This window comes from Acipenser ruthenus, chromosome 21, assembly GCF_902713425.1.
Source record: "Acipenser ruthenus chromosome 21, fAciRut3.2 maternal haplotype, whole genome shotgun sequence".
In the NCBI taxonomy this organism is placed as follows: domain Eukaryota; kingdom Metazoa; phylum Chordata; class Actinopteri; order Acipenseriformes; family Acipenseridae; genus Acipenser; species Acipenser ruthenus.
This window is the reverse complement of record NC_081209.1, coordinates 24,650,027-24,938,384: the sequence shown is the minus strand read 5'-3', so window position 1 is coordinate 24,938,384 and position 288,358 is coordinate 24,650,027. Positions and strand designations below refer to the sequence as shown.

The window sequence follows — 288,358 nt, the reverse complement described above, 5'->3', positions numbered from 1 at the left end:
AAAAGAACAATTGCATAATAGTCTTGGCTCAGACACCTGAGAACCACTAATTTATGGGAGAACATCATAGAACATCCCTGATAGCTCTGAACCTAATATGTGGAAACTCCTCTGGTCAAAACTGTTGGGATGGGTAGCTCGTACACATGCAGTAGGTGAAAGGGCACTGTTCCTTTTGCAAGTTGCCCAACAGGTCATGTGAAATGACAATACAATATACCCTATGTTATACTGCCCTCCTACTGTAACTGCTATTGGACTCTTATACTCTTGTCCCAACAGTAAAAGAAAGTCCTTTGATCAATACTAGTGGTGTGTTTTTGGGTTAGGATGAAACATTAGTACAGTATCTTCTTTGTGATGACTGCAATAAACTCTGTGGACTTACAGTACAAGACGTCAAACTAGACGAGAATAGATTCCAAACAGTTTAATATCTGTACTTTTTTTGTTGGTGAGCAGTGAAAAGACTTAATATGTACACAGCCTTCAACGGTCCACAGAGACTTGTCTTCATGATATAAGCTTAATAATTAAGCCCAAAGGTCTGTTTTTACCAATACAGTCAGTGCTATTTATTTACCCAAAGCAGACTGTACAGATGAATGTGTGCAACAAGAACACATTTTAATAAACCAGCCTGACTAACAATAAAAGCATTGTAAGAAAACTCTAAAAAGTTTAGTTTGGTAGTTGCAATAAAAGATATTGAAATGTATAGGTAGGATATTAAAAACAAACTCTGTTTTTACGTCCCTTGACGTGACCACCTTTTCTTTTCAGTCGTAGAGTTTTATGATTGGATTAGGAAGCTCTTAGATATGGTGCATCCATGTAAAAGACTGTATTTGCTGCCACAGTTTATAAATGCCTATTTCTCTACGACGTCTGCAGCATGTCAATTGCCATTTTAGTTACGGGGTTACGGAAATAACTTAGCAGAGACCGTCATTTGTAAACATGTTTTATTTTAAAATATTTTGGCCACTTACCAGTTTTGTTCACCAAAAGCCTCTTTGCGTCACTTATGTGATAAATGAACAAGATGAAGACAAGCCCCCTGACAATGCCCATAGTGTGAGATCCTAGCAGACAACTGAAGCCGTGAAATATTACCAACCAGCCAGCCAACCAACCAACCAAAGAACTGTAAAAACACAAACAAAAATTAATCAATTATTAATCGGGACAGGGTTTTTTATTATAATGTCAAAATGTTATAATATTTGGCAAAAGTAGATTTTCTTGCAATATATACAGTACCTTGCCAGCAGCAGCAGCAGCAGCAACCAGTCATGTAGCACAGATCTGGGGTGAGGTGCACTCTGATCACTGTATTTGCAGCCTGGCTGAAGGTCAGAGAGGGCTGGCTGGGCATGTGCCATTGACTTCAACCTGATTGGGCAAACACCCCGTCCGATCACATTGCGAAAGCATTGCAAAAATCAGGGCAAACAATAAAATAAAATGAAATAAAAATACTAATTTGCTTATCGATCTCTTTTAGATAAACTTGGATCTCCCATTTTTCATTATATGTTGAGTCAGTTATGGGCCGTGCTTACCTCAAATCATATGCAGAACTGTAGTTTGTGGCATTGGAAACAATGAAAAGCCAACACAGACTCTGGAATCCCTGCTTATAGCATTGTGCTTCACCAGTGATGGAAGAAAGATCTGGACTGGAAGGAAGCAGGCTCCTGACCCCTGTGTTACACCATGGCTTGGTTCAGTATACAGTGGGTGGTTAGATGATTAGCTTAAAGAGGTACAGTCATTATTTGTCTGGGGGGGGGGGGGGGTAAACCTGCAGATGTCTGTTGATCTGACCACTGGCATACATGTTTGTAAAAGCTCTTCTGTACGATTCAACAAAACTAAACTCTTTGCCTATCACAGCATACCTGACATGTTGGGCAACGTTGTATTTACAAACCCAGTTAGCTCCCCCTAGTTAAACATCCCTGCCTTGTCCAGGACTGTTTTTAAGCTGGTCAGAGATGGTTATGCTGGTTTCAGTTGGCCATACCAGTTGAATAACTGGTTATTTGAGTCCAGGGAAAGCAATACATTTTCTACCCCATGCTGAGATGGTTCCACAATCACGGTTGAGTATTTCTCACAGTAAAACAGACTATAATGTTTGTATGTGCTGTAAACCATTACTGCGTTTTTATAAACCAGTAACTTTTGACAAGGTATAGACCCAAGACCAGGTGGAAGCTTTAATCCAGCACACATTTATTTTAAAGTGTACAGTTTGTAAACTGCAATAGAGCTCCTGTCCAGAAGGTGCTGTTCTGTAGGGCAGCAGATCTACCTTTACATGCTTGCTGGCGTTTATCTACAGTTGTGATTCATAGCAATTGTCTTAGATCTCAAAGCAATATACATTTTATTTGCAGTCGTTGTTATACATGTTGTTATATTCCAAGGCAAATTATTAATTTAAGACATATGCTATTTACATAACAACTTTAAGTATTATTTATGATGCATGATGAGTTTAAAAGGCATGCACAGAAATCCTATTGTTAATAATTATATCAAGAACAAAATAATGAATACAACTATTGGGGCATGTTTATCTGCCATGATCAACCTCTTCAGCAACGTTAGTTTATTACTGAACGGAGAAGATTAGTTCAGTTATTGTAGATCCTACCAGTTTTAAGCATTAATACCCTGTATCTTTCTAATCTCCCTAATAAAATCTGAATCTCAGAACAATAATTGTATGAATATAGTAATTGTTACAGTCTATTTAAAACAGATTCATTCATCCGGCTTTTTACATATCCGCCCTTACTCTGGTCCCACCGCAGTCGACGGATTACTGTATCCATATATATACATATTATAAGTCCTATGTAGTATTTCTTCATACAGCCTCTCCATGCATCCGATTTTGTAAAATCCTAGAGCAATGTACAGATTCGAGATTTAGCTTTGTCTGGTTTCCTCTGTCGCTTGTCTAATGGATCGCTGGAGTTGATCGTCAGTGTGATTCTGAAAAGAAAAGAACAGCTCACCATTCATTTTACTTACGACAGCGCAATGTAATTATGAACAGATACAATGTACTTAATGTGTAAAGCATTTTACATAATATATGTAAATACACAATTGTATCAGAAAAGGGTTAGGGTTATATCGTGCAAAAAGCTTTACACATTAGGTACATTGTAACTATGCATAATAACATTGTAATTATGAATAAGTACACATGTATTTACTAAGTAACTACTATGTACTAAGCTTGGGGTGTGGCAACTTCCCCATTGTAATAAGCAAAATCTTACTAGCTATAACATTTTAACTCACACCATCTGTCCATGAGGTGAAATTAGGTTGGCCAGGGTGTCCTCGGCTCACCACGCACCAGCGGCCCCTGTAGTCTGGCCGGGCGCCTGCGGGCTTGCCTGTAAGCTGCCTGAGAGCTGCGTTGTCCTCCGATGCTGTAACTCTTGGGTGGCTGCATGGTGAGTCCGCAGTGTGAAAAAAAGCGGTCGGCTGACGGCACACGCTTTGGAGGACAGCGTGTGTTCGTCTTCGCCCTCCTGAGTCAGCGCAGGGGTGGTAGCGGTGAGCTGAGCCATTTCAAATTGGGGAGAAAATAATAAAAAATGATTGGCAACGACTAAATTATTAAAAAAAAAAAAAAAAGTAAGTCAACACTAACAAATATATGGTACTTGGTATATTATATTTATGTTTATATACAATATGCATTTTTGCTGGAGTGGTAAGTAAGCATGGCAAATAACAATGAAAGTAATAGAGAAGCATCTAGAACTCGAATGCTAGGATATTAAAAAGGTAAGTAATGATATATTAGGAACATGTGATCCTTGTTGCGGTTTATAAAGAGGAAGGCTCTCTACTAAAGAGCTTCCTGGACATACCGTCTCATTGGGGAGAGGGAAGCTCTGCTTGCGTGAGTGGGATTGCTGCAAGGCCACATTGTACTTAATGGTGTCCGTCAGTTTACCCAAGATCCTCTCCCTGGGAACCTCAGATTTCTCCTAAAACAACAACCGAACAAAGACATGTGTTCATGTTCAAGCAGTGCAGTTGGGATACTACAACCTTCCATCTGACCTATTCAAGCTGACTGTTGTTACAGTTTATTATGTGATGCTGTTCTAAGTGAAACATAAGGGTGTCATTGCCTAAAAAAATATAACAAATCTGTAGGTGAAATGTCTACTGTGGAGTAGTGGTTAGGGCTCTGGACTCTTGACCAGAGGGTTGTGGGTTCAATCCCCAGTGGGGGACACTGCTGCTGTAATAATAATATAATAATATAATAATAATGTAATTGTATGTAAAAATAATGTGGTTTATTGTAAGTCGCCCTGGATAAGGGCATCTGCTAAGAAATAAATTAATAATAATAATAATAATAATACAATTTGTTCATTGATAATGCCTATCAGAAAAAACAAAGTGCAGGCAGATCCATCTTCACTCTATGGCATTTCTGTTATAAGTATAATTATTCATGTCCCATTACTTGTTAGAGAATTGTGTATATTGGTCATAGATAGTATGATTGAATGCCCAGTGGTTAAAGTCCAGGGCTTGTAACCAGAAGGTCACTGGTTCAGATCACAGCCTACCTCTGTAAAGTGCTTTGTGATGGTGGTTCACTATGAAAGAAGCTATATAAAAATAAATATGTTATTATTATTATTATTATTATTATTATTATTACATACTTTGTTTCTTTCATGCCTTTTAACACAATTAAATTAAACCAACATATATGCAAATTAAACCAACATATTAAATTACATCTGCAGGCACTTTCATGGCAATTAAAAACTAATTGACAACCCCTTGCTTTAATAAAATCCTTCACTGTAAAACCATCGGTTCCCCACTGTTGCCATGCCAACGAAACATACTTCAATAAAGAAATCAAGCCATAAGGTAAGATTCCAGCAGAGAGGTAATAGACAGAAACAAACTCCAGAGGGAAACCTAGCCAAAAGTAATCTGACCATGTGAGTTAATAAATGGTTCCTTATTCTGTAGTTTGGGCAGTTAGATCAACTCCTAAAAGGTCATTCTGGCACAGGTTTGTGAACCGGAGTTCTTGCAAAGCAGCCCAGGTTATACACATACTGACTTTTACAAGTACCGGAAAGGTGACATAGAGAATACAGGAATGGAAATAAGACCCCTATTGCATAGCATTTTCACCCATTCCAGGTTTTACCACGAGCTTGATTAGCCACAGTGTATAGGTAACAAGCTCAGGTGTGTCTTAATAAACTCATACTAAAACCAGGAATGGATCAAACTGCTATGCAATGGGAGTCTTATTTCCAACCCTGGTATATCATACAGGGTGCTGTGTGATACAAGATTATAAATATTCCACCTGGCTGCTCTGACTTTGAGGGGGTGAAAAGCAGCTTGTATCTTCCACAGGGTCCTATAGTACATATTTAAAAATATACAATTAAATAAGAATAACAACACAAGAGCACAGCTAATTAGAATGTGATGTCATTGTCATCTGCTACAAACTGTCTGATACAAGCCCCCTGATACAAACTCGGAATGTGATGTCATTATCATCTGCTACAAACTGTCTGATACAAACCCCCTGATACAAACTCGGAATGTGATGTCATTGTCATCTGCTACAAACTATCTGATACAAACCCCCTGATACAAACTCATACAGACATTTAAGATGGCTGGATCACATCAATATTAGGGTCTACTAAATATTATATTGAAATATCACTTGGTTGAAAGAGGCATTATCCAGAACAAAATTATTATATAGAAATGATGTACCCCCAACACCTTAACACTGAATCATAGAATCTGGGCAGAACTAAAGAATCGTCTTAGTCAAACATTATGACAAGCTCCTTTTTCAATGACGTTAAAAAACAAGCTGAAAATGTAAATGTTTGCCTACCAGAATGAGGCAATCTTTCATTTTAAAGAGATACTGAGTGCCACTTCCAAAGACTTAACACAGCCTTTCATCATCAACGCACAGTGCAAACAGATACAGCAAACAGAAAGTACCTTTGACTGTCCAAACACAGCCAGTGCTTGTTTGTAGTAAGATATGGCTTGGTCCATGTTGCCAAGGCAGAACTGAGTAGCTCCTAATCCTTCACACATCTGCCACTGCCCATGTAGATCACCTAGAGAGTGATCGGCACAATCGCCAAGTAGGAGATTAGAATACAAAGCAAGAATGCATTCAACAGCAATTCACACTGTGTTTGCCCTGTGAGGCTGGTAGTGCACCTTGCACTATAGAAGTCAATACGCAGCTCTCCCTGGGAGGGTCTCTTTGTGTATAACAAATGCAATCCTGTGCAGTTTGGACAACAGAACTGCAAAGCTCCTTAAATTGTGCTCAATTACATCTATTAATATTATACAATATGAGCCACACTACACACAATTTAAATCACAAGAAATGACATCAGACTTAGTGATTGCTCAGAAACATGGTGACGTGTGTACACAACATTATAAGTCACAAACCTATAAGCAGCAGCTACACTTATGGCTGAGTGTAGATGTCAGCGACTATGAATACTAAGCGTTTGAACTGTAAAAGGTTCTATAAAGACAGATTAAGCATGTTAATATCAGCATTGCATCTTTTTTTATTTAGATTTAATGACTTGTAATATGTTTATAAGTGTTTGGTGGCTATCTCTAATCAAGTTGAGAGTGTATTTTCTTGACAAAGCAAAAAGTGTGCAAGAAATACACCATCAACTTGTTTAAACACAAATATGAACACACAAAAGATGCACTGACTTTTTGACAAATCAAACAAATTGTGATTGTTTTGTTTTTGTATACATGACTTACAATACAACTAACAGAATCCAATGGGTGTATAGATTAATGGTTTAAAACCCCACTCATACGGAATGAGTAACTGTGAAATCAATGTTTTATGCATTGCCAGAGAACAGGAGTTCAGCTGTGTTGTTTCAGTTCACCACACGTGCATTGTACAGTAGGTTTGAGAGTTCTTCTGGAGAGAGATCTGCTGTGCACTTTACAGTTCTCTAAGTGGCTTTTCATTTTAATACTCTAAATATTATTATTATTATTATTATTATTATTATTATTATTAGTAGTAGTAGTAGTAGTAGTCGTAGTAGTAGTATTTTACTTTAGATATAGCTGTAATTAAATTGAAATTCCTTCAAGTTCTGCAGTATGAATGGTGATTCCAGCAAGCCCCTGTACATTTAATGCAATTCAGTGTAATGTTCTGGCATTGACTCAAACCAGCTTATTCTTGGATTTGTGGTGCTAGTAATTGATTTGACACTGGGGGCCTCACTGTTAGCCAACAGGATTAATTTCATGGTTTCCTTCGAAGCAACCTAGAATTTTTAAATGAGAATTCACTCTCCCTGTGTACCCAAATACCATCAGAATGATATGCAATTAATTCCATATCAATTCTAACAGTGAGTCGTCACAGGAAAAACTCCTGTCAGTTTCTATGAATTATTCCCCAATTCCAATTGCAGTTGTATAGTTTTAGTAAAAGCCCATGGCATTCCTGTACTATATACTTTTCATAGTGGGGAATGAACAGGTGCATTCAACACTTCAATGCACACAGCTCAGTGTACTGTTTACACATTCATAATTGAATCATGCTGACTTTATACAGTCATTAAAACACATCTCCACGGTGTACTTGGAGGCATCAGATTAAATAAGCCAGTTCCAATAGGTGTATATTTAAGAAATACAATTGCAAACAGCTCCTGAAAATCTTTTGGGTAATTATCTTTGTAATCAATCAATTTTATTATAGCGACCTCCGCAATAGAACTGTCACAGAGCGCTTCACGGGGTGATGAATAAAAATCACAGTACATTGTCAATTTAAAACAGAATCCGGCAGGAAACCGGAATAGAAAGTTACAGTAAAACACTAAGAAGAGAACAATAAAAGGTGCAGACAAGTCATTTTTAAGATAAACAGGCCAGACTATAAAAATGTGTCTTTAGTTTTGTTTTAAAAACAGCAATGGTTGGTGCTTCCCTTATGGAATGAGGTAGATTATTCCAAAGTTTAGGAGCCCTAAAGCTGAAAGCTTTCCTGTCTGTATTCTTTAATGTACTATACATTTCATAGATAATAAAACTATGATTGTAATACTTCTTGTATGTCCTAGATTACTCAGATAATTTTCTCAGTTAAAGACTCCTAGATTTAACTGATCAATAATTCAAGAAATCAGTTAGTTATCAGTAATTATTAACTTTAATTAGCTACATTAATACATTAATAACATCTCAATTATTTGACTGCTTCACATTATATTGAGGTGTGGCTTACTAATAATGATTTTTTTTCACAAGCCAGATAATATAGGTACAGTATTCAGCTGTACTAAATAAATAATGGTACAGTATAAGCCACACCCTTTGTTCCTTTCACATTTTTGTGTGTGGAAGTTTTAAAAACAGGACATCCAATAATAATCCAAATAAAATTACTATAATTTAAAGATACAGTACATCACAAAAACGTATTTATATTAGCCACCTTCATGGTTTGTCTGTGAATCTGTTTCTATGTGTTATTAATGTAACATAACTCAAACAATTATCAAGAAATACCTCCTTAAAATCCCAGTTTACAGTATGTCACCATTTGATGCCCCAATAGAATACACATCTAAGAAAAATCCAAGCCTAAGACCGTGGTTGTGTCAAATCTTTAGTCAGATGCTTACCTACATCCTTGAAAGCTTGCAGGGCCTCTTGATAATACAACGATGCTGTTTTATAATTCTTCATCTGGCTGTAGGCGTAGGCCAGATTGCACAGACTTTCACCCTGCGCCTTCCTTTCCTCTAGGGCACCTATAGACACCCACATGTACACAGCACATTCAAATTCAATGCACAACACAACCATGCCTACTTAAAAGATCAGAACAGATAAGACCTTGGAGGAAAAACAATCAGTTCAATGCATGCCAGAAGTGATAAAAGAAGTGTAAAAAAATCAATCTGAAGCATTCCAGTGCATACTGTAACATTATTTTAATGAAAAACAATTGCCACCTTGTGTTCTGTCACAATAACAGAATAAATGGGATATTTTATCCACGGTTACCACTAGAGGGCGAACACTACCTTAATCAAACCTACCAAACCTGCGAACCTGACTTTTAGATGCAGAGACTATAGAGCACCAACATTGTACTTTTGGGGCAGGGTTTTCCTTGCATATTAAAGAAATGTCCATGTTAACGGGGAGTTGTATACTGTATTGCGAATAACAGGATTAAATGTAAAGCTGGTCAGTTGAGTGGCACATCTGAACAGTCGAGAAAAGGAAACCTACATGTTAAAGTTGTTCCAACACCACGACCTCAAAGATTTTCCAGACCCCTGCATCTTACCGTACATGTCAGCTGCCTCAGCGTGATACTTGAGTGACGTCTCGTACTGGTTCATTGCATTGTGGATCGCCCCTGTGTTCTGAAGCAGCACCGCCCTCTTCCTGATGCTGAAACTCATTCCAGAGCAGCTGCCCAAGGCTTCAGTGAAACACTCTTTTGCTTGGTTAAAACTCTTCAGCTCTGTGTAATGTAGGCCGATGTCATTGAGCAGCTTTCCTAGAAGACAAAATGATAAGTGACAGGTGGCACTCAGCAATGCTTTCGTGTCAACACCAATCTCGGTCAGCAAATCATAAAAAAAAAGAAAAAGAAAACACCACTTCACCAAGTGCACCAAAGGTACAGGATCTGCCATCGTAAAGTTGTATTGAGATGCAAGCCATTTGAAGCCATCAGTGTAAATGTCATCTCAAGCAATCTCAGTCTTGCAAGTGGATTAAACAGTGGGTATTGAAATTGAATTTCTCAACAGGCTAACCCTGAAGTGTTAAGATGCCAGCCATGACTCTAGATTGCTTTTGCAATATACTATTCACAAAATTGGATGTTAAGGAACGTTTGTAACTCCCTAAGCTAAGAGTCTTATTGAAGCACAAGAAAATTAATTTAAAAAACACTAAATCTTATTTTATGTAGAAATCCGTATATAAATACATACTTAAATAAAGTGGGAGGGAAATTACTGGGACATATTCTTAAAATAAGACTAGATGGAAATCAAATTTAACTCTAAGCCCATGGCATTCCACTATCCTATAGGAATTCCGAAGAGGACCCAATGGTGGGAGAAGAGATACCTTTTAGGCTTGAATGTGATATTCCTTTACATATCTGATGACACTCCTTGAGAACCTGCTGCACTCCTGCTTTAGAGAACCTCTGGCTCTGGATCATGTAGCTGGCACATTCCCTCAGTGCCATAGCTGCGTAGTCCCACCTCCCAGCCTGTTGGTAGGACTGCCCGGCCAGCCGGAAGGAGTGTGCTGCCGATGCAGGGTCCTTCAGGTTCACGGAACAGTAAGCCAGCTTTATCAGGGCGTCCGCGGTGTTGTCAGCCTGGTGAGCTCCGTAGTCATTCACAGCCTTCTGGTAGAACTTGACAGCCTTGGAGTACTCCTTCATTTCTTCATAGGCGATGCCGATGTTGAAGTACATGTCTGCATCCCTCCCCTCGGGCTCTTTCAGCTTGCACTTCATCAGGCACTTCAGGCCCTTCTTGGCTTTGCCCACAGCAATGTAGGCAGCACCCAGGTTAAACAGACAAGCCTTTTGGGTCTGGCCTTCAGGAAGCTTTAAAGAAAGCAGGTAGGCTTTCTTGAAGATGGACAATGCTCTTTCATGATGGTCATCTGCTAAAACCTGGCTGCCAGACTTGGTAAGTTTCTCAATATCGGCCAGGATGGCTGCGGCTTCAGTTTCACCCGAACTGTTCATGGTCACTTTGGAAGCCATTTATGAAAGCAGCAGAAGAAACTGAAAAAAAAAATGCAATCCAGTTTAAAAATGTTATGCACCGTTATCTTGTGACATTAGCTAAGGTTTTAGTTATTGCTGTTCTGTTGATTTAATACTATGTATTATGATTTGTTTTATCTCAAAGAAATAGTGATGGGTTTGCTTTATAGCAGGTACAGCATAGGCAGTGACAATGCAAGTGACTTTAAACGCTCCCAAGATTTACAGAAGTTTCAAAAACAACACATGAAGACATAGATTCTCTACTTTGACAGTAATATCTTCCTAACAACATAGTGTGAGCATGCCTCTAGCCTGCCCGGGAGGGACTGTCCTATGTGATGAGCAGTACAGTCAATGTCAGGGCTGCTATTGGCACCCTTTTAACACCACTTGCAAAGTTGTCAAATGGCAATAATGTGCTTGTTTTGTGAGCTACTGTATATCGAGTGTTAGATAACAGATCATTATAATCAGCATTATTGCAATTTGAACCATTTAAGACAAGTAGAACTAACAATTGTATAGTTAATAACTATAAAACACATAGTTATTGTTACCAAGTCAATCGTTCCAAGTTGAAAACACTGTATTGTATTGTAACAAAAGATTACAAGTGGCAAAATTAGCGATCTTGCTGTGGGTTTCGTCTGTAAGAGATAAAAGTTAAAAAAAAAGTTCACAGTATTTAAAAAAACATATACATTTGTATGCATCTTGGGTTTCAATAAACCAAATGAAATGTATAGTTCGGAGATAGTAATCTTAACAGCAAGTAAATTACAAAAACAATTACAGAGTAATTAGCAAAGCCTAGAATGCAATTTAGAAAGTGAACCAAAGCTAGTTTATTAATGGCTAGTCAAAAGGTTTTTCTTTTAAGCAAAACATTGAAAGTTTTTTATGCAATTGCAGAATTTTGACTTACCGATAAGAATATTATATTGCTGGAGAGAAAAATAAGCCCATCTAAAATTTAAAAGTTTTAAAAATGTAATTTCTTCCTTCCCTGTATACCACAAAGGTCTTCTCCTTCAGTCTAGGAAATGTTTATGGTAACACTCTTAGATACTTTTGTTTGTGTTTCACAATCTAATAGGAAACACAAGACACAACATGCCCATGAATGAATGAGGTGTGTGCGGTCCAGTTACTGTACACCCAATGCACATAGCTAATGTCAATTATACTTAAACCAGTTTCACTTTCAATGCTGTCAGCCACAGGATAAAGGATAAAGGAGGGATGGAATTGGATCTCTGTTCTGAGCATTGACTTGGACAGTATTGGGACACAGGGTGTAGCTGTTGCATTACATACATATAAAGTGTTACATGTAGGATCATAAGCCATTCCGCACCCTGAAAATTGCAGCATTCCAGTTTTATCTCTAGCGCTATAGCTTTGCCTAACTTCAATTTGAAATATCTCGATCTCAAAGTTGAAATACCCTTAATAAAAGCATAGATAGACACCATACAATATGTGCCTGCACATAACATTTAAAAACGGTGTTAATGTGCACGAATCACACATGGACTGAACATGCTGTTCAACGGCAACCATCAAAAGTGTGTGGTAGAAATAACAAATTTGTGGCACACTCACACAACTCTAATACAGTAATTACATTAAATCTGGTCATGCCTTTAGTGCTGAAATAGTCAGGCTGCTCTGCTGATTGCAAACACCATAAACCAGTAAGGGGAATGTACAAATCCACATGGTATACAAGCACTGATAACTTGTGACAAGAAACATCTGTACACAAATACATTTTAACATGGGACTGGGAGCTCAAACTTCATAAGTATGTCAAAATGGTTAATAAAGACGATGTAATAAACCATGTAGCTTGACTTTATGATTCAACACAAAGAGGGGTTTAGAAAAACCTTTCCACTGCCCTTATAAACATTTGCCATACAGTAAAAGCATAGCAAAGTGTGATAAAGCATGGGCAAGCACTGTATATTATTACGAGGTATGATGAAGCATATTACAAAACATGGCACACTCTGGTAAATGCATAGTATAACCATGGGAAAAGCATGGGAAAACTTTATAAGGGTAGAGTTCTGTGTTCACCAAGGTAAATGCATCCATTCTTTTCAACATGCCCTACTGCAGACTGCTCCCATCACAGCCACAGACCTTGCTAAGAAATACAAAACTCAAACACAGTACTCATGCATATTGATCTTTTAATGTTATACAGTCAGTTTTAAAAATGCATGCTAATTAACATGAGGGGCACCTAAGAACAAAAATACAACATAACCACAAATACTAACATGGTGTCTTAGATACCTTCACATGTGCTAGTGTTTCAAAGCACAGGGATCACCAGATCAATTGTATTTGATGCTAAATTAATAACCTGTGCAGTTTAACAATAGCTTGGTTGTGCTCCTCACAAGTCATGACATGTCAACCTGATAGTTCTTAGTTCAGTTCTTCAGTTCCATCCTTTCCAAGCAAACGAGTTTATAATTCCAAGTTCCTTCAGTTTCCCTTGCGGGATTCTCTTCTGGTCGGCAGCTTTCGCCGCTGAGTTTTTTGTAAGTCGTTGAGTCAGCTGTTCCAGTTCTTCAAGTTTCAGTTTCCCGCAGTGCACATTGTTGCCACTAGGGCTCGCTGGAATGCATTGCTTGGATTTGCCGTTTTTGTACAATCGTTCTGTAACCTGCTGTATTTCATAGCTGTTCATTTTTTGGTAGCCAAGTGGGAAAGGGGCCGCTGTAATAGTCCCCCATTGATTCTTTGACATCCTAATAGGATAAATAAAAAATAAAAAAGCTTAAATGCCACGGAAACATAAAGGAAACATCTCTGGCTTCACCGAATTTGTAATGTAAATCTAATAGGGGAGTGAGGAATACACTTTTTAAAACCGCACCACGATGTTATACATTCTGCTCTTTTTAGTATTCTATCGACAAAAGAAAAAAAAAACTTTATATTGACAAATAGGCTACTAACAAATGTATTTGACAAGTGTGTTTATACGTAGCAACATGTATAATACGATTATGATATTAAAGCTAATAAATAATGTTTTCTCAGCATCTATCATTTCTTATTTGATGGGCACAGAAATTTAATTTAATTTACAAATGTATTTTAAACGACAATTGAAACGTTCTTGTGTCTAATACAAAGTATAAACAGATAAACACATACACAAATAAATACATGCATAAATATACATATACCGGTATATGTTACTTACATTAGCCCTACCTGTAGTTGATAACGATTGGTTTATAGCATGAAGAAAACGTATTTGACAAGAGGGGAACAGGTGAAAAACGTTAAAAACATAAATACTGCAAACTTATCTTGTTTGTGGAATGCTTATTGTATTAAAAAAGTAACTGAACTGCGCCAATATTTTCACACGTTTGAGAAATTTAAAAAAAAAACAAAAAAAAAACAAAAAAACGAATGCAGCATATACCTGTCACCTGTGGTGGTTTCTGTGAAGCAGTGTTACAGGTATCTGAATACACGCCTGACCTGTGCACTGTTGGTGTCTACCTGTCCAGACTACATTATGACGTCTGCTTGTGAGGGACAAATGTTAGTTTACAATGGTAGCTTTGCATCATATTTTATTCAAATAATAACTATAATTGTATAATTGTCTTTAAAAAAATACAGCCTATTTATCTTTGGGACCATAGGTTTTGATGAAACAAGAAATTGACTGGATAGATCTGGAATAATCAAATATAAATATAGTGGTACTAATATGAATATCTATCTATCTATCTATCTATCTATCTATCTATCTATCTATCTATCTATCTATCTATCTATATACACACACACTTATATATACTACAGTAAGATATACAAGATGAATATTGAATGAAACCAATGAGTAATTTGATTTGTGATTTTTTTTTTCTTCAGTGCTTTGTTAATTTAAAAATGTATTTAAACTTGATCTTCTTTGTCATTCACTGAACAAATCTAACAGCAATCAATTCATGTAAAATAAGAGTTACAGTAATGTACACAAGTAGAAAACAAGACGAGTGCTTTTTGTTTTGAATGGCACAAACAAAGATGGGTGCATTTTACAAAATCAATTAAAGCATGCATTCTACTTAATATGATTTATACATCAACTGAAAAACTCTCTTTTTTAATCAAGACACACAGCACAATATGAAAATTTTTAAAAAAAAAATCTATATCTCGTATGCTAATATACAATTTAAATTAAACATTTCTTTGTAACAGAAAATGGCTCCAGGACATTTGTGCTCACTCCTTTAAAAAACACACAAACAAAACTAGAGTAGTCATATATAAAATGTGTACCTTCTATGAAGTAGTGGTATTACAAAGCCAACCATTCATTTCAGCTGCCACAGTGATTTCCTACCCTGGATATTACTTGTATCTGTAAATCAACTTTACATCAGCTGGCTCCCCTGCTGCATTCTTCACATGGTGCTTGTTGCCAGACAATGAGCATGGGCAATGGCCAGAGATATAAAGCTGTAGTTCAAGTCTAAGATATAATTCCCTGGTGTTTGTTTACTGCATTCTTCCACAGTCTGAGCTGTACAGCAGCAATCACACACTGCTGACAGTTTGCTTACGAGAGATGAGCTGCACCAGCTTCCCCACCCCTTGAAACCTACCGCACCTGCCACTAACCAGCATGCTTTGCTGCTACTTCGAGTCATTATCAATGAATAATGGTTATACTATACTAATAACATTTCATAGGAACAACCTTAGATTTTATATTTTATTGTGTAAACCATATGTGACACTGTATTTTTTAAGTTAATAAAGCAGATTCTAATACACTACAATTGTTTTAATTTATTGAAAAACAGCTATGTTTCTTAATTTAAAGTGCTATTACAAGAAAAGAAGCGGACAGCCAATTTCTGCTGATAATCACTAACTTCGAAAAGACTGGGTTGTTCCTTCAACATTTCTTTAAATAAATACAACAGAAGCAGTGGAATAAATACATTGCAAACAAAACAGCACATTGTAGGCTCTATATACACGGATTCACCTGCCAAAAAATGAACACCTTGTGCTAGTCCCTTTTACCAAGGTGGGCAACCTTTGCAGCGATAACAGCTGAGATACAGCGACTGAGCAGTGCTGGACTGGGAGGCAGTGATACTGGACTGTGTTGGCAGATGCCGTTCAGCCTGCAATGCTGATGGGAATGGGGACATTCAGAGTTGGGGTGAATTCCCTATGAATCAATTCCAATTCCATTTACGACAGAGGCTTCATTGAGCAAACACAAGTTATTGTGTAATTCCATGTGCTGTTGACAAGTTGCACGTGTGTTTGTCAAGTTGGATGTATGTTTGCTCAATAAAGCCTATGTCAAATTAAAAGGGAATTGACCTCAACCCTGATTAAATTGTTCCCCTCCAACAATGCAGAGATCAGCAACTAAGAGCATAGGCCAGGGGCTCTTAATCCACAGACCAGCTCACTCACTAGATCTCAGTCCAATCAAGCTAATATTTTGTCAGATAAATCAGTAGAACTCCCTTTTTCTCCCCAAGTGTCTCTGGCAGCAGGATAAAGGGAATGCTATACCCAGACTTGTAAAATGTTAGGGGACAGTCCTCACATGATATGAACCTGTTTGTTATGATTGTCACAGCTGAATTTTCCTTGGGTCTGATCTTGGTGTCTGGGGAGTTTAGCTCATTGCAATCATTTCGTATTTATCCTTCATGCTGTTTTCTTCTTCTGGAGTCTTCTGAGGGTCCACGTGGTGAAGCTCGATGAAAAGCACATAGATCACAGCTCCGACCATCCCTCCAACTAGCGGCCCAGCCACAGGAATCCACCACCAGTGGCTTCCAGCGCTGCCAAGGGAGCAAAGAAACAGTCAGCAACACAGTCTAGACATTACTCTATAATGGTAAGGACAAGGGGGAAGATGAACAATACAGATTTGTAACCAAAAAAACAGCAAATATCAAAAATATAAACGCTAGACTTGCCTATTCGTATCTTTAAATGAATTCCTCTCCATAGTAATACACAGCCAACATGGATATGTTAGCTACAATCTATAAGACTCGAGCAGTAGGTGCTGCAGTGTATATATATATAATTTTATTTTTTTTTTCTTTTATTGATAATGTTCCCTTTTTAAAATTTACTGTGGTAAATTTGCACAGAAATTTTGCAGTTTCCCACTTTTTGTTTTTATCTTGCTTGTAATTTGCAATTTTCAAGCTTTACCTGTGATTTGCCGAGTGTGTCTGTGCCGAATCGTGGTTTCTGGCAACAGCAGGTCTCAAGGTACAGTAAAATGGCTCTCCTGCAGACTGATGCCATTTTGTATTCACTCCCCAAGCAATACGTACTGGCCAATATTTGGGTTTTCTCAAGCCACTAGATGTACCTGAAAACTTCAGTGCCCCACCCTGCTATGGCAGTGAAGAGCCTGGGGCCGAGATCACGCGCTGGGTTGACTGGGTAGCCGCAGTTCAGGCCCATGGAGACCCCGATAACCATGATGATGAGACCAATCATCAAGGGCTCTATTCCTTTCGGGGCGCCCTTGTTCTTGTTGTCCAAGATGGCAAGGATGCAGAGGAGCAATGCACCAGTTCCTATAACCTGTGTATCAGAGTGAAGAGAAAACTGCCTTTATTAAGCTATCAAATAGAACTTTACAATGTGCCATCTTAATACAATCACATAGGCAACACCCACTGTTGACAGTTTGAGATTTGTCACTACTGTACGTTGGGACTTTGTAGCCTGTTGTACATTGCTGTATTGCAGCTCTGTGTGTACGTGTGCATGTCAGACTTAAAGCTATGTACACAAACCCACTCCCCTTTATCTAACAAAGCCTTTAGTGGTGCTGTTCCATTAGCCTTACTTGTCAGTAAGGCAGACACAGCTGGTATAACAACATCCGTTTGGATCAAACTGTCTCAGGTGTTTCATTGATGGCTGCCTGCATTAGACTATTCAGGCTCTCTAAGTGTTTTAGCTAAATTAGGACGGTATTGACCAACTTTATTTTTGCACCTGAAAGCAACTGAATAAACAACCCCTTTACCCTCCAGCTGTTCAAGACTGACGTACATTAGACAGCAGAGATTCCAGTTTATTATGCTCACAGAGGGCAGCCTCTCTCTCTCTCTCTCCCCCTTCACTCTCTCTCTCTCTCGCTCTCTCTCTCGCTATCTCTCTCTCATTTACAGAAGCACTGAAAACATCACAGAAGCTGTGCAAATAAAATCCTTGGAGTTACATAGCAATGTGCTGTTAACCTTTGGTTTAAAGTCCTTGGCTTGTTCGTCTGTTCCTCTGCTGTCTGGAACTGTTGAACAGTGTAGATATAATTAATTTATTTAAGCAATAATATCAGACACAGAGGATGGCTTGTTTTTTGGTTGCTATGCGTCTGGTTATTCCCTGTGTGGAGGGTATTGTTTAGATTATAGTGTTTACTGTGTGCTATTTTTATGCTAACTAATTCCATGTCCATTTAAGTGACTGCTAATGATGTCTATTCTTCTATGTATATTATATACAGTTATGTTCTGCTATATATTAATACATAGTTCTGTACTCTTCAGCAAGAATAAAATACTTTGGTTTCATAGGAGTATTATGTCCAGTTTCTGATGAAGTTACTAGAAATGATGCAACATTTACTGTACATAATGTATAATTATCTATATAGAAATCTAGACTATAAAGGTACCTAGAGTAATATACTTACCTGATCTATAAATCCATTTAAGATTGAAAGATGTTTACCAGGGTAGGATGAAAAAATGTGTGCTGTTGCATTGGGGCCAGTAACTGTCAGCACTCCACCTGTATAATCCAGGAAGGCATCTGTATGAAAAAAGTAATCGTTGGACTATTTCAGTATAAATGCTGTGTAGAACTCTGCCATCTCACAGTGTCAGCAAAAGACAACAAAAAGTACTCAGCATAGGGGTGAATGCCCAAAGACTTCCTAGAGACTGAAATGTCCTCCAAAGTTATATCAATTTCACAAAGCAACCAAATCCTAGCAAAGCAATGCCTGTGGCTATCTGTTGTGGTGAGTAAGTTCAGACAGAACCACAGCAAGTCTCAGTCCTATCTTCTCTAACCCAGACAGTTAGCTAATGTTGTCTTTTTTGTTCTTTTTTGGTAATGCTGGATAATTCCTACCATAATAAAGTCCATAGACTGCTGCGGCACCAATGAAAGCACCAAGGAACTGACACACGGCGTAGACTGGGAATTTGCAGAGGCTCAGCCTCCCCAGCACACACATCGCCAGAGAGACAGCAGGGTTTATGTGAGCGCCTGCAAATGAACAATATATAACAGTAAGCAAAATTTTTGGCAAATACCTTTTCTAATTTAATAGGTACATTAATTGCATGACAGAATCTGAAAATTCATACAGCAATAAGCAAGCCACTTTCAACCTCCTATAATGACAGCTCCGACTTTACCATCAACTAAGCGGCGTCTTAAGGTTTTGATATGATGATGGATTTCAAGAACCATCATACCATGTATCAGTGCATTAGGTCCTATTCAGAAAGCAAAAGCATGCCAGGTAATGCATAGGACTGCAGTGCACTTATGTGTGGTCTGCTTCTAAGTAAATTCTGCAAACAAGGATATGTAACACAATACCCCCACATACAGGGCAGTATACTTGCATAATGACTACAGATATTTCTGAATAATTATGACTTTGCTGCTAAATGGTTCAGACTGATTGTGGTTTATGTATAAATCATCTTTAAAAATAAACCTTTGCCTTGCTTCAAAGCCACTTTGAAGCAATCAACTTTTAAGTAAATGGACTTGTCTTCTCAAAACCTTCATGTGTCAATGACCTGTGAGGCAGAAATAGGGTTTGTTTGGAGGTCAAAGTCTCTCAGTTACCGTTTCAGTGGTTTTTGCACAATACTTTGGGCAATATAATCATATACCATAACAAGCGTGTTCAGAATGAATTACAATTTTAATAAAAAGTCTTAGGTCAAGAAAAGTGATACACTCTGGGTCTAACTAGTGTTTTTGTGCAGATAATTAGAAGAATAAAGTATTATTGCAGAGAATGCTGCCTTTGTATCTAAAATTAACCATTTTAATGAATTTATTTTCTTTTCTTGCTGGAAAATGAGCTGGATGACTGTGCAGGTGTTTCTTAAGTGAATTAAACAGGAACACAAGAACAAAGCCTGTGCATTGTTACCAGGCCTAGCTTTGTCAAATGTGCTGTGCTGTGCTGTGCTGTGTGGAAACTGTTTTTAAAGAGTTGTATGGCCAGTTCGTCAAACTCCTAACTCTGCCAGCTCTCTGACATATTTGCAGACAAGTTCAGAGAGTGACGTGTTCTGCTATTTATTTATAATGTATTTAACAAAATCTATGAGTATCCAAGCTAAACCTTGTTTAACTTGCCATGTTCACCTGTGCCTTTATGTAAACCAGATATTCATGTCGAAACAGGACATACCTATTTGCAATAGAGGAGCAAAACGCATCTTGTAAAATATTAAATAGCAGATACTGAATTGGTATTGTTCCTCTAAAAGAACAACAATTATTTTTTTAATTGTATCACCCAGATTTACAAAACAAGATTAAAATGTACACGTACTCTCCCCAAAATTTCTCTGGACAGACCGAAAACAAAAATACTGCAGTTAAAATATTTTAGGACAGGAGAAATCTTAGTAATATTGTACAAGTAATATTGAAAAATATCAATGTAATATTTATAAATGACCTAACATCAGCCAAAAGTCAGAACACCAGTTTTATTTTCAAGAACAGGGCAAAGATCAAGTTCAAACACTGAACAGAATGTTCAGAACAAAATAATGTCCTTCTATGCGCAATGCCTGGCTCCTGCTGGTACTTTGATTGGTAAATGGCCATGTACATCTTGCTGAGAAGTCTTTGAACCCAACTGTGCTCCTAGTGCCATTTTTTAAAGTATTAAAATGTGTTACTCTTTTCAATTCAGTGAGTGTTTAACACTCAGTTATGCTAGGATTTACAAGTAACCTTCAGGATATGTATAGTACAGTTGTGGTTTGTTATTCATTTGGATCAATTACACCTCAATACGTTCTTGTAAACACAGTTCCATAACAGAATCTAAAAATGAATCTCATGAAGTAATGAGCAAGTACGTTTCAACCTCCTATAAGGTCTTTATCAACTGAGCAGCGACTTAAGGTTTTGTTGGATTTCATTGCTCTCTTTACAGTGATGTTTTAGCTCCACAGTCAATTTAACATAAGCCGCTAACACCCAAGGTCACATATGACCTCTGTGTATGTCGGTTTAACTCCATGACAACGTCATAAGGCACAATCCATACTCTGTTCAGAAATAGTTCCACGGGGGCAGACTGAAAAAGTCAATCTGGATTGAGGCTAACATAATCTGAGTGGATTTGCTTAAGCATCCTCTAAACTGAAAAGTGACCTGGTTAAGAAGTGTTACAAAAGGATACCGACGTCTGTCAAACCGAAATTAAAATGAAATAAATAAATAAATAACATTAGGCTTTTTCCACACACTAACTATTTTAGGAAACCAGAGCTGGGAAAAAGCCCAACACCTGATTCCTACACAGGAAGTGTGCCCCAGTAAAGCTCATTAGTCTGATATCTCAGACAATCGTCACTGATGTCATTTAACAACATGTAAGCTTCCAGTGGTCATGTGGGGAGGTGAAAGGCCCAGCCATGCAGAAACATATGCAATTACCCTTGCTGAGTTTATTATTTTAAACAGAGATAACAGGCAAAGCCTGTTTTCACAACACTGAAGCAGCAGGTATTAGGATCCCTTCTAACAGCACTGTATCTGCAGTAAGTTTCACTGTAAGTTTCAAATGGGGCACTTATACAGTACCTGTTACACAGGGAGTAAACTTGCGGAGGCGGGTTAAACAAACTCCATCAAAGAGAAAATAAAGTCTGGAAAACGAAATGATTTCACAGAAAAATTAAAGGGACTTGCAGGAAAATGGTTTAGCTTTTTTATTTTTGAAAAACATAAAAATACATAAATATACTTTTATTTCTCTTCTGATTTTTTTAAATATGCTCACACATTATATTTTACCATATTTCATGACGCAGGGTTATGGACTCAAGTACTGAGCCCCCTGTTACACCATTCTATCTTTGCTCATCTTCAACACTATATTTTGACCTTTAAAACACTGACGTTGTTATATTGCGTTCTGACTGAGCACAGGCGCTGGAAACTGTGCCAGTTGAAGTGTTGTTTCTCAAGTATTCCTGCCCATTCGAAACAGAGACAAGAATATTCAAACCCAATCACATCAGAGTGTGACAAAAATAAACTTTACAAATATAAACTGCTGTATGATCCAGTGTTTTAGACACAGAAACACTGCAATGCGATACAGTATGGGTAATTGTGGGAGTTATGCTGGCACTATGGGTACTCTGCAAGCTAAAGCATCCAAAATGTTTTGTAAGGGAAGTTGTTATTGCTTCCAGTTTTGAACAAATCACCCTTTAGTCACCAAGGGCGATGTAGCTTTAAAAATACAGTAATGGATGAAGCTAGGCTGTCCACACCATGTCTTTGGAAAGGGCACTCTGTGAATGCATTAGGTATGATTAGAGGCATTAGTTACAGTACCTGAAACTCCTCCCGCCACATACACAGCCATGGTGACTGCGAGTGTAAAGCCAATGTGTATAGTGAGTGGATCTCCCATGGAACCTCTGCTCAGGACAGTTTGGGCAACTGACCCGACGCCGAAAAGCTGCAATCCAAAAATACGAATTAGTCTTTTTAATTGGGCATATCAGTACACTGGGATTTGTAGTAGAGCCAACACGTTTAATTAGAGCGGAGCTGCTAGTGCATTCCACTCTTACGATTTTCAAATGCATTAAAATCCTCAACAAAGTGGAAATCTTCAAACAGTCTCCAACTTTCCCCAAAAAAGTGGGCAAGCAAGCCTTCCAGGTTATTAGGTTAGGATAGCTTCAAACTGCACATGTGTATCTCACAAATGAAGAGGCGCTAGTTCACTGGGTAGAGAACACAGAATCTGTACAGGCTGAACCAGCCTGTAAGAGGGAGATCTCTGCGGTCTCAAAAGCTATTGTTCTGTATATTATATACACACTTTACACTTTGTTTTTGTATTTAAAGATATAGACTCAAGACCTTTCTAAACAAATTGTGAAATCCTTACAACAACAAAGAAAGGGAAGGTGTGCTGCTGTCTTATGCGTGCTCAAATCAGTAAGTAATCCGCTTGCTATATCTTTAAATACCTGCTCCTCTCCTCTGCCGGATGATTGGATAAATGCAGTACACCAGATCAGTCATAGCTGATGCACATAGGTAACAAGTTCAGCAAAATTCATTCATTTAGTACAAGAGGTTTGCTGGAAAAAAAACTTGATCATTCAAGATTCCATTGACTTTAAATAACTTATCTTTGCTTTAAATTACAAACCCAATTCTGATTTCTATAAACACAATTGCTTGCAATTTTTTTCAAACACATCCCTATTCATTTTATGGAACATATTTTTTTTCATGGTAATGTGAAGCAGGAATGAGTGGAATATCAATTTTGCACTTAATTGGTTAATTCTTCAATAAAGGAAGTGAGTAAATGATTAATGAATAATCTTGAAGGAGACATGTTTAAATGTATAATTGCATACACACATTATTTTGTTTAATTGCACTCATTAGGCTTACAAAATAATCAAATTAGGATAATATGTCAGGCATCAAACAACTTTGGTTTTGAATCCATATTCATTGTTGACATGCCATTAAGTGTAAGAGGATTTCAGAAAGATATGCCTAAAATGTCATTGTTCTGATCAAATGTATTTTAACTGATGGAAAACCTTCTGTGTTTCAGATGTAATTGAAAATGGTAAAAGAATTAGCCAGTCTGGCATTGCCAGCCCTCCTTCTATGAAAGTAAACTTACTATTTAATGTAGCTGATTATACCACATGGCTTTGTATACCGTTAGGTTTCAATCTGTACAGCATTTTAAACCTAGAAGAGACATTATTATATTCATTCAATGAAATTAACCAACCAACCAACCAACAAACAAACAATTAAATAAATAAATAAATAAAATAGAAATACATTTTTTTTAAAAAATTGTTAATAAAAGTGTCCAGTATGTCAGGACTTACAATGAGCAGAAATGTCCCAAGGAATTCTGCTAAGGCTTCCTTCACCAGGCTGTTCCTCAGAGCAACCCTCTCTTTAATGCTCTTCTTGTTTTCATTTTCCATGTCCTCCCCTTTGCGGATCAAATGTGCCTCCTGAGTCCTGCCGCTGCTGAGGCAGTGGGGATACTGACTGGGTCCCTACGTTGAGCTGCGCTGCATTTTAACCTTCGGCGCATTTATCTTTGGACACTAGTTGGCATTCTGCTCGTCACTTAACTCATTAGGGATTGTGATGTACCTGTCAGAGCAGGAGAAACACCTTCCCGGATCTAGTGTCTGTAACAGCCAACATAACTTATTTTGCACCTTTTTAAATTCAGCTTTTTCTTTTGTTCCACTTTCATTTTTTAAGTTTTTTGTTTAAATAATGATCCCAAATAAACTCGAATTGACAAAAAAAAAAAAAAAACGATACTCATAGCTTAATTATTACTTCATTTCAAGGCAAATGTCTTATCTTTAAAGTAAAACAAAGCAAACATTGGTTACGTGCACGGCTACAATAACACATCATTTGAGAGGTGCTGACTGTGGTTATAATTTTTAAGTCTATTAAAAAGTGTTGCTTTAAGACAACATCGTGTAAATTGTGACACGAGTTGAGGCGTGTTGTCTGTCCCTTGTGTTGAAAATGTGAAAGACAGCGTTAACAGCATAACAGCAACATTATAATATTTATTGTGCATTTGCATGTAGGTGAGGGGGGTATGTTACACTTTAAATGTTACATATACTGAATCTAGAAAACTGCTTCTAAGGGGATGTGAATGCGACCTAAGAAATGTCAGAGGCATCCACGCAGGATATTGATAGCGCGTGCATATTAGGTCACATATGCAGAGTCCTTAGTAGCCCCCTTTATTATTTATTTATTTGGCAGACGCACCCTTGCAGCAATGAGAGCGACAGTCCCGTCCACAGCACATCCCATGTGTAAGGAACACGAAGACAGGCTTCGGAAACATTACGACGTGCCAAAAACTTTCAATGTTTTTACTGTAAAAAATTTCAAACAAGGCGTTAGCTGTTTGTATGGATTTTGCATACATATTTTTCATAATTATTGCATTAGCGAGGCGATGACTGTGAAATTGTGTGTCATTAGGTGGTAATTGCAGTTATTCATTTTTTTGGTTAAGTCTGCGTTAAGGTGCTTTCACTATGCGTTCAGTCTCAGCTCTTCAGCTTTCTGTTGCCGCTGTCATGCCAGATTCTGAAACGTGCCATGACGTCGCCAGGTATGTATATCGACTACATCAGCTAAAATGCATTTTAGAAGTAGAACCAGCGCCATCTAGTGGTCTGCTACTTTGGATCAAATTTCCTTTGGCTGAGTTTATCTTTTCTGAGTACAGTATACAATAATAGTGCACGGGGTGGGGCGCTTGCTAACATCTCTGGCTGATCTGGCTTACATTGCATATGGCAATCAATGCACCTTAATGAAGAGAAACGGTTCAAGAGATAAAGGAGAGGAACCTTTATGTAAAATATTGATAAAAAACAGCATAGGGGAGGCGGTAGAAGATACATCTTTAAACATAGCGTAGTGAAAGTATTATTTACTAGGCATCAGGCGAGCACTGATGGGCCGAATAGCGTTCTCTCGTTGAAAATAAATATGTTGTTCATATATTCAGTTCGCTTACATAACATTAATTAAATCAATATATACTTACACAAGTAGGCCTACCAAGTGTGGTGCAAACGTGTGTTAGCCGAAAGTACTGTTGCACAATATAATATGACGACATTTCTATTCATTGTTATGGTAGAGATGACCGGATAAATTGTTGTATTTGTTCTGCGAAATAATGATGGCACTTTTAGTGTTTCTCAAATGCCAATGAATGGCTTACTTTCCAAACTCACGCTGTTTATTCATTGTGAGGCTTCCATGCCAGTTTACATTTCTACTGATGGGAAGTAAATAGTGGGGAAAAAGTGACACTCGTCATCAAAAAGTGTATTTTATTTTACAAGGCAGATTTGTAAAAGTACCAGTATAACTCTTAATTGTGTATAAATGTATATTCGTACCGTATGCATGTCCATAACCGTTCATCTCAATAACCTGGCTTTCTTCGGACCATTTGTTTTAGGTTCTATAGCAAACGATTCCAATACAACACGCAGCCCATATCTCTTTGTCCTATCCGCACAAAACCACATCGGTAGTTCCAAATAGAACCATTGGGGTTATATGGTCGAGGCTTTGAAAGAGTGCAATGTCCGAATTTCCCAGCAGAGGGAGCGCCAAGCACAGAAACTCAGATCGCAAAAGTTTCATGAGTAGTTTTGCTAAATATATAGCAGTCTTCCTTCCCCTCTGCCTTAAAGCAGTGACTGGGGAGGGGGGAAGGGGGGAAGGGGGGAAGGGGGGAAGGGGAGGGGGGGCATGTTTAGATTGCATTAATCAGTGTCACGCTTTCAGAATTGCTTTCTTTGATGTCAAAGAAAATAGACATTTTCAGAACGTCACCCATGCTGTGAAAAAATGTAGTGACGATGGAGGAAAAACATTTCAAGAGGCTGTAGCACACTGATTTACAAATTACAGCACGTCGGACAGTTTTATTATCTTGTCAGTGAAGTTACTTTGTAATTTACTCAAAAAACAGCCCTGTATATTGACAACATGTAATTGTATTCTTTTATTCCATTCTTTATGAACAAAAATGTAGTATGAAAGAAAAAGGAAATATATAAAGACATGCAATGTATAATACATCCTACAATATATATATATATATATATATATATATATATATATATATATATACACACACACACACACAATAAACATCCAATATTACTTTTCTAAAAGCACAAACTACAATAAAACAAATACAATAAGGGACGCTGGAAACGATGCTGCAGTATGCTTTCATTTCTTCAGCTTCATCTTTATTTAACACCAGCAGGAAACAGTAGACCGCTGTGATTGCGAATGTGAATGTTGTTTGAGAAGTGAAAACGCCCGGGGGGGGGGGGGGGGGGGTCTGTAAGTCTGAAATGCTTGTAGCAGTGTGTACGCTGTGTGTAACTCTCGCACCTCCACGTTTCTGTTTAATCCTTATGCAGGGAATGCGTATTCAAAACGCAATTCTTGATTAACCGAAGGGAACACGTTTAGGCGAGCTTAGCACCTTAGAATGATCAACACAGAAAAAGAGAACAGAAAAGCGTTTGATCACTTGCGATGCACACTTGTTCAATTAAACATCCCAGACTATGTCTGTGTAGGAGGACAATCTATCGGGGACACTGCTGTCTGGCAACACTGGGGACGATCACGAACTGTAACTGAGATTTGACGAGGTTAATGATTCATCTCACTTTTTAAATGCTCAATGAGAGGTCGTGATTGTTGGCGATTGTGCTGTAAAATTGCCAACATATAACAATGTGTTACAAAATATCAAATATTGTTGAGACAGGTTGACAGAATATATCAAATGTGCTTGTTGTGTTCGATTTTTCTCACAGGCTGTAACAAAACAAACAAAAAAAAAACAAGTTACTGCTGTAAATATATACTACCTGTTAAAAATCTGATTATAAAACAAAAAAATCTTTCCTGCGCCTGTGATAAAATACAGATCAAGTATCTAATGCCTTTACTTAACAGCTAATGTATAATTAAATTCACAGGTTTAGCTGTGTTGGTGAATTTATAAAACGTTTTGTAATGATTAGAAACTTCTCCATCCGACAGATCTGAGCTCACACCCAGGTGTTAATTCTTCTTTAATTAGAACTTGGCACTTAAGCTTTCCCAAAGCCCTCTGCTAGGCTTCCCAGCTGTTGTTAAGCACTGTAACTGTATCAGGTAATAAAAAAAATGATAGGATGAAATAAACAAGATGACATTTCATTCTGTGAACACCGGCATGGTTTCAGAAAGAACGGGTCTACTTGGGTATAGTATTAGTCACTCCAATGGTTTTCTGAAGGGCCGAGCTGAATGCTTTATGTAAATATAACATTTCAATTATATCATCCCTGGGAGGATGGTCCAGCCCCCTGCCTCTGAACAGACCCAATAAAAATGGACCATGAGTCTGACACCTGGCTTATATACACAGGAAGGAACACAAAGTCCTAATCAGAAATCAAGTGGAAAAATCTCAGGTCAGATCGCAATCGACAACCGCGGCACGATGACTTCCAGTAAAATTGAACTCCCAGGAGAAGTCAAATCAGACCCCGCCGCGCTCATGGCATCGCTCCAGCTCATCCCCTCGCCAGTTCCTGACTTGGAGATAAAGTACACCAAGGTGAGTGCAGAAGGAAACACTGTTACACTGCAATCTAAGACACGGGTACAAAGTTACGCTGGCTTTACTGCAGTTTAACCGGGGCGGTGGAAGTATCTGGTTTCATTATGCAGTATTTTACTGTACTTAAAATTATGCAAATTGTTCGCCAATTTGAATGTGTTATTCAAACGAGGGAGGTCATAAAAAAAGAGAGACTATATTTATTGATACATTTAAAGAACAATAATAAATAAAGTTTGTGATTTCAAATTGCGCAACCGCGTATTTAGGTCAGTTGTGTCACTGAATGCAACTGTATAAATAACACAGCCTATTTAACAGGCATATGCAATGTTTTTTTTTTTTGTTTAATTGTTTTTAAACAATAAACAAAGTTAAAGTTGTTTGTTAATGCTTTTTAGTTTTTACTTTCCTTTTACAAAACATGTGACATAAAGTTGTCCTTTACAGCCCAGGTGTATTTAACTCTTGCTAATACGATGTGATACATTCATTGTTATAAAGATAGATTACGCTTTTCAACTCATTTTCAGTGACTCGTAACCATGCATTTTTTAAAAGTAAATGTAAGGGTAGTGTTTAATGGGCTACTGGTTTGTCTGAGCCAGATTCTTCAGATAATGCAAGTGAAACCGTGCGAAGTATGAGTTAAAGTCTTGGTTGTGAGTATCGCAGGATAGGCGCACAGTCTCCCCGGGGTTAGGGGTAGCTACGATTACAGTGGCCATCATAAACTGTGTGCTGGTGTCGTTTTACTATTCCAAGAGACGGTTTTAAGAAATCTATTCTCTTTGTATTAAGGGATAGTGACATGTATTTTGATAGTTTCTTTTATCACAGCTTGCCTAGTGATGCTTCATTTTTACAAGCTCTGATTATACTGTATAGTATGTATGAAAAACAGTTAACTTTGTTAAAAATACATTGGAAAAAGGGCGATGTCATAAATAGAAATGAGTCACAAGGTTCTATTTGGCGGAAACATTTTTTATTGCATTTACTGTATATTAAGACAAATGAAATAAGATAGCAAAGGAGTCCGTAACTACAGGTAAAACGTATAGCTTTACACAGCGCAGTCTCTGGAGGCGTTCACACAGGTGTCTTTTTACATGCAGGTGGTGTCAGAGCAAATATGGAAACCTTTTAGACTTGCTTTACAGACACAATGGGGGGGGGGAGGATGCACATGGACCCAGGAAATAAATATATCATTTGGATTTGAATGAATTAATTGACATCATTGATAATCTGAAAATATAGTGATATTAAAGGGACTACAGTCAGCCCTAAAAGACCCTTTTACTGCTGTTTGCACCTGTTTCTGCATACTGTTATCATACTAGAAAGCTCAAAGGCAAAAGCACACATTTTTTCTAAGAGGACCCTTTTTAAAAGTTGACCACAGTATTTGCGCATGGTATTTTTGCAGTTTTCCCATGCTTTTCCCATGGTTATGCTATGCATTTACCATAGCTAACCATGGTTTGCCATGTTTTTGTTATATGCTTTACCATACCTCTCTGGGCTTTACAGTTCTTACCTGTGCTTTACTATGCTTTATCACTATGCTTTTACTGTAGGAAACCTTTATACAGGGAATGCAATTATTGTAACAGTATAAAACTGTCAAGAAACAGCCTAGCTGTCATTGAATGATTGTCTGCGTTGCTGGTTCTAATGATTTTAATTCAATGCTCTGGCCTTCACTCAAGTTGTTTCTTGGTGGTTTTATAATGTTAGTATTGTTTTTTTCCCTGCGGACAGTGTAAGTCTGTTATGTGTGCACCCAACTTCTCCAGACATCATGTATTTAGTTCAGCCCCTGCCCCTCCACAGTCTCCCTCTCTGCAGGGAGGACATCTGATTTATTGCTGGTTGCAGGCTGGGGTGTAAAGACTTGGCCACTCTTTTAAGCCTGGTTCCATTTTCCCATTTATTACCATGAAAAGTAAACAGGAATTATAGGCTTGTAAACTGATCCAGCCAGTATAGGTCAATTGAAATACTTCATAGGATTGTCGTTCAGAAAGATACATATGTCCAGAATCTATATGTACATTATATATATATATATATATATATATATATATATATATATATATATATATATATATATATATATATATATATATACACACACACACACTTTCATTGTTTTCCTATAATAGAAATATTTTTTTTCATTTCAACTAAGCATGAGGAAATACAGTAGTCTCTGTGTACAGGACCTCCTAAGAGAACACCCTTGTGGTGAAACTGATTTTTCCCATTGTAAATGCTCCGCCTAAAGGTACAGGAACTTCGCTTAAAAGAACACCTTTTTGACATTCGTTCACAGCTGATACAGTACTTTTTTGTAACCTGATAACTGCCAATTCCGCTGTGGAACTGGATGGGATCTTAACCCCTCCGCGAGCATGACTCTCCCCAGTTTTAACAAGTACAAATTGGCTCTAATTTTCTTGGTGTTTCTGTATCAGTGAGTGGTCTCTTTTCTCCTTTATCAAAGAAGTCCTATTAGCCAAGTAAAATGTTGATAACTGAGTTCTGGTCAAAGGGTCACTTTACCTCTTTACTCCAGAAGCGTCTTCCTCTTGACTGAGGCGGCTCTTTTGTAGTCAACTCCCCCAGCTGTTTGCCTAAACGGTCCTGAGGGAGAGAAAGTGCTTTGAACCTTAAACCACAACATTAGGCTTCAACTGGTCCCCAGAAGAATCCAATCATTGCTTAAGGAATCAGATTGGGGAGCTGTAGTGTTTCAGATCACCGCTGAGGTATGCAGTAAATCAACCTCCACTGATGGGTATTATTATAGGTATTTGTGCCGCCCGGCCGGGTGAAACTCTTCTCAAATTAAAACCTTTCTGGTGGTTGCAGCCATTTAGTGATTATGTGTGACTGAGTTCAGCACCTTGAGCATAAATGTTGCCCTGTAAACAGCAGAGAGGCTAACAGGTTTCACCCGCATTCTCTTAGCATTACAAGTGCTCCAGCTGAGGTAAGGGGATGTGCACACCGGGCGTCCACAGAGAAGCAAAGGGGCAACTATTCAATGTGGATGCACCGTGGTTGTTTAGATGGTCACTGATTTACATCCACCATCCCAGTCCCAGGTTTTCACCATGTGTAGATGGCAGATGTGCCAGGAAAGGTTCAGTGGGAACTTCATACGTTTTCAGAAAGTGCTTACCTTGATTAGACTGCAGTTTGTCCCGTGTCTAGAGGTAATCTGATTGCTATACTGACGGGTGTGTGGATCAGTGTCACTTAAGATGCACCCTGCACAAGACTATATGTCAAGCTGTATCCTTTATCCACATCTAGAATCATCTAGAGCTACAGTATTGTCATTCTCTTAGTGATTGTAGAGGTTGTTTTTAACCAGACAAGTATTTGAAACTGAAGTTAGGAGGCGGTTCTGTGGATCATTATTTTTTAATTATTTCAGATACAATCCTATTTACATATTTCTAACAAAACAGGCTCTGCCAAGGCTAGTCAGTACCTGAAAGCCAGTTTGATCAGAAAATACCGATTGCAGATTATAGGCCATTCAGAGTTAATGATAAACTAAATGTAAAGCACATTTGCTTCTGTTGAGTTAAAATGTAACCTCTATTTTTTTAAAAAAAAATTTGAGCCAGTGATTTAACTCTTCAGCTGTGAAAAGTCTTTGACAGCAACCAAAACAATCACTAACTACCCCAACATGGTTTAAACCCCCTTTTGTGCCTGTTGTTTGTGCCTTCTTAGATTCTTTAATTTACACTCTTATTAATATTTAATTGGAGTCCTGAAGTCCTCTTTCAATCTGCTCAGCTGAGAAGGGTCGGAGATGATGATCACATTGTAGTCCTGTGCTTGTTGCTTTTTTTATGCAAGTATTTAAAGCGATTGAGATTCTACAGGGACAGAGTTTTCCAGAAACCCATTACCAGCCACTTGGGTCTAATATATGGTCCTCCACCACTGTGCGGGTCAGTGTCTCTGCTATTCGTCTTTGACCTGAGAGATCTGGAGTTCTTCACTTCAAAACCGAGTCTTGCTGTGATAAGATCAAGCATGCGAAGGTAGGGGTACTGCTGGTGATTTATCATGCCAGGGAGGGCGATCAGACCGAAAAGGGGCCCGTTGCACATGAGCTGACATTCCACCAGTTTCCCATGTTTGATCATAAGCTTCCTTCTGCAGCCGAATAAGAAAGCCACCCGTGTACTTGAAATACAGAGGACGATTTATGATTGCCTCATAAATTAAAATACTTCAAAAAGTAACTTTGTTCAAATGATCTGTTTTCAAACTAAAAAACTAAACTAAAGTTGGTGAGGAGAGTGTAAGCATGTGGTTCCAGATAATTATACAGGGTAATTTAATGTTATTCCTGGCCACTTTGCTCATTACCCTCAATAGCATATGCATAAAAAAACATATAATGATGAAAGCGAAAAGCCTTTTGCAGTTTAGCTAAGCAGTTTTCTTTGGAATGTATACAAGGGCATCAACATTAATCTCATAAATCTGACACTGGAATTTTTGTATATATTCAGGGATCCACAACTATGATTTCATCCACAGATATCTCATGAAACGACATTATACTGTACAAATGAAGATCACATTCACGCAGTCATGTATTTGGTTTAAGTTTTTTTGCACACTGCTAATTATAAAACATGAATGACAAATCCACTGCTGTTCTGTGTGGCTGTACTGGTGAGCACTATATTAGCAGGGAAACAGGGATACCCTTGATTACCCAAACTAATTAACCGTCTAATCCCAAGTCATATAAACAAAAACAGTGCTTTGTGCTTTCTTCCTCCATTGCGTCCCCCTACAGTAACTAGGAAAATAAACAGACACCTCCTTTGATTGCTGGGCTGCCATTTGCAAATGAAAGGCTTAACGCTTCGAAAGGCTCTTCCTAATTAAGGGGGTAAGAGAATACACGGTGCAAACATTTGGTAGTGGTGGTAGTGGTGGTGGGATGGGGGGTTGCTCCATAATAACAAATCCAAGTAGAATGCAGGCCCCTTTCCCCTTTCGTTAGATTGATCCGCGATAGGAAGGCCCAAGTGTTGTCTCCTCCTACTCAGTTAAGGCTGGACAGACTACCCACTGAGCTTCCTCCCCCCAGCACAACTGCACTTAGCTCTCCCAAACTTTCAGTCTGCACTTACCCAGCTAAATGGAAGAGGACCACATTAGCGTTTTCAGTTACAGTATGTAGCTTAAATATAAACAAATGTAGTTAAGGAACTTTCATGTTCTCTAAACAATTACGGATGTTTTTTTTTTAATGCGAAGGGACAGAAAAGGGTTAACAAAAATTGTTAATGGTAAAAAATATAGTTGCAGAAAGTTTGTAATGGAGCAAAAAAGCTTATATTGCATTTAAGACTTTTCTAATGCTGTGCAGAATAAAAATTGGGGTGTGACGTGACAGTTACTGGAGGATGATGGGTTATTTTTTGAGTTGCCGACAGACCAGTTGGCACCACAAGGCACTAGAAGTAAAAGAATAAGTGTGTCATGTGCTCCTATTTTTAAAGAAAGTTAAAGGTTTGTTATATCAGAGAAAAACACCAGCTGTATCTGTTTCACATACCCTCTCCTAGCCTGTTACAATAATAATTATAAATCCTGAAAGAAGGGAGCGGAACTGAAGTTCCTGAGACAGGGAAGGATATGGAACTTCCTGGCCAGACTCAGGCACAGGTGCCCAGTTGTATCTCTAATGTTATAGAATATTAAGCTCCGGAATTTTGAGAATGCCCCTGAAATTATCAAGAAGTTAGTCTCATTATAAAATCTGCAATTCTTCTGATGCTGGGGGCCAAACAGATGTGCTGTTTCTCCAGTAAATATTTTGGCATCTTATGCCCTAGGTTTTGCAGCCCTGTGGGTCTCCAAGGAGAAAGGCGCATATGAAAAATGGATCAGATTTGAGGAATGCTCCTAAATAAATGGAACTAGAAATTCCCATTCATTTCTCAATTCACCCAGAACACTTTCTCCTATGGGATGCTATTATTATTATTTGGATGTTAAAATTCTCTTCCTGTGCAACCCCCCCCCCAAAGAAACAAACATTTGCAAGACTGTAAAAAACACGTCTGAGTGTGAAAAACAGAATCAGTACTGACCTAGATTTTAATGCTAAAGCACAATTATTGGCAAGAAAAGGATGTGTAATTATGATATCACTTGTCATCCAGTGTACAAGCATACCAGAACCACTACTTAACTTAAACGTGAGCTTCAAAATGTTTAGGGAATAATTTCTTTACAAACATCTGAATCCCCACAATGCTTGTGTATGAAAGCCGAGATGCAATGCATCTGTAAGCATTTTATCATAAGCGTTCATTTGATTCATTATATTTGGACAGCCAAATGAAAAAGTAAACCATATGAAATAATACACTTTTTCCACAACCAACATTCTTTCCTGACTATATCCAGTGTCTGCCTTAATAGATGCACAAACACACAGTAGCAAGCAAAACAAATATAAAGTCTGTGAGCTTGCCTTAATATTGAGATTAATTCATTATTATATACAGCAGCGTGAAAATTTATTAGAACACCTCAAGTTTTGTCATTTTTATCCTTTATATACTTACTTGCATGAAAACTTCTGGATGTGCGAGTTTCTATTTTTCAGCCACTAATCAGTGATATAGAAACAATAATCACTGGTGTGTGAAAGTGTCAGACCACTTTGTGCTTTAATTATCTTAAACAACTTTTAAAATGTCTCATGCATTTTACCCTTTGTGGCTATGTGTTCCTTTTCTCTTACTATTTAAAATTAATTGCATGTATGGCCTATTAAACTCATCAATTAAATTAGACAATCGCTAACTTGCCTATTTTGACAATTCCCCATGCTTTTCAGTTCCAGTGGTTTGGTTTCCTACACACAAGAAATCAAAACTACAGAAGCAATGAGGTGTTCTAATAAAGTGCATCAGAACATAGAAAATATAGTTTAAAATACATTTCTGAAAAGCCCAACAGTCCCCACTTTACAGTAATGTGCACATAGAACGTAGACCCATTTTCTGAAGCATTATGAAGACAACTTCCCAATGTCAATACCTATCAGTTTTAATAACACCACGAACAGCAGTACATTATTCAGAGGCTTGAATAGCAACACTGCTAGCTGCATTGAAACTGTACAAAAAGAAAGTGCACATAACCCACTTGATATCTGCACTTTTAACATGTTAGGATCCAATTTCCAAACCAGAATGAGTTTTGTTTTGAAACCTTAAGAGCTGATTTATTGTCCAAGCTCCCTATCTTAATCAGGTCACTCAATGGGGCTAATAAAGGTGAAAGACATTCAGTGCAGGGATGGAACAATGAGGGCCCCAAGCGTTGTCCATTTCGGAGCGTGATTTAGATGGGAGTCCAGAGCTCTTGTTTTCGAAGGTTATCTTTTCTTCTCCCTTTTGCAGTGTGAGAGGGGTTAGGCAGAGAATAAAGCTCCCCGCGGATTGCATTCTTACCAAGACGTTCGGGCTGTCAAAGGGCTCCTCTGATTTAAAGCGTTCCTCTACAGTGGGTACTATAAATTTAAATCTAATTTAGTGCTCTGTAGGGTTGTCTGTTTTTTGCAGTGTGTCATCAGTTGTCTTAGCCGTGACATTTTTATGAAGTGCCTTTAATGAGAGTCAGACGGAATGGGTCCAAATGTATACATCTAGTGAGCAGGTGATATCCCTTTGAAAATGCAAAATGGGTTCTGTATCAGTGTCAGCCTGTGTAGCCCAGATTAATTGGAATGGAATGGAGTGTAGGTGGTGTGAGTGTCTGTCGAATGGTACGAGCTGATACAGAACACCCCAAACTTTCAAAAGTGAGTTATTTAAGTGTAAGGTTTTCCTTGTAAAAAATCCAGCTGGGGGATTCAGTCTTGAAACGCTTCCAAAAGAACTGGTATTTAATACCTGCACAAAAGTAAACACTCTACATTTTACTGCCAATTAAAAGGTCCTTAAACCTCTAAGATAAATATGCAGAGGAGTTACTAAGGTCTGGGGAGAATAACACGGTGTGGTTTCCTCCCATGTTACATGAGTTGTTTTCTATGCTTCTCATGCTCTTGTGCTCAAAGTAAAGTGTAGTATTTAAACCAGCAGATGTGCTAAACACGAAGGCCCTTAGATACAGCAGTAAATTAAAAAATCTAGAATGAAAACTCCCAGTTAAGGTTGTTAGTTAATCTTGTCAGCCCTTGATTTGTGTTATGCTTTTCATGTTCGCTTGGAAAGTTTTGCTTCCAAACATTTGTGCTTCTTTAGTGGATTCACTTGTCAGTATAAGAATAATGTAGATTTGCACTTGCCACAAAAGCAGTAGTAAGACTGTGATCTAAATACAATTCACTAAAAAAAGGTTTAGTTGTACAAGCCTGATCATTCTGAGCAGCAGGTTCTTAATGCATGCTAGCAGTATTTAATGAACTGCTTCTTTTTACACATGACAAAAGCAAGCAAGCCGTGTGTTTTATGATCTAATAAAGGAGCAGTGAGTTGTGAAATGTGTGTGTAAGGTGTCTCATCTCCGATAGGGAGATTTCTCACTTTCAATGCTTGTCTGGACTTCCAAGGGCTCCCTAGGGAGGAAAAATGAGTATTCAGCACTGAGGCAGTTTCAATAAGCTGCTCGTTAACTCAGGAGATGGTTGCCTAACACCTGCCTGAATCAACTTTCACACTCAGAAAGCTTTGGCATAAAAGCTATATTTTCACATTGAAGACTAACTAGAAATTGGTTCTGGGGAGGGAGACTGGTATTGAGCAAAATGAGCAGCTTTCTTCTGTTTAGTAAACCCACTCATGTTTGGGGACTTCTCCTTTCCATTTCAAACACGAGACTTTGGAAATAATGCGAAGTCTATTTAACAGACTTTTAGGCCCCATACACATGCAGCCTAAATGTGATTGCAAGTTCACCTTTTGCTCTTAATACAGTTTAAGTACACACACAGTTCGGTTGCAAAAGGCAGCGACAACCGCACTAGTTAATCCTGTTTGGAACAAGTAGCGAGTTCGGTTATTAATTCAGTTTGGTTATTTAATGCGCAGCAACTGTGCGTGTGTGTGTATTGAAACTGCACTAAAACAACTACAGTAGGTGCTCGGTGAATTTCTGTGCTAGTAATGATGTCATCGTTTATCAGACATTTCCGTGTAATAAATATGACTAAGAAAAAAATATAGGTGCCTGATGAGCCAAGCTGATTTTGTAATATTGATGAATAGTTAATTCATAACAATAATAAATAATGCATATATATATATATATATATATATATTTATTATTATTATTATTATTATTATTATTATTATTTATTTCTTAGCAGACGCCCTTATCCAGGGCGACTTACAATCGCAAGCAAATACAAATACATTCAAGTGTTACAATATAAGTCATACAATAAGAACAAGAAATACAATAATTCTCAAGTGTGACAAACCACAATTCAATAATACAGCAGATAATAGTGAAAGTTACATCAGGATATGATTAAATAGTGATAGTTACATCAGGATATGATTAAGTACAAAATACTACAGATTAAACACTTGGCAGATTACAATATTCTGAGGTACAGGATTAAATGCAGTAAAATAGGGGGCAGATAAGAGCAAAATAAAGCACATTTACATGAAGGGTGATAGTGTCCCAGGATACAACAGAGGAGTTCTACAGGTGCTGTTTGAAGAGGTGAGTCTTAAGGAGGCGCCGGAATGTGGTCAGGGACTGGGCAGTCCTGACATCTGTAGGAAGGTCGTTCCACCACTGCGGAGCAAGGGTGGAGAAGGAGCGGGCTCGGGAGGCAGGGGAGCGTAGCGGAGGTAGAGCCAGTCTTCTAGTGCAGGCGGAGCGGAGAGGTCGAGTGGGGGTGTAGGGAGAGATGAGGGTCTGGAGGTAGCTGGGTGCAGTCTGATCAAGGCATCTGTAGGATAGTACAAGAGTCTTGAACTGGATGCGAGCGGTGATCGGGAGCCAGTGGAGCGAGCGGAGTAGTGGAGTAGCGTGGGCGAAGCAAGGTAGAGAGAACACCAGGCGAGCAGCAGAGTTCTGGATGAGCTGGAGCGGACGGGTGGCGGACGCAGGGAGGCCAGCCAGGAGGGAGTTGCAGTAGTCTAGGCGGGAGAGTACCAGGGCCTGGACCAGGAGCTGGGTAGCATAGTTATATATACTTTTTTTATTTAATCAAAGTACAGTTGTATAATATTCTGTTGTAAGAATTGTATTTTTGGTTTTACAACTTAAATTAAAACAATATGGGACAATTCGTGTCCCCAAACGCCACAGTGCGACCGCTACTCGTTTTTCCACCGATACCGAACATTTCATCTGTGTGTTTTGGCACTCCAGGAAAGGTCTCAGTAAATGACAAAGACGCATATACGACTCCTTAGACATGCGTACATGTTTAATCCAGTCATTTGGAGACCACTCAAGTCGTTCCAACCAGCCTTCTGGTTGGAAGATCGCCCAAATGTTTCAATCTACCGTCATGGTACTGCAGATCGTCACCACTTTTAGCAGTGCAGAAAAAACAAAATGGCGGTTTTGAAGAAAGGAGCATAGCTGCGCTTGATGAGTTCTTGATCGATTACGTACAGTACTTTCTTCTAAAAGCATAAACAAAAACACAGCCTCCATGCTGCCGCCACACAAACCTCACGAATGTCGTGTAATGAGGGTCCGCGTCTGGGACCGCAGATGAGGATGCCTTGTTGAAGTGTCAGAACACATTTGTGTTATTATGATTCAGTTGTAAGGCTTTAATACAAGAGGAAACCTGCCGTACTATGGTAAGCCAAATTATCATTTAGAGATATCTCGAAATGCATTTCAAGATATCTTAATTTGAATTGCAGATATCTAAAACTAACTCAATTTCAAGATATCTCAAATTCAATTCGAGATATCTCAAATTGACTTCCTGTCTAGTCTGAGATATCTCAAATTGACTTCCTGTGAAAATGCTCTATGTTTTGAATGGACTTCTGGCCCATTTCAAGATACTGTATCTCAAACTATACAGGAAGTCACTTTGTGATATCTCCAATTCAATTTGAGATATCTCAAACTGGACAGGAAGTCAAAAGATATCACAAATTCAGATATCACAAATTCAATTTGAGATATCTGAAATTGAATTTCAGATATCTCAAATTGTATTTGAGATGTCTTGAAATCAGGGTTAATTTGAGATATCTCAAACAGGACAGGAAGTCAAATTGAATTTATATTTTTACTTATTTTTACTTAGAAGGCGATGTCATTTTAGATAACAGTATTGTAGTAACAGTTCGCTTGCAACCAGTGTGAAATGATCTGATTATATTGTCATGCCCTGCTAAACTGCCCTGATTTGTGCTTTGTGTTTCAGATTTTCATAAACAATGAATGGCAAACGTCAGTAAGTGGTAAAACATTCCCAGTGTATAACCCATCAAATGGAGAGAAAATATGTCATGTTCAAGAGGCTGAAAAGGTAAATATATTTTTTGTAAAGTTTAAAATAATTGGACATTACTAAATTGGGGAGAAAAACTATAAAAAAAAAAAATTGGCGACCACTAAATAATAATAATAAAAAGTTTAAAATGCTTATAGAGTTAACAGTTTGCTGTTATATTCTTCTGCAGAAATTCTCAGTGGAATTGAAACCTCTGTTAATTAAAGTTTAAACAAACGGTGGGGCACATGTTGCTCGTTGGCCACAGTGCTGGCTGGTGCAGAAGATTGCGGTATTCAGGGCCTGGCACCGCATCATTAACACCACTCCAACAGTGAATGCCTGGAGAGTAAAAAAAACAAAAGGTTTAGTCTAATGTGGTTGGGCATGCAGTTATTGGGAGAAAGCACAAGGTTACTCCACCCCACTCTAGATTTAAGGATCAACATGGGGAAAAACTAAAAAAAAAAGCATAAAACCTGCTTGATATTGTGTGTGTATGTTTTTATTCAGTTAAATAATTATTTACATGTACTGAGAAACATTGTATGGCATTGCTTTATTATATTTCAAAATTTTATTTTTTGTACCTGTTCATATTAGGGTGTTTGCAGGGGTTGTAAATAGCAGATCTTGCAATTAAGGAAGAGGGATAGCATTTTTGTTTATGCATTCAATTCATAGAACAGGAATTATGTATGTATATAGAATTATTTTTCACAACAACAACATTTTTTTTTTTTATATACGGTTCATCATTTGCAAACTGTACAATCTGGTGCGATCCGGCACAAGTGAACCCGTTGATATTTGAAACTCGGCTGTTGCTAAAGTACTCGGCTGTTATGACCTGTGAAGTCTGTAATATCTTCTGTGCTCTCTGTCTCTCCTCACAGGCAGACACTGACAAGGCTGTGCAAGCAGCTCGGCTGGCCTTTACTCTGGGCTCGGTGTGGAGGAGAATGGATGCCTCCGAGAGAGGGAGACTGCTGGACAAGCTAGCAGACCTGGTGGAAAGGGACAGGACGATACTCGCTGTAAGCCTGTGCATATTTCATTGCTCATCTGCTACCCAAACCAAAGCGGTAGACATTTCAAATAAAATAATCAAAAATGTATTAAGGTGAAAAGAAAAAAAAACAGCAAGAAACAGTCTATCCTTTACAAGAATTCCATGTAACAAGAACTATTGCTAACAGTGCAAAAAATGCCAAAAAACATCAGTTATCTTCTTTTTTTTTGGCTCAGACAAAGCTGGGCGAGGAATGAAGCTAGAAGGTCATTAAGTCAGGATTCAGATTTCTTCTGTTGCTTTAATAATAAATATACCCTTGATTTTTTAAACATGCCCACAACAGTGAAGGAAACTGTGAGTTTAACACATGGCTGTTTCCGTGATAAGGATTGTGCCACGGTTGACTTTGCATGAAGCACTTTCATGTTTAGCCTTTTATTAAGGTTCCATACATATGCTTTTAATAAATCCAAATGTTTAAAAAAAAAAAACTCATTATATCAGGGCAGGATGATTTAAAAGTTTCACAGTCAGTGATAATCTCTTGGAACTTTTTTCTTTCTTAACCAGGATGAGACCTAGACATTGTGGAATTCCATTCTGTTGGATCTATTTGTTTATCATCCTGTGTGATAAGCCTTAACCTCTTTCTTGCTGATAAGGATTCTAAATAATGATCTAGATATTTGTCGGAATGTCCACGTCTCGCTATCATAATATCATATTTTTTCATTGACAGCACATTAAAATGAATGTTGCTTCACCAACATAAAAAGAGATATGTCAAAGTGTCCTGGGGGCCAGATGTTTCTCTTATATCTAGAATATCAATCATCCTTCCCATAATATACAAACTTCAAGTCTTCATATATTCCCTTGTCTCACCCTCTCCACCTTCCCTTTCAGACTTTGGAATCAGTGAATGGTGGGAAACCTTTTCTCCAGGCTTTCTATGTGGACCTTCAGGGAGTCATAAAAACACTCAGATATTTTGCAGGCTGGGCTGACAAAATCCATGGAATGACTATTCCAGTAGGTATGTTTACAAAGCAAAGGATCCTCGATGTGACAGCTGGAGGATTCAGACATCGATAAAATAAAGAGCGGTTATTCCAAGGGTTGTTTGGTAAATTATACCAATACAGAATAATAATCCCAAACCCAATGAAAAGCAACACCATTAGCTGAACCCATACTCCAAACCTTTTGTGATAATGGACTGTTCTATAGCTTAGCTTTGCCAATACATTGACGGTTCAGTATACAGTGGGTGCTATTCAGGATTTTTAAAAATCCAAATGCTTGAGGTTCTCAAGAGTGGCATTAGAGAAAACTGATATTTTTTTATTAAAACAGATTAACAACATTTCTCGCATTTCTTCGCTAAAAGTTTAAAGAAAACAAAGTTAAAAAAAAAAAAAAGAATAATCTAAAAGGTAAACATGTGCAGTCCCTATGGTGTTGTAAATCTGAGTGCTAATGGTCAGTCCCCCACTGGCAATGCCCCCTCGTGAGCGCTGGAGCTCAGCTGTGACACAGGACTGGGGTCCTGTATTTGTTGTTCTGGCTAATGTAGCTGTTTGAAAGAGCCCTGGTAGGAAGTTTGCCTGGCAGCAGGGTGCCCCCAGCTAGTGGACAGCAAGATCATCTCTCACTTCAAATAGGTGACTTTAGTAACAGTGGCTCATACATAGGAACAGAGAGTTAACTTTCTCCAGTTAACTGAAACTTGGGTTACTACATTCCTGTAACCTTACTTCAAGCCTAACTAGCTTTCTGCAAAGCTTCAACTGAAAATAAGCAGTGCATTCCTATGAAATAATATCTTTTCATAAGAACATTTCAAATCGCTATATTAGATTTTTTTTTGTTTTTAATACATTTAAATTCATTATTAATATTTTTTTTTTCTTCAAAGCCCTTTTCAAATAATTTTTAATTAAATTATTTAATAGGCAAACATAGTTGTGAAGAAACAAAAAAAAAAACGCTTTTTGATGTTTCGTGCTCCAGTGCCATAGATAACGAGTCGGTACTAAAATGCACCCAAAACACCTTTCAAGTGTTGCCAAGCTGAACTGGACCGCTGAACAATAATGTTCTTCTCTTACAGATGGGGATTATTTTACATTCACAAAACATGAACCCATCGGAGTCTGTGGACAGATCATCCCTGTGAGTATCTCAGAACACTCACTGTTTATTTTTATTCAAATCAGCTCCTCTTTTGAGGATACATTCAACTTTGCCCTCACAGCTGCATTTCTTTTTAAGGAGAAGGAAAATCAGCTCCCTTTGTTGTTCCTCACGGAGCAAGTTCACTGGAGATTTGGGCATGTTTCCGTGTGGTTAGAGCTTTGTTTTGGAATGAAGCTGCTGATGTTTCTCAAGTCCCTGTATTTGCGAAGCGTGATAGCCGCGGTGTTCATTTTGACAAAGGAATTATCACTCTGTTACCCTGCTTAAAGATTTTAAAGATTCACCTTACGCTCTGTATAACTTTCTGTTGTTTTAAACCAGTAGTGCAGTAAGAATATGCTTAAGAAGTATTACCAGGGGGTGTGCCTGCAATTTAAATAGCTTATTGTCAATTGCATTAGTATTGAAAGAGTGTAGTTCAGTTCATGGAGCGAATGGTGTGCAAGTGAAAAGTCAGTGTACCCCTGCCAACCCTTTTCCTTTCCTTTCCACAGTGGAACTTCCCATTGCTGATGATGGCCTGGAAGATCGCCCCGGCGCTGTGCTGTGGAAACACGGTGGTCATCAAACCCGCTGAACAAACACCACTCAGCAGTCTGTACATGGGGGCCCTCATCAAAGAGGTAACCCCGTTATTTTGTTTTTTATATTGTTATTCATTTCAGTTCATCTCCATTGCAGGAGGAATTTGACCAAGTCGGTATTAATTCCACCTTGGTTTGGTTTGGCACTTTTCTCTAAACCTGGTTTCCTCTGATATTGTTTTGACAGGCTGGGTTTCCACCGGGAGTTGTCAACATTTTGCCAGGATATGGGCCAACTGCAGGGGCTGCTATAGCCTTTCACATGGGCATAGACAAAGTTGCTTTCACAGGATCAACTGAGGTGATTAAAAAAAAAATACCTGCAAGAAATATTTCTTTACTGTATGGGGTTCTTTTCATCTGACGGTAACAGAAGGAACAAAGGTCCCAGGTAGGCTGATGTCATTCATACATCATGTGCAATGAAAAGCTAAGAGAGGCAGCTAAGGGGAAAGCTCTCATTTGTCATCGCAGCAGAACCAAAGAGTTAAAACTACAAAACAGAAACAGGTCGATTGAGCTGTTCAGCTATACTGTAGCTTCTCTGACAGCCTGCGTGTGTGCTCGGCATTAAAGCATTGAGTCTGGCTATTAGTTCCAACTATGTAGCAACAAATGCACAACTGCAGTGCCATAGTGCCTCTTTCCAGCTCTTGTTATGTTGAGAATCTTGCACTGCCTTGCAAAAGAAAATCAAGAGTTTCCGATCCATCTTAAAAAAGCAGTGTTTATCTGTGTGTCTGTCTTAAACTGTACTGCAGTTAATAAGCCTTACTTAAACAATGAACATGAAGGCAAACCTTTGATTGTGAGGGCTGTATTTGCATATTGCTTACTTACAAGAAAAATAAAAAAAAGCTGTACCGAGAGGAGGTCAAGCTAGAGGCAGCCTTTAATTACGTTAAACAAAAGCAGACAGTTTGTTTTTACTGTAAAGTGATTGTAAACTGCTTCCTGGTGCTTTTGGATTTCCTGCAACAAAATAGCAGTAATCCAGGCAAAAGCGGCAAATCCAAATTATAACCCAGCCGCCCCAGGATGATAACGCCCCTTAACATGTCTGTTTCCGAACAGTTGTTAGTATCAAAATCTGTTTACTCTCTCCTGTGCTTGTATCAAAGCTAGGCTTATCTCCCTGCCAGGGCAGTGCTTGTCAGCCCCCAGTCATAATTAAAAAGATTAATTTTTACATTGAAAAAGTTAATAAAAAACCTGAACCAGCCAAACACCAAGGTCAAACAGCACCAAGTGCCTGAAGCGCTCATCGAAACTCATGTTGCCATGTCTCGTGAGCGCCCATTATAGGAAACACATTCAAGTGAACTCGTATTACCTTTTTTCTTTTTGTAAATCAGTATTCTAAACAATAGGGCTGGACAGTTTGTCCTGGTGAAACATGCATGACTGGCTCAGTATAATTATTAAAGCCCATAAATCTCAGAATTGTCTGGCCAAAAGCAGTGACTGTATTCAATTGGCTTTTACCCATTGTTAGCTATGGGCAATAACGTCTTAAAGACAGCTATTCAGAAGTTTTAATTTAGAAGTTTTAATTTATAGATACCTGTATATATAGAAAGAGCAGCTTGCTTATTCAGCTTTTGAATAAAAGGAACATTGTGGATTAAGTGGCATTCAAAAGCACACCAGGGTCCAGTTTGTTAATTTTAAAAAAGTTATGTGGAGTTCCAGACTAAACTGACCTTTTTGAGTTTATTAACATGTTCACATATGTTGTTCATTTCATAGTTAGTTAATATTTATGAACCTATTTTTAAACTGTTAAAAAAAAGAAATATTAAAAGTAATCCTAATCTATTTTGCAAAACATTCAAAAATTGGTTTCATACAAACAGTGGCGGTGTTTGATCATCAAAATGAAACCTCTAAAACACTCCTAGCTTTTGGTACAGGCATTGCATGGAAGGACAGACTAGGTCCTCTCTGGAAGATCTTGTATTTTTATTCAGTTTAGACGTGATTGAGATTGATGTTTAGAGTTGAGAGCAAAAAAATCCTTTTGCAATGTAGCCTAACACAGAAACAATGCGAAGACAAAACTCAATGAAAACCAGATTTGATCAGATGCCAAGGAAGGCAGTTCATGTTGATTTTTTTATGGCTGCTTCTCATGCCACTTGCAAATATAAGACTTTCGTTTTATCATAAGTGGTTAGAAAACTTTTCCCTAAAAAATACCTTTTTTTTTTTTTGTTCCTCTCAGTTCTTAATCTGGAGTCAATTAAGGAATAAAGCAGCTGTAGCACCGGAGCTTTTAAATATACAGACAGTGAGTCACAAAGCTTTTGTTTATGGAAAAAGGGACTGTCCTTCTTTTATTTTAGGAGCCGTGGCACTGGCTGCATATTGGTAGACGGCACACTATATTGCTTCTAAACACCCTCCAGTAAAGCCCAACACGCCAGACCATAGATCAGGTGGCAAATTGTTTTCTTTATTTTTGTTACATTAACATACCATGAACTAATCATTACTCAACTAGATACAAGAAAGACCATCAAAGCAAACTACAGGAGAGCTGGGAATGATTCATGCCAAACAAATGTTTTCGGCCTAACAGCTGTAGTACCACTCGTCCTAATTTACTCAGCAGGCTTCTCTTTTCATTTCCGAAGTGAGATTAATGCAGACTTGCGACTTATTTAGGAAGATAGTTGTCCAGTCCTTACTACAGGGCTAGTCGCATAAGTAATGAGTGTTTGTAGCTCTCTTTCTGTCAGTGTTAATAAGTCGTTAAGCTTTTGCTCTGGAAGCAACTGTGAACAATTGTGTGTCTTCAATTCAGCAAAGAATCTCAACATGCATGTGTTTTCGGGTCAGATTTCAGTTAGCGTAAGATAAACCAATTAAAAAAAACAAAAAAACTCAGCACACTTGTTAAGAAAGAGAATGGAGTAAAGTCTTGAGTTTTAGTCATTATAAATCCTGTACAAATAGCAGGTGTGCTGTATTTGGCTACCCATGTGACAGAAACACTTGGTGGAAATCCTTTGAAACAAAATAAAAGACACCTAAGAAGATAAGCCAGGATGGGAGTCTTGCAATGCCTTGCCCGCATTCCAACCAGTTATTCAGCCAAACCGTAGTACTGAAGTTGGGAAGGACTCCAATAACACACAGGCCCTGTTCCAGCTCTGCCCTAGAGTTTAAGAGTCAATACCTTGATTTCATGTTCCTCCGATAGCATCATCAGCATCTCCTTTTTGGTGTTTAATTGATATTGCGGATGTTGGGTCTCCCATTTCGGTGAGCCTCCTAAAAGTTACCCTTGTCTCTTAAGCTGCACAACCTGCTAAGCTATTTAATGGGCACATCCCACTGATTTACAGAGCTGAGCGTTGGAGTTAACTGCATGACTGCATTGTGTGTAAAATGTTTCTCCATTTCCTCCAAGGTTGGAAAACTGATCCAAGAAGCAGCTGGAAGGAGTAATTTGAAGAGAGTAACGCTGGAGCTGGGAGGGAAGAGCCCCAACATTATTTTTGCAGATGCAGATTGTAAGTCTCAGAGCCTTTTTGTTTTCCTTAAACAATGTGTAAAAAGAAAACAAATAATATTTGTGTTTAACTGAGCACTGTGGACACGTTACAGTTTTTGCGAGCAATTATTTTAATATGACATCATGTCCAGAGAAGGTGAAATTAAACTGTATGCTCTGTCTAGCTTACAGTTTATAGAGGATCTGACATTGTATATGCAAATAATCTTTACATAACAAATCATTTAGCAATGTGAGTCTTTTTATTTGAAATAATAAAAGTTGCCTCCTATACCGTGTATAATATAAAAAAGACCCACATCTTATAGTTGCTCTTTGTAATTGCACATTAATATACACATTTAAAAGCCGTCAGTCATCAAAAGTCATCAAATTCATCCAGGTCTCCTACTTTCTAAACTGAACGACAGTGAACTCAGCCACGGTTGGTCTATATCTTTAGTGGTTACTGATAATCTTTCTTCGGTCACACTGCGGACACGTTCTAGATAGCACTCAGCAGGTGTTATAAACAACACTGAGCAGTCAACACTATCAGGAGAATCGCAAGAACTTGTTAAGTCAGTAGGACAGCAGTGCCTAGTTTAATTAACCATGTAAAACTGTAAGATGTTATGCTTACTGCTAATTGCAATATTATACATAAATAGACTATTTGGTCATGATGTGAAACTAGTGTATTATTCAATGATTATTAATTACTGATATTATATAATAGTCAAAACCTATGCTAGTAATCTCTAACAAATTTGGATTCGCTTTAGAACTGGTCAAGTATTATGTCCTGTACAGCATGTGCTTCATTCAGCAATTCAGTCCTCTTTAACTCCACGGTTTTGCGTGGTGCCCAATTGGTTTTCAACTGCAGTAAACACTGGCCCTTCTAACAATACACTCCCCTGCGATTCCCTCTTTCCAGTGGATTATGCGGTTGAGCAAGCCCACCAAGGAGTGTTTTTCAACCAAGGACAGTGCTGCACTGCTGGATCCCGGGTTTTCGTGGAGGAATCCATTTATGATGAGTTTGTCCGGAAGAGTGTGGAGCGAGCGAAGAGGAGAATAGTAGGGAACCCCTTTGATCCCACCACTGAGCAAGGACCACAGGTAAAACAAAAAAAATCAGTTAAGTAAGATACTGCCTTTATGCTTATTGCACATAGAATACTCTTTCTGGTGCTTACACAAGAGCTGTTCTGTAACAGCCATCAAGAATGATGATAGAACAGCAAGAGCCAACATTGTGGACGTGGCGTGCGTGCAGTCTCATAGCATTCTCGACTGTAGCCCTGGCAGGCTTTCAATTTGTTATTCTCATTTTCTGTTGCTTAAAGAATTTGTACTTTTAAGCTGACTGACTAAATCTTATTTTAATATATTATTTTTGTTTAGATTGATAAAGAGCAGTACAGCAAGATCCTGGCACTCATACAGAGTGGGATCAGTGAAGGAGCCAAACTTGAATGCGGCGGCAAAGCCTTGGGCAGAAAAGGATTCTACATCGAACCTACAGTGTTCTCCAATGTCAAAGACGAGATGCGAATCGCTAAGGAAGAGGTATGATGCGTTACACCTCAAAGCAGCTGACCTGGACATGTCTGTTTTAATTATATTTTACAATCCTTTGCTATGAGCTTAACATGGTATAGCACAGTAATCTTGTGGTAGGTTCCATTTGATTAAGGGCATGTTCATTTCTTGGTATGGGTCTTTGCTGTTTCCTTAGTTTGTGCAGTATTTTTACAAGTAGATTGGTTTAACTGTGTAGTAATTGACGATTACCCTTGCAGATTTTTGGACCTGTTCAGCAAATATTGAAGTTCAAGACCATGGATGAAGCCATTGAGAGGGCCAATAGCACTGAGTATGGCCTTGTAGCAGCAGTCTTCACCAGGGATATAAACAAGGCCATGACGGTCTCTGCAGCAATGCATGCTGGGACAGTATGGTAAGATAACTCAGAGCTTCTACTTCAGTATACATTAGAAAATGATTCAGTACTATCAGCCAATCAGCTTCTAACAAGCAGGCTTCTATCAGACAGTAGATGCCCACTGGAACATCACATCAAACTCAAAATCAATGCGCGCAACTGCCAGCTTTTTCATTTTGACTTGCCTTAATGAAAGCTCAGTTCATATCTATTGGACAGCAAATACTAACACACAATTGGTCCAAATTATTAACCACCAAAACCAGCCAATCAATACTTTGCAGTGATGGAAGCAACCAGTCCTGTACCCGCAACTGCCAAATCAGCCAATAACAGCCTGTCAGCTTGATCAGAGCATAGCATCTTTCAACAACAACAAACCGAGACACAGGACACATAACTCCAGTCACGGTCAACTACCACACAGTTGAGCCTTCATCGTCGGGCACTATCGCTTAAGTAGAAACTGTCATATCCCCTCCTGTAAGATACGATCCCCTCTATTAACCGATGGACCTCTGGCATGTGTAATTTACATATGCTGGGACCAATTGAACGGTACTGATGGAAACTGATCAATGCACATTTTATATGGGTCTGAAACAGTAAATTCAGCTCTTAGCATGACAGAATAAATTCAGTTGCATATAAAAACGAGGCGCTAGAAAAGACGAGAGGGGCATTGCTGCAGACTCGCAGGCAGTTGAAAAGACGATGTTTCTGGGAATGCAGTTTCACCTTTTACATGCTAGCTGTCACTAAGTTCACATAAAACAGAGCAAGAAAGCAAGACTTTAATATAATTGCAATATTTTTTCACAACATCACTGACATTCCTGTCTCAGGTTAACACACTTTCGGTGCAAACAAAAAAAACTAAAACTAAGCTGTCAGATTACTTTGGCATGTATGGTAAGAACTGTTTTGGAATGCTGTTTTGTAAATTGCCAAATACTGTATTACAGTACTTAGTTTTTAATGCTGCACTTTTCTGCAGTAATTTTTTACTTATTTTCTTTGTAAAGTATAATATATATATTATAGTACTGTACAGTGGTGTTTTAGACACACTGCTGTACCTCAATTTGTTAATTTATAATGTCCCAACATTAATAAAGCAACTACAATGAAGTATAACAATTGAGATATAATATTTTCACATATCCAATGGACCCCTGGAACCAGTTAAATGGGATGCGGCAGGTTCTATTGTATTGTGGAAAGCAGATGTTACCTAAAACATAAGAACATTTGAGGGATTTTTTTTTACTGCTAAGCTATATTTATTTTTTTCAATTTTAAACTGTTCTTACTCTTTTTATGTTCTTTTATCATGTTTTAAGTGAGTGTAAAATGTTTGTTAACACGGAACAATAACATGTGTCATTGCGTATTCTGTAGGATAAACTGTTACAATGCACTGAATGTCCAGAGCCCGTTTGGAGGATTCAAAATGTCTGGAAATGGAAGAGAAATGTAAGTATCACCATCACAAGCTTTTGGCTTATTCAGCTAAGTTATATACTCCTACTTTCATATATATATATATATATATATATATATATATATATATATATATAAAGAAAATCAATTTCGACTGTTAGTCCGACAGTAGACAACGCTCTTTCTAACGTGATAGTAATCTATGAATTTATTTAGAAGTCGTTAGTAAATTCAAAGGAAACCCCACATTATTCAAACTGTACATATTGTACATTGATCTCTGCAGTCAACACACTACTGCTTGAAGTACATGTTCAGAATTCAGCAAACTGTTGTAATGTTTCCTCTGTTTAAGTACTGCAATGCTCACTGGTAGAGACAGCGGAGAATGGCAGAGCTATTAGACAGCTCCTACACCTGGATTGCTTGTGTTCTCTAGTGTATGTTTAGAAGGGTTCGCTGGCTACCTCTAATCAAGTTCAGAGGGTGTTTTTCATGCACTCTGCTGTGTCAGGTCTGTCATAAAAAGAGTGCAAGAGGAAGTACACTCTCGACTTGATCAGAGGTAGCCACTGGACACTTAGAAACATATTGTAAGTCATTCAATTGAAATACAAAATAAGCGAAATGCTGATATTAACATATTGAATGTGTTTATGTAGATTCTGTTTAAATTTTTAGAATTCTCTGTCATTCTGAGTGCGAGATCTACATTAGAAGTGTAGCTGCTGCTTCTAGCTTTCTATGGTGACGTATAATGACTGTCCGGTGCTGAGAATGGCCACACTGTGACACTTGTTGAAGCACATAGAACAGTAACGACTCTAGCTCATCTCACCTGAAATTCGTCTTTGACTTTCCCATTAAAATTCTCTCTTGAAACATCTGTCCACTGTAAGTAATAACCCTACATGAATCAAAGACCTATTCAGAGCTGTTGAACGTTACTATCACCAAGAAATATAAAGCTAAACATGTCCTTCTTTGTTTACAGGGGTGAATACGGATTGAGGGAGTACTCTGAAGTCAAAACTATTACAATGAAGATTCACCAGAAGAACTCCTAGAAGCTTGGTTAGCCTCCAGTGTAACACTGAGTGCATTCCTAGCCTTTTAATAGATAAAGCACTCATCATTGGGGTGTGTAGATCCCAGCAATGATGCACCCCACTACTAGTTAATAAGACACTAAAGCAAAACGGAGTAACACTACTGCATAATCCCCTGCAATTAAGTTATTTTTAATGTGTGGGTTGGGGATTAGGTAATGGGAAGGCGTATTTAAAACTGTAAATACAATACTGCAATTTTATATGTATCTGTAATACCTTTTAATATCCATGAAGACTTATTGATTTTGTGGAGTAAAATCAATAACATTGGTGCTCCCATTAAATAATACCTTAAAATGTTACCACTATTTTTTTTTATATGACCACTTACACTGTATATTATCTTTCATGAATATTGTTTAATTTTATTGTAGTAGTTAATGTAAAAAATGGCTGCCTTAGTATCCATTTTTTTATAAAAATGTAATAAAATAAAAAGTCAATGCATTGTTATACAATATGTATATTGTTTTATGATTTTACATTGATGTTCAGTTTAAATCATGTATATACAATTATGTACTATGAAAGTATGAAGATATAAAAAGTATTTTCTATAGAATTTTTTCATTAAAAATGTAAAAAGGAGTTTGAAGTTCGTTTTTGTTTTTTATTTTGATTTTGTTATCAACACTCTAAAAAGATATATAGTATGTGCAATTAAAATCTCTACATGAAGAAAAAACAGCATGGAAGGTGTTGAACAACAGCACTGCAATCTTTATATACACTGCATTTAGAGGTCTGTAGTAAAATCTTCATAGAGAGAAGAGCAAGAAAACAATAGGAGCTGCGTTCGTGCTGTGTGCAATTAGCCACCACATGGCATGAATAACCATGCAGGAGATATGAGCATGAACTGTCCAGTTGCCTTTCTCTCACACACTTAACTTTTAACCACAACTTTCTGTGACTATCCTACAGGGCAATTTTGAATGGAAATTACAAACACAATCTCCAAAGCCCATCCATGTTCTCATGCATAAAAAGCATTTCTACCACATTATTTCACCCTGTTAACATTCCCCAGAAGTAGGAACACCTTGTTTTAGACTCAAGCCTAAGTTGACGTTTTACGTCTAACGCTTCTTGAAAACAATATAATGTACATTTCCTCTCCACTAGACTTTTCATAGATTTTCTGGCAAGTATATGTGGTAAATATAAACAGGTTCATAAACACTGTTGAGGCGCCCGGTAATGCAGTAATGAAGCGGTTGTGAACATTGGATCATGAAAACCTTATGCCACACAGCAAGGAGGAAGCCTCTGCGGGGTAATAGAGTTAATGAGTCTGGCAATGCAATAACTGCAGTGTTTGTGCAATAAGACATATGGGTTATCCATCCAGCGTAGGTGCCTTACTTCCATATGCCACACATTATGTCATAAGCGATATATATATACATATATATGTATATATATAATCAGTTATCCATTTGTGATGAAACACTCATTAGCACAAATTATTGAGATTATCAGAATCTGTGGGTAGAAGGGCATTCATATGAGTACATCACACTTGTGTACATCACATTTTTACTTGTATCTAGAGAACCACTTATCAAGTCTGATAAAAGCTTGGTTTGCAACATTCTTTAAAACAAGTTATTGAGAGGTTAGAATCTGGAGATATAGGTATAGGTATTATAGAGGAACCTGTCTTTCTGTCCAAATGTCTATACTCTTATATTCCTACATGCGATGGATGTAGGTCTTGTAGAATTTTTCATTGAAATCTGAAATCTCAAATTTAGCATTTACAGCCGAGGCAGAAGATATATGTTTGCTGGATTATTCTTTGGTCACCTTATAACAACTATAAATCTCCCATGCACTGCAGGTACTTTCAACTTTGTTTTCAATGTAATGTCAACGGAGCTGTGAACTGATTCTATTACACTGAAGGATCTTGAGAAGCAGTAATTGATAGACTGGTTGAAGTTAGGACAGTGGCTGGTCAGCTTCCTTTGTGATTTTTACTGATCAGTTATTACACAGTACAATGTAGGAGTTAGGACTGTGGTATAACCATGTGTAGAAACATGGTTGGAAACAATCCCATCATTCCAGAGAACGTGATCCACAATCAGACACCAGAGCTGCGCCAGACTCTTCCATGCTGTTCACATCAAACATGAAATAGTGGGCACTGGGCACTGGACGTTGAAGCTTGCCGACTGTCTGTTGGCATCTGTTTCGAATTTGTTTTCTTTGCGTTTGACTCCTTTTATCTTGAAAATAGTATATCTCGTTATTGTCTCTGCTCATAACTTTTGCCTCCACCGTGACGCCGGTTTCACACAGATGAATCGCCAGCATGTTTCCTGGCTGGTCAATACACTTGGTGTAAGATGAATAATCTGATAGCTGGGACTGGGCTGCAGCTCTGGCCAAGCATTCTGTCCAGCTGGCTTTCAACACTGGTCTGATTCTGCAGAACAGAGATGTGCAAGGCTTTCCTGAAGCAGCACATTCCTGTAGCTATTCAGGGAAACTTCACTGAATAATTTGAAGATCTTGCAGGGTTTCTTTGAAATAGCCAGGGATGTGCGTAAGTAAGGGAAGTGATAGTATGAATAATGCAGAACATGAATTAAATAAATAAATGAAGATTAGATCAGATTCGGGTGAAAATTCCCCAGCTAGCTCATCTTTTGTTGGTAAATGTACATTAGTAAGAGTGAGGTCAGCTTTCTGATGAAACATTCAAGTCCAATGAGTTGGGTAATGCAGGGGGAGAGGAATGGGGAGGAGGGATCTAGATATTTATATTTACCAGGTCAATTCTGATGGAAAATAGGGTTGTTTTAAAATGTAACCACCTTCCCTTAATAATGAATTGGTATATATGCATGTTTTCTTGTTTAAATACTGTAAATTGTGTGAGATAAATACGGTGCATTAATAATACAAATAATAAAACTGGCTACATTTATTAGGGTGGACCCACAGAGATGCAAAGCCTGCATTTGTATTGACTTATTCATATAAAATATCTGAATGGAATGTGGGCAGAGCTCCAGAACACTGACATCTTTAATGTTCTACAAGGTTGTCCAGACAGCACCTCAGTTTAATGACCCAGCCAAAGGACCACAGCTCCAACCTAGAGATAGTGCCCCCTAGTCTTATTTTGGGGGTCCCCTCTTTTCCTCTGTACATATCATCTGAGATCTGGCAGGATCACAATCCAAGTGGGAATGGCTGTATGCCACAACAATACTGAAATCATATCAACATGTGGGTGATAACATTTGAGACTTTTACAAAATACATTCTTTAGTGCTGATGATTTTTGTAATACACTTAAGCAATTCCAATAGAGGTTGAAGCGATGAATCAATCATCACATATGAACTAAATCTGAAAGACGATACCAACTGGCTATGATTTACAGCTGTTAGCTTTTTTATAGGAGGCATTTGCCTTTTCTATGGATCCGAGCTTTAATATGAAGCTCTACTGACACCCTGTGAAGAGAGAGTTATGTACAGCCCTCAACCAAATACTAAGAGCTTCCAGGTGCATAGCATGAAAGACTTGAAATTAGACAGAATTTTTATTGGCTGACACAGCCAGAATAGACTTGCATCGGTACATCCTTTATAAAAGATTACCACAGTAAAATCATTGCATTGCAATAAAGCATCGTGAAAGCATTGTAAAGCCCAGAGATAAAGCACATTAAAAAACACAGAAAACTATGGTGAACGCCAAAGGAAAGCATAGGAAAACTGCAAAATGAGTGTGGCAAACTTTTCAATAGGATTTGTTACATGTGGCTCCAGTAACAACACAAACAGACAGGATACAAAGATACCACACTCATGAACACTAAGAGTCAACACACTTTTATATCTTTGGATTGTCCTGGTATTGCATCTAAATGTGTGTGACGGAGCGGTCCCAGACACACAGTTGTATTTTTGTGGTGCATGGGATTTACGGTATCATTATAAGCTCCTGGGCGTCTGGGTGATGTTTAACGGTCAGATCTTCCGAGAATCGCTGGGTTTGTTTTCTGATCTCGCAGGAATGCTCCCACTAGTCTGGTCAGTGTTGCAACAGTGTAAACTCCTCCGTTATATCAGCTAAGAGCGTATGGGAGCATTATTCCGTCCTGGACCTGTTTTGGAACCTGTTTTTATTTTTGGAATTCTCCTGGACAGCTGGACTTCTTTGCTTAGAGTTCTTTGTTTAGCTGCTTTCTCAAGACATTGAGAAAGACTCTTAGTCAGAATGTTTGTCATCGAATCTACAGTTTTAAAAAAAAGAAGAGATTAAAAGAAGTTTTATCTAGAATAACAGCTTTCCTGTCCTAGAAGTCTCTTGTTTCTATAGATCGTTCAGTTTCCGCCTTTATTTTAACTTTGACACTGTTAGTATTTTAGAAACCCACTTGACCCATCCTAAATGTCATAGTAATGCTTTATTAATAACATTCTGGAAATAACACAAATAGTCAAATACTATGCAATAACGCATTCATTAAGCATGAACTTTTAAGCAGAAAACTAACTGTAATAATTCATCCAAAAAATAGTAAGGTGTCTTAAAAAATGGAAAAATATCCCCATCCTAAGATGCTGCCCTTTAATTTTAGTTTTGGACATAAATGCTAAGAGAATTCCTCAGAGAGTTCTGACGAGGACAGCGCCCTCTTGTGGCTCCACCATAGACCTATACAATAGTGGTGTAACTAGACCTTGAAGAAACGAGACACCTGCGCAAGGCTTGGGTAGATTCGGTTTCTGCTGCACCCCGAGGGCTTCATCACTTTTCTTTTAAAACAATGAAGAAAATTAATTAGTATAGAGCAGCTAGCTCCACAAATGGTGGCCATGTCATTAATGATACTCCCAGCTTATCACTAACTCTGGTAGCCTACTTAATATCATATTAGCATGATGTTTCAGCTGGTAACCTATACTGTATAGAGGGGTATATAGCAGCAAGAACTGTCATTGCTCCTATTAAATAACACCCTGTCACAAACGTCAAACACATTTTTTCTTGTTTCTTCATCTGTTTCATGAAGCAGGACTTATCAAGCACTTTTTAGCTTCAATTATTAATGTTTCAATTATTTTTTGAGTCGCTCTGTAAAAATATATACTGAATCTTAGACACGCAGACTGTGTTTGTGTAATTTCTATTTGTTTTATGCCTGGTAGTCCGGCTCTGGTTAAGATGAATCACAGGTCTCTCTTTGCACATCAAATGAAACGAACTGGTATGGGAGCATGGGAAAGGCCTGTTTTTAACGGCATGTGTCCTCCTTCCTTCACATGTATTTTTTTTACACATTAATTGGTTATCAGCCAGACTTGAGGCACTGAATGTTCCCCTCAGTCTTGTCTGTTGCCTTTGAAGTGATTGCTGTTTGGATAACATTCCCAAGTTCAATTTATCTGTAACAAAGAGGCTGTGGAGCACTTTTAATGTAAATTCAAATTGAAAAGTAGACCTTTGTACAGTAAGCCGCCTGGCTTCCTTGGAAAAAATCCTTTGGTGAGGGCTGGCAAAATAAATGATTCATATCTTTAATAACAACCATTGTATAAAACGAGCCACTGCTGCCATCAGTAGAATTAAAGAGAGCGTGTTGTTATTATTGTGACTATTTCACTTTTATTTTTTAATGTTTTAAATCACAATTTTTTAAACCATGAATGTTTGCCTGAAAATGTGAGAATTGACTCCACATTCCTGTCATCCCTCCTTTACATGAAGCATTAGTTTTTAACGGGTATATAAAGACTCCTTCAGGCTAGTTGTGGGAAAGTGAGGTGGGGAAGCATATCAGTGTTGCACAGGCTTCAGCGCTCATGCTTCACCTGGTACGCAGCTAATATTCTTCCCAACCTTACATCCTCAGGGGGGTTGACAAGCAAGAGAAATAAAGTTCTTGTTTTTCTTCCCCTGCTTTCTGGTAGGGTAGTGTGTTGTTTCACTTTCCAGGCCATTTAACCCCAGCAGCGTCTTCGTGTTAAAGCAAGTGTTAAACTGGCTGCATTCGAGGCCTTCCTTCAGCTGGGATTTATGAAATTATTTTCTTAGCCATAACCATTGTAACCAATGCGGAATATGCATGTATCAGCGACACTTTTTAAGTGTCTATATATGTTTTACTCCCATCGGGGCTTATCCTATCAAAATTAATTTTATAAAAACGAGCCTGAGATCTCAAGATCCCTTTTTAAGCTGGAGGGAACTATTATGGGAAATTTTAAGAACATTTTCCGAATGAATGATTCACAGTTTTTGGACATTGATGGAGTGACTGCTGACACTACATATTTCACCACATTCCTGGCTAATGAGTTGATTGAGCTGACTATTTTTACTTCATTTTTTTAATCAGCGAGAACAGATTGTCATTATCGGCTTCATGGACAGCAACTTATTAAGCCGAATATTATAAAGGATAAAAGTTTGTAGTAATTTAGTAGCTGCTTTAATTAATTAGGTTCCCAAGACAGGTAGCAAAAGCTATAACAGATTGGGAGAGCACTGGGTCACTAAACAAAGGCTCTCTGTACTGTTGTAAAGGTATATGTTATTTATGGTTGCCATAGCCAAGTAAAAAGGAAGACTGTGTAGTAGAGTGAAAAATGAAATGTAAGTCTCAAACAGTATTAGTATAAGTGATTTAACATTGCATAGGAATCCAAACAAAGTGCAGTGGTTTGTTTGGTGGAAGAAAAAGTAAATTCTTATCTGTTATGGAACTCTGCAATGCTTTTGTGCCAGACAAAACAATAATGGTGATGAATGTCAGGTTTGTGGAATTAAAAAACGCTAGGGACTGAAGCCAAGTTTCTATCCATCGGCACACTGTACGTGCAAAATAATTCAGAACGGTGCCAAGATTCTCCACTCAGCTCCTTGACATTGATATGGAGGGTCCAGAGACTTGTTGGGAGGGGAGCTCTCTCTACACTTATTCACTATGATTCATTTCTCATGATAATGTATGTGCGTGTGCTGTGGATGGGTACACACTAAAGACCAGGTCACCAAAAATTGGGTATACTCATTCTTGTTTTCTGTTAATTATAAACCCAATGGAAGAATGCATGATTAGCTAAGAAGTGGCCACAGCTGGGAATGTACCAGTGTACCGTTTACGATGTTCAAACTAAACACGATGGATAAAATACACAGTTATGCTTTCCCTTTCCGCAAAACCTTCAAGTTTATTAACATGCTCTGCAAATAAAACATAAATCTAGCCCCCAGTGCACGAACACCAGGACAGGACTGACTTCCAAGTCAAGCCAGACATACAGGGCAATCAGAAAAAAAAACAAGAAAGAAAGAAAAGAAAGGAATTCTAGACAGGTCCACTGGGATTTAGTTATAGATGAAAAGTCTATCGGGTTGAGCCACATTTACCCATTACAAAGTGCTACAGCTAAAAGACACCGATGTACACAGAGTAGTAGTTTATGGCTAACTGTCTACTGGTGTCAAAAGTCACTGATAAGGCACATATCCGGCCAAGTAAGCAATAAGAAGGTAGTAACCTCAGGGTTTTATCTAAATTATGATATCTCACTCGAGCTTGACTGGTAGTCAATGGACTCAGAACAAACAGCAACAATACAATGAACTTCCTAGACTCCTGCATCTACCACACCTAGGGTACAGATTTATGACAGGATGCAGGGAATACAACCTGATTCAATTCATTACAATTAAAGATGGGCAAAGTAAACAAACACCTGAGGAATAGAAATCCATAAATCATATCTACCAACCCTTCACCATTACGGCAGTCTGCAAAGTAAGGCATTAAAAGCACATTTAGCGGAATCTTTTTTGATAAAGTGAAATGTGATATGTTTGACGGAGAACCATTACTCAGTCCTAATAAATTATTGCTATTAGAAAAACATAAAACAGGAAGTATATCTTTTCTGCTGTGGGTGGAACAGGTTTTTAAGCAAAGAGAGGGAATAGCTTAAGTCAATCTGGTCTGCGTCCAACACTAATTTAACCTTTGGTCTGTTGGTTGGGAGTTAGCTAGTTTCCTCTTTCCTCTTACATCACTCTTAGGGATTCAGAGAAAAATAATATGGCCCCAATTGCATGACATTACAGCTTCCTTAAATGCACATGGGAGGATACTGTTAAAAACCCTTTAGAACCAAATTACTACACCAGCTCAGTAAACCAACAGCTGCACAACTGCTATTGATAAGGGAGTGAGATGGGTTGGTGAACTCATGCATCTTTTTTTCATTTAACTTGTGTTTGTATTTAGCCAAGGACAGACTGCTGCAGGAAACGTGCACTACAGAGCCTTGTTCGTATTGGATAGTACTATAGGATTGTATTGTATAGGCTAATGCTTTAAGTGCCTAAATCAAGCTAATATACACAAATCACAAAGGCATTTAGAGGCTTTTTACAATAAAGGTAGCATGTAGAATTAGCATGGCAATAAAAATGAATGACACTGCTGAATGCAACCCTTAGGATTTACAGATCCTAAATCTTCTCCTTAATGTTAATGACTGTTTTCATAGTTAAGTTGCACTACTCTATGTTGGCAGGTCATTTTTGCTGTTTTCATTTTTTTGCAGCAGCAGACAAAAAAAATAGACAAAAACAAAATGCAAGCATTTCTTGCCAGAAAATATCTACAGAGGTACATCGGTAAAATCTCGATGCAACAAACATTTCTGTCTCTTCCGTGTATGCACAGCTCTGTTGGGTATATTATTAATGATCTGCTAGCTGAATGGGGGAGACCAGGGGATTTTTCAACGAGTTTCACAGGATTATAGACGCAAAATTACTACAAAACAAATTGATTTTAGATAACACCTTTCACATCAAACTGTCTTTACACAAAATAAATTTAAAAAAAACTAAAAGCATCTTACTGCAGGTAACTATTGCCTCTGACATTATTTTCTGGCATTGCTAACACCATTAATAACTTGGAACCTATTTTATGTTGCTTAGTACCAAATCTATAAACCTCTGTAAGCTACAAATTAACTCCAATGTCTAATGTATGAAAATCTCTGAGTATCGGGTTTTGAAACTTTAGACAAATTGCTGTTTGAAATCAATGTTATTCACCAAGTCTCACATTATAATTTGTTGTTCTAGTCTATTTAAGAAATAGGAGACAAATTCTAAAACACACCCACAAAAATTGCACCTTGTAAGATTTTAATAGAACCCAGATGTTAATCAGCTCTCTAAATGCAGGTGATGACAGCATTGTACTGGTATTTCACATGGACTGAATGGGTTCCAGTTTTACTGTTGAGGTCATAAATACACTTTGCAATTCTGAACTATTTTTAGTCATATTAGCTGGTTAAACCCTTTAAGTCAAGTAAATCTATTCAGCCGTAGGCCTGTTTCCTTTACTGAAATCTTACCCCAGCAAAACCAATCATTTATTTGGATACAGCTTATTAAGTCCTTGAAAATCAACAGGTCAGCCAAGGTGTTAGTCTTCTTTAGACTCGGGTGAATTTTCTATTTTCTTTCCTTTACCACAGATTGGATCATTCAATTAGGTCCACTGAAAATACCTGAAATAATTATCAAAGATCAAGTGAAAATGTGTGTCTGTGTGGCATGTATTAATGGAATCTATTAAAGCCATAATCTAGAAAAAGGATTACATTAGTAGCATTTCCAGTCATTACTCTAATTCCAGTTAAATGTACTTTAATTATACTGTCAGTAAAGTGCTCAAACCTTTGTACAATATAAAGAATCAATCCAGACACAATGAACATATTTTGAGTTGTCTGTATACTTCTGCTCAAGTTCCAAGTATTGTAGAGTAGTCAATATCCTACTGCAGACGTAGAAGCTAACAGTACTTTAAATCACTTTAAAAGGTCATGTTTCTAGCAGCCTAAAAGCTAAACTAAAAACACATTTTGCAAATGTCTTCATATGCCATTTTGGTTTATTATAGCACTGATATCCTCTGCAGCGACCATTAGCAGAAGATTATTGACCCAGTGTCCTCCTTCAATTCTTTTACATAGCACCACTCTGACACCAGAATGTTTGCTCAAGCATAATACACGATTACTTTTCCACATCCAACAAATGGTGATCCCCCTATCCGCAGCTCCATTTGGAATGCCTGGTCCGTGGCATTCTGCTGGTAAGCTGCTCTTTGCATATGCATGGGCATGCTGCAGGGGCCACACTGACGTGTAAAGAAGCGGCTGATCTGTGCTTTTCCCCAGCAGGCAGCTCTGCAGTCCGTCACCTGGGGCTCCCGGGGGGATGGAGGTGTGAGGCCGAGTCTTGCAGGAGCGAGACCAGCTGTGCCTCGGAGTATCAGGCACAGCAAGGAGCTGGCTTTCCCAGCACTCGGCTCAGCCAGGGGCGCTGTTTGTTAGGGAAGGAGCGGTGAGTGTTTAACAAGTCTGCTGAAATAAACAGCCTCTGTTTAAAAAAAAGAAAAATCATATTCTGTTCAATTTCACTGTTTTCTAACCAGAATTTTAAAAAGAAATAAAAATAAGTACACTTTACTTGTGTACTAAACATAGGGGCATATTTTGAAACTGTTTAATTACATTTCTTGAAAGGAGCACAATGCCTCTTCATTTTAAAACTAGAACCAATCAAATAGTAACTAATTCAAGGGGGACTATCAATTCACTCTAAATACTTCCATGCTTTAAAAATAAGGGGACCCCCTCTCTGGCGTGTTGATATTTGTTTTAGACAGAACTGCACTAAGGAGATTGAAATGCAGCAATTCCCATAACCATAGTACACTAATCAGAATCAGTATTCTGCTCAGATGGTAATGAAAGGTCACCAAAACAACTTGCATTCATGCAAGAATCAAATACCGAAAAAATACAATAAATAACAGAAAATGTTTACACATAAAATTCTAAATAGAATTTAAAAAGATTGTAAAAGTGTGGACTGCGTTTGGACATGGACTCCAATACGATGTCACGAACAATAGGATTGTTGTAAAGAATCAGGGCCACTGATTCCATGTCCTCGAGTGACATTCGGACATCAAACAAAGATAGATATGCAGGGGCTGTTATAGGGTTAGTTTTCAATCTTCAGTGCTGCTATACATCGGAACATGTGGGTAGTCTGGGTTTTGTAGTGACACACAACATTGTATTTACAGCACACAGCAACCTATGGACTTGTTTTTGCACATCTGAGCTTTACAACAGGCAATAAGTGGACTGGAAAATATATTCAAATCATACTTATTAAGTATGGATATTTGAGATAATTTGTCACAGTCCAAATGAGTCACTATTTCAGATTACGGTAAAGTCCTAATTGTATCCTGTTTACAACTAGTTAGACCAGTGGACTAAAATGACAATGTACGTCAGAGTACTAAAATCAGAAATGGCAGTAGGATTGCCTGCTTCGTCCATGGCTGTAACCATCTCTGAATGCCTGGATATAATGAATAAATGTGCAACAAAAAGGTTTTTTAAAGGGCAGGAGTTCAAAACAATTTTAGGATTGAGACATAATTAAAAATATATATATATATATATATATATATATATATATATATATATATATATATATAAACATCATGTAAATCTTTTATTTAACATCATGTAATCAAAGAAGCTACAAAATGATATCGCAAAAGTCTACCGGAAGCCATAATAGTAGATTTAGATTTTGAAATAGCACATTTTTCAATTTTTGTCAGTTTTTCAATATGTACATGAATAAAATGTCATTGTTTTTGTGTGTGTTCTTTTTTTTATTTTCAATCCGGGAATTAAAACTGAGTGACAAAATGCACCACATTAATTTCCTTATCCTGGAGAGTTAGGGGAACCCATTCTTCATGCGTATTCAATCAAGTACCCTTTTAAATCATTAAAACTGTAAAGTGAGTCAAATTAGTTCAAACTGAAAACAGTGTTGTGATGTGTATGCTTAGACTCCAGGGACTAGAAAAAGACCACCTCAATTCATATGAATTATTATGGGATGCAACCAGCTGCAGGGTCTCAAATATTTGTATCTGTTTTTACTTGAAAAACATTAATAGGCTGATCATCTTATTCTTGTTTGCCTTATAAGACTCATAGCTGGTGGCCAAATATCTATTTATGTTTGTTATAGTTGTAGGATTTTCTAAAGTGAATGTTAAATACCAGTATGTAGGTTAAGTAGGCTTAAAGTGATCATTAAAATCATGTGTCCAATATGTTTAAAATACCTTTCATTAAGCTAAAGAGAAAACATATTTCACCTTGATGTCCCATGAGAAATTATAAAGAGGGAAGCGACATTAACATGCACTGAAATATATGTGGAGGATTTTAACTGTTTAAATGTATAATCTTTGTGATTTTTATGGCAAGCTTTTAAAAGGGCAGTCACTAAAGAAATCTGCTATGGAAATTGGGATGTGCTATGATCAAGTTGGTTGAATTATATCTCATGTTAAAGCAATTATAAAATACATTCTACCATTGATAGGATATTTTCAACAGTTTTGATCTCTGTATCTTTTGGAAGCCACCAGCATCCCATCAATATGCATCCTTCCTCAGCCTGTCCATTCCAAAGCAGTGGCTGGAATGTGGTGGCGTTTCAGCACCCAGTGTCTGCCTGAGTGTTGAAAGCCATCTCCCCTTGTTAGTTAAACACTTGAGAAGTCCCAGTTGTGAAGACATTACCAGCCTGGGCACACGCGTTACTGCTCGGAGCCATTTGTTTTGCTAACTATCTGTGAATGTTACAAAGTGATAATCTAGCTGCCTCACAGCTCTCCTGGATAAACATGGGGACCGTCCACCTTGAACTTCTGAAGGGGCCCATCAGTATATCAAAGGCAGAGCCAAGTTCATTTCCATTTTTGGAGCCCTTTGAGGGAGTTGTGTATTGGGGTTTCAGTCTTAGACCAATGCTAACACACATGGGATACTAATGTTCTAAACGGTGTTGGGTCTAATAGTGCCACTGTTTAAATATGTGCACTGTACTTGGATTTTGAAGTGTAATGAAATAGAGACCAACAATGCATGTGAGTCTGTCTGTCTCTATAACTATCTGAACTGTGAACATCACCAAAATAAGAAGGCCCATGATCTCAAATACATATACAGTACTGAGTAAACCTGGTCAGAGAAGAAGGAACAACAGTACTTTATAATCAGAGACACTGGAGACGTTTTGCACGCTGTTGTAACCCTTTTATCAATCTATTTTTTTAATTGACGTTACCAGCTGTCCCCGGGGGGGTTGTATTGATATTGTGTTGAGCTGCTGTATGAGATATGTCAACATGGACGTGTGAAACGGCTGCTGTCTCCTTGGGACCTACTTGAAAATGAGGACTCGAGTCTCACAGATTTCATAATGACATTTTAAATAAAATAAAGCAACATTTGATATGACAGGATTGATCCCTGGGTGCATTTATGGATGTCTGATGTGTGATGTCATGTGAAAAGTGTTTGTGTGGGTCTGCTGGTCTGTTTAAGAAACTCTGGGTTAATAAAACATGATATGCAAAGACAGATGTATAATTACTTATTTTGCTTATTGCTGTATGGATATTAGTGTCAGATACATATATGAGGCTAACGCAGGACATTATTGGAAGCATGGCATCACAGTTCTGTTTTAATGATCTCTCAGCGGATCTATGGTAAATAACATTATAATAATGCTAAAAACCTGTTCTGAAACAACAACGCTCAGTGGGGACACCTGCTGAGAGAGCATTTCAAAATCTAAATCGAGTGCAAATGAGTTCATAATCACAATCTTTGTAACCAGTTACATATATATTGTATTGTGGCACAGTACTAAGCTGCATAAGGTTATCTAATTATACTAAGGTCTGATATTTCATTTACTTGCTGTACAATGTGAACTTAATATCATTTTAATGGCCTGGTCTGAATAAACTAGTCTGCACAGCCTGTTGACATGTCTTTGGCAAACATCATTCTTATAGACATAACTTATAGCTGTTGGAATTCTTAACTGGCTATATATGTATGAATGAAAGGAGCATTTATTTATGGCTAAAAGTATAATCTATACAGTCTATGTGGGCTATGAGAGCAGTAGGTGGGGACCAATGTAAAAACGTAGGTTGGGGAGAGGGGAATTGATCAGCAAAGTGTTATACTGACCAGTGCAAGCAATATTGACTCCTACTAGGAGACCTGGGTTGCAAGGCCAGGTGGTAGTAAACTAATCACACTGCTAACATCATACAGGCATATTTTATACATTCCAGGTTTCGATATGGCCATGGACGTAATTCATTGTTACTCGAGGGCCTTCCAATTCACCAAGAGAATTAACTCATATAATTTCGGGGTTATAGGTTGGGATACAGATGTGGCCCTAAATGACAAGGTATCACTCAATTCAATGTGTGAATACGGTAATTAGACACCTGTAATGGGTTATCCAAACTGACAAAACACAGGGATATGACATACAAAGAAACACAGCTAATGAGTTGGGATTTAAACTTAAACCAAAAGAGAAAAAAAAAATCCATCATACTATATACGCACTACTATAGCAAATACATAATTACAAACACATTTTTAAACATCACCTCTAGAGGTCTATAGCTTACTCTTTTTAAAATCTAGCACATTTGCAAACCAGCCTAAAATTCATCAGCATGAACATAAAAATATGAAATATTATCTGTGAAATTGTAGCTGAAATGGCCCCAGGTAATATTAGGTAATATGACACATCCATACCACATTGACTTTCTAATTCCTGTGCAAGCACTTTATTTAAAAATTACCCATGCACAGTATTTACTGGTAACTACTATAATTAACTGGAAGTTAATTCCCCAGAGTGCATATTATTTCTGTTTAATAAATTGCAATGCTTTTCGACTAGGAAACAATTATTTTTCCAATGGGAATAATCAACATTATTTTGTAATATTATGTTTCTCTTTCAGTAAAAAAAATATATATATATATATATTTCATCACAAAGCTACAGGGCTCTTGTTCTTGAACACCCAAGTAAGTATTGCAAATTACATCAATGGTATAAACTAGCAAGAACCGACCAACTTAGTTGCTGGTAGGAGCTTTTCAATCCTTGTTTTTTGCTTGTTGCTAGGTTTAAACTCTGTACCCTTAAAACTATAGTTTAAGTGACATTTTAATTTTGTTTCTAATTCTGTCTCCAATGATACACATAAAGATATATAATAAAATATAAAACATCCATGCTTTGAGTAGCCTGCTTTCATTTCCATGCTGTGTTCCTTTAGAATAAATGAATGCCATTTGGTTCCAATGAAAACAGCCTGCCAGACTGCATATTCTTTAATCTCCTCAGCAGTCAATCAAGGACACAGACAATAAAAATGATCAAAAGGAAGGATGCTGTGTGCTTTTCTATTCAGTTTTATTTTAAGGTTGTTTAACAGGACCCTGGGTTGTTTCAGCTAGATCTCAATGGAAGATCTATGTCGTTAATGTATTTAGCCATTAAGGGTATTCAAGATGAAATTCCAAGAGTCACATAAAGTGTAATAAAAAAAAGGGTAGCTCAAAAAAAACGAGTGGCTATGAATCCAAAAGTAAATGCTACCTGTCAGTGATCTACCTTTGACATGTATTCATAGTGCACATGTTAATAGAACATTTGTGTTAAAGCACAGAAAACATGAAAACATGCCAGGCTCAGTGTTACAGACATTTACTAAATGAACGTCATGCACCAACACAGATCCAAGTGTGGAACCAAGCAGCTGCACTGTATGTTAGTGGAACAGTGGGGAAGCAATGTATTGTTGCCTGGTTCCTGTAAAGCTCCCTGACAGATCCCAAGTACTCCATGGTTCCAGTTTAAAAGTACAGGTGCCATGCAGACTGCATGTATATCATAATGCAGGCATTATGAAGTTGGAAAGACTGACACATGCTTCAGTGTTAAACAAAACGCTGAGCATCAAAACTGAATGAATAACTGGTGGGATTGAAATCACCTGTATGCAGTGGTGTAGTCGAGGGGATACGCAGGTAAACGGCATTTATTCACTTTTAATTTGGGAATATAGCGTTTACTCACTTCTCATATAAGGGATACAGAGTTTACTCACTTCTACTCGCTTGTGATATGCAAATCCTGGGTTAAAGACAAGATATTTCAACGGTGAGCGTCTGTGTTGAATTGCTGGGTGCGAGACTGACAGCTGAGCGCGCTCAGTTAGAACTGTGGCATGAGCAGGGGGGGTGCGTGGCCACTGGACTGCGTGTTCTGTGTGTGTGTGTGTGTGTGTGTGTGTGTGTGTGCGTGAGTATGATTGGTTGTTTATGTTCTGTTAATGTTATGTTGTTAGGCACACAGGACCTGCTGGGCGGTGCTAGCAGCCTTCATCCTAGCCCATGAAAGGACGCTCACAGAACTGTTCAGTGAAGCTCACCATCGGCACTGTGACTGTTCATGTGAACAGCACCTGAAAGGGTAAAGGACTGTATGGGTGGCTCTGGTTGGCTGAGGGCAACTGACAATGTATCTGCTCATGTTTATCTGCTCAATCTATCTGTTCAACTCTACCAAACAGGGCAGTTTACCCACTTTTTTATTTACCACTACAGCACTGCCTGTATGGCATGCTTGAACTCTGTAAGTAAGCATGTGATTACGAATAGAAAGGCATCACTGGAAATGCCAGATTTGTTTTATCATAGCATTTTGTGCATGGGCATTGCAACACTAATATTAGCATAATGGAAAGGTAAAAACATCTGTTTATAAAAGGCTTTTTTTTGTGGGTTTAGAAGAAACAAATCCAGGACATATGGCGGGGAACAAGTTGCCTGAGGGTGGTTTGTGTTATTAAAACTAATGCAGCTGGGAATAATTAATAAATAGGCAAACAACTGTAAGCACTGCAGTATTTCAATGATTAATGACCAGATCAGACCACTGGATATATAGATAAGGACCTGCAGTACACTGTGTTCTAAGCCAGACTGGGTAAGTGGAGCACTTTGAGCAGAAAGCATTTCGGGCCGACTACCTTCTGATCTGGAGCTGTTCAAAACAATCTGAACTTGACTGAAGACTTTTTAGCTGTTGATATTTTTTCACCTGCTTCAGTTTTCTGCTATTGCACCTCGAGACCAAATGTTTATAGAATTCAAGATCTAACGCAACAGGTTTTCAACACACCTTGGTGTTTATTTTTAATTGTTTGAGAATACTTTCAGACACACAGAAAACACCTAAATAAGCATCACAGTGTAAGGAAATACTAAAATGCGTTTAAAATCTGTTGCACAGGATTCATGTTTCTATTCTTTTACAGTACCCCCTGGTCTCTATGGTAACCAAGTTTCTTGAGCCATTCATGTTTTTATTTATTGCTTTTTTATTTAAAAAAAATCCTTCAAACACTGTTTGTTATAATGACATAAGGCTAATACATCAATTTAGTTAAATGTACCATTAATATATCTCATAGAAGCATTTTAAACTCCCTATCCCAGTGTCTCACATGAGTCACTGATTAATTTGATTCCCATGATTCCTAGCAACAAATCTACTGTCTGTACTTACAAAAATCAAATACAAATGGCGAATCTGATAAAACCCATTCTTCAGTCTGAAATTGTCACGTATATTTTTTTCTTATCATTTGTTGTGACTGTAGATATTACAAAATTAAACAAACTACAGTGTAGTCCAGTGGTTAAAATCCAGGTTTTTTTTATTTTTTTAATTTAGTCGTCGCCAATTATTTTACCCTGATTTTCACCCCAATTTGGCATGCCCAATTATCTGTATCCCCGGCTCACCGCTCACAACCCCCACGCCGACTCGGGAAACGGAGGCTGCAACACGCGTCCTCCGAAACGTGCTCCTGCCAAGCCGTCATTTTTCGCACTGCAGATCCACAGCAATGCCACCAGACCTGTAGTGCCGGAGGACAACACAGATCTGGCGGCTCCGCTGCTGAGCGACAGGCGCCCTATCGGCCACAGGGGTCGCTGATGCGCGGTGAGCCATGGATTCCCCTGCCGACCTAAGCCCTCCCTACCCGGGCAGCGCTCAGCCAATTGTGCGCCGCCCCCTAGGAACTCCCGGTCACGGTCAGCTGTGACATAGCCTGGATTCAAACCTGCGATCTCCAGGCTATAGGGCACTTCCTGCACTCCGCGCGGAGCGCCTTTACTGGATGCGCCACTCGGGAGCCCAAAATCCAGGGCTTGTAACCAGAAGGTCACCGGTTCAAATCCCACCTCTGCCACTGACTGACTCACTGTGTGACCCTGAGCAAATCATTTAACCTCCTTGTGCTCCATCCTGTGGATGAGATGTTAAATCAATGTCCTATTGTAAGTGACTCTGCATGTAATGCACAGTTCACAGCCTACCTCTGTAAAGCGCTTTGTGATGGTGGTCCACTATGAAAGGCGCTATATAAAAATGAAGATATTATCTATGGACATATACTGGCTATAGGCTAATGCATACTGATAAAGATGTATTGCAGGCAAATATATTTACAAAATAAGAAGAGAAAGAAGAGAATGAATGTTGTATTTGAGTAAAGTTAGAAAGGTTTTAGGAGGAGGGAGATGAAAGTAAATCGAGACTAAAAGGTGAGAGAGCCGAGTTCAGAGCGTAGAATCGGCTGGGTAACATCTGTGTCGATGCTGGTAAAACTTTGATACAATTACAGCCATCACAATGTTTTTATATAACGCTGTTGTTTTTAAAACTATTACCTCTTTAGGCATGTGTACTCAGTTCTGGAAGAGTCTTCACAATCGTTCTACTCATTGTATGATGATTGATAAATTGTGCATTTCCAGAGCAAATAACACTTCCTTAATTGGACATATTTAAAATAATCATGTGCACTCCCTTTTCCTAAAGTTCATTCCTCACACAAGCTATAATAAAGGAAAGATGTTGCCAAATAAAATGATTAATGGTTCATATTTGCTTTCTCTTTCCTTCTCTGCTACTTAGAAATGGGAGCACCACAGGGCAGATTGCTTGCAACATTATAAACCTTTAACTCGTTAGTTATTTAAAGAAGTTTTTTTTTCAAAATGTGTTTTATGAATAAAACAGAAGTTTGATATTCATCAAACTGTTCAAGACTACCGTTGTCTTATTTAAAAACAGTCTAGGACTTTTTTCATGAATATACAACAAAACTCAGATCTATTTAATACAAAACAGACTTTGAATAAAGATTTTTAAATAACTCACATCTGTAACATACATTTGCTTTAAAGGAATGGTCTTCACATGGTTATTTTGCTCTACTGGGCTCCGTCCATGTATTCTGTACCTATATAAAACACACCTCAGATTTGCATGTCAGTTTCAGTCAAAAATGGTAAGACAGTGAACCAGGGACTCAGCAGGCCTGAATGGATTGCTGATTTCCATTTCCAGTTTCTCAGAAGGAAATATAGACAGTAATCATTGAGGGTTGGCCAAGTATCCCTCCAGAGTAAATTATTCAAAAAGAGCAATTTGCAGACTAATCATGTGAAATCAGTGCATACAGTGGCCTTCCTCACTATCGACAGTGTCATGGCAAGTGTTTCTCATTTTTATACAACCCCTGTGTCTTCAAAACACCGTCCTTATTGAAAAACAAAAAGAGTTTGGCTGTGCATGAAATACAATTTGAAAAGCGCAACAGCTGGATGGTGAGATAAACACATAAAAAAACATAAACATTGCTGTCCCAGGGTAGCTATGAAAACAGCTGTACAGAACCCATACCATGGGAGAATCAAAGCCCCCAAAGAACTGTACAAAACAGCAGCAAAGCCTAAGCTTTCATCCTGAGGCTGGGCCTGAGAATGAGCAAACAAGCAGGACTGCCTCAAAATATCATACAAAAACTACATATTATGTGAAAAAAGACACATGTATTTATCTAAAGGTTAAAACTAACCTCAAAACGGTCTTACATATTTACCTAAGGCCAGAGTGAGGTTAGCTTTATCCTACTGATGATGTGTTTTTGTATTAGTCTGCAGAGTGTGAGAATTTGATTATTTTCTTAGAGCAACAATGCCAAAAAAAGGCTGTTTACACAGTGACAAATACAAACTATATATATTCAAGCTGTGCAGTTTCAACTCCTGTGTGGCTAGTTGCGTGCAATCCATTGCTCAATTCACGGCTGTTCTCACAAAAAAGCAGGGTATGAAAAGTATATTCGAAAGGGGAAAGATACCACAAGAACACATTTAAAAGCAGAGGTAACCAGATCTGGCAGGGCATATGGAGCTAATTAGGAGTTTGCAGCCTGGTGACATTACAGTCACAATATACTTACAAGGATGTTTTTGGCTATACAGTATTGTCTTTCTCTGGGAATCGGCAGATACATGTTTTATTTCAGTGGAATATATTAATACATATGCATGATTGCAGCATCAGCACTGCATTACCTCAACTGCTCTCTGGGTTCCTGTCCTAAATGAGTTGATATGACTGTAAAATTAGACTGCATGTTACAGGGGCTCCCACACAGTACCGGATTGATCACTTTCTGTTACATGTCTAATGCCAGAACCAATTGCATTTCAACATCAGATACAGTGATGGATTTCTCAAGGATTTTAAGTGGAAAGTAAAACTAGGAAACATTACAAAACAAGAAACAAACAACTTCGGCATTTCTTCTATAATCCCTTAAATGAACTGTCTTTGTTGCTTGTATGCTTGTATTTAGTTTTGTGTTAGAGCTGGTATTTGTTTTTTGTTTTTTGTTTTTAATCCAAGTTTGTTTTAACAAGATTATGTTTTAATAGACTGTGAACACAGGGGCTACATTTTTGTTCCTAACTAATCTTATTTTAAAATGTGGTTTTGTTTTCTTCACTCTGATTTATTCTGGACAGGGTATGTACTTCATATGAAACTTAACAGAAGCTACCACTACTATACTGCATAGTAAACATCTTTATAAAGAAGCAGAATACAGCACATTAAAAAATGTAGGCAGGGCAAGTAATATCCAAATACACTTTTTTAGAAGCCACAATATATACCACATACCATATACCAGCCATATATACCACTAACAGTGTATCTTAAAACCAATGCTGCAGTAACTAACCAACCTCTAGAAAGAGATTTAAATTCAGAAACATTGGCATCCATTATGGAATAAATCAACATTAACACGGTGAATTTCAATCCCCCCAAAGGGAGTTGGGGGGTGGTCCTTTTAGGTCAGTCTTGCAATAGATTGGCAGAAATAGTGTTGAAAAAGACTGGCATTGATCTCACTCTCTGTTATTGATCTCACTCTCTGTTTAACCCGATCTCTGGATTGCTACGAGTTTCAGTTCCTAGTTTTGGCAAGCCTTGCCCTCAAAGAACAACTGATGAAAAAATGGGGTAAAGGGGTTCCATTTCATCAGTTTAACAGAGTTCTTTTTCCACAGTCTTCCTGAATCTCGTCCACCATTCATTCCCTCTGTGCATTTGGAATCGGTTAGTGGCTGCCCATTAAACTCAATGGGCTGACAGATTCATCCTATTTTGTGTGGCGTGTTAACAGCTTGAATGTAATATGGAGGAAAAGGTCTGCTCCAGCACCAGAGGAGTGCTGAACCACATCCGCGAAGTGCAGATGCTTTAAGGTACTTAAATATTTGCTTCAATATAAAGCAGCATGTTGAGAGATTAAAGGGGACAAATTATTTTAATTTCAACTTCAAATCTGCTGTTCTCACTCATGAATTTCCCGAGATCAGACAGTTTTAATTTTTCATGAACCTGGCCCATGTTTACACTGAAACACACAAAAGGCAAACAAAATAGCTGAGAAAGTGATGGACGATGTGAGGTCCCCCAGTGAGCTAGAGGGTACAAAACTTCAAATAACTACAACATCCGAAAGCACAGTGTTTCCTCCATCATTTACAATGAAAACACTTGAGAGTGTGGCCCTCCAGCCCTTCATCCTTCATGTCCCATTGTAAAAGCGGATTAAATAGCTTGCAGGTGTCAGGGTTAAAGAATATTCTTTGAGAACCAAAGCACAGTCCCAGCTGGGTCCCTCGTTCGCCAGTTCTCGTTGCTTTAGTATCATTGAAAATATTCCTCTGGGCCTGGCCTGAGTAACATAGCAAACAGGATGAGTAAGAGAACAGATGTAGCCTCCTCTCTGGTCATGTTTAACATACCTGCCTCCTTGAATTACACAACATAACCATCATACAGTGCTTGTTGTTTATTCCCTGGCACGTTTTCGTGCCAAAGATGCAACATAGATAGTGAAATCGATTAAGATTTCAGACAGTTTTCCAGCCTTTAAGAAAAACATTGAGATGTATATTAAATCTACATGAGACTATACTAGAGGTGCACATTGTGTGTCTGTGGAGACCAGTGGAACCTCTTCCAACCAACTCAATCTTATTCAAAGTTTTCAACTCACTATTGTGCTCCTTGACCTGGGAGATCCTGCTTTCTGTGGGAACGTTCCACAATTCACAGTACACAGGGTTTTTTTTTTTAAATAATCCAGAACATTTATTTCTAAAGATGTTTCCCCTTGCTGGCTTTGAGTCCTTCTTCCAGCACCTCCTTGCTTTCTGCAGGAAATGGGATGAATATGAACGTAGAAAGAGATGTCACCAGTAGCTGTGACGTTTGACAAACAAGGAATTCATGAACACAATAGAATCAATTTAAACAGCCAGGACTATAATAAGATGTGGATCAATAAGCTACTAACAACCAAACGAGCAAGATGGGCTGAATGGCCTCCTCTCGTTTGTAAACTTTCTTATGTTCTTATGTTCTTCTTATGTAGTCCAGTGAACCATAATGTCTTCAGCAGGCTCTACAGTCAACTGAAAGCTTCTCGATGATGGTGTGGCATCAATGTGTTCCACAGATGATTTCATTAAATGCAGGCTAGAATGACCATTAACTTCAGATTGCAGCCACAAAGTTCACACATGTCTGCCACCATGGAAAACAGTGATAGTTTCACTGTATGCAACTGAGTCACACTTAGGGATGTGCAGAATGAACTAATTAATACAATAACTGCATACTGTACATGTTGTTCTGAGTAGTATTTCTGCTAGATTTTTGCTGATACATTGTTTTATCACTATCTGGAAAATTACCCTTTATCCAGTTTCTTTTAAAAAGGGACCCTAATGTTTATTAGAAGTCTCTATGGCAGTAAGGAATAGATTAAGGTCTGAGATACCACTGAGAAAATTTAGGCGATTTCTTACCCTAATTAAAACTTACAAATAGTACTTTCAAAATACCAACCTAGGCAAGCACACTAGTAAGGGGTGAAAGGGGACACCACAGTGTAAGCATTATACAGCCGGCAATATTTAACAGAACATAATCTCTAATACTACTTGACCCCTCTTGTTGCTAAAGTGCTAATTCAGGTAGATTGAGAAGACGGGAAAGCTCTCCTGTGGTTGATTTGATAAAGACCATATTGTTCCCAGAACAAGATGATCGACGTTGTCAGGGAAATCTAAGAACCCTCTGGAGTATTGTTAAGGGCTGCCAGAGTCAGGATCAGCTGAGATGCAGTTTGTGAAATCCTTTCCACCATGAGCTGGGAAGTGCCAGACTGAAAGAGATAGCCACTCAGGTTGTCTTGTGTATGCAAATGTTTTACATTTTGAGATTTATATCATGAACAGATGTAAGTTCAAAATGAATCGTTCCCTGTGGTAACACTAATCCAGCGCGGCCTGAAGATTATGTTGTGCTGTTAAAAGCACTTCAGTAACTGTCAACGTTCACATATTTCTCTTCTTGAAAAACCAAAAACCTGAGCAGTCGTTTTTTAAGAGGCTGCCATTGCCTTTCTGTAAATATTTTATTTACCACCTGACAAGAAAAAGGACGGGCACTTAAGTTAAAATTTCCCTTTTGCACGGAAACCAAAGTGATTGAGATTTAATGTGGAAAGATGGTTTGCGTGTTGAAGGCAAGGTGGGTTTAGGAAAGAGCTGGCTGCACTCATATAAATCTTATGGGTCCTCTGCTGTCGGGATTTCATTGTCAATATGATTTCAGCAGAACATTTAAATGGATGAGTTCATATTACCAGCTGCCTATGGAAAACTAAACCACAGACTCCAGGACTGAAGCACAGGATGTGTTGAGTGTCTGGGGGCTCCAGTGCTATTCCACATTGCTGCAGAAGTTTTTAGTATAAGTGCTCTGTTTCCTAGAACTATACTTCATGACACCTGTAAAAAAAATGTTTAAATATAAAAACCTTATTTTGTACAGTGAAAATGTGTATTCAGATTTTGTATTGGATGAATAGCAAGGGGAATGTCATTAATAATAATTAATAATCAATTTAAGCATTTTGGTGCTAAATATAGTTTTTATTTTATTTTTCAAATATTTTGCAAGATGTGTTAGAATTAAACAATCCTGTCTTTCAAGATAGCACAGTCCTGTATCTTTGTATCTCAGTCAAGAATAAAACCAGTCCATTCATCAGCCCACAATAATAAGGAAAGGATTATTCCCCCTGATAATTAATTGATATCTGAAGTGCTGGTAATTGGTGTCAGTGAACTTCAACCCCTAGTGGTACACCAATTTAAAATATTGATGTGAGTATTATTCAAGTGGCCTCTGGACATAGTTCACTACCTGTGTGACTTGGGTTGACACTAAGTGCTGTTAAGGATTCACGTCTTTGCTTGCTAATGTAGTTTTGTGCTGAAAGCTCCTGTCATCCACCCATAATTTCAGCGACTGGCCATCACTTCTTTAAGTCACTGAGGCTAAATCATTAGAGTGCATGCCAGCAAGGACCAGTCAGAGCCACTGAGTCACTGTGCCATAAAAATATGAATAAGTAAGTTTATTGCTCAGACAGTATTTTAACATTAGCAAACATTATAATTGCAAAAATATGTTCTAGGTTTTTGGCAATGTACTGTAGGAAAGCCTACAACATTAGTCAGGACTGTCCAGTCCCTGACCACATTCCGGCGCCTCCTTAAGACTCACCTCTTCAAAGAGCACCTGTAGAACTCCTCTGTTTGTATCCTGGGACACTATCACCCTTCATGTAAATGTGCTTTATTTTGCTCTTATCTGCCCCCTATTTTACTGCATTTAATCCTGTGCTTCAGAATACTGTAATCTGCCAAGTGTTTAACCTGTAGTACTTTGTATTTAATCACATCCTGATGTAACTATCACTATTTAATCATATCCTGATGTAACTATCACTATTATCTGCTGTATTATTGAATTGTGGTTTGTCACACTTGTACTTTGCTTGAACAAAAGTTATTGTATTTCTTGCTCTTATTGTATTACTTGTATTGTAACACTTGAAATGTATTTGCTTACGATTGTAAGTCGCCCTGGATAAGGGCGTCTGCTAAGAAATAAATAATAATAATTAGTATTTGCCCGCCAGTAGTTTTGGCAGACAGCATTTGAACAAACAAACAAGACACACCCCTATAAACTACCTACTCAAGCCTGCAGTCCCTGCTATATACAATTGTGTATATATATATATACATTTAATACAAATGTATAGATAAAATATATTTCAAATTCATATTGTGATGTGTGTAGTACATCTCTGCAATAGTTATAACCATAATAGTTATAGACACACTAGAATACAGAACCCTTTATAGAACGAAAGGCAGCTTATCTCTTACAGTAGTCAACCAGGGAGAGGTGTGTTATAATAGAGTTGATCTATTACACAGGACATAGGAATCAACATTTCCCTGGCAGGCTATTGTTTGATTACAGTACAAAGCAGGAATATTTGTAGCTAGCAGCTGATTTTTTGTCCACTGTACAAACATTTGCAAAGACAGGAAGTTTGCTATGGCACAATGAGCAAGTTACTTATTAATAAAGCATTTTATTAATAAAACATTGCATTATGAATGCCAAAGACTTTAGGACTTAATTCCTTTGGCTGAATAGCATTTTAACTAGATTTAAGCAAAACAACTACTCAGACCAATAAGAAGACAGGTCTATCTATCTATACATTTGTATGTGTCAGATTTATGAAGGGGGTCTATTCTAATGCTATAAAGAGTAGCAGGTCTAAATAGTGCTGCCTTTTAATTCTGTATAAATCCCACAAGTGTTTTCCCACAGGGTTGATTTATTGTCCTACTTTTTGACATCACTTAATAGTCTGGAGGCCTCAAAAAGGACAAAGTACCCATTTGATATATTGCTAGCTCCAGTTCAATTGTATGTAGTGAATAATGCACCTTTAACTGGAGATTAGCACATAACTTATCTGCATCACCATCGTCTCTCCATTTTAAATCTGTTTAAAGCTAACCTAACTATAGTAACTGTTACGGCAACTGACTTTTCTAACTCTACTCTTCAGATGTTGCTTTTTCAGCCAGCTAGCAGCATTGGAAAATCTAGCAATGTTGTAGCTATGTCTGTAGCTGCTTCGAGGAAATAGATGCCAATGGTCATCTGGAATAATAATAATAAAAATAAAATAAATAAGCACTCCTATTCGACTGCAGGTGTCTTTAAAGAGTGCTTCACAGAGGGTATGTTGACTCTAAATGATGTTTTGAATTGAGCTGGCAAACTTCCCAGTAACATTCCCACAGATTTTACACCATGGTAAATATGCATAGATGCAAAGTCATAGAAAAATAGAAAATGTAACCAATAATAGTATTGGACGCTTTGCCTATTATATTACATGAATTGAGTGCTTTAAATTTGTAATGTCTGGCTTGATTCCCTGAGTAGCTGCAAATTTACAGTCCTGGTACTTCTCAAATCGCATGTAACAAAACAAGGTACTGAACATGATTTCATTTTGGCTGAATGCCAATATTTACAAATCATTTTCTTAATCTGATTGAAGAATGCATATTTATATTTTAAACAAGAACAAAAAACCTGAATGTATTTAAAACAGTGCATGTAAGAGGCATGAATGTTTCGTTATTGTATTACAAGTGTAAAATGATTTGGTTTATTGATTAAATATTACCGTATACATCATGTAATTTAATTAATCAATATATAGCATTAGGAGATCAGATCTTACCTGCCTGTAAGTCAGTATTAATTCTGCTGCAGGGGTTTTTTTTACAGCAGTGATTTATTTTACTCTCATTAAACTCACTAAAGATAATAAAAACAAGGTGGAATGAATTTCACAAAAGAATTAAAATATTTAGGGGATAAAGATGGGTTACTTTGGATCATTAAAATAGAACCCCATGTTTATGTAAACACATAAGAGTATCTAAAACTTGTTTAATAAACATATTCAGCTTTTGCCAAAAGAGACAGAACAGTTCATAAGTGAGCAGGATCTTGGTGACTCATGAGATTGGCAATGTCATATGAAGCATGTCATCTCTAGGGTCTCTGCCAGATCAAGAGCTTTGCGACTGAAAGCCATTTCCATCTGTTTGGAGGCCTGGGTCAGGTTTTGGATTGCCCTGCAATTTTAACAGCGGTTTAAATTACAAAATGATCAGTTTATCAAAAAGGTAGCTATAGTATTATTTAGCAGATGCCTTTATCCAAGGCGACTTACAGAGACTAGGGCGCGTGAACTATGCATCAGCTGCAGAGTCACTCACCCGAAAGACAGAGCACAAGAAGGTTAAGTGACTTGGTCAGGGTCACACAATGAGTTAGTGGCTGAGGTGGGATTTAAACTGGGGACCTCCTGGTTACAAGCCCTTTTCTTTAACCACTGGGCCACACAGCCTCCTATCATAAGGAAGATGAAACTGAACTAACCTATCAATCTTTGGAAGTAGATCTTAGACTAGACACCTGGAATAATTTTATTTTATTCGAACATGTGTGTCTATTGTGCGCTTTATTTTCTGGGTACAGTGTCTATGTTTCAGGAGAGGCGTGACTAGGGAAGCTGTCTAGAGCGTTGTCTTGGGGGTGTCTGCAGGTAAATGCAGCATTTCAGTATCAGGTGTTTACAAAGAAGGCATCTTTTTCTAAAACATTAAACCCATAAAAAAAATAACTGTCAATTGTTTAATTTAATAATTTTCCACCTACATTTTATTGTCTGTATTCAATTCTGTAATGTACAGCAAATACAAAGGGTGCACATTTAGTGTATTCTGGTATGATTTTGTGTCGCAGCAAAGAAACCACATAAACCCATTTCATTTATGACTGACAATGAAAACAAAGGAAAAGCCAAAAATACTACCAATTAATACAAATTTAAAAAAAAAATACAAAATACAACAACAGATATTACTGCTATTTTATGCAAAATTAGAAATGGGAAATTAAAAATACTGTTATGTCAATACTGTACTGGACTATAATCAATACAGGATGTATTCTGTTGTAATAAACCAAGTTCAAGACTTGCATTTTTCTGTTTGTAACATACTATTATAAAATAATACAAAATATGGTAAGTCTTTAGTTTCTATCCCCTGCCATGCCTTGGCAGAGTCTCAGTGGCCCCGCGATGCCGGCTTCCTTCAAGTGATGAGGTGTTGACAGTCATGAAACTACGTTGCTTAAAGTTGTGCCAGCACAGACAGGGGGCTGCTGGGATGTTGGCAGCTTTTTGGCTTTTAAAGGTTGAAAATCTCTGTTGCTTTAACCTGTTCATAATTGTCGTGCATAGTAGAAAAGTCTGCTTGACAAAAAATATATAGCCATATTTATACACTGCTCACAACCTGTTTAAAACATCGCTGTCACCTCTTTTCACTTCATGCATGCCAGAAACACAATGCATGAGTTAAAAGGTCACAGCATAGCATGTTTTTTCTGGAATATATCCCATAATGAATTCCATATGAAAGGTGTGAGCATATAGTATTTGAATGAGGCAATAGGATGTTGAAGAGTGTTAATATTGTGCGATATAACCAACAACCAAAACCTAATATAGCGAGCATGTTGCATATCCAAGACTAAACCAAAACTCAAAAGCTAGCAAATTGTTCTGAGGTTATTGTTGTTTTGGTTGTGCCCACTGTATATCTATGCATGCAGGTATACTCAAGTAGAAACTAAATGGGGAATATACTTGCATAGGTACATGCTTAAAAGTATAGGTTTCATCACTTGGTTCAGAAAGCACAGTGATTTCAGGAACATTATCGCCATCTGCTGAGTAACAAGGTAACTGCACAACCTTCCTGTTGTTACCAAATACAGCAGTTAAATGTAAAACCAAAAATACTTTTTACTTGCTTGATGGTTTCCTTTTTAGCATGTCACCTATTTAGCTTATGTAAAAAAAGTCGAACACTCTGTGCTTTGTGCTTTGGGTGTCCACTATTGTTGAGTTCTTTCTGTGTTTTCAACTTGTAAAGTTGCATGTAGGTGACAATTTATTTCAAGGTTGTGCAAAGAAAATACAACATGCCCTGAAACAGTCTTGCGTATGAACAGAGCATATGGAGCTGATAAAGATACAGCTGTTTAATGATTTCATTTTCACATGACCATGAACTATGTGATCTCCATACTGAAGACATTATGAATGATACAAGCAAAATGCTGATCTTTATTTCGTTTTATAATTCAGTGTTTATATAACATGTCACTTAACCACCCGCGGTTAGTATTCCAGGCAGTTTTATTCAAAGAACTTGATGATTTTTATGGACAGATAAGACATCTGTTTAGTTAGTCATTTCCATTAGTCTACAATCTTTAAATTCTGTCAAATTCAAATTTAAATTAATTTCAGACTAGAACTTACATTGCCTTGCATGTTAGTTTAGCAATTAATCAAAATATTGAAAAAAGTGTGTTAATTCTAACTTTAAAAATACATGGCCATGCTAAGAATCAAATCTGCTATTTGCCATATACATGACTCAGACAAAAATCTTTTCTGCCTAAATGTTCACAGTATTATGAAATGCAGTAGTAACAATTATAATTTCATATACGTATGTTTTAACCAATACTGCTCCAAGAATAACTGAACATGTTATTGAAATATCAAACATGCAAAGCAATAAAGTAGCAAGTCAGTAACATTAAAGTACTGTAACTACCCAGTGGTTAATTGAATTAACCCAGTGCTAAGAAACCAACAGCCCAGATAAGCCTCCATAAATTAAGATATAAATGTTAAAGGCTAGCGTGACATTAATCGGAATTATGACTAGTTAGGATCTTCACCTATAAATTACCTCCTGATGTAAAAGCAGCAATATTACTTAAACATGATCACACTGGCCGGATGCTAGAAGCTTCAAAAGAAATGTAATACTTAAATTTGTATCAGTCACCATATTTATATAAACACGATAATTAAGACCAGTATTGGAGGCAGATCCTTTTAGACCTTGCTGAAATATTTATTATTGCAAGTCCATAAGATATATCTGGGTTCTGTCACCAGAAATGTCTAAACAGTGTCCAGATGTTTATTTAAGCAGCTCCCACAGTTCTTATGTCAATTATCAGGGGTTATCAAAGAGCATCACTGGGTATCTCTTCTGACTTCTATATTCAGTGTTTTCTTCCTTCATTAAAATTCCTGGCACAGGTTCATAAAAGAAATGTCCACATATCAGAATCAAAATTTAACTGGAAACCATGTAATCCAAATGAAGCACTAAAAGTAGGAACATAAGCAAAATGTATTCCAGATGTTAAACAAAAGTTTGTGATCCAGTTTTTCTAGGTGCCCTAATTTCTTTCTATTAACCCGCATGTATCCAGGGTTCTGAACACAATTCTTGTAAAAATGATGTGTAAAAAAAATGTAATTGTATGTAAAAATAATGTGTTATCTTGTAACAATTGTAAGTCGCCCTGGATAATGGCGTCTGCTAAGAAATAAATAATAATAATAATTCTGGGCAACCTCAGTATCACTTTAAACATGTTTGATTTTTTCCTAAAAGCAGCAATGGCAGAAATATTATTAAATAATGAATGTAAGTTAACATGTCATGTGTAGGGTGTCTCATTGTAGAAGAGAGGCCACCTTTTCCTGGATGATCATACTTTGGAAAATTACATCTACTATACACTGAGACATTCTACACAGGACGTGTTAATGTATTAATGGAGATTGTACTCAGGAAAAGCTTTATAACTAAAAATGGTTGTATTTATGTAAAACCTAACTTTTACCTCCCCGGGTCATGAAATGCTTGAGTCCAGAATCAGCTGCCGCAGGTATTGTGTCGTGATGAGAATATTTACTTAGAGCAAAAGTGCAGCTGGAAAAACTTGATTTTTAAAGATAAGAATTAGGTGTGGTGTTCTATGCATGGGATGATATCTGTATACAGGATACTGGAATGGTGGCAAATACTTCACTGTGATTGGTTGATTTCTGATATGCGATTTATAAAGGCACATATTGGTGGTGTCTTGCTTTTGTAACAAATCAAGGGTGACAGCATGGCAAACACATTACAAAGGAAACAAAAAAGACATGATGAACGTTCTTTTATTTAAATATTCTTGCATAAAGGCAATACAAAAGTTTCTGTCACTTATTTATATAATATTTTCAATCATATTAAATAATGTAAGGTTAAAACATATGTTGACTTTTCTGAGTTGCAGCATTAAACTCGAATGTTTTTGTAGTAATAAACTGCCCAATTGTAGTTTGACCTCATTCCTTGTTTTATACTAAGCAAATAAACACAGGTAATGTTTTTATTGCTGAAAACAGAATACTTCACAAAATGAAATATGTATTTTAAATAATGTTTGAAGTTCATTTCCATAAGTGCCTGAGAGTATCTCAAATTCCAGTTAGCCAAAAACAAAGCATGTGCATTCCTCTGCGCTAATCATCCTCTGAAGAGTGAATGTCTCCATCATCATGAACCTCTCTGTATTTCACCATTGCTTCCCCTTCAGGGTTGAAGGCCACCATTCGGACATTCAGCTTTTCAGCAAGTTTCTGTGCAGCAACTGTGGCTTGCACCTCCTGCAAGAAAAAGCAGCTGTTACCTCTTTTAAAAATAAAGTACACTTAGTGAAAAATAAATCTATTCTGATAAATAATTCAAGTATAAAATAAATAGCACGCAATTAAAAAAAAAAAAACATTAATGACAGGCGAGAATGTAGAATTTGTGTTATTTATTTCAGGATGTAATTTAAGTATTACTTTCCGTTGCAGGATATCATTCATAAATTGTGCTCTATGAAAGAATATGCATTGTTGCCACTGAATACATTTCAAGCAAACATGTTTGTCTCAATATTCAAATATTTCTCTCAGCGCTATGAAGAAATCCAATAGTCTTACATCTTTTACAGTGTTACCGATACAATTTTCTCATTAACATAAAACAAAGACAGTTCACTATTTGGCTTACAATAAATGTAAATTATAAAAAGAGAGTCTGAATTTTTTTTTTTTTTTTTTTAAACAAACTTGTGAAAACAGAAAAAAAACATTAATAGTTGAGTTAAACTAGCAAGATCATTCATGTAGATTTGCAAAGAGGTCACCATACCTCGTATTTCTTTTTCTGTCCCTGCTGCAGTGCTGCAGACTCCTCCATGGACAGTAGTTGGGCTGGCAGGTGGTGAAGTGGAGGTAGTTTGGCTGCTGTGATATCATCAAGGTGTTTCTTGTCTCGGAGGAGTCTCTCTGCTGGAGAAAGCTGGGACTCGGGTCTTCTTGGAGAGTGGCTGGGTGATGAGGAGCCAGCTGAAGAAGACCCACGAGATCCAGAGGGTAACCTGTAAAATAAATAAAGAAATAAGCAAAGCTAAGTAATATTAAGCCTAGCTTTTTTGGAATAGTCAAGAAGCTTTGGAAGCATTACAAAACTATTATCTGAAAAAAAAAACAAAAAAAACATGGACAATTTTTCTAAAATGCAATGCAGTCACAGCAATCTATAAAAAAAAGCATCTATAAAATAGGCAAACTGAATAAAAGATACCCTTGGCTGTATTTGCAAAAGATGTCTTTATACGCGCCAGACCTTTTTAATAATATTTATTACTTAATATACAGCAATACAATAGCAGTTTTGACAGAGGACAATACTTACTGATTAGGTTTAAATTTAGATTTCCTAACAGCTGGATTCTTCTCTGCCTTCTCAAACACTTCAATATAATGAGGCTTTTTCTGTGGCTGATTGATTCCAAATGGATTGTTATTCTGTCTATTGTCACCAATGGAAACCGTTTCCTGCCGTGTGTCATCAAGGCCAGCCATGACTTCAGTTTCATCTGCCAGCGTGACCTTTTCAAATACTTGTGCAAGTTCCTCATCGTTTTTGAGGGCAGAGTTTATTTTCACACCATAAACTGGTTGACCTAGAAGAGTAGTCGTTGCAGTCTCCATATTTACCCGAGCTAGGCTATCTGCTGGTGTATCACAATTGTTTTGGGGCATGTGAACATCGATATATTCCGATATAGTTTCTGCTGTTGCTAATGTATCTCCATTTTGTTTTGTGTATTTGCTTTCGGTTTTACTGCTATTAATAAACGTTTTTAAAAGCTGTGTTTGTGAGGTACTGATGTCTATAGTATTTTGTCCATGTTCTTTCTCCATTATGGTACTCCTCGTCTGAAATCTAGATTCAAACTCCATTTTCACTGTAGACAGCATATCTTTTGTCCTCTCCACATCTTCAATGTGAGCAAGGGCTGATCGAACTTTTTCAACAAAGTCTGAAATCTTCTTCCCTTTATCAGGAAGAGTCTGAACAAATCTCCTAAACGAAATAAACCATGAAAAAAGATTTAAGGCATTTAAGGGGCAGTTTACAATTAATTTAATTAGATTCTATTTGTTTATGTGTGTCACCTTTTAAAAAAATGTAGGAGGCAAAAAGACCAGAATTTTGTACCTGCCCTCTTGGTTGTCTGATATTTAGCTATGGAAAAAAACACTGGCATCTACATTTTTATTTTATTTTACAGAAACACCTTGATTATTCTTTCTTCATTAAGCTCACTACATTTGATTGAAAATGTCCACTCCCCGAAAATGGTTTTAAGAGTACTAGAAAAGGCACCACATACAACTGAATTTAAAGCATTGCTTCATATTACATTTTACATGAGAATGACCAGTTTCCTATATAAACTGCACACAATCCAAGTCAAGTAACGTACACTACATTATCTACGCTTTATGGACCATGACATTTATCTTAGTGAAAGGTTGCATAAATACCTTGAATTCAGTTCGTTGTGATGCCATACTGCTACATCTCAAGCACTTTTCAGTGCTTCTTTAGTTGACCAATGCACTGTGATAAATACATGCATCTCACCTACACAGTAAAGAGATGTAGCATTAGAACAATAAAGCACGTGTGTTTAACACTTTTTTAAAGCATTATATTTTGTAATTTCACGGATGGAAATAGGACTGCTATTACACAGCAGTTTGATCCACTCCCGGTTTTATGATGCGTTTAGTACTCAAGCTGGAGCATGTTAGTACAGTGTATCAAATGTACCACAACGATATTGCTGGACAGTTGCCAGTAATCTACCGCTTATAATTTACAGCTTTTACTGTTGTCAGGTATTTTTGTACAAAAAAAAGCATGTTTCCGTGTGTGTATATCTGTGTGGAAGGACAAATGTTATGAATATTTATTTTCATGTTATTGGTGATGTAATTCGCAATGGATATATGATGAACAAATCTAAACCATCAACATATGCCGAGTCTTTCTTACAAAAACAAAACAGTACATAAGGTGAAAGGCGTTTTATACAAAACTCACGTGCCTGTGTCTAGAACTTTCCGTTTCTAGCGCACTTACTTGTTTGACAGCAGTTTCTTTTGGCGATTGAAAATATCACGGAGTTCCTCTTTGCTTTTATTGTGCAGATCGACCAGATGACCCTGCCGCTCAGTCCACGAAGCTGCCATCCTACTTTTTAAATTCGATGTTAAAAACAGAAAAAATAATCTTGTTTCTCAACGTTTGTCAACATAGACCAAGGGCGCCATTTTACAGGAACTTCGTCGCAGATGTAAATTTCATCAAACTTTATTGACAAACTCCAAGCGTCATGTCTGTTTAGGACCAGACGCAAGGAGTTGGTTTTGTTCTGTAGACAGATAAAGTAATGAATACATATAGAAATAATAATAGTTTAAAGTAATTGTTAAATACAGGGGAAGCAGCTTTAAAAAACATACGGGCAAATGTATAAAATGCCTTAAAAAGATGGTCCACATGTTTGTGTTTTATTTAGTGTTTTATTGTAATTAAAAAGAAAAAAAACAGCAGGCACAGCTAAAACATTTTCTTAAGACAGCCATATGTTTTGAATAAAATAATAAAATATAACACAGGTTTTTGTAAAATAAGTATTTTTATTATATAGTTTGTAGATAGACATGCAATGATAATATTGCTATACAACATATAAGAAAACAATTCACCAAGATGATGCAAAGTGTAGTTAAAAATATATATTAAGCACAAGATTGAAATACATATTCTTTATTTACATGCTTTGTCAGTTATTGTAAAGAGAAAAAAAAAGATACTGGTTAAAACTTAAGTTTCATCTTGTGAGAGGTATACCGTATTAAATATAAATATTGTTATCAATGCCAGCATAACTGTTACTGTACAAAAATGCCATTCAATATTATATTTATATTTATATTACATACTTAATGTTGTTATGGACAGCATCAATTAAACATGTTCTGCTTCAAATTGAAAACATGGATATCATATTGCTGAAACAATGACAGTATCAAAGCTAAAAGTACACTAAAGAGTATTTTGACTTCTGATTGAATACTGTAGCTACACTCTTTAAAACACGATTCCATTGCTACTTCCATCTGCCTTTTCTGCATATATACAAATTAAATAATGATTATACTATTGCAATTTCCATACCAGAGTCATATGCTTTCTTAAATACAGGGGGCTTCAAACGCAATCAAATCACATCAAAGGCAGTGTTTACTACTCTATGCAATCCATCTGGCAAGATCATTTCTGTACAGGCTGTCTTTTGGATTGCAAAGCCAAATATTAAGGTAATTGACACATTTAGTTTAATTCCCTATATAAATAATGATAAACATACATTATCAGACAAGGCCCTGTTTAAGTGACCTATTGTAGATACCTTGGTGCACAAAGGGTCCTTTTTTAATAATCCAGAAGGAGGCAGTATATAAACAGCTGATGTGATTAAGAGCATTAAAACAGAGCTCCAAGGCAGTTTCACTTTGCTTATATTTTGATGGCATTTCATTTTAATGCAATCAGCTTTTTAAAGATATAAAATCTAAGTGTCTTGACCTGCAGCAAAATAGCTGTTTTATATATCAAAAAGTCAGTATTATCTAACTGTTAGTAAACCAAGGTAAACACATTTGTATATAATATTTAAAGCAATAGTTCAGTGCAGTTGAAGATAACAGTGTTGGAAGGACCACTTGTTCATTGCTATGGAGTCTTTCCTGTAAGTTCCATGAGTCTCATGTACGGTGTGTATGTCCTTGCTGGGTACTTTAGTGCTCTTTGTGTTGGTTCTTGTGTCTGGGCTTCTATCTGTGCTTGTGTTTGTGTGCTGAAAAATAAAATAGATAATCATGAGACTGTTCTCTTCAGCACAGTGGGTACAAATGGTACTTCATTAAACATATGTATTAAAACACTTAATTACATTCTTTGGTGCCAGTTCATATTAAATTATTACTATTGTATTCAGTAAAAGAAAACACTAAAGAAAGCTGGAATGTTTACTCTGTTTTGTAAATACATAGAAATTCAAAATACTGTACAGGACTGGTATTTTAAATGAAAATTAAAAGCTAATGCCTTACACAGTACAGCGACAGATCCACACAAAACCTATATATATATATATATATATATATATATATATATATATATATATATATACACATATACATATACCTTATTTAAAATGATTATATCTCTCTCTGCTTAATAATATATAAATCTGGCAACAGCAGGTACAGTATTTCCCTACCTGTAAGGGAGGTCACATTCAACTCCAATTTCCCTAGTTTCCACATGATCTCTTGGTGTATTACTAAGAGACATCAAATAATCCATCTTGTCTTGCAACTCCTTATTCTAAGAAACACAGCAAAATAATAACATCAGTGCCAAGTACCTGGGCAAACATCTTTTTACCTTATTAACTCACATATTTTGTTTTTTTCATTTTTTCAAACCCTAAAGAAAAACAAGTGACACAAACATGAGTTGTGGATGACTTTTACAACATCTTAATGTAACGTTAGCAATATCTTAAATGTTATAGTACTGGTACTCAAAGACATGAGATGATAGTTCCCTGTGTAAGACTTAGAAATAAAACAATTTTAAGTAGGTTGTCGCTTTCTTCCTGTAACATGCGCAGATAATGAGTAGGAGTGACTGTGAAATTGCTATGAATTTTATCCAGCAGGTGTCATTAGAAGGCTAAATTATGAGAAGTAATGTGAAGAAAGATGGAAATCAAAAGGAGGAAATTGGAACCAGATCAATGAGCATACCTTCAACTACTTTCACAGCCACACCTGCTGTGAGAGAACAACAAGTGGAGCCTCCTGTTTCCAGGTCATGGGGCCCTATTATCAAGCAGGTGCAAAGGCGGATACTTATACACTGATAGACATCACACTGTTGTAATTGTAATTGTATTTTAGTCCTTTTTTCATTTTTCCCTACTTCAGAACAGGGCCTGTGGAGATTACGGTAAACAGACAGAAGCAGCTGGCAGACCTTACCTCACAGTCCACGATTGATACTCTTTCCAGCAGCTGTTCTATACACATGTCTTTCTGCTCAATCTGTCTCTTCAAATTTTCAATCTACATGGAGAATGATAAAAAGGCTTGTTACATTGAAAGGGAGACACAGTTGTAAAAAAAAAACTAGTGTGTAGTGGAATATCCTATCATGGGGATCATTGTTTGCTGGAATAGGTAGCAAGTGTGGCAAACAATCTAATCTAAGCAAAAACAAAAATAGAGACTCACACACTCTGTTAGAAATGTTGGTCTTGTCAAACAGAGGTATTTAGAACTGAACTGAACTGAACTGAATGTGTGTTCTCAATGATTCTCTGTTGTTGTGTTTGATTTGATTAGATTGTTTGCCACACTTGCTACCTATTCCACAATATTCTGAAGAGGGGTTATTGAGAGAGAGTGAGGTGGGGAAGCATATCAGTGTTGCTCAGGCTTCAGTGCACAATGCTGCACTTACAGGTTTCAATGTAGAGAGCAACACTAATATGCTTCCCCACCTCACTTCCCCACAATCAGCCCCAGTTGAACTGCTCCTCACCTCCCCAATCATCTGCTTGACTTTCCTCTGCTGGTTGTGGACCAAGTCGTCCAGGTGTTTGATTCGTTCCCTCAGACTAGAAGCCTCCTCCTCCAGCAGCTGGGACCTGAATAAGACAGACTTTAAACAACTCCACCTCTACCTACCCACATAAAGCAGCACCAAGCTGGCAAGTCATTAAAACAATGAGGAATAGTATTTCTATGAAATGACACACACCCTTTAATATCCGGATTTGTTTAACACAGTATGTAGCCTATTTCAATACACACTGTAAGATTCTGTATATTTTGTATATTGAAATGTAGGTTACCCCCAAATCAAAGATAACAATTTGAGTAGCATGCATACAAGCACCTTCCAAAATGCAAAATCTAATAATATTAGAGTTTCACTCAAAAAACCACTTCCAGTTTTCCTGTAGGTGGTCTGTGCATTTGCAGTATTGTTTAATGATTGTTTGTACATCTTGAGCTAGTATTTAATTAGAGCTGAGGGTCCTTACGGTATGGCAGCTAGGGAGGGTGTTACACACACAAACAGGAACAAATAACCTGGCCAAGTCTAACAATATGATAATGAAATCACAGTAAAATGCTGCACAACTTTTATTTGATAGACTGGCTGGCAAAATGATGAGGTGATGTGGTATGACTGCAGAGCATGGAAAAAGGCCATATGATGTTTGGGTTTATTGCTAGAAGATTGAATGTCATTAGTCATGCAGTTTTCTACAATAGAGACCTGTGAGGGTCATTTCCTGTTGTGGATAGATTGGCTCTTCTTGTTTAGTGCTGTAACAACTACTAAGTCAGTTTCTGAGCAACATGAGTCTGATATCTCATGTTTTGAACCACTATGGCCTGCAGCGTTGCTAAGAGACACAAGGCATTTCATGTTTGCCCATTGTGTATTCTATTTTAACAGTACCATAGATGATCTATAACAACAACCTCAAGTCTCAGATCTCTGTAAAGTCTGATGTTCAGGAAACAGGTCCTGACGGCTGGCTTCTTTAAACCTTTCAACCCTGAAATATTTTTATCAAGCTGAAGAATGTGAAATGAAGTTATATAATTCAAAAATCTCCATTATTGAGTATACACGAGAGCAGGACAACATTTCTTTTTACATAGATTGTGGCAAATTGTACTTTCAAGTTGTGTCAGTACTTTAAGAACTACGCCAGGACTGAAAGGGTTAACAGATATCACAAGTAATTCTTTAATTAATAAAAACAGACTTTAATAACTCACAAAGTCTTCATAACAAAGTTGTTTTTTTTAGGGTTTCTTTACTGATTGTGTTTGTTCTTTTGTTGTTCTTGTACCTATCGCTGCCAAACAGCTGGGTCAGACTCATAACATGTTATTAGTCCCAGGCACATTTTCCCTTCTGCAGAACAGTATTTTGTTTTGTGCTAATACGTGGAATCTTTATAGAAACATGATGATTCAATTATGCTCTGTGATAAACACCCCATCACCCCAGACATGGTTTCCCAAAGAGGATTTAAAAAGAGAAGCAAATAGAGCAGGAGGGGTCTGGAGATGATCTCCAATGGTTTGTTTCTGTGTGGTCGTCATTATTGGCTTTCATTCAGTTTTTTTTCATCATTTGGTTCATATTATCCTGCTGTGTAATACAGCTCATATAATATACATTTACAGGCAGATGAGGACTAAAAAAAGAAACCTCTTTGGTATAAAAAAAAAAAAAAGTTTTGGTCTAACTGAGGTTTACCTCCTGCTTTTCTCTGGCCCGTCAATCTCATCTGTCTGTCTCAGTCTCTGTCTCTGTTGCTCATTTTCTTGTAAGCTCCTCTGAAGCTGGTTTTGTTCCTGCAACATCAAGAAATTTATTAACTGGAGGGACACTGCATTGAATTGAGAGCCTGAGGAAGTACAGTAACACTTTGATTAGCTGAACCTCGATTATCCAAACACCTCGAGTATCCAAACAGACCGTTATTAACCTGTCTTGTTGTGTGCTGTGGTCTTCTGCCCTGTTTTTAAAAAATGCACTATTCAGCCCTCAATCTGTGGTATTTACAGAACAGTGCAGTGCTGTAGGTTATATATTTAAAGGTAAAGGGGTGAATTAAATCTTTTTTTGATTGGGAAAGGTATGTAAAAAATGTCACTGTCATAATTCAATTATCCAAACACTTCCTGGCCTAATTAGTTTGGATAATAGAAGTTTTACTATACACAGATATTTCTTAATACATTAATTAGTTACGACAATAAATAAAAAACAGTTGATCATAAAATACTAATACTGTTTTTGTACTGTAAGGCTATCAGATTATGAGATGTGTTATTTCTCGCAGTATCAGACTTTGTGTTTAGTAATAATACTGTATCATTGACATTCAATTACATTTTCCAGAAAGACCCGCACTTCAAGTTTGGATGCATGCATTGACTAACCTCTATATCTATGTGTGTTTATATAATAATAGTAAGCCATTATTATATATACACAGCGGAATCCTCTAACCAAGACGCCTTGTTTACTGGCAGAGCATTGTCCACTCCCACGCCCCTGCTTACACAGATTTTTTCCAGATATCTGTGTGCAGTTCCTGTGTGGGTTCTACAGTGTTGAATATGAGCTGACAGCGGTCTGTATTTACCTCTCCCATGCAGAGGATGAGTCGATCTAGTTCACCAATCCTTTGGTCTTTCTCATTAATCTTCTCCTCTGCTATTCTCACCTTCTCATTGGCCTCCTGAATCTGCCTAATATATTCATTGGCTTGGGCCTTTGCAGGGAAAACAATGTGTTTATGTTAAAATAATAATAATAATAATAATAATAATAATAATGTACAATGGTCATCAAGTTTATTTACAAGCTGACAGTCTAAGGAAGTTTCAAATACTTTTGTAAATACATTGGTAATATACACATGGTATATTTTGAATTTATCAAATTTTGGTAATCATTGCTTGTTATTGAACTGAACTTCCTATTGTCTGCCACAGGAGGGGGTGAATTCAATGCCTAGCAGAGATGCTTATTAAACAGGTCTGGCTGAACAAAGCCAATGATCAAGACCAGATGGCAAAACAATATCGAAGTCAGTCTCATAATTACATGCTGGAAACAACAACACTATACCTGAAGAGCTTCCAGTTCTCTCCTGTGTATGCGCTGCACCTCCCCCAGTTTGTCTTCATATTCATTGTAAAGTTTTCTGGTCATATCTTGGAGCACCTGAGAATTCGATTCTTGGGAGGATTCTACCTAATGCACGCAGTAAAAACACAGTTACACATTGCATTGCCTTGGGAGTGTTGTTAACAGGTAGTAGCAGCAAATACATATCTATGCCATAAAGCAATCAATGTAATTCTAATCACCCTATTAAGAAGTCTGTACATTACCTGTTTAAACAAGAAGCAGTGGTGTAGGATTACTATATTCACTTCTCACAAAGCACAAAGACTACATTGTTCTGCATTGTTTGCAATTGCATTATATAGTGCCGTTTAAAAGAATACAACATTTGTTTTAGGTTTATATTTTTATGGTACGTCAATAGTTGTTCAAACTACATTATAGCAGGACACTGACTCTGATTAAAATGACATACTCTAATGTGACAGTCAGCCTGACAATAGGCTCAGTATGATTGTAGCACATCAAGCAATGTTTGGACCTCAAAGGACATTATGAAAAGCTTCCCAGAATGCTGCCTATTGGAGTCAAGATCAGACTTGTGAACTGAGTTGACCCTACTATGATGAAGGAGGCTGTGTGGTCCAGTGGTTAAAGAAAAGGGCTTGTAACCAGGAGGTCCCCGGTTCAAATCACACCTCGGCGACTGACTCATTGTGTGACCCTGAGCAAGTCACTTAACCTCCTTGTGCTCCGTCTTTCAGGTGAGACGTAATTGTAAGTGACTCTGCAGCTGATGCATAGTTCACATACCCTAGTCTCTGTAAGTTGCCTTGGATAAAGGTGTCTGCTAAATAAAATAATATATATGAAGGTCCCTTGAACTGGCAGAGGTGGTTACACTGAATACTCAGTTGGTCTGGTGGTTCAAAGTCACAACCAACAGGCCCCTAAGAACAAACTCTGCAAAGTATGCTGAAGAAGTGGCTCCAGAAACCAAGCAGGTAGGAATTCTCTCATTTCTCCCATTCCCTCCAACACTGTAATGGAGCTGAACTGGCTGCCTGCTCATATACAGTCCCTCTGCAGTGCAGTGCAGTCAAGGGGTGAATTAAGTGTGTGATTGTCCAATATATTATCAGATACATTGGGACATATTAACAAAAAATTACTTTTATTAAAACAAACATTTTTTGTGTTGTTTAGTCTTGCAGATAGGATTGTGGATGTTCTACTCTTTTGTACCTTGAGTTTCAGGGTCTCGTTTTCTGTCAGGGCTGCTTCCAGCTGTCTCTCCTTTTCTTTCAGTTTCTCCACAGCATTCTCATAGGACTCCTTCAGACTCCTCATTGCCTGTTTCATGTCGTTTCTCTCCAAGCTGCTGTCCACGAGGGACTTCTGGAATCGGCAAACAAATTGGTATGAATGGTGCATGGCCAGCTTCCTGGACCACAAGATTGTGTCTGCCAAGCAACTGTAACATTCCTGATGTTTTATCTATTTCTAATGGCGTTGACTGTGGCGGGGGTTTGACCCTTTTTGGCCTGTTTTCCCTTAGTTGGTAAACTATTGAGATACAGTGAGCCTTTATACTTTGGATCTATTTTGTACTTTTTACAAACCATAATTCTGTCAAAGCCAGCGGCCCGCTTTATCTCAGCTTGTGAAACACTAAACACAATCTCAAGTCTGTTTTCAGATTTCTGGCTTAGCCAAAATCTTATTAACATTCTTCTACATATTTAAATATGAATTAGCAGGAAAGATTTATGACAAAGGGAGCAAAATCCATTAAACACATTCCAAATGTTTAATTAGGCGTATCCTGCTGGATACTTTTAAAAAGTACTTCTACTCAGGTTCATAAAGTTCTATGAACGTTTAAAATATATAGCTGCAATGATATAAAAATGATGCATATAAAATCAAAACGGGTACTATTCACAAAGATCTAACTCAGGTATTCATACATTTTTTCAGGCTGTTTTGATAGATTAAATTGAGTTTCAGATACATGTACATTTTCTAAATTGTTATGAAAGAAACCAACAACAGAAGTTTACTGCTTACAGAATACAGATTCAGACTGGTGCTGCAAAAGATTACCAGCACGGACTGGTTCATAGTATTGTGATTTAATTGGTCTTTTAAAAACTTTTAATAAAAACTGCTTTAGCTCGAAACTTCTTTTGTTTGGAAGAATAAATTACATAATCTCTAGATATGCCAACAACTGATTCTGTGTTGTTCCCGAGGGCTCTGACAGTGGGCTATGACACAGTTATTAATCATGTACTGCACCTGCAAATCAATTGTCACCGACGTGAGCGAGCTGCTCATCTGTTCATAGCTTTCAAGTGCTGCTGTCTTCACCTTCACTTCAGACTGCAAGGACTGCCGCTGTGAATTCGCAACCTAAACAGATTGAACCCAGCGTTATGCAGAATTGCACCGTCCAGCTTCAAGCAATGACAACACACAAGATAGCTGCAGAAGCAATGCCTATCCTTAATAGTTTTCAGCATCAGTAAAGCCAAGTAAAGTTTTTCAGCCACACTAGAGAAGTACTTTTCTGTTTTTGACATCTTCTATATTGTTCATAGGTTGTCAGGTGGAAACTGGTGTCAGAGGCTTATAAAACAAGGCTGAAACTCAATAGCTCATTTCGCAACACTGCAAGCTAAATGTACTGCTGTGTGGCTTAGAAAAGATGAAGCTACGATGGCATTCTAATCATCCTGGATGTATGAGTGCTGTAAGGAAGAATGAAGATCATTGATTCACTGCATTGAATAAAAAAGAAAAAAAAATGAAGTCTCCAAAAGTACAGCACTGACTCAAAGAACTAAAGGACATATTATCATGAGAAAGCTGTTGATATTTTGTCACATTGTGGCATCACAAAAGATGCAACTAGAAACTTCACTTACTCTTATGTCCTGCGAAAGCTGCTGCATTTTCTGCTGTATTCCTCCAAATTCTCCGCACATTCTCTCTCTAACCTTCTCCAAGGAAACTCTCACCTGTATTGAGCAAAGGAGACAAATTAAAAATACTGCTGCACAGAAAGAAAAGGAAAAGGACGCATACCGCTGGCGTCAGGACCACTTTACTGGTCCCATAGTATTCAGGATGGTGGGAACAGACGGTAAGTACTTAAATACAGGATACTGTCACTGAAAAGTAAGTACAGCAATGTGGAGGCTGTTTTCAAGAGCAGAGCACATGTTAACGCAGTACAATACAATAGTTTATTATGCAGCTATAGTATAACTGAGCACAGAGCAGGGCTCTCACCTCTTTGATGTAGTTCATCTCATCTGTCAGCTGGTTTGCTGACCACTCACGGACCACTACTTCCCTCCGGCTGTCTGCGTCGGGCCTGTGTACCACCCCGTAGACCATGCCCCTCTTGTGGGGCTCTGATGAGGCTCCATTCAACACACTGGAGAGATGCTGAAAGGCAGAGCCATGTTGTCACCGGACTGCTGAATAAGTGCTGCATGTAAAGTGCTGCTGACTGCAAGAAAGACAGGACGCCAGTACCTGGTGGTCTCAGGTTTCAGACACACATTTTCTACACTCCTTTACAATGTCGGATTGCATTGGCTTCACATAAAAGAACTGTATCAATATTTTAAAGATAATGCTTCAGGTAGTATTACAAACACCACCATCGTGGTGGATCACAGTCATGCTCTGGGTGGTAATAAAAACTAGTTGTTGCATGTTTTTGTATTATGAATTTAAAACATAATTTATTCAAGCTGATATGAATAAGTTCTTATCACGAGCATGCAAGTTGAATATTAAATTATTTTTTGTTGTTGTTGCAAATCCAGTTTAAATTTCCAAAGCTCTGTAATCTTGAAACACCGGTTTAGAATCAAACTTGGTAACAGAATCCAGCTCCCCTTTTGCTATTTCAAATGTACCAACTACAACTATCACAGTCAATACTATGGCCAAACAAACATCATAATTGCCCTTTTCCATCATTAGAAAGTTGCTTTCGCAGGATATAATAGTAAGTCAAGTTTCCCTATAAAAATTAAGGAAGGATAAAGAACCTATTGTTACTGCTATATAATAAAGGCAGAACATTCATACCCAAACAGAATGCCAAACTGTAGGAATATCATATTTGGAACAACATTTTATTGGTGATTACATGGATGTGCAATCAATCTTTAAAAAAAATGTAAAAAAAAATATGTTGCCAAACCAACAATACCAGGTATAATGAGAAATAGTTCTACCAGTACGGGCGTCTCAGTGATGGCCGTTCTCTCACTGTAGACATGCCCATTCTTCCTTCTCCTGGTCGGGGTGACTGGCTTCTCTTCCTGTAGAGCGATGAAAATAACCATAGGGTTAGTCTAGAAGAAGAACAATCCATTCTCCTTTTAAAAAGAATTAACACCCAGAGAGTATGAGGACACTTGGAGAGCGTGAGGAATCTCCTGTGCAGCCTGGTGTGGCTGGCGGCCCTTTTGTTTCTGTTGATGTGTCGATGACCTACAGCTTCCTTTCTTGTTTGTATCTAAATACCGTCTCTCGTCATACATGCCCGTGTGTGTCTTTCTGTTCTTTTAATTAGATTTGTTTAGGATTGTTATTTTTGTTGTCGTTCTTCTTCAAGACAGAAATGTCTTTACTTTTAGTGGCACTGTATGTGAAGTGAGTGTGCCTCTGGTGTCACAGGGCTCAGTATAGGTATATCAAAATTGTTAACATGTTTTGAGCAGTCACACCAGGGAATGTAATGTTGCCACACTATTTCATTGTTTGTTTTACTTTATTTTTAATTTGAGGTTGTTTTTTTTTTTAATTTGAGGATCACATTGAGCCATAATTCTCAAAAAGAATATGTCAGTTCTAAAAAAGGTACCTAAATACAGTTTTTTTTAAGTAAACAAACTACTGATTTAAAATATGTAGTTAATAGTTAATGACCGATATCCATTGTTTAAATTAATCTTCATGCAATATGGCACAGTTTTATCGAGCAAAATGCTTTGTAACTAGATAACTCCTTACTGGCACCTTCATACCTGTGAAATTCCAATATGCTACACTGCTAAAACATCCTTCCTTACTTAAAGATGAACGGCCAAACTAACGGATCATAAGTGTGAAGGATATGGTGCAGATTACAAGCTAAATAATAAAGTAAGAAAAATGAGCTTAAATAATGATCTTTTTTCTCATATTAAAAGAGGATACTGTTTGAGCTGAATAAATGTTTAGACAATGGTATCTCTGGCTCAGGGACATATTTTGCTCCAGAGGATTAATCAGAGTAACGCAAAGGAGAGATAAAACCAGGAGGACAATAGCACCAGTGTTTGAAACGTTTCAGCAAAGCAAAATAAATGTTATCTTAGTCGCACAGAATTACTATTGTTACACTTGATTAAAAAAAAAAGTACAAAAAAAGACACTACAGACTCACTTAAAGGGTACATAAGGACCTTTTTATTTTACTGTGTTACATGTTCCCATGTGTTGCTACAACTGTTTACGTAAAGGTGTGTGTATTTTTTTTTTTTTTTTTTTTTACATTTTGACCACTTTTTTAAACTTTTAAATTGCATTCCCAGCCTCAAGATGGCTGCACATGTACCCGCATGGACCTCTCAGAACTACATTTCCCATCATCCTCCTGCTCACTGGTAAATCCATCTCAGTTACATATGTGAGCAGGAGGATGACGGAAAATGTTATGGTAATTCATTCTGTATTTGCATTGATATTTAAACAGCCTCGTAATATTCTCTGAGTCCAGTAGGAGGAACTGGCACAAAATCCTGAACTTCTGTGTAACACTCAAATGTAAAGCTACATACCAGTGTAACACACAATGGATATGGTGTCTGTTCCACATGCGATGTGCAAGCAAATGTTTACTGTTTCTAATAACATTGTCATTCAACACACCAGTGTGTTCTAAAATGCACGTTACAGACAGCCTTCGAAAAAATGTACAAAACAAGAAGACTACACCTGATTTAAAAAAAAAAAACAGACATCAGAAGGCTCTGTTACACACAAAGCTGTCTTTGCTATCTCTTCACGGTAAATAAACTGGTAACATATTGTATTGTAAAAGATTAATCATCGCTCAGCTTTTTAAAAGGTGGGAAGCTCGTATTATTGTAGAAATACAACAGCAACAATGAGGCAAATCAAGCACGCATCTGTCTATGACAGAATACCTCGCCTGTGACAGGCCACAACCTCTTAGCTCCAGGCACTGCTCCCAAGTATGCCGATAACTCTTTAATTACAAGTTCAGCTCACACACTGAAACCAAAAACAGGTCTTGCTCCTAAACATTCATGTGATAACTTTGGTGCCTCTTGCTTGCTAAGCTCATGCAAAATAATCTCTATTTCATAAGGCTTCTGATGTACAGAGTTGGCTGAATTCTGATCTACTGAGCCACCAGTTCCATGTTTGTACCTGGTTGAGAAGCAGTTCAGACTTGACTGCAGATCTGCAGTCTAAATCGGTCCAGAACTAACCCTGTGCAACTGCCTTGCTCTGATCAGAATCCAGGGTGACACGGCCATCACACCTTCTCCAGAGTCATTATGAGATGACTCTCCTCATCTGAACTAGACACTGTACTTTCCTTGAGGCTGTACTTTCCTTGAAAGGATCAATGAAGACTGCGCTCTAGTATTCCTGTTCCTCAGAGACCCTGCACACTCTTGTTTATTATTTACTTGTAAATAAATGCGATCTGCAACAACCTACTCTTGAGTGTTCAGTTACAAGCCCTCCTTTCTAACCTGCATTTGCCATCTCTGCTATTGTCACTCATGTTATGTAATACCCAACTAATCTGCAACACAAGCTAATTCTGCTCGCCTGGCTTTGCTCAGCAATCTCCCAAGTATCATCAAGCCCACCAGGTTTTTCTTGTTCGCTTGTCATCCTTACAACAATGTCCTTTTGTTTCATTCGGCTGCCCCAAAAAAAAAGAAAAAGCGTAGGCTTCTGCAAAAGTAAAATATCATTATGAAGAACACTGGAGATGTTGTATAAACTATAGGACTGATAGCACTATTTTCAAAACCACATATACACATACTGTTCATACATCTTAACATACACTGTATATCTACTACATACTGTAACCTACTATTTTATTCTAATTTATACAAATTATTTTATACAGTACCAAGGGTAACTTGTTTAAAATGCAAATGAAATTGATCCAAGTTCACTAGGACAGCCCACAAACAAAACAATTTATCATTTATGAAACAGCATTTCATTGTTTGTTATGGGAGGGGTCTGGGAAGGTGGCTTCCCAGCCAAACATTTACAACCAATAAAAAGGTGACGCCTACTGTATAATATGGTTCATGGGTCAGCAGCCATGGTTTGTCCTCTTGCCAAAACCTTGCCTACACCAATTTATATATTTTAACAACTGTTTGTCCTTCTGTTTGGTTGTGCCCCTATATCCTGTCGTGTGTGTAATGCACCACTTCTTTCCCACACAAGACTTTGCTGAAACATTTTCTACATGAAAGGGCTCCTGTTTTTCATCACCTTATTACATAAAGTACATTCCAATTCAGTTATGCTTTCTTTTAAGCAGCTATTTGTTTTTGTTTGCTAACTGTTAACAGCTCGCTTACAAACATGCATTCAGGTGTTGTTCATGACGCTTCATTAATGGTTAGTTTACATACAGCAAGCTAGTTATAAACTATTATAACAAAAAATGCTACAGTTATACCTTTCGAAGTGCAAATAATGTAAATAATGTTATGCTTTTAAAAAAAAAAGTTTATAAAATAAGATCACAGTATATACTAACTAGCCATTAACAAAATAAGAAACTTTTGTTCTTGTGTTATTCGGCTAAAGCATTTGTGTTGGTAAGCTAGTGGTAAACAGTTTATAATTAAAAAGGTACAAATTATTTGTATTCCATTTTATCTTTTCATCCACCTTTTATTTTATTGAAATCTAAATGTATTGGTGCATGTTGTCAGTTTAGATTTAGTCATACTATACTGTAATAACTGACAGTCCTTATCCACATTTCCTTCATTCTCTGCGCTTTAGTTATTTCAGAATGACTAAACTATGCACCAGAAATGACGTGCGTGAAATACCTTATTCAAAAACTATTCCAAACATTTATTGTGTCATGAGCTTAGTCAAAAGGTATTTCACAATGGTATCTATAATCAAGTGTTTCAATGCCGTGTGTAAGTCAAGTATCTTTCTTTTAGAAGCCGAGTAGGAATACAAGCCTACACCTTTCCTTAAAGGAGACAGTTCAGATAAAAACACAATCCCCATTTGAACAGTACCTGCTTACAGCTGAATGGGAGCAAAGAGTCATCAGAATCAACCTGCGCGCACATGCTGCGGCTTTGCAGTCCTACTGGCAACTTGGCATTACTGCTAGCTAACATCACAACCTTGGCAACAGTGAGCATTGTCATTAGGAAGGCAAGAAATCAGAACCAAAATAACTCCACCTTGGACGGCTGCATAATTCACAATGGGATCAATCCTTTAGGGAATGGGATGGTATCTATAGCCAGCAGTCTGCTTGTTTATCTCAAAACCTTAACTACAAAATACAGACTTATTTTCCAATGGCAATGCAAACAATAAACTCACAGCTTTCATTGTGTTCTAACAGCACACTTTACCATAATCACCAAACACTGCACTCGATCCTGTCTCCCTTAATAAAATCTCACTGTGGTATATTATCAGCAGTGAAGTCTACTGTTTTTAAGCATATCCAAGTTTGGTTAACGAATAGAACAGCATAGGAAAGCATTCTACAAAATGATACCCCATAGGATTATTAGCTATGTGCCCTCCCCAATGTATTCAGCAGATTATGAACAACAAGCCTTTCATCAAATTCATGTCTGATTATAGGATAAATAAACACGTTGCTTTAAAGCAAAGGTAGCCATTTAGAACTGTTAGTCACAATACACATTGAAACATAACTCAAATAATTAACCCAAGATAATAAGACTTCCCCTTTAAAAGAGGATTTAATCCAACAAGGTGTGGATTTAAGACAGGGAACCAGAAAATCCTGGGCATGAAGAGTTGATACGCAACAACAAGGGAAAGTTATCATCAGTCATAACTATTGCATGTATGACACTACACAAGCATTAGTGGGTGTTATCTGAGTTTCAGTTCAATCTTCACCAGCTAGACCTGTAAGTCAAATGTTTTGGATGTTCTCCCAGACTTTACCTGAAGATCAATTGTATTTGATCACACCCCAGGTCAGACAAAGTGAAACACTCTACCCTGCATGCATGTTACCTCTCTAAGCACATCAGCAGAAGTTTATGAAATTAATGGGTTGTAATAATGAAAGCCATGAGCAATATGTCCTCTCTGCTCTGGTATACATGCCTCATTAATTTACATCCTCTCACTAACAGGGTTCACCCTTTCAGCATGATACAAGAAATGAATGTTAGCAGCTGTCCGCCAACAACTGGAGACCAATTAGGTTCAAATTGACTGGCAATGCCCAAGATTTTATCAGCTGTAAATGTTAAATTCCCATAATTACTGGTTAAGCCTCAGCACATTTTCATCCTCTTACTACTGCTGCTCTGTTCTTTATCAAAGTGCTTTGAATGTCACTGATTATTCAAAGCCTGTATGCCGAGTTTTCATCTGGTACCGCAGCAGGGTGGAGGCTGGGTACAAACCTGCGACCCGCACAATGCTAAAGAGTCAGGCTTGTCTGCATTCAGAGTTTTAGAGCTTTTAACCGTATCTCATCTCACCAACAGGGGGCAGACTCTGTAATGGCAGTGTATCACCCAACACTACCCATCACACAATTGATGGTTGATGGATCTGGATAACACTCAATTGTAGGGTATATTTACATTGATTGGAGTCCAGTCCAGCACAAGGAAGTAGGTTCCCCAGAGTATATGACTTCAACCTTTGAGAAAATGCTTTTTGACCAATTAGGATACTTTGAATATGTGACTCATTGATCATGTGACTAAGCAAGTTGTTTCCCGAAAATACACCTTGATAAAACCTGTTTCCTTTTGTTTAGCTTACTTACATTGTCTGTTTTTCCTTTCTTCGTGGCTTCATCCTGTACCGGGGAAGAGTCGTGAGCCTGGAGAGTCAGTCGCATGGTGCGGACACCCCTCTAGATGACATTAGATGATTGGTCAAATGTTATTCCACGTAGTTACATTATTCTATTAGATCTAGTAGTGATAATTTACATATGCATAAACTACAAGGGTTTTACTTATTTTCAGTTGTTGCAAGATGCTCAACAAATCACTGTTAAAGATTGATGAAAATTGCAGTTCATCTTATCATGTACAGATGTCATCCTGTGCAAACATTCACTACCCGAGATGACAATACAATAAGAGTGACCCTACACACAGTGTATTATTGTGCTCTTAATTCGCAGGTTTTAAACTTGGAATCAGCAAGTATTTATTGTACTCAAATATATAAGACAGATAAAACCTGTGTTTTGTTTTTTGCCAATATTATTCAATTTTATGCTAAAACATAATTCCTGGTTTCTGTTTACTAGATCTCTCCACAGTTGCGTACACACTAATTGATCAAAAACACAAGTAGTTTCAGCTGCAGGTAGACCCATGTGCTAAATCCAGGAAGTTCTCTTGTCACTCTGTAGCTTTGCAAACTAAACAGAAATGCTCCTGCTATCTTAACAAAGCACCCCTTGGTCCCTGTGAATTACCCCGAACACATCGAACTACTGCATTCACAGGGCATAAAAACAAGGAGTAGAATGCATTTGCACTGAACATGTTTGTAAAAGCAACAATGCAATAGTACCAACAAAAATAATGTCCTGAATTGGTGTTCTGTAGATAATATCTTACAGTAATCATGACTCCCAGATGGTGAGCAGCATGGTACACACTGGTAGCCCTGTCCACCCACATGCTGGTTTTGTTAACATTTTACAGGAAATACCAACACATCTGATACACTAAAGATGGATTCATTAACATACTCGGTATAACCATCAACATGGGCACGCTTTTTATTACAGAGATGCAAATAGAGAGCGTGATTATTAACACATTCATTTAAAAGCTAAACCCGACACACTGAAAATACGAAATCATTAAAGAATCAAGGAGTATTAAAGTCCCAAACAAAAAGATTTCCAAAAGGGACCGTGATCAATCTGATGTTTAGATTAATACATTTCAAACAATTATTTAATTTATTCCAACAGTGGAAATACAAATAGAACAACAACTTTCAAAAGTGCCTATTGGTTTTAGTAATATGCACACATATAAATGCATGCTTTTACTCTACCTTTAAAGTTTCCAGAGCTACAATGCTGTCAACATTAACGCCTTCCATTCCTGTAAATGGCACTGTTTTTCATACTTACACTTCTGGCTTGGTCCAGGCTATCAGAGGTGGTGACTGTAGTACCAGACGCAGAACTGTACCTTATCATTTTGATAAGTAAATGTGATAACTTGCAACCTACAAAAAAACAATGGCTGGAGTCTCTTCTGTCACCAGCTGCTGCAGCTTTTCCTGAGGCAAGAAAGGTTCCACCCAGAAAGTAAGCTTCATGTGTTTCACAATTGTATTAAATTCCTGTTCGGCTAGATAAGGGGAAAAAAGGTCTATAGGATAAGAGAAACCATGATGCTGTATCAGAGCTAAATAGCAGAGCTGTAGAAATGTATTGCTATCATATGTCTTCACAGTGCTCGACTGTGGTACAGAGAGACAGCACCTGGCTACATCCCAGCTCCGAAAGATAGTGTCTCTCTATAGTTGCTCGGCAACTAAAATGAACCTCTAGGCCAGGCTTCTCACCTGACCTGTCAGGCTACATTTTACCTGTGATGTTTTCAGAATGTTTTCCGAGGGTGTTTCTCATGCTTATATTGCATATCTTTCTATGTTGTCAGGCAAAAGAAAGTAGGATTAAAAACATACAGAAATCCGCAGTGGCCTTGTTTTGAGAGTCCTTTTATTTTAATTACAATTTTACCTCTGATATTAATAATTCATAACAAACAACTTCAGACATTAGGAGGCTGTTTTGTGTTTACACTTATAACAAACACCATGATTGTATGACATAATGCCAGATCTGGTCAGGTAAATGTAGTACCTGTAAATTAAAAATCATCATATTTTGCATATCTGTAATGTAATTGCTAATGTGATTAATCTTTCCACAGTCCCACCTTTTTTTTTATGGTAGGGCGTCACTGTATATACTGTATGAATCAACCGGGTCCGCAAACCAAAGTCTAGTCTTTCCACAGGGAAGACAGAAAACCATTATCAGAAACACAAACTTTCTTTCATTAAAAACAACCTGTTCTCATCTCATTGAGTTTAAAATACACAGTTCTGAATAAGACAATTGTGAACTTCATATTAGAACATCACAGATTACATTCTCAGTCAAGGTCAAGTTTTAGCAGAAACTATTTTTTTCCCCCCTTGCATGGTTGAGTTAGATGAGAGGTGCAACATGCAGACACATAGAGTAACCTGATGTGCAAAACACAGCTGAAAAACAAAAGCAGAGAATCAAAGATTGATACTGTACATAGTGTCCTAGATTTGATAACACAGGAATGTTCAAAGAAATAACATTTTTTAATGGAGGCTTACGTTCTTTTAAGGTTAGAACTCACACACAGAAGAGAAATCCGGACCAGGTTTTAAAATGACCGCATAGAGTATTACAGCCTACTTTTACAAGCCGTTGTGAAGGTTCAGGTTACAGCTGCAAGGCTTATTTCAAAACGTGGATTGGATTTTATCCACTATTTGCTGGACTCACAATATGAAAATAATATGGAAATCATACAAATGCCTAAGAAAGAGGGAGCATACCATACTGCTGATATGTTTTATTTTTTATTTTTACCTGACATTACTTCTTTTTATTAACATGTTTAATGGATTTATTGCAGAACACAACAAAATACTTAATTAAAATAAATATACAGCTATGGCCAAAAGTATTGCATCACCTAGAATTTTAGGATTAAGACATAATACATTTTTTTTTTAAAAACTATATGAACAAAATGTTGATCTTTTATTTAATCATGTAATCAAAGAAACTACGAAATTATATCACAAAAGTCTACCGGAAACCATAATAGTAGTACAATATTTCATGTTAGATTTTGAAATGTCAGTTTTCCATTAAGTATATGGAAAACTACAAAGCGGTATGTAATTCAATATGTTAACATAACATAATTCAGCAGGTTTCGTTATTATTATTATTATTATTTGTTTATTTAGTAGACGCCTTTACCCAAGGCGACTTACAGAGACTAGGGTGTGTGAACTATGCATCAGCTTACAATTACGTCTCACCCGAAAGACAGAGCACAAGGAGGTTAAGTGACTTGCTCAGGGTCACACAATGAGTCAGTGGCTGAGATGGGATTTGAACGGGGGACCTCCTGGTTATAAGCCCATTTCTTTAACCACTGGACCACACAGCCATTCCACTTCATGAAGCAAAAGTAGTTCATTGTATAGGGCAATGCAAAACTTTTGGCCAAAGCTATACTATGAAATGGTATATATAAAATGAACTGCCGTGACCATTATTCTAGCAATTGTCAGGCAGAGCATTACCCTACCTTCCCAGTTCCAGTATTACCAGTCATGTAAAAAAATCTCTTATATTTAGACTTGAAACTTGTGGTTATAAAGACCATGACAATGGAGCCAAAACTCTTCACAGACTGGTTATCCTCATGTTGAAAGAGATATGGGTGTGGTTGTAAAGTACAGTCGGTACAGTAGTTGTATTCATTTGCACAGTGTAGTCCAGTAAGGGCCCATGTAAGGGAGAGGAATCCCAGCCCTTGGCTTCTGTCCATGCCTTGATATTCAGAGCTGGATGTTCCCCTCATTGTTTATTATTTAGTTAGGTGATGCGTCTCTCTTTATTCAAGAGGAGTGGTTCCATCCGCACTCCTGTGGAATTGCACACACCAAAAGACACAAAATATGAGCAGAAATAGGCTTGTGCTCTTTGGAAATGTTCTACCAGGAAACAAATCAAGAGCATTCCTGGTTCAATAAAGCACACATTTGGTTCACAAAATTATATTATGCAGTACTTTTCCATGCACTAATTAATTCACTGTCCTCAGATATTTCACGGTTGTTTTTTTTTTTTGTTCAAGCCATGTATTGTAATAACCAGAGAGGCCTATACCTGTCTGCTTGAGTGTTTGAACACTAATACAAACTCATAAAGCTGTGATTTTTACCACAATGGTCCACACCTTGGTCATAAAACATATAAAGTGCACTTTGTGTAACTACTTATATTTTAACAGCGATGTATTGTTTTTAGGAACAAACAGCTAAAATGCATTGTGCACAGACACACGAAAAAGGCCCTTCGTACTGTACCCAGTTTTAGGACATTCAGTTAACAGTTAAAATGTCTTCCGTACATTTTTACACACTCACAGTATTTCATATGTACGTGCACTGTTATGTAAGGTTGGCCATATGATTTGGACAGACAGGTTTACTACTGTGTGCACACATTTACCAAGTTGTTTTTTTAACATGCATATTCCACAGTCGATAGCTTCAAGGGGTTTGAAAAAAACTAGAGAGCGTTTTGCCCCAAAGGCAGCACAAGTTTCAAATGACTATAAAACTACTAAACATAACTCATTATTAATAAAAATGTCACAAAGCCAATGTAATGATTTTATATGCCTTGCAGTATCTAGTACTCAGAAGGGAGTGTCTGTTGCTCTTTGGTAATAGCAGGTACTGTAAATGTGTTGTGTGGATCTTTAAGGAATAATAAATGCAAAAACAGTGGTTTGCACAACAGAAGCGTTATTTGTTACACCAGCACGCATTTCCAGTTTTGTTAGCACGACTGACGTAGGTGTTTCTAGTGTTAGTATTCCTACTGGTAATATAAATTAGAATGTTAACGGTGTTAGAAAGTCAAACTGACCACAGCGTTAAAACTTCTAGTCAAGTCTTAATATTTTGAACTAAGTGAATTTCGAATGCTTGTAAGCTAGTTAGTTCCACACCATAGACCAGGCCTGCATACTGTGGAACTTCAATAGGCAGAAAGGGGTTTTGGGTATTGACTTAACTGAGGCTACCTTGTCGGCAGATGTCGGTCTAATGCATTGTATGATGCATGTCTGGAAATGTTTTGTATTCTGATGCATAGTGATGGTAAAGGTTTATTTGGCTTGTTGTAGCTTTTGCTCTAGAGCACTTGGATCTGTGTGACGTTAGGGAGCTACCCACTGTACTACTCTATGAACAAAGTGCATTGGTCCCCAGGGTGGTGATCCCTTTAAATTCACCGCATCCCAAACACCAGTGCAGAAGCCAGGGCTGTCTCTGCTTCTATGGCCGTGTGAAACTCCAGAATCAAAAAGGTTTAGAGTTAAAAAGCATTCATTTGAAATTACAGTGCTTTCAATTTGTATTCAAGCTGTATTCCAGCTTGAATACATTTAAAATGAATTGTAGGGAAGCAAAAAGAACCTTTTTATGAATGGGAAAATAGGATTTATATATGGTGCAGCAGGTTGAAACTACATCAAATCATTATGCAATAGTGAAAACTGGTAAGATCGCGAAGTGCCTGTCCTACAGTATATGATTTGCTAGTCAACTAATAACAGCACACTCTACCTTGTGCAGCATTAAGGGCTTGTCATTAAGCTAAAAGACTTAATGACATTTGATGACTAGCGAACATTAAGGGATATGTACTGTAAATATCAAGCCTGTGTTTGACTATGTAAACACTTTGGAGAGGTCTCTTTATATGCAGGACAGGCGACTTTAAGAAGTCTTCCACAGGCTGGAGTTCACTTCTTATTTCCCACCAATGTCAATAACTGAATAGAGCCTCAGGAGCTGCCCAGAAGAAATATTTACACAGATTTCGCTGCTTCAAAAGAGAAGAGCCGAGCAGGCACAGTTCCACATGACTTGAAATGTGTTTCAAATTTCCCATTTTCAGAGTGAATAGCCTTCTGCAGTACAAAGGCACAAGATAATGGCTGCAAAAGCAACAGAGTTGTTTCCCTTCGTTCTCATTACTTCAGGGCCTGATCAGGAGATTAAAAGGGGGCTGAAACAAATCCAAACCATAGAAACCAACCTCCAGTGTCAATGCCACCTTGTGCAAACAGAAATGCCCTGTAACCATATCATGGATACCAGAGACCTTTCCTTCTCTGAAGTTGCTTAACTGCTCTTTCACATTAGATTGTTTTCAGAAAGAAGAACCAACCTAAAAAGGTGTTTGGCGAGTCAGTGGTTGGCAATCAGCTCTGTGAGATCCGATTCCTGACCGCATTCAAATCCACATTAAAGACACAATTGTTCAGGATGACTTCTGATGAAGCGCTAAGCTCTGAATTCTGAGTTTTGCGGTGCTTAATAAAATGGTATCACTATCATCAATCCAAGGTTCTGGCTATCTGCTGGTTATTTCAAAAGAGACCATTGACAAAAAGGCATCTGATATTTGATATCATCATTAGCAAGAATTACATGATCATTGTATTGCAAGTGTGAAAAGATATGACCAAATAGCAATTTTTCACCATTGGGTGCCACCTAAACTCTTATTCAAATTAAGCAGGTAAACTTAAACATGTGATGCCTCATTATTTTTTGCATTAGACCCCACCCCAGCAATACAATAAGGGTACAATGGCAGAAGGCTGTATGTACACTTTAGAATTATCCTTAAAAGCTTACATTTTACACATTGTGTTCATAAAACAAACAAGATCTGATTCTCTTAAATAAATTGCATTACCTGCAGACAGCAAAGTTCTGAACACATTCCTTTAACAGTTTACAAGACTGGCAATGCTTACAGACTATTTCAAAATGGCAAACTAATACTGTAGTCATCAACTTTAAAAGTGTGTGGCTGTATGTGAGGGTGTCTCCTTTTCAAACAGTTAGACACACATAACTGCAAACTTGTTTTTGAAAAAAAAAAAAACCACTTACTAAACCTTTTTAATCTGCCTAGAACCACAACTATCCCACAGAACTGTTTTCTGTTCAATACTGGTGTTCTTAAATTGCGTGCCAATGAAAGATTTCTATCTGACTTCATCTTGCGTTCATTAGAAATTCCCTGATGTTGCTCCTGGGAATAATTTAGGTGTTTATTGTATCTGATTGGACCAAGTTCTGGAACATACGATGAAGTCCAGTTGTTCTCAAAAACACATACAAACAAAAATAAAAACAGTTTGAGAATTTGCAATGTGCTGCCCTCTACTGCTTGAATTAAGATAATAATATTCTTGTTTTTTCCTTTGGTTATTACAATTCGAGCCAGACAGACCTGTCACAGCGTTACTTGAAGAGTGAAAGGCAGCAGCAGCAGCAGGATCCTGTGTTTTGCTGAATACACAGTAGTTTAAAGCTGTTGGATGCCAAAGTAGGAAAATAGAATTTCTGAAAATATATGGCGGTTTCAAGAATGATAAAAACAATTCCACAGTAAATATTTCATGTTTGGCTGTCGCATGAAGGCAAAAAGTCAGACACACTTAAAAAAAAATAAATAAATAAAAAAGTCCTTTTATGTCACTGATTTGTACCTTATGAGATTAACACGGCACTGCAAACCAGAAACTACATTAACAGATGATAAATGTGTTGAAATACATTACATTGTAATTCAAATTACCGGTACTTAAATACATTCTAATTAATTAATGCATTAAAAGACAACTAAAGATTCTAAATCTTGTTACAAATCATGAACTCAGATGGCATTTCACTGAATAGAACAATACATTACATCAATATAGGTCATCTTCAAAATACTATAAACAGACCAATACTTCCTTATCAGGCAGCCTATTTTGTTAGCCACAGCTAGGGGGCAGCAGAGACTGCAAAAACATGTTATTTTCAAAGAAAGCTGCAAACACTAGGTAGAAAATGAACTACTGAACCATATAAAATAAAAACACAATTACTGGTATGAAGACTGCTTAGGAGCCAACATTTTACTGAAATGTTCCCAGAACTAGTTGAAAGGAATAATCTCAGCTAACAATCCCCACATACTTCAGATTAAAATCTGTTATTTACTCAAGATTGCCACTTTTTAAACTGCATTCTCAAGGTGGTACCAGACATTTGTACACCCTTAAGAACAAACTTTTTCTGAGACATGGCACAAATATTTAAAGATAAGTGTTTTGGCATCTCCAATAATGACTTGTAATGCTGCAGTGGGCAGCTGAAACACATAGCTCTCCTGTTCAGTGCCTGGATATTGTGTAGACCTTGGTCTTAATCATGCAACAACACTAAACCCTAATGTAATATCAGTGTCTTGGGTTATAGATGTACAATTTCAATGTACTTTTAACAGAATAAAAAATGACCTTGGCTGCTGTAGATTAGGTTAGGGTGAACAGCAACACAGTATTCACAAGCGCCAATTTCCTAAACTGAAAATGGAAACATCTGAAAGTAAAAAAAAATAAATGGAAATCTTAATTGAAAAAGTTTAAAATGACTACAAAAAAAAATATTTAATACAAATTTGATTGAAAAGACAAAATGCCCTTCTCAGCAGCCCCCCATGCATCTTTAATAGCAACATTACTCATTTATTGATTGAATGGTCCTGCTGGAATTCAAGGAATGTACACTCCTTCACTTATGCCCACAGAGTGGTTTAAATTCTTTGTTGGTGCGCTGGGCTTTGGAGAAATAAAGGAAAGTTGGTCCCAACAGAAGAAAGCACACTAAAAGACTAAACAATAAAAAGGTTACATTTACTGTGCTCCAAGGCTGAAGAGACTCAGGAGCTTCTTATAGGGTGAAGTAAAACAGAGCACGTGTGCATCAAAACCATTTCCTTTATTCAAGATTGTGGTGTTCAAATACAATAGTGTCGGGTGTTTTAACAAGAACGTGTGGATTTTAAAACAGGCAAAGAGCACTGACCATTATCCCAATTCAGAATCAGAAATTTGATATGGAGGCAGCTTAGAGTAGAGCAAAAGAAACCAAAGGAATTTTTTTATAAGAGGACTTCTATGAACAGGTGCAATTCTGTGCACACATGTATCAACTTCTACAACCCAGCTCTCTGACCACTGAGCTAAAATCAGTCCCACTCATCCCTCAATTCATATCAAACACAGCATAGATTAGTGCTTACTCGTCACGCTATACTGAATCCAAAAATGACTTGTTCATAAAGAGTTTCCTAATTTCAAACATTAAAAAAGGACAACAACAAAAAACACATAGCCAATCGATGCAAGAGTTAGGCTAATAATCCTTTATTTAAAATGACTTGCTGCTTTACAGTAAGGTACAGGCAGAGGTAGCAGTAGAATTATTTTGACCCATCCCCAATGGCTTGAGGGGCAGCAACAGGCAAAGCACAGTCGCCTTGGCAACCACAATACCATCAGTGCTGAAGGGGAGCAGAATATATAAAACCGTGCATTGCGTCATAGCATGGTGCAGTTTAGTGATTGTCAACACAATGCTGTGTAGTCAGTGTATTTCAATGTGTAATCATTCTTAAAATGATGTTGCTGTATTTGCCAACCTTAAGTTATTCACTTCGTGTCTCAAATCAACACTGATTCTCCGTAATCTCCCTCATGCACCATTCAATCCTGTGATTTTAGATAATCTACAAGACAATGCAAAATTCTACAAATGAAATCACTTTTAAATATGTATGTGGCTTGAATAAGAAAAATAGATGTCTGCAATGATGAATATTCAGTATCAGTTAAATCATTAAAGAACACACATCTGCTAGTGTTGTAGCAATATTATATGCACATAAAAAGCTGCAAAGTAAGTCACGGAATTGAAGCGTAACACATATAGAACTTATATTGTTAACTGCATTAAACTTTATAAAGCCACAATTGCAGTAAACATAAAATAAATGCTGCTTTAAAATGACATATAAAATACAGTATAGAGGGATTTGTGGAAATAAACAAAAACACCTGTTTGGTCCTGCAATTTCCAAATTGCTCCAGTTAGCCAGTAATTTATAAATCTGAATATAAACTTAAAAAAAACTACATTTTACATAACTGGCTATGCAGTTCATCATTTAAAACAAAGCGATATATTTAAACCATATACATCTTAAGAAAAACTTAAAGAAAAATCTATTACATATGATCCCACAAGTCAATTTCCCTTCATATTAAAAAAGCCTTCATTTGCAGACATTGATCCACAATATATTCTCTTCTTCTCTAGCGATACATAAATAAAAACAGTTTCCTTACAAATCAGTTTAAGGCTAAAAGAACATTGGCAGCATACAAGTTAGAGGTAATATTACTAAAAAAATAATAATAATAATAAATTCCATAGAAAATGACATAATGAAATATAGGGAACTATAGGGAACTGCATGAACAATGCCTATTGTCCGAGAGGGGAAGAAAGAGACCAGACTTTTGCCAACATTTTTTGAAAATAACTAGTTAAGGAAAGTTAAAATGTTAAATGTGGAAAATGGCTGTGTTCTTACAATCTGGATTTAAATGCATAATTTGAAAGTGTTTCAGAGTGGGTTTTTCAGATGTCTGATCACAATGATCGGTAGGCAAATTTGGTGAAAGTGCTTCTGAGCATCCCTGTGTGTGTGTGTGTGTGTGTTTAAAATGTTAGCTGCAAAGTATTTTCTTGTACATTGTGTCCCGCTGTAGAGAGATATTCTACACAGAGAGAAAACATTCAGAACAGCAGGTCTTCATAAGGCAACATATCCTGAAGACACGCCATGGAAACACTCTCCATCAACACTTAAATCATCCTCGTCATCGTCAAGGTCATCTAGAACATTTGCAGATGTGTTTTTTCGTCTGGTAAAAAAAAAAAAATAATAATAATAATTGTTATACAATATCTGGTGCAATTAGTGTGGCAGCAGTGTGGAGTAGTGGTTAGGGCTCTGGACTCTTGACTGGAGGGTCGTGGGTTCAATCCCCGGTGGGGACACTGTTAATCCAGTGAAACAAGATCACCTCATGTCATTCCGAAGTGTATTGAGCTGCCCCTGTAGCTGATCGTGGAGTTCAATTTGCTCGTCTAGATCCCTCTGCAGCTTCTTCTTGCCATGTTCCAATCTCTCGATTTCCTCCTCTGCCTCATCCATCTGCCGTTTCATAGTTTTCAAACGCAGTTGCAGCTGAAACATTTCAGATTCACCATACAATAAATAATTTAAAAAAAAAGGCAGATCACTTTTACAGCTTAAATTCTTAATCTTTTTAAACATGTACAGTGTTGTACATTTTAATCCGTACAGTCAAAAATATGTGCTGCTACTAATTTTGAATAAGCAAATTCTTAGGACAACTGCTTTCCTACAAATTATTAACAATTTAACAAAAGGCTAGGTGTACCTGATCCTTCTGGTCCATCAGCGAGGTATGCTCATCATCCACTTGCATCATCAACTCCTTGACCTTCCGTTCCAGCCTCCGATTGGCTAACTGGAGATTAGCCCTTTCCCTGTAGGAAAAAAAGAGTAGCACTAAATTAACCCTGGATCCCAGCAATCCTGTTTTAAAATTTACAATTACGCTATTAAAAAAAACTTCAAGTACTGTTTTAAGGAGTGTTTATAAACTCTTTGGTTAAACAGAGCTGGTAATGAAGAGAATCCCACTCTATGTTGAAAAAAATGATAACATTGTGACTTCACAATGTTGTTTTTAATCCAAGTCCAAAAAAACATATTAGCGGCAACAGTAAACTAAAGCAGGGTGGGTCATTTATTTATCTGACTTTATAAAGTTTAAGTTTGTTTCTGGGGGAAAAAACTCAAATCTCCTGACGTTCCTGTGCTTGGCAAGAGGCAGTTCGCTTTACCTTTCTTCCCCTTCTAACCGGTCTTCCAGTTCATGAACTCTGGACTCCAGCTGAGACACAACTCCATCCTTGTTGGATCTCTGGAAACCTTCAAGATGTGCCACTCTGCTCCTCAGATCTTTGTTCTGCACAGAAAATAAATAAATACATAAATAAATAAATCAATTCTTCCCTCTGGGTATTTTAACTGAATTCATTAACATCTCAGGCTGTTTCAGGATGCTTTGGGAGGAAAACCTAAATGACAGAATGATAAAAGTGTGTGTTTAGTATGCTCGTCTTGCTGGTTTGGCAATTCTTTAGGGACCATTGCCTCAACTCTCCCTTGGTAACTGGGAATGGGTAACTGAGATTTGCCAGTCTAGTTTAAGCAAATTTGAGCTCACTGCAAGTCTCCAGTCAACCCAGTTTTATATGGGTACCTAGTGTAACAATATAGTCTTTATAAAAAGGTGAAGAAAGGGATGGAGAGGAAGTGCCCTGGATTTCTGTTTAATGGAGTATTTTATTTTTAAAACAATGTTCCATTTCATCCCTTATTTTCCCCAGGCTGTAATGAGATTAATAGGGTACCTGACAGGTACTTTACCTGTCTCTCCAATGAGGTCTTGTCACACTCCAGGTCCTGTCTCGCAGCTCTCTCCTGCAGAAGTTCATTCCTCATCTGTTCCAACTGTCAGTGAAAACAAAAATGGAGTCATTATCCAGACATCCTTCACAAGTTTGAGATGTCTCAACACGCCTGCTTTTTCTCCCATTATATTTGTACAACAAACTTTTCCCTTGGTACTTCGAAAAAGAAATTGTTAAACTTCTCGTCAAACCTTTGTCAAATTTTCCATCAATGCATTGTGTACAAAAAGTACTGTATAAAACTAACATTTTTGCATTACTTCTTACAGTAGCAAAATATTTTAAAAATCTCCATTAGCCACAATAGCAAGCCTGAAATGGTATAGCAAGCGAAAGGATTTAACATTACAGTATGACCCCAAAACACTTTCATTTAAATTTAAAGTGCATAATGTTGTTGCCTTGGGTCTTGTTTTTTCAACACAAGAGGCCAATATGTGCATTTTAAACTGGGAGCTCAAGTCACTGTAAAATGCCCTTTTAAAAACAAGAACATTGCAATAAAGCATTCGCATGAATGCACTAAAGCGGTCTCATTCCTAAAGACCAAGTACATGTTACGCAATGTGAAGGTCGTAATAGCTATTCGAATTGAAAATGTTAGCATTTAACTTGAGTCTTGCATAAACAGATTAGCAGGGCTAAGAGTTCACAATACCCCATGGTGCAAGGATGCTATGGTGCTTATTCCTGAGACTCTTTGGAAAAAAAATAAATAAATAAATAAATAAATAAATAAAACCATCCCTCCCCTCTGGGTGTGCGACAGAATGACCCTCGAATGATCTGAAAGCATATTTCTGCCACTTTCCATTGATATTGAATAAAAGAAGCACATTCAGGTGATGTAGAATGGGCTCTTTTTCAAACAGGAACTTACTATAGACAATATGTTATGCCAATTAGAAGCTGTATGGGGAAAGTGCTATTGAAGGATGGCCTACATACTGGTGCATACAGTTAAATTCTCCAGGGAGCTGAGTCAGCAGTCTGGAACAGGCTTAGACTCAGCACAGCTAATCACATTTTTATCCTATATTCAGGGAAAAGGAAGCTTATTCCCAGACTCATTTAGCAGCACTGTGCACCTGGTGCCAGCAGAGGAGCAGGTGCACTGTAATCCAGAGCCCACCTGATAAAACATTAGCAGCTAAGCAAGCACAACCTTTTCTTTTTCTGTTTGCTAAGGACATGCTGAAAGCAATCTCAATTGTGAACTGCTTCTCTCTCTCACTACGTTCAACGTGTGGTAGTTTTATTAATTAGTATTATTAATCTAGTATCTTCTTTACTTCAAAATGGAGAAACGTATCCTTCCCTGCAAGAACAGATTTATAGTAAACTTGCAATTAACCAAACTGTCTGTACTGAAGGAAGTGCATTCTTCTTTTCCAGCCCTGCTTGTACGTACTGTACTGTGTTCACTTTGTCTGCTATGGGAACACTGATCATGTCTTTGGATACAACAGTTTTACAATTTAAATGGTTCAGTAAAAGTATATTTGGTGTCAACTCTGGCAGGATCTTGGGATAAAGAAGCTTTTGTAATTGATGCATGAAAATTGAAAGGGCAGTGTTAATACTAACAGGGCTCTGGACCAGATTCAAACCACTTTCTTCCATTATGCAAGATCCTCTTACATGGCAACAACTCACCAGTTTCTTTAAAGTATGAACTAAAACTCCAGCTGTACCATTGCCCAGTAATACAAGGAGTAGACAGAGGAAAAGCAAGTCTGCTTGAGAACGAATTAGTAATGCCAAGAAGTGTTCTTTAGTAAAATAAAGTGTATGGCCTAAATACTACTAAAATATGTAAAGCTTAGGAAAGAAGTTTTAATTATAGTTTAGAAGAAGGTCCTAGTACTCCTACAATTGTATCTCTCTGTATTACAGTATAGCTCGCATGTGGCATTGATTAATAAGATGGGGTACCCATTTATTTATGTCAATCTCAGAAAACTTGTTGTATGTTAGAAGTACTGCAGGCCATTACATGTATAGCTCCAAATCATACAGTAAACTTGGCTTCAGTCCAACAGTTTGCAGAGCTAAGGTCATACACATATGGCACTGTGGTGCTTTGCAAGTCTCCTTTCATTCTCCAGTAAATTTCCAACAAACAGAACACACACTCAAACACCAGGATCAGCACAATATTAAAGCATTGTAAAGTGATACCCGTAACCAAGAACTGTAACTGTACCGATCAGCTAAATTGATGCCCCTATTTGGGTTACAGGCAACTGCATCTCGCAATGATTACCTGTTCTCTTCCCCTGTCTACTCTGTCCATCAGCAGATCTCCACTGTTCCTCTCCTCATCCAGGTCAGTTTCTAACTGGGATATTCTGCCCTGCATGAGAAAAGGTTTGAGAATAATAATTATTGTTGTGCATGGAGCACATACATATTTTCAAAATGATTACCATATGTGCACCTTGTTTAGCATTAAGACGACTGACCTTTTAAGATAGGGGCCAGCTTGCAATATAAAATTGCAATGAAAAAAATAAATAATAATAAACTCTCCTGTGGAGTTGACCTTTGAAGCTCTAGACAGGAATTAGGTACATGGAAAGATGTGTGCTTGTTAAATGGAAAAAAAACACATTCTCTTGCGTATTACCAACAACAAAGTCAAGTGCAGTGTAAATGTAAACACAGTTCTATTTAAAACATGGTGCTTACTGGTATACAAGCCTTTAGTAACATGTGAAATTAAAAGGTTATTTTATATGACTACATTTATTATTTAAGTATAATTCATTTACTTTCAGAAGTAAAATTTGATATATTTCACAGTACACGTTTTAATATTGAATTGATCTAAAATAGAAACAGGAAAAACAGTCCAAATCATGATTAGCAAGTATCTTCTCATTGACATGTTTCTGCTCAACACCACAATCCCACATTTTAAATGTTATATGGTTTTAAGAACCATTTCTCTCAAATGTGAAAAGGAATTCTCCAAAACCTATCTTGCCAATCATTCTGCACCTTCCTGTGTGTTTAAAAATGCAGTGGTGTGCACATACAGTACCTCCATTAGCTTGATTTGTCGTGATCGGTCATCTTTGACATGGGATTTATTCTCCATTTCGACTTCCAGGTCATAAACCTTTTGTTCCAAGTGCTGTCCCCTGAAAACCGCCTCATCTCTCTCTGTCTTGCACTGTTTTAAATCTTCTGCCAGGATAGACATCTAAAAAAAAAATCAGAGGAGAATTGAATGGATATTAAAAAACAGGACATTTGTTTGGAATATTTTTCCAAGTTAAATAAATAATTTATTACATTAACATAAGGTAAATCACTTTGATCCCAAAGTGCTATTTTCATATTTGACCACAAGATGGTGCTTTATATTAGTGAGGATTTCTCTTGAAATCCTTATTCTGTTTTAGCACTTAAACAGAGGAATCTCAGCCCTTGCAATTAACTGTATCCGTAACTAATTGGAATATTTCTTTGCATTCTATCTCACAGATGTAAGCATATAACATTGCATTACATACTATATGTATGTAATGCAGTGCAAGTAATATAATCTTAAAAGAACACAAAATAATAACCTATTCATAATAAAGGGACATTCCATATTGGATCAAAACAAGGCAAATGTCTAAAAATCACATGAAAAGATATTGGTGGGGGTGAAATTCTGAAAACAATCTGAGAATTTTAAAAGTACTTGGCCAAAAAGAAATGGACTAATTCTGACTATCCCTCTGATAAAGACTGGAAACAATGACAACATGCATTACCAACACTGGGAAAAAGGTACTGCATGGGTGAGCTCAGGGTAGAACTGTCAGATAGGACTAGTTGATGGAAAACAGGCTTCCTTTAGCGAATTCTTTCAAAACAAGAACGCCACAGCCACTTTTTCCCCCCCAAGACATCAGTTTTCAGTTGCACAAAAAAAGTCACTGCAAGCAGATGTTAAAACTGAAGAAAAACCAGAGCAAACCACTACACTTCAACAATATGAATACCAGCCCCAGATGAAATGCTGTTAAATGTGTCAGCAGGTAAATTGAAAATTCTGTAGAATTGTACTTTCACACTGGTCCAATTGTTTCATAAATGGTGGTGGTTCATTGGCGATATGTTCAAAATGTGGTCATTGCATGCTATTTGTTTATCTATAACATCTTTCCACAAAAGGTGTACTGAAATGCCATTAAAAAATGTAAAGTCTAATAAAAAGCATGGAGTCTGGTGGTTTAAAATTGCAGAGTGGTACACAGCCATGGACAAAGCAAAAGTGTTGAATGACACACTTAATCATTACCTGAACAAAAGTGTCAGTGTAATTCAACTGTCTCAGAACTCTATCAACCAATCTAACAAATACTCTCATTAGCAACAATAGAAATTCCACAGATTTTTTAGCAGAGCTAGGGTTAAAGAGCATGCATATAACCACACAGGAGGTGTGAGGGGTTAAACACTGACCGCATGGGTTGAAATAGGGGTAGCACGAGATAAAACAAGGCATTACTTTGTCATAGGAGGCCACTGTAATGTAGTATTATGTTATTGTATTAAATATCCTATATAGGACTGCCATCTGATTGCGTTTAAGTGCATCTCCATGAATGAGAAACCATGCACTGTATGACGTTTTGCACTCATTGCTGTATAGGACGTGTTAAAAGGACTACTGTTGCCTCTGCGCCTGGGAGGTAGTCCAACAGGGTATGCAATCATTTATGCAAATCTGTGCAAGACAAAAGATCTCGCACTTGAATACCACCCCGAGACACTTTTCCTATTAAAACCTTGTGCAAACTTCACAATAGCTTCCACATCCACGCCACATGGTGCCTCATTTGACAATATAAAATGATTGATACTAATGTGTCAATCAGCTCATTAACCTCCATGTATTGTGAAGCTGCATCAATATGCAAGTTTGGAATTCCATAGCAATTACATCACTGTCAAATGCGGTATTTCTTACAGAAGAACAGGTTTCACACAATAGGGATTTCTCCGCAGATCCCTTGTATTAAGCATGCCTTCATTACTCCGGGTTGGAGGTTAAACAGCTAGTCAGAACCGTGCACCCGTACCTCATCCTGCAGCTTCTTGGTTGCCAGGCGAGACTTCTCCAGCTCTGCACTCTTGTCTCTCAGCTGTCTTTGCAAGTCAGTCATCTCTTTGCGGTTTTTTTCCTTGTACTCATCGATTTGGACCTGCAGATCCAGTGTGGACCTCTGTGAAGCCTCTACTATCTCATTCATCTGAAAAGTGAACAAAGAGGATTTCAAAATAAAAACTCAAGGGACTTACCATGAGAATAACTTAACTAAAAGGAAACCTTTCAACCCCAGTATGACCATGACCTCCAGTGTCCACCTGCAGCAGGAGTGAACAGTCTCTGGTTGAATTGGTTACTGGTCTAAAACTAATTCAAACCACTAATCTGTACAAAGCACATAGTTCTGTAACATTAACAATGCTAAAAAGGGCTAGTGTTCAAAATTAAAGAACATCAATGCTTTAAAAATCCTATATTTACCAAAACAGTACCATATCTCAACTGCAAGTTGTGGCAAGGTCTAAAAACCCTTTTAATGAATGCCAAGCTGAATTTATCATTTAGTGTTTCTTTTGTTCATGTCAACTAATTATGTAGATGGGCCTACGATAGTTAAAAAAATTCATCTTGGTAGTTAGACTGACACTGTCTGTTACAATTTAATACAGCCGAATTCACTAGTTTATGAATAATATGAAAAAACAAAAAACAGTCAACATTGTTTCAGACTTTTTTTCTCCCCTTCCCTCAAAAAAGCAATTGTAGGCCCAGGGAAACTCAGGGGTTACAGCAGTACCTTTCAGAATAAGATTCATTCATGCGAGATAAATATGAGAATCTGGGATCTTCTTGTTTTACCCTTATCTCCATTCTTTATTAGTAAGCTTCAGCTCCCATGAAATTCAGATAAGCTCAGTTTTCTGTGTGATTGGATTACACGAGTGCCAAGTCAGCTCTGAAGTAGTCCCCCCCTCTCTCTCCCATTGCACTGCATCTAAAGTAAAAAGGTCCTCACCTCCTTCTGAAGTTTCTCAATAGTTCTGTCCAGATGCCTCCTCTCATCCTCTACTTCATTCTTGGTTCTCTTAAACTGCTCCTTCTGACTCTTCTCCTCCTTTAATCTCTCACTTAGTTCTTGGTGCTCGCGAGTCATTTTGCTAAGGCTTCTCTGCAGAAGGAAAAGGAAAAGAAAATATTCGATATGAAACAGATTTTTGATACACTATGCACCGTCTGCCTACAGTTCACAGCTTAATATCTGGACACAACAATGTATTTGAAATACTGTATGGGAACACAATATTCAACAGTACAGAGCACTAATCTCGTACTATACAAGCAATTAGAAAATGTTCAAGAGACACCATTCTTCTACCTGCACGTCCTCCAAGCGGCTCTCTAATACTCTGTTGGCCACAGACAACTCCTCCTCTTGGTCATTAACTTCTCCCAGTGCTTCTTCCAACTGTTTCTTCTCTTTCTACAAAAACAAATACACCCTCTATTGTGAGGACGACATATTGGACCCAGTATTTTCTATTGAAAAGTAACATTCTTTCATCAATACATACTGTTCATTTGTGTCTTACACAATCAAGCCTTTGTAACAGAGGGTTAATAGACAACAAGTCATTTTTTTAAGCACCCCACGGATGACGAAAAACCTGTTTTGAACTATTCCGAGTCAGTGATGTTATTTTTGGCGGATATGGGAAGATTTCATTTGCAGTGTATTTGGCATACTTTCCACCGGGCTCACCCATGCACAGTTACACATTAAATCACCTCGAGTCTGCACATCTTTTCCTTTGCACAGCTTTCTTCCCTCTTCATCTCGTCAATGCTTTTGTTGAGCTCTGCAGCTTCCGCCTCCAGCGCGAGAATCTTTCTCCTCAGTCTCTCGTTCTCGTCCATCAGCTTCTTAACCTGGTTCTGAGCAGCGTTCTTCACCTCATCTGAAGCAACCTTTTCACTCGACAGTGAAACGTTGTTCTGTGTGTGGTAAAGAACATGCATTTTAGAAAACTTCACTCATCTATTTTACAGCCAGTTCTTTAAAGGGAATGTTGGTTTTGACATTGCTGTTAGTATTCAAACATCATGTCACAGCAGATAATATAGGGATTTGAACCTGGTTTGATTATACACGACCACTCACTTAGGTTAAGGGTTCAAGTGCTTCAATACATGGTATATGTTAACACACCACCACAATGCTGGGAAAGGCACCATAACTTTCTTAAACTGTATTAAACTGACGTTAGAGGGTCTTATTTTCTCCTTCATTTAAAAAGTTGCTTTCACTTAATACAGCCTAAAGTTTTACCAATTAGACAAGACTCTGTTGTTGGCCTTTTTGTTTCACTTTGGCTGCGTTTCACAGTGTACAGCATGAAATGGGGCCTCATCTTCTCTGGGGAGCTCAGTGAATGGAATGATGCCTTAGCCAGTTTTTCCAGTCTCCTCTGCATGAACAGAATGTACACCGGAACTTCAATGTTTACTAAATACCCGGCTTTGTTACGGATATCAATTAACTTTCGCTGCTTTTTTTCTTTTTGCATCCATGTAAACTTTTCATAGAACTGAAGCATTTCAACTGCATGTAGTTAAAGAAAAATCTCAGTTAAAGCCAAAAGAAAGAAACCACCTGTTTGTCACTAAAGGGAAATCTCTGTTTTTATAGTACCTGCAAGTATGTTAAATTACATTTACTTTGACATAACACTTAAAAAAAAAAAAAAAATTGTTTATTTTTTACTACCTGAAAACTACAAGGTCTAGCATAAAAGCACTATAACTTAAATTTAAAAAAGTGTGGATTTAGCCTACCCCTTTAGATTTCACAAAGTTTGCAGACATTCTCATATTTGTCTAGACCGATGTATTTGAACACACAGAATCAAAAGCACCGTACTGGACATAAACCTTACAATCATCAGCACTGGTGATATTTTCATACACATTACGGTAACAACCGCCCATCCGTATGGATGTAAATATTTCCTCTGATCTGGTACAATGTTACTAAATTATAAAAACTAGGTGATAAACATAGCCATAAAAAATATGTACTGTAACATACCTTATCAGCAGGTTAATGAGTAAGTGGTCTGATTCGCACATTCGGATTTTCACACACTGCATTATGATTCACCGAGAAATACAGCTGGTACTGTGTTAACTATGGAGTAATTCTAAATTCCAATGCTAGCTATTAATTACTGGCAATGTTTGGGGAGGTTACAGTATTTCTAACAATGCTATAGGCATGCCAGTACTGGGGTTCATATAACTAAATCACAACTTTTAAGTGCATAGTGTGTCTTATGTTTTAGAATTAGCAGTCAGATGACTGATAAATATTCACATGGGAGGAGGTCAAAGTTTTTTTTCTCACAAATGAGGTTGTTGAACCTGGGTTATCCAGTAGTATTAGGACATTTGTCCGCGAGGTTACAATCCTTTGAAAAACAGGAAAGTAAATCATTAACCTCAAACAAATCCAAGCTCTCCATAGCCTGTTTAACAAGTTAATTCTTCCCTGGGAAGGAATGAATGAGGGTCAAGTGTAGGGGGGTTTACTTTAAAAGGGACAGACAGGTACTTCATTTTATGTGGGTGTGAGAGAATGGAAGTCTATTCCAAAATCTAAAATGATTTGGCTCAATCATTTGATGTGCAGGCATGGTAACTACTACAGGAACAGCAATGTTTTCTGTGTACTTTTCTAAAAGCGCTATCAAAAAGTTGCCATTGACAAGTTGTATTGTAGGTTGCCCACTGTTGCCACTGCCAATGCTGGTGAACAAAAACAAAATTTGGTGACATGTACAAGTGGGAGTACAAGCACTCTCCACAAACGTTTTTAGGCAGATTCACATTGTCAGAGAGGCCTGGCTGCAACTGACCCAGAACTTTCAGGCAGGTGTCCATGGCAACGCTGCTTGCCAAGATGTGACGTCACCAATAACACGATGCCACAAATCCCTCACTGCTCATTCCAACACGAAAACAGGAGAAGGAGAATAGGGGTAAGTATTAAACATATCATTCTACCAGAACAGCATAAATAATGGTGTAAATACAGTAATGGTGCTTCATATTTTACAGATACAGTCTTACAGAATGCATATTACAAATGTGCTCTCTCTCTAACATATATATATCTATGTACACACATACACAGTAGAACAAGTAGTGTTCTGTCCAGCCATCTGTCAGGTGTGTGCTATAATGAATCCCTTCAAGACACAAAAAAGGGGCCTAGCACTGGAATTTGTTTAGTACAGGGAGGGAGTATTAATGGCCATAAATTAAAAAGTGATGCTTGAGAGGTACTGGAGAGAGTCCAATCGCCATCAAGTCTATAGCACAAGTGAATCTTATGCAACAATCCCAAATCTTTAACGTCCTAGTTGTACAGGTTTTATTTTTTTCATCGCAACTAAAACAAGGAAATCAAATGCTATTTTAACATGAAAAAAGTTGGCAGGCAATCTCAGAAAGATATTCATAATAACCTAAATGCAGACTGGTTTATACCAAACTATACCAGTACAGTACCTTAAAAACAAAGTCAAACAAAACACAACCAGCTTTTTAATAATCGAGACTAAACACATTACAGAAATTCATGTCAAGTTCACTTTGACACATTCCTCTTGGCCCTGTTCTATATTTCTAACAAACCCTTTGACTCCAAATCAGAGCTTCCCAACCCTGGCCCTGGGGACCCCATGTGTCTTCTGGTTTTTATTCCAGCTGAGCTCTCAATTACTGAACTAAACCATTAATTCAACTCATAATTAGCTTAATTGCACCTTAATTGTCCACTCTTAAAGTTGCAGAGTTGAAGTTACTTATAAAATGATATAGCTAACTTGAAATCTGCAACTGTTGAAGAACTGAAAAAGTAAAAAAGGTCTAATTAAGTAAATTATTAGTTCTATTAAAAGGGTGTCAGTAATTGAGAGCTCAGTTGGAATGAAAACCAGCAGACACAGGGGGTTCCCAGGGCCAGGGTTGGGAAGTCCTGCTCTAAATGGTGGCTATGACAGGGCAAAAGCCCTGCTTGTATAAATAGTGTGTGTGGGAATGTAAGGTTAATAAGGATGGGGTTAATTCTGTCCCTGACAACAATCACAGGTGTGGCCATTGTCCAATTATGTAACTGAATGCTAATTGAGCTGGGAAAAATAAGACTTTTAGGAAAACAGAAATGCATGCAATAAACAGAATGGATGTGGAGAACTGATTTTGATGCCTTATTGATGATGTCTAAATTGAAATCAAAGGAATGCATTTGAGATGCTACATCACTTTGATGTCTATTATGGAAAATACTGTACACCTAAATATTTATTATACATTTAAAACACAACAATATCCTTGCCATCATGTCACTCTTAAGCCAAATGTATTGCAGTATCCAGATTCACTTTTAGGCAATTTGTATAAAACCCTAAAAATACAAATATCTTTGTAATATAAGAAAAAGGTAGGAAGTACAATGTGTCCTTGTACTGGGATCCAAAAAAAGGAGGTGCACGATTCTGAATAAAGCAAGCTATACACAAAAAGGACAATGTGTGGACCACAGTTCAAGAAGTTACCAACGTGCTGGCAAATGCTATCAGTTTACACAGGAACAATGAGACTTCAGAGAAAGTGTTTCTACTGCTGGCAGAACATACAAGTTTAGGAGCTTTGTAAAATTATATATATATTTCTCTAACAACATTGTTGCCACTTTAAATTTCCTCTTTCAGTACACAGCCCTAAAACTATGCCCACTCTTTGAACGCTAGCAAAGGAACTGTATTTTTCACAATGGAATAACCCTCTCCCCCTTCCATAGAAACTAAAGAAAACACAAAAACAACGTAACATAGTTTAAACCTAAATCCAATATCCTCTTTAGCATAAGAACACTATTAATAGCTCAGTTTCTCAAACACACTGACCTACTTGTGTAAAATGTATCAGACCTGTAATTATTGTGCAAAACAAAACACATCTTTCACTAACTGTCATCTACAATTATAGTTCTTTCAAGGAAAGAATATGGCAAAGCTGAACAAGCGCTCATTAGAGACGCATTGCCACTGCAATTAACGGGCAATAGGAACCATTTAGTGCTCTAGTTTCCACCAGCCAACTCTGCATGGGGCTGCAGTATCAATGCAAAATGTGATGAGGTAGAAAGAGCAGAGCAATATTTTATGACAAAGCAGGACAGCAAATCACAGTGGGGTGATCTCAGCAACAATACGTGTAGCCTGGCATAATTGTGAATGGGAAAACGCTTCCAAACATTATTTTGGAAAAAAAGAAGAAAAAGAAAATTGGAATCGTCTTCATATTTATAAGAGGGAAGAAAGAATTTTTCAATTCCAACGATTCAGTCCAAAAGGATTATTCTGAAATGTAATAGAAGTTAACAATTCTTAATAGCTGAATAGTGTTGAGAGAAAAAAAAAAAACTTATCGCACACTTGTTACATTTTAACTTTTTGTTTTTTACTTTACACACAGTGAGACTACTGTACAGGATTTGATAAACTGTATGACTACTAATCTTATCAACCACTATATGGGTCATGCATTTAAGGAACACCTGTTTCAGTGCTGTTAATGTTAGTGTTAGTGCTCTTTTGTGCAGAACTGTATTTCACACACACACAAGAAAAAACAGTTAAACTATTTGCAGGTGAGGATCTAGCTGTTCCTACTACAAAACTTACATAAAGGTAGTTTCTTTATAAACTTTAAATAAAGTTAGACTATTTATAGAAGTGAAAATCAAAATTATGGATATGGACAACACAAAAATCTGCACAGATGTTTGTAGCAATTTTCAAAGAATGTTGAAACCTTGGTCTTTCACAAAAGAGACAGTACCATATAACATGGTCTGTTTTAGTCAAAGGAAATGACTTCAGTAAAAAGGAAATGACCTCAGGACAGATGACTCCTGCCACTGCTGTAACAGGAAGGAAACGGCAGAAAACATGAAACACTTGGGAGCTGGGAACAGGAAACTCCTTTAAAATGGTCACATTAAAATACCACCAGGTCACACTGTATCCACTTACTGTCCTTTCATCTGAAGAAGGTAATAAAAGATCCAACTATCACACATGCACACACACGATTTAAAAATAATAAACTTACACCTGGGAATGCATTTCCATGTTGTGACTGGGATGTACTAGACAATGCTAGAAACCAGTGAAAACAGTTTACAGAGAACAAGATTCAAAACAAACTCAATCACCTTAAAATGATCAAATTCCATTAGTTTAATCTCAACGGAGTTATCCAAAACAGGAACACATCACGACTTCCTCTTTTCCCACAAGAATGTCTCCTGTACATGTAAATGCTGTTAAATAAACGGCGCTTGTAAACACAGAACATTGGGCAGCATTGGGGAAAGCTCTTCAAAAAGAACATACACAGCCCCCAATAGGGGTCCTCCCATGCTTACCTGCATTGCTTCTGCCAGCGAGGTCCTTAGTTTCTGTAGCTCCTTGTCATATTGCTCTTTGAGTTTGTCCACCTCCTGGTCATGAGTGGCCACCTCTTCCTTCAAGGCCCCTTTGAGGGCCGTCAGCTCGCGCTCTCTTCTCCTCAACATGTCCTCCTGTTCTTCCTTAAACAGCATGATCTCCTGGAAATCTTGTTTCAATTGCAACAGGTCCTGAAGAGCACAAAGCAAATATATTGGTTCTCCAAACGCAGAAGGCAAATTATATAAAGTCTGGAACACAACGAATCAAAAAGGTCTAATAGCGTTGTGCTGAAAAATTCTCTTAAATAACTAAGCTGTGGCTTATCCCAGTGGGGTACAGGTTGACCCCTTACTTTCCAAGAGGTTTTACCTTGCAATATGCTATGGGTATAGATACAGATATAAATATTGATATTGATTTAACACGCTACTGCTGTCTGCCAGCAGGGATCCACAGCTAAAGCCTAGCCTTAATCTACTGAGCCACCCAACCACAAACAAGAGATGCTTGGAATGATTATGTGGTATGGTTTCTCAGAAATACAATTATGCATTTAAGGTTTGCTAGAAAGGGGACTACTGTACTACCTGAAAATTTGAATAGAAATTTGAACAAACACGCATCCTTTATTTAAAAGAAAAAAAAGAAAATCCCCATTTCAGATTCACAGGTAAAACTTCCAGTTGAGTCTATGTGATCACTGGTATCAGCATAAAACCTTTTCAAATCCTGGTCAGAAATTCACAGAAAACGGCTAATGCTTCCTTAAAAATTAGAATGAATTCAACTTCATCATACTAATGTGAAATTCCATACAACGAGGAAATTAGAGCAAGAAAAGCCTCAAAGCTTTAGACGAGATAAAATCGCTGGACAGAAGAGATACTGTTCTCAGGCTGCAGATCTTTACTGAGCTGCTCACCTCGGTAAGAGCATCCTTCTCTTCATCCTCAGCCCCGGCTCTCTTTGCACTGTCCAGCTCGTCGTGCATTTCAGAGAGCTGATCCTGCAGGTCCCGGATTTCATTCTGATACTGCTCCCTCTCCATTTTTACCTGATACAATCTGGAGGAGACCCAAACAATCACATTAGAAAACACCAACCACACACCTCTGCATGCAAGCAAGCACCTAAGATCCCCACAACACCTATACAATAGAATACAACTAACTGTGATTTCTATAGGGTCGGTCTTGCTTTTAAGAAGGGTGTAGACTATTGTTCTCCCCTTGGGAGAATCAATTAACCATACTGAATGGTACAAGCCTACCAGGGGGTCAGTAGACACTCAAAACAAACAGATTAGAAAATGCACAGTTGTCCAGCTTTATCAGCTCATCTCTTAGTAGAGCATTGAAGGCAGATTGACGAGTTAAGGGGATAAGAGCAAATTGGAATTTCACTGACCTGTACTACTTCATGATAGGCACAAGCCAGACTAACGGCTCATTAATTAAAGAACAGAAACACAAACAGCAAACAATCACTGCGTCTACCTAAAATCAACACAAGAAAGGAGACACATGCATTCTTCTGGAATTAACTGATGAATAGTAGTTAGAAAGAGGAAATGTGATTTCATAGCTCTCCGTTCTGAATGAACAAATATACAAAGAAACATTATACAGAAGAGACTTCAGTACAAGAGAAATAATTAAACAGTAAAAAATGAAACAACCCTTTAAGCAATGACAAGTCCGATTTGAAAAATATATAAATTATTACAATGTGTGTTAAAAACAAACAAACAAAAGAGACAGGAAGTCTGGACTGCCTGGAGTCAGGGAATGAATATCCAGAGATAGTGGAACGTTTGTTCATAACATTTTTCTTATCAAAATAAACATGCCAATGGGTCCCAAAGGACCTGCTTTCATTTACAAAACTATCTTTTGCCGTTCCTTGACCATGCTAGCATGCAATTTTCAAGCAAGTCTAGAGCAAAGCGTGATATTCTAAAGTACAGCAGTCAAGCACATACAATGCAGTATTGAACCTACTTTATGGATTCGGGAAAGATTGACTCTACAACTAAAGATCACATGGTGCACAAATACAATTTCCATCTGAAACCAGTCTTTTTTCAGCAGTTTGAGTCTTTCATATCGGACGCTCATTAAGCAAATTCTTTTTTCAGAGCAGGTTGGAGAGGTGGAGTTCTAACTGGGCAGGTCAGAGTCCGTGGCACACGGAAATGTGGGCTAGCAGTACTACAACCAAAACTCGCCTGGGTAACTTTACTCCAGTGGCACCCTTCATATTATAAAACAGATCCATCACTCACTCTTCAATGGTAGCTCGATGCTCTTTTTCTGCCTTTGCTAACTGTTCTCGAAGTCTATTGCTTTCTTGCAAACTTTCCTCAAGATTCTTTTGAAGGTCCTTCATGTTTTCTTTGGTCATCGCATTGGACTCTGTAAGGCTCTGTTGATTCTTAAAGATAAAGAAAGTTAAATTGTGTATAACATTTTATTAAGCAAACATGATTTCAGGTGTGTGGTACCCCTAGTCAGGCAGAGTATTTGTTGATTTTATGAGGTATGGTCCCACTTAAAGCATTTGAAATACCTTTGTTTCTTGTTCCAGTTCTCTTTTTAGCTCAGTGACCTGTTTCTCCAGCTCCATTTGCTTCTCCTGAAGTGCTTTCACTTCAGCTGACGAATCAGGGGACTGCAAAGGAGAATGAGTTCATTCAAATAAAAACTTGACAAAGCCATTATTCAGCTGAATAGTACATCCTAGCCTGAATTAAACCAAAATCATTGCTGGACCCCCTGTTACCATTACTAATCGTATAGCTATCGATCATAAACTGATTTATTTCAGGTACCAATCTTCCACAAGAAAAAAAAAAAAATGATGATAATTTGAATTCACGTTTTTGTGTGAATGGTATACATTTAAACCCTTTTAACACAATCTTTGCTCACAAAACAAGTATATGACATTGACCCACAAAGTACCAAAAGCATAACATAGCCCTTGGTCTATGGTATACCAGTCAAAAAAATACATTGGTAAAAGCTCCATCTGCCTATGCAGTTCCTTAAACTACTCCTCCCAATTAAGGGACCTGCAACAATGGCTTACTTTGTTGTCCGCTTGCACACTCCCTGCAGCCCTAGACTTTAAAGTCTGGATTTTCTCAAAAACTAGGTTAACTTTCTTCTTGGTAGTGTCATCATTATCAGTACTCCTGAAACAAAGGATCAAGCAGATTTAACAATTCAGCGGTTTAAAAACACAAATTACTTCGCTTAGGACGATCAGGTTCTAATCGTGACATCTTTTTTTTTCCTCTCTCTCCCCAAATCCAGCAGTTGCAAAAATAACACAGTTTTTAATGTTGAATTTCCAGTCTCCCCCAAAACTAGAAATTTTACAATTTCCTCATTTTAAAGTCCTTGTTCCCAGCAAAGTAAATACATGGAATGTTAAAAGAACACTGGCAATTGTCATATTTTAAATCTGCAGTGTTACACAATCACATTCCATTACATAGCAAACAATACAATATGAAGCCATCTGTACACGTACTTGAAAACACACTTTTGTGAAACCAAGAAAAGCAAGTTTGAACTACAGTAGTAGTGGTGAGTGGTTAACTCTTCCTCACTTGGTAGCCTGGAAGTTATTTGAAGGTTGCAGTGCATGCCAGTTTAGCAGGCAGGTGATAAGATTATCTAGTATTTGATAAAAATGTGTGCTTTTAAAATCTTTAAAGTGTTCAAATATGTGGAGAGTAAAATTTTTGAAGCTGAAACAAACTATCCCCTGCATTCCGCTCACTGAGTCGTGATTAGAGACAGCTGTTCAAAACACCGATGAGGAGTGGGGTTTTGCTTGTACAGTTATACGATATTCGGTATCAAGCCGAGAAAACTGTTACATACACCACAGCCAACAGGTTCATCTTGGAGTATGGGAAACAGAATTGCTTAAACATTGCAAAGTTCCGTTCGGCAAATTCTGAATTGGACACCCAAATAACCTTCTACACAAAATATCTTTTGGGCACAGAGGAAAGAATCAAAGAATCAAAGCTAGCGAAATAGCCACCACCTATTTCATTCCCAAAGTGACCACCAACTGTTCTAGTTTCTCAGGGTGTATTGTGTATTCCTGGTGGGTGGTTGCTTTTATACAATTGGCTTCAACGACATGTTGAAGATGGTAACTGTGGGGTCAAGGCACATATGCGAAACATCACATACTAACCCATCCTTGAGGTAATTAAACAAGATCTGTTTTGCAGTCTCTTCATTAGTTTGTTGTGAAAGCGCCTGCTGACCTTTCAGAAGATCAGGGGTTGCCTAGATTTAAAGAGGAAAACACATGAGAAGAAATCAAGTGAAGTTAACCACATAATCTTTCAACAAAGAGTATTTCAGTGACAATTGTCTTAATATTCAAATCAATGCAAACAAATGTGCTGACAAACAAAAAGTTCAATGAAATGGCAAGATTCCTTGGTACAAAGCAAAAATTAGCTGCTTCAAATTTTATTCCTCCATGAAAATCGACTATAAAAACTACATGAGGTAGTCTGAATGAATTATAATTATAAACTAACCTTGGCTAATATCTTTTCAGGGTACATTTAAAAAAGCACAATTAACAAAAACAACAAATGCCCATATGTTCCCAAATTCATTTGAATTCTACAATATTTCCTAAATGGACTTTTGATCAAAGAAATTTAAAAAAGCAGCAGATGTGAATACGTATGTCTAAAAGCTGTGCTCGATACAGCTTTAACATATACCTGTACATCCCGCTCTGAAGAAGGTTTTTTAACAGAGCTCCAGCTAGATTTGGAAAGCGATGTAGTGGCTGTGCTGGTCAGCATTTTTCCAGACCTCTCAGTTTTTTCTTCAGTTCCCTTGCCATTATAGGACATTAGCAATGTAGAAGATCGACTTAAATAAGTCTTATTACCACCATATGTCGAGCTTATTCTATCCTGGCCATTTAATGAACTAGGACTGCTGTGCCACTCTTCCTGCTTTTTGTCATTAAACCCACCAAGGCTGCCAGATGAATTTGCAGGATTACCAGACTGCCTCTCCTTGGAGGGGATGCTGGAGTCTTCAGGAGAAGACTTCTGTTTACGTAGCTGGGAAGGTTTAAGTAAGTGTTCAGTTGACCTGCCCTGATTTCTACTGAAGTCATCCAAGTAATCTGAATCTCCCCGAAGGCCAAAAGGCAAAGCACTATCCACACTCCTGGACCTCTTGCGATCTTCTGCATTGATTCTGTTCCTCCTTCCTGACCTCCCTCTTCTTTGTGGACTCTCCTTCCCATCAAATCTGTCTATGAGATCATCCACAGCAGGGATGGACCCTGTGTCAATGTCTCGTCCCGTGCCAGGCAGAAATGGAATGTATCTTCTGTTCCCATGCCGGTTCACGTTTTCCGCATAGAGAGCATCTTCCTGGTCTTCCAGACACAATTTATTTTGTAAGGAACCGACAGAGGTTGATGAAGCAGACGACCTTCTCGACCTTGAGGTCTCCAACACTGGTCCACTTGAGTCCTGTCTACGAAGAGGAACAATGTCAGGTCTCGGCCTTCTGTGTTCTAGGCTGGAATTAGTGCTGCCAACACTACTCGAAGATCCACTAGGGTGCTTAACTGGTTCATTAGCAATGCTGGGAGGTCTTGATGCAGGCTTCTCTTGGTATGGAGGAGGTGTAGAGTTGAGTACACCATTTTTCTCTGGCTTAGATTTGTCTGGAGTTCCAGATCTAACCTGGACATTTAGTGGGGAGGACGACTTAGACAAGGAACTCCAATGCTTGTTCTCCTTGTTTTCTGTTTCAGTAACAGCAGATGTTCTCACTGGAAGCGCATGATGGCCACCCAAATTCAAAGTGTTCTTTTTAGGATCATAAGGTTCTAAGAGTTCAGGGTGCCTCTGAAAATTCAACAAGGCAGATGACTTTCTTGACAATTCTTTAAATTCTGGGACGCTATTGTGTGAACCACTCAACTGCATCTGCTTTTGGGATCTGTATTCCACAAAAGGGTTCTCTGGACGCGGAATCTCATCATTATTTCTCCCTTTAAAGTCATGCTCGTCGTAATTATCCAAAAAAGACCTGTCTTTAGAACTATCAGAATATCCATTTTCAGATGAAGAATCGTTTGGTGCCAACTGTCCATTCCGGTTATTAAGTACAACGTAAGGATGTCCATCAATTCCCTGAACCCGGATACTGACACCATAAGTCCCAGCTCTGTCGTTTTGGGATCTCCCAGTATGGTCAAAGTGCAAATAATCCTGTTGCATTCTGTTATTTGAAACGTCACCAACTGCATAAGACTCCATTTTAAAATCTGGTTCACTGGATACGTTTTAATGCTGAAAACAAGCACATAATCCAATTAACAGTCAGAATTAGAGAAAGAAAGCATTATCAGATTTAATAACTTTAGTAAATGTTTAGCAATTCTATGCACTAAAGCAACCATTAAGACTTGGTGCGGTACTTTGATTATGTCATTTTAATCCCATTTTTTTAAACCCTGAATGCTTCACTTGTTTAGCATGTCATACAGATCATTTCAAATTGTGTAGTAGTCTTTCCACATCAATGTGAAACTAGGTACTGCAACACCGCACAAAATCTTTACTTCAAGACATGCTTTAGCAAGATTGGCTTTGCTGATACGCTGCTTCATAGAAAAAAGAATGGATCTGTTTAACACAATGCATAGATCTGCAGAAAGCCGTTTATTTAATTAGTTTAAAATTTAAATCGCCTCCCCCAAACTCTGTTGAATTATATAAAAAAACTAAAAATTTTAAAAATCTAGTTCCGTTCTTTTGAACAAGTGTTTTGGCAAAAGTCAACCACTTGTTTGCTCACACAATCAACTGAAAGTATCTTTATTCTGCTCAATTAATTAATTAACAGTCTTCAGTTTTCTGGAAATGAAGTGTTTACTTCTGCAGCTACAAAGTTCAAATGTTTGAAGAAGCCACAGACTTGTCTTGGGACTAGGACCCATGTAATTGTTGTTAAAGCCACTGATAGAATGGGTCATGCCAAGATAAAGCACCACTTGGTCACTTGAGTAATATATAACCCAGTAAAACCACAGGAACTGACCACCTTATGGAATAGCTAACAATCAACCATCTTACTCCCCAACAAAACCAAGTCTGGTGAGCGTTTAACAAACTTTTACACGCAGACTGGAGTCAATGTGTCTTAGAGACACTGATGTTTTGAATAAATAACAGTACTGTTGGTAAGAAACACTTACCAGTTTACTATTATTCGAATGACAAAAACACAAACCTTCGGAACAATTTGTCCAAGAAATGAATTTCTTAAGACGGGTTTACAATCAAAGTTGGTATTTATTTCCACCCTCGGGTAAGTGATGAAAATGGATACTGAAAAAGATATCAGGGAGTTATTTTACAATGTAATGCTACACACAGTGTTAGCTTTATAATACAGTACTGCATAGCAAGAGAACTATGGTTCAGTAATCAAATTTATTAAACAAATTATTAATTGAAATTTAAAACAAATATAATACTCAATCATTTGTATCTTTTCTTAAATACTCCCATGTGTAAAGAAAGTCTAGCCTACAGTATATAGTAATACAGATCTGTTATACACAGCAATTGTGATTAACAAAGTCAGTATACGGTTGACCATGTACAATTATCACGTAAATCTTTCTTCAAACTATTAATAGTTTTAGTAACAGATAAACGTATCATTTGCTGTATGATGCATTAAACACACCAAGTCCAATACAATTTAAGCACGACAAAATCTATGTAAAGAAAACAAACAAACAAAAAAAAAAAAGTCATGTTCCTTTTGACCTTGTGTTTCCAGCCCATGCACGGTGCAAGCTTGGTTAGATAAGCAAATCTTATGACCTCAATGGAAAGGGTCACAGCATATTGATCCTGTATAAATAAGATTATAAATAACAAAGCCCAATAGAAATGACCCCTCGATATGCACCTTGTAATTGTACACCATGGGAACCAAGGTATTCCTCTTCAACTACTATGGAAGGTCTTTTGTTTAAATCTAAACATATATGCTAAGAAACATGATGTGTCAAAGCTACAGTAGAACCATTTCTCTTTTCAGTTCAGAGTTTGATCAAATGGATGTCACAACATAGCAACTTCCCAGACATATGTGTCCCCTTTTCCTCAGAACCTGTCATTCCTGTATTGCTAAATTGTAATAAAGCTACACATGTGTATGTATTTAGTGCCCCATGCGTTCAAAAGCCACCTTCATTTAAGCATTTTAAAATATAAAACTGCGTATTTAGATTTTTACCCAGAGAAATAAACTAAACAGAGACTTTAAAGATCACTGCCATGTCACAGAACCTCGGGAGCAGGGAATGTGCACCATGTGCAGCAGCCAATCACCCAGCACATTGTCATATTGCTGCTCAGTTTTTATATTATGCAATGCAACACAATTTTGACACTGTACGAAAAACTGACAATTGTATCAAATGTAACTACAATATTAAAGTTATATAGATGTTACAAAGCAAAACTTAAGTCGTCGAGGTTCTTCCAACTGCCCTAGACTTCTTTCAAACAACACAACAAAATAGACCCAAACTGGCAAGTCCAAACCAGGATTTTCTACTGCAAAGGAATCGAAGCTGCTACTTAACTGGGCTGATATTTTGTTTTGGTTTCTGCACATATTACGCCTCACGGCTGCACTGGATGAAAAGCAAAAACAAAACACGAGCAGTAACTTGTCTCGTACACTGCCCAAGACACAATCACTTACTGTACAACTGTGAGCTGGAAAATAAGAAAAGGACATCAGACTGAATTCTATACAATGTTTAGACCAGGGGTGCCCAATCCTGGTCCTGGAGGGCCGATGCCCTCATGGTTTTTGTTCAAACTGTACACTAAATTGATTAATTGGACCAATTAAGCTTCTAATAAGGGCTTGATTGGTCCAATTAAGTAATTTAGGGTACAGTTGCAACAAAAGCCAGGAGGAACACTGGCCCTCCTGGACCAGGATTGGGCACCCCTGGTTTAGACCAACACAAATAAGTACGGTTTTACAGCAGAGGTTTCCTGATGAAATATGAATATATAAGCAGATTGTAATGCTTTCCAGGAGGGGAAGAGAGAACAATACGAGTGAGTAATACAGGGGCCTGTATACTTAGGAGAACAATTTAGACTTGGAAACACAATAGCTGCTTTGAGTCCAAGTACCAAATGTATCCAGCCCTGCTCGCACAGGGGCTCGGAGGTGTTAAGCTGCATTTTCCTTGCATTGTGCTGCCTGGCTGGCTGGCTGGCTTTCAGAGCGAGAGGAAGTTAGAGTTTTGTTCCAAGCAATTTTTTTTTCAAACTGTATCCTGTGTAGCTCATTTGGAAGAGTACAAAGGTGAACAGCTGGTTGAAGATTACATGCCAAATACTATATATTTGATCTTCCTGGGTACAAGATCTCATTTAACATTAGGAGACAATCCATCACAGCTCTTTGGAGAAGCAACAGGGTCTTCCCTCCCCACCCCTCATGAAAAACAAATGCTGGTTTTGTTTGTGTTTTTTCTATAACTCAAAAAAGGAAATAGTTCTTTTGTTAATGTATCTTCATTGATCTGTTCAAAAATATCCCGCTATGAATTCCCAAAACAGACAAGGATTATTAAATGTGCTCTTGTGTACCAGAATAGTACACACCCCACTCTCAACAACTAGTAGAAGTACCATGTGATGGAGAGTACAGTAATAACAGCCTTTTCACGATTAATCTCATGTCTGGAGCAGTTTAAAATGTTGAATAATAATAACAATAATAAACAGCAAAGCTGGCTGCATTAAAATGGAAAATTGTGTAACTTCTGGATGGTTTTATTTTAAAAACGTTAACAAATCTAAATAAACTGAACTGTAAAATAGGTTTTTCATTCCATGCCAGTAACCCTTTTACTATACCAAGTACAGAACACATGATCCTGATACATTACAAACTTTGAGCTTTTAAAAAATAAAGTGTTACCTTAAAATACACTGAAATACAACCTTCCTTATAAATGAGCCAAGAGCCGCTATACTTAAGCCAGCAATACAATTAGCAAGTAGATTCAATTCATTAGCAAAAAGAGAAAAACCTTATATTTCTATTCAGGGGTGTCCAAGTAAGACAGTGTTACTTTTAGCAAACATCATTAGAAAAATAAAATAATGACAATACATCTTTAACAGTGAATGTCAGCTTTTACCAAGATCTCCACACTATACAAACAGATAGGTGAGCATTGTGTTGCATGCTGGACTTAAGAATTGGCTAAGTCTGAGCAATAGTTAGCAATAGCTTAATAAAGGAGTGTGCTGAATATCACTTTAGCAACTCAATCAAGTGTTTGCAGGCACATGAGAAAGTTGTCCTCTAAGCAAATACAAGAATGAAAAAATGACCCTATTTATATGTGCACTTAATAAAGATGTTATATAACTGTATCCAGCTGGTTCTGGAAAATTGAATTCATTTTTAAAATCACATGGTGCCCCTGCAGCCTTGGTGAGGACTGGATCTTTAAGGCCTTTATTTTCTTAGTTATGGATAAATACTGGTAGAAACCTAGGGGGTGTTTCAAATTGAACTACAGAGTCAATGAATGCCACAGCAAGGTCTGTTTTGGTGACCACCAGATTCCATGGACCACTTGATGTGACCAAGTAACATAGATGCAGTGGAACCCAAAAATGTAATTAAATTAAAATATATACACTAGTTTTTGTTTTTTTTTAAATAAATCATGCAATATTCAGTAAAACAAAAAAAAAGGCTCTACTACAACTGGACCAAATATTGACAGTATCTGTTTTTCCTTTATGTTACCTACTACCAATATTTTATTTACATTATGGAAAGAATAGTTTTTGACCTGGTGGAAAGCAACGTAGTTAGACGTTTTTACTCAGATTTTGCTTAGGAAGAGCTTGCTGTTCATTTCTCTTTATTACGTGCTGCTTACACCTATTTACAGTTCTATGTTTTAAAAAGCGTTAATAGTTTAGTGTGTAGTCCGAACTTCACAAAACCTTGATTATCTGGCATCACCTTGCAAGCTGACCTTGTCTGTTCAGTAAGTGAAGTCATCTGCAGAACTACCACACTGCCTTCTAAACAGAGTTCTACTGCTGAAACAATGGCTCACAGACAAGCTGCTGTATAAGGAGACTGAAACGAGTTTACTGAGCCCCAGGTAAATGTTTTGAAGGGCTTGAGTGGGGTTGACATGGATAAAACTTTTTTTAAACTAAAAGTTTCTTGTTTTTTTTTAGAAAACACTTTAATTAAGGATCAGCACAGATCAATCTTTAGTCTTAATACAGGCAGGCAGGCAGTGCTAGGCTCCTATACAAATTGTAAACATATCATGTGGCAACACAGAGATAATTGTGTTTAAATTGTTAGGGGAAGAGAAGAGTACAGTGTTGTTGTAATGTATCTACATACTTGTGGCACACGTGGCCTGGAGACCAGAAGAAAAATTGGACCCCCGCCCACCCAACTTTAAAATACTTGTCTGTTCAGAAGTATGATGATTATTCACTGCACTGCAGAATATGTCTGAAAGTTTACTGCAGTACATTACTCACACAGAATTTTAATCACCAATATAGTACATTTAATCAGTAATGTTTATGCATGACTAATTTTAACATGATTACTGGTTTATACAAGCTTTCACCTAACTGGTAATTAAAGTCCTAGGTGTTCCATTCTTAGCCAAGTTCATGAACATCCAACACTTTAGTTCACATACAAAAACAGAAATGAGTTTACACCATTGTATTGATGTGTGATGAAAACCCTCGAAGACAAATTAAACAAAACTTGCCACAAGTACTCTAGTTCAACACGACCCCTCAGCAAACACTTCTTGAACAAATGCAGTACACTGCAACTCATCTTTACGTGCTTCACACGCCTGTACTGTATGTTGCATAGAACTATTGTTTGAAAAACACCCAATGTACACTACCGGTTTGTCAGGTTGTTCTATGGAGAATGAACTCGAACAGGTTGCACGGAGTATTGCTCGTCTGTAGGAATCTGTATCAGGAATCGGTAGTATTGTCATATTAACATTCCAAATTGCTGGATAAGACTTGTTTTAAACTTGTTCACTTTGAGAATATAAATGAGACCTTACTGTAACTTACCTTACGTGTTTGTGATAGTAAGATATAATACAAAGGTTTTAAATCAGCGAAACTAAAATACATTACACGTTCCAAATAAAAACAAACAATATGTTTTGAAAATTATCCGTGTTGTGCAGTTGTCAGAGATTTTGGATATCAAGTTCCGTTTTGCTTTCCAGTTTGTATAAAAGTAATCCGATACTTATCTGACCAAAATCTTTCTGATGCGTTTAACTTACTTCTGTCTGTGCACGTAGAGTACTTGTCTTCTGAAACCCTTGAACGAGTGTTGAAGAAGGGCATGATCAAATAAAAGACCAATTCAAAAGCTTTCAACAAATTGGTAATACTAATTATAACCAAAACATAACTAAAATACAAAGTCCTACTGTTACCAATAAAAAGCAACTGAACCGATTTACATAAAAACATAGAACCCATTAACAGCGTTTTATAAAACCGACGACTACTAAACAACAATAAAACGTTTAATACATGTCATTTTCCGTGTTTAAAAACAAAATAAAAAATACAATGTTCTGAGACTGAACCAAATTTCAAAAGCGTTCAGTGCACAAAAAAGATCTTACAGCAGTCCTTTCCAACGGAGTGTAATTTACTTAAATTACACGAGCTTTCTGTAAAGTGTTGAACACATATAAGAGTAGTAAAATGCGCTCTACGTACCTTTATTTAAATGTTGCTGTTTGTTTCTACTTCAGATCTTGAATTTTAGCTGCATAGAAATTCCCATGCTGTCGTGACTTTATTAAAGTAAAGGTTTTTTTTTTTTCTGAAGTTCCAAGTTGTAATCTCACCGCTGTGAAACTATGCAGAATAAACCCCGCCCTACTTTGACTGGTAGCGAATTATACCCTCCCACTTCCCGACTGGTGCCAGCAAACGCACAGGTAAAATGTGACTAGGGTAACCCTAGCAACGGGACTCTAAAGCAGACTTCACGAGAAAAAAAATGGTTACAGTTATAATGCAATTTAAAAAAGGAAAATACAGGACAGACTTTTTTTTTTCTTTTTTTAAGTAAGAGCTTCAGTAGAGATTCCCTGTATAAAAAAAATAATACAAATCCAAATGCATCTAAATTGGTTTGTGTTAATAGGTTAAAAAAAGCATATTGTTATTATTGCAACTCCTAGTGCTGTTAGTAATGGTTCAAATAAGTGTTTATACAGGTTGCAAACAAAACACTTAAAGTAATATCAAGGTTAAGCATACTGCATATTTTAACAACGTATTACACCCGGGCTTGTTCTGTTATGAATAAAGGACACAAGTTATCAAACGTGTAACCCGAGCTGCACTAGCTAACTGAGATTGCGGTCAGGCCCTCGCACCTTCCAGACTTGCAGTCTCAGCATTGGATCAACACAGTAAGTATAGTAAGGAGTGCTATCCATAAACACAGCTGCAAATCCGCGCCCTATCTCCCCATAAAAGCAATACGCAATGCATACAAAACAACACTCCTGTTTTTATCGAGTCTCACGTTTTGATGCTCTGAACTTGGTTATATTTGGCTATATCATACTATCTTGCCGTATATATCACGAATTAGATGGATGGATAGATAGATAGATAGATAGATAGATAGATAGATAGATATTTGTTTTACCTAACTGTCTAAAGAGTAACACAGGTATGGGATATTTCCATTATGTGTGCAGCATTTACAAAAAACGAGCATTTATAGTAAGTTTTGTAGTAGACTGTCTTCTCTCTATACCTTATACTGCAGTCCTGAAGAACAGCCTTCTAACTGGATTCCCTCTCCCAATGATCACACCCTGCTATTTTAGAAGCATCAACCCCGCTAATTAACACTATGAGTAATCGTAATGGGTGACTATTTCTGACTAAGCTGTCTGAGTACAACACACAACTACAATTACAACTTTATAGGGAGGATTTAGTGCCAAAGTGGTTTGCAGTTTAATAGCCGCCATTTCAATTGGTCCTGAGGAAAACGTCAGAAATTTAGCAATAAGTTCTGACATTCTTATAACCCTTTCAGTACTTACCTGTTTATACCCTTCCTTTGTAGACTAGTATTGATTTTTTTTTTTTACAAGAGTTAAACTGTAAATCGCAACGTTGTTTAATTTGGGAAAGGATTTACAGTATAGGTTCGCACAGTGGGAGCACTATGAATAAAATAAAATAAATAAATAATGTTAAAAAAGACATTCCATTACATTCCAGACGTTTTTGAACAAGGATGTTTTACTTTTTTTTTTTTTGGCTAGACTTTCCTGTTATATCGATACTGGGTTGAGAAGTTTGCTAAAACAACATAATCCGTTTATCTGAGTCGTGCATTAGTCAAGAAATTGAACAGCTGAACAACGTTTTCTTTTTCGATTTTAATGAAATGAAACCGAATTAACACATTTTAGGTTTAGTGACAATTCAGAGTACAATTTAGAGGGACACGTTACAAAGCAGCCTTTAATTTTGCAGAAGTATTTGCAAACGAATAGCACCACCTAGCGCTCATTTGCATGTTTACACTAATCACGAGATATTACAATTGTTGAATGAAATATGATATAAAAAGAAAACAGCATTCTTTTTGGAATCTGTTGAATGCGTTCCATTTTTTAATAATGCCAACATATTCACCAGTTGAAGAAGAAGAAGTGGTGCATTGTTATTAATTCAGAACGATCAGAACGAGTAGACCATCTGTATTATGTATAAGACTTCTTATCAAACTTTTATCTGTGTGTATGACAAGATGGCTTATGTCTGCTGCTCAACTCCTTTCATCTTTGCTTCAGCTATATTTCAGCGAATTGCCTTGAACTGCTGGTCAGGCACTGAGGTTTTTAAAGACTCCTTCAAACCAAAGTTCTTGTCAAGCGTTTCAGAAACCTATGATCAGTTACAAGAACATTTCAGCAAGCCAGTAAATCACATTCCACGTTGACAACCAGTCCTAATTACAGGACAAATACTTTTTTTTAATGAACACGTGTGTGCTTTTGTGCCTTTTCAACGTCACTTTCTGCAAAAAAAAAAGTATCCTTTTCTACATTTTTCTAGCAACATGTAGATTAGTGTCCCCTCCTCTATTGTAAGTGTGACATACAGACCTGGCTGTGTGGCATGGAGCATTGTCCTGCTGGAAAAAACAATCCTCAGAGTTGAGGAACATTGTCAGAGCAGAAGGAAGCAAGTTTTCTTCCAGGACAACCTTGTACATATTCATTTTTAAACAACACAATACTAATGTTTTAACTTAGGAAGAGTTCAGAAATCAATATTTGGTGGAATAACCCTGATTTTCAAGCACAGCTTTCATGCGTCTTGGCATGCTCTCCACCAGTCTTTCACATTGATGTTGGGTGACTTTATGCCACTCCTGGCGCAAAAATTCAAGCAGCTCGGCTTTGTTTGATGGCTTGTGACCATCCATCTTCCTCTTGATCACATTCCAGAGGTTTTCAATGGGGTTCAGGTCTGGAGATTGGGCTGGCCATGACAGGGTCTTGATCTGGTGGTCCTCCATCCACACCTTGATTGGCTGTGTGGCATGGAGGATTGTCCTGCTGGAAAAAACAATCCTCAGAGTTGAGGAACATTGTCAGAGCAGAAGGAAGCAAGTTTTCTTCCAGGACAACCTTGTACTTGGCTTGATTCATGCGTCCTTCACAAAGACAAATCTGCCCGATTCCAGCCTTGCTGAAGCACCCCCAGATGAGTCCAATTTTCAGCATTGCCCAACACCTGGTCGTCTAATGGTTAGACGGAGACCTGGAGAGGCCTACAAGCCACAGTGTCTTGCACCCACTGTGAAATGTGGTGGAGGATCGGTGATGATCTGGGGGTGCTTCAGCAAGGCTGGAATCGGGCAGCTTTGGCATGAATCAAGCCAAGTACAAGGTTGTCCTGGAAGAAAACTTGCTTCCTTCTGCTCTGACAATGTTCCCCAACTCTGAGGATTGGTTTTTCCAGCAGGACAATGCTCCATGCCACACAGCCAGGTCAATCAAGGTGTGGATGGAGGACCACCAGATCAAGACCCTGTCATGGCCAGCCCAATCTCCAGACCTGAACCCCATTGAAAACCTCTGGAATGTGATCAAGAGGAAGATGGATGGTCACAAGCCATCAAACAAAGCCGAGCTGCTTGAATTTTTGCGCCAGGAGTGGCATAAAGTCACCCAACATCAATGTGAAAGACTGGTGGAGAGCATGCCAAGACGCATGAAAGCTGTGCTTGAAAATCAGGGTTATTCCACCAAATATTGATTTCTGAACTCTTCCTAAGTTAAAACATTAGTATTGTGTTGTTTAAAAATGAATATGAACTTATTTTCTTTGCATTATTCGAGGTCTGACAACACTGCATCTTTTTTGTTATTTTGACCAGATGTCATTTTCTGTAAATAAATGTTCTAAATGACAATATTTTTATTTGGAATTTGGGAGAAATGTTGTCAGTAGTTTATAGAATAAAACAAAAATGTTCATTTTACCCAAACACATACCTATAAATAGTAAAACCAGAGAAACTGATAATTTTGCAGTGGTCTCTTAATTTTTTCAAGAGCTGTATATACAATATGGGCTATGGGCTATACTCCAAATCGTCATAAGCGCAATTTATTTCTAAACAGAAAAAGAAACTTAATACTGAATTAAGCCCCTGAATTAAAAGTCTTAGTTGTTTATTTCTGGTTTGGTCATTTCATTGGGTGAGGTTCTCCTTTCTGAAAAAAATAGTAAATAGCTTTGAGAATTTAGCCCAGTGTCATAAAGGAAAACATTCTCTTACTTCTGTAACTGAAACACTAATCTGGTGAACATCACATTTTGTGAACTCACATATGCTATCCACAGGTAGTAATATAAATAATAGACACAGCCTCATAGAAAGCACAGCACTCTGCACCATACAAGAGTTTGAGTTACTGCTGAACGGGAATAGTGCCCCCTACTGTGCGACCAATACAGCACCCATCAAAGCACTGATCAGACAAAATTCTCAGATCTAATAATGAGATAAAAAAAATCTCAGCTCGTATTGCCTGCAAATGCATTGCTCTGTCTTTGTGTGCTTTTTGAAAGGACTAGTCCTAAAAAGCAGCGGAGGTGGATGTAAAGTTCAACTGGACAGCAAATGAATGTTCCATTCATGCCTAAATCCTTCCTTTGATGTTTTGCCTCTAGATTAGAATTGATTTTATTTCAGTGCTGTGTCCTGGAAGTCTGAAATTGCAGAAGAATCTCACTGTTAAAAATCACAGTGATTTGCAGACACGAATCAGCTTGTGTGCTGGAGATTAAAACGCTGACAACAAGTGTATCTACAGGAAAGAAGCGACTAAAAACATCAATATCAAGCATGCACTCTTCTTGTACATTTCCGATGGCAGTTGAAAAAACAAACATTACAAAAAAAAAAAAAAATACTTTTACATTAAATTCCGAGTTAATATAATATGACCCAGTTTGAAACAGCCATGCACATCAGTTTACAATGTAAACTAGTACGTTTCAATAATAAGGCATTATGATTCTTTAGCAAATGAATATGACAGAACTATTAGTACAGTAGCCTCCAGGTACTGTTAGTCTTTTTAGAGTCAGGATTGTTATTCCCAACCTTTGGTAATAATGAACACGCAAAACATTGTTCAAAAGGCACTTTACTTTCAAGCATGGTCTAGTGCTTGAAGAGCAAACTGCTGTCTTAATGATACCCACATTGGCAGGATGGATGGATTGCCTCACATCTCATTTGCATATCTTTGGCAATAAAAAAAAAGACTAGAAAGTTTACATTTTGATCTAATACCTTCTGGGAAAACCATTGGCTAAAAACACTGCCTGGCCCTATGTGGCAGGGTGCCCCGCCCCTGTGTGTAATTTTGTGTTTTATGTTGTATGTAGTGTGTTATTGTTGGTGTGGGTATAGTGGTGCACGGGGTATAAATTGGGCAATGTAGCACGAGTGTTGTTAAAATGTATATTTGTATTTAGCCAAGGGGATTGCAAAATCACTTCACATGCAGATAAAATGTGTATTAGGATGTGGGCACTGGGCTTGCACAAATTAGTTCACGTGCTGGGACTCAAGTGAATGATTAATTAGTAATTGACTCTCAGCACAGCTGTATATATAGATGCACGAGTCACTCAGGGTTGAGTGTTCGGTGAGTGGAGAACAGGAGTAGAGAGGAGGTAACGAAAGAAAAAGTAACAATTGATACTTGTTTGTTTCGTGTTCGTCTGCATGGTTTTGTTTGTCTGTTTCTTTTGGCCAACATGCCGTTTTGTTTTGTGAAAGTCTTTTGTTCTGTTTAAAAACCTTTTATTTTATTTAATAAATACGCGCATTAGCGCGTTTCATACTCCAGTGCTGTTTGTGTCTTTTTCCAGGTCTGTGATGTCACCACACACGCCAGCCTGCCACACCCTAAAAACAAATACCAACTGAAAACAATAGAGTACAAAAAGACACCAGGAGTCCAGAGAATACAGACAAACTCCTGTTGGCTGTCAAAAAAAAAATACATAATAATAATAATTAGGCCCTTGTTTTTGTCCTTCAGCACAATGGCAGCTTTTCTTAGAAACTCTTTGTGCTAATTGATGCTTACTGTCTAACTAACCGATGTTCAATTCTTTATCTCAGACTGATCGTATTGTGACAAACATATCTTTGTAACAGGACTCAACAGTTTCTTGGTTAAATTAAAGTCACTGGTAATAAATATAGTGCTAATATAAACCTTGGATGGATTTCTTTTGAAAGTTTTGGTTTCCTCAATCCTAAAAAACAGTTCAAACAATTCCCTTGAACTAAAATGTAAAACAAGGATGGGCAGGTCTGATTTAACCCCACCCCGTTTCCCAGCAGCCCTCTCGTTACTTAAGCCAATCAGCTGACCTGAATCCAATTTAAACAAAAGGGTCATTCTTGGTCAGAAAGGAGGGAAGGACAATTAAGATGCTCATCTGCCCTGTACTGTTGTGCCTGTTAGTAATTAGTGTCAAGTTTGTATACTACAGAATGCTCTTGTGCATTGTATTTGGATCATAGCTTTGAAGAGGCCTGTAAACAATCTACTAGGAGCTGGGTTTCAGCCATGCTGTGATTTGCAAGTATATTTTACCTTAAGGTTTTAGTTTATTCACTTTTTGAGACTGACATTGAGATGGCATTAAATGCACAAAGTTCAGGCATGTTTTTTTTTTTTTTTTGCACGCGTCACAACATGCTGCTGACATTTTGTGAAGCGAGTCCCTGGTGGTATTTGCAGGGTGATCTCTGCTCAATAGAACTGGATATAACATGAAAATCATTCCATACCTCTTATCTCAAAACAAGACATTCAACTGTCACCAGCTAGTTATTATAAAAGTGTTATTAGCCTGAGGAAAACACAGTCAGCTGACTGTGCATTTCACAAAGTGTATCTGCATAAAAACATAAGCAATTCTACAGGAATGCAATTATTTCTAATTAATTGATTCACAAGGCACTGTAAAATTATTGCTTTATATGACAATTAACAATAATATGACAGTTATTCATTTCAGATTATTTGCTTCGATGTCAAATTCATCAGGCAGACTTGATTGTGGAGGGTTATTATTGTGAGAAATGTGGAGAACTAGAATCAATATATTATTATTATTTATTTCTTAGCAGACACCCTTATCCAGGGCGACTTACAATTGTTACAAGATATCACATTATTTTTACATACAATTACATTATTTTTTTTACATATAATTACCCATTTATACAGTTGGGTTTTTACTGGAGCAATCTAGGTAAAGTACCTTGCTCAAGGGTACAGCAGCAGTGTCCCCCACCTGGGATTGAATCCACAACCCTCCGGTCAAGAGTCCAGAGCCCTAACCACTACTCCACACTTCTGCTGACATCTCAATTCAGGGGCATGCTAAATTACACACAGCGGTGGTTCATAACATATTGTCATCGTGGGCCCTTTTAATCAATATTGTGGACCTAAATACTGCCACTGTAAATGGTGGCAGTATTTAAACCATGTCTCCAATCTCAAAATAAGACTGTTTAAGAGTGTCAATACATCATTACAAAATTGCAGTCACTTGCTGAATTTTCTGTATTTCTCTTAAAAATATCCAAGATTCCTTCTGGTTATATTTTAAAGTAGAGCAGAACGCTTTTTGTGTGTAGTTATCGTACAGGTATTTATTTTCCATTATCGTGCAAGTTAATACAAAATACATTAAATGTATCTGTCAACGTATTTATTAAAAGTGATTGAATTTTGTTGGGATCAAAGAAATGAAGGCATCCTTATGCATTAGCTACAAAATGGAAATTGCTGCCCATGTAATGAAATTCATAGAGACATGCACAGGACAAGAGTCTATCAGATTTGCCTCGGAATCAGAAGCATTCATATGTATATAAGCATCAAACTGTGAATGAGTGACAAATCCTTGTAGTAACAGTATCTACAGAAATATTCGAAGATGGCATCAACCTATTTATGTCCACAAATTACAGTATGATAATATGTAGTGCTTGCCTCCCGAAAACAATTTCTTTAATGTATGTCAGTTTTTAATACTCAAGTCCTTTCCTGTGAGGAAACAATCAAATTCCACTGAAAACATTAATCTAAAACTAATCTTCCAGGAAAATGCTGCAAGACAGAGTTTAATTCTAGAATGTTCCATGCATTTGTCACCGTATGACATCTCAATTCAGGGGCATGATAAATAAATACAGAACATGTTTTAATTAAACAGCGCACTGTACAATTTTCACTGTGAAAATAATACGTGTCGTACAACCCTGAGGGTTATGTCATCATTTCATGTATCCATAAATAGTGTTGAAAACAATAAATATTGAATACTGTAAGATTTTATGACCTACAACAGAGCATATTGCTAAACTGATTCTGAGAAGACACAGCCATATTAAAAAAAAATAATATATTCTTATACAACATAACCTAATTCCATATTGCTTTCTACAGATCTTGTATGACAAACTGTTCTATTTTAAAATGGTCAGGCAATCCATCATGTCTGCAAAATAATCCAACACTGCAAATTAAACTTCGATTTTTATGTAACACACAGGGGTCTATTTTAATTCTCAACAGTAGTGTATCGAAATGCCGCCACCCATTAGCTCTGTATTAATGCTGCTACACACCTTGTGACAAGCGAATGCATCATACGACACACCTTAATTCCACTACAAAATAAAAAAAACATGTATTTTTGATGCAAGCCGTTCACACTGCCTGCGATGCGACGGGCGACACTGAAGTTGTACTAAAGCGATGCGAAAATTGCTGTCTATTTTTGCAATTTTGTCCAGCAACAGCTAGGGAACTGACCAATGAGGAACAGATTCCCTTGCGTGCCTTCAGTAAACAATGGCAGAAGAAAAGATCATTCTTGCAGTATCAAAATACCCAGAGCTTAATAAAAGACACAAAAATTATAAAGACAAGGCAATGAGGGAGAACATCTGGCAGTCCATTTCCAGGGAACTGGATATAGCTGCTGTGTGTGATTTGTTTACCTTTACTGAAATAATTATTCTGAAAAGCTATTATGTATTCTACATTTTTATTAGCTGTATAACAGGACTATCATACATGTGATTTTTTTTCCAGCTGAGGATACAGTCGGAGGAGAGTCGCCACTGGTGTGAAAGGTAGCGTCGCAGCGAAAGTACCACTTTAATCGCATGACAAATCGCATCGCGTCCGGGGTGTGGAGACCTTTAGTCCTGCAGGTGTTTTCCTGCTTTTTATCACCATTAAAACAAGTACAATAAAATGTTGTGAAAAGAGCTTTAGGAATTTGTCAGTGGAACTATGATTTGCTGCTGGTTAGAAAATTAAAATAGAGCCCACAGCCTCACCCAGTGGATAAATAGGGAGGGTATCTTAAACTTATTCAGACTTCCATCCATAATATGTATCACCCATTCAATGCAGTATGTTCTGTCTTGTTCTACATAAGAATGGGCGCTGTACAGCAAAAACAAGCCTCTGGAAGTCAAAACAATTTGTGCTGAAGTCACGGATCAGACAGCAGGTAAGAGATTATGAAATGCATTCAATAGGAGTAAACACTTCAGAAGGGACATTCAAATCAGAATTTTCTGCACACCATTACTGCACACACAGACCTTTTTTTATAAGGAATCCCACAGGTTAGCAGAGAAAGAAATAAACACACACACACACGGTCTTGTTAAAAAAAGATGGCACATTTATTGCTACATAAATGTTATATACATATTGTGTTTTCTGTTACAGTGACAGAAAAAAATGGAGCTTCTTGCTGCTGGTTTTAAATGTTTGTCAACAATACCTTGAAATTTGACACAGGTACAAATCTGCATTAACCAACAATGAAAACTGGAGGACAAGATGAGAAGCTGTTCATCTTGAACATTTAGCTCGTACAATACTCCATACGTACTACCCTACTATGTTCTTAGGATGCTATTTTTAAATTTCTGATCTTAAATGGACAGGTTATGGTTAATAACCGTACATCTTTACTACCTAATATAGTAAAATAAAGTAAGAAACTTTTTACTGAAAACTTTTTCGATTTCAAAAATCTAGAAAGAGTAATATTTAGAATTCAAGAAATTTTCTTACAAGATTACTGTATAAAAGACTAACTACAGTGAAAAATAAGCCAAATGTTTTTTTTTTTTTCTTTCTGTGTTTTTTTTTTTTTTTAATTATTATTTTTTTTTATGAAGGAAAGCTTCTGGGCATACTGCAAAGTCTAATACAGCCAAAAGGACAAGCGTAGAAACAGGCTTAGAAGAAAAAACAAAAAGGAAGAAAAAAAAGAAAAGAAAATGCCAGGCAGTGACACGTGATAATGCTCACGCTTTTTAAGCAAAACATTTTTTTTTTTTTTTATAAAACACTGAAATGAAGAACAAGGTCACATATATAGTCAGTCCGACCAATCATAGATTTGTTTTCTTTTTTTTTTTTTTTTTAAGAAAGAGTAAACTGGTAATGACCCCCTCCCAGTTAGCATGTTTTATTTGTCTTAAATGCCACAATTTGTTCTTAAAATGACTTAATGTTTAAAATGTTGCTGTCAACCAACAGTTAATAGGAAAGATGAACACAAACGCTGTGACAGTCTCATCCTAAGATGGCTAACAGTGGAAGAAAGCACACATGGAAGTTAAAAAGGATATGGATAAATATAATTAAGACTATGAGAATTGTACTGTGTAGCGCTAATGCTTTGAAAGTTTCACCTGTCAACACCACCAACAGCTTTTATGGACAGTTATTGATACTTATGACCTCTCAACTAACTCACCATTTGGGTAACAAGAAAACAATAATAAAAAACACACACACACACACACAAATGATATGAGAAAGCTATGGCCCTTGCTCTTTGTCTTCCCCTGCATTGTTCTTGTTTCACTACCTGCCCAGGTGGACCAGTGGTCTTACCCCCTCCTCTGAGCATGGTCATTTTGTTTTGTTTAAAGCATTAGTGTGCACTCCCAGCTAACACTTTACTTGCACTCTATTAAAGCACGATACTGCTGTTTCCGCTGCTGCTTGGAAAACAAAGCAATTCTAACAAATTAGATATTTTCTTTTCTTCTATATCACACTTCACGTTACAAGCTTTACTATAAAGCCTAGAAAAGTTTTTTTTTGTATATAATTACAAATAAAACAAATAAAATGTGTTTATTTTGTATAAAGATTTTTTGTTTGTTTGTTTTTTGTTTGTTTTTTTAAACAAAAAAAAGAAAGTTACAATTAAATGCAGGCCAAGTGATACTATGCTCACAGTACTGATATTCAAGCAATCCTTGATACCACAGCGGTTTGCAACTTGACTTTAACCATGGAGTTGCGTGCTGAAGGTTGAACTATGACCACAACTGTTCAGATAACCAGAGACCAAAAAATAACATCGATGAAACAATTGCTCTTTAAAGGAATATTGTGTTACACTGAAAACACTATATGGCAAAAGGAATGGAAAGGACAGTAATACTCTTCCCTCCCTTTCTTAAGACACTAAGAGGTATGCAGGGAATGCTAGGGGTCCAAAAGAAGGTTGATAATGTTGTGTTTTTGCTCTCTGTATATGAACAGCTTTAACAAACGCTGGCATCAGCTGAAACTTCATCAGATGTTCCAACTGACATCATAATCTTCCCTTTAGACGTAAACCCTGGAGCTCAGTAACATAATAAATAATATGTTGTGGTTACAATGCATTCGGTAATTCAGTTTAGGCACAAGGCAACTTGCACGAGGAGTGGAGAGATCGCGACAGTCTCGGATTGCTTTAGATGCGACACACGCTGCCTGCAACAGAATCATAGGAGCTGAAGTTCACTCGCGGGCTGAAATTTCCGATTCAACGTTTCATGTCTTCACAGGGATATATGGATGTAGGCCAGTTTCTTCAGTCACAGGATTGCTCTTTTCTGGGGTTTTGCTTCAGGTGGTTTGTCTTTTCAAATTTGTGTCACAAAGAGTTAGTATTGTCTGTCCTTGTGTGGAAAGGTCACCCACTTGTTATATTACAAACTTGATCTTGCTTCTGAAGACAATAAAAGCGGTGTCAGTTAGTAAAGCAGAAGAAAATACATTGCGTGAAGTAATAATGTCATCTGTAAACTAAAAACACGTGATTCTGTGCTTCAATACCTAGAACTGTACTGAATGTTATTCTATAGATGTAATCTAAAGCTACGGCCAAAGGTTTTGCATCACCCTACAGAATGAACTAATTTTGCTTCATAAAGTCGAATGCAACCTGCTGAATAATGTTACGTTAACATATTGAATTACATACCGCTTTGTAGTTTTCCATATACTTAACGAAAAACTGACAAATTGAAAAATGTGACATTTCTAAATCTAACATGAAATACTGTACTATTATTAAGGCTTCCGGTAGACTTTTGCGATATTATTTTGTTGTTTCCTTGATTACATGATGTTAAATAAAATATCTAAATTATGTTCATATAGTTGTAATTTTTTTTTTTTTTTTTTTTTAAATAAGTCTCAATCAGTACAAAAAAAATATGGTACCTGGCTGGTGTTCACATGTGACCCATAGGGTTTGTAGTGTCGCACAGTCCAGGGTGAACTCCTGCGTGTGCTGCTGGAGGCTCCACCGATACGGCAGAACCCTTCTCCTCTTCCCTCCTCTTAAGGCAGGCTGCTTTGGGATTTAGGTTCCTCTCTAGAAATGCAAAAGAAAAGGGGAAACACAATCACTGCACATGATTAAAAATGTGCTGGTAACAATTACAGCCTTGACTTAATTAAACTAACCAAGTCTTTGTTTACACAGTGTAATATATACACCACATTGAAGGCAACACAGCTACAGCAAACACGCTGTACAGTATAGCTTATGGCTGTTAAAGCAATAGTGAAAACTGTACCTGGCCATCTCCTACACTGTGTGCATGCCCTGCTAAATCATTTTCAAAATAACCATGATTGTAAGGAGATTTTGATTGTAATCGGATTTTAATCAGCTCTGTTCAGTGATGCTTTACAGTCCATGTTGTTCTATTGAAAACCATTTCTCTGATTGCTCACTTTGAGGGGGTGATATCCTTGGCCAGAAACAACTGCCACCAAGCACAGAAGAAGCAGAAAAAAAACAAAAATAAACAAACAAACACTATTTGCATTGAAACAATAAGGAATAACCTATCCAATACAACCAGATTGTTTACAATCAGTCACACCATCTGTACTGATCAAATAGATTCTGTTTAAATTGAAACATTTGGGAAGTATTTGAGATCAAAGGGCCGGAAACTAAATTGCAGACACATGTGAACAATATAATAAATCTGGGAAGGCTTTCTTCTGAAAAAATAGGCCTGTGCGCTAAATTAGTCAGGCAGGCAAGTACAACATATAACTTTGCTGCCCTAGCACAGAAGACTTTCTCCTCAACAGACAGTAAGTTTGCAAATAAACCACTTAAAGAACAAATTACATACAACAACAGCGCAATAGCTCAACAGCAAAGAGAGACAAGTGAACAATTCCATGTCCTCACGCTTTGGATGCCTGATAGGAAACACTGCTGTTTCAACACAAGCTTTCTAAACCATTTTAAACTGCAAAGACATAGACAATAATTAGCTGTGCATGTCTCTGCTAGCCGGTTATACAGCCTACACTGGGCAGTGCTGGCACAAAGCGATTTACTGACCTCGGACTTGTTGCTCCAGATTAAGGATCACAGCGACAGCCTGGTGAAGAATAAGCAGCTTCGTCTGAGGCTTCTCACTCTTCAGGTGCAGCTGACACATTCGGCCCAGCTCTTTGAATGCTTCGTTGATGTCTCGAACCCGCAATCGCTCCCTGGAGTTGTTGGCCATTCTCCTCTCGCGCTCTCTCTCTGCCTTCTGTTCTGGGTTCAAGTCCTCATCCTCGTTAATACTGCTGAGAGGTGAACACAGACTACAATACATAAACCCCTGGGAAGTCCACTTTTTAACAAGACAATAAATACTGAGCCACATTTTCACTCTTGTTTTGAAAGAAGTAAAAGACCCGTCCATTTCATAGAATTACAGCCAAGCATCTAATGTAAATATTACAAATGCAATGTCTCTTAAACACACTCACATTGTTTAATAGCTCTTTATTGTGTTCAGTCTCCTTTATATATATATATATTCTAAATCATGAAAATTATTAGCAAGTGTTTTTTTGTTATCTAAAAGGTTGCTCAATATGATAAGCATCTTAATAAGAAGCAGTGCATCAAACAGCGTGCTCTCTTGACATGCATAGTTAGATACCTTGTCCTGGTTCCTCCTCTGGGTGTCATCTTGAGGTCCTTTCTGTCGCTCTCATAGTCTGATTTGAAGCCATCTGGTGAATTTGTTTCATGTACATTCTCATCTTTTTCTTTTTTCTCTAGTTTTAATTCCACTGGACTTGTGCCTGCTGGCTGGCTGGATACACCACCTGACAGACCAATACAAACATCCAACAAATATTTATATACATGCGTATAGGCAGCAAACATGTACAATTCCACACTTCTTAATAGAAAAAAAAATGCTTCAATCAACTCCCCTTTTAGGCATTATTGTTCTCAACTATTTTTTAGTTCTGAATACCTCCCTGTGTCTCATTATTGTAAAGATTGATTTTAAAGATTATTTTAAAGTTTCTCTTATAGGAAAAGTCTAATTTTTTTATATATTCAAAAGAGGTACACAAAATAAAAGCAATGAAGTTGCTTGAGCCAGTTGACTAACCTCTGTAGTTCTCCTGGTGGCTTAATTCTGTGCTTGGAGTCGACACCGAATTGGGCAGAGCTGAATGGCTGCTGTTAAGACTGGCAGCTTCATCACGATTAGCCCCAACCTGAAATTGAAACGTTACACCTTGGATGAACTGTCTGTTGTTTCAGAGATTTCAAAATGAAACACTTCTCAACAAATCTCTGTCCCGCAGGTGCAATCAAACAGCTGGACAGCCATCGGTTACTCTGCACAGACCCAGCATTATTTTCATATTACAGTTATATTGGTAAGGTATTCTGTCCAAGAGCTACTATTTCATTTATTCTTCTTGAAACCCGTCCAAGAAAACACATAGTAAAGTAAGACAGACCCTACCAGCAACGTTTTCAAAGGATTATTAAATGCGCTTATTAAATGATTTTTTGGACAAAGATGAAGTCTTTTATTGGAAGAGTAGCAAACACTAACTACTGATTAAAACCTTAAATTAAATGGGTTTGTTGCCTGAAGCCACACATCACAAGCACAGTTGTACAATAAATCCTTTAATTCAGCTAAATTACAAAGCTTTGAATTCCCCCTTTAGAAACTAATTGGCTGCTATCATCATGTGTATGATAAGGGTCTTAAGACTAGATACAATAGTACAGACTATTTGAGCAAAATCTTGGATCTCTCCCCCATACTATTTCCAGTGTGGAAAATCACAATGAGATGATTAGTATATATCAAAAAAATCGCAGAATAATATAATCCATTTAACAAATAATTTAATGAGACAAACCGTTTGACTCTGCATATGCTATAACTAAACACTGGAGGGTGCTTTTGCACTGCCTCATATACTGTTTCCAAATGCTGAGCCACTGAACCAATGCACACCAACAAGAAAACAAAACATGCATAGTAATTTGCTCAGGGATCTCTATACCGATATAAGACATCAGAATAAACAAATGTGTCAGTAACACTGAGTTACAGCAGTTATCTAACCCTTGCTATATATCCTGTTGCTAACTGGAGGCTGCAATGCAAACCCAACCATCTAGTGGCATGCAGCGAATACAAATAAATATATTCATCACTACAATTTAAAGTATTATTTTTTAATAGAATATTTACAGTAAATTGAAGGACATTTGTAAAAAATAAACAGAAATCTTGTGTGCGTTTAGCTGCAAACTCCCACCGTATGCACATACTGCATACTGTGAACCCAAGGCAACCGTATTCTGTCCAATTTATTCCAATTGACTTGCCTGCAGTCGTGTTCTGTTTTTGGCTTTCCCAAGGATTGTCACTGTCAGAGTCACTGCTGACCTTCCCTAAACCCTGTCCCTTGCCCAACCCCCCCCCCACCCCCCACCCCCACCCCACACCCTGGCTGCTAATCTTTACAGCACGGCCCAGCCGCGCGCACGCACACGTCGACAGGTGTACAAACAGTTCTTTGTCTCGCAGTGGTCTGTTCAGTGCAGTCAGAGAGGGTGGCGTTTTAATTGTTTGGCTCATTAGCATACAGCTGGCAGCCTCCTGTTTGGGGGGGGGGGCATTTACTTGTCTAGATTTCAAAAGTTGTAAAACAGTCCTGTCAAAATAAAAGCCTGATTGCTTGGGCTGAAAAGGATCCCTTTGCCAAAGCTCTTCCACCACAGTAAATAACTGGTAGGAATGCTTTTACTCAAATGGACCATTAGAACTGGTTACTACATACTGCGTGATTTAAGGTGTCCCAATGGCTCTGCTAAGGCGACTTTCTGGTTGATAACACGCAGTGTAAATAATAATGATCTGATTCATAGAGTTGGCATTCGGTAAAATTATAAATATATACATCAAAGGAGCTGACTCCATTTAGTATGCATATAGCACATGTATTCAAGTCTTAGACCAATAATTTTAAAGCCCCTGTTCATTATAGCTATGCTTCTGACCATCTGCAAAGTTTTAGTTACCCATAAAGTTAAGCAGTAAGCATGACGTTTGTTTTGCACTTTGCTTTTTTTTTTTTTTGCATTTCAGAATGTTTCAAATCACCTCTAAGTGAGTTTACTACACTTGAATATCTGAACTACAAGCTCAAAGATGCCACATTCACTAGAGAATAGCCCTGTTTGTATGAAGGATTTGACTATATGGTGCTTTGCTGTACAAGACAAAAAAATAAACAGATTCAATACGGCAGGAAATGTAAGGATATTTAGGAGGAGGCTTGAAAATAAAACAAATGTTTAAAAATCAATCCGTTTACTTTAATCACATAAAACAAAGTTCAAATTGCTTTGAGTTGATTCTGACAAGACTTGCTTTTAAAAGGGGAATTTATTTTAGTATTTAGTTTAGCTGCTGAGCAGACTTCCATAAAGATAAAATTGCAGTGGGCTTGATTTATGGGTTTGCAATTGATGAAACTTGCCTTCTTAGCTTTTAGCAGTCAGTGTTTCATAAAATAAACAGTTGGAACCAGTAACTGTAATCAGGTACATAGATGTGTTTTTTTAGACTTTTGTTAAGCAATTAATTACAACTCTTTTAAATGAGTTCTACCACACCTATGGAAGAAAGTAAATGCCGTGTGTGTAATTGAACCTGGAACCAATCCTTCTGCAAACAGAATGACCGCACACCAATGTGCGCTACCTAATTATTTTTGTGACAGGTGAGATTTGACCTTGATCACAAAGCTCCCCTGCTGATTTCCAGTTTTATAAGGGTACATTTCACAGCGAGAAACTCAGATTAAAATTATACCGTAAACATGCAAGCATGCAGGAAATGTCAAACACATATTTTTTCTATTTTTTTTTCTACTAACAAAAAATTTCAGGTACCGCAAAACCTCCATCCTTTAATGTATAATGTTGCTTCTAAAATGCATTTTGATCTGTGAAGATAGAAACCCCCTATCCTTTCTAAGAACGATTCCCATATTTTGTGAAAAGATGGATTGAATTATTTTCTTCTGCCTGGGGATTAATCTAAAAATTGTTTCCTCTCTGTTGTTACTTCCACTACAGCTGTGTTCAAATCCCTTTTCATTTGAAAAGTTGAAATTTAGGACCACAAACATTATGCGCTACATTCCAGCAAACACTCCCTTCAGCTTTCTGCCAGCATCTGTTCTCCGTTCCCTAGCTGCAGTTTATGGGAAGTAGCTTTTCCAGACCAGACCATACTCCATCTTGCCTGGTTTTCCCATTCACTCTGTATATTCTGTTTCAAAGAGAAAAACCCTTTGCCAGCTATTACACATCTTGAAAAAATGCAAGTATAAGCTAAACTGCTCTCTGTGGAAAGTTTCAGTTTTCTGCACACGGTCATGGCAGGATTTCATGGGCCACCAACCAGGGCAAAGCCTGCAGGTTTTCTTGAGAAAAGAAACCTACCTCTAATTAACAAACAAAGTACTGTACTGAAGTACTGTAGCTAGAGCAGCTGGCCATTGTTTGATTTATTTTACTTCAAACCTATGTAAAATAAGCCATATGAAAAAATATAAATAGAAATGGGGAAATAATGTTAATATTCTCTGTCGATAAATCTTTTATGAGATTGCGTATCTAAACTTTTGACATAAATTCTGTGTATACACAAAGACAGTTGATTAACTGAACAAAGAGCATTGCAAATCTGACTTTATTTTGCATGAAATATGTATGAACACTGTTATATTACTCTTCTAAGCAGTTACTTAAATTATTTCAAGGCAATTACCAAGGAAGCTGTCCGATTGGATGTCACCAGCCCAGATGCTGCGTAGTTTGAATCGATTCCTCCAATTGGCCCGTTGTGCGATGGCCCCAGTAAGCTATGCAGGTTGCCATGGCCACCAGACATGCTCGTCGAAGGCCCCACTGCATGGTTTCGTAGTACATGGATGGCATCATCCAACCTGTCCAATCGATCTTCCATTCGAGACTGCTGATTGGATTACGAAAAAAACAAACAAAAAAACAAACAAACACGTGTGCTAAGTGAAAGCAGAAACAAAGCACTTCAGATGTTTTAAAACAGAGTGATGGTGTTCTTGACAACATGGGAAGAGAACAAAACACAGATGGGGTTATTAGCGACGACCTCCATTTGAAAATTAACTCTAAAAAGGAAGACATCTGGAAAATAGTAGGAAAGCCATTTCAGCCTGGAGACATGAATTTGCCCTTCCAATGTCACGCTTTGTGATAAACACCACAGCATGACTTTATTTTCTTAATTTAGCGGTACTGAAGAATTCACTCTTGATAAGACGTCAATTGGTGTTCCATGTTAGAAGATTACTATGAATTTACTGCAAACCGAAATGGCCAAAAAAAACTATTTTGAAAAAAAAAAAAAAAAAAAAAAAAAAAGGTGAATGCTAAATTAAAAAGCCTGATGCAAGTGTGACAAAATAAAAACGTGAGTATGTTGAGCAAGCAGTGGATGGGCGAGGGTCAAGGCACCACCTTAAAAGAACTAGTACCTCACAGACATCCTTTAAGAATGACATTGCATCTTGCAAATGCTCATGAAGTTGCTGCTGAACTCGATTTTTCTGGCAGTCAAGATAGAACAGGAAGCAAAAGCACACATTTAGATTATTAAAAGAGAGACAAGAGAGAGCCAACAGGCATGTCCGCATCAACATGTTAGTCTAGTTAAAAAAAAAAAAATGACAGGATGAGTAAGCCTTGCCTTAAAAAATATATATAATAAATATGATTCACAGAGGTGATAATGTTAGCAGTGTATGTAGTGTATGTATGAACCAAAAGAGCCCCCACAAGAGAGGAAGTGAAAATTGGTGCTTTTTATCATTTCATACAGGGCGTTGATTTTCTTTCTTTTTTGTTTTCTGGGGGTGGGGGAAAGGAGGCTGTGTTGCTGTGCAACTGACAACTGTTGCGCCCTGGCGTGAGTGGGGGTGTAAACGATAGCCAAGCCCCAGCTATGCCGGCTTTGTGAAAGCGGCACAGGAATCCTATAACAGTAGTTAAGCAACAGCTGTCCTCAAAACACAAGCCTAATGTCTGAGGAACAGATGGCGAGAGACACGCCCTGTATGCTGGGTATTGTTCAGTCCACCCTGGCCATTTGTTAGCAAGGAATTTACTTGTAATGCTATCCTACTATATTCTGCAATGATACCCACACAAAACCCACTAACTCCGAAAGTGTCAATTAAAAAACATTTAAAAAGACATGCCTTACCAACGAATGAAGAGAATTCTCATAGCTGGGAGAGGATGGTGTCTGTCCTCCTGCTCTCGGCCAGTGGTTTGCACCTACAAGAAAATGACATGTTTTAAATATATATCAGGTTCCACAAACGGACGACATGGGCAAAGTACTAAGAAAAAAAAAAAAAATCTGTGTATGGAACCATAATTAAGATATAGCTATTATCGAGTATCCCAATGTTTTGCCACGACTCTATTAATAATGAGAAAGGAATGAACATCTGTGTGAGACATTTGGAGGTAAAGAGTGGAACGCATTTCATAATGCAATCCGACTGGAATTGATTTTCCGTATATAACCAGTATAATTCAACAGGCAATCAGACACCCACCACAGGAAATAAGACATTAGACAAAAGCCTCTGGCTGTGCACAGTTCATTTGTACTTCATAAGAATACCACAAATACAATGTTGTAATACGTGCTCTATCGTTACAGAGTTCAAGAAGTGCCTTCGCAAGCTCATACCACACAGTTACTCAAAACGCTTGGAACAGTAAGCTTTTATTTGCAATAAGCAACAAGCAGATGAAGACCCTTTCCCCACTTTTTAGCCAGACAGGAATTTCAATAATGTGAATGTTTGTGGCAATAAGGTTTGTTCCTGTATAAGTCCCAGTATTTTTCTCTGCTTGTAGTCACATTTTATTCCAATACCAGCTTGACAGGAGTCCTGCTGCTCCTTCATCTGGCTCTACATTACCCAAGGTTGAAAACACTAGCACAGTATACCATGGCATTTCTTTCTGCAGGGTTACAGTTATGGCACTGTACATATCATTTTATTATTTTCTCTCCCAGATGAAATTGTTCTGGAAGGATTCAACCAGAGAGTTTTAGGAAGTTCCTGACAGATACAAGGACAAAACTCATCTGTCTTTGCGAAAGCACTGTACTGTATTTAGCTTAAACACTTCATTTTCACTATTGTAAGTCTAGGCCTCAGCTGTGAGATTTTAATTTACAAAGCTAAAAACATGGACACCAATTAACATTTTATTAAATTACGACAAGACAGGAAATGAGGTTGTCACACAATATTGTGTTTTAACTTTTTTTTCTTTAATTCAATGTCAACATGAAGTTGGGCTTTCTCAGGGCTATTTTTAGCAGGGATTTGCATTAATTGCACCCCCGTTGGAGATGTGTAATTATAGTTCAATTAAGAGCCCAATCTTAATGAACATTTAGATGGATGCAGTCATGGTTAATTGGCAGAGCAAGACAAATTGCGTATGGCACTCTAAACATAGCTTTGGTAATTAAAAAAAAAATAGTAAAGTAATATAATATTAGGAAATAAACTCAATACCATACTGTTTACATGTAACAGCAATCCACTGATAACTTAAAAACATTAACAATATTGTTATATTTTCCATTGATATATAAAATTGACTTATATATTCATAAGTATGTAAAAAATAAATTCCATCCAATAACATGCATACAGTATGTATACTGGCATGTTCTATCTGGTTTGCATTATTCATGTTTCTGATTCAACCCAGTACAAGCCCTGTGTATTGAAGGATCTTCTTCAATCAGAATGGGAGCTCTGACTGTGCTAGAGGTTTATTAAAGGCTGGCCCAGAGGGCCTCACCCTGTGATGCTCAGCCACAAAATCAATGCCCTCCAACAACAAGGCTTCCATTGAGGAAGAGGCCATGGCAGGCACAACTGCAGGGGATCTGTGAGGCAATAAAAAGAGAGCTCTCACATTTCATACAAAACAAACACTAGGGCTGGCTGCTACAAACCGAAAACCTAAACCAGGCTTTCAAGTAACAATACAAAAACTGTACTACTTTCAACTGCTTGGTTATATATATATATATATATATATATATATATATATATATATATATATATATAGCTCAGAAGAGCCACATTTTGGCATGTTTAACATACCTTTGTCAAGGGAAAGTGTGCTTAAAAACAAATAGTGGAGGTACTTGTTCACGTTTGATGTCATGGCAACTACACTCACTTATTTCTATTCAAATCTATTAATCTGTTTGTGATGTAAAGTTAATGGTGTAACAATCTACTATTCCTTTCTATTTAAATCGTCATGCATCACGGTATTGAGTCATTTTAATATATATAAGAAAAGGGTTTACAAAAATATTTAGCTAAGCAATTTCAGCTACAGCAATGTGATCACTGCATCAAACGAGAAACCTATTAATCCCTCCATTATACAATTCAGCTAGGATTTTTTTTTTTTTGTATTGTTAATACAGCAAAAACAGCTGTTCAGGTACTAAGTGCCTGCTCGGAGATATCCACTAATCAGCCAAATTAGTGAGAAAATAATTGGAACACCTCCCATTAGGTATGTCATGAAGACTACATGGTCAGAAAAGGTTAACCCTTTAGTCTATGCTATCCATTATATTACAAAATAAAGTGATATAGCCAACAAAAAGGTCAAATAAGGCCCCTTTACATTCAAATACAAAATGCCTTAACCAGCTGCTATTCTGTCCTGTTCTCAGGCTTTTACACAGTACCATTCAGTTAGAATTTTGCTTTTTAGAAGCCAAAAACCCTTTACATGTAGATGACTGCATGCATCACACTCCTGATGGTAAGGTGGTATTAAACTCCAGTGTTAAACTCGGAAAATATTCTGTTATTATCAATGACAGGGATGAAGCTGCACCCACACAGTGTAATTCCAGCTCTCTTAAACAAGTTTAAATCAAAGAGTCCTTTACAGCCCCCGTCTCTGGGTGGAACAGCTGTTCAGCCTCCACTCGACAGCTGAGGCCACAATGTCTGAGAAAGTGGCAGTAGGAAGTGACAGCTCTCTGCAGCTGCCTGCAACACATCATCACAGCGCTGGAGTCATTCGAAGCATTGTTACAGTGGAACAATCGCTGAGATTTCTGTGGCCGCAGGAATATTCTAACCTCAGGTCGCCAGATTCCACAGTCGCTAGCATGCAAGATATGGATTGCAACCCACAAGTATTAATAATGGGGTTTCAATCCATATATATATATGGATTTTTTTTTGAATACTACTGCAGCTGAGAATCAATGCTGGGGTGTTGAAATAAAGACGCACCTCCATTTTCTAATACCTACAAATGTCACCTTCTATAGTTAATGCCAATTTAATTGAAATGATGTTCAGACCATAAAATCCTCAGTAAAACTGTACCCTCCATTTAGCTTAACTGAGGTTGAAATAAAGAACCCACAGATACAGCATTATGTTCCTGAACAAACCTTTCAGATTCAGGTTGCCTTAATGTTGAGAAATAGATTCAGAGCAGACATATATTAACCACTACACATCTGTTTGTTGCCATGGATGTTTTTCTGTTTGCAACATGTAACATATCATGTAATTCAAAATGGTTCTGTTGAATAAATGACAAACAATTCGTTTTAACATTACAATGTGCACAGCACCACACATGATTGTAATTTCTGGTTACATCTATTAGTGGATCTGGACAGGAATTATTTCTCCATTTGTTTCAGGATACAAGATCCTCAGACCAGTGCCCTGACGCTACAGCCAAAAGGTGTCTTACCTGCTAGAGGCGACGGGGATCCAACCGGTGTTGATGGATTTGATGGAAAGCTACTGCTGGTGTGGTCAGGTGAATAAATCTGACAAAACAGGAAGACAGGCATTTGTCAATATATTGCATCATTACATTGCATACATAACAGCAAGAGCAAAATCCGTCCTATCTGATACTTTTTATAGCCTGTATTGTCACCTTTCAGCCAGCTTGTAGGCAAAATTGGCTCATCAATCCTTGAGCTGTTTTACTACCCGAGAGGCTATAAAAATGCTCTCGGCATACATATGGACCCCTAATAGCACTGGGAGGCTTGTTCTCAAATACTGTCTTTGGAAACCCACAGCGTCCATAATTCACTGTGACATGAATATAGATCATTTATTTCATCCTCTTTCTTTCTTTTTCCTAAATCAAGAAGGATTCGCAAATCATGCAGCTTTTCTCTGGTAAACATTACCTTCTTAAAGATGTGGAAATACAAAAAGTCATTATTCTTAATCAAGGCTAAAGGAATACATTTTCAACTCTCTCTGAAAAGTAAATAGTGTCTTTAATACATGGATGCTATAACATGACTCAAATCTCCATTAAATCCTATTAATATCAATCTAACACGCAGCTCAATATGACACACACACACACACACACACACACACACACGCGAGCGCACGCAGGCACTCGCTCTCAGTCTGACTCAATGGGATAAGCTCATAAAGAAGGTGTAGTGTAATAAGAATGCCAGAAACAAAAATGAGAACATCCAGTGTCATTAATCTCTATGTTCTACTCATTAGCGTGAATGAGCTCTGTTGCTATGCCAGCCACCCCTGTGCTTATTCCATTGTAATAGTTTCCTTGGCACACCAACACAGAACTGGGAGATGATGCGAGATCTAGTTATTGATGTGATCTAATAAAATGACAGTCATTTGATCCGTGTAGTAGCAACAGAGCCATTTGGCCATATAATGACAGACCCTGTTTTTCCCTTGGATAAATGACCCGTCAAAGTCTTCATGCAGCTTCTTAAAAAGCCAACATTACGATATAGGCTTCTGTTTCTGCAACTTTAAGAAAAGTAAAGAATAGGATTCAAAACTGTTTTTTAGGTTTAGCAAAAAAATAAAAAAATAAAATAAATCCTGATCATATCTTAAATACAACATTCAAGATAACTACATCAGAGTTATTTAAACAGCTGGATTAATGGGGAAAAGCTTCACGATTTCTTTAGTTCACAAGAGGCTAATTCAGCACACAACGAAACGCATTTTATGGAGCGCCCAGGGTATTGCATTGCTATCTATGTAATTAACCTTACTTCCAGTCCTATAGCTGGCAGAACTTATTACAGACAACAAATCAATCAAGTCATATGAAACTACACTTTACAGTTTAATACAAAACTCTGCCGTTCAGCAGTATAATGAACTACCATTATTAATCTACTTATATTATTAATCTACAATATATAACTATGCTGTTCCAAGGTAGGTAGGGCATAGAAAAACAGCACCCGGATGATAAACTCCATTAGGGACTGAATGCTCAGTTAATGTCCCTAGACCACAGGAAAAATAAAAGTCGAGACAAAACTTTCTCAAATATATATCATTAATCCTTCAATCTGTACAGCCTAAATGTTGTATTCTACTAATCTGACACATCTGCAATATAGTGATGGATCTGACTTTTCAGATTACTAGCTGGTATTAAAGTACAAAATATTCAGGCCAGATCTTTCCAAGCATGTATGAAGAAAATTAAAAAAAAAAAATACATTAAAATGGACCTGTAGAAAAAGGTGTGATGATAAAAAAAAAAAAAAAAAGCTGGCAGTAAATAAATAAATAAAGTGGACACGCTACCTAAAACTGAACATGTTTTTTCACCCCTAAATGTTTGGTCGTATTAATACTTGCCACACATCTTTTTCTTATTAAACATTTTAAAATTAGCACGCAGACATTGTAAAAGAACAATGCATTTGACATGCCAATTATACAATGCCCTCACAGCTCGTTTCAAATTCAGCTTATGTAACTGTCCGACTCCCGTCTTGTTAATTGACCAATGCCAAACGACTCCTACACCTTCTGCTGGATTTGAATTGTAACACGGCTTAATTTACAAACAACAAACGAGGCCCCGCCCGCCATGAGTCACGCTCCATTCCAGTCAGCAGGGTACCAATATGCTAGAGCCTAATGAATGGGACCATGGACAAAAGCTACACAATGGACAGCCCGCAGAGTTAAAACCCAGAGCTAATAGCCCCGCTGCCCCCACCCCCCCTTCACACACACACACACACACTACAGTATACATTTCAGATCAGCTTTGTTATGCAAATTATATTGAGTCTGTGAATACAAAAAGACTTCATTTGTGATTTTTTTTCAATTTCCCAATGTTTTGCTCTTTCTTTTGTGTAAAGCTACTATTTTAAACATCCAAGGTCATTCAAAGACTTCTGAGGTAAGAATCAAATGATAACTTTTTTTTTTTTTTTAACACAAGGAGTTGTGATACAGTACAAATAAAAAGTGTTGGTTAAACCGTCTCACTGCGTGATCTATTCTGAATTAAAAGCCCAGAGTATTTTGGTTTGACATTAGACACTGAAATAAACCAGATCCATCTGCAGCCAGAAGCCTTCCATGGGCGCAATCTTCAAGGGTTATTTGTTTGGCACGAAACGGCACAAATACCCCGATTTTCTTTCCCTTCTATCTAGACTTGTTCATTATCCAAACTAATGCATAATCTGCAGGCTTTGAAACTTGGCAGTAAATACTTTCATGTGCAATTCTTGCATACTGAGATTAAGACCACAATTATCCAGGCTTAGGCCCCAAAAAACATTTGCAAATGTATTATCTGGCCTTACATGTTTAATCACATAGTATTCTGTACAGCAGTTGATACCCGGTCATGACAACAAAGGTTGCATTACATACTGTAGTTTGAAGTTTCAAGTAGGGCATTATTTTACTGCAGTAACAAAAACAAACAAACAAACAAACAAACAAACATGCAGCATGACTTTAAATGCAACATGTCTGGTAAACATCCACCGTATTTCACAACCATGACATGGTTGATGATTCTGAAAATCAGAAGATGATTTGAAATACCTTCTCTTTCTTTGGTTACAGATAACACAAGACCTGGTACATAATGTTGTATGGTTTAACAGTGTGAAATATTTACTAAAGAAAAAAAAATAAAAATCAGCTTTAAATATACATGTAGCCAGGACTGTTATAATTATTTTCTAACGGTACTTAAAATATAACTAGCAGATTTCTTTATTTTTTTTTTTATTTGATGCCATATATGAAGGCAACCAATATTCAGAACTGGCTTCATACATTTTTCAACTGATCACCATATTGCTGAAACGACTGTATGAAACAGAAGTGTGAGGAAGTGAGGCGAGGGATTTGAACTGCAGTGACTGTGCTGTGCACTGATAGAGCAGATGGAACGCCTCACCATCAGCTATGACAGAAATGATTTATGGAATGACCTGCTTGCTCCTGCCAAGCAATAACACAGGATGACAGAACCAAGTTACCGTGGTAACCAGTGCCCACCCACCAGTCAGATTAAACATTTCTGTCCTGGTTTTCCCAGCGGAACGTAGATTTGGAAAGGTTTAGAACCTGTTTTTCTCACACTGACAACTAACTTGGCCTTTTTTTCATATTTGTCCTCTTTTATTCAAACTAATACTGAAGCAGAGTATGTTTTGATACTGGAACTGCACCAAGGTTAAAATACAAGTAAATTAATATGTTTCCAGCAGTCCAGCAATCCAGCAATCTTTATCTGGAAAAATGTAAGTGACTGAAAAAAAAAAAAAAAATTCAAAATGAGCCTCGAATAACTATTTCTAAGGTGTTTCTATAAACATACAGCTTCCTGCATCTCTTAAAGTCTCAGAGATCAAGTTCAATTGATATAGGTCTTTTAATTTCAAACGCAACCAAGTCAAATAATGCCAATACAGTACACCCTTGCTATAAACACACACTGTCAACATCCCAGTCTGTACGCACGGGATGCCACCTCCGCAGTCAACTCCTTTGTTTAATAAAAAGCGCACGCTGTGTAACTGTGCCTCCAAAACAAAATATATGTTGCAACAAAGCTGGAAACTATTGATTGTTTGAAAAAAGGAGTAACGCAGGCATCTCTGTGAATACCGGTTGTTTTGGGGCTTTTTGAGCTTGTTGAGCAACCATGTGGCAAAGCAAAACTGATTAAAGAAAAAACTAAAAAATAAAAAATAAATTGAGGATCTGATGAACCTTTCATGTCGGGTTGATTTGGAATAAAAGATCAGTTTGGGATTCTTGCTTGTTGGATTAAGATTTGGTGCACTTTGAAACGATTCATATCAGATTGATTTTGAATAAAAGCTTCAATTCTGGATTTTTGCTTTTTGTACTGCGTTTTAATCATTTAACGAATAGGATAAAGCAAAGGCAGAATACTACGTACATGAAATGAACATGTACAGGTAATTCTACTTTTATTCACAATCTCATCTCATTAACTTACTCCAACAGTTTGTCTTTCATTTGTACTGTCCCCTCGATATAACAAACAAAAGGCTTGGACAGAGGTGGACTTATTTCCAAAAATGACAATTTTGTAATAGAAAACATAATAGATTTATTTTGTTGTCTGTCAGAACTATATAGATTTATTTTTATTAATTGTCTTTTTTTGTATATCAAAGCTCCAATTATATATATCACTTGTTGGCAGAATGACACAATATCAGAAACTAAGAAGTGACCTGAAGCAAAGACGTGGTACTCACAGAAGCCAAGGCTTTTCCAAGTGCATCTCCTGTCTGGGAGCTTCCAGACGCATTCCCCCGGCTTCCTGTTTCACAACCAGAAACAAGACATACAGTTCAAGCTACTGTGTAGTGCTAATATATTACATTACAATACTTGCTTGGTTTACTGGGCAGTTTACTTGCAATTCGAAAGAGCCGGTTTCAACATACCCAGGATGGTCTCGGAGCCGTTCACCGGAGGAGTGTGAGAAGCTGCAGCGTAGGGGGAAGTGCTGGTGCTGCTTCTGTGGAAGCTGGACATAGGAGGAAGACTGGCGCTGATGTCTGCTGGTGAAACTGAATGCGGTGGGTAGTTCTGATTCAGGAAACACATAGAGGTGATTAGTTAAACACTATACAACATGAATGAGACTGGAGCGACAGCTACAATCCAGATTAAACACTGTGCTTGGATAAATAAGCATACATACACATGCAATGATCAGGGTGTATTTGAACTGATATGCCTGTTTATTATCATCATCATCATCATCCTCCTCATCTTCCTCATCATCATCAGCATTACTGTACTATTATCATTAATTATTATAGGTATTATTTTCATTAGTATTATCACTAGAACTCATTGCTTGGCCATTAAATCAAGGACACGCCCCACTGTGTCAGGCATCACTGTGCAGGCTGAAGTGAATCAAAAAGTTTTGTACAAAAGCCATAAAAAAAGAGCTGAATGTCAGCCAAAGAAATTCAAGATAGGAAAAGGGAAGGCCCTCAGTGAGTGTGAATGAGAGTTGAACTAGCAGGTGTAAAACTGTCAAGAATTGTGAGTCTAGAAAAAAAAACAACATAAAAACGCTGGGAAAGCCAACTCTGACAAAAGGGCTCTTGGGCAGGAAATGTTCAGTACTTGCCCTGGTCAGTACAGTCCTCCAATATCAGTCCCATTGAGAATTTACAGCAGGGCCATTGCAAACCCAGCCCAGGGGAGGGCAACACACACATTCCTGGGGTTTCCCATATTTATTATCATAGTTGTGTGATAGTGTTTGTGTATGTGTGTAATTATAATATATAATACACAAGTATTTTGTTTTGAAAGAAAACATATAGTGTAAACACTGCACTTATGCCTTACCAAGCGATCATGTGTATGTAGGTTGCCATAGCTGCTGGGCTGTGATACGTGAGCAGAGGAGCTTCCCAGCATTCCTCCATAGCCTGGTTGGCTAATCCCATTGGATGAACTCCAAAGGTCAGAAGAAGAATTATGGGTCCCATCTATAAAAAGAACAAGAACTTCAGTTCCCAACTAATTATTCAGTATTTTTATTTGTTTATTTCCCCCTTCAGCTTAACCCAATTAACCCAAAAGGAGAGGTTGTTGTTTGAAATAGTTGTTCTGCTCACCGCCATATTTGCTAATGTGAGGTTGTTGTTTGAAATAGTTGTTCTGCTCACCGCTATATTTGCTAATGCCTTTAGAAAATGTTGTGAACAAATAAATAAAAGAAACACCTTTTACCATTTGTTTACTGTTATCAACTCGCAAACATTTCCTTAATTGTCTTTAGAGGGGTAATAACCAAGGTTTTAAAACCCTTTTTTAGCAATAATCCCTTTAAGGTTTTGCTGCTGTTCTTTCTATTTAATTGTAATTCTGACTCCTGTGAAGCACATTTATCATGCCACAGTGGTGTCACAGGCAATAAGACCCTCTGATTACTGGCAAGGAGGTGGAGTCCCACAAAAAGAGACCCTGAAACATTGCTTCCCTGAATGCAATTGATAATTGAGGGTGTTGTTATGAGGCAAGAACTTTTTTTTTTAAACCGGTCGCTATTACCCCCCCCTTTAGGTTTATATTATTGCATTTTTGGGGTTTTGCATTAAATATTTTAACATTAAAGCACATAATTCAGTTACATTTAAAACAACCTGAAAAGCTCAAATCTTTTTTTGCAAAACATTTGCAGACGGCAGCACACAACAGCAGTGCACTTAAAACTTTCATTACCTGTAGTAAAATAAAAACCTGGTCTGGATCACAGCTGAGAAAACACAAAGCTCCCCTCTGCTAATTACAAACACCCTGAGATTCATCTCACCTATGTGGGGCAAAAGGGCAGCCATTCCATATAGCCTGGAAATTAGTCTGGGCTTTGTAAGTAAATGACTGTATTATGTGGAACTTTTCAAAGCATCTTTGGAAATTCCGGTTTTGTAGCCACAAACAGGCAGATTTGAAAAGATTTGACCCTGATCCATTTTCTATACATCAATATTCTCCTTGCTCGCGCTCTCTCAAGCAAAATATTATTGTCACTCGATATCTGCCAGTTTTTGTTCTATATCTATATCATTTGAATTTAGTTTATATTTTAATGGACAGTGGACTTCAACAGAACAACAAGTTTTCTGTAAAACTTTCCCCAGTTCTGTGTCTTGCTACTACATATCTGTTTCAACTGGATAAACTCCATTTACATAACATAGATTTTGGACAGTATGTCATTTAAGAAATGGGACTCAAGTAAAAAGCAAATCCTTTGTCATGCATAGCAGAAGAAAAGCACTGTCGACTTACATGCGGCTTCATAACCCACACTCAATGTTACAGTGAAAACAAATGGGTTAAGCTTTGTGCCTATTTAACACCAGCTTACCTTCCACTAGGGGTTAAGTAATGCAGCTAAATGGCCTCATCTGGCTGCCTTTTGATATTGAAAATAGGAAATTAGCAACAGGTGTAATGATAGAGTGAAATTCAAAGGAGCAAAAGAGCCCGAGGAACAAGTCATTACTCAGCGTTCAAAATAGTCTTTTGAAGCAAATTGTCATTCTAATTCCTTTCACCAGCCAAAAACCTGCATCTAATTCACATAAATGTATAAAATGAATAAAAGACAGACCACAGCAAGTAGGACCTTGGAAGAAACCGGAGAAAAGGAAAAGCAGATGTCACGTGCCACCAAAGCAGACACCTTATTCAAGCAATTACAGGGCAGCACTAACAAGAAGAAACCTGGAGATAAAGTTACATGAAAATGTGAACAGCTGGTTAACTTTGACTGGCACACTAGTATTGACCTGCACAAAAACAAAACAATAGATTCAAGAAGCACATCTAGTGGAATAATTCAATTTTTAAAACACAAGACGAATAGGACAGCTTAAAAGTTTATTTGCAATTCTGCTAATTGACTTACCAAAGAAAGTGCTTGCAAACATACTGTTGGGAGGTTTAGGAGACGGGTAACTGGGAGAATCTCTATTATAGTCATCTGAGCTTGGAGAGGGTGCATACACCTTAAAAAAAAAAAAAAGAAAGAAAAAAGAAATGATGAAACTTGCAAATGTAATTTTCAAAATCCAAACTATGCGTTTAGTGTTTTTTAATTCAAAGCACATGGTGTTCCAGTATTAGACATTATTTATCAACAATGCCTCTTAGGGTAATGACTAAGCCAACAAAGTTTTCCTTTGAGCATTGCGAAAAGAATGCAGTTCAATGGCTACATCAAATTCAATAGACTTTTTCTGTAGGAAGAACAAAGTGTTTTCTTGAGCATTTTTGTCTTTTATAACGACAACATTGTTATCTAGAGCATGATTAGATTCTACTGTAAAGATCTGCGTGCCGAGGATCAATGCAGTGCCTAATCCAGACTTCCTTCAGTTTATAAAGATTTAGCCCACTGTGTGATCTTAAAGCTTGGATATCAGTGAACCTTTCAAGTCTGGCATGGGTTTTGAAAAGGTCTCTTTATGGGAGCACCAGTTTCCATTCTTAAATCTTTGTTGCAGAGATTCTCTGCAGGAACATTTTACACTGGCAAGTCACCAACTCTCTCATCACTTTGAACAGTAGATGGGGAGCTTCATATGCTGCGTGACTGAAAAAAAAAAAAGGTTTTAACTGGATTCACCACAATGAGTGATAGACTGAACATATCAAAATCTTCCTGACAAAAATGTAACGTGTCAGCTTTGAAATGCTCCCCATCATGCATCAGCTCAGACACATTAACTAAAATCACCTTTAATAACTGGCAGTCTTTTGTTTGCACCAACTAATGTAGCATATGCTGAAGCTGATGGATAATTCATCACTGTCAGCACAAAACCAGTGAAATATAAGACAAGCAACACTACATAGTGGCAGAGGCATAAAGACGTGCTTTGATTAATGTGAGAAAGTGAGAAAAGCGATACTTTAGTTAGAGTTTTCAACTTCTGACTTGCAGCAAACAGAATAAATAATTTTCAACTGGCCAAATGAATTGTATAAGTTTACATTTATACTCTCCACCTCTGCACAAGCGGCGTACTCATATTTACTCAATTGAAACCATCAGAAAGAAATACATCTCCAAAAAATTTTTTCTAAAACTTTACAAAAATTTTGGTCCAGACTCTAAACACACTGCAAGTACTTTTTTTTTTTTTACCTTTTAAGTTTAGTACAATTATGTAACTTTAATGTTATTTCGCTGCATCTATGCATCTAAGTAGAGCATCAAAAGGTTCCTGTGGCAAAGCACTACTGATGTGGTCTAAGCCTTCATTAACTCCAGATGCAAGTGGAATAGTAACCCAGTGCCACTAAAAGGCAAGTCTCTTTCTGTTACAATCAGAAGAGCGCAAATTAAAACCAGAGTCCTCATGTCATCCGATCAGCTACATACGAGTGCCAAATCCTGCTTTAATGACCTAATCATACTTTTTATTTCGTAATAGCACATAATGATCAAAAGGAAGAAATATGGCACTTTTCTACAATAACAAAAAGTTCAATGCTAATAAAGTCCTATTAACTGAAACAGAAAGGCTGCTTTTTAATAAAATTTAAAAAAAGCCATTGATCGTCAAAGCAAATGTTTTATATAACAAAATCCTGTTTTTACCTAATGCTGTATTTACAGTATTTGATGGTTAATTGACATACGTTTAATATATGACTATATCACATTGCTTTCATTAATAAAATAAATAAATAAAAAGGTTGATTTATCAAATGGTATTAAAATACAAGGTTAAAAGCCGGTGTGCCAAAAACAAAAAAAATCTTTACAGAATTCATTGGTTTATTGTTGTGCTTATAGTGGACAAATGAGCATGTCACTCGAGTGCCGTACGCTATTTGAAAAAAAATATAGATCTAGTCTGCATCACACCTGATCCCCTCTCCAGTTGCTTTGATGTGCCCATGGAAATGAACATAACCTTCACTTTGAAATATCAATAAAGTCTGATGGAGACAACAGGCCAGCCTGGCAGGGGAGTTTGACTCAATAAAGCCCTACAAAGTTAACCAGCAAAACTCTCTTGGGCTGACACACTTGTCTGGGCTGCTATGGACAGCATATGGCACAGGATCAAGTTAATTGTCCTAATTTCCCTCAGCTAACTGGTCGAACATTAATAAAGGCCTGAAATTACACAAGCCCCTACAGAATGAAGAGAGTCTTCATCACTTTGTGGGTAAATACTTAAAGCATTAGCCTCCTCTGATATTTAAATCGGCGTGTGTGAATTGGTGTTATTTTACTGTCTGTTGCATTTGTGGAAGGAAAGACCACAGTTAAGATAATTAGCGTTTTGTTGTTGGTAATCAATACTTTCAGGTTTAGTAGAGTTTATATACTGTACTCCTCCCAAAAGCACTAACTTCATACATTTGGTGTATATGACATCACGGCTGATTATAATGGTCAAGTCTGATGAAAGTCAACTAATGAAGCACATACAGTTCTAAAATGGCCATGAAGGATCATTTCTTTACTATAAAATGTAATCAGGGAGACAACTTATTTACATTGCCATTTTTTTTTACACCCTTGAAAAATACAAAAAAGAAAAGTAAAACACTGCCTTAACCAGAGTAGCTGCAAGCTGTGAGTTTAGATGTAAGTGACTATGAAATATCGTGTTTGTACAAACCATTATTATTGTATTTAGCCTTGGGGGATTTTTTTAATTTTTTTTAAATCTAACATAACAATAAAAGGCACCCGACACTCAGCTTAAACACAAAAGACCTTCATTTTTCAATCTTGTCTTTTCTTGATAAGGCATGTTGGATTTTCAGGTCTGTTACGGGTAGCTTAAAAGAAACAAATTCAATCTAAAGTTTGTAGAAAACGAAATCACATGAAGGAGCATTTAAAACTTTTTTTGTTTTTATGGTTAACAAAATTGTATTTTTCTCAAACAGTTCTGTACTTGCTTCAAAACAAGACCTGCATTGTTTTAGCTCTCCTAACCTTGACAGGAAAAGGGCTGCGAGAAAGTCAATGTATATCAAAAGGAGAAAGCCAAAGACATTTTCATCAACTTGCTGAATCATTCCAGCTTTACAATCACCCATTTATAGCTTCCTATTTTTACTTTACGGATATTAAACAGGAAGGACAACAACTTTAAAAAATAGACACCACACCCCTCACACATCCACCAAAATAAGTGGACTTCCAAAAACTATTTGTACAATTCAAAAGCAAGGGAACAAGGGAAGATATGTACAGGTAACAGAACAGTTTACTAAATCATATATCCACAGGTGTTAAAAAACTCAATGTAGATAATCCAAATTCCTAGCCCCCCCCCCCCCCCCCCCCGTAAAACAGTCCATGAATATTTCATGAAACTAATTTGGGGTTAAGAATGTATAAATTACCAGAGCTCTACTCATCCCTAGACCTTAACACAATGTGTCATGTGTTTACTTAATGCTCCAGATCACACGGTTCACCTGTCACCTGTACTTGGCACATGCCATTAATTCAGCCCCTGCCCCTCTCTAGCTCTCAGCTCCTCTATTCAACGCAAGCCTGGAAATACTTTTAAAAAAGAAAGAAAGAAAGAAAGAAAGAAAGAAAGAAAGAAAGAAAGAAAGAAAGAACGAGAGATCAAAGTGTTTCTTTAGTGCTGCAGGAACAAAGAGAAATGCTGTCATGGAGCATGTGTACGGCTAACAAAAAAACCTTGATGGAAGTCAAATTTCCATCACAAATGTTATATTGTACACATTTTACTGTATTGACATAAAACATCACACATTTCTGACTTTTCAGGTGGATATTAAATGTTAGTATCACCTTTCAAAGGTACTAATTTAATCAACTATTCAAATACAGTAGTAAGTTAACATGCATTTCTATTTCAGCTATTGTAAGAGACCTTTTTTAGTGCAGCCAGACCAAAAAGTCCCTTGCATAGTAATATAATGCCGATCACAAACTATCTTTCCCTATGAGCGGTCGATAAATATTTAAAAAAGCACCACTTGACTGAAAGGTGAAAAAATTGTGATTTTCAAAGTTACATAACTGTACTATAAAAAACTATTTTTCTGCTTTATTGCAACCAGATTAAGGGAAATATATATATATATATATATATAAACATACTGGAAAATGTTTTTACTAATTATGATTCGTGTGAAATGTTTGTCTTTCACCCCCTTGAGAACAAATTGGAAGAATTTTCAGTTTTACATCTTGCTTTGCTTAAATCTGACAAAACAGTTCACAAAACCAACAGTGAAACTGATCTTTCATGGACCACTTCCCATAAACGCACACTTACAGGGCAAGGTGGAAGATAAAAGTTTTTAGAAAAAACCGCTATCAAAGAGAGACTATTACTGACATGGCCAGAACTCGGATTAGCTTCCCGTCGGGTCAAGAATGCTGATTTGATTGGAAACAGATGGAATAACAGAAAAGCCCAGGCTTGGACCTCAAATCTAAACAGGAAACCCTAACCTTAAGAAGGCTGACTGTTCCCTAATCATTACCAGACTCATGCTTGTTATTCTTTCAGCTTACTAAAAAAAAGGCTTTCATCTGTCTCCTTACTGTACAGATCCACCAATTAAAAATAAATAAGTTTCCATAGATTGTCAGCAGTCTAGTTTAGTCAATTAAATCATAATCACAAAATACTGGATGTAAGTAGATAAAAACTAGAATGGGTGTGCTATAATAAAACATACTATTCAAAGCACAAATAAAAGATCCATCAACAAAAAAAAAAAACAACATCATAAGAATCAAAACTGTCATTTTAAAAACCTTTAAAAGAGATGTCGTATCCTGTAGTACAACTGAGGCTACCATTCCAAAACACTGTCCTGCATGTATCAGAATTGATTCCTTCCGCTTTGGAAAAAGCTGTTTAGCATACTCCTCCAATCATCTGATAAGTGTGAAGCTAAGAACTTTAAACAGTTGTTAGTTCAAAATATTCCCTAAACTGCTAAACCTATACATTCAGCTTCAACGTAATAGTTCTACAAGTGGTCTAAAGCAGAGTGTGGATTAAAATAAGAAGATAATAAAAGACAAAACGTTTTTTCTTGCTTAGAACAAATGAGACTTGAAGAGAAATACACTACAAATGCAGAACAGCAAAGCAGTATCATGCTTCTCCTTTTGATCAGTCAACCAACTACTAATCTGAAAAAAAAGGTGCACTTACTGTTTTCCCATTGTAGTAATACATCAAGGAGTTGCTCCCCATTCCAGGCACAGGGTATGCACAATACATGTTGTTTTTTATAATTAGACTGTTTCAGGGTACAGCAACAGTGCACTACCTTTTTCCCCCCAAGACATACATCCACTCTGTTCAAAAAAAGACTAATTCCTTCAGCACTATGCCTCCACACATGGATCTTCTCAGGAGTAACTTATGGAAATGAGGGCTGAACCATTCTGCGAAGCAGTCGAGGGGTGTGTGTCTGCTAGCTTTAGCCTAAGCTTCAGAAGTGCTGATACCAAGGGAAAAAAAAAATAACCTCTGTGTGTCTGTCGGCTTCAAAACACACACAAAAAAGCAGCTTTTAAAAAGACAAAACTTGGAGCTTTAACCAAAATCAGACTCATAAATAAGTAGCCTATTGTTTATTAGCTTTATCTAAAAGCACTGAAAGCTGCAGAGCAATAAACACATGCAGTAGCTTAATCCAGAGAGGGTTAATCTTCTGTTTTTGCTCAAATTAAATGAGAGCACTTGTGGACGAGAGGCCGTGTTCAGCCACCTCCAGCCACTCTGTCCATCTGGCTCTGTCTTAAGTTACTCCCAACCCCAGAAATTCACTATTGACTATAATGAGCAGGAGGAAACTGCATTTTTAAAGCTTGTTAGAAAACCAATGCCAGATCCACCTTCAGTCATAAGAACACCACAATACAGGAGGGGGTTAATACCAGCTGCTTACTGTATTAATGTTTAATACCTTTATTTATAATTATTTCACAATCCATGGATCACTAGGACTTAACACTGACCCCAGCTCTAACATGTAATATGTTTAAATACCGTAACCAAGCATTCAGTTTGGAAAAATGTATTTTTGTAACACAAATGCACCAGTAACAAAGCTATTGTGTGCAAAACACTAAATGGGAACGCTAATACCTGTAGTGTTTTCCAGCATTTTAATGAATGGCATACCGTAATACCATTAACCAGTAAACAAAAAAGTTATTGAAAACAAGCAGCTGCTGCAAAAGGACACGATGTTACGTCAGGCTTTTGGAACGCCAGGCAGCAGAATGACGTGCAACATCCTCCCTCCCTGAGGACCACAAAGACTTGTTTCAGCACTATGGAGAGCAGTGAAAACCCTTTGATTTACAAAACAATGCCATGCCCTGATCCTTTCTGCCAATGTTTTGTCTTCTCCAGACAGGGAGAAGTAAAATTTCTTCAGAACTCTTGGATTCTGTTGACTTTGGTACAGTAAGAGATTAAAAACCAATCCCAACTGTGCCGTGCCCTCACTGTTAAAAAGCATTTCTGCCGAGAGAAATGAAGTGCTTCAATAGCTTTTATTGTAATGAAATGAAAGGTACTGCTCCGGCAGACAGTCAAAACAGTGGCTCACATTCTGTGTCTTGTTCTGTCGATAAATTCTGTTTTATATTTCTAAAACACTTATTTATGAATGCTTTTGATCTGCGATTAAATAGATTTTTTATTTAAAGAAATTGCTTTTATAACCTCTTTAAAAGGTTACGTAGCCCTTGCTTAAAAACATCATGATAAAGTCCCAAAGAGCTACCAGTAAGCAGTTCACAAACTGTCTTAACAAAACAACACTCTAAAAAATCAATAATAATACCTATTCGTAACTTTGTGTGTTTCAACTCGTAATGTTTACACACATATATATAGAGAGAGCGAGAGAGAGAGAGAGAGAGAGCGAGAGAGAGCGAGAGAGAGCGAGAGAGAGAGCGAGAGAGAGAGAGAGAGAGAGAGAGAGAGCGAGAGAGGAGAGAGCGAGAGAGAGAGAGAGGTAACGCTGGTTTACACAGAACTAGACAGAAATCTAAAATTGATTTTTTTTAATACAGTGGTGCCCCTACTCATTTCTAACAATAATAATCTCTTGAAACACAGAACATCATGTCACAGCTGCACTATATTATTCCCCATCAAGGGAGAATCCTATTACACTAAAAATGGATCACAATGCCCTGGTCAATGCCCTTGTTTGTTCCCGTTTAGCGGAGTGACGTGTGAAGGGTTAATCCACGGCTCAGCCTGACAAAGTGAGTCAGCTGGAGATGGGGCTGATTTTTATATGTATAAACTGGATTTCAGACAGACATGCCGTCAGCACAGAGGAGCACTGAACTGACATGCACTGGGCAGCCCTAGTTTTTCGCCCGTGACCCATGTTGTGACAACATGCTGTCTGCTTGGAGTATAGAAACAGATTCCAAGAGTCAGAAATTGTTCAAGATATAAGCATTATGCTCAAGTCAATAAAAAAACTTTTTATACTGTATATTCTATAGGTCCAATACAAAAAAAAAAAAAACTAACATCAACCTATGTATAAATATTTTAAGAAACGTCTTAATCAGATGACACTGTTTTAGTCCATTAATGCTTTCCAGTGTCACAACAGGAGAAAAATATAACTGCTTCAAAGTGCATGTATTACATTAACGAGACCATTCACTTGTATTTCCAATTTTAAAGATCACAATGTAACTTTATGAATTTTGTGTTTCAAGTGAACTATAAATCAACTATATTTCACAGATGTAATAACAGTATTATATTCTCTGATGTATACTGTATATATTAATTTGGTATAATGCATCCATGGAATCTTTACACTTGGTGTAGGAAGTTTCCTCCACAGTATAAACCTGTATGTCCTGCATTCTTCTTTCCAGACGTAATCCCAGCTTAGCCACTGGTTGCCTGTGTGACCTTGGACAAGTCACTAGACCTCTTTATTGTGCCTCTGCCTCACACGACTGAGACACTGAGTAGACCAGGACTGAGATGCAGAAGATCTACCATTTCAGTCTTGATAATAAAACATAATACACTCATTTTGCAGAAAGACAGCTTTTAAAAATACAGTAGCAATATGAATTACTGCCACTTCCGTTTGCTAGATAACTAAACCCTTTATTTACAGGATGCAGAACTATACCACTATACCAGCACTAGACAGCACAGTATGATCTCCATGTTTTATAGAAGAATACAGGTACAGTAGTTATAGGTTAATCACATTCTAAAGGACTAAATAATTTTTCAAACACACCCATTCACAAATATTAATAAAACGTATTGTAATGATTACTATGCAATAATTTACACTAATCAGGGGAACCTTAACCTACACTATAATTAATATAGTTCTTTCACCGGATTACAGTACCAACTAATTATACATGTGCACTTGTTTAGTCCAAAAATGTTAAATTATACATTTAAATTAAAATTGCTAAAAACTACAAATCTATAATGTTGTGGGATGTTTTACATCTGCAGACAATGAAGCATTTCGGAATGCCACTGGCATTTGTAAACAGCTCTGCTGAGAATCCTTTTTTAAGGTTTTATCATTCGAGTTACAGATTACAGAGCATATCTGATCCTCAGAGTTCCACCGAGGACAATTAACTGAAGAGCAGGATTCTGGGTAACCCAGCATCACCCCCTGGTGGTAAACCAAAAGTGCTGCTGCTAGACACCGCTTCATAAAAACACTGTTCCAACAATTTTGTATCAGCATTTATACCATTTCTTCAAAGGTGGTTTCTCCCTTCCTATACTAAAATCCCATAAAAAGAATGTCATCTCTGTATGTATTTTACTGTAAAATGTTATCAGTATAGAAAACACATTGTTTAGAAAAAAATAGATTACAGACCATGTAGAAAACAATTCTCGATTTATCCTGTAGATGGCTCTATAAGCAAAATCCTGACACTGCACGGCTTCTACACAACTGCAGTGCAGGCCCCTACCATATACCACAGTCCTCTCAGCATCTGAATAAAACAGCCGTTGGGGACCATTTTGGAAACACAGTGTAAATTGCAGACTACGTAGATCCTCTCTTCAGGTACTTCACCAGGCAGGGTGCTCCCATGCAGCCTCTTCGTTTTGTTTTCCAGCCCTCTGCTTAGCATGACTCTCAACAGAGCGAGATTGTTGTTTGAATGATCTGTCAAAAGCAAATGACAATCTTTTTGTCATTCACAGTCAGGGTTCTAGCCGGCTATACTCCCTTAAGGGAGCGGCATTTTTTCCTAGCCTACCTCAGCTAACAGAGCAAATGTCACATCAAGCATTGTGACTGTCTGCTGGATGGCACCTTCAAAACCCAAACCCTGTCCTTTATAAGTTATTTCTAAACACTGTTTTCCAAGAACAGACGTTTGAAGCCCCAGATTGCTGCAGCTTACTCTGAACTGCTGGTAAAAAAAAACCTAGTGTGTCTACAAGTAAGGATCTTTCTTCAAATCATCACAGAGCTTTAGAAGGGAAAGTGAGTTTAGCCACATTCATTTTTTTTCTCATCTCTTGGTATTTGCCCTATGTATAAATTACATATTGAAAAAATATTAAGTGTTCTAAAAATAAATGACAGATAAATTGATGTTTGTATTAATTTGTCTCAACTGACACTTGGGGACCAGAAGATGCTGTGTGGTTTTTTTGTTTAAGTTTTGCCTTTAAAACCCAATAGCTGTAAATGTTTTAGAACTTTCATATGCTCTTCGACATTTCTTTTACAACTTATTTTCAATTGATGATGTGCTCTGTACTATACTGCTCTGTACTGTTTGCAATAATATGCTATATTCCCCTGTGTAGAAATTCAGTTTCTACAGCTGCTATCTGCATGCATTTCATTATGACAGAGTAGTTTGGAGTATAGGTCAGTTCTGACGACCAGGGTTTGGATTAACGAGAGTCAACTATAGAATGGAATGACTCTCTGGATTAGCTCAATTCATCAGCGAGTAGTGATTTGAAACAAATTAACTAATGGAAACAATATACAGACAAAATAATTCTTCAAAAGCTAATCCGACTATAACTTGAAAACACACACACAAATACCTGCCTGGTGGTGCCGCGACCTGGGAGTCAGGCCCAGCGACCACACGTCCAGACATGAAGGTCGGGTGTCTAGGAGCCCCGGTCGAGGGATCCAACCCCTGTGGCACAGGGGTGGTGGTCTCTTGACCTCCCCCGTCTTCTCTGTAGCCGGCAGCTCCCTCCTCTTGGGCTCTGGCCACAGAATTATAGAAACAACAAATCCCTGGGCGGTGATGTGCTGGCATCCCCGGGCGGTGACGTTCTGGCGTCCCCGGGCGGTGACGTGCTGGCGTCCCCGGGCCATGCAGGGTTTGCAGCCCTAAGCGTTGCAGGCTTGGCAGACCTAGGCGGTGCAGGCTTTGGTCTCTTGGGCGGTTGAGGCTAGGGCTCCTCCCACTCCAGGTCTGCATCTGGGTCCTCTTCCTACTCCGGGCAGCTGACCTCCACATGTCCATACTCCAGGCAAATGGAGCACATGGGTGCACCAGCCCAGGCCAACTAGGACTGCTCCACCTCCCAACACTCTCGGTGGATCCGGCAGACCACCTCTTCCATCGCATTCAAGGCCCCCTCTAGTGTCGAGTACTTCCCTCGGATCCCCTTCAGCTGGAACTCGGGTGTTTTCTCCCCTCTGTTTTTAGCCACTGGAGGGTGCTGGGGTCCAAAAGCCATCTCCTGGCTACCTCCATGTCTCTCTTCACTACCAACAAAAAAATCATCATCAAAATAAAAAAAAAAAAAAAAGGTGTACCCGCAGCACCTGTTCTGGCCCGTGGAGGCGCTATATCCCACGCTGGACACCACGTGTGGCAAGACGGCTCGAGTGGTGACGTATGCAGACTAGGAAGTTGACAGAGACACACACACAGGTACCGCTGTTTAAAAGTGCTGGTGCGCGTATTTATTATTCAAACAAAAAAAACAAAACACTTTTACACAAAACAGCTCACCGAGCAAAATACAAATTTAAACAAAAACACACAGTCTCGAAACACACACAAAAATACCTCCACCATACAAGTACCGTGCTGGTCCTTCCAGCACGATCAACAAATCAGCAAATTATTTTTACTTTCTGTTTTTCGTTTTTTCTCGTCTCTCTCTCTCTCACACACACGTTCCTCCTCTTTAAAACACACACCACAAACACACACGTTTATATACAAGTGGCCATTTCCGATTTAACAACAAATGAATCAATTCAGAGATGGCCGCATTCTGCACGAGTTTTAAATAAACATAAAATACCTTTTAAATCATAACAATACAACAATAAACCATTCCTTTTTAAATCAACCCACAATAACACATTTGTTTTCAAAACCATACATTTTTTTAAATAAACGCAAAATACATTAAGCAGCAAGGCTTTGCCTTGCCCTCTATCTACACACAGGGCTTTACCCTGCCACAGGCTTAAAAACCTCCAATATAAGGGAAATGCAGATTATGGTGGTCCCTTCTATTTTCACCCAAATCGTTTTGGTAATCCAGCCCAAGTCACCTATAGCCAAGCTTTAAATCCACCACTGCATAATGCACGACTGTTCAAATGTAAACTAACAAACTATTTTTAGCTACTGAAAAATATTCCTGGCCTGGGGAATACTGATTGGAAGCATTGTGCTCATTTTGTTTATCAAGCAGCTATTCAGCCTCTAGTGGGGCCCTGGTGCTTATGCAAGCAAAAGCTTTCAAGAGTGCCTGCAGCTGCAATACTGGCTTCCAGGTAGGCTGCAGGTTTTGAACACAGCTGCCCCTGGGAACAAGAACAGCCTCATCTCCATCTGGAATAGAAGGCTATCAGATATGTTCCATCTCAAGATTCACAGAGGGAGAGAGTGAGAGAGAGAGAGAGAGAGAGAGAGAGAGAGAGAGAGAGAGAGAGAGAGAGAGGGAGGAGGAATTCATATAAGACACCTCTGTATAGCCCAGAGTTAAAATGGAATTTACAAAAAGATGCATTTTATTCCCTCTGTCGCTGCTGTCTATGCACTTTGTTCCATTCAGCAAATACTGCTTTGAGTTATGACTCATCCAAGTGCACCTGCGCCCATGTGTTAAGTACTGACAAATAAAAGCCCTACATCCATTTACACAACAAAGAGATGTACCCCGCAAGGCAGCCAAGCTCGCTCTCTCTCGCTCTACCTCTCTCTCTCTCTCTCTCACTCACTCACTCACTCACTCGCTCTCCCTCCTCACTTGTTTGTTCTGGGGAAAAAAAAGCACTTTCCCTCGTTGCCCCAGGGATTTTGATTTTTCTCTTTTGCACTACTTTGTAAACCTTGATTCATTTATAAATAATTTCCCTTCTTTAAAGAATGAAGCATATTTAATACCAAATGAACTTCGCAAAAGCATAAGATTATCACAGCCCCATACCCCCCCCCCCCCAAACACCGTCCAACCTTTCCATTCAAAACCCTTTATTCTCTGAGGATACATTTCCAAGCAAAGAGGGATCAACAAACTAGTTGCTTTAAATCCTTTCTGATGCTGGGCTGAAGTTAGTTAGAAAGGCTTAATGAAGGCTTTAACAAAAAAAAAATCCACCAGGGCTTCACAATAAGCATCTGACTTGGTGATTTATGCATATTAATAACCCCAGCCCTACCGAGGCAAGCTGAGCTCTAGACTCCCTCCGAATCTTAATGTCTTCAGCTCCACTGGGATTATTACAAATGTAAATTTCTGAAATTCACAGCTATTAATCTCTGTCTGTCCTCCTGTTCAGCAACATAATGACTAATTAAACATCAAAAGACCTGCACTGGAGATCTTCTTAGACAGTTTCTGTCCCAGCAATCCTCCCAGGAGAGGTATTCAGTGGTTCGGACAAGAAGGCCGGAGTGCACTGGCAAGCCGCAAATCACTAATATAACAAAACTAAAATGTTTATTATCAAATCAAGGGCATCTGGCAGCGAGCAGTGCCGTTTTTGTGGGCTGGAGACAAACACATGATGTTCTCTCTGTAATGTCACTGAACAGGGAAAAGTTAAGCTGCTGTGAACTCAGTGGCAGCAATACAAATTGTCTGTTAGTGCGGTGGTGTGACCCAGATCTGTTTATAAAATGCAGGCAGAGATAATCTGAAACTCACAGACGAAGGCAATCCAGGAGGAACCTTTCTCACTTTCTTTGCTTGTAAGGGATCTGCAAAAAGGGAAAGAGAAGCCTGTTTGCAAGGTTTGCAATATTACATAGATTCTGTATTGTGTGTGTATGAGACTTTGTATAAATGTACATCCAATTAAACCATTGAGAAGCCCTGAAGCCAAAGGGATTGCAGTAAAGCAGAGATATTCAATCACATGCTTAGATCACATAGGGGTTTATTAAAAATCAATTATTTGTATAACTTTTTTTGCTATAAAAAAGTCTAAAAAAGTAAAAAAGAAAAAAACAGCAATGGTGTGATGTTTTTTTTTTGTGCGTGTGTTTGTTTTGCATCAAAAATCTAATTTGAATACGGCACACACCGAAACTAGAGACTTCCTTGAGCATACCTCATAATAGCAATAAAACATCGGGATATGGAAATTGAAGTCCACAACAATATAGAATGCTTTACAATAGTCCCGCCGTTTATAATGGTGTTACTAAGTCACATTAAAAATGCATAATCACTCTGTATACTAATATCCAGTGACAGATGCAGTAGGAGTTTATTTAAAGTAATTCCTGGCCATTACTGTCAGTCAACAGGCAGTGCGTTGCAGATCTGTGTCGTCCGCGTTTCACACAGAGAAAAGCAGAACCACCATTGCATGCTGGAGGCGGGGTGCCTGAACAAGCAAGAACAAAACGGTACAGAAATAGTTTTGTCCCTTGGGGCACAAGAAACTGTAAAAGTATCTCAGGATGATTAGAATTAAATATGCAGCTGGTTTTAATCATTAGTATCTGGACAGCATTCTGATTAACAGGCTTCTTGATTTTTAAGAGGCATCTAGTGCTATATGAGTGATTATATAACTTAAGTAGTGGTATTTGTAAATGGGAAGAAATTACTCTCGCTGTGGTTTGGTGCTAATGGTAGTACAAGGATGGTTTTTGTACAATAATGTAGTAAAATCTGGAATGCTCTGCAGTACGAGTCTTATTTCCATCCCTGTAGTTACACGTGCACAGGATCTGAACATTCACTTTCTAAGATGCTAGGGGGGCGTATTTTCAAAAGAGATCTCTCCATTTGTTAATTATTATTATTAAAGTAGTTCTTATTACACCCTGAATTATATTAATCCATTGTTTTGTTTTTGTAAAATTATTCTCTTTACAAAAAGTTCATTAGAGTTGGTACCCCATTTCCTACAGCCAAGTGAAGATGCAGTCGCGTGTGATACTGACCAGGCGGCGCAGTGTCGTGAAGCGTCCTCCGTCGTGGGTTTGCGGAAGAGAACGAATAGAACGGGGTTCCAGGTTTTGCCGACGATGACAGCGGTCCTGGAGTTCCAAGCCCCATGTCTGATCGAAGACTGGACTGTAAAACAATGCGATAACACCCTGTCATCACTTCACGCTACAAATATTACTGAGCCTGAAGCAGCTGATAATACCAATCATTATACCATATGTTCAAGACAGTTGCTGTAATTTACTGGATTTTCAACCATGACTCACCCCGAGGCCTTTTTTTTTTTTTCCTTCTGGAGAAATAAAAAAAATTAAATATAATTCCCATCATTTCTCAAGGAAAATATTACTGCTCTCAAAACCGATTAAAAAAAAAGGTTTCAGACCTGAAGCATGCATTTCAAATGAATTAGAAAAGGAGTACATTCACAGTGTATTGTAGAGTTGCAAAAGCTTCTATCATTAAGAAATGCAATTCAAAAAGTATTATCCAACATGAGGCCATGTAGTGGAATATTATAGAGTTGTGCACATGAACTGATACTTGAACCACATGTCTAGGCATTACAGATTGGTAGATGGGCAACCAGCCAAACAGGTGTTAACTAGCCTGACAGATTCTTTCATTTCTGAGTAAGATTACAACTTGGTAACAACAGTTATAAAAATGAACCCAAATTCAGCTTTTAACGTGTGTTCAACAATGCAGTTTGTGTGGAGCTTTAAAGGGGTTTTAATGTCAATAAAACCCCTTCTCTCTTTAATATTATGGCTGATGGTAATAATTGTATTCTTGGGGTTAATATGCAATATTTACTATTTTTTTCTGATTTGAATAACATGTTTATTTAATCAATCCTTTATTTTGAACTCTGAAGCACAACTACATCACATGCATACTGTGCCGTGCAGCCTTAAAGAAGCTAAAATACCCCAGGTTGTTTTTTGGTCTTAACTAAAATGTGGACAAATGGATCCCTAACAAAAAAAAGTGTCTGAAATGCTATAGTGAATGTGTTATTAGCCTGTCATAAGAAAAAACATTTTAACATGCTATTTTCACATATGTAGAAGTCCAGAATTAACACGTCTGTTGGGTGAATGCAAAATATGACGTTTGTATGAAGCAATGCATAGTACCAACGTTCAGTGTTTTCCGCCAATGGGCTGCAACGAGGTATCAAACAATAAAAAAAACTTCCAATGTAACATAAAAAGGACATAATAAAAGTCACTTTTTTAATATTACGTGCACAGCATACAACTGTCTTAACCTCTTTTGACCTTACCATATCATTTACTAGCTTAAGGCATGAATTGTCAAGGATGGTGCAAGCATGCATGTAAACAACTTTGGTTAAAAAAAAAAAAAAAAGCGAATTGCAGTTAAAAAGAAAAATCAATGTCATTAGTCCAACCTATTGATTTTACTGTCTTGTTAAGTCTAGGATAAAAAATTATTGACTAGCACTGATCATGACCTTAGGGCATCTTATGACAAACACACAAGAGAGATACACTCATTCTAAACCCCCCTCAGGATACAATGACAAGGAAGGAGTTTAGTGGTTAGTGCTACCAGGACAGGGTTCACTCTCAACCATCTGTCTCTGAGCCGGTGGCTCACAAAACCATCGAGAAGACCCAGCTTAACCACAGACCTAATATAGAATGTCTGAGCCTGTAGTCAGCGAGACCCTTGTTGATAAACATACATCCAATTACAAGGGAATAATCAACAGAGGGTTATCCTCCTAAAACACTAGCCAATAGCCCTTGGATTAGCATACTTACAAACACAGACGTCTAAATGACATTCTTTTAAACTAAAACTATAGCTCCTATTTGCATACTCATGAAAGCTAAACCAAGTAAGCATTTAGAATTAGTCTATATTACTGGATAACACCTTGGACAGGGTTCAAATCTGCTATTGAAAAGAGCTTTTATTTCAGAAAGAAATGGGTACACATGTGTAAGTGTAGTGAAGGATAGCGTTAAGATAAGCAATGATTTCCACTGAAGCTATAGAATACGAGACCAAGGGGTCCCCGAGTGGCTCTTCCAGTTAAAGCACAGCCACTGGGAGTGCAGGATGAGTCACACAGCTTGGACGGTGCCAGGTCGCGTCCAGGCTGTGCAAAGATGCCCAACTTTGCTGGGGACTCCGAAGGGGGCGACACATTTAAGTGGGAGATTGTGAGTTGAAACAAGAAAAACGGAAAAAAACAAAAACAATATAAAACCAAGATCTCATGATGTAGGTCACAGCGCAAATTCACAGCAATTTATAAAGGTTTTCTTGGAAACAGTGATACATTTCATGGTTTGTCACAATCTACTTTAAAGCATTACCACCTTCCAGAACCAAGCTTATCATCATTTATCAGGCTCACTGATGCAAACTCTTCCCTGAGCTCAAGAGTAGAAACATTACAGGTCTCAAGGCTTTCTGCATTCCTCTAGAAATACTGGTTCCTAGCGCCTGTCTTCGCCTCTGCATTGACCTGGCTAGGTGTTTGTCAGTTATCTGTTTGCAGAATTAACACACAGATTTGCTGAAAGACAGTGGAAGGGTTCCCTAGCACCATCAGCGTGCAATCAGCCCATGAGAATACTGTAGAACTTTATGTTACTGACATGCTAAATATCAGGCAGGACTCTACACAGTTGTGATTGATTCCTACTGTCAGTCACACTGGAGTGTGATTGGGTGCTAAGTGCACTGTTCACAATCAGAGCATGTTGACACGGCGTACAATATAAACACTTGTTTTATTGAAGGCGATAATGAATAAGGCTGATAAAATAATAATTATCAAACCATAACACTCCAGATAGCAGGTTAGCAAGATTATGGTCTACAGATTGTCACAGATACTGTAAATAAGATGGGCTTTCCATTTTGGAAATGGTAAAAGTGAAAAGACACAAAGTCAGAGATAAAACACTAACAATCGTATAATAATCTAAAAGACGTACCTAGTGTTTTAAATTCTGGGGACTGTACACATTATTAGTGTAGCTTGTACAGATTTTTATCTAAAAGAATCTCATGTGAAGATTATGTGAAACACAATTATTATGTTTTCATGAACAAAGGTAGCATGAATAAGTAATCAACATGAACCAGATGAAAAATTTGTCTTTGATTGTGACCTTCTCTCGTGCTTTGTTGTAAACAAGGTTCCATTAAAACACTTTGTGCTGAACTTGTAAAGCTTCATTACTAATCTGGTACTTTTTTTTGCCATGTATTCAACAAATCTGTGCTATGGGGAACATGGCTTCTATAGTAGAAACTGGAGTTATCCCAAATTCTAACTTCAAATCAGATGACAATGCAGTCACTCCATCCATTACCAAACATTAAAAAACACAAGGGTTTATTATGTTAAAAATCTGTCGATATGGGAAGATTTCAATACAGAATAGCCTCTCCAAATTTTAATTATCATCATCTATGCTGAAATGTCATGCAGGTTTGAGAAGATAATGACAGTCATCCGTCAACTGCTTCCTGCCAGAGTAATCAGGCTAATCTGTCTCACTGGAATAGAGCTATAGAGAGACAGCTACCTGGGGTACCAAGCTCTGAAACAATACAACATAATAAAGTGATTTCAAATAACACATTCCTGAGATCCAAACTGTCCTCCTTAGCACTAGCACTGCTTAACATAGAAGAATATTTCCTCATGTTTACCTCTGGACGTCCTCAAGTTACAGTGCAAGATAGACACTACTGGATACAGTAATCTTTTTGATGACCTTTCACCTCACATGACTTCATGTGGGGGATGACCATGACTCTAACAAATAACAATAGCATCATTTTAAAAGCTTTAATTCATTTAAATATGGGTTCGAGCAATCCCAATTGGTCCACTCCAGTTGTAATGGCCCATGTTGTAACATGGAAATACAGCAATGGACCTGCTTGGAAAAATCCGAAAGCTAAAATTATAATACATGCATTGTTCTACTTTGGAAAGCAAGTCATTTGAAGGATCGCTAACACAGTTAGAGAAGGGACAGTGCCTTCCTGTTTGACAGCGCCGGAACATTTAGAATTTCTAACTCAATAATACCTGAAGTGTCTTACATCATGTTCACATGATGTAATAACATGCTGTTAAATGAGTCACCTTGCATTAGCTTCATGACCATAACATAACGGATGGGCCATTACAAAGAGACTGGTGTAATAATATTGCTGGGAACATTGACAGATTATTTTAGCATTGGATTTTCTTATTGATCCACCGCAGGAAGCTTCGGAGGTAGACAGCTTTATTAACAAATTGTACGCAGGAGTACTCCAGCAGTAACATAAACAGGTTAAAAAAAGCACATTCTTCACTTGAGGAATTGAATTAATGCCACAAAAGCACACATGCTGTCAAGTGCCACACATTTCCTAGCTCAATGAAAGATTGCTAAAGACTTCAACACGGTACTTTTAAAAACTTATAACAAGGAACTTTCAAGTTGTACATGTAAGACTTTTAATATGCACTAGAAAGACAACTACTTGAGAACAACATGGCAAATGCAAACAAACAATAAAGTGCAAGGAAGAGTGAACTATAGAAAACAAACAGCAATGTATTTTATAATGGAATAAACCTCAACATGACTTTAGGACACCGAAGATTTGAAAGGGGTTTTCCATATACTTTCATAATGTGACATGCTTTGAATACTGAGAGTGGAGGTTTTACGGAACACTTAGCAACTCTGCTCAATTTGAACTGAAGCTCTCCATCACAACTGAGGCATACCATCACATTTCCACATCACTTCAATCACCATCAATGCTCTGACACCAAGCGTCAGTAACAGGTGACACAGCATCAACTGCCTCCTGCCCTGTCCTCTGTACTTTACACTCTCACACAAAACAAATCACATTCAAATGACTAAATTAAGGAAATGGGCCAGAAAACGACCAAAGGAAACAAGAGGTGGTTGGAGGCTAGAATAAGTGACATACAAATACTGAAAAAAGTATTATGGTAGCAAGAAATCGAAACATAGCACAGCTTTTCTTTATGTGTATTTAATGTTGTGATTAGTTTATGGCAAATACGAGTTGGAGAATATGAGTTGAACAAGATTTTAATCCATTCTTTATTTTGGGAATCCTGCATTTGCTCACACAGCATTGGGTGCCGGGAGTAACTTGACACCTGATTTTAGTAATTTTGTGAATTTTTAAATGAAGCCATTTTAAAAGGATTCTATTTTAGTGTTTATTTGTTTTAACTTTGGGCTATTTTCAGGCTCTCCTATTTTGTTTTTGCTATGGGAAAGTGTTGTATCCCAACCCTGGTCACTTATTGTTACAAAAACACCAACAATAAACATTTTACAGAGAAGGCTGACACAAAACAGTGGAAAAATGGTTCCTTACATGTTTTGTAACACTCAAACTTGCTTTTATACAAAACGGTCTAAACTGCACTGTTGTAATCTAGTAACCCTGCTTCGAAATGTTTCTGACCAGCATTAAAACTCAATTCTGTATACTCCTGGGAAAGGTAAATATTTCAGTTGGTATCTGAAGTCATTTAACATGTATGTTTGTAAAGGAAAAGGTAAAGAACTTGTAATGTCTGAAAAAAAGGAACACTTTCTGTTACCAAATTGTATACACTTATTCCAGGTATAGTTTTTAATTTTAAATAACTAATATTAACAATAATTAAATATCATAAAAAGCACCATAAACTGTACAAAATAAAAGCATAGAGGATATCATTAACTCGTCAGAAAATCCTTCAAAGACGATCATACACGTCACAAAGCTCCTTATATTCCATGTGTGTTTGGGTGTAGGGTGCGTGTGGACCATCAAAACCAAAGAAGGAAAATAAGCCCATTTCTGTGCTAATAAAGTTGACTTGGAAGTTGAATATGAGCTAGAGACACCACAGGAAGCTTGTATTAATGAGAGCAGTGCAGATACAGTTGAGCCTTTGTTTATGACATCTGTGTGGAGGGGGGAGGAGATTTGAGATGACCCTTATTTAATGGTATCTCAGCAGAGAGGTGTTCTCACTAATGTTACCACACTGAGCTGCCTGCCTGAGCATGACTGTGCAGGCCACAGAGACTGCTATTAACATTTTTGTATGGACTCTGCTTCTCACATTTCAATTCACCAATGAGCTTGCATGCTGGGCTTTTCGAGCTACTTAGATATTCCTGTAAACACGAGTTAACAGCTTGCAAAATGACTGGAACTTTCCTGTTGAAAAATATCTTGGCATGTCTCTATTACACCAGCTAATTATTTTGTAATTATCTTTAAAACACATATCCTGAATGCATTCTTAACGCTTAAGCATACAGGCATGGCTTAAGACCCTAAAATGAATTATTTATATTAGGATTTATACAGTCTAATATAGCTTTATCTAGCTACCTAGTGAAAGAGAAATATAATGACGACTGCATGCTAGTCATTGTATAGGACTACAATGAGTTTACTACCACAATAATGCTTTTAAATATAGCCCTGAAGATGCTACTGTCCCTTTTTATATTTTACAGCATGGTTTCCTGTGAAGAAAAACCTGAAGTTTAACATTTCAGGTCTAAACTATGAACAACTTCCTAAAATCTATATTAATAAAATCATTTCAGAAAAACAGTAAAAAAAAAAAAATGCACATAAGAAAACGTGGAGAGTTAGGAAGTGGAGACTAATGCAACCAGACACCAGAACAAAATGATTATCCTATAACTAAATCTAATTAATAATGATACAAGTTAGAACATGCTGCAGCTGTGCAATACTACACCAAGCAAGAAAACAAAACTGAATGTGTGCGTTGATAGTGTTTCTTTCTAATAGCAAATGCGTCTATGTAGTTCATAGCACAGTATAAGAGCACAAAGGCAAACAACTTACTTGGCATCCAGAAACTCCTGGCTCTCTGGCGTACACTGAAAATTGACCTCTCTCTGAAGATTTACCTTAAAACACAAACATACATTATAAATTACTTTAAAAATCAAAGACTTTTTTTTGTATAGATAAAACACAGATTCAAAACAGGTCAGAACAACGTATGCAATCTTTACTTTATGACAAATCTTTACTAAGTTTGAGCTCGCTGTAGGATGCCCACAAAGGAATTAAAAAGTATAAAATGTACTAGAAGTAGTGTAGGGATTTGAACCCATATTTTCAATCTACCAATAGATGACATTTTTAAATATTAACATTTGTGTTGAACAGCTGCTTTAAATCTACCTTGAGACCGGTCAAGGACAGTCATCACTAAAATACTGATTACTATGAAAAGATCCTACTAAAGGTGTTCTTATAAAATGCTTACATCAATGTCAACTGATTCAGTATTTTCTGCTGAAGCAATGTGCCGTGAAACAGCCATCAGGCACAAAATAAATAAAATACATAGTATGCAAAATTATTTGAACTAACATGAAATCATGCTGCTCACATTATCTAAACTCAGCATTTTTCCTCAGGAAAACAGGAATTGTTGACAAAATGATGAACAACTTTGACTAAAGCATGCATTATCCCTGGCAGGTTTTAAAAACAAATACAACAGCAAATGTAGCATTAAAACTCAATTCTGTTTACTCTTGGGAAAGGTAAATATTTCAGTTGGTATCGGAAGTAATTTAACATGTTGTATGTTTGTAAAGGAAAGGTAAAGCACTTAAAAACATCAGATGCTTTTTGCAGTGTCTGAAAAAAAGGAACACTTTCTGTTACCAAATTGTAGACACTTATTCCAGGTATAGTTTTTAATTTTAAATAACTAATATTAACAATAGTTAAATATCATAAAATGCACCACAGACCGTACAATATAAAAGTATATAGGATATAATTAACTCATAAGAAAATCATTCGAAGATGATCCTACACGTCACAAAGCTCAAAACTCACATGAGAAAAAAAAAAACAAGAAAAGCAGTTTAACTGACAATTGTATTTCCTTTTCAGGGTTTTCAGAACTCTATAAAAAAAATCTAACATTTCTAGGTTACCCGTTTCTATAAGGGAACCTGCACTGAGTTGTGGGTTAGCAACTGCGCATATCAGGTGCCCACAACGCAAGGTTACATCTGTTTGACAACGCTGATAGTCACCTGGAAAGAAAGAGCAGAAAACCAAAAACCTCTAAACACTACTTGTTTTTGTTAAGTTGACAGAGACTTTACAAGTCTTTCTCTGTGGGCTTTAAAAATGGCAAGTACTTACAAATGAATATGTAGTGTATTCCCACTCTAAATGGCATATTTCTGCTCATACATAATGTACTGTACAAGCTGTAGAGACACCAGTGCAGTGTAAATCTCTTAAGTGTGCACACCGGTAATGTAGTTAATGCAGAACATGTTCAAGGTAGCCTCGCATTACATTTAGCCTCCAGAGTATTGGAGCTAACTGAAGCAGTATAAATGTGCTGAGGGACCTTGTGCTAATCTACAATGCAACGGAAAAGTCCCCCAGGAGCCCAACTGCAAACAGACATTTAACTGTTTTAGTGTATTTACATGCATGAGCAAAGAATGATGCTCCAGTAAATACAGAGGAGCCGCATCTCAATGCGATCGTTGTGCAGTGTAACCTTCCTCTTTTTGCATGAAAAGTTTTGAGCTATTTGTCCTTTGGTGATAAAGAAGAGCGCTTGACTGTAGTTCCCTAAAAAGCTTGTTATTGAACCATTAACATAATATTTGTTTTATTATTTATTTCTTAGCAGACACCGTTATCCAGGATGACTTACAATTGTTATAAGATATCACATTATTTTAACAATTACCCATTTATACAGTTGGGTTTTTATTGGAGCAATCTAGGTAAAGTACCTTGCTCAAGGGTATAGCAGTGTTATAGGGTTCCCCACCTGGGATTGAACCCACGACCCTCCGGTCAAGAGTCCAGAGCCCTAACCACTACTCCACACTGTTTTCTGGTACTATTGATTATTTAGAAGTAATTGATTTTTAACGCTGGAGTCGCTTATTTGAAGGTCCTCAAAATCAGCATAAACATCAATGTAAAATATCTGTCGTTACACGTTTGATAAACCGTTAAATAACATTGCTCTACGTATTGAAAGCATGCATACAGAAAGATACATTTCTAAATGTTAAAGTAAGACAGTCTTTCCATTCTCACTGCAATTTGTTTAAGTGCTATTGGCTAGTGCTTGTGCCAAGCATGTTGCTGGCCACACCAAAGATGTTTCAGGAACCAATGCCAATAAGCACAGCTGCTGAGCCACTGCGCCCTCCTCCCGTTCACTGCCTGCCAAATTCCTCAGCCCGTTATGAACGATGAGACAGCGGTGTACGAAAACGGCAAGTGTGAGCGAGCCTGGCGATAAAGCGAAGGATCCCCGATAGAGGTCAGTAATTAGCGGGTCCCTAGTTGTAATCACTATTCTAGCCTAGCCTTTATCTCATCATATTCTCCATCTTAACTCATCTCAGAGTGACAGGCATTCCGGCCGCTGCGCAGCCTCCCAATCAATAACTCTAACTCTCGTCTCCTCTTTAAAGAGCCAGCAGCTTCTTACTCTTGATAATAGCGAGCATCATATATTACAGCTAAAGGGTGACAAGCTGATTAATGTTGGCAAACACACCACCTACAAAATAAAATGCAGAGTCAATTATCTACAATGTCCCACATCCTAGCGGTTTAGTTATCTGAACTGTTTAGTTAGTCTGTGTTTAACATGTAGTGTAGGGTGGTTTTTTTTTTTCTTCAGAATACTATAGTGTAAGTAATACTATATTACACTTTGATTGTATAATGCATTAATGATATGAGAAGGGTTATGAACAAAAACAAAGCATCCCCAGGGTGTGTGTGGGGGGAGGCGGGGTAACAGAAACGGCGCCTTGCAAACGGGAATTAACATTGATACAGTCTGTGGACTGAGCAGTGGTTGTAAAGTGGAAGACCTATATAAGAAGCACATGTCATTGTCGGTTTATAGGACGATAACAACATGTGAACTTGACCAAGAGAATCCAAGAACACAGTTGTGATGATGCCTGTAATCCCTGTTTGCTTTACAAAAACACAACTGAAAAGCACAGTTATCTTCGTAATGGTCAAAATCACCCAAAATACATAACCTTTTTTTATGTGAAATATGTACTGTATGCCATAAATATAGTCGGTTGTGTAACTCAACATGTTATTATTCATTATTAATTGGATGTGAATACCAAATTCAATTTTTTTTAATAACAAATGTCATTAAAAAAACAATCCTGGTTAGAGAGATTTATTTCTAATAATTTAACCATGCCCCAGAAAAAAAAAAGTAATTCCACGATCTCTGAATTAGAAAATGACACTGTCCCCATGTTAAATGCTTTTTTTATTGCACACATTATTTCATGAACCTACTACTTCAGCACTAAACCTTGACTACTTCTACATTAAGAGGGTAATTAATTGAATTTGAACATGCTGCTCATTGTAATCTGCATTAGGTGCCTTCTTCTAAAGGGCAGCAGCACGAGAAAGGAGCACAGTAGAAAGCTGTCACCTTCTAAAATGACACTGTAATTAAAACAATTAGCAGGGTGCTAATAATAAAAAACTCTTAAAATAAAAAAAGTGTTACAAACAACAATGCAAAGTAATACATCTAATTACAATATTATTATTATTATTTATTTCTTAGCTGACGCTCTTATCTAGGGCGACTTACAATTGTTACAAGATATCACAGTATTATTTTGTTGTTTTTTTTTACATACAATTACCCATTTGTACAGCTGGGTTTTTACTGGAGCAATCTAGGTAAAGTACCCCCCCCCCCCCCCCAATCCCATGCTCAACTCAATGCATTTGACCCCAGAATATTAAGGTTCCAATAATACACCACACAGCAGGAACCAAAGAAACACCAAATAACCTTAATTGCTGTATCTTATAATCCTGTCTGCCTGATGCCTCCATCGATCAAAGCAAGGTAACCAGTTTCAGAAATATTACAAACATGAAATAAAATAAACATTAAAACTTGGCCTTCTAGATCTTAAAGTAACGTTATTAAGATTTAGCAGTCGAATGATTTTCAAATAAATGCTAGAATAAAAAAAGGTAAAGGCAGCTTTACATTCTTATCCCATTATTTTACTTCTAGTAAACGAGTGTAGTTTATAGTCCCGTAGTTTATAATTCTAATTTAGGGGGAAAATAAATTATGTAGAAAATCAAAATGATCTAATTGTTGTTAGTCGCCTTTAAAAATAAAAGGATTAGTAATATAAAAGCTGTCTAATTAAAACGTGTGTTTCTACAGGCCAAAAGAATTCCCACTCTTATTGATCTTATTGCTACCACTGTACGGTCCCGTGTTTTGATATACCGCTAGGTAGTTATCACAATTCCCATGGGAACAATTTTGAAACCAAGCAACAAACAGCCAATTAGTAATCCTACAATGCTGCTTCTCAAAACTCACTCCACGGCCATCTTTGTTTATTCTTACTGATAAACGTTCCAAATAAAAATCAGCTCTTCTTGATTTGAGGCCAGGGAAAGAAAAGGAAATTATGTAAAGCAAATCCAAATCGATATTTCCTGCATCCTTTACAGTGAACCTGTGACCCTGACCGCAGTTTGAGTTGTATTGTAAAAAGCTGCAGGCTAAACCATCTCCATATACCACACTCCATTATCCCTGTCAAGTTAATGTTCCATGTTGAGCCATATGGCAGGGGTACACGTTCAACAAAGGAAATTCCTTAAACTTGTTATAATCAGCACTTTCAGTCATCCAAAAAACTGACAAACAGCTTTAGTGTGTTTGGTGCATTTCTGTTGATATCCATGACAAAAACAGGAAACAGGGCAGGAAAAGGAGATGGAATGTGGAGGAGTTGGGAACCAAAAAAGGCAGAAAACAAAATAGACTACGAGCAGTTCATAATCACGCAGAGGATACATTACACCCATTTTATATACTGTTCTTCAGTGGTATCCCAATGCTTTTCTGACCAGTTCTCTGTCAAAGCTACCAAAAGCTCATCTCGATATGAATTCGGTGGAGGTCAGAGATAAATAAAAGCTCCCAGAAGCCCCCAGTGCCTGGCAGTGGCCATCGCATCAAGCCTGTCTTAGAGTACAGGCAGAGCAGAACTTCATTTCAGCCCCCGCAGCGACAACAATAAAGCGCTGAGAAAACACACTATCAAATCCTGAACTAAGCATCAATTTCTGTTAATTACAGCCTTGTCAGCAACGTGATTATTCAAACAGCTCATGCAAATGTTAATAAGTCCTTATTTGCATATTTATTTTTTCCTTTGTTGAAATGTCATTGATTATTACATTCTACCATGATGAATGGTGCCGCTGATGCACTCTGATATGTAATTAGTCATTAGGTGGAATGAATAGATCAATTATAAAAAGAGAGACTGGAATTAAGAGAAATCAAACAAGAAATGACAGGAAAAAAGAGCCTTTTACAGGAGAGCTTCTCTGCTCTACTTCAATCCAGAATAATAATAATATTACAGTTAAAATAGTAACGAGATAACAAGGTTTAATAATAAAAAACAATTCGAAAAGCATGCGTTATATTATGCTTAAACTTTCCATTGCAGTATTATTTTTTTTTTGAATAAATACTGTAATACATCTTTTCAAATTCTCCCCAGACACACTCTACACTGACAACCCCTTTTATTTTACATTGAATTCTATTCTTGGGTCTTGGCCCAGGATATCAGCTTACAGTGTGAAGTTTGCTTACAGCTTACTCAAATAAATGAGGACCTGGCCCTTTCATTTCCACATTGTTTTAAGGGAATAAAGGCTCATTTGGCCTTTGCAGTTGCTAGCTTTAACTATCCTCCAGCCAGTACTTGCTATTCACATGTGAAATAAAAAAAAAAAAAAAAAAAACACATTACTGCAGACCAGATGGGAACATTCCACATGACCAAACCAATCAATCACCTCGGTGGGGTGCAGGTGCAACACAGCCGTGCAGCAACACACCATTTCACAGTCTATCGGGCACAAACACATGGTCACCAATCAATGGCACCCTAAGGACCTTCGAGAGGGAAGGTGGGGGTGGAGGGGGAGGGGGCCCTCTGGAGTCTTACTGGTTCATGCCTGATGACTTCATAATCACACATCATTTCATTCACTAGAGGATACAAACTAACAATCTAATAACCTTCCACTGCAAATGATCATGGTGTGCATATTAATAAAGCAGTGGCATTGAACGCAGAGTGATCGGCCTCACGAAGCAGGCACATGCATGGCGTGCAGATCAAGAGACAACCTAAAGCAAAGGCAAAAAAATATATATATTTTATGTCTCAGGAAGGCTATTCCATTCGGTCCCAAGATCAATGACAACATTATTCATTGTGCCACATCAAAGTTTGTGAACACTACTTGTAACACTGCAACTGTTAAATAATGAGATACGAGCTAGCTGAGATGAAGGACGAGGAAGGATGAGAAAGGTCAGGAAATTTGATCTAGCTCTTGGTCATGTACCTCCACAAGCATATTATATTACACATAAATTATAGGCTACCCTAAAAAAAAAAAAAGATGAGAAAAGCATAAAAGCAGCAAAAGATTTCATCTAAGCAAGCTGGCTGCCTGGGCGGGAGCTTTTACAGCTTGTGGGGAAAGCAGTAAAAAAATCGAACATCCTTTCAGTTACTGATTTCATTTTATTCATCCCTCTTCCTACTACTTCCTCTGCTCCAAAGAACCGAAGGAAGAAGAGAGCAGCACAGGAGAGGACCTGCTCAAGTCACTACAGGGTCAGTTCAGAGCCAAGCAGCTGGAGTGGCAAATGCCTCGGGGCAAACCTGGTGCCTGACGTCTGGTCAGACTTGCTCCCAAACGAGCAAACATTTACAGGCAGCTCCTCTCACGGCTGATTTTTTACATTCTTGCTGTAGTATTGCATGTATGTGCTTTGCCAGTACACCCAATGCTGTTGATGTTATGGTAAAAAGCACTAATTAAGAAAAGAAACCCAGAAAGGCACCAGAGGTCAAGTACCTTCACAATAAGCAGCTTAGGAGAGTAAGCTAGAGGACGGCTGCACGTGTCTGTAAGTGGAAGGGGCAGACCAATGGAAAAGGTGGATAACTGCGTGTATAAATGTAGGCCACTAAATATCCAATTAAACCACCCTGCCAAAGTCACAGTGGGATAGTCATTAGAAAACAGAAAATAAAAGATTTAATATGAATAAAACACTGGAGTAATGTTTAATATTCAGCTTGTGTCAAATTTAACGTTTACAGTTTTAATGCTGCTTGTGTGACTGTCGTTGGCTTTAAATACATTTAAACTAATAAATAACAGAAAAATACATAAACATTTTAATAAATTGCGTTTTTAAAAAATATATACTATTATTAGGGCTGTTCCGATTAACAGATTAATCGGACCGATTAATCAACTGAAGAGTTGATCGCAGATTCAATTTAATCGTGCATTAAAAGTGCATTCTGGGTAGAGAGTAAAATGTGTGCTGCTATTTAGGGAAGTGCTGATTAGAAAGTGGTAGGACACAATGGTTTTAAGCTTGTATAAAAAGGGGTTAAAGTTGTGTAAAAATCATAACTGTTGTCTTGTTTTGTACAAGGACTGCTGATAGTGTGCTACGGATGTATATATGTATTTGGAACTGGAATGTTTATCTACATTGATTTAAATGATGGCCTAACATGTATCTGCAAAGTTACTCGTGTGCATGTGTAACCAGCTGTGGTAAAATCCAGCGTGGCGCATTTATCCTGACCAACACAACAAACTGCTGATTTAGTTATAAACCTTGGAGTGTTTTGTGTTTGCGATTGTGCATTGCTAATAATGTTGCTGTTTAGGGGTTACCCCAGAGTGGTTAAACACTGTGCTGCTCTGGCCCATGGGGCTTGTGTGACTGAGTTATCAGGGCACTAAATATTTTTTAATGGGATGGAAAGGTAACATTTGTTACATTTACTGAAATAAAAATAATAATGATTTTAAAAAGACCAAATTCCCATTGGGCTTATTTTTTTTAGATTATGGATTTTTTAAGTATTAGTTACTATGCAGGACAGCCGCTATAAGATCGTTACCTTTATGAAAAATGTGCACGGATTAATCTACCGATTAATCAACTAATGCTCATAAATTAACCGATCAAAATTTCAAGCGACAGCCCTAATTATTATTTATTCAGTGCATCCCTCCTCTGCATAAACTGGAAGAACACCTGAAAATGAGACCTGGAATTCTTGTTTTTACTGGGAGCTCTTAAAAACTTGGGGTAGGAGGAAGTCGATAGAACTGTCATGACACGCTTTCATCTGTGGAATATCTTTGCTGTCACTCTGAACCTCCACTGCAGGAGGGCATCATAGACAGCGTTGCTGCTTCCAGGCAGACCGTTCACATCCTGTCAGGTCTAAAGATAACATCTAATTATCCTTCCACTGCTGCCGAGGTACATCAAATTACTGTGTAATATTTTATAATGAGTAATACACAGACGTACAGTAAGCATGATTAAAGCTCCTTTTAAACTGCTTTTAACCAGATTCATGTTGTTTGTGTGTGCGAGCGTACATTACAGAATAGCATTAGAAGGTTTAAATACCAACCTTTTAAAACTTAAAAGACAAAAAAAGGATTATTCGGTTATGATATTTTATTAATAGTAATCCTTTTTTTTTGTTCATAAGTGGGAATTTGTATTCAAAGTGCTTGTGTTCAAAGCCAGATTATCTGTAGGTCTGTTTTGCAGTTTGGCAGTACAAAATGTAACTTATTTCTGGCAACGAAAAGAATGACTTGTTCCAAATTAATTTAAAATGCAGTAACACTTTTTTTTTTTATATAAAATCTGTACATGTTTCTACACTGACACCACTGCCATCCATGAAAACACAACACCAAACACTTAAAGCAACTGCAGGTTAATAATAAATTGGAAACCGCACCATGCTACTTTACTGGACGTAGGCTGTAAGTATTAGAGTAAAGAGGTCAGAAAGGCAAGTGACTTTTACAGCTGACTATTCCAACATGCTTAGCCCCCCTAAACCATCTACATTTTCCTAATATTTAATTGACCTGTTTAACAACCTATCACGTGGGTCCTCAATCACTCTACTTTACTGCTTCTGGTTAGATCAGTACTAAGGCTTATTAACTATTGGGGGCAGAAATTAAAAGTAGTTGGCCAGAGGTATTTTTGAAGCTACCAAATAAAAGGACTAGATTTCTAATATAACTTAATAATCTTTTGATTTTATAACAGCTTTTTTTTTTTTTTTTTTTTTTCTTACTATACAAAAAGGGATATCGTTTCAAACCAGAGCGTGCACACATTTTCTCCACTAATCTGATTAAATTACATTTTTGTGGCTTTTGTGACAATAAATAAAAATAACTGTTAATTAGAACAGCCTTTCGCGTGCGCTGGTCTCCCTCTGAACCACGGGACTCATGTTAACTAGCAAGTTAAAAGAAGGAGAGAGACTGTGAAGAGTGTGACTTGTGCCGAGTCTATTATTCAACGACAAAGATTTGAAAGATTAAATAAAATGACATCAGGTATCAATGAACAATTCATTTGAACTGAATAAAAACTGAAGGTTAAAGAATAGAAACAAGCGATTAAAAACGCAGTGATCTTTGGGCTTTCCTTTTTAGCACAATTCGAAGAGCAGCATTTGCATTTGTCTTGAAACCACCAAAAATGTGCTATGATAAAAGTTTAACCACTGCCATGACGATACTGCTTGTGTTAATGTGATACTCCCAAATGTTCAAGCCCCAGCTGTTCTGTTTGGCAGTTTCCTTAAGCACTGCGGTTCGCATCACATTCCCCACTCCATCTGCATAATTTCCAGTTAAATCCTTCAGATCGTATTTGGAGCAAAATTGATGCAAGGCAGTTATGTCACGGAGCACAACATAAGCAGTTTAATTTGAAAACACCTCTTATGATTCAAAGTCCAATAGCTGCCTTATAAATAAGAACCCAGAGACACAGAAGTCAAGGCAGCTATTACATAGGTTAATAGAAATAAGAGACTTCATTTGTTCTGACAAAGAATTCCTTCCTAATGAATCATTGCCCTTCAATTTGCTCTTTTACTTAACATTCACAAAGATTTTTATTGGCATTAGCAGCATGGTTGTGCCAGGAGACAAAGCTGTTTCAAAGCCCAAGGAGAACACAATGGAGACAGGGAGGAGCTGTGATTATCAGTGGGGTCAGGCTTTCTAAAGTTGCCAAATGTCACCCACTTCAAAAAGAAGGATCATTTACCCATGAACAGACAAACATAAAACGTTCTACACCTAAAAAGATGGAAAGGTCATTAATACCATTTCTTGAGGAAAAAACCTACATCGATTGTACAAGATCATGACATGGAAATTAACCAATAAATCACAGTCAATGATGTACGTGACAGAAACCATTTGAAATGTATCTTCGATGCCAAGATACCAAATGGGGTAGTGTGCAAGTCAAGGGGACGTGCCGTCTAACTGAATGTAATTTTGTTTTGGTTGAAGCCATGAAGCATTGCAGGTGAACACACGCACAGAGCACAAAGGACAGGAAAGAATAAAGGTTTGCAATATTAATTACATCAGCAATGTCCTGTCTGAGCTACCCGATGGATATAAATGATCCCATGGCACCAATGTGAGCTGGGACGCAGACATCATGGTTCTGGCTAGATCTTACCCTTTTAGCATTCCAAAAAATCAGTGTTCATATCTCGGACAAAAAATGCTAGCAGATGTGTTGTGTGCTTTTAGAAATAGGCTGCTGTCTTTCCTCCCCAGTGGTGAAAGCTTGCCAGTAGCAGCTCAGTGTAAATATAAATGCATTATTTATTTATTTATGTATTTATTTATTTATTATTACAGAAGATGTAAAGATAGAACAGTCTAAACTGTAAAAGGATGTGAATACAAAAGGTTTACAAGCCTTTACTAGAATATAAAATGCAGGATTTAAAGCCTCGATTAAAATAAAGAAAAAATAAATAATCGACCTTGAAAATCTGCAACGTCATACAAAGCATGTATGGTGCTCATGGAGGAGGTTTGTTCAAATATAAAAGGTAAAGTTGCTGGTAGATTTTCCACTTGCAGAGTGAAAGCTGAAGATTGATGAAAAAAAAAAACAATCGTCTCCTCAGCAATCCACTCTGACTAGTGACTCTGAGTAATATGCTTACATGTCTGCCTATTATGAGTGATAAGCTCATGCTACATTGCGAGATGCACACACTGTAGAAATGAATTCCAAGAGGAAAACGTTTCCACAAACTAAGAACAATTTGCATAGCAAAGAGAGCTGAACTTGTTTGAATAAAAACGAAAATGAAATAACTTCCTGAATCATACAAATGGATTTCTATTGTAAACCCTGCTTATTTTCTTATTGTTGATATTGTAAAGGGTGACTCAGTTCTGATACTGATGTACTGTAGACAGTGAGCATTTTGTTTTACTCAAGGCTCTGCTTCATGAACGTTGTCAGTTCTTATAATCCAGGGCTCGTAATGGAACATGAAACAAGCAATGCGATTGGTCGAGCAAGGTTCCAGCTGTCCGTATCTTGGATGGATACGGACAGTTGGAGCCTTGTCACATATTCTAAATCACTGCGCTGCCTCACAGAATTTAAACTAAGTATCGGTAGCCATCTTGCTTACACGCACTTACAGATGTACAGCTGTAACCAATTACCTGCAAAACATCCAAAAGTATTTGGATGAAGAACAATTAAATGAACTGGAAGACAACAAAACAGAAAAAAATACCAAATAAATAAATAAATAAATAAATAAATAAATAAATAAATAAATAAATAAATAGCTGTCTTTATGCTCACTCACCCCAACTTTGTCACTTCAAATAATGTATTTTTAGTGGTTTACAAAACGCTAAAGAAAAACACAAAAAGACACTTGTGCACATTATCCACCTCTCTCTGACACAGATCTGGAACACATTACTGAAATCCGAGACGTCACTGAATTTATTTTTATTCCTCACGTCTGTTCTCCTCAGTTTGTCTACACTGACAGGAAGATAAAGAAAATAATTGGCAATGTGCACACTATAAAAAAAAATGATCTACTTTCTATTACATGTTTTAATTGAATTAATTTACTCATCTTAACTTAGTGTGTAGTTCAAGTTCTACATGGGACTACTTTATTTGGCGTAAGGATATTTAATAAAAAACACTAATAATTTTTTTGCCTTAAACATGATGTATGCTTTTTTTTCTTCAAATTCACAGTTTTACCTGGATTATAAATGCGATAAGGCCCTTTAGGGCATCCATATACGTTGAATATACGACTTCACAAAGCCCCGAGGTGTCCGTATATTCGACATATATGGGCCGGGCCTTATTGCATACATATTCTCTGATGAGTTTTGAAATATGCGATTCATAATGATGCTGTGAATACGAGTCAATTGGTCAATACATTTTAAAAGGCTTTTAACTGCAGTAATTGATTACAGCTGAATAATCAATGAATTGATCTTTTCCTGATTGAGGTTATTGTTATTATTATTATTATTTATTTTTTAGCAGACACCCTTATCCATGGCGACTTACATTATTTTGTACATACAATTCCCCATTTATACAGTTGGGTTTTTACTGGAGCAATCTAGGTAAAGTACCTTGCTCAAGGGTACAGCAGCAGTGTCCCCCCTGGGAATGAACCCACGACCCTCCGGTCAAGAGTCCAGAGCCCTAACCACTACTCCACAGAATCACTGCCTGCTAATTATACCTGCAGTCTTATTTAATATAATCAGGGAGTTTCACAATTTTTTTTTTTTCGTTTTGTTTTTAAATTATGGCAATGCTCTCTTTTTTCTTACTTTCCATAAAAAAGTAACTTGAGAATGCTGTGGTTTTTATTACTTTGGAGTACATGTTTACTGTCTGTCACACGATACACTTGACTTTCATGTAAAAAAAAAAAAAAGAAAAAAAAAGAAAAAGTAGTTACTTGGTATCTTAAACTAGCAATATTTACCACAGTATTGTACCGCTATTTCCCGAATAATAGGCTACAGTTTTGTAATGATTTATACTGTATATAAAACAGTTGTTGAGAGATCTAGTGTTGAATACCTTTATTATGAGATTAAAAATCAAATCAAGCAACAGAATGACAGCATGGGAAATCAGACAGGGCTTGATATAAGCAGTTACACACACACACAATACTCTTCCTTGGTTATCTGACTCAGGAACATGGCCGTAAACAACATTTCCTCTTTGGCGAGCGGTGAGCCGGGGATACAGATAATAATTGGGCATGCTAAATTGGGGTGAAAACCGGGGTAAAAATAATTGGCGACGACTAAATTAAAAAAAAAAAAAAAAAACCCTTCCTCTTTGGCCACCCCCATTTGTGGAATAACTACAATACTCAATGAACTTGCATGTAGTCCTCTGTTTATACAAAAAATTAGTCATGGTTTTTAAGAACATAAAAATAAAAAATACCACGCATTTAGGTCATTACAAAACATTAGCATTTAATTATACAAGTGTTTGGTGCTCTCTACTATTTGGAATGATGATAGTTGTAATTATTGTGCAGGCTGCACAGCAGCTGCCCTCACAAACCTGTTACATCATCAGTGCTTGGACCTGCCCCATACCCATTGAAGTAGCCAGTGGCACCCACAGGCAGATTCAAATGTGCGAATGCACAGCTCCATCCAGCTGATCCCATGCAGCTGGGCAGGCCTGCCACACATCTACAAGTGCCTGGAGAGGGACCTCCACAGGGGGAAGTGTGTCCTTTCAGCTCTGCATGCTCCGTCGAGTCCAGTAACAGATAAACATGCCCAGGAGCAAAGCACAGCGACAGGCTAAAACTACAAAACTGCATCCTGCCACCTCATCGCTCATCTCACCTCATACATTTTCATCCCCACATGTGTGCGTTCTTCTAATTGTGTATTTAACCTGAAGTGTTTAAGTTAAAAATAAGATACACAATAATATGATTGCTGTAAATATATGTAACAAAAAAAAAACACACAGAACTCACAAATAGAAAGAAAATAAAAAGCCACAATCCCATCCTTCTGCAAGTGTTACAAATAGCTCCACTAATGCCCTTTTCATTCGGATGTCATTTGGGACTCTGACAACTGGGGGTGTTGTCCTGGCAAAGGCAAGGCAATGGAGGGCAGGAGACTGGCAGATCCCGTCAAGCAGTTGGGGACTGGACAGAGCAGCACAGAAACACCTGTGACCTGTGTGTCTGTGCTACCTAACAGATTCTACACCTGATCACCACCTGATGACAATCACTGTTATTGCCACTGCCACAGCTGTGTGCTTAGAGGAGGAGGAGGGGTAAGCCTCTCAAGGGAATGTGGAAAAAAAAACAAAAAAAAGAACAAGCGGGACACCTGCTGCAGCAACGGTGCACAAAGGACATTAACTTGATATGGAGCCTCGAGGAACAATTACAAAATATCAAACCAGGACATTAGAAGCCATTGAATTTGTTATCCTTGTATAAAAAGCAGAGAAGATGCTGTTCGGTGGCTACACTGCAGCTTCTGTATACAGAAACCCTAGGCTATGAATGCTCAGCACACACTTTGCATTGTCACTAAATGACTGCATAATTTAATTTCCAGGAAACCCATTACGTTTGATCAAAAGAAGATGAAAAACATATGAGAACTATTCTTCAGTGCTGGTAGAATTCATTCGGAACAATACCTAACAAGAAGAGAGCTAATTGCATCAAATATATACATCATATCAGCTAGCAAATCCAAGAGGTTAGTGCGGTGCCCAGTTCTTTGGTTTTAAGAAAGTCTAAAAACTATAAGAACAAAAAACAACCCAGATTCCCTAGCATCTATAGATCATTTCATTTTATACTCAAGTTACGAGCTTATGAAAAGACATCATGCATAAAAGCGTGTATTGAAGGATTTGTAAAATATATTATGATAGGACAGTCCTAAGGTTTATAACACTAGCATTTATGAGCAGGTTCTTAATTCCAGTTCCGTGCTCAGCTACATATGACTGTATATAGCTTAATGCAAATGCTCAGGAACACAGCATTAGATTTGGTCAGTGATCCACTTATGATTTAGAAAACTCTGAGGCAAACCTAATATTCTGCAAACAGTAATAATTACACTTTTTTCTTTTTTTTAATATACAAAATCATTGCATTACCACTTCCATAAGCCGCTCCTAACTGGCCCATTAAAACAAATGTACAAATACCATCCTTCAATTAGTGAATTCTGTATCTCGCATTTAAACTAAAAATGCTGGTAATATATATTTTACTGATTTGATTTCTATGTCAACATAATACCAAGCAATTCCCTCAACTTCCTACAGACAGGAAGTAACTGGTGTTCCCTTGACTCTGCTGGTGCCTTTAGGGTCGGATTCTCCCTTGTAATGCCATTTGAAATCCCTTTATTTATCCACTACGCTCAGGGTTACCAGTCTAAATAAGCTCTTGAAAAGTGCATTTCAGAAGTGTTTGAACATAAATGGTTTCCCTCATCTAACCTCATCTTTCGTCTTAATTTACAACAGAGCTAACCTTCAGGGGTTACAGACACATAAAAGAGTATTTTAATCAATCTGTCTAGAGGCCTACTTTCAGTTGGCACACAGGAGACCAGGGCTGGCTTCTTACAGCCTAAGACAGGCAACTGAATTGATTTTAATCACCCTTGAGATATGATGAGAATTAATTTTTTTTTTTTTTTTTAATTGAGGACCCAGATAAACGGTAATTAACAGAGGGGCATGAGGAAATGCAGGAACGTTGTAAATGCTAGAACAATGGTATAAAATCATAATAGAATGTCAAAATGTATTTAAAGTAACCATGTACTCTACTGGTGAATTTAGGCAGCCATGCTCAATGGTCCTGTACAGTAATTATTATTATTATTTGTTTATTTAGCAGACGCCTTTATCCAAGGCGACTTACAGAGACTAGGGTGTGTGAACTATGCTTCAGCTGCAGAGTCACTTACAACTACATCTCACCCGAAAGACGGAGCACAAGGAGGTTAAGTGACTTGCTCAGGGTCACACAATGAGTCAGTGGCTGAGGTGGGATTTGAACCAGGGACATCCTGGTTACAAGCCATTTTCTTTAACCACTGGACCACACAGTTACCTTTCTAAAGTGGAAAATGTAAGCTGTGGTGTTGTGGTGTCTTTTCAAACTGTCTACTTTGAAGAATTTTGAATTTTGAATATAGTTGATATTCATGCAACTTTTATAGACTTATTTATAGAAAATGGTCATATTTACTTCATCATACCAATACTTTTAATAATGCAGTCTTTAAATAACTCCAAGTTTTATGAATAGGGCTGAATGTGTGGGAAAGAAAACACGTTTAGAGTTTGATACAAACTATAAAAACAGTGTTCTTAAAATGCTCTTCAAACTGAAATACACACAAAATGAGAGCTGAGCCAATACTAATATCACAAAACAGATTACAGACTTCTGTTAACACAATAAACGATTACAACAAAGACTTGCTATCCAGTTTTAAGCATTAGCTTAGCAGAGATAAAAAAAAATATGTCATAAGTTGAGAGAGAAAAAAACAAACCAACACATTTATCAAGTTCTCAGCCTTCTTGCCTTGCCCAGTGATATATTGTGTATATAGACAGACTGGTGCAAAATAGCATTCTTCAGACAGACAACTGAATCTTAACCAGGGTACAGTAGTTTCATAAGGAAGACAGGAAGGTATAAAACAACGTAAGCCTTTCTATAGCAATGACACACCTGCGGATTGCAGTAGTTTTATTATATTATATATATATAGTTCTAGCTTATTTTTTGTTAGAATGATTAGTTCTGTATTTGCTCTTTAATAAAAGATGCCATGAGAAATACAATTAAACCCAAGTGACACTACCATAACATTGTGCACTTATGTGACAGAGTTATAAAAGACAGATCAATCAAATTAGCGGATGCAAACAGAGAAAAAAAAAAAAAAAAAAAACACAAAAAAAAAAACTTTTGGCCATTCATTCACTTACATTCGCGATAACCCGATCCAGCCACCAGGGGTCCCAAGATAAAAAGGGTTAAAAGCAGAAAAGGAAAGCATTCAGTCTTACTACCATGTCAGTGCCCATAGCTAACTTGTTAGTGCAAGCGTAATAGAGGAGAGAAAAGCATCAGCATCCATGAGTGTAAACACAACAGGTGCCTAATCAGTGCCAAGCGATTTGCTTGCTTTACATTCCCGTGAAACGCCTTTGACTGATCCGGTACAGCTCTGACGATTAGAAAAAGAAGAAAGCCAGGTGTTTTCAATTTAGCAAACCTTGTAATATTTGAAAGAACCCTACAACACTGGGTAAGAAAGATGGACTGTTTTCTTCTCTTGTTCATTTTTTAAGATGAAGTTGAACACGTCGTCAATCATCAAGCTGTGCCTATATAAAGAAATATATCTGCCTGATTAAATTAGGTTGATAGGAAATGTACATTAAGAACAAATGTGCAGATGTGGACAAAAAAAAACCCAAAACACCATGATTGAATATACCGTATGGCTTCATTTTCTACAACATAGTCCTTTAATCTGTGTTCCACATTGGCAGTCAAAGCTCTCTAATCTTTCTCTTCTAAATGTTGTAAAGCGATTGAAACCATTGATTATTATAACAGGGGTAGTTTTACTGCTTCTACTAGACTAGGGATGCAAACCTGGATTTGACATAATAAAAAACATTAAAGCACGATAAAACGGTGCGCTGAAATTACCCTACCTGCTATAACTCAAGAGCCTCCAGCAGCCAATTGTTGTTACACAATGAGCACGGTAAATATTGTGCCAGTCAATAGGATACACCAGCAGAGGCAGCCCTAGCTGAACTACAGGGACCCTTCCTCATTACACTAACAGGTCCATTCCTTAAAAGCACTTTGTTCTCAGACAACAGTCTTCCTTCTTGTGTCAAACACTTCAGAAATATCTAAAGGGATATGGAGATGCTTCTTACAGTAAACGGTTCATTACGAAGACCATTATCGTGCAGTTGCAAAAAAAAAAACCCAGCCTCTTTTGTAATGTAACGTAATGCAGTTATCATAAGAAATGTATGAGGGCTCAAATAATGAAAGGAAGACACAGCTACAATTTAAGAGTTCTCTTAAGAATACTGTTGTGCATATTTAGGTTAAAAAGGTAGATGAAATACAGCTTTCTACCCTAAAGCTTACAAGTATAATGACTAGGAAGCACTTCACTACTGGGAAGAAACAGAAGAAGGAATAAGCCAAACATTTTAACTTACTGAACCACATCAGATGTTAATATTTTTAACGAGGGTAAAGCTGTATGTTGCACTTGCCATCGCAAGGCAGAGTCTATTTTAGAGCTATTTAGATTTACTTTATTGGTATGAAAAACCCTGAGAACAGCTTGGTTAAGGAGCTCCTTCTCTATGATTCAACTGTGAGGTTAGGTCTGCTTCCACAGTATTAAAAATGAACTTAGTTATAACATTGGACAAACCACTTCTGCTAAACGGCTGGGAACAGAAGGGATCAATGAAGACAGGGTACTGAACACCACACGCTGACATGACTCCTCAAAATGCATTGTGACAAAGCGGAAAGCTCTTGAGTTGTGTAGCACACAGCCTTTGGGTAAAATGCTTTCTTATATATCAAAACTTGAAACTTCAAAGAGCTTAAATAAGGTTTGTAATTTGAAAAGTATGTTTCTTTCTGAAGTGTATCTTGCTGTATGAAGTGTCAATGCAATGTAAACAAATGAGGGAGGCGATGAAACATTTCTTGTAGTAGTTCAATTAAACACACCGTTACCTTTCGTGCTTACTAAGCAGCTGCTCCAGTTAATGCATTCAAGGGTATTCGCAATATAGAACATTTACAGGCTACAAGAACTCTGAATTCATTGGCACAGTATTCCAAGAAAATATTCAAAACGTGATACGACTTTATTTTAGTTTTTATTTACATATATATATATATATATATATATATATATATATATATAAAATTAGCCATAGGAATGCTTTTCAGAGTTAAACAACGGTCTTGTACATGAAATAATGTAATTCTTCATATTGGGTGTGGATATTATGAAGAATACTAAACCACAATCTGCCTTCATGATGAGTAATCTGAATGACCAATAAGTACTCCTGGCGCTGAAGAAGCAAGATTCATTATCTCTGTGCCCATTGTAATCTAATCTAAAGACGGTTTAAATGCTATTACAAAAAATTAAAACAATACTTTACCACTATGAAATAATAATTCTCTCAAAACCTCTTATACAGTTTCTGCACTACAATAAAAAAAGGTTTGTTGAATAATGTAAAAAAAATAAAATTTGTTTCTGTGGAAATACTACAAATGATGATTTGTGAAACACGGATGCCTTTATGGGTAAGCCAGAATTACTAAGCCTCTGATGTAATTAAAAGTTTGAACTGCAGGTATTGAAAAAAACAAACTAACTATGAGCTAGAATCCATTGCAGACAAAGCACATATTAAAACCTTTTATTTCCAGTCAGTCAAATATACAGAAAAAAAGTTTACTCTAAAACAAAAAAAAAAACTCCAGTAATTCATGTACAATTAAATAAATCCATGTTTTATTGTGGTCCTTTAAAAAATTCAAATCATTACAATTTCACACAATGATGACCATAACACACTGAAATGATCCTAACTGCTTTATCTAAGGTGTATTCAGTAAACACTCTGCCAGTCAAAAAGATGCAGCAGCAACCATTCAACCCATGAACACACACCAAGAGGATCGTTAGGGAAATTCCATACAGAAACCAGCCTGGGAAAAGCGTGGGTATTTTCTGTGCCTATCAGCGATGTTTTCAAATCAATAAGTAACAATGGGCTACGTTCTCAAAGCTATTCTCGCCACATCTTTTTTTTCCCCACAATTTAGTTCTGAAAACAAAACAATACTAATTACAACTCTAAAACTAATAAGAAACAACTTAAGCCTCTAGAGTAAATGCCTGAGTTGTTTATCTCTGGTTTGGCATTTTCTTTATTGCAAAAATTGAGCTGATGACAATTTGGAGTAAACAGCTTTAAGAATGCTCTTCAAACTCCATGTTTTATGTTGTTATACCAACAGCAAATACATTTGAAAGCTTTTAGAAACTCAGAGAGACAAAAGTAATACATGCTTTCCCAGAAGAGAAGGCAACACTGATTTCAAGATAAACAATTCAACTTATTTGCCTAGGATGCAAAACATTACTATTTTTAACAAATGGCCAGCATGGTTTATGCATTTTGCCGTCTATAGTTACTTCATGCACAAAGACACATTGCTTTAAAATGTTTCAATCCAGGGCATTGTGACATTAACAGAACATTTTGCCAGGGGAGAATGAATCAATGGCACAGAACAAAAAGTTGGCACTGTATCCCAGAAAGCATTGCAGTGACCCATGAAGCTCTAAATGATGTATCTGACGTCTGGCGGCTCTTCATATTACTGGGGCTCAGCTTACTCATGATCTAGTTGTTGGTATTTACACAGATTCAACCTGAAGGTTTGAGAGAGTTTTTTTAAAACAAAAATTTGAGAATTTTTATATCAGTTACCATAATAAAAAAAATAAAACAATTTTGGTCGGATATCAGTTTCATATTTACAAGCATTTTCCTTTAAAATAATTGATAAAAATAGGGGTACTAAATAGTACTTGTGGAAATAACAAATGATTACCGGTAAGCCAAATAAATTGTTTTCACAATCAACCATCTGTTCTATATTCAAATACTGAAACAAGTTCATTTCCATGAACACCAGCTGACCTTCAATAACCTCACACCCCTTACATGACGTGAACTCCTTTTTAGTCATTGCCTGAATCAAAATACATTCAAATCAAAACACAACCCGCCATAGCAAGAGCAACCAATAAACACTCCCCAAGAAGCAAGACTCCTGATCTAACCTGAAGCTGTTCAAGTGCTTCTCAAAATCATTTCAAACTACGCTCCACTTATTACAAAAATGAGTTCTGTCAGAGACATTTATGCCTATATATCGAAATAAACATGCGTGCAGTATCTACACAGGACCCACTAAAACAAATTCACAGTTTAAATACCCATTTGTCCATGAAGAGACACTTTAAAAAAAATAAATGTAAAAGTGTTTTCATTTCATTGCTTTAACTACAAAGGCATTTTAAAAGGATAGGTAAAAACATAAAAAAAAAAATTTAATACCTAAAAAAGTGGCAGGTTCCTTTTTGGCACAATCGTCAAACTAAGCATCTTTCATGTTAAAAAAAATAAAAAATAAAAGCAGTAAGCTTTTAGTTACTTTTAATATTGTTTAAATCTGTCTTGAATGTATGCCTTTGGTAGAAGTCTTTTTCCAGTCTATGCTTCTGTTCAAATTTTTTCTTCAAACACAAGATTAAAGAAGTAAACAAAGACACTGCATCATACGAAGATTTTCAAAAGAAATTGCAGACCGCTAGGATTTGGATTGAAGTAATCCACTTGGATTACCAGGGCTCTGTCTTAAAATGGCAATGCTGAGATCACAAAAAATAGGTCACGTTCACAAACAGAATTGAAGGTTCCAGAAATACAGTTCAAATGACTGTAATGCTTAATTGTACAACATCTTTACACTTCCATGCCAAAAAATTACCTTAAAGACTTGATTCAATAAGGATGCTCAGAAAAAAAGTAATTCCATGTAAATCCCATATATTACAGCAAAATGTAATTTAATAAGAAAGGCTCAACCCCTGACCAATCCTTGTGTCGGATAAGCAGTTATTTAAAACATACAAATCTGATACTATAATCCTAAACAAAACACTATACCAAATCTTTCTCATACTTCACTGCTTACAATAATTATATCCATCCCAGAAAGTTTAGCTAGTCATATTATCAATGCTGGCAATCACAAGACAGCGTTTTGCCTGTGTATTTCAGTTTGCCCTTGCTGATTTATCCAAATTATCAGTAAGGTCAGTGCCAATAAAAAGCAGCTTATCAATTAATTAACGTCCTTATAAGAAATGAGAAGAGACTATTGCAACCTCTTTCAATGCCTCAATACAATTGTTCAGATTATTTAAAAGTTATTCTGCCCAGGCTGGCCGTTTATATTTACAAAACCATTTCTTCAAAAAATCCTCCCTGCTACTGTGTGTTCCTGGTGGCTTTCTGATTGCTAGAAGCAAGTCTTTTGTGATGGAAAATTGTACTGATGGTGTGACTTTCAGCCTGGGGGAGGGTCAGCTTCTGGAGACGTTGTCACCACAGAAACTGCTGCCGCTTCCTGATGCGTGGCACGGCTTGTCCGCCCAGACGAGGGATGAAAAATGGCTTTTCCTGACCGAAGAGGCTTTGAGGGGCTACTTGGCAAAGAATTACCTACTTACCCATCAGACTGGAGTTCATGAAAGGCGTCGGGGACAATCCTTCGTGGGTCACTAATCGACTGTCACTCACGTGATCACTGTAATGAGGGCTGTCTGCAAAACCCTTGGGGAAGAGAAAGAGTATTAAACAGATTATTAGGTAGTGCCGCTAATTGAGTGCACTGACACTGTAATTGGTCAACTGTCACTATACTGTTAGCTTTCTTTATTGCATTAAAAATCACATTTAAAAAAAGAAAAAAAATGTTATCCTGTTCCTACCTGGTTGGCTTTTCAATTGGAAAACCATTTGTTTGTTTGTTTGTTAGTTTTTATCAAATGAATACATTTGTAAACAGACCCGTTTACATCAGTCAGGAGATACAGTTCCCAGTCGCCCCCGGCTATCGAATAATAAATATAGATCTACAAGCTTGTGTGCTTCTAGTATAACTTGTTTGTGGACTTATTATGGAAGGACATATTGCTAAGAGCCAAGGGGTTAGAACTAGAAGCCCCCCTGCCGCCAAGGCAATAGTGTTCTTCTCCTTATGCCACAGCCCCATCCAAGTGTTAAACCGGGTATGAGCAGAACCCCTCTGTAAATTAGATACAATACCTCAGTTTGATGAAATAGGTTTGGAAATAATCCACCAAACTGACTGGCTAACATGCTTTTCAAGATTCACTGTGCTTTTTATTTTTAAATGTCCCTATATTAAGCCACTGTTATAAGTATAGAAAACATACTTCAGGGTTTCTGGGTTATACAAAAAAAAAATAAGACTCACTGCACCCAGACTCATCATACCCCTTAAACGGACACCCTGTCATGTTTTATGATTTACTAAACAAGTGTTTATTGGAAAGCTGAAGCTGTCTAAGAATATTAACACACTATACTGAAAAGCAATTAATTAACAAACTTGAGTTTAAGTGACTTACGTGTGCATTTCAGATTTCAGAAGTCATTTTGGCCTTCAGATATTTGGTAGGCTTTGCTTGGCTGGTGGACCAGTTCCACTGAAGGTGTCACTAGTCTTATAATAGTCAAAGTATCAGAATTCAAATAGTGAGATTGTTAAGCAGGCAGTATTTTTATAGGCCGTGCTCAGGCATATTACACCCAGGTTCCTGCCAATTTAAATCTTTCTTCTTCCACTGTGGTTTAGAAGTGTCCTTTTTTAGAAAAGCTCTCCTCTTTGTGGCTTTGGGCTAAATATTGGTCACAGTTTTTTTTTTTTTTTTCTAAACTTCTTCAATAAAAGATGCTCGGGAGTAATACTAATCCTGCCCACTCTGAAAATCTCTCAGAAAATATATACGAGTGGTGCAGTGCTGCACAAATCAGTTTCCTAAAACTACATTAACTTTGGCAAGAGAAGCTGTACAACCGGCTGTGGTCATGGGTTCTACTGTTATACAGGCTTTCAGAAACTCATATTGTATGAACTCAACATACGCCAAATCGTATTTTATATATATATATATATATATATATATATCAATTTCATTGTAGGTGATCAAATCATTTTTATGCTGGCAGAATGTTGACTGTGTTCAGCATCCCGCTGAGAATTCCCACTGTGCCTGCATGGCCAATGATCTAGTCAATGACAAGATGAACTAATAATAGCCACCACCACCACCACCCAAATGAGTGCAACTACACAACAACTGTAGTCCGCAGCACTTCATACACTGCCAGAGAAAAGTAGTTGAACAACCTCATTCCTTCGATTTTTTTTAGCCATGTTTTTTACATTTTGATTAAGCAGATGCCTCAGGGAAATCCGAGTATTTACAATGAACCAACGTTTTAGATTAATTTAACATTATATCTACATCATTTCTCCTGCTTCTGCCAGAAAGCTGGAAAAGGCTGAAGCAGGGGCTGCAAGACAAGCATTGGAAAGCCATGGAATCGTGGTCAGGCTTACAGCAACAATGTACCAAGCAGAATCCTTTGGGACAATTAGATCATCAATCACAGAACAATCATCACTTCCCAGACTGCAGGTCAACATTCAAGAAGGCATTAAAAGGGGCCGAAACAGGCTCCCGCTATCTTGGCTGCACGCTGTCAGTTCAACCAAAGGGCTAGTAACTGCTGGCTAAATAACTGTCAAACAACCACTGCTGCTTAAGGATGCAAGGCACAGCTCCTTTCGCTACACTGCTTTAAAGTAATCTTTTGAGAGTCTCACGTCCCAGGTGAATCTTTGCCTCAGTTTAACTACTTCAGAATCAATGATACGCCTGTGACAGACATGAGAGAAGCAATCTCACAGTGACATTTACAGCTTGGTTGTGACCACAGGGGTGTCCTCTGGTAACCGTGGCCATAGCCCCGTCTGTCAGATGGGCAGCTCGGAGCAGCAGCTGCCCAGGAAACAGAATGGCTTGCAGCCAAGGTCAACATCATGTGGTCTGGCTCAGTGTTAAAATGGAATAAACCCGCACACACACACACACACACACACACACACACACACACACACACACACACACACCTAGAGCAAAGAAAGACTGCAGCCACTTCAAATGCTATTGTCCGTCTCTCTGTATATAAATATAAATTACTGGAAAGGCTCCTGTTCTCTTGTTCCCACAAACTATTAACCAGGAAACCTTGAAAGGAGACATTCAAAGAAAAGCAAGCAGGAAAGGCAGCTGTCGCGAGTTCGAGTCCAGGCTATTCCCCAGCCGACCGTGGACGGGAGCTTCCAGGGGGCGGCGCTCAATTGGCCGAACGTGGCCCGGGGGGAGGGAGGGTTAGGTCGGCCAGGGTGTCCTCGACTCACCGCGCACCAGCGACCCATGTAGTCTGGCCGGGCGCCTGCGGGCTTGCCTGCAAGCTGCCCAGAGCTGCGTTGTCCTCCGACGCTGTAGCTCTGAGGCAGCTGCATGTTGAGTTCGTAGTGTGTAAAGAAGCGGGCAGCTGACGGCACACGCTTCGGAGGACAGCGTGTGTTCATCTTCGCCCCTCCCGAGTCAGCGCAGGGGTGGTAGCGGTGAGCTGAGCCTAAAAAATAATTGGGCATTTCAAATTGGGGAGAAAATAATAAAAACTAATTGGCAACGACTAAATTTATAAAAAAAAAAAAAAAAAAGAAAAGAAATACCATTTTGAACGTTTCAAAACTTTACTGCTGAATTTTCAGGACCAAGATTTAACTAACAAAACATCTTTCCATTTAAATGTTATCATTTCAAACATTTCACAGGTCCAAATGCTTACCTAAGCATTTTAATTTAGGCAAATACATGTCAATGTAGTCTGCTGTGAATGTGTAGTATAAAATGTGCATATGAATTTATGCTAAGCCCATGCAATATATTTTGTATTATCTGAACAACACCCTCCAAAAATATATGTATATATTTTTTTAAATAAATACAAATCCAAGACTCAGCTAAGTCCCAATCCATGCTTGTAAGTTTTGCCTGTCAATGATTTTTAGAAACATTTCAGTCAGCTAAAACTGAAAAGGAAGTGTAAGGGAGTAGTTGCAGGTAGACTAGGTTTACTTGTGTATTAATCCAGTGGCTAAGCACCAGTTTGGCCATATTCAAATGAACAGTTTCACCTGAAAAAGTCTGAGTTGCCATATGCAAATCAACTGCTTCTCCAGCTTTTTAAATTATATTTACATGAACTTTGTTGTGCAGGAAAGAGGTGGAGCCCATTAACCTAAGCTTATCGACTGAAGAAAATTAACAATAATGATGGGTTTAAAAAAAATAATTAAAAAAATATCTTAACATCAGGACCAAGTGTAAATCACTAGAAGACTTCAGCAACTGTCAGTCAGCAGGCTTTAAAACGTGCCTTTTTATATATATTTTGTAATACTGCAAGTATTTAATTACAACATAATTAATTCCATTATTCTGAAGTGCTGCCACATTACAGTAGCCTATGCTTAGTGGCCTGTCAGGAGTGACAATGTAGAGGTTCGTCAATAATATCTGCCCATTTAATTTATGATCACATATCAGTCAAAGTCTAGTATATTATAATTAAATTGGTATAGTACAGTATTAAAATGTTTTCATAGTGCAACTGAGAAATTCAGAGACTCTTTAAATATAGGCTATTGATGCCCTGATGAATATAATTAGGAATGCCTTTAGTTAGCTGTGCTGAACTTTGGCCGTGTGTTCAGTGCCTGACAGTTATTGCTGTAGGCTATATCTCAATAATTATTACCACTGAAAAAAGTAATTTAATGAAACAAATGTCTATGTCACTTCACTACTTTACAATGTTTAGACATCATTTCAAGAAGAAAAAGTACTGGTACAGTAGGTTTTAGTTTTACTTTGATACATAAATTCTTAAAAAAACAAAAACATTTTATTAATACACTGCTTTCCTTGGCCAGACAGTTTGCATGTTGAATTTGCATTTTTGGTCGTTCTAGTATTATTATTATTATTATTATTATTATTATTATTATTATTAAAACATGAGTGTTGTTCTACATGGTTAATTTCTTGCTTGACTGTATTTTAAAACATTGATATTTTCTTTATAGTCCACTTCTACTTAACCTTGTACTAAAGTGACCTGTATGGATTAAGGTGTGCATAAAACAGGATTTCCTGATATCTATAAAAGACTATTTAATAATCTACGTTTTCATGATACTTTTTATATAAGAAGCAATGCATTCGTTATTATTCAAATTAAATGTTGTATAAAAAAAAAAAAAAAAAAAAGGTCTGGAACAACTACCAGTACTTCTGAATGTCATGCAATGTTAGATTTATTTTTGCTTTGTTTCATAACAACATATTTGCAATATAAAGCAGAACTGGTCATAATCAACAGTATAACTATTTATGCAAAATTCTCTTCATGTTTTGTTTTTACACTACAGTGTTTCCAGAACAGTAAATCCACTTCCTGTTATATTACTCTTACAGCACTGCAGACCTGCAAACTGGTCTAGTATATGGAACCACTCAACACAGCTGAGCAGTTTACCAGGTTTGGTATGGGACAAAAAGGGCTTTATTTCTATACAAGACACTGAAACTATTAAATAAGGTAAAGTAGAGTGTTCTTTTTAAATTCACACTTGCAACAGGCAAGTGTGAATTCAAAACCAACAGGCAAACACACAAAACAAGAACAGAAGTAATAACCATCACACAAAGGCCGAAGGTAACAAGGCACCTGGGGAAACTGTTTTACAGTTGGACACCCTTACATTCATGTAAGAGTGAAGTAGCAATAGGTCAACCAACAAATAGAAAACACAAACAAGGCTCTCCAACAGGCACTTGCTCTATCGCTGTGCCAGCCTCTCTATCGTAAACCTGTTCATTTTGATAAAGCGTTTGGCATCTAACCACTCATGCCTTTCCCAAACAGCCATGAGTGGTTTACAGTCACGCTTTGCCTCTGTGCCAGCCTCTGAGTCATTGCATACACAGCCTTTGTGCAATGTCAGGATGAAGCGTTGACAAGACTTCATTTCCCAATTGGTATGTGTGTGCCAATGTGTCTGTGTTTGTATGACTCATTTCATTAAAACTACCTAACTAGAAAAAGTGTGTTAAATTAAGAGAGTGGTGAATGTGAGTGTTTTCTAAACACAATACCAGAACTTGAAGGACATGCTTTTTTGTGTCTGATTCTGCTGAACTTTTTAATGTGACGCCTAATGCAGATTTTGTACCGAAGGAACTGCAGCAAATCTGCATGAAATTTGTGAGACCCGTTTGTACTGTACTGGCTGGAGCATCAGTCTGTTTACTCATTTCCTCATCCCAGTAATGTCAAAGATGATGATTTATATGTACCTGCAGCACATATATCATGCGTCTCAATCTTGTAATTCAAATCTGCCTGTCTATGGAACTATAGCCTGTAGATGTTCATTCGGGAAGGGCAATGGAAAATAAACAAGGTAATACAGGCTGTGTGGATCTGACATTTAACTGATTTCTAATGAAAAGTGACAAGAGATTGACATTAAATGAGATTTATATAGGACTCCAGGAAAATGAACTCAAAACCCAACTGTTTAACAATCATGTACAGACAAACAATCAAAATAAAATCATTTTGTATTAGTACACAGTGATGTAGCAAAATGTGTTTTTTTTTTAAACATTTTAAGTGCTGATATGCTGCTGTATATTTTCCATATCTGACAGATGCTTCCAGCAAATTTCACTCGATTTACAAAGCATAATATCAATGCTAGATTGTTTTTGGACGTGCAGTATATATATATATATATATGACATTTAATGGTCACTACATCTAGCCTAAAATAAACATTATGCTAAATGAGTTGGTTTTAGAATGACTGTTGGTTCCTCTTTCTTTGTTTAGTATCAGAGTGGAACGATAACAATTCCTATTAATATTGAAGTAACTGCAGAGAGAACCCACAAGAGAAATGTCTAGAGACTTGATATATACAAGACCAGAGAGCAAGACACAGGCATCAATGTTTAAATCTTGGTGAATTTAAAAAAAAAAAAAACATTTAAGGGTTGAGGTAAAAAAAAAAAAAAAAAAAACTACTTTTATAATGTAATCTAATTCGGTAAATAATCTTTTTTTTTTTCATTAAAATGCAAGATAATATTTATAATAAATAAATATTATCTTGCATTTTAATGAAAAAAAAAACAAAAAACAATGACTATCTAACTTGTCTGATTATTTAAAACTGTATCTATAAGAAGCTTGCTTAGATTTTACCTGAGCAGCACAAAAAAATTGATAATGACTTAAAACTGTAAAATGGCACCGTTTACTCTAAAATAATACTTAATATCTGTTGAGCGATTATATCTAGTATATAAACGTACCAATCTGTGTTTAAGATATAACATTAAATTAAAACAGATTCAAACCTATTTGTAAGATTGACACTCAACTATTGTTATGAAGTTTATACAAGCTTGTTCTGTGCTTATAAATAAAACAAACAACAATCTATAAAAACAGACCCAGTCTTCTTACCCTGGAGGACTGATAAGAGGGACTTGGCTGTCCTCCTGCTTCCCATGAGGCTGTGCTTGTTCTCTCCTCCATACCTATCAAGTAAAAAGACACAGAGCTCAGTTATTTTAACATTTAGCAGCTTTAAATCATTTCATAAAAACATACTGCAGGTGCACCTATATTTCTACGCACTTTTCTGTTGCTATTAGTCTTGTAAAATAAAAATAACCTTTTATTTATTTTTTTCCCCTTGACAACACTAAACCACAGAGCACAAAATAGCTGTAGAAGCCCAAATGATCTCATGCTAAACTACCTAAACTATTATAAAATGTCTTAAGTAACACTTCCTTTCACTGGGTCAATTCAAGAGCTTTTGCTTATCATAACTCCCCCATAGCAGCACATTATCAACAACAGCCTCCTGAAGCTGGTCCTCCAGAAATCAGCCTGGAGTTGAGTCTGAAACTCATATTGGATTTAAGCTTCTACAGCTTTTAGAACCATACCCTCTATGAGAATGAAAGATACAACAGAAAGCAGTTGTGTAATTCCTTATAAAATGCCAGCGATCCCATAACTAACCACATTTTTAAAACAATTCACTCATTTATTTTGTGTTTATATAAATAGCACACGAACATTTCAAGGCACTCAATATAATATGAAGAAGAGAAAAAAAAGTGATGCTAGTAATAAATTTACAATAAAACGATAAATCTGGAATGTAATAGAACTTGTACTTTCAAATGTTGCATTTCTGCAAAAGAAAAAAAGGGTACTGTGTTGTAGGGATTCAACATCTGCTCCATGTTGAACAAATAAAATATCTGAGCAGCCAAATTACGTTTAGGTTGGCTTTACTCGGTACAAAAATATGAGTTTTCACTCCAGTAATGTTGTTTTATCCAATATTGTTTGCAGATAATGATGTTCCTTCCAGATAATACTGTATAACTATCTGGAAACAGAAAACCACAGCAAATACAATGTTATGGATTCATCAAAATTAACCAAATAACATAGATTTTATTGCATTTATTTCTCAAATAAAAAACAAAACCAGTTATTAAAAGAGGGTAATGTGTTAGTTTTACAGTTAAAAAAAAACAAACAAACAGCAGCTTTCTACTGACACACAAAAAAAATCATATAAAACTGAAGCTATTAAATTCACACTATGAACTGAAAGTTTAAACAATAAGACAGAGTTTATAATGATTTTATTTTTGAGCGGGATATCCATCTCAAAAGTCTTTTTAATAGCCTTTTTAAATATTGCTGTTTTAAAACCAGCTGCATTTGCAGGCACTGAACTCCGTTTTATTCCATAAACAATTCGGTTCATTTCCTGTAAGGAGACCTGGGTCCCCTAGGGCACCAGAGTCTGAGACCATTAATTCCTGTAATGACAACACACTTGTCTCTTTCTTACAGTAACTTCTGACAGATTTCCCTTCAATCTATTTTTTCTTCTCCCTTGTGCTTTGAAATGTGCCAGCCTCTAAAACACTGATTTTACTGAACTGCTTGTCAGCTTTTTCCCAGGACCTGTCATTTATACAACACCTTAATCCTTATTGCCTTGCCTGGAAGGTTCAAAATAAACAAACATTCTGCAACTGTGACTTTCAGTATATATATATATATATATATACACTGCGTTTGTATACGTTTATACAAGATACGTTTCAAAAGTTTTTTTTTATTTTTTATCCACAATCTTTTTAAATAAAAGTTCTCAATATAAGTGACTTTTTTTCCTGTTAAGAGTGGTGGTTTTGAAAACATCCAATATCCTTCCTACTTAACTTAGAGACTGGAAAGCTGAAACATCAATGCCTATTTGGCAGAGAAGCTTATTTAAGTTCACTACAGGATTTGATGTTTGAGTGTTTAATTGAATTTACTGGTAGAAAGGAAGGTCTTACTCCATGGTAAATTAGACAGTGCAATATTGTCTTCCACTCCAGTATCACCGTGCTATTTGATTCTATAGACTTCCAGTCAGATTTTAACAATATTCTTTTGGGCAGGTAGGTAGAAAAATGGGTAAGACACGTCCAGGTCTACATTCAATTTATGGTTGTTTACATGTGGTCATATTAGCCACTGGTTGTAATGGTGTAATTTAAGCCTTATCCACCAGGGGTCAAGAAGGAGCAAAGTAATAAAGCTTCAGCTTGCAAAGAAAGACTCGTTAATTGAAACCATCATGCAAGTAAAAACAATAATAATCATGCGAGAAATGTTATTTAATTTTGACTTGGGCGTTGATTTGATAATCATCTACCCTGTCAGGATAAGCCAAAAAATCCAGCTGCGGCTTATCCTGGAGAGGTTAAATCAGCTTCTGTGAGCGTATCACAAAATACATTTCCTGGCCACTTTATTAACACAGCCCCTCCCCCTCGTCTCATTTGCATATGCAAACTACTGGGTCCTTTGACACCTCTGGAATTGTCAGTGATTTGCACATGAGGCAGACCTCAGTCAGCACCTTCTCCAGATCTCAATCCAAGTGATCATGTGTGGGCTGAACTTGTGAGACACCCTGGTGATATTAGGAAGGACATGTAAATAAAGGGGCCAGTGATTGTATATTTACCTTTTTTTTCTTGTTGTAAAATATATACTTGAAAAAAGAAATAGTTTATCTGTTGATCATCCCCACCCAAAAAAATAAAGGGAGTCTATTTAATTGATCAGATTTAAATATCGTCGCTCTTGGTTATAATGCGCCTCGGATTAGCGATTCATGCAATATTTCTACAGTAAATACAGTACTGGTGTTGTTCAAACTGTAAACAACTTCAGTTTCTGTCTCTCCCTTTTGATACAGTATCTGAACTGAAGCTGTGCTGGCACTTTATAACACAGACATCTTATTCAGCATTTGCTTTATAACTAAATAAAATATCAGGCCTATTACGTGGTTATCTTTCCTAATGCATTTACTTTTTTGCTGCGAGAGGAGCTGCGGCTTTCTCCGGCAGCCGAACCTGGAGCGAGCACATTCCCTCTTCCCCTCGCCCGACCCGCTCTCTTTCTCGCACTTGGTTTGCTTGTCTGTCACGTCAAACTGAACTCCTGACTGCCGTTTAGCCAAGCTACTTATAGTTTAAAAACTGCTAATTAAAATGATCCACGAGTGGGAATGTTACCTTTTTTTTTTTTTTTTTGTAAAAAATATAGCGGTGATTACATGGTGCTTTATGCATGGTTAATGCACGGAAATTTACATTTTTACTTCACTGTATGTGCATAGAGTTATTTTATTTGGTATTTTAGTCAGATGTGTGTTGTTATGTGTCCCGCGGCGCCCCTCCCCCTTTTATAACGCTCACGACACACGTTATAGCGAGGGAGCACTGTATGTGTGTGTATATGTTAAAAATAAAATTATGCCAAGTGAGTCAATGTTCTTCCCTTAATACCAGTAAATGAGAGTTTCTGAGTACTGTAAAGGGGATTTTGTCTTTAAAATAAAATTGTTCTTGAAAAAACATGCATGATGGAGATCAGATTTAAAGAAAACATTAAAAAAAGCTGAATAAAACTCTACAGCACTGAACGCTGAATAACAGCAATCCTATTGGGCCGTTTTAGAGACCACTTTTCCTGTGGTTTCTTCTGTTATGAGTCAGCTGCTTTATTTAACCATCTACTAAATCATTCAAGACAAATGTCATAAGACACTGCACAGCCAAGGCCAAAAATGTACAAACTGTAGTTTAGTGGGTGAAAGCTATAGATTACCACTACCTGAACTATAACCCGCTTTCAACACAGACGTTTATTTATTTTGATTTATATATATATATATATATATATATATAAAGTACCTTGGTAATATCTTGGCGAAGCGAATTCATTTCAAATCATTGTCTTCGTTATTATTGTTGAGAGTCTCAAGTGTGTATGAAGAGATGGCATCACGATATGTTTTTAACACCTCGCCTGCAATTAAGAGTTTTATTTCATGAGCTAAAGTTTTTGAATATTTTTTTGATGAATAGTTAGGAATAAATTAATGAAAACACATATTTATATATTAAAAACACACAAAAAAAAGGTTGCGATTTCCATGAACCTGGCTCTTAGTTGCATTCACAATCATGGACCCTTGTATACAGTGATTGTTTTTGAATCTCATTTGCAGCCCTGTTTTATCATCCATCAGAAACACGTAGATTCGACTGCACTTGTAGGGCCAGGCTGCAGATTTATGATGTCATGTTAGATCTGTGTTCTTTGTTATTCAAGGCGATGTGTGTTGTGTTCAACTCCAGCTTTTGCCATCCTTCACCACTGCTTCCACATAAAATGCTGCCATGTGTCTTTGCTACAGCAAGATCCATTGCATGCAGATTTGCACTGAAAGCTGCAGTCTGCACCTGTTCCCTCTGCTTGTACAGTGTCTGGAGTCTCATTTAGTTTTGTAGCTCTAACCAATAAACAAAAGCGTATGCTACAAAAAAAAAAAAAGTATTGTTTTTCTTTTCAAATTCAACTATTATATATCATTTTTAGGGGAGGGGGGTTCAAAAACGCTGTATGATAATGGTAAAAAAAGGAACACTTATTTATAACAGATATTCCATAACTTTAAAACACTTTAATATGAGGCTAGTGCCTTCTTCAATGCCAGGCATACACAGCTCCTCCATCAAATCTCTTGGACACAAATCAAAACAAAATGAATCCTGTACATATTACTGCTCTGTGGTAAAGATATTAGGCTGCTTGTTCCTTTGTAAAGAATGTATTCCTTCTGTGTCTTCAATGTAAAAAAACAAGTTCATTTACATGCAATGTCTGTCAAGTAGAGGATGTAGATTTTTTGGCAGTGACCCTGTGCTCTGTCCTCATCTTTGTCCCATTGTTGTTTTAATGCCTGGCAGCATCTAGAGATCTTTGTTTATCTGAGCACGTTTTCTTTATCCCTGGATTATTTATTTATGAACTGCATTTACGTTTAGCTTTTTTTTAAATTTAGACCATGATTTCCACAAATAATTAATTATATATTGTTTGCCTTACTGGAAACACAGTAGGCTAATACCTTGAATACAAAAAAAATGCCAGTTTGGATTTCTGCCATTCCTTAATGGTTTAATAAAAATACTCCATTCTGAACTATCAGCAATTTTGGTAAATTGTAAGCTTGATATCTGTCAGCAAGGTACAAATTTGTTGTTTTTATTTGTGGCCAGTCCAAACCCGGCAACGAAACACAGAAAAACACTGACAACACAAACATGCTCTATTTTAAGAACGCTGCATTTGAATAGTTAAATTTAGGGTACTACAAAACCAACAGTGATTTTAAAATCGTTTTCACAGCATTGCAATTCAGGTAGTCTCATTTTTCTTTGTTCTGTGCCAGAAATAAAATAAAATTAATTAGAAGTGTACCAATATAAAAATAAAATGTGCCAAGATTTTCTATTGTATGTGCTTTCACGTTTAATGTATCAACCAAAAACAAACCCATTGCCTTTCAGTTTGAGCTATGCCAGGTTTCCGCGTGATCTTTACCTGAAAGGCCTTTGCTTGTAACTATTTGCAACAGTAAAAACCTGCAATGGTTTGAACAACTAGAGGACACTGTATAATAACACTGTGGTTCATTTTTTGTAACTATTATTGTATCCATGAATATTAATCCCAGTTGAGAGATAGAAGCCTGGTTCTTTAATTACATTCCCTACCAATGTTTCCCGCTATAAGGTCAAAAATGCCATTAATATTACATTGATTGGTGCCTCTGTCTGCATACATGTCAACATTGTTGATTTTAACAGCTGTCTAAACCATGCTGTCTTCATTTGGAATCTTGCACAGTCACATGTTTAAAGAATCTCTCCTGATTGGCCAAAGACAAAATGTATCTAGGATCTTAAAATTGCAGCCATGTTTACTTGTTTAACAGAACAGGCTGTTCTGTTAAACAAGTAAAGCTGTAATCTACTATTTAAAAGGTGTTACTGATGCTACTAAAAGTGATGCGTTCAAGAACACCTAACATCCCAGTAGTTAAGGGTTTGTTTATTTTAATAAGTCATGTTAACTAGTGGAGGGGCCAGGAAAGGAAAGCTCTGAATGCCTGATTATTGTATGTGTTTCAGAAGACGTGACAGTGATAATGGGCATTATGTGCAGTGGGATACACTCAACAAGGTACAATAGACTTCCACAAGGGCGTCCCAACCCAACATAGTTCATAATTTTAAAAAATACAGTCTAACCAATGGCCATTTCTTTACTTATCATCAACGTCAGGGTTGAAAACCAGCTTTCGAAATAAGAGATTGATGGTCTGAACTCTGCTTTCAGTAATCTGTAGTTCACATTACAAAACCACTGCTTGAATCTGAACAACTGGCACTGGGAAGCTTTTTGCAGGCAGCCTCATAAAATTGGATGGGTATGATGAGGGGATTTCTCCACTGCAGAACAGTGTGGGGAAGCCCTCACTAGCACTGCTTGTGCCATGCCAGCTCTGTAGATGAATGGCGAGAAACGTCTCTAGGTCTGTCAACACAATAATTAAGAATAAAAACAACATTTACAATTACTGTAAAAGCACAATTCTGTCCACATGTATAATTTCCCTTAAGTTGTGGATAATAATAATAATAATAATAATAATAATAATAATAATAATAATAATAATAATAATAATAAAAAAATCAGCCAAATGACACGATGAAGTGTAAGCAAATTTATCTCTAAACTTGATGGTTTTAAACAAATTGTTCTGTAATCCCCAAGACACTGTAAGAGGTTTCCTATTTTTATTAATTACCCTTTAGAACGTTTCTCCAAAATCTGCAGTGGCTATGCAATGAAAACGTTTATAGTGCTTACATAAGCAAGGAGTTTACATAGATAATTATTTACAACATTTTTGCAGAAGCATGAAGCTTACGGAAATACCACAGAACTCTGCCAACAACCAGTCTGGCAGAGGCTGTGGCATCGCAGGTAGCCATGAACAAATAGGTTATATCCTCAACATCTCAAATTAAAACACATATGAATGTAACCTTGAATGGAGGAAAAATATTTAATTTTGGCAGTGGTTTCATTCTTCTATAGTCTAATTACAGAGCAGATGCCTGTCTCTCCCTCTCCCTCTGCCTCTCCCTCTCCCGGCAGAAACATACTGTAAACCTGTAATCTATAACAGGAAAAACTCATGCAATGCTGGCAAAAACTTTGAAAACAAAATCACTATTATGTTGCTGTTGAGAAAACAGTCAGCCAGACATGATATCATAAGGCATGTTCCTAGCCATCTGATGGAATTTTTTTTATTTTGCCAATTTTGTAGGCAAACATAAAAAGAAAAAACAGTTTTAAGGGGTTCTGAGTGACACTTGTGAAATGACCCAAACAAGTATGATAATGATATGCAACCAAGTAACACATTGACTGTACAGCACTCCATAAATCAAGATAAACACCTGCTGAACATTACAGGTACTTTCCTAGTAGTTCTTGCAATCCATGAATGTATTTCCCAGACACAGTTGAGGTCTTCGCTCTGAAACACCTATACTGTACAGATTATGGGGTAGATGTACTAAGATGGGCCATTCGCAGCACACGCATACCGCAATTTGCATTTATACGACAATTCACAAGGTAAACATTTTGTCGTATGTACTAAGAGAAAATATGCTAATGAAAAGAGCCGCAGTATACTAATTTAAATATTTGTTGCGTCTTCTTAGCGAGAGCTCTAGCAGCTGTAGCAGAGGGTGTCCAAAGGATAACGTCTACACATGCAAGGGTGCAAGAATCAAAATTCATTGTTTTTGTTAAATGTAAACGTCATCAGTACAATGCATTCTGTTCCGTCTTCATTTTACCTATTTTAATACTGTTATATATGTATAAAAAATGAAAGGCAGTTTAATCCCATCAGATTCTATAGTGGGGCCCCAACCTTCACCCCCAAAAAGCTTTTCATAATCATACAGTAGCCTCTCGCTAAACCGAGACATAAAGAGGTGTCGGGTTTAAGAACAATACAATAAAATCGCACACACATACATCTGCAGTTCTCAATGTATTTTAAATATAAATAATTGCGCTGAAATAACACTAATGTGTTTTGGGTAGGCTACACATTACATTATGTAAAAATATAAATCTGTACAGTAGGCCTGTACAGTATACAGTACAATAGTAAAACCAAAATGAATACCTAGCGCACTTTCTTTTTACTTTAGCCTACTGGTAACACAAACTAAATCATGCTGCTGCATTGTTGTACAATGCAAATAAGATTATTTTAAAGTGAAACTAAATAATTTTAGGGTTTTTTTTATTTTATTTTAATTATTATTATTATTATTATTTCGTAGCCTAGACAATTAACACACAATAGATATGGTCCTATACAGATGCTCAGAAAGAGCTGGAGGGGTTAGTGGCACATGTGTGCAGTCTATTGCTCCCAACATGCTGGGAAAACCAGAAATGTCATAGAAATTTGTTTTCAAGTCTTGTAAGGACACCCTGACTTTAGTGAAAATTAGGTACTTGGGTGTTCGCCTCAAAAATGCATTGAGCACAACTGGCAACGCATGAGAAAAAGCCGACTGGGAAATGCCAGCAACAATTGCGACTGTTTAAGACATGCTTTCAAAAGTTCTTAAAGTGATGCAATTGTAAGTGTCGCAATTGTCTGCAGCTCTAGTACATCTCATTACAATATGTATTTTTTGTTTACGACTGTAAGTCGCCCTGGGTAAGGGCGTCTGCTAAGAAATAAATAATAATAATAATAATAATAATAATAATAATAATAATAATAATAATAATAATAATAACATTTGTGAACCCTCACTTGCATCTCCACCCATTTTTTGCAAATATATGCAGGAACACCAATAATTACATATTCATCTATGGTTGAACTGCAAAGAAAAACTGCTGCCGCAAAGCATTCCCTAAAAAGTCGCTTGTTTAGTACATTTCACCCAAGACTTCCGACTCGTTTGCAACTGGTTTGTGACTATTGCAACAGGCACAACACTTTAGTACATCTACCCCTATACGTTTTTGAAATGGAGGACAGTACAATATCAATTAATGGCTACTATTTTTGTTCTACATTAATCATTTTTTCTACCGTGTAATAAAAATACTAGTGGGTAATAAAACTGCAAGTAGGTTTTGAATCAGTTTGAAAATACAGTGCATTATTTCTGTGGTAAACAATACATTATAATTCAGCTGCATTACGTTTGACAGAATAATTAAGGACCTATCCTAGTCTGGAACAGGCTAACAAACACATTTAGGAGTTATTTTTTTTTATTTTGCCACAAACGTCTGTAAAAGCATTCATTTTCTGTCTTTATATGCACATGGCGTTTTTAAGGGTTTCTTGTATGGATGTTGCCATGCTTGGATTTTTTTTTTGTGAAACATTGTGACTTATAACAACTTAACTTGAATTATTGACCTGCACAGTGTTGTAATACTCCCCCCCAAAAGAAATTTAATTATTCAATTAAAGTTCACAGCCGTATTAAAAAGATGAGAAATCGATCAGTTCCTTGAATTTCTTAACATTTTTTGCCAAGGAAGTGAGAAAAAATCTGATATAAAAACAGCTAGAAACAAGAAAAAATACATTAATACAGCAATGGACTGTGGAGAAATGACCTTGTCAAAAACCCAAATATATGAAAACAAAATAATGACAAACATCTGAAATGTCACATATTAGAAGTGTCACTGGTACAAAAAGAAATGAAGAAAAAAAATGAGAAAAAAAAAGACAGCACCAGTGCACCAGTGTAGCTGTGTGGTCCAGTGGTTAAAGAAATGGGCTTGTAACCAGGAGGTCCCCGGTTCAAATCCCACCTCAGCCACTGACTCATTGTGTGACCCTGAGCAAGTCACTTAACCTCCTTGTGCTCCATCTTTCGGGTGAGACGTAATTGTAAGTGACTCTGCAGCTGATGCATAGTTCACACACCCTAGTCTCTGTAAGTCGCCTTGGATAAAGGCGTCTGCTAAATAAACTAATAATAATAATAATAATAATAACTGTGTAAAAGAAAAATACAATGCTGCTCAAAGCTTTATAAAAAGTCTGGTGAAGTTATGCCAGTGTTTTGGTATTCAGTGCAATTTCTCCACAGCAGCTGCGTTGAGGAAAGAGTCTTTGTGAGAACTATCAGGTTGTCTTCATTAAAACAAGAGACTGAGTCCCAGAACTTTGTCATCTCTGATGTGCTCTCAAGAAGGATTTAGGCTGCAGGCTTCAGGGATGTAACAGCTTCAGTTACCAAGGGATTAAGCAATCCTGGTAAAGTATAGGCCTACATAGCTTCACAAGGTGTGCTATATATAGGTGTGGAACACATATTTGAAAAAGCGATGCTACTGAGAGCAAATGTTATTTTTAAAGTTATTTACTTTCTAAATCTAGTGTTACTTGCATGTGAAATCTTCAAAGCCCAGCAGAGGAACGGTCAGAAACTGATCCTGTGATCAAATCAAACTCAGACTGCAAGAAACACGAAGTCACGTGAAGTTCATTAACTAATATAAATTAAACTAAACTAAATAAATAATTAATAATAAGCATGACCATGTCTAAAAAGAAAAAAAGAAAAAAATGCAATTTGTATTACTGACGATTACTCTGACTGAATATATTCAACGATTTGTTTTTCTTTTTAACAATAACTTTAGGTACTTTAATAGAGGGTTCATAAGCAGTACCTGGCTGGCAGGTACTTCTGTATTCAAGACTGCATAGACTGCCGATGTTTCACAAGGAAGATGGTCCTGCAGAACAACTGAAAGCCATTCCAATCAGTTCCATACTGAATTCCCTATTGACAATGTTACTCAAAGGTTTCACTTTTTTTTTTTTTTGTCCAGATTGGTATAGGGCAGCAGTGTGGAGTAGTGGTTAGGGCTCTGGACTCTTGACCGGAGGGTCGTGGGTTCAATCCCCGGTGGGGACACTGCTGCTGTACCCTTGAGCAAGGTACTTTACCTAGATTGCTCCAGTAAAAACCCAACTGTATAAATGGGTAATTGTATGTAAAAATAATGTGATATCTTGTAACCATTGTAAGTCGCCCTGGATAAGGGCTTCTGCTAAGAAATAAATAATAATAATAACAATAATATTTTACAGCAATACCAGAATAAAGTGTGGTCAAGATTTCATTTACTGGTACTTAATATCATCATTATTACTATCCCTAAAACTAGTATTCTACTCAGGGGTCTCTGGTCTGCTTAGTTTCATCTGTGCAATGATATCCACTTAAAGATAATAAATAACCATTTCTATGTCTGTTTTCTAACCCCCGCGAGCTGTTCACATGCAGGTGTTCTAGCAGGAGGTTAAGAGCTGTGAGCGATGTGAGCTGCACAGCAAACTCAATTGTGCAAAGCAACATCAGATTTACAGGCACTGAATGCATTTTCTAACTGTATTGGATGTTTATTAATCTCTTTCTCCCTCGCAGAAGCGGTAGGCATAAACAAGTATGCCGTGTTTTCCAATACCTGGGGAATGCTGATGTGACACAAACACGTACTGTCAGGTATCACACGTCATGTGATGTGATCTCGGTTACCTTTGTTTCATTTTTTATTGGGTTTCTGTGTTTAGAGGGGGAAATTGTGTGTGTGTGTGTGTGTGTATATATAAAAATCACCTCATAGATTGAAAACGACAATTGATTTACAGCGTCTAACTGGCAGATTAAATGCTGGGCAAACTGTTGGCCGCTTATTTTTATTTATTTTTTCTCTCTCACCCCGGGGGACGGGTGAACCTCTTTCTTAAACAATACTGTATACAGAGTTTAGCCAGCTCTGCAGAATTATTTTTGAAAAATGTACTAAATAATATTGCAATTTGAATTTCCTGACTCGGCTACGGCATTGTGTATTTAGAGTAGACAAGCCTTACGAAGCCTATGATGGTACCATCACCATCTCCATTTAGCCTCATTTTAAAATGTGTTTCAAGAGCTTTCCAGCAAAATATAAACAATATAAATAACCCACTGAGGGCAGAGGTCCCGTGCTCCTTCTAATGAAAATCATAAAATCATAAGTTTTCCTCACATATATGCTGGGAAAAATAAAAACTCAAATAATTATCTAATTATACATTTTATATAAATACCTTATATAATTATAATATTAGGCTGTGGTTGCTGATATTAGGCTTTCATTACTGCAGTCTCTCCAGAAATAGAAAAATAGCGAGTTGGTCTGCAATGACTATTTTATTGAATCCTGTTTCTTCCAAGGATATTTTTCTATTTCTGGAGAGACTGCAGTAATGAAAGCCTAATATCAGCAACCACAGCCTAATATTATAATTATATAAGGTATTTACATCAGTAATGCATCAGAGCGAGTACATCAGTAATGCATCAGAGCAGGGTTACTGCAATGTGATCAGCACTACTAGCAAGACTAACATCACTGGTTCTTTAACTGAAGCTCTAACAGATGTACTGGAAACAAGTCAGGATAAGAGTTAACCTGATATATTTGATACTCATACAGGAGTTCAGAGTAAAGAAAAAGGACATTTTTCTGAGACAAACACAACAATTCCATCTGTGGGGCAATTGTTTTGTGTACAGTGATATTCAGTTCCAAACACCAGAAAATGATGCTTTCAGAACTAAAACACAACCAAATTTCTGAATACATTCTTCAGCAGGATTCCAACTACCTGGCTATCAGTGCTGAGGTGTACCAGAAGCACCTGATGAAGACTCTCTCTAATATATATATATATATATATATATATATATATATATATATATATATATATATATATATTTTTTTTTTATTTTTTTTTACACACACACACACACACAGAAAGCTTTGTACGTCGACAAATCCAACTTCTACATGGACCTCGAAAGACTTCAGTAAAAAGACAGTAAATACTGGGGCAGCAGTGTGGAGTAGTAGTGGCTCTGGACGCTTGATCAGAAGGTCGTGGGTTCAATCCCAGGTGGGGGACACCGCTGCTGTACCCTTGAGCAAGGTACTTTACCTAGATTGCTCCAGTAACAACCCAACTGTATAAATGGGTAATTGTATGTAAAAAATAATGTGATATCTTATAACAATTGTAAGTCACCCTGGATAAGGGTGTCTGCTAAGAAACAAATAATAATAATAAATAACAAGTGTAAGGAAACCTCAGGCTCACATAACCTTTCCCAATGATGCAGCTTAATAAAAAATAAAACAGAGAAAACAAAGTAACCCTCCACCCCCCCAGAGAAGATGCCGTTTGTGTAGATTCACCTTTTTATTGTTATTTATGAAATCCCAAAGGTTTCACATTAAGAGATGCAATAATGAGAATAAATGTGTGCATCCCGTGTTTAAATCAACAATGTCAACAAACGACCACAGTCTGTACAGCACAGATAATCAGCAGTCGGTAATCTAGTCCAATTGCAATATCACTTTTTAAAGCACTATATGCCAGCAAGTGACATGTTTCATTATTGCACCCTAAACTCCCTCCTTAGGTATTTTGGCTTCAGACATTTTAGCCATAGCATGGGATACAGCATGCATATGCCACTGTAATATTAAGATTCTCAGTATCAATCACAGCCATTACAGTCCTGGCACAAATAATTGTGGGATCCCTTTGATCATGCTACATTTTCAAAGGCCACCTTCAGTTTATCTTTTAGCTGGGGAAAAAGTCTTTTGATACTCATGGCTGTCCTTAAAATAAAAATGTAGAATAGCTCACATGTGCATGCATATAAAGTGCTGGTAAAAATAAAAAACAAGGAAACGGTTTATCACCTATAACATTTTTATTTGCCAACTTTGCTTCAGTTTCTGCAATTCTAAACCACACAATTTAATTTCCGATTCACAAGATTAGACATTTTTATTCACAATGACAGAACAAAAAGTAAACCGACTCCTGACAGCAGCCACAGGCTTCCGACAAAGGAAGTAGAGATTAATGTAATGGAGGCGTTCTTGTCCAAAGCTGCAACTGGTGCATTTCATGCTTGTTTTTATGTTGTTATTTGTTTGGTGTTGTGCCCAGCCCTCCCTGTAACTTCTGAATGTTTGAGCTCAGACACATTACTCCAAAACTTCTTATTCCCTGCAATGTCTACACTTCCTTCCAGCACTGAGCATGCACCCGCTGCCATATGTTTAAACATGGCTATTAAATGAAAAGGTGCACTTTTTGATCAGCAGCTGCCTCCTCTTCTCTCCCAAAATGTGTACCAATCTGTGGTTAAAAAATGCAATCAGTCTACACACAGATAACAAAAACAGACCATAATATACGAGCATCAGTACAAATGACATGAAAATATAATACGCTCTTTTGTCTGTAAAATTTACTACCAGATTTCTGCCTTTCATTCGCACACTATATTAATGAAATAGCTTCTTACAACCAGTTAATGTTGCTTATTAACAGCGGCACTTCACATATATAATCCCATTGTATGTCTTTGCACCACAACACAAAAGGAACCTCTTTTCCCCCGCCATTATATGTATTTTTCCCTCAGTAACAGTACTCAAAATTTCTGACTGTATTACATTCCTTTTAAACAAAGTCACTGCTAGAAAATACCAGGAGAGGGTAAAAAGTGGTAGAGCTAAATGTCCTTTTTATTTTTCTTCTAACCCAATCATGGAGCTGTCATCACATTGAATACAGTGCCACAGAACAATGCGCGCGGAGCGCTCACAGTCAAATGAACATCTTGATTGCTTATTTTAGCGGTTTCTTTCACCAGTCTTGTAGCCTGAGTAGTTGAAGTTTCAAAAAGGAAGGAGAGAAGCTATGTCTTGTAGTCGTAGATTGCCTTCAGGGAGAACCGACAGCCCTTAGCTCACCCATCTGCTCAGATCTGAAGAGTGCCGCGGGGAAACAGCTAACATGCAAGGCAAAGCTAATAACAGCTATTTTCTTCATATTAGAAACTAATTATTACCCTTTCCTGTTTCAGACCAGATTTCTGTGATCACATGCAATTCACCTTCCTAAATGAAGCTTAGAATGCAACACCAAAACAGTCAAACCCCCCCCTCCCACATCCCCAAACTGTTCATTGTCATTTGTTAAGCTAAGGAGAAAGTAAAAATGACAGCACCACAAAAAGCCATTTTAAGACAAGCACATACAGTAAAGTAACTGGCTTAACACAGTGTTTGACAGTAAGATCTGATGGAATCATGCTAGTTACAATTTGTATTAACTAAGAATAAAATATACCTTGAAAGGATTTTTAAGCATTGAGGGCTTGCCTACTGCAAGCTATAAAGATTTACAAAAGACCGAGCGTATTGCTACGATTACACAAATAAATGTATAAACCCAAACAGCACATTTTTCCAATGGTTGTGAATGCATCCTCCCGGGGAAAAAGGTGCATGTCACAGGTCACAAGTTCAATGACCCCTCCTCATTATTGTGTACAAAGGCAAAAACATGAATATAAATGATATTGACTTCTCCAGACTTATTCATTACAATAATGAATGTCAATGAAACCGAATCCAGCTACAGTATCAGAATATGTTTCCACAGAGACAAGAATTGACCTTGCTCTTTGGTTTATAAAAACCTTAATGCAACATCATTATGATCCATCAAAGACTTCTGCTTGTTGTAACTAATTATTTTACTTACCAATGTCCACCAAAATACATTACACTGTATAGAAAAATGAAGACCAATATTTAGTAAGACTACATAGTCAGGAATGTATTACTTTAAATCCTTCAAAGGACAAATTATTTTTATTTTTTAGAGAGGTTCAATTTGATTGGTATATTGAGCTCTTAAATAGTTTTAGACCTAACATATCACAACACACATCAATACAAACAGAAATACAGCTGTACAAGTAGGATTGTTGGAATCACACAACAGTAACTTCTACACTCATCAGCATGTTCTATATCAGAAATGTAAATCCTGATAGAAGCATCAACCTTCAGAGGCCACAGAGCATGGTGCTCGTAGAGATACATGTCTCCTTTAGAATTCATGAAAACAGCTACACACGAACATATAAAAAGAAATTAGAATGTGTATGTCTAATGTTATTACCAGAGGAATAGGGCTTTTCACAAAGCTTTAACTCATTTAAAAAGAGTGCTTTTTTTTTAAAAAAAAATATGTTTTTATTATATAAACAAATAAAACATATGGGTCTCAAGATGCATGTAAAACTCTAAAGCAGGCCATACTTACACAGGGACTTTATTTTTACACTACAGTCTTTACAGTTGAACTTCCATGCACTAAATACACACATGCAGGATTTCTATTCCTGGTCCCTGTCATAATAAATACCAAGGGTTTAAGATGAGCTTCTTTTTTTGACTTAAAAGACTTTTTACACAGTCAGCAACTTACAACAGGGCATACTGTAATACCAAAATGGAAACTACTTAATCAACACTCATGGAAACAGCCTAATGGCAAATAGCTATCTCAATACACCCTAGCAGTGTGAACGCTCTGGAGAGCAGTGCCTGCACTACAGTATAGAAGATCCCTTTCTAAGTAGTCATGGGTCCATGTAATATTATTTATTATAAACCTAATCATTTCTACAAAAAAAAAAAAAAAAGAACACAACACTGACAGCATACGATGAGCCTGAATTCTAAAATACCCAAAGGCTTAAAAATCATTATCTTAGACTATACCCCAGTTCCCTGAAACATCCTCTCAGGGTTACAGCAGTAATTACTTGTCAGAGAGAAGTACTTCTCTCTCCCTCTCTCCCTCTCCCTCTCCCTCTCCCTCTCCCTCTCCCTCTCCCTCTCCCTCTCCCTCTCCCTCTCTCTCTCTCTCTCTCTCTCTCTCTCTCTCTCTCTCTCTCTCTCTCTCTCTCTCTCTCTCTCTCTCTCTCTCTCTCTCTCTCTCTCTCTCTCTCTCTCTCTCTCCAAATCAGCACCAACTGGATGTTGCACAGCGCCAGAGAATGTGGCTTAGTCAGAAATGAATCAGGCAAACTTTACATAGCAAAATCATTCAGTTTACAGACTGTTTGAATATTTATCACCAAGAGGAAGGGGGTAGGGACAGTTTTTTGGCTGGTTTACTCCACAACATCAGTCACTCAACTGAAAGAATAATATAACACTAGCTGTGTAAAGCCAGTATCTCAAAGAGCACAGTCTTTAACCGATATGGCCAGACAACCACTTTAATGTATCTTGATGGTGGAAAATCATAGAATAATGTCTCTATATCTCAGAAATAAAATGGCAGCCATATTAGATCAGTGTTCAGTATCATGGAGGTCACCAACACATTTAGCATTGAGTGTTTATATAACTCTGCAATTATTAAGTCAGTAGCTGACATTTTCTCAGATTTATGAGGCTTTGGCAGTCACCTGACCATAAGAGTCAGCCATCTTACAGTGGGTCACATGGGACAGTTCCTCGGTACCCCAATATCTGGTATGTGCTACATTCATTGTGAAGATGCAAAAAAAGTGAACTGAAACCTAAGTGAGGCGAAGTTATGACAGTTATTGTTGATGCTATATTAATGTATGGTTTTTTTTCCACTGACACCGTCTTTAGTGTTATAGGAAAGTGCAGTAGGAGATTTTCAAAAGGAAGTGTCCAATGTTGCCCCCCAACAGACTTTCTCGTTTCACTCTTTGTTTTCAACCACATATATTTTCTTGCTCGAAGTAGGGCACTTTATTCGTAATTTGCCTGTAACTTACATACTGTAGCAATACAGAGTTCTATTTACAAATATCAGTACAGAACAAAATGGTGTTTGAATGGCACTGGCCAGAAAATACCTGCTTTGAGAATTTTAACAAGTCATTAAAAAATAAACCAATTGCAAAGTCTTTGGCAAAGGGCTTTCTTGTCAAAAGCATTTTACCATTAAGTCTTCACAGACAGAACAAGAATAATTATGTTATGGCCATGGGCTAGATAGCTGGTGCAGATATCCACCTGTCAAAGTGACTTCTGTCTATTAACTGCAAAGACAAGTCAGGGACAAGATGGATTTCCATTCGTCTTATAGATTTTGACCAGATGGAAATGTTAGTATTGATTTTGAAGAAGCAGATTTTTTTTTCTGAAGGGATATGACTCCTTAATTTGGAGAAGAAAGGCTCCATGTACACTGATGTAGTAGGGGGGTATTTTCAATTGATATAACACATCACAAGATTTAAGTATCTCAGAACCTTTTGTGTACTAATGATATGAAAATAATATATATATATATGTTAAAACACCAAAAAGGGTCTTATTGAAATGATTTAAACACCTTATATGTGCCACCTTTTAAATCAATTAAACATTCACTTTTTGATTGCTAAACTTTTTTTGTAAATCATGCCCAGAAAACCTTTTATAAAATCGAAATATTTTTGATGCCACTAAAATTCTTATATGCTTAAGCTTGTGTGTTCATAGAAGTAGATTAACTTTACAAGTATTTTTTTTTACCCTAAGGTGTAAAGTTTCATTCCAATAAAAAAAATACATAATTCAGTCCTGTTTGGAAAACTGTAGTCAATTCCAATGGGAAATAAGAGATAAATCAAATCTGTCCAAAACTACCAAATTGCTGACCTAATAAAAATAAAATGTCCTCGCTAACACAGCAGACAATATAAAATTAAGTTTGTACACTGTCTGCTTTTACCATAAAGGCACACTTCAACCACATTGAGCAATACAAGAATATGCTTCCCTTATCTGATTTTATCTCACTGTTGGTCTACCTTACATTTCTGCACTTTCATGTCAAATGTTATTACCAGTTCAAGAAAACTTTATTTTTTTGCCCATTTTTTAAAAATATGCAATTTTCCGCTATTCCTAATTAAATAAATAAAAAGTTTCATTGTATTTTAGAACTTCAGTGCAGACTCACATTCTATTTATGTTCACATTTCAACCCCCTCCTGCTTTGTGAAATAGTACTGTTAAAGATCGGCACTCTCCATAATCTTTTATGCAATACTCTGTGCTGCTCTCCTATTTCCCCCTATAAAATAAACCTAGCCCCAGAACCCCTGCTGATTGCAAATCCCCCTCCAGGTGTTTAAAATATGTCTGGCTTACATTTCCCCATCCTATAGCTAACTGGATCACATATAAACCACATGGGGTTTACATTTCTCCCAAGCACCTGCAAAAACCTGACCTGTGACCTCAATGTTTTCCAAGCTATTAACTTTGTCTAGTGAAGCTAGTAATCCAAATGTAAGAATTGAAATTAGCTTTAAACGTGTGCCCAGAAAGTTAGCATGTCACATCAAACTCTCGATCACTCCTCCAAGTGTAAGGTAAATAAATTAAATACTGATGAAACTGTCTAGTTTACTAAGTTACCCAAGATGGGCATATTATAACAGGTATGACAGAATATATAATATTTTACAATAACATACAGAAATAGAAAATATACTTCAACTTTTACAGTTCTGGCAGCATAACTACTCTACTGTATTTTCATTTTGGAACATTTAAATAGAACAGTAAAAAGATGTCAAAGCTCTGCCAAGTATCCCTCCTTCAAAGGACCTTCATTGCTATGGCAACAGCATGTTTCTCAGTAACCAAGTCTGAGGTGACCTATGACACATTAATGAAAGATGTCCAAACTCAGACTGAATCCTCCCTGCAGCAGCAGACACAGTCTGTCATGAAAACGTACCAATTTTCACTAGTGAGATTGCACTGCATCAGAAACGGCAGTTGCCACTTGCTCACAGAGCAGGTACTGCAGGTTATCTAAGAATAAGCAGCTGCTTCTAGAGAAATAAGCACCCTGGGCATCACAGGAAAGCTTAACAAATGAAGGAATTGTATTATATTGCAGGCAGAGAGTAGCATGGATACACACATTCTGCAAAAAAATGTATGTGTGCATCGGTGGAAAAGATTCTGGAACTGCCTTTCTATTGCTATTATTATATCTTAAACTGATTATCAGTCGCTTCCACATTATTCCTGAGGCTGCAAGTTCTGGAACGCAAATCTGTTTTTGATATGCTATATGCAACAGTTGAGGCCTTTTTCATTTTTTTAACATGGATTTGCATAAATGCACCCTTGATAATCAAAGCTTTAGAGCTCTGAAACCAACAAGATGGAAAATCAGAACAACTTGTACAGTGGGTGCAGTGGCTTCTTAAGAGACCACTTTAAATGCACCAATATTTTATAAGAGAAAAGTTTCAAATAACTTTCTCATCCTTTTAAGATCTATTCAACTGGTCTAAAACAGCAGTGGTAGACCTAAACATCACCCATCTTGAAAATACGAACTTTTGCATACCAAGGTTATACATAGAGACCTGTGTTTCTCGCAAATACAAAATAGCATGAAATAAAATGAAATGCAACATATAAAACGAAATGCAACATATAAAAGGAAATGCAACGAAAAATCATCATAAAGGAAACACAGAATGGCATTTTTAAATTGGGATAAAAAAAATACTTAAAATAAATACTTGCAATTGTAGTTGTCAAGGCTCAACCGTTACCATAGACATGGTCTGAAGGGAAACGGAAGCTCTGACTAGCACTTGCGCAGATGTATAATTTGGAGCGAGTCGTTTGGGAATTAATGTCCGCAGCTCTGGACGGTGACAAAATAACGATGTGCAGATTTTGCAACTGTCGACTGGAATGGGAGTCGAAAGATACCGTCGTTATGCATTAGCTGTTTGTTTCCTTTGGGGGAAAATATGGCTTGTTTGCTTATATTTTGTATTAGTGTGCTAATTCTTTGTTTTATTTCAAGTGGTGCAAACTTTGCACTGGAGAAAACGTTGTTTTGGTTTTCAATGGAACTGAATGAATGAATCTGCTTTGCTTAGTGTTTAAATACTGAGAAACCCCAAGCTTGTTGTATGCTGCTTCAGTGCAATGGGATTGAAATACAATTCCTATAGTTTTTTTTTTAATGGGTAGATTGCTGTATGTGCAATTATTTCCCTTCAGTGTAAAATATATATATATATATATATATATATATATATATATATATATATATATATATATACAGTGCCTTGCGAAAGTATTCGGCCCCCTTGAACTTTGCAACCTTTTGCCACATTTCAGGCTTCAAACATAAAGATATGAAACTGTAATTTTTTGTGAAGAATCAACAACAAGTGGGACACAATCATGAAGTGGAACTAAATTTATTGGATATTTCAAACTTTTTTAACAAATAAAAAACTGAAAAATTGGGCGTGCAAAATTATTCAGCCCCTTTACTTTCAGTGCAGCAAACTCTCTCCAGAAGTTCAGTGAGGATCTCTGAATGATCCAATGTTGACCTAAATGACTAATGATGATAAATAGAATCCACCTGTGTGTAATCAATTCTCCGTATAAATGCACCTGCACTGTGATAGTCTCAGAGGTCCGTTTAAAGCGCAGAGAGCATCATGAAGAACAAGGAACACACCAGGCAGGTCCGAGATACTGTTGTGGAGAAGTTTAAAGCCGGATTTGGGTACAAAAAGATTTCCCAAGCTTTAAACATCCCAAGGAGCACTGTGCAAGCGATAATATTGAAATGGAAGGAGTATCAGACCACTGCAAATCTACCAAGACCTGGCCGTCCCTCTAAACTTTCAGCTCATACAAGGAGAAGACTGATCAGAGATGCAGCCAAGAGGCCCATGATCACTCTGGATGAACTGCAGAGATCTACAGCTGAGGTGGGAGACTCTGTCCATAGGACAACAATCAGTCGTATACTGCACAAATCTGGCCTTTATGGAAGAGTGGCAAGAAGAAAGCCATTTCTTAAAGATATCCATAAAAAGTATCATTTACAGTTTGCCACAAGCCACCTGGGAGACACACCAAACATGTGGAAGAAGGTGCTCTGGTCAGATGAAACCAAAATCGAACTTTTTGGCAACAATGCAAAACGTTATGTTTGGCGTAAAAGCAACACAGCTCATCACCCTGAACACACCATCCCCACTGTCAAACATGGTGGTGGCAGCATCATGGTTTGGGCCTGCTTTTCTTCAGCAGGGACAGGGAAGATGGTTAAAATTGATGGGAAGATGGATGGAGCCAAATACAGGACCATTCTGGAAGAAAACCTGATGGAGTCTGCAAAAGACCTGAGACTGGGACGGAGATTTGTCTTCCAACAAGACAATGATCCAAAACATAAAGCAAAATCTACAATGGAATGGTTCACAAATAAACATATCCAGGTGTTAGAATGGCCAAGTCAAAGTCCAGACCTGAATCCAATCGAGAATCTGTGGAAAGAACTGAAAACTGCTGTTCACAAATGCTCTCCATCCAACCTCACTGAGCTCGAGCTGTTTTGCAAGGAGGAATGGGCAAAAATGTCAGTCTCTCGATGTGCAAAACTGATAGAGACATACCCCAAGCGACTTACAGCTGTAATCGCAGCAAAAGGTGGCGCTACAAAGTATTAACTTAAGGGGGCTGAATAATTTTGCACGCCCAATTTTTCAGTTTTTTATTTGTTAAAAAAGTTTGAAATATCCAATAAATTTCGTTCCACTTCATGATTGTGTCCCACTTGTTGTTGATTCTTCACAAAAAATTACAGTTTCATATCTTTATGTTTGAAGCCTGAAATGTGGCAAAAGGTCGCAAAGTTCAAGGGGGCCGAATACTTTCGCAAGGCACTGTATATATATATATATATATACACACACACACACACACACACACACACACTGTATATATAGTTTATCTTATTGTATTTTTATGGAGGGCATGGGCAGTATTTACTGTAAATATGCAGTTAATTAAAAAGCGTGGAGGATTATATGTTACCGTTACTGCCACTAATGAGAAACCAAATCATTTTTCTGTGCAAGGTCTGTTTATGTGAAAATGTTAAATAAAAGCGGATAATAAAAAAATACGTATGTAGTTAAAACATGATGTATACTACACTATTATTGATATGCATCTATTTCAGTTGTTTTATTAATGTGTATCTGTAACAATATGAAATTTGTGAAAAATAAAGACGGGTCTCTGGTTATTCACCTCCAGCAGTGCACACACAGTACAAGGCACTGTGGTGTATCTGAACACAAGGGAAGAACCTATTTCAAGGGTTTACAGTAAATGAGTGCAGCATTTCAATACGCCCAAGGAACCCCACTGCACCCACTTTATCGACCGACACCTTAGAATAAAGTGAAAATTTCAGGCAATACAGCGAGTCATCTTCTCACAGAGTGGGTTTCGTGGGTGGAGTGTAACACAGTTCTTTAGTATGTTATTAGTAGTGTTCTGTGTTTTTGGTTCATATCTTAAAAAAAAAAAAATCTAGTTAATTTTACATATATTAAAATAGGGATAAAATAGTTAAAAATTAGTTTTTAATTGAAATATCAGTAAAAAATCAGGGGGGGATCTCAGTATACACACTTTACATGTGCATTATGATGTGTAGCAGTTCTGGTTTCTCATTAAGTTTAATGTCACTGGCATGCCTGATAAAGCACAATCTGTACAAGTAGAAGCCACATTTTCCCAAGTTAACTGGTACTTTGAGAACGTTTGGGCAATCGCTGTGCTGACAAAAAAGTGTCTACATAAGGTATGAACATGACATCAGCACAAAACAAGTCAGGTTTATTCACCTTAATCATAAAAATAAAATAAAAAATTGACAGAACTAGGTGGTGTAAGCCATCAAAAATCACACTGGACATTTCCATCAATGCGTTCCATGTAAGTTTACCAACTAAAGCATCACCATTTTCTGTCAAATATTTACGATTAAGATTGTCGGCGTTAGGCAGTGTTTTAGCTGATGGACAGACAGTACTGTCGCACTAAGTCACCGACATATACCTCTGCAATAAACAGTGGCTGTCCAGCAAAGCACAGCGCTCTGACAAACTCATTCACACAGTCATTCTGCACTCTCTTTTTATTAAAGCGTGTGTAAAAGCTGCATAAATGGAGCAATTTCAGCAATGAGGGGAATGGAATAGTTCCTACTTTCAACGTCTTCATGTTCTCAATTACTCTTTACCGTTTTAAAGTGTACTCTCTGCGTTTCCTTTTATCACTGACCCCGACATTAAAGGCTAAATGAACTCAAAACACGGTTCAGCTACAGCATTTGCTGAGCAGATTAAGAACCATTTTCATTTTTGTGTTGGCTGGATCAATGCAAGGTTACATCAATTATTTTCATAACCTCTTGTTCGTGTTTGTTGCACGGCGCCAATAACGGAACATTAAGTTTTAAATAAACACCATCATTAATCATGCACTAGCATAATCATTACAGTCCCAATTTACATTCCTGAAATCCAGTATTAAAGTGAAAGTAAGAAACTAGAAAAAACTAACTGAATTCCCATTAACCACCTATACAATTACAGTTGGCCTACATTTTAAGGTAAGATAAAAGGCGTGCCTTTGCAGCAGGAGACTTCTCTCCATGTGGGTCACACACACACACAAGTATGGAATTTGAATGTTGTTTTACAGCTCAAGTGAACTCCTTCTGGCAACACATGCCTAGTACTTTACAATACTAGAGCAGACTCCTTGTTGTTGAAAGCTTTGTTCCAACACAATATTTACCAGAAAATACAACTTGAGTAATATACTATCATTGACCTCAATGCACCACCTCTGCATCTACACCTAAACCATACAAAGTAGCAAAATGCAGCGAGAAATTAAATATGCTTTTGAAAAGAAGAACAGATTATTTTTTTTGGTAGGTAGTCTTATCACAATTACTACAGATATACATATCAGGTAACATGTGGCCCATTTCATTAATGGTACCTGGAGTTTCTGCATGGTTATGTGATTGTGTTGGAGTAACTAGACACTTTATAAAACTGTTGATCCCAAAAAAAAAAAAAAAAAATACAAAAAAAGAGTTCCACATTACATTTTAAGATCAAACTGAGGTTTGCAAAATTCAAAAAATAAAGTATTTCCTGCCTGGAATACTGGATATATACGATGCAATCATAAAAAAATAATAATAATAATAATAATTAATGAACCTCAGAACCAAGTGTGTTATGTGAGAACTACTTCCTGTCAAACAATTCCCTATGGATCAATGACCAGCAAAACCTACGTCTGTGTTGCACTTCAGGTTCACATTAACTAACTTTGTGACTAAGGCTGCAGTGTCCTTAGAATTTACTAGTATACTGTGAATCTCCATTAAAGTACTTACAGTTGGTGAATATAAGAGAACTGCCCTCCTGAAGTCTGTTTGTTTTTTTCAAAAGTGGACTGAAAGACATCACTGCAGTTCTAAAGCTTTCAGTCACAAAAGCCTCTTTCTCCTACACTGTCTTGGTATTCAGTTATCATCGACCAAAAAGTGTGTCCTTTATATTTTAGATAACTATTTACAAACCCTGCTTTGTTTCAGGATACAACACATGCATTCAATTGACAGAATACCCAATTGTCTTCTTCTACGATCACATCACACAATAAAACTGTTTTAGTTTAAGTTTCTACAACCCTTAACAAATGATCCGGATAAAAGCGAGAGACACCAGTTTTTAAAAGGCTGCAATTTTGTGAAAATAATAAAAATGCTTCAATGTTTGTTTGTTTTTCTAAAAAAAAAAAAAAAAAATGACAACAAAAAAATAAATACAAAACGATATGCATATACTTGTCATACCAACCAATAACCCCCCCACCCCCACTGCACTGCAGGGTTGTAAATTCAAGAGTTTCCAGTCTTTGTCCACAGACTTTTTTATTGCTTGTAGGAACTCAAGAAGCTTCAGAAATACCATTCTAAATGCATCCTAGTTACAGGGAGCAGTAATGGGAAAAGCAAAATCAAGCCATTTACAGGAGGCTACACTAGAAATGCCACTGTAAACGGAATGAAAGCTGTAAAATGTAGACTACTACCATCAGAATCACCCAGTGATAATAATGTACCAGCCTTAAGGGACAGAAACCTCAGAAAATCACACCCTACCCGTAATCAGGTGATCTCCAGGGAAGCAATAAGCATTTTTATAAACAAATGTTAACACACAAAAAAAATGTATTCACCCCAAAAAAACAAGTGTGAAAATCCTCTACTGTAAATCTCTACACAATAGCAATAAATGAGAGCAACTTGTTATCTGATTTATTTGAATTATTATTATTATTATTATTATTATTATTATTATTATTATTATTATTATTATTGAATTAGTACAATACATACAAAAGCAACACTTTGCAGATTAAGTATTTCTAATGACTTGCTTAAGAAAAAAGGAATCTTCATGATTAAATCAAATAGCGTGTTCAGTGACAAAACTTAGTAATTATGTTCATATTCATTAATGTCTACTGACTTTACAAATGCAATTAAATGCAAATCAAACTTTTTATTCTCCTATTTACTCGGGTCAATGAGATTTCACAAATCTGCAACAAATCCCTAACTTCCAAGTTTCTAACTAACAAGGGCACGCATAATATGAATTCAAATAGACAGTAACAGGATTCATATTATCTGGTCTCAAGAGCCTATCTAGCACTAACGCTTGAACACTGTGACGCCTAAATTAACAGATGTTAACTCATCTCATGCTTGTGCACAGCAGTGCCTGTGTTTCTGCCTAACAGCTATACAATACATTCACTGTTTATGTATTATTTGTCAAAGTATACATTTTTCCATCACCTCAAAGACAATACCTGTTTTGCAATATTTTTACATGCCTAAAGCATGCATGCCACCTTAATTCCTGCTGGACTGCTGGTGTTGTTACACACCAGATGAGCTGACTGAAAGTACACTGCATAGAGAAACTACAGTTACTGTACGCACAGCACTTGTGGTAACCTAGGTTTCTGGTAGACTCTGGTTTTCCCAAATATCCAAAATATAAATGTAAATCATTAACTAAAACAATTTGTAACACACACACACACACACACACACACACACACACACAATTGAATACCAGTGAAATTACTTCTGGTGTGTGTGTCTAAATAAAGTAAACACATCTGAAACAATCTTCATGATTCAAATGTGACATTCTACACCAGTCGTTTCATATCCTACCTGATGCACTGAACCGACTGCTGCCCAAGGTAGTTGGTCTATTTTTTCCACTGGTTACAGGTGGTGAAAACATCTATAAAAAAATTAATAAAAAAAAGATTTAAAAATAAACAATAGTGTGTTAATGGTAACTGTACTGATATGTTTAAATCAAGAAAAATGAATCTGTATTTCCTTCTCTTGCGTGACAGCTGAAGCTGAAGGAAATGTGACAAGCATGTTCACATCATTTAAATTATTGCTGACATAATTGTTTTAAAATATTTGGAATAAAAGAAAAAAGGCGTAATACTAGTCTTATTACGTGTATTTGTTACAAAATCTTCAAAGAAATGCACGTACTTAAGACACCCGATAATCCATGCATGACGTTACTGTTAAACTGTGTTTGTTTTGTTTCTCTGTAGCATTTAATGAAACTGAAAACATAAATGAGCCATAACGTACAAAGCAATGTTACTGAGTGAAAAACGGAAATATACAAGCGTGAATTCACACTATAAGGAGACAGCTTAACAAACAAAACACTTATTTATAATGCTGTATATGGTTAAAAACGTCATTGGTCTTCTGTTGACCTGAATTCGTTTTTTTCTGTCAAGTGTATTTTTAAAAGTGTAATTTATTTTATTTTTTGCTTTTCGTTCAAAACTAAAAACACCTTGCAAAGTATTCAGTAAATAGTTTCTTACAAATCTGCCGTACGTATATAATATACAGGCGTGTTGCGTATTTCAAATCAATCAACACTGCAGCTGAAGTTTAACAAACTTGGTAATAAGACTACAATAAACACATCAGGACCAGCTCATTTCCCCCCCGTCAGTTGACCCAAAGTATTTAATCTTAAAGGTCTAGACATTGTCATTACATCAAAGTTCAGGCGTCTCGCAATGATTCATTAGCACAACCTATAGCTGTGCAACTCCAGCTTTGGCAGTACGGCTTACATACAATGGACAGAACAAAAAATTGTAATGCATATCCTACCGCACTAAAATCCAGTAGATCGCTTAGTTCCTTATCTGTTCCAATAGCGGCAGCGCGCTGCTGGGGGTTCATCTTGAGTTCCTGCAACTACACCTAGGAAATAAGCACGAGAAACGGGGTTTCTGCATTGTCTTTTATATGCGTAATATGTACTATAATTAAATCAACATCGTCTGATCTCAACGAATAGCACAGAAAAAAAAACTGCTACAAAACAAGATAAATATTTTTTTATTATTATTTTTCACAACACACTTTTTTCTATATGAAACTAAAACTCCTTACGCAAGTTCAAAAAATATATTTTTCACCATTTTTTTTACTATTTGCAAGTTATTTAAAAATAAAAGTAAGTATGTATTTATAATACATATAATAAGCATTCACCCTAAAAATCTAAACGCACTTCAATTATTCAAGGACAGCACAACTTGCGAGCACTTAGTTGTAACAATGGATCCGACTTGTAATACAATTGCATTACGTGTTTACCCCGTGCTAGCCCAAAACAGACTTGCAAGAACACTTAAACATCTAGGGAGTTTTGAAGACACATTTCGCACTGCAAATCGATATGATGAAATGCAGGAGCCCAGTTTGCACGAAACACAGTAAACGTGCAAAAAAAAACAAAAAAAACAAGCGACGATTGACATTCACAACAGCATCGGTATACGTGGTTTTGAATTGAATGGTGGCAGGAAAACCTTTGGTGTAACTTTCTGTCTATATAGAACCCATTCGTAAAAAAAAAATGCTATATTTAGATGATGTGCAACTCACTGATTCATTGTATCAAGTAGATGAAGGTTTAAACCTAGCACTAATGACGTTTGCCTGATATTTCGTAATAAATACCTACATTTGAAAAAGGGCATGCTTTCTCCATTCAATGTTGTAATTCATTACAAAAAAAAAAAGATTTCAAGTAAATGTCGTAAAGCAAATGCCGACCCTTAAACCAGCTCCAGTCTTGTATCCCAACTTCTGTCACCCAGTCCGAACCCTTTTCTTCAAACTCACTACAATATTTTTTACCTTTTCCCGTTTAAATATCCGACTAGGGCGAATTGGAGTGAAAACTGAAGCCTTGTATTCCTTCTTCGCGTCTGCTCGAGTTTGGAATCAAGGTTTTTTCAGTAATATTTTGCAAAATATTCCCTGAATGTAACTTACGAGTTTCCCTTAGGCAGACATTTTTGCTTAGCAAACCTAATCACCACGTTGACGTTCAGCTGTGTATCCTTTCGCCATGCGAAGCCAAAGCTGCTCTTTAACCCTTTGTCTACCAAGGATGCGTTTCCCTGACAAGTAGCCGTCAAGGAGGGAATTGAGCGAGACAAGCTAAATACTGTACTTGGTATTAATTAACTGCTTAATCGGCCATCTGGTCGAGCAAATTAAATTGTAAAACCATAAGTTAACTCCACTGATAAGTAGGGGCTGAAGAGAGAAAACCTAAATACATGGAGTTTAGTAATGCCCTAATTGGTTCAAAAGTCCTCCCTTATGTTAAGTACCCCAGTATGAGCTAGTCAAAGATAACTATCAATGTTTATTTATTATTATTATTATTATTATTATTATTATTATTATTATTATTATTATTATTATTATTTTAATAACCACCTATACTGGTAATAGAGTGTATGTATTGGTTTTATACTTAAAGTCTGCTATAACTAATAGATCATGTTTACACAAGCGGCAAAGTTTCACGTTTTGCATTAAAAAACAAAAAAAACTATATATAATGCCAAACTGGCAGTAACGCAAGGATTAAATTCCATCCCAGCTGACAGCGATAAACAAACAACCAGATCAATGTAGACACCCGATCTGACTACAATTTATCAGGAAAAATATACAAGTCAGAAAAGAATGCCTGTCATTGGTTTAGCTTTTGAGTCTAGTTCAAATAAACACTCTATTACCAATGTACAATCTCCTCCGGCTACAAGTGGGACCAAGAACGTCTCTCTTTGGCATATATAGTGGCAAACAGATGTTTTTGGATAAAGTGGGAAGACAGTGTGGCTAAAAACACAGTGGGATTGTGCAGTAGAAACCACGTACAGTAATTGTATTCTTTATAATAACAGAAGACACAATTAAACATGCGTGTAGCACACTGAAGCTTTAATTGGATTTATTGATGCAGTGCAAATGTACCGGTCTCTTTTTCTGAATAGATACAATCTGTTGAATAGATCGATAGTACAAAGAAGCGCAACGTACAAGCCTCACTGCTGAAAATACAATCACTTAATATGTTTGCTGATAGCGGTTGCTTGTAAAAAGAAAGACAGGAGGACCCTTTGTTTTCAATAACCTGGCGTTTCGTGTGTAACTTTTCCTGTTTATACTAGCTTTGAGTTACTGCCAGCATACTAGGAGAACACAACGTTCATAAACGACACTTGTGATGGCGCTCCAAACGTGTCTCTGCTTTGCGCTCAGAACAAAGTTTGAGTACATTTCAAAATTGATTTTGCATTCTGAAATTGAAAACGTTAAAATCATTTATGTAATGCGTGTTGTTTTTCAGAAATACGAACACGTGTATTCCTGTCTGTACTAAATTCTATAATTTTTTTGAAAGTTTTGGAACTGTTAACAAAGAACTGGAACTATTTTTCCTTCCGCTGATTTTGAGCTAAAGGGGGGGTGCTATGTTTAATGTTTTGCTGTCAGTGACTGACAGCGGATTAGTTGCTGACTCTGTAGTGCAAGTGGGAGCAATCAAGACAGGCTCCTCCGACAACACGGTTCAAATGACATGAGCCATGCATTTTCTTTTAGGAATCGGAAGGTTGGTCCGCGGAAATGAAAGCAGAACAGAGGGCAATAAATAAGGCTACAGATTGCAGACTGTTCAGGAAAGTTTCTGATCAAAATGTATATCAAGCATTAGTGATTGAATTATTATAAGCAGTCTACAACTAATCAGATTGCTTGAAATGCCAAATCTTGCACCAAACAAAGGGTTTATCTATTGAATTGGGGTATATATAACCTTGTTCAAAACTGAAATGCACATAGCGAGCATATTTATACTCACTAATGTTAAAAAGTAAAAGGTTTTAGACACACACACACACACACACACACACACACACACACACACACACACACACAGACATACTTTTACCGTATATGGTACAGCTTTAACACTGTACATCTGTTTACAATGTTTGTTGTCAATAATGTAACAAACAGAAGAACATTCAGCTTTGTGGTATGGAAAATGTTTGCATTTTATACTTATTGGAATATTGCATTACGTATTTTAAAGAATGCAACAGTCAATTTTATGTCATTTTTTCTTTAATGGGTTCAATTCTGTACTTGTAATGTTTTTGCATTATATGCCCTGAAATCTAATAACACGTTGATAATATCTGTTGACAGACAACACAATACTTTTCCTACTGACTATTTTTTTTCATAATTTAATTTGTTTTTTGATCCGTAGACAGAGATCGTATTCATTCTATTAATGTCACCTGTTGGCCCGGAGCAGAGATCATCAGTCAGTTTACACAGAAAATATGACTTCTGTATCAGCGCCCCCTGGTGGATAGTACATTTAAAATAGCTTTCTGGCTGTTCCTATTGCAAGTACGTGATACAATTTGTTCAGCAATATCTAAATCTATTCGTCCATTTCTCACCTATTCTTTATGCAGAACGTCAGTGCATTGTGCATTTTGTATAACAGAATGTTTACTGTCTGGACTCTTCAGGTAAACCTGTACAGCTTACATGGTTGAAATTTCAGACAATGCTTAAAAACAAGGCAAGTTCTATGATTCTGCTCATACCCTACAATTGCTCATATAGTGCTACAATAGAATTTGCAATTTGGGAGTTCACATTCACTTCCTCGTGCTTTATTAAATTACAAGATAAATTCACAAATAGAAGAAGCCCCTTGGTTTAAAATAGCCTCTGCTTAAGTACTTTTCTGTATTTGTACAGTAGTGAATGCATCGCTCTCTTCTTGAGTGCATGATCACGATTCAATTAAGGTTGCATTCCAAGCTATTACTCTTTTGATCTTTTGTGAGACACTTATGTTAATATATATATTTTTTTTATATGCAGTTAATCCAACAGATTATCCACACAGTTCTCTCTTTTGAGTTTCTTCTCAAGGCTGTGTTTTGTGTCTCAAGAAGATCTGCACAAGTATGACATGCATGTGATTATATCATCAATCACAGACAGGCTGCTATTCAAAGACAAAGCAATCACATCTGAGTAGCATGTTAGACCCTCGCAGTGCTTTTCATCAGTTTGGTTGAAGTAACAGAATAACTTCCATTTGGTTACACATCATTTCTTTATGCTTCCAATAGGGAGTGGTATAGACTTGTGGGAAAGAGTTGGGCTCACCTGTTTCATGGGTGTGGAGGGTACCCCTGTTGTATCTTAATAACCAATGACACAACATGTTAGTCAGGTATCACATTTTCAACATCCTTAATTCTTAGAGCTTATCCATAACTACTAAACACTCAATAATGCCACATTTAGAAGTCTTTCTCAGTGTCTTCAATGAAGAAAAGTTTATTTTAGTATTTCTTATTTAGAAATAATACCTTTTTAGTTTTAAATTACAAACAGGGAAACCGTGCAGGCAAAGCAGGAGACAATCTGAAAACAGTATAATCAAGCACAGTGAAAGCTGGTAAAGTGTATGTAAGCATTGTAAAGCCCAGAGAGGTATAGTAAGGTGTAGGTAAGAATTGTTAAAGCCTGGAGGTATGGTAACTCATATTAAAAAGCATGGCAAACCACAGTAAACTATGTTAAATGCATAATGTAGCCATGGGAAAAGCATGGGAAAACAAAATGACAGTGGTAAACTTTTATAAGGGGGATTGGAGGCAAGCATTGTGAACAGCACTGCATTCAATGTATGTTCTTAGCTGTTTCATGCACGTTTCATAATACTGATGTTGATGTACTGGGTATTTTTCTGACTGCTGATACACTTCCCAATGGCTTCTCTTTCTTGTGTAAACTGCTACCCCTAACGCACTATCAGTGCCCAGTCAAGACCTTCTCAATATACCCACTAACATACAACCTCAATTCATATCCCAGGACAGAAGACCCTGGAAACCCCCTCCTTCCTTCTGCCTCCTCTACTAATTATGACACCGACAGGTTTAACAAGAGCATCAATTGCCTGCTAACAACTTGCTGTCACTTCTATTATGTTGAGTTAGATCGGGCCATAATTCATTTTCACTAAAACAGCTTCTGCTGGCTGATTCATTTCAGCAGCATTCATCAGCTGCTGCCACTTCCTGTGTTGACCACGCAGGTGGCAAAATCAGCAGGCTTGTGAGAGCCAACATATATATTTTAAAATGAGGCCCTGGAAACTTGTTCAGGCAACAGTTTCGAAGGCTATAGCATAAGCATGACACTTGCATTACACTGCAGAGTTTGTCCCAGATAGGCTAGCAAAAGACGTCTTTAAGCTTTATCTTTAAAGATGACACAAGCCAAATGATTCTGATGCAGATAATATGTTCTGTCCAAGACGACTCTGGTCAGCTGTTGGGACTAGCCAACCAGACTAGCCCAAGATTGTTTTTTTTTTATATATTTGTATTAACATTTTAAATAACACACATGCAATCTTATAATACAAACATATTCACAAATATATAACTTTAACATCCATACATGTATCAATCTAATCCCACAACCCACACCCATACCTTCAGTGATCATTATTACATAATAGGAACAGTATGATAACAAATGCTACAACAGTCATTGTAGTAAGCTGACAGTAATATTTCTCTCCTTTCAAGTTTTTAAGGATTAACTATTTTAGTATCAAAGAACAATAGCTTAAGACGATATTAACATAACACCCAAAAATGTATTCTTGAGGGAAATTATTATGATTTGAAAAAGAAAAAAAAAATTCTAAAAGACACATAAGTCAAAGATTTGTTTTGTACAGTCATGGAGAGACAGTCTTTAGGGAATGTAAACAAATGTTAGTTTCTGATGAAGATACATGTATAAAAGCATAGTCCATGGATGAATGTAGTAAACAGCTCCTCAGAAATCATACTGTAGTATGAAACATGATTGCTTTACTGTATCAGCAGTGGAGTATACCAATACTATTAACAATACAGGATATGCATGTAGGGAACACTGCTTAAAGAATCACTGGTTAACTCAATCAAATTCATGTTGCAAGAAACAATTGCATTCCCGTTTGCTGTTCAACCACTGCACAACCTACCTCTGCATTGAATACCAGCATGCTCACGTCAGGAGGTTTGCACAGTACTACATTTCATAAGGAAACTTGCGCCTCTATGCTGATGTGTGCATTCCAGTGGAAGACTCCTCCAGCACCACAGTCTTGTAGCAACACCAGCTTGAAGAGGGGAGACTACAGGCAAGCGCACTGACACTGTCAATCAATGCTTGCTTCTGGCTCAGCAGCAATCTCTGGCTGGGATATCTAATGTTCAGCTTTATGTCCCTCAAGTTAGCGCAATCAAGATCTGGAATTCCATTGCATCCTCATCAAAATCCTCTGCAGGGTACTGAACCTACAGCACAAGAGCAGGGAGGGGTGATTTAACAAGGCAGAGAGTGCACCGAGCACACAAAGCCATGCCGGCTCATGATAGTGCCTTTGAAAAGCAGCTTTTATTTAATTTTTTTTTTTAAGAAAGTTGATTTGCTGGTTGTATTTACTTTCTTCATGGTTGTGGTAAAGCATTAAAGGCAATTATGATGGGGGGCTCACCTTGGCTTTAGCCCCCTGGGTATGTTTTTATCTTTCCACTTTGCCTCTGGCTAAAAACAACCCCAAACACTCTCAAACCCAGACCAGCTTTTCCATTCTTCGTCACTACTCCTCACCTTGAAAAATTGAATTTGAGGCGTGATTGAAGCACATTTCACCTTGACGATCTGAAGATTCTGCAAAGGAATGTTAGCCTTTAAACAATGGATTGGTTCAAGCAGTTCAAGCACACTTAATATAAATAGAATATCTTTTTTTTTTTTTTTTTTTTTGAGGCCAGTATAAAAATGACCACTGGGGTGTGCAACGGTAATTTCTTCCCCCCTAAATAACAGATAAGAGATTTTCCTTTATAAATCCCTAATACATTTACAAACATGGTGATTGAAATGCCCCTTCATTTAAGTACTGTATTCAAGTTTAATATATATATATATATATATATATATATATATATATATATATATATATATATATATATATATATATATATAAACTGGTGTAATTATATATCTTGGGTACCATTCACACCGCTGTGCTTTACTAACAGCATTTTATAAGTGTGATTCTGCTTATTCACTCACCTGTGAACTATACATGTGGGGCAGCTTGCAGAACATACAGTATGTAGCCCTTGATGAAACTGGATTATTAACGGGATAATAAATCTAAACCCACCATTGTAACAGAGAACATCAAATAAAGAAATTACCGGTAGTTATACACCTGTGATTTTGTATTTATTTTTTAATCGAGGACAATGTACATGTTATTGAAAAACAGAAGGCAATTCAACACTGTGTGTAATGCATCTTATCAATCTGACTGAATGGAAAATGTACTTGAATCATTTTTTGATTGAGGCAATACATACATTTCGCTTGCCTTGCGTCATTAAACAATTGTTGTCAAATCTCCATGGGTTCAATAGGAAGCAATAACAAAAAAGATAAATGTTGTGGTGCCATGTACAGCAGTGCCTACTGAGGCTAATTAGTCCAGACGTGGTATTATATTAGAAACCAAAGGACCTGACCTGCAGCATGGCTACCCTTTGAGGAACAATATAGCTGCAGGCACCACAACCTCAAAACCTTGCCACAAAGACCACAGCTCTTCGACATGTCAGGAGAAGATCACAGAGCAGAATCTGTTGCAATATCCCAAGATGCAGGAATGGTGACTTTGAATCTAGATGTATAAACCGTGCACTTATCCAGTGTGTCACCTTTCTAACATTTGCAGTAGGAAAGCAAGTATGTCAATAAACTCGCTGCTTGGAAATGGTTACATCTCACACAAATGGATAATTTCTGTTTCATTGTGCATTCATTCGGTTTTCCATGTCATGTCTGACAAGGCCATGGAAAATATTGGATTCCCTGTTGTTCTCTATAAATGGTTAAGATTGCTAAATGTAAATATTACTTTCTGTAGAGTTTGATTCTTCTCCTAAACAACAATGCTATATAAACGTGTATTGACATTGATCTAGATTTGCTGTCCATCCATGTCAATATCTTCATCTAATGTAATGTAATGTAGAGAGGGCTGTCTAAGCCTTAAAAGTTACTAATTACTTATTAACTCCATTCAATATCAACCTAGAAATGTTGAATAAATAACACTGAGCAAGCCAGAAGAGTCTCTTGTTAGCATTCAAAGTGTATTCGTGGGAATATGTATAAGAGTATAATCTGTTTCAAATGATCGTTTTTCTCCTCTTATATAGATAAATGTAAACTTCCTATTACTATGAAACACTTTCAGATAAGAGGCTCTGATGGGATGCACAATAAAACAAGCAGCCTCTCACCTCCTGATACAGAAATGCTTCCTTTCAATTTCTTCGTGTTTCTGCTAGTGGCTTTGCGTGTCTTATCATTGCATATTTAAGAAACTAGAAACCAGTGGCTACCTTAAAGGTATAAGATCCTTTTCAGTCAGATACGGGTGTACTTTTTAAAACAGCGCAATATGACTACCAAACTAAAAAGATAAATTGGAACCTACTTTGAATCTTTTTACTTGAAAACTTAAAATGATTGCTTAAAAGGTTGTTGTGTAGCTATTATAAATCCAGGATCAAAAACTAGATCTAACTCCTTACCCTTGTTACTTGCAATTTTCACCTGGTCCTTGACCAGTGATGGTGGCTCAGGTCCTACTGTATGTCATATTAAATTGCAGAATGTACTGTAAAATAATAACACAGAGCAATATTCATAAATAGCATATCCAGCAATCTGACACGTTCTTTGAAATCAGATATAGACACCCGCATTTATAATAATGCCCATGCATGCACATTTTGTAAAACAAGCAACATAAATGACATTGATAATGATATGCTTGCCATTGAATTGGGATTGTATGAAATAATTCCATACATCTTCCAATCGTTGTCTCTGGTGTATTTTAATAATAAAAGAAGCAATCTGGAACCATACCAGATTAAAAAGCTCACTTTGCATTCCTTACTTTCTGCCTGGTGCTAGTCTGCAATTTGTTTGATTTCTGTGGTCAGCTCACCTCAGTGTCTTTGGGTGTCAAAGCATGCCAGTCATTAGGGGAAATAGCTGTTTGGTTAATGACAAAAAAAGAAGTCTTGATAAGATTTCAAACTCCCAGAGTGAAAGTCCACCATGCAAAAGGAGCCTTCTTTAACCTGTTTTTTACTAATTAAAATACATGTCAAGGTCATTATAGCATTTGGGGTGTTATGTTACGGTTAGTGGCAAATTATGAACTGTGTGGTGGTAAAAAACGTGTTGAAAGAATGGTAAACACGTGAAGCTCGGTGGTAAACGCGTACGACTAAAAACATATATAGTGTAGCGTGCACGGGGGTAGGCAGCAGCAGGGCTGGTAGGTGACGCAATCACATACAGAGACATAAGCCCGATATACGCGCCACTATTCCATGACGATGTGCTAAATTGCGATGATTTCCCTTAGTAAAGGGTATATATAGGCTTTAGAATAAGACGCCTGTGGAAAATCACTGGTGCAGTATCAGGTGACGAGTTAACAAAAAATCACACAAGGAAGAGGGGGGTTGACAGTAATGTAATGGATCGGTAGCGTCTATAGACTTGTTATACATATATTAGCATTTTTTTTTCGGTATGTGTTAAACTGGCTCAGATGTGCATAGCTAATATTTTATTATCATTATTGCCTGCACACTGACAGTAACCACTGAGATCCATTGTGCAGTAAGGAGGCCAGACCAGTTTTAAGAATGTTAATCACATAGTTTAAAAGCACCACTATTCTGTATCTATTTAGAAGCCCTTGTCCGACAACTACGTTTTCAAAATGGAACTTCCTCTCAAATTGAATCTGCTAAAAATAATAATAATAATAATAATCAGACTCGGGGATCTTGTACAGCACACCATTCTGATCACAGATTACATTTCATACCTGAAAATGAGCGTTGCATTTTATTAACGGAAATATTGCTTTACAAACAATGTCTTAATCAGCTGCATTTGGGCAGCCGCCATATTGTTTGAATGCACACGGTAGAATGTTCTAGAGTTGACCCCATTGCTGTTTCTCAGGTACAATTCCCGCCTCCTGGTTCAAAAACAGGAGGCAATTACATCGCCGCTGTGCCTTTTGGTGTAAGTGATATACGCATTTACAATAATCAATGCATGTATTCCAATAAGCGGAGAGCCTTGGAACAAGTACAGCCCACGTGACCCCAAACAGGATGCCAAGATAGACCTGAAAAAACTACATTCAAACAACGGTCCTCCATGGTTCAATTCAGTTGCAGTAATAATTGACAGGCAGGCGTTATTTTCGTTAATTATGAATTAAGATAAACAGTTTGGCCCATCATGTTATTACCTAGCCCTCGTTAAAAATGGGAAGTTTGGGTTGGAAGGAACAGCAGAAAATGGTTCCAATTTAGAGAACGCTAATGACAAACACACTGCAACAACGCTTTTCTATTTTTCTTTTTAACATCATGTAAAATAATTTGGACCCAACAGGGTGTTAAAATGTAAGTCCCGTTCTGTTTGAGAGGGGGGAGGGGGCTCGCGCGCTTTCCGCAGGCAGGGTTGTCTTCCCGGGAATGAAAAACAAACCCGGTCTGCCCTGAAATTACCCATCATCCACCAGACTGTGTTCATGCGACTCCCAGGGAACAGGCATCCCCGGCACTGCCTCAAAAATGCACTGTCAACTCTAGTATGGTTTTCGCCTTATAACTCCTTAAAAACAAACGGTAAGCATGCATTTTCTCTGCATACCTCCTTCTGTGGACCTCAGGGTCCCTTCCGCTGCACGTTTCTGTTCCTGCGGCGGCTAAAGTGGCACAATGCAGGTTGTAATACTGTCTGCAGCCTGCCTGCAGCCTGTCGTTGTGCTGGGCGCCATGTTTGGTTGGTTTGTGTTGTTGCTTTGCCGATTTTTACCAGACGGCGAGATTACTAGAAGAAGAAAAAAAGTTAAACTGACTGCACCTCTCACGGCAGGAGTTCTCGGCAATTGAATGGAGCAGTTGTATAATGTATTACGGTTTCGTTATTTAAGGTAGAGGGAAATAACCCTGCCTTTGTGTTTGTGAGGTAAAAGGGCTGAGCGTTGACTTTGTTACAACCCGAATTCAACGGAATAGTGGCAGCGTTTGGGGTTGTACGTGTTGTCATGCCCTCTTCCTGTGGGTGAAAACTTTCACATTTGTTATTGTCTGTGAGAACTGATGATGGAACACCTTATCCTTATTGGTGGTAGCGTCATCTCTTGTTGACAACCTGGTTTGTGCGTGTACCCGCTGTAGCCCTTTGACTGTGTTCGAATACCGGAAGCTTGTGTGGATGTTGCAACAGCAATTTATGCAAAACTGCTCCAGAGAAGAGTGTCTCTCTTAAAATGTATTTGTTTTGTACACAGTCTGTGACGTAGAGAGAAGCGATAAGAACGTTAATAGCAATGCCATGAATGGAATAGCGGGAATTGCAGCACTGTTGTTATGTAACCCTCAGACAAAAAGGAAACGGTGTCATCATAAAAGTGACTCCTTATACTACTTGTGACTGTACAAGTGGTATCATTTTTATCATATTTGTGGCCATGCATTCATTTGTTACAGCCAAAAAAGGTGTAGTGTTCCCACAGTATAACGTTTTTACTATATCTGTTAACTTGCCCTCACCAGTTTCAAATTATTGGATGTCCATCTGCTAAAGTAAACAAACCAAACTGTTACATCATGAAGAAATATCTGGAACCTTTGGTCACATTTAAAATTGTCATAGAATTCTTCATCGGATTCAAACAGCGTTCTCTACATCATACTGATAATCACATATATACAGTAAAGAACACAAATAATCCAGATACTAATCATTACCATGAACTCAAAATAGAATTGAATAGTCTATTCATGATGTGCATTTAAGAGGTTGAAAAATGATGTTAGTAAAAGCAACTTGAAAATCGCCCTGTGTCTTTTTGTTATTTATGAATGAATCGCTGTTTGTTTTTGTATCATATTTGTGTTTTTTTTCAGTATTATAATGGCTGGACTTTTTATGGAATGTGAGGAGGAAGAGCTGGAACCTTGGCAGAAACGAATTCCAGAAGTCACAGAGGATGATGATGATGACGATGAGCCAATTTTTGTTGGCGAGATCACCTGTTCAAAACCGCCAAATAACACACTTCGAAGTATGAATGTTTGTTTTTTATTCAATAAGGCCAGTTTAGGTTTCTTGAAGCTGAATATACAGAAACAAATGTAATTGTGTGTAGTATAGTAGAGCTAGCCACGGTTTAAAAAAAAGAAATCTGTTATACAAGTTAGGATATTGCCGTGATTATTTAAAAAAAATTGAAAGGTCTGTCACAATATTGGAATAGTCGTAGAGAATGTTGAGCCCAGGGAATGTTTGTAATATATTTTTATACTTTACATTTAATCAGCCCTAAAACTTATAAATAATAAACTGCATTAACCTCGGGCATGATAAATAATAAGCAAATACTTATCTTTAAACAGATAACTTGCCTAGATCCAAGTATTCTTCACCACAACGATTAGCAGTACAGAATGGAACCCTTAAAAGAACTACAGCAAACCCTGGTATGCGTTGCTTCTTGTTATTTTAAATGTTGCAAGGTATTACAAACCTTTTTCTTCTGCTTTTTAACTCTTGTGCTTGATTTAGGTTCCGGTTCTAACTTTAAAGCTACAAACCAACACTACACATCTCCTGCAAACCCCAGTATCATGACGACCTCTGCAGTTTATCAGCCAGTTTCAAGACCAATGGCTGCATCGGCGACGTTGCAGTCTACACCGAGATCGTCGCCAGCTTCACTGTGTGTGCAGCCTGTGTCCAAGGGCATGATTAATCCTATCGTACCTCAGGCTGTAGTCAGACCCTCACCAGTGCAACCGGTTTCCAGATCTCTCCTCATTCCAGTTACTACGCAGCCAGTATCCAGACCTGTGTCCATTCCAGCTACGGCACAGCAGATGCAGCAAACTTTTACTGCAGTAACTGCACAGTCAATAATAATAAACAATCAGGTAGTCTATACTTCTGTTCCATTAAATTACAAAGCTGATACACTCAGTAAAAAGCCATTGCACTGTTCCAACTACACAAAAAAAGCATGGTGTTAAAGCTTTTTTAAAAGTTGGATAGAATTATTTAATGAAAAAAATCGGGTGGATTTTTTAATATATATTCAGGAAAGAATAAATATTCGGGTAGAAATCGGGTTTTATTTAGAAAGAAATAAAAAACAAATTCTTATTCATGAAGTTGTCGTCAACAGTTTAAATCCCCAACGTATGTATATTTCCACACATTGGGGAATGCAAACTTTTGATGACATCTATCTCTCTCTCCCCTCTCTTTCTCTCTCTCTCACACATACTGTATATGGAGGCATTTCTCTGTTCCAATCAAGTTTTATTTTGTAGTGGAGGTGCAAGTATAATTGCACACAGAACATACGGAAAACTAAACAACTTTACTCCATGCTGTTTTACAAAGAGAAACGATCGACTGTTACATCTAAGTGCTCTTGGTTTAAACACCCACTCAAATCCAATAACTGGAAAGAAAAGTGTGCAAAAAAAGCAAAACACCTTTAAGCTATATTGCTGTAATTTTGAAGAATTATATATATATATATATATATATATATATATATATATAAAATATATTACACTAAAAAGCCACATTTTTCTAATAGGTAAATGAGTTTACCATCTTTGGCGCCAGTTCTGCTGTGTTGCATTTGAATCGCATGTGTTCGCATGAATATACAGTATGTGTAACCCGGGTATAACCCAAAAATCAGATGCCCTAATTCTAGTAATCATGACAGGCAGAAGATCTGTGTGTGTTGTTTTTTGGTGTTTTTAAATAAATATTTGTATATTTTAATCTAGGGCTATATAATGACCTCACCACAGATGACAAATAATTCAGGTTTGATATTGGGTATCAGACCAGACACAGGAATCACATCGTATACAAGTGGACCTTCTTTTGCTGTGCCTCCAGGTCAGTTTTTTAATTTATTATTTTTTTTTATTTAAATATGTCACACTTTAGAATATATATAATATTATTCCCAGTTGCAATTACAGTTACATAGTTAATACATTTGAATTGTGTATACTGGATATTTATTATATAGATTGTACTGTAAATATGTAAGCTGCTGATTGTTATGCACTTTTAAATAGGTAATTTATTACTTTCATGTTGTATGTATTTTTAATAAAATATTCAATAGGAGGTTATTGTTATAGTTTAGAGAAGAAGCAATATGGAGATTTATTACAGTTGTCATCAATGTCCGCCTAGGGACTGTCAATGGAAATTAGCCTACTGGCTGAATTGAAAATGCAATGCATCTTGTGTCATGTAAGTGACACTTATGTTATAATTTATGTGTCCCTGATAAATAAATACAGTAAATAAAATAATGTTTGGATTGTCAAGTGAAGGATGGCACTGTGGTTATCTACTAAACATCTTTAAAATATGAATAAAATGTAGTTTTTGTGGGAGTGGCCTGCAAAATACTGCAGTAGCTAGTTTGTTAAATATGCTTTATTAATTGTGTCTGACTCTAATGCATATCTTGTAGCAAAAAGCATAGGAAAATTCTTGAAAGACATAACATAAAAACAATAGCATCTTACATTCTTTGTACGTTTTAGTTTTATATTTGGCTGTTTCTGTTACAGGAGTTTCGCCACAATTGGGCAGACCTGTTCAACAGTTTTCTCAAGTGCGCCAACTTATGCCTACAAGAATAATATCAAACGTTGGCAATAGACCTCTTCAAGTACAACTTACTTCCCCTGTTCAGAATAATATTATCAGGCTCACAAGTGGACAGAATTCAGCACAAATCGTCTCTCCAAGACCACAGCCAGCACAAACGAGCTCTTCAGGACTTCAATCAACTCAACTGAGCCCAACCAGCGTACAGTCAATGCAAATTAGTTCAACAAAACCACAGTCTCTACCAATAAGCTCTCCAAAACAACAGTCAACACCCCAAATTGTGAACAGAATAGGTATGCAGATCTACATAAAATTATATATATATATATATATATACACACTGCTGTGCAAGTCTCAGACATGTTGCATTTTTCTACTCTGATGCATTATGAGCATCAACAATTTACTCAAAGCCTCCAGTAGTGGTTTCTACTCTTATAACAACCTTGACTTGCTTAAAGAAGGAAAAATATTGAGTGAAATAGCTCGCATCACTCGATTTTCAAGGTGTGGTATCCGAAGCATAATCAACAAGTACAGAGAAACGTCATCTGTAATTGACAAACCCAGGACCGGAAGACCCAAAAAGCTGTCTAACAAGGATGAGCAATACTTGAAGATAATATCCTTAAGGAATAGAAAGAAGACAAGCGTTGAATTGACAACAGAACTGGCAGAAGGCACAGGTGTCGTTGTCCACCCATCAACAGTCCAAAGCACCTTTTACCATTGTTCCATAGTCCAGTTTCTGCGTTATGCATATTTTAGCCATTTAGTCTTGTTCCCCTTTCTTAACAGCGGTATTCATACTGTAACACATCCTTTAAGTCCTGATTTCTAGAGTGACCTTTCTGCTGTTGATTAGAATGACACCTGTGCCTTTTGCCAGTTCTGTTGTCAATTCAGTGACTTTTGCACAGCAGTGTATATATCTAATTTTAAAGCATGATATGTGTTTTTTTTACTTATTTAATCTTGATTGCTGATAAGATATTCACATTTAAATATTCATTTAAAGTAGTAGTGCCTGAAACTTACATATATGTTGTTTTTGCAGTTAGAAAAGGTTTGCCACCAGGTCTCGGTTTGACTAAGCGTCCTGCTGCGTCTGAGATGAACAATACCACTCCTAAAAAGTCCAAACTTGAGCCTGGTACACCCGTTTCCTCTCTTTCAATAAATTCCACTGGACAAGACCTAAATTTAAAAGGTATTGCTTTTCGAACAATATTTGCATTGCAATTGGTTCAATTTGTCAGCCTGCTGGAGTACTGCATTACCTCACCAGTTAGTAGCAGGCAGTCACTTGATGGAAGGACATGTGTGTTTCAGCCATTTGTTTTATAGGTTTTAGTTTTAGTTTTACTTTAAGGGCAGTTTACTAATGCACATTGTTTTAATGCACTAAGAGGGTTAAGGGCTAGTGGCAGGTCAGGATTATAAAACTACACTAGTCGTTCCCCCAATCTTGATTTCAGAACTACCCTCAATTAAGTATATCATTTAAATTAACTAGAATATAGTTTTAAGGGCCTGTAAAAAATACTTAAGGTATTTGGGTCAATGAAGGATGTAGCCACCTTTGTTCAGATGTGGTGTTTATTTTGTCCTAGTGGTCTTAGATTGAAGTTTGACATGAGCATAGCTGTAGCTAATTGTAGTAGCCTGAGGTTGTTGCCATTTGGTCTGCTTTGATTAATGATGACTCTACTAGTTGAAATGAGAACTTTGAGATAAAGGAATTTCAGATTGTGGTTCACAGATTATTGACTTGCAGCATACGTTGTGTTTATACAGTACAGTTAGAGGCTACTTCGTGGTGTTTTGTTCATATAGAGTCCTTTTTTACATTATTTAAAACGTGGTCAAAATGACCCTGAAAATAAAGTGCATGATGATGATTTCTATATTACAAAGTAGGAGAAAAAGAATAATGTGTTCTATGTTTCTCATTTCAGGTTCAATGACAAACTCATCTGCCTATGTTACAAATGGAGTACAAATCCTTAATGCTTGTCCAAAATGTAAGATCCATTTCCACGTTATGGGTCCACTCAAGAATCATATGAAGGTAAGTAATGCTTGTAAACTGCTCTCTGAAAATGCTGTAAGTTGCATTAATTACAACGAAGGTTTGCTGGAAGTTGAATGTTACAGAACACATTCACGGATTTGTAATTGCTGTTTTCTGATTTAAACCTAGATTAATAGTCATTTTTGAAAATATGTTTCTGCAGACATAGCTGGCTGTATTTTGGAACAGCTGCAGCTTTAGTTTTCCAAGTTTTACTGCGTTGAGTAAGCATGGGGATGGAATTGCACTCTGCTAAGAATATGGACAGGATTAAAGACTGCAGGCTAGCATTGACATTTTAAAGATGAATACTTTTATGTTTTTTGTCTGAACCGCAGTCGAAAGTAAGGGGTAACAGAAAGGTTTCAGAGGAGCTGTGATACGATCACATCACAAACAGACGTACTACAGTATACACCTAATGGGTACAGTCCATTGCAGCAGGTCTTTTATAGAAAGTGGGGGTTTTTTTGGTTTTTTTTCTTGTCAAACTGTTCTTCGAATGTATGGTTATGGAATCTTCTGTTTCTTTTCTTTTCAGTTCTGTTGTCCCGATCTGTTTAATAACTACTTCCCCACAACCTCTAAACAAGAGACGCCAACCACGCCTGTGAAGCTTGCTGAGGCTGAGAAAGGAAAGCTTGTCATGCTGGTGAATGAGTTTTATTATGGAAAATACGAAGGAGACATCCAACAGGAACAGAAGACGAATACTACCTTCAAGTGCTGCAGTTGCTTGAAACTTCTCAAAAACAATATAAGGTATTTTCCATGGAGAAATAAAGTTGCATTTGTTGTTCGTAATTAAAATAGTTGCATACATTTTAACCGCAGTGCACGACCATTCACTGTGTAGGTCTCAAATGTGTAGTTTTGAAAGAAACACGTATTGTAACAAATTTTTATTTTACAAATGCTCTCTGATATTACACATATTTTGACCATCTAATACACTGCTGGAATAAAATGACTAAGGAAAAGCAGTCCTGGCAGGCAAGGCAAGAAAATTGAGAATTGAGTCTGTGGTGTTGAAAGAGTTAAACAACCAAAACATTGTACCAGCCTGGAAAAAAAAGTGTTAGATTACAAATATTCATACTTTTTTATCTCACTTTTTAAATTAATTTGATTTAGTGAACGTATGTCCTTTTTTAAGTAAGTCATGGCTTGTTTTTCTGAAGTATGCCAAATTGAATTGCACAGTTTCTGGTTCTTGTTGAGGAGCTTCTTACATTGACTTTTCTCGATGCTAGTTAATGTAAAGATAAATTTGGGTCAACAGTGATGTTAGTTAAACAGTAATTTCCTGTGTTGTAACAAGTTATTAAACAGCATGTAATGCACAATTAACAAATGGGAATACATTATGCTCTTAGAAAATGAAGCAATGCAAGTAGCAGTGTGGTTTTAAAAGTGTGCTGACATACTCCATAGAGAGTGATTAGGCTGTGGAGAGAGAGAAGAGTACAAAATTATACAACCTTCATTACAGTTTCCTCATACAGATTGATGACGTTATCAGTAGACTTCAGTGAAATTCCCATTAGGGACCAACAATGAATAATAGTTGGTAGTTTACACAGTGTAAGAACTGTTCTTTTGATTAAACAACTTTACTCTCAAATGCAGCAAAAAGCTTCTGCAAGCTGTTTTAATAGGTAGACCCGTTTGTATTGTAGCCGCTGTTTGGCAGGTAAGGTCACAGTTCTTTCGCATTAGAATCCCTTTTAGGGGAGCTGAAGTAGCAGAATGTAAAGCTGAAGAATGGGCCATGCCTAGTCGGAGCACAGTCTGCAAGTTAAAACAGCAGACTGCTACCAATGGAGGAAGCGCACATCATTAGGCAAAACAAAAGGTTCTTCTAATTGCGGGATTATAATGGCTATTACACACACTTAGAAAGTGAGATGCAAGTAGAAGCATTGGTAATTTATCTTTTAAGCACTGGAAACTAATGCACACTGTCAAGGCATGAAAAGGGTATGCACTTATGACTGGTGTGTGCTATTTAACAAACTGTAAGAACCCTGTGTGTGTGTGTTTTTACAAGGCCTTAGAAAAGAAACTGTGTTTTAAAAAATGTAAAGTTCCTTATTTCATTTAACAAAGAGAAATGACATGAAATACATATGAATCGCCGACTACAAGATTGAAAGAATTTAATCTTGTGCTTCATTAAATCAATGTCACCAATTCAGTAACATTTGCACACATTTCGTGTATTTGGACTTATATGTTTATGTGATTGCATATAGTGTGCAGGTGCACACGAGCTGAATATAAAACTTAACTTAAAACAGTGAATTAAAATGTGGTTCTCTTTACAGGGTATACGGGTGTGTGTTTTTAGTGCTTTAACATTTCCATAAACGAGTGCACATCACATCTGTGACTGGGTTCACAATGTCTTGTCTGACAGTATAGGAACCCCTTTCTTAATGACATTTTAAACCCAGGGTGTTCATGCACCTGCATGTCTGCCTTTCACAGGTTTATGAACCACATGAAACATCATTTGGAGCTTGAGAAGCAGAGCAATGAGAGTTGGGAAAACCACACCACCTGCCAGCACTGCTATCGCCAGTTCTCCACGCCCTTCCAGCTCCAGTGCCACATTGAAAGTGCCCACAGCCCATACCAGTCAACTAGTATGTGTTTCTGTTTTGTTTTTTTGTTTTTTCAGCAGTTTTGGTTTGTGGAGATAGTGTAATCGATCTTGAACTTTTTTTTAAACCACGTAACTTACAAAGGCATTTGCCAAAAACATGTGTCTACTGCCGTTAACCACAGTATTTGTTTTATTTATACATTGCTATGGATTCAAATTCATTTCCTTGTATATGATAAAAAGTTCAAATAATTGTATTTTTTTTTTTTTCAGCCAATTGTAAAATCTGTGAATTAGCCTTTGAATCTGAGCAAGTGCTTTTGCAACACATGAAGGACAATCATAAGCCTGGTGAAATGCCCTATGTTTGCCAGGTAAAATGTGTATATGTATATTTATTTTAATATTCTTTGGACATAAACTTATACAATATTGGCGTGACCATTCAAAAACGCTTATTTTTCCCAACAGGTTTGTAGCTACAGGTCGTCTGTGTTTTCAGATGTGGAAAATCACTTCCGAGTAGCTCACGAGAATACAAAACATCTGCTCTGCCCATTCTGCCTCAAAGTGATTAAATGTGCAACACCGTATATGCTACATTACATGAGACACCAGGTAAGTAGTAGCAAAGAAAGCATGTTCATTAATGCAGTGACATTCTTTCCAAACTGTTGTGTAATTGACAGTACACAAATCTTCTGCTAATCCAGTGCTCTGAAGAGAATGGCATGTAGTCTGTGTCCCTTGTGTGAACGCTAGATTCAGTACTTCACATTGTTTTGCTATGAAGTAAATAGGACAGCCTTTGATTGTTTTCTGCTCATAGGAAGTATTGAACACCTTCAGCTGTCATTGTTTTTTAGGAATTTGATTCAGGGGCCCGTAGCTCAACAATTTGAACTGAGTCAGCATAAGCACTAACTCACTGGTGAATTGCTCTGTTTGGTTATATTGTGAACATGGATTGATTAGTCTTCCATTTGAACACCTTGCTGCAATACACAATGGGTTGACAAATTTGCAACAAAGGTATTTTTGTGGTGTTTTGCAGTTTGGCTTACAAGGCAGATTTGTTTGTTTATGAAGAATATGAAAAGTAATATTTCTTGGTCAATTGGATAATAAGCAAAGCTTGTGACCTGTCATTTTATAGAATTTATTGTTTTGAAGTGTGTCCCCATTTTTTTTACATTTATAAACTAACTGGACTTTTGTAAACAAAGTACTTGAAATATAAAAAATACATAACAAAAAAAAACTAATAATAATAAATTGCTGTGCAAAGCATCTTATTTGCATTCCTATCTTCTTGCACAAAAATCTGAATCCCAGTTGTATGTTTGAGGGCACCAGGTCATTCAGTGGTGTAGCTAGTAGTCTTTTGTACAGTTTTTACACAAGGATTGCTTTTGACTTTTGGTTGCAGCCTTACTTAGTTTTGTATCAGTACATCCAAATAATTCATTAATAATAAATGGCAGTTGCTGTTAGCTGTCTCCTGATGGCGGAACATATTAAAATGTTTATTGTGCACAAAGAGGATATTATCCAAATATAAAAATAAAGTCAACTACAACAACTGCTACCACTGTTTAGTTTCTACCCCTGCATGTAATCTGGTTATATTGATCATTTTAAGTGATACTTAGGAGTTTTGGTGGTTTATAAGTGTGTTCTCAATAAAAATGAACAAAGCCAGTGCACTCATTGAACTGTCAGTATGGTCAACATGCAACCTAGTATACCTAGCTTTATTTTTGTTCTTCTTTTTAATAGAAAAAAGGAGTTCACCGTTGTACCAAATGCAGGCTGCAGTTTTTGACCTGTAAGGAAAAATTGGACCACAAGACCCAGCATCACCGAACGTTCAGAAAACCAAAGTCATTAGAAGGGCTGCCTCCTGGGACCAAGGTTGGATCTGTTAGTCTTTAACTGAAGGACTGATTTCAGTCATGTGATTCATGTGATTGTACTAGTCCTGTGTTTAACACTATTTTAATGCGAATTATATATATATATATAGCAGATGGTAATTACTTCAGAACTGTCTTTTCTAGCAATAAGAAAGAAGAAAGGCTCCAAAGTTTATCAAGCTAGCTAGTTTGTTTGCTGATCGGGAATGGAATAAAGATAAACTAAATAAATAAGTGCTTAATGTGTGAGTTTATGTTAATTTTTAAGACATTTTATGATCCTTGTTTCATAAAGTGTGGTTTTATGAGGCATTTCATTTTTTTTGTATATATATATTTTTTTTAGGTTACTATTCGTGCTTCTTTAGCATCTCCAGGTGGCTCACCGACGTCTCCGAATGCAAGCAGCAGATCTATTGTCAGCATCATTCCCAACAGCCCCACCGCAAAACAGTCAGCCAAAGCACCATCAAATCAAGGGAAATCCAGATCTACAAACCAGCAGAAGAAGCAAGAAAAACTAAGCAATTCAAAGCTGCTTGAGCGTTCCTTAAAGAAATTAAGGTGAACATTTCAGAATATGCTTTACTCTATATTTTATATTGTTTTGATGGTGTCAGGTTGTTTTTTTTATTCCCTGGAGTTCCCTAGTTCACATGCAAAGCATACCTCCATTTGAACTATCTTGAGCTCATCTAACTGTGATGAAACTGGGCTTAGCCTGTATTGGATGCCATTGGGAACAGACGTAACCGATTTCAGGGAACCTGTGCTGGGGATTAAGACTTCATTGTAAGTGTTAATGTTCTTGGCTAGGGATATGTATATCTAGTTAAAAATGTGTGTGTGTACATAAGGGCAGTGGTTCACACTTCAGTATTCCAGAAACAAGTATTTTATTAATTTTTCGGTTTCAAACAGTGTTCACTTTGGAATCCAGAAGTGCATGGAATGTTCCGCTGACATTGAAGACTGTGCTGCTCACTACCCGACACTTTATACCTGTGGTGTATGTAGGTACAAGACCAGCTGCAAGAAGTCCTATGCAAAGCACATGATCAGGTATTGTGCCACTTTTATATTGCCATTTTCATTTAAAGTATCAATTCATTTAGCATTCAGTTCTTGCTTCTGATTAGCAATGAAGGACATGCTTTATTCTGGTTACCATTTGCATTACAATGGAAATACGCTTTTCTGTTTTAATAGGTCGGTGGTATGTGTTCCTTTTCCTTTTTATTGTTTACTAAAGTATACTAGTTTGGTTAGACACCGTTTTCAATAAGAGAAGTAGTGTGATTTAAAAAAATATATATTATAGGCTATATTACATATCCGTTTGTCCTTTGTAGATTTCACAGTGCATTCTCCAGAGAGAAGTTCCGGAAACGTAAGAAACATTCAAATAAACTAAGGTATGCATCTTATTTAAAGAATCCAATAATTTATATGTTTTGTCATTTTACCAGAATATTATATATGGTTTAAAAAAATAAAATAAAACATTTGCTATAAGTAAACGTGCTATTTTTAATGCATTATCTATTTATAAATGGCTATGGAAAGTAATGTTAATAGGCAGACGATAACTTGGGTTATAAGTGTCCTCTTTTTAAATACAATGTTTTGCTTTTGAGTGTGGTGGTGTTCGTGTTGAAGACTAATTCTCTGTTTCAGGGGTTTAACGCTGGTTTGTCTCAACTGTGATTTTCTAACTGATGCATCTGGTGCTAACGACATGAGCAAACATCTGATTGACAGACCAAACCACACCTGTCAAGTAATCGTTGAGAGTGGTAGGTGCATTTTACCTTTTACTGGAACTAAGATGTTTAAATGTACTTACTTTATTTTTACATAAGCTTTAACCGGTTGCAAAATGAAAATATTCCTCGCTTTGAATGTGACCGTGCTTGTTTCTGTTTTTAAAAGTAACACTTTTTAAAAAAAAATCATTTTCAGATACTCCCAAAGTGTGCAATGATGAACCAAGAAAAACTGAGTAAGTATTTGGTTTCTGAAGCAGTTCATATCAGCATTTAATGAAGTTTGTATAAACTGTCGGGGGCTGGTCAATATGTAAAATGTTATACAAAGTTGGAGATATAATTCTAATATGAATTAACTAAATACTACAATGAAAAACAACTTGAATCTTGTATTTTTAGCTCATGGATGGATAACACATGTTTAACCTCATGTAGTACAAGAAGTACTACAATGACCGTAGACTTAGTAGTTATAATAATAATTTTCAATGTATATTTAGGACTGAGCTGGTAATTTAGTTGCCGCTGAAAGTGCAGATGCCCTGTTTTTGTTTCTTTCTTTTCTGATAAATGATATGTAATTTCTTAATATGTAAAGATCAAAAGAGCAATGAAACTGAGGCAAGCAACAGAATCGTTCTACTTCATCTTTCAGTGGTATTACTGCATATGAAATACTTTGGAGACATCTAATTCCCCTGACCTAAACACTGTTTGAAAGTATCATTTGTTGTGAACAATTTTTTTTAGTTTTTGCCTAATATTAATACTATATTCAAACGAGTTATTACAATTAATCAGGCTGTGGGAAAGAGATAACGAGAAGTGGTTGTGCAGCTTTATCAGCAGGATCATTCTTTTTTATTAAATGGCAATCTCACAATAGATATCTTCAGTAGCCCATATCTGAAGAAAAATGTAAAACCTTTGTTTTGATAACGTTTGCATCACTTTAACGCCATTGGCCTCCCTAGATTCCAGGAAAGCAAGAATCGATGTATCTGTTTCTTATGCTAAGTGTTCCTTGTAGGAACAGGGATTAAGGCTTATTGAGGTCATGAATCATTTACTTCATGATTAATAACACTTCAAGTCAGATGTGGAAAGATCCTGTGCAGTACTTCAGCAGATAAAAATTGGCTTTAGTGCAGGATCAACAAAGATACAGTTACCAGCAACTTCTAAACAAAAGGCCTTTTGAAAGGTTACATTTGTATTAAAAACTGATGACTTTACAAGGTTTAATGGAAGGCATGGACTGTGCTGTCTTAGCAGTAGGCTGTTTTGTAAACATAGTACATTAATCACGAAGATGCCTTGATAAGCTGCTTAACACATTTATGTGATGCAAGTAATTTAGAGGTTATTTGGAAGGAAATTGATTTGCTTTTTCCAAGGGATCTTTTGAAGTAGTATTTATGAATTAATGTGTTTTTTTTTTTGTTTTTTTTTAAAAGGCCAGAGGATAATGCTTATGAAACATCACAAAAAGGCATTTCTCAGGTAATTTCTTTGTTTTGATAGACTTTTCACTTTTTGCTCACAATTTGTTTTTTAAAGTGTTCTTACAAAAGTATGCATTTAAGACCCCTCCCCCTAGAGCGACAATGCAGTTCCACAGCTATACACAAGATTTGGAAAAGAGAAGAATATGATTGAATATTGTTTTTGTTTTTTTTAATAATTATAAATAACGCATACATATACCTTGCAGAAGGATGCAGCCCCAAACATACCTGATGAAGAAAGCTCCCCATTTATGGAAAGGTAATTTTAAGTTGGAATTATTTTTGGAATTTTGGAATTACATTTGCATCATTATCATATCTTTTATACCATTTACCCTGTTTATTTCTTATCAGTAATCATTCTTTGGAGGAAGCTAAAAGAGACAAAGCTGCAGAAAGCCTAGAAGCTGTTACAGAAGGGACTGATAGCAGCTATTCAGAAGTGACTTTGAAAAAGGAGAGTGACCTCCATGAAGCGCCACAAGGTAGCGATATAAAGTCAGAAACCCCCATGGACAGCAAAACAGAAAAAATGGTTTCTGATGACAATGATGTGCAAATAGAGGAAAATGACAAAAGTCAGCCGTGTGAGAAACAGACATGTTGCAAAAGCCCTGTAAACACTGACAAAACCAAGGAGACAAAAGAGCCCCCTGAAAACCTTTCAGCCAATGATGCTGAGACGGTGGACCTGAAACAGCAACGTGAAGACGATGTTTCTTTCGAACAGTTTTTTAGGAAGCTGGATGAACCGGAATCCGTTAGTTCTGATGTAAGTGAGCAGGGCAGCATTCAGCTGGAGCCTCTGACTCCCTCCGAGGTACTTGAGCACGAGGCCACAGAGATCCTCCAGAAGGGAGGCGTGTCCTCAAAAAAGAAAGCGGCACCTGTTTGTGAAAACGGGGACTATGTCAGCAAGACTTGTAAGCATCTTGACAAATCAAAGGACAAACAAAATTATGTAGCAGAAGAAAAATCAGAAAGTTAATTTTTTTTATTTATTTTTCATTATTTGCATTATTACACCTTTTACATTTTTAATATTTTGTAAATGTTGGAAAAACTGTTAAATTATTCCACACTTTATATAATATAAAAAAGCATGTAAACACAGAATTTTAAGTTCTATGACATTCATATTTACATTTAACATGCACCTGTATGTGGGTGTACTGCTGCCAGACTCTTAAGCTTTACTAAGTGAACTTTCAATGAAAGTTGGACCATAATGCCATCATGCAGAAACTCAAGAGCTAGTTACACATTCAGAATCTTTGCTAAATGCTCCTAAGTCTGTAGGGTTCTAGAAATGGAATTGCGCTGGACCTGTTAGAATGGGCTGTAAGGTAAAACCAAAGTACAGCTACCCTGTTCTGCATAACTTGTAACACTCTGAATGAGATTCTTTTAATTGGCATGTTTTGCCGTATGGCAGCTACCTTTAGCAAACTATGTTACTGTAAATGGCTTATTAGGCATGTAGCAAAGTGTAAACTAGTAGAGTTCTACCATGCACTGTAAGTGAGGAGGAAGACTCTTAATATCCATGGTATTTTTGCTACACATCTGCCTGTAGATTTTAGGAATGTAGATAATGAGTGATTTACAGTCAATAGCTCGTTCTCATTTAAATTTGTTAAACTGTTCCAATTAAAAGTAACCCCCCTTTTTTATGTGCTTTGTATTTGTCTGATATGTTTTGCTCTTTAAAAATGTTCAGTCAATGAGGAAGTCAAGGCATGGTTGCTTTTATTGTGCTGTAAATAATTAAACTTTTAGAGAAAACAAATGAAAACACAGCAGTGTTCCTTCTTGCAGATTCTTATTTTTATAAGTCCCTTTAATTAGATAAGTTGGTTTATTACCAAAGAGTCTTTTTTAACCTAGGCCAGTGGTATTCAACTGTGGCCCTCGAGATCCATTCCAGGTCCTGGTCTTTTATTCCAAGCAAGTCCTAAATTTAGTTAATTGCCTTTTAGCAGCTACAATGAACTACATAAGAACCTGCTTGGAGTAAAAACCTGCTGGACTGGATCTTGAGAGCCAGGGCTGAGTGCCCCTGCCCTAGACCTTACACAATACAATACAAATTGGAAATGCTACTAAAACAAACCAGTATGTAGACAGGTGGGCACTTTTTTTTTCCTCTTCTGGTACCGATAATCATTTCTTCAGGACAGCCCTAGTGAAATGTCATGTCTTGTTTCTCGTGGAGGCCACTGTTTCATGCCAGAGGGACCAAGACGTGAGTTGTCTTACCCCAAAGTGAAACAGAACCTGGTTGATTGCGGCAAATAAGATTTTGTCAAAATATTCAATGGTGTTGAAATGTAATTATCTTGGCAGTTAATTTTTTGTATCCTATTTAGCATATAGACAAAATTAGACTTGATTAATTAACACTGCTTCCCAATACTTTGATTAGTTTCCAGGAAGTAGCAATTCTATCCATAATGTTGTATCGCTTATTCCAGATTAAAGCATTAAATAGCAGCAAAGAACTAAAATGATCATATTGTTCGTGCTAACAAGAGCTAAGAAAGTGGATTTTGATACCATGTTTGGAACACCTATGCATGGATAGTAAATTAATTTCATAGTCTTGACAGCTGTAATGTTTTATATTGGTCTGTGATATTGCCTACTGACAATCTTCTAAATAGTCTTCACGCTAAAAGAATGCCTTGAAAGAAAGCAACTTTAAGTACTGGTAAACAGCACTAACAACACAACAAAGCTATGGCACATTAAACATCTTCAGACACATGTTTTAACAAAGGAAGTTCAATGCTTATCTGTGTTCTCATGCTGAATTGATTGATGCACAGATACTTTGCCAGAGTGAAATGTTTCATCTTTGAGCAGACCTGTCTAATTTCAGAATCTGCAGCTACAAGAAAGCTACTGCATCGGATTATACCCCATGCTCTGTTTTTTGTCACGGTTTATTTACTATTCAGATAGGTATTTTTGTAGAGGCTCAGTGGTTAAATGACTACCACATGGGTAATTGCAAAAATGCATTTGCTTTTCACTGTAGCCTGCTTTAATTGCATTCTCAATTAAAGAATTAGCCATTTGTTTGCTGTTGTTACCACACGACTGAAAGTCCAATATAAAGCTTGGGTGAAATGGGTAGGTTTTGTAATGCATTTACATTACAAACAAGCTCAAAGATTTGTTATAGCCAATAGCGTGGCGTTATTTATTTTGCTACCGATGCCAGCTTTGATTCGATGGGAGTAACTGCGCTTTACCTTCAGAGACTTGGGTACAGTAATGTGTATATCACAGTACAAACTTGGGGGTGATTTTCATGACAGAGCTCCCTCAGGTGTTAGAAAGGGGAAACGCATATAAATTAAAGTATTTTTTTTTTAATTAATTTGTTGTCTAACAACTTTTATAAAGAAGTACTGGAGCTTTGAAATGATCCAAGAGATAGTTATCATGGCAAACCTACATTAATTGGCAGTGATTATCTGACAGTACTAATAATCTTTGAAGTACTCAACTGTTTTTCTAGCCACAGCCTTTAGATGCCATAAATTCTAGCGATTGAAGGAAGGGCAAACTGTAGAACAGCTTTATACTAAAAAATTGTATTTTGGAAAATCTGATCATGTATGCTGTAGACAGGTGCAAATGGGTATCCAGTACAGAATGCTTATTAATGTAACACAGGTGTTGTTGCTGCCAGTGTAGGCTGTATAATCATTAATATCAAATGCAATTTTAAACAACCCAACTACTGGAATCCTCCATGTATCTGTTTTTACTGATACGTGAACGAAGCATGAATGCCGGCATATTATATCAGATCATTCTTGCTTGCTTTGGAACATAATTGCTTTTAGTGCACCGCTACCTGTTGTGTTACTTGATTTGACACATGCATGCAGATTTATGAGAGACACAGCCTGTCTGGGGAGATGTTTATCAGTGCCAGGCATTTCTGTAACCTGCAGCTTAAGGAAACTCATTAATTGACTGAATCTAGAAGTCTGAGGCTGAAACCAAGCACAATCCACAAAGGGAATAGAAGAAAATAAAATAACTGACACAGGGGGTCTGATCACGTTTTAAAGGTAAAGCATTGTGGAGCTTTGTAATCAGTGATGTGGGTGCCGAAGCATAATGCCATGCTAGTCACTCTTCAGAATCTGCAAATATGATTTCTAATTACAATAACCCTCTTGATAATTGTGCTTCAGGGAGACGATTAGGCTTTTGCAGTTGAGGGAGCGAAGGACAGAATGTGAAATTAAGACATTACTTTGTTAATTAACTGACAGTTTTTTTCTGTATAATGTGTGTGTGTATTTTATATATATATATATATATATATATATATATATATATATATATATATATATATATATATATATAAAATATTACATCCATATACACAATACTCCAAGTGCTGTAGAAAATGGACTTAGCAAACTAGCAGTTAAACTAAAAGAGTTTCATAATCAAAAGAACACGAACTGCACAAAACTATTTCTATACATAAATATATGTTGCTACCCTAGTAATAGCATTAGCACAGGACTCCATGCTGGTGAATCAGGCGGAGGCTATGCTTAATAAAATACTCAATAATACAGTATCCATACTGCCAGAAACACACTTTTTGTTGTACTCATTTAATTGTTTAAAATCGGCTAATCGGCTGATCATCAACACATTGTTATTCTATTATTCCATTCTATTTATAGTATAAGGAGTAAATAATTAAACAGCGGATACAGAGCACACATAATGCATGCTAATGAGCCCTGGTTCCACTGACAAAATCTACCAGGCCAGTAGCAATTCTCAGTGGTGATAAATAAAGTGGAGAAGTGTGCCATCTTGTGTTGGGGAGTCCCTACAGCAAAGCACTTTACTGATTTTCCACCTGACCTAAACATCGCTTCTCAAGAGTCGACAGATCATTGCACTTTGTAGGACAGAGGATTTTGATGTCTCCTGGCCTGTTCATCGAAATTCATTTCGTGGCTAAAACACTGTACCCAGAACATTCCAAATTGCATTTTCCATGTGATTAGTTCCAACAACGTATGTGATCATTAAAAAAAGAAAAACTATTTCACGGTTATCAAGAAGCCAAAACTGACAAAGGAATTGGGCAATGGAAATTAATATGGCTGCTGATAATGTACCAGGCATGCAGTAGACTGAGGAAAGTGTCTGACTGCTGGAAACCAAACAGGATTTTAAAGACTAGGCAGCTTCAAAAAAAAAGTTTAACATGTCCCTTGCCTTTTTATAATGTTTGCAGCGTGATTATGGGTTCTGTTGATCAAATATTTTTCTCTTTGTCTTTGTTAAACTTTCCGACAGTTTGTCTGTAAAGTCCAACTACCTGATAGACTTCCTCCTTTTATTCAACTCATGTGACAAAGGGCTTTTCAGCGCCAGCGGTACCACCTGCTCACTCTTTCTGGGTATGTAAAGTAGGTGGGGCTGGCAGAGTTGAAAGGTCACATTGTCACATGGTTTGAATGGAGAGAGCAAGTCAGGTAGAATTCTCAAAGACAGATGTAGTTTAAAAAAAAAACATAACATAATGTAGCATTCAATGCAATAGTCTGAATACCTTGTGTGTAAAGTCCCTAAAATGTTTTGCTTGTATGAGGTTAGATCAGTGCAGACATTTAAAATGGCTTCAGTATGCTCCTGGTAGCGTCAGTTCAGCTTCTAAACAGCTGGCCACAGTGTGTGTGTGTGTGAGTGTGTGTCTGATTCTACTCTTCTGCACCTGCAAGTGTGAGTACAGACATAAACAAAAAAATTAATTAAATCTTATGCAGAGCAGGAAGGAGGAAACTAATCCACTCTGCTCAGGGGAGGAGTATGACAAGAGCTGAGCTGTAAACAAGCTTGAAAGGGATTCATTCTTTTGACAAGTGCCAGTGGTGGCGTCTCACTTGGACACAGTGCATGCAATCATCCCGCGTGAAGGGATCACAGAGGAGCTTGAGAACATCCGGCACCTCTAAAAATACCCAAACATATCAGGGAAAACATGCTCGAGGTTTTTAATTAACCATAATTTTACCATTCCTCCCATTCGTCTAAGAAATACTAAAGAAACTAAATAAATCCAAACGACAAACGTTTCAGCTGTCTTTTTCAATTACTTCAAATGAAACGTTTGAAATTTGAATTGAGTTCTTTGATGTATTTCTAAATTTTGCAGTACTGGGTGTTTTACGGTTATGGGTTTCAGTCGTATCAGATTTGTATTCATTTTTTAAATTTATTTTAAATAATGTAGTTCCTGCTCTATTTAAGTCCCTATTTACTCTTACTATTGAAGCATCTAAAAATAAGTCCACCAGTGAAATTTGTTTTCACTTCCCTGGCAAGAGAACACCACTCCCCTAACCCCCCCCCCCCTCAACAATACACACCAAGAATGTCCTTTGATCACTCAAGCACCCCCAGTGTCAAACTGTTTAATGAGAAATCAATCCCCTGTCTTGAGAGCAAAACTCTTTCAGACAGTCATGACTTCAGAAACAGCTAGAACACATTTGACATTTATAAAGATATTGACACTGCCAGTATTTCAATGATAAGAGCAGCACATCATTCAGTATAAGGTGTGGTTCTATAAAACTACAATTTATTATATAATTTATTAATATCTCACCTAGAATTAAAAAAATAAAAACAAATCCTTACAAAAGCACGGGGGACCACAGTACAGTTTTGTTATTGAGGTATATAATGCTGCTTATGAATCAAAGACATGCAAAGAGTTAATAAAAGAAAGGCTGTTCCCATTAATTAATTACATATCATGAAAAGCATCATATACACAAAGCTATTATAGTATCATGGTGTCCTGTTTCCATTGCCACCGTTAAGAACACTTTTTCTGGGGACAGAAGCTAAACACACTAAACGTTTTATCTGCAGCAGCTGCCTACAAAGATAAAAGGCAGGGCCTTGTGTTTTATCTCTAAAGAGATTTCCGTAGACTATATTATGTATGAAAGGAAGCACAAGCAAATGCATTCAGACAAGCAATCATCAGACAGAAAAATTAGCTTTGAAACAATATTAGACAAATTTAAGCCTCGCTCCATTAATTTCAATTCCAAGTGGAATCGCGGGCCTCAGACTGGTAACCTGTGAGATTTGTCAAAGGATTGTGTCTCGCTTGCTCCCAGTTGGGCGTTTGAATGTTGACAGCTGGCGAAATTCTCAATGTGGAGCTTCAGTTCCATATTGCCTTCATCTGAGACACCTGTAATGTGATTCATCTGCTTTCTGCACTGTTCCCAAAGCTCATTTAAATGTAATTTGTGTTTCTCACTTTTCATTTTTTATTGCCAGCTTTACGTGTTCGCTCCATAAAAAAAAGAAACAAACAGCATCTTCCTGCCATTTCCAAATGTCTTTTTTTTTCATGGAAATCGCCAAGCTTGGTATAGGCTCAGGGAAAACCTGATCATGTCTTTCACAGTCCAGCCAATTTAATGGCATTGAACTTTAATGTAATTCATCTCTGCTGTGAACTGTGAAGCAGTAATTAACTAAATTAGTGCATTGTGCATTAAGAAAACCACACATAATGTGAATAATGAATATCGTAAACAGTTTGAGTCTGGTAGGTACATATGGTACAGGAAACTACTCTTGTGCAATATTGGGGTGATAATATACTTTTCACCCCTGGAGGTCAAGGTTCAAGTCTTAGTGGTCTAGTAGTGTAAAAAATGTTCTTTACAGCACATCACTTAATACAGCACAGTTAAGCACAGGAGGCCAAGTTTGCTTGGTAAATGTCCAGGACTGAACTGAAGGAGTACAGGTCAGGATTAAGGTGCACATGCTGAATTTTGTGGGAAGACATGGACTTGGCACTTGCTAGTAATATTAAAGTAGTCACCAAATAAAATGATCCAATAAAACAAACAAACAAACAAACAAACAAACAAACAAAGCAAGGTTTATACCTGAGGAATCGAGAGCAGCGGTCATTGCAAATGCTGTCTTGGAGCGACAGAGCCCTGAGGCTAACTCTTAGCATCCTTGCATGTATACATCACTGAACAATCACCCATCCTCTGAGAGACTGCAAAAGAATCTCTCCCAGACTAATATTGCTGATAGGAGGGCACCTGATGATCACTGCAGGACAGGTATGTGACAGGCTGACTTTCCTGAAATAAGTTTGTACAAGCTTTGGAAAGGAACCCAGCAAGGCTAATGATGCTCTGTGGGACATGCTTCCTCACTGATTGTCAATGGCTTGCAATCACATCACACGAGCAACAGTCAGATCCTTGCAGAGATACCCTGAGGAGACTAAATTGGTTCCTTTTATCTGAACATTGGAAGAGTTTTTCATCCATCATTTACAATAAAAATAGATCCTTGAGAGGCCACTCTGCTTCTGGTGTGACCCTTGATAGCTGTCACTTGATCAGGTGAATGATAAATACAGGAAGCGTAGATCCACTTTATCAGAACTCATCAAACATTTCTGAATTTCAGTCATTAAGGGCATCAGTTTTTATTCCCCCCACTAATCGGAAGAAATAAAATATTGCTGACCAGTTTCACAACAGACCTATGCATGTACTTTAAACAAGAGAACCTAGCGATACCACAGGTACGGCAGATATAAAAAAAATATCCTTGTTATTTTCTTGTTCTGAAGACCCTCCAGATATAAAACAGATGAGAAACCAGATGAATTTATAACCGCAAGACAGGCATCAGCTGCACAGCCAGCCTCCAATTTCCTCGGGAAAGGTGAACGGAAAACGTGTCACTGCTCTACACCACTTCTTAATCTTCCTGTTTATTCTGGGCTTCATTAAAATCAATCTCCGCTGGGCAGGCTGTCATTCAGCTTGGGCCTGGCCGGCTGTCGGCACTCTCCTGAGAACATCCGTCATCCTGATAAATGGTCTGTTAGCAAAGTTCAAACTTGGAAAGAGTGTTCAAACAACTAAACAGAAAAAAAGTGGACAGCTTCCCTCAATGATGTTTCAGTAGAATTAATTAAAGAGGGTTCATTATAATATGTGAACAGGTATAGTAAGTAAATAAATAAATAAATAAACAGGATACAGTGGGAGGTTGTGTTATTGTTTAGATAACAAACCACTGACTGCTTGTTGATATGGGCAAACCTCCAGTCTAGGCAAATTTGTTTAAATTTTCACAGCTGACCAACTGCATAGCTGTACTAATGAACAGCTTGGTGACACCAAGATAAATAAACTCTTTCTGAGACAACAGACTTTTGCTCTGCTGTGTTCATCCACCTTTTTTTCAGTCATAATGCTACCTAATATCCCAGTTAAGAAGGTAATCCTATGAGTGAATAACATTCCGGGTCATGCTTTCATCAATGTGAAGTATTAAGGAATGTTACACTTCAAAGATATTTTTCAGAAAAAAACAATAACATTAAATTAAAATTAAATATCATTAATTAGAGATTCATGGAACACATACAATATGTAAGTCTGCCAATACAAATGATCAGGCTTTAATTGGAGATGTAAAGTTCAGTAGTTCAGTAGATATTGTAAAGTTTTAAATAGTCTATATTGTTCTGGTTGATAGTGGATGACTATGTGTTCAGTGGCACTACTAAGTGAAACAAGCACATTGTGAGAGACTTGGAAGGTCAGAGTGTCCCTTCCTGTTGTCAATGCTGATATACCTGATTTGACACCCTTGTTACTGGGGTGTTTATCCAAACTCCCTCCTGCAGTTAATGCTGGAAAAGAAAACTTTAAACATGTTGTAAACACCTTGGTGTTTAAGGCAGTGAGCAGTTATTAAAAAGTACAGAAATCAAAACTGTGTGACTCAACAGAGATGAAAAACTGTTTACTCATGATGCTCCGTACAGTAAGCAAACCCTTTGTAATAGGACTACATCTCCATATCATGTGTGGCTATTTAGCTTTTGACCTCCATAATCTATAACACCAGAGCATCAGACAACACTGCCCGTTACACACGGCTATTGATTCCTCTGAAGTTTCACTGAAGTTTAAAAAACAGACGTATAAGATTTTAATCACAAACAGTTGACTTATTTAATGTCTGGGAATAATTGTAATGGTTGTATTGCAAAACACAGTATAATGCACAGGCAACAAGAGATGTTACAATAATTAGTAACAACATATCTGTATGGGTAAAGCTCTGTTATGCAGATTTTGATGCATTATAATGATAACATGACAAAAAAGCACTCGGGAGAATGCCATGGGCAAATTGCATGAAGAATACTTAATCTTTCATATATATATATATATATATATATATATATATATATATATATATATATATATATATATATATATATGCATGTACACTATAGTATAAACAAGATAAATTGAGACACTGGCAGTTCTGGGTCCTGATGAATTTTCTCCTAAAGGCCTCCATTAATATAAATCAAAAGCAGCAACTTTGTTTGATCATTTATTTGCAAAGATCATTAAGGCTTATTAGCATAATTATTCCCAATGGGGCTGCATGTCACCGAAATGAAAAATGGCATTATCAGTATTTAAAAGACAGTATGAATCTTCCCGACTCATTTTACAGTGTTCTGCAGGTGCCATCCAGCTGCAGTAAATTAGGTACATTTGACTAATTAATAAAGTTAACTCGTCTTTAATGTACTAGGTTATTTTATATCGGCCATTCAAGTTGTGGAAACAGTGCAGTTAATATTTTGCCTTTTATCAGTGTCACCTAATCGTATTTCGAGCAGCAGCTCGGAGCAATGCACTAAGATCCCCTGTCTAGATAAGCAATAGAAGCACCTGGATCTCAGGGGGAGGGGAGGGGAGGGGAAGGGAGGTGAGGGGAGGGGAAGGGAGGTGAGGGGAGGGGAAGGGAAGGGAGGTGAGGGGAGGGGAGGCGAGGGTTTAAGGAAGCGGTTAAACTATGCCTAAAGGTTATCTGATTTACCCTCCAGGGACAGCTATTCAAAATGACTTGCACTTGATGGCAACTAAGTTTTCTTTCTTAGGCTCAAGTCATAGTCCACTTCTTTTATTTCTGATATATTCACTTCATGTAATGATTCCTTACGTTCTACAGCAACTTACAGTCTTTTATCCCCACCAGCCTGCCAAACCTCTGTGTCTAATTGAATAAATGTAAAAAAAAAAAAAAAAAAAAAAAAAAAAAAAAAGTTAGATTGATTTAAAAGTTTGGAAATGAAATCAGTAAGGTGTTAAACTAACATCACCGAAGATGGACCAGCCTTGTACAGTTAGATCCTGGTGCGTGGCTAGTAGGTGTCACAGTGCAATGGGCTCTTGTCACATCATACTGTATGTAAATGTGAGTGACACAGCGCTGCATGTCTAGATCTTGGTGAGTAGCCAGGTTTTGTTCCACAGTGCAATAGGCGCACTGTCAAATCCAATATACCCGAGGGTGACGTTATTCTGCATGGCTAGACAATGGTGGTTCCAGTGTCTTTGTACACAGGGGAATGGACACTTTGTCACTTCCAATGTAAACAGGAGTAACTTTTCAGTATCAGCACAATGGTTCATTGCTAAGACAAGCAGCATGCTGTAATAGCATGTACATTGTATTTTGTATGAAGGACAAGAGGCATTCAATATAACACACATAAAGCATGCCCTTGCCATATAATTCT

The 288,358-nt window shown here is 37.2% G+C and overlaps 9 protein-coding genes and 1 long non-coding RNA gene across 32 annotated transcripts in view; 2 read left to right on the top strand and 8 right to left on the bottom strand.

Annotated features, from left to right (window-relative positions):
- Positions 1-1,400, bottom strand: part of LOC117427721 (hepatic triacylglycerol lipase-like) — a 9,369-nt gene extending 7,969 nt beyond the window's left edge. For both annotated transcript variants that reach the window (XM_058995208.1, XM_058995209.1), the window contains exons 1-2: positions 1,264-1,400; positions 993-1,147 (exon numbers count right to left, since the gene is read on the bottom strand). In XM_058995208.1, the coding sequence (XP_058851191.1) occupies positions 993-1,147; positions 1,264-1,385 (277 nt within the window). In that variant the 5' untranslated portion in view covers positions 1,386-1,400. The remainder of the gene's footprint in view (positions 1-992; positions 1,148-1,263) is intronic.
- A 460-nt stretch (positions 1,401-1,860) lies between these two features.
- On the bottom strand, positions 1,861-11,969 carry LOC131696684 (tetratricopeptide repeat protein 24-like). Its single transcript, XM_058995654.1, has 9 exons — positions 11,817-11,969; positions 11,449-11,538; positions 10,231-10,906; positions 9,434-9,649; positions 8,760-8,888; positions 6,055-6,176; positions 3,906-4,025; positions 3,325-3,590; positions 1,861-3,009 (listed from the first exon to the last, which is right to left on the bottom strand). The coding sequence occupies exons 3-8, from the start codon at positions 10,883-10,885 to the stop codon at positions 3,372-3,374; spliced, it is 1,461 nt and encodes a 486-aa protein (XP_058851637.1). The 5' UTR covers positions 10,886-10,906; positions 11,449-11,538; positions 11,817-11,969; the 3' UTR covers positions 1,861-3,009; positions 3,325-3,371.
- Positions 11,970-13,074: 1,105 nt separating this feature from the next.
- On the bottom strand, positions 13,075-24,300 carry LOC117964199 (aquaporin-9-like). 2 transcript variants are annotated; one of them, XM_058995206.1, is made up of 7 exons: positions 24,106-24,300; positions 22,565-22,691; positions 19,082-19,219; positions 18,639-18,757; positions 17,301-17,518; positions 14,349-16,755; positions 13,075-13,659 (listed from the first exon to the last, which is right to left on the bottom strand). In XM_058995206.1, exons 1-6 carry the CDS (start codon positions 24,205-24,207, stop codon positions 16,587-16,589), a joined length of 873 nt encoding a protein of 290 aa, XP_058851189.1. In that variant the 5' UTR covers positions 24,208-24,300; the 3' UTR covers positions 13,075-13,659; positions 14,349-16,586. The 2 variants fall into 2 exon arrangements, with proteins under 2 accessions (XP_058851189.1, XP_058851190.1); XM_058995207.1 differs by lacking the exon at positions 24,106-24,300 and adding an exon at positions 23,212-23,985.
- Positions 24,301-28,187: 3,887 nt separating this feature from the next.
- LOC131699135 (retinal dehydrogenase 2-like) lies at positions 28,188-52,315 on the top strand. Its single transcript, XM_058995205.1, has 13 exons — positions 28,188-28,424; positions 39,856-39,960; positions 40,821-40,961; positions 41,846-41,975; positions 43,053-43,114; positions 43,633-43,761; positions 43,910-44,023; positions 47,138-47,240; positions 48,162-48,346; positions 48,632-48,796; positions 49,030-49,187; positions 50,574-50,648; positions 51,610-52,315. Exons 1-13 carry the CDS (start codon positions 28,203-28,205, stop codon positions 51,680-51,682), a joined length of 1,662 nt encoding a protein of 553 aa, XP_058851188.1. The 5' UTR covers positions 28,188-28,202; the 3' UTR covers positions 51,683-52,315.
- A 30,856-nt stretch (positions 52,316-83,171) lies between these two features.
- Positions 83,172-86,750, bottom strand: polr2m (RNA polymerase II subunit M). 2 transcript variants are annotated; one of them, XM_058995204.1, is made up of 5 exons: positions 86,503-86,629; positions 85,902-86,001; positions 84,763-85,437; positions 84,217-84,445; positions 83,172-83,681 (listed from the first exon to the last, which is right to left on the bottom strand). In XM_058995204.1, the coding sequence occupies exons 3-5, from the start codon at positions 85,329-85,331 to the stop codon at positions 83,538-83,540; spliced, it is 942 nt and encodes a 313-aa protein (XP_058851187.1). In that variant the 5' UTR covers positions 85,332-85,437; positions 85,902-86,001; positions 86,503-86,629; the 3' UTR covers positions 83,172-83,537. The 2 variants fall into 2 exon arrangements, with proteins under 2 accessions (XP_058851187.1, XP_058851186.1); XM_058995203.1 differs by lacking the exon at positions 85,902-86,001 and having other exon boundaries at positions 86,503-86,750.
- A 291-nt stretch (positions 86,751-87,041) lies between these two features.
- On the bottom strand, positions 87,042-105,046 carry LOC131699133 (myocardial zonula adherens protein-like). Of its 3 annotated transcripts, none has more exons than XM_058995201.1 (14): positions 104,524-104,638; positions 103,265-103,354; positions 97,425-97,511; positions 96,463-96,621; positions 96,096-96,188; positions 95,467-95,580; positions 94,411-94,563; positions 93,166-93,291; positions 92,678-92,806; positions 91,783-91,880; positions 90,040-90,145; positions 89,478-89,561; positions 88,712-88,818; positions 87,042-88,285 (listed from the first exon to the last, which is right to left on the bottom strand). In XM_058995201.1, exons 1-14 carry the CDS (start codon positions 104,569-104,571, stop codon positions 88,162-88,164), a joined length of 1,518 nt encoding a protein of 505 aa, XP_058851184.1. In that variant the 5' UTR covers positions 104,572-104,638; the 3' UTR covers positions 87,042-88,161. The 3 variants fall into 3 exon arrangements, with proteins under 3 accessions (XP_058851184.1, XP_058851183.1, XP_058851185.1); XM_058995200.1 differs by having other exon boundaries at positions 87,043-88,285; positions 104,603-105,046; XM_058995202.1 differs by lacking the exon at positions 104,524-104,638 and having other exon boundaries at positions 87,044-88,285; positions 97,400-97,511; positions 103,265-103,304.
- Positions 105,047-112,534: 7,488 nt separating this feature from the next.
- On the bottom strand, positions 112,535-141,408 carry LOC117428411 (cingulin-like protein 1). Its single transcript, XM_034047393.3, has 19 exons — positions 141,215-141,408; positions 133,094-134,692; positions 132,547-132,641; positions 131,419-131,524; positions 130,897-130,998; positions 130,613-130,761; positions 129,251-129,392; positions 128,304-128,516; positions 122,597-122,803; positions 122,187-122,291; positions 121,827-121,979; positions 120,843-121,013; positions 118,805-118,966; positions 118,025-118,114; positions 115,715-115,798; positions 115,126-115,250; positions 114,657-114,765; positions 114,276-114,439; positions 112,535-114,113 (listed from the first exon to the last, which is right to left on the bottom strand). Exons 2-19 carry the CDS (start codon positions 134,657-134,659, stop codon positions 114,002-114,004), a joined length of 3,855 nt encoding a protein of 1,284 aa, XP_033903284.3. The 5' UTR covers positions 134,660-134,692; positions 141,215-141,408; the 3' UTR covers positions 112,535-114,001.
- Positions 141,409-150,772: 9,364 nt separating this feature from the next.
- On the bottom strand, positions 150,773-253,022 carry LOC117428040 (transcription factor 12-like). Of its 14 annotated transcripts, none has more exons than XM_058995187.1 (21): positions 252,914-253,022; positions 251,738-251,830; positions 250,748-250,820; positions 223,639-223,712; positions 216,669-216,771; positions 194,058-194,122; positions 187,133-187,265; positions 185,883-185,935; positions 172,619-172,718; positions 170,548-170,690; positions 169,623-169,767; positions 169,431-169,495; positions 164,600-164,678; positions 161,019-161,092; positions 160,291-160,362; positions 159,543-159,749; positions 155,841-155,949; positions 155,376-155,544; positions 154,781-155,031; positions 153,634-153,787; positions 150,773-153,136 (listed from the first exon to the last, which is right to left on the bottom strand). In XM_058995187.1, exons 2-20 carry the CDS (start codon positions 251,807-251,809, stop codon positions 153,645-153,647), a joined length of 2,130 nt encoding a protein of 709 aa, XP_058851170.1. In that variant the 5' UTR covers positions 251,810-251,830; positions 252,914-253,022; the 3' UTR covers positions 150,773-153,136; positions 153,634-153,644. The 14 variants fall into 14 exon arrangements, with proteins under 14 accessions (XP_058851170.1, XP_058851172.1, XP_058851173.1 ...); XM_058995189.1 differs by having other exon boundaries at positions 154,781-155,013; positions 252,600-253,010; XM_058995190.1 differs by having other exon boundaries at positions 154,781-155,013; positions 159,543-159,746; positions 252,600-253,010.
- A 3,276-nt stretch (positions 253,023-256,298) lies between these two features.
- LOC117964282 (uncharacterized) lies at positions 256,299-262,929 on the bottom strand. Of its 2 annotated transcripts, XR_009308048.1 has the most exons (4): positions 262,805-262,890; positions 260,644-260,729; positions 258,650-258,709; positions 256,299-258,333 (listed from the first exon to the last, which is right to left on the bottom strand). It is a non-coding gene; the product is annotated as an uncharacterized LOC117964282 (long non-coding RNA). The 2 variants fall into 2 exon arrangements; XR_004661037.2 differs by lacking the exon at positions 260,644-260,729 and having other exon boundaries at positions 262,805-262,929.
- On the top strand, positions 262,248-278,360 carry LOC117428331 (zinc finger protein 280D-like). 4 transcript variants are annotated; one of them, XM_058995182.1, is made up of 21 exons: positions 262,248-262,554; positions 264,067-264,224; positions 264,556-264,639; positions 264,725-265,089; positions 265,963-266,077; positions 266,770-267,105; positions 267,870-268,022; positions 268,771-268,883; positions 269,428-269,648; positions 271,377-271,534; positions 271,768-271,868; positions 271,966-272,112; positions 273,274-273,408; positions 273,757-273,974; positions 274,332-274,472; positions 274,763-274,825; positions 275,088-275,206; positions 275,373-275,412; positions 276,637-276,682; positions 276,894-276,946; positions 277,042-278,360. In XM_058995182.1, the coding sequence occupies exons 2-21, from the start codon at positions 264,074-264,076 to the stop codon at positions 277,673-277,675; spliced, it is 3,393 nt and encodes a 1,130-aa protein (XP_058851165.1). In that variant the 5' UTR covers positions 262,248-262,554; positions 264,067-264,073; the 3' UTR covers positions 277,676-278,360. The 4 variants fall into 4 exon arrangements, with proteins under 4 accessions (XP_058851165.1, XP_033903099.3, XP_058851166.1 ...); XM_034047208.3 differs by lacking the exon at positions 262,248-262,554 and adding an exon at positions 262,575-262,779; XM_058995181.1 differs by lacking the exon at positions 262,248-262,554 and adding an exon at positions 262,820-262,878.
- Positions 278,361-288,358: the final 9,998 nt, after the last annotated feature.

What these genes read in the sequence shown, in the direction of transcription:
- LOC131699135 (XM_058995205.1), top strand. Translation starts at nt 28,203, where the DNA reads ATGAGTCTGACACCTGGCTTATATACACAGGAAGGAACACAAAGTCCT. An exon ending in TGGAATGACTATTCCAGTAG is followed by an intron (nt 41,976 to 43,052) that starts GTATGTTTACAA and finishes CTTCTCTTACAG; the next exon opens with ATGGGGATTATTTTACATTC. An exon ending in TGGGGGCCCTCATCAAAGAG is followed by an intron (nt 43,762 to 43,909) that starts GTAACCCCGTTA and finishes TTGTTTTGACAG; the next exon opens with GCTGGGTTTCCACCGGGAGT.
- LOC131699133 (XM_058995200.1), bottom strand. Translation starts at nt 104,671, where the DNA reads ATGATAAGGTACAGTTCTGCGTCTGGTACTACAGTCACCACCTCTGAT. An exon ending in TCACTGAGACGCCCGTACTG is followed by an intron (nt 96,622 to 97,424) that starts GTAGAACTATTT and finishes TCTGCCTTTCAG; the next exon opens with CATCTCTCCAGTGTGTTGAA. An exon ending in ACGAGACCCTGAAACTCAAG is followed by an intron (nt 93,292 to 94,410) that starts GTACAAAAGAGT and finishes TGCGTGCATTAG; the next exon opens with GTAGAATCCTCCCAAGAATC.
- LOC117428040 (XM_058995187.1), bottom strand. Translation starts at nt 251,809, where the DNA reads ATGAACCCCCAGCAGCGCGCTGCCGCTATTGGAACAGATAAGGAACTA. An exon ending in CCTCTTATCAGTCCTCCAGG is followed by an intron (nt 216,772 to 223,638) that starts GTAAGAAGACTG and finishes CTCTTCCCCAAG; the next exon opens with GGTTTTGCAGACAGCCCTCA. An exon ending in CCAATCGGACAGCTTCCTTG is followed by an intron (nt 155,950 to 159,542) that starts GTAATTGCCTTG and finishes TTTCAATTTCAG; the next exon opens with GTTGGGGCTAATCGTGATGA.
- LOC117428331 (XM_058995182.1), top strand. Translation starts at nt 264,074, where the DNA reads ATGGCTGGACTTTTTATGGAATGTGAGGAGGAAGAGCTGGAACCTTGG. An exon ending in AAGAACTACAGCAAACCCTG is followed by an intron (nt 264,640 to 264,724) that starts GTATGCGTTGCT and finishes TGCTTGATTTAG; the next exon opens with GTTCCGGTTCTAACTTTAAA. An exon ending in TATGCAAAGCACATGATCAG is followed by an intron (nt 274,473 to 274,762) that starts GTATTGTGCCAC and finishes TGTCCTTTGTAG; the next exon opens with ATTTCACAGTGCATTCTCCA.
- polr2m (XM_058995203.1), bottom strand. Translation starts at nt 86,612, where the DNA reads ATGGCAGCTTCGTGGACTGAGCGGCAGGGTCATCTGGTCGATCTGCAC. An exon ending in AAGAAACTGCTGTCAAACAA is followed by an intron (nt 85,438 to 86,502) that starts GTAAGTGCGCTA and finishes TATTTCGTTTAG; the next exon opens with GAGATTTGTTCAGACTCTTC. An exon ending in GACAGAAAAAGAAATACGAG is followed by an intron (nt 83,682 to 84,216) that starts GTATGGTGACCT and finishes TTTTTCTTGCAG; the next exon opens with GAGGTGCAAGCCACAGTTGC.
- LOC131696684 (XM_058995654.1), bottom strand. Translation starts at nt 10,885, where the DNA reads ATGGCTTCCAAAGTGACCATGAACAGTTCGGGTGAAACTGAAGCCGCA. An exon ending in GCAAGCTTTCAAGGATGTAG is followed by an intron (nt 6,177 to 8,759) that starts GTAAGCATCTGA and finishes ATCACTCTCTAG; the next exon opens with GTGATCTACATGGGCAGTGG. An exon ending in TCCCTCTCCCCAATGAGACG is followed by an intron (nt 3,591 to 3,905) that starts GTATGTCCAGGA and finishes GAAATGGCTCAG; the next exon opens with CTCACCGCTACCACCCCTGC.
- LOC117428411 (XM_034047393.3), bottom strand. Translation starts at nt 134,659, where the DNA reads ATGGAGTCTTATGCAGTTGGTGACGTTTCAAATAACAGAATGCAACAG. An exon ending in CTTCAGAGCGGGATGTACAG is followed by an intron (nt 132,642 to 133,093) that starts GTATATGTTAAA and finishes CTTTAAATCTAG; the next exon opens with GCAACCCCTGATCTTCTGAA. An exon ending in ACACTTCGGAATGACATGAG is followed by an intron (nt 114,114 to 114,275) that starts GTGATCTTGTTT and finishes TTTTTTTACCAG; the next exon opens with ACGAAAAAACACATCTGCAA.
- LOC117964199 (XM_058995206.1), bottom strand. Translation starts at nt 24,207, where the DNA reads ATGGAAAATGAAAACAAGAAGAGCATTAAAGAGAGGGTTGCTCTGAGG. An exon ending in TGTGGCGGGAGGAGTTTCAG is followed by an intron (nt 19,220 to 22,564) that starts GTACTGTAACTA and finishes GTTCATTTGCAG; the next exon opens with GCGCTCACATAAACCCTGCT. An exon ending in AGTCTATGGACTTTATTATG is followed by an intron (nt 18,758 to 19,081) that starts GTAGGAATTATC and finishes TTTTTCATACAG; the next exon opens with ATGCCTTCCTGGATTATACA.